The following is a 283,147-nucleotide window of genomic DNA, read 5'->3' as shown; positions in this document are numbered from 1 at the left end:
ATAATGCCGCATATCTACAACTATCTGATCTTTGACAAACCTGACAAAAACAAGAAATGGGGAGATGATTCCCTATTTAATAAATGGTGCTGGGAAAACTGGCTAGCCATATGTAGAGAGCTGAAACTGGATCCCTTCCTTACACCTTATACAAAAATTAATTCAAGATGGATTAAAGACTTACATGTTAGACCTAAAACCATAAAAACCCTAGAAGAAAACCTAGGCAATACCATTCAGGACATAGGCATGGGCAAGGACTTCATGTCTAAAACACCAAAAGCAATGGCAACAAAAGCCAAAATTGACAAATGGGATCTAATTAAACTAAAGAGCTTCTGCACAGCAAAAGAAACTACCATCAGAGTGAACAGGCAACCTACAGAATGGGAGAAAATTTTTGCAATCTACTCATCTGACAAAGGGCTAATATTCAGAAACTACAATGAACTCAAACAAATTTACAAGAAAAAAACAAACAACCCCGTCAAAAACTGGGTGAAGGATACGAACAAACACTTCTCAAAAGATGACATTTATGCAGCCAAAAAACACATGAAAAAATGCTCATCCTCACTGGCCATCAGAGAAATGCAAATCAAAACCACAATGAGATACCATCTCACACCAGTTAGAATGGCGATCATTGAAAAGTCGGGAAACAACAGGTGCTGGAGAGGATGTGGAGAAATAGGAACATTTTCACACTGTTGGTGGGACTGTAAACTAGTTCAACCATTGTGGAAGTCAGTGTGGCGATTCCTCAGGGATCTAGAACTAGAAATACCATTTGACCCAGGCATGCCATTACTGGGCATATACCCAAAGGATTATAAATCATGCTGCTATAAAGACACATGCACACGTATGTATATTGCGGCACTATTCACAATAGAAAAGACTTGGAACCAAGCCAAATGTCCAACAATGATAAACTGGATGAAGAAAATGTGGCACATATACACCATGGAATACTATGCAGCCATAAAAAATGATGAGTTCATGTCCTTTGTAGGGACATGGATGAAACTGGAAACCATCATTCTCAGCAAATTATTGCAAGGACAAAGAACCAAACACCACATGTTCTCACTCATAGGTGGGAATTGAACAATGAGAACACATGAACACAGGAAGGGGAACATCACACACCGGGGACTGTTGTGGGGTGGGGGGAGGGGGGAGGGATAGCAGTAGGAGATATACCTAATGCTAAATGACGAGTTAATGGGTGCAGCACACCAACATGGCACATGTATACATATGTAACAAACCTGCACGTTGTGCACATGTACCCTAAAACTTAAAGTATAACAATAATAAAAGAAAAAAAAAGTCTGGTAGTACGACCCCATGTTAGTGCCTAAAATCAAAATTCTCTTTGAAGAGAGAATGTCTTGCCAATATCAGATGCTCTGTGTTTCTTCATTGAGAAGGGATGTATGCATGTGTGTAATGGTGAAATATTAGGAGGTTCCCTCTGCACCCACATTTGTTTCCATACGAGGAGTGATTTGTTGCTGCTGTTACTTAGCAGAATTGAGGTTCCCTATGGTTTTCTGATTATCTTCTAAGAGTGCAAGCTCAGTGAAGCTTGGACTCCTGAGAATTGATAGCCCCTTAGTGATACTGCAAGGGGTGGGCACCAGAAGAAGGGCAGAAGCCACCACTGCTTTCTCCAATAGGTTGTGGAGTCCTTGGTTAATAGTGAGATATCATCTGTATTCTGCCTTCACAAGCCACAAGCTCATAGAATTGTGTCTTTTGGGCCCAGAAATAACATTGTGGGTCATGCAACCCCTTGTCTTCTACAGATGAGGACATGGAAGTATGAAGGAGCAGAGAGTTTCCCCAGCTAGTCAGTGACAGAAGTGGCTCTGGACCCCTGAGCCTGGACTATCACTCAAGGGCTCTTTGTATTACTCTGCTCTTCTATTTGAAAAATTTCTTGAAACAGTTGCAATATTATGAGTGTATCACAGTGATTATTCCATGTGCTCCTCTAACACTTCCTGGCTTCCTTTGCATTTAAGTTGGAATCATGTGAGTATCCTGCCTTTGCACTATGAGCAGGAGTGGAGTGCATGTGTTCTTCAGGCCAGTGAGTTCAGATTGGTGTTCCTTCTGTACTCTTTATGTGCCCTGAAACAGAGACCTTAGGGACCAGGTGGAACTTATGGTAGAGCTACAAGACAGAGAAAGGCATCCCAACTCATATGAGACTTTAGGTGAACAAAAAATAAACCATTGCTGTTTTAAACCATTGGGACTTCAGGGGTTTGACCTTTATAGCAACTAGGATTCGCTACCCCAGGCCAATGGGCATCTACTTCTGGGCCAACATGCCTGAACAGGACATAACGAACAAAGTTTGGCAATGGCAGCTTGGCATCTGGAAAAAAACAACAGAAATGTGACACTCAGTTCTTGGACACTCCTTTCTCAACTAAAAAGCAGAAGGGCTGAGAGAAGACAAGAGTTTCAAGGTTGAGATGAGAATGGTAGTTGCTGGTTAAGTGTACCTCCCTACTCTTCTTCAGGAAGTCACGTTCCCACGGACACAGAGAAGGCTGGGTCAGGCAGCACTCACGTGTTCTATCTCAGTTCTCTCTCGACTTCCAGGGATGGGTTGTGGCCACATGCCTTTTCAGCCTGAGCCCAGCTGCATGACCCCTCCTTGCAAGAGTGCTAGGAACTGATAAGAGGAACTGACCCAATGCCACTTCTCTATGAAACCTCTGCTCCAGGCCCCACTTCATGTTCCCACCTGCCATAGGCCTGGAGGACCATGGGCCTGGTTCTGAACTGAGAACTTATACCACTTTCCCCTGATGGGTACAGCTGTGGCTCTAGACAGAAGCCTGAAAAAAGACAGAGGAAAGGCAGGGCATCCTCTCTACTGGGCTGTTGATTTTGTGGCTGTCACTGGGTGACTTTTGGCTCTGGGACCTCAAATTAATATGTGGATTGCTCTCCCCAGTGCTGAATTCTAGCCAGCTGGCTTTGTCCTTGCATTTCCTGGCACTGAGCCTGGCATGCCTACAGCAGCATGGCCCACTGATGGAGGGCTGGGTTGTCTGTGCCTTGCCTCTTCCGCTGCTGATGTCCTGTTTCAGAGAGACTCCCTGGTGGACATTCAGTGACACACATCCCGGTGTCAGCAGGTTCAAGGCCCAACTCTCACAGCCACACTTAACATGGCTTGAGATAAGGCTGGCTGTTTACGGTTGTGCTTAGTGGTTTCATTTCATGCAGACGTGGCAGAAGACAGGCTGTGATACAGCTGGAGGGGGCAGTCGGTGGTAGCTGATGATGTAGATAATGGGAGAAATTCTGATAAAGGGGCTGACCTTTTCCATTTTCACTAGTAATGACAGTCTTTGCTGCGTTCTGCAAGTATCAAAATGCAGGATGAGATTAGCAAATACAGTAAAGCCCAGCGATTTATGTGTAAAACCAAGGCAATATTGTGACAAATACTTGGTTTTCTTGACATTTCTCTTTTTAAAAAATCTAATGTATCTTAGTTACAAAATTAAAGCATAGAAAGAATAAGGTATTTTCTAATCCTAAGTCTCTCTAACAGATGAATTAACAGTTTGACATATGTTTTTCTATATCTTAATGCTTACCTATATCCATATATTTTTTAAAATGTGAGTGGGATCATACTATATATATGTGTATATGTGTATATATATGGTGTATATATGTATGTATATATATGGTATATATATGTATATATGGTATATATATATGTATGTATATATGGTATATATGTATGTGTATATATAGGTATATATATGTATGTGTATATATAGTGTATATATGTATATATTGGTCTGTAACTTCCATTTTTATTGTATTTTAATGTATTTGGACATTTTCCATGTCAATAGGATCTGCTTTATCTTTAAAAAAACCTACACAAGGTTTAACTCTGACGATGGCCCATGACTTATTTCTTAGTTCTTCATTGATAGTGTATTTTGTTCATTTTTTATTATGATAAATGCTACAATAAGCATCATTATACAGTATATTTTTTGCTAGGTGTGTTGGTGGTATAGTGGTAAGCATAGCTGCCTTCCAGTATATCTTTGTATATCTGTCTTATAATTTCTTTAGGCTTAATAACTAGAATTAGAAATATTAGCTTGAAGCATATGTAAAGTTACATTTTCAACTTGTGAGCAGATTACCTTCCAGAAATGTTGTAAGAATTTATATTCCTACCAACTAGTAGGAGAGTGTTTGTTTTGCCACACCCTTATTACTGAGTAATACCATTCCTATTACTTTCGTAGGTTAAAATAAATTTTGCTCTTCAAAATTTGTATTTTTTTAAAATTTAGCTTTTTTTTAAAAAAAACTCAGGGGTATATGTGCATGTTTGTTATATAGGTCAATTTGTGTCATAGAGGTTTGTTGTACAGAATAATTTGTCACCCAGGTGTTAAGCCTAGTACCCAATAGTTATAATATTTTTATTGATTCTCTTCCTCCTTCCACGCCTCCACCTTCTGATAGGCCCCAGTGTGTGTTGTTCCCCTCTATGTGTCCATGAGTTCTCATCATTTAGCTTCCACTTATAAGTGAGAACATGCAGTATTTGGTTTTCAATTCCTGCATTAGTTTGCTAAGGATAATAGCCTCCAGCTCCATCCATGTTCCTGCAAAGGACATGATCTCATTATTTTTTATGGCTGCATAGTATTCCATGGTATATATGTATGACATTTTCTTTATCCAGTCTATCGTTAATGGGCATTTAGGTTGATTCCATGTCGTTGCTATTGTGAATAGTGCTGCAATGAACATATGCATGCATGTGACTTTATAACAGAATGATTTATATTTTTGGGGGTAAAAACCCAGTAATGGGATTGCTGGGTCAAATGGTATTTCTGTTTATAGGTCTTTGGAGGAATCGCCATACTGTCTTCCACAGTCATTGAACTAATTTACACTTCCACCAGCAGTGTATAAGCATTCCTTTTTCTCCACAACCTCATCAGCATCTGTTAGTTTTTGACTTTTTTAAACTTAATTATTATTATTTAAAAAATTTTTATTTAGGTTTAGGGGTATATGTGAAGGTTTGTTACAAACACATGTCATGGGAGTTTGTTGTACATATTGTTACGTCACCCACATATAAGCTCGGTACCCAATAGTTACCTTTTCTGCTCCTTTCCCTCCTCCCACTCTCCCCCCTCAAGTAGAACCCAGTGTTTGTTTTTTCCCTCTTTGCATTCACAAGTTCTTATCATTTAGTTCCCACTTGTAAGTGAATACATGTGGTATTTGGTTTTCTGTTCCTGCATTAGTTTGCTGCATTGATAGCCTCCAGCTACATCCATGTCCCTGCAAAAGACATGACTTCATTCTTTTTTATGGCTACATAATATTTCATAGTGTATATGCACCACATTTCCTTTATCCAGTCTGTCATTGATGGGCATTTAGATTGATTCCATGTCTTTACTAGTGTGAACAGTGCTGCAGTGAGCATTTTTGTGCATGTGTCTTTATGGTAGAATGCTTTATATTCCTGTGGGTATATACCCAGTAATGGGATTGCTGGGTTGAATGGTAGTTCTGCTTTTAGCTCTTTGAGGAAATGCCATACTGCTTTCCACAATGGTTGAACTAATTTACATTCCCACCAATAGTGTAAAAGTATTCTCTTTTCTCCACAACCTTGCCAGCATCTGTTATTTTTTTACTTTTTAGTAATAGTCATTCTGTTTGGTGCCCCATAGTCATGATGGTACCTCATCATGGTTTTGATTTGCATTTCTTTAATAATCAGTGATATTGAGCTTTTTTTTATATGTTTTTTGGCCACATGTATGTCTTCTTTCGAAAGTGTCTTCTTTTGAAAAGTGTCTGTTCATGCCCTTTGCCCACTTTTTAATGAGGTTGTTGGTTTTTCTTTTGTAAATTTGTTTAAGTTTCTTATGGGTGCTGGGTATTAGACCTCTGTCAGATGCATAGTTTGCAAACATTTCCCTCCCATTCTCTAGGTTGTCTGTTTACTCCATTGATAATTTCTTTTGCTGTGCCGAAGCTCTTTAATTAGATCCCATTTGTCAATTTTTACTTTTGTTGTGATTGCTTTTGGTGTCTCCATCATAAAATCTTTGCCTGTTCCTATGTCCAGAATGGTATTGCCTAGGTTGTCTTCCAGGTTTTTTATAGTTTTGGGTTTTACATTCATGTTGGTAATCCATCTTGAGTTGATTTTTGTATACGGTATAAGGAAGGGGTCGAGCTTCAATCTTCTGCATATGGTTCACCAGTTATCCTAGCACCATTTATTGAATAAGAAGTCTTTTTCCCATTGCTTGTTTTTGTCAGCTTTGATTTTTGACTTTTTAGTAATAGCCATTCTGACTGGTGTGAGATGGCATCTCATTGTGGTTTTGATTTGTATTTCTCTAACGATCAGTGATATTGAGCTTTTTTGATATGCTTGTTGCTCACATGTCTGTCTTCTTTTGAAAAGTGTCTGTTCTTGTCCTTTGCCCACTTTTTAATGAGGTTATTTGTTTTTCTCTTGTAAATTTGTTTAAGTTCCTTATAGATGCTGGATATTAGACTTCTGTCAGATGCATAGTTTGCAAAAGTTTTCTCCCATTCTGTGGGTTTTCCATTTTCTCTGATGATAGTTTCTTTTGCTGTGCAGAAACTCTTTAATTAGATCCCTTTTGTCATTTTTTGCTTTTGTTGCAATTACTTTTGGTGTCTTTGTCGTGAAATCTTTGCCCATTCCTATGTCCAGAATGGTATTGCCTAGATAGTCTTCCAGAATTTTTATAGTTTTGGGTTTCACATTTAAGTTTTTAATCCATCTTGAGTTAATTTTTGTATATTGTGTAAGGAAGGAGTCCAGTGCCAATCTTCTGCATGTGGCTAGTCAGTTATCTCATTTATTAAATAGGGAATCCTTTCCCCATTGCTTGCTTTTGTCAGGATTGTTGAAGATCAGATAGCTGTAGGTGTGCAGCCTTATTTCTGGGTTTTCTATTCTATTGCATTGGTCTATGTGTCTGTTTTTGTACCAGTACCATGCTGTTTTGGTTACTGTAGCCCTGTAGTATAGTTAGAAGTTGGGTAGCATGATGCCTCCAGCTTTGTTCTTTTTGCTTAGGATTGCCTTAGTTATTTGGGCTCTTTTTTGGTTCCATATGAATTTTAAAATAGTGTTTTTCTAGTTCTGTGAAGAATGTCAGTGGTAGTTTAATAGGAATAGAATTGAATCTATAAATTACTCTGGGCAGTATGGTCATTTTAATATTGGTCCTTCTTATCCCTGAGCATGGAATGTTTTTCTGTTTGTTTGGGTCATCTCTGATTTCTTTAAAATTTGTATTTCTTTGACTGAAATTGAATTCAAGCAACAACTTTTCAGATAGTAATGCTCATTTGTATGTAATTTGCCAATTGCTTAATTTTTCTCAAATTTTCTTTTATGTTTTCTGATACATTAAAAACTCTTTATACATCACTCTTTATATAGCACATTTATAATATATGCTGAAACTATTTACAACACTTTTTTATTAGTCACTCATACTGAAAGATTTGATTTAAAGTACCATATGCTTCTGTAAAAACGAAAGTCATAAAGTTAGTGTTTTCCTTTACTGCTTCAGTTTTGTGGCTGGCTTAGAAAAGCCTTCTCCACCTTAGGCATAAAAAACTAGTCTACATTTTATCCTAATATTTGTAAATGTAAAAAGAAAAATAACCTATGAATATTATATCTTTCATCCTACACAAAAATAAATTCCACCCAAATGAATTTAACTTATTCTTAACAATTTGACAGCCAATTGTTGCTATGCTACATACTGAACTATGAAACATTTCATATTGCTATATATTGAAATATTCCGGTTATTTTAAAATTCCATCTTTATGTTTTATATTTAAAATGAATTACACATATTGAAAATGAATTACACATATGTGTATTTTAATCTAGATCCTATATTATGTTTCACTGACTTTTTTTCTATACTTATGTCAAATTAAAATGTTTCAATTATCTACAGTAGCTTTAAAGTACGTTTGGATATCCAGTAGGGCAAGTCTCCACTCTCATTAATCTTTTCATGCATTTATCTTTCCAAAGAAAAGTTAGAATCAATGTAGGTTCCCTCCCACCAAAAAAAAAAAAAAAAAAAGAAAAGAAAAGAAAAGAAAGAAAGAATAGTAAAAAAAGAATAAAAGCAATTAGGGTTTGTATAAATCAGGGTTCTCCAGAGAAACTTAACCAATAGGATACTGGAGAGAAAGAGACAGAGAGAATGAGAGAGAGAGAGAGAAGGGAAAATTTACTATGGGAATTGACTCACTTGATTATAGAGGCTAAGAAGTCCCATGATTTGCCATCTGCTAGCTAGATAACCAAGAAAGCCAGTAATGTAATTCAGTCAGAGTTCAAAGGCCTGAGAACCAGGAGCACCAATGTCCAAGGACAGAAGAAAATGGATGCCCTGGTTCAAACAGAGAGAGCAAATGTGCCCTTTCTCTGCCTTTTTGTTCTATTGAGGTCTGCAAAGGATTGGATGATGCCTGCCCACATCGGTGAGGGTCATCTTCTTTACTCAGTCCACTGATTGAAATGCTTATCTCTTCCCAAGACACCCTCACAGACACACCCAGAAATAATGTTTTACTAGCTATCTGGGCATCTCTTAGCCCAATCAAGTTGACATATAACATTGACCATCACAGGACTTTTAGTAGGATTGTGTTAAGTTTATAAATTAATTTGGGAGAAAGTAGAATTTATATAAGATTGAATCTAAATTGAAATGTAATGTGTAAATCCATTTATTTAAGTTCTTTATGTTTTTTAATAAAGTGTTTTTTCATGAAAGTCTTAGAAAAATATAATTTTAAAAAGACCCCATTTATAATAGCATAGAAACTATTGCTGGAACTTTATAAAGTATCTAGCTATCTCTAAACTATTGCCGGGTATGCTGGTATATAAACAAATGTTTAATAATCATTTTTCTTTTATATGAACGTCTTCCTAAACTCCCTGTTGTTAGTCCTAGTTGTTTTTGAGATATGATCATATTGCAAATAACAGTCATCTGTCTCTTCCTTTAACAGTATTTACACCTGTCTTATTGAATTTGTTAGGACCTTCAGGAAAATGTTAGGTAGTGTATATATCATGATGTATATAATATAAACATAACAGTATAGAATTTATTATATTTGTCTTTTTTTAGTATAATGTAAAAACACTAGCGCTATCCCCATTTAAGTATGTGTGTTATTCATTTGACAATTTTTTTCTCAAAATAAGTAAATTTCCTTCTTGATTTGTTTTTAAATTTTAATACGTATTTATAGGGTGTATGCGTTTTATTAGAATGGATGTTGGATATTCATTGACTACTTTTTGACATCTATCCAGACAATCATATAGCTTTTTTTTAGTAATAATGATGTAATACATTCTATTAATCAATTTTTCAAAAAATATGCTGGATGAATAAATGACCACATTAAAATATCTTTGTATTCCTAAAGCAAACCCCAATTGATTATAAGTTTTCATATATTACTGCATTTTCTTATATATTTATGATATTTGCCTGTATATTCTTAAAGTTACATTTGTCTGTACTTGTCTGTGTGCTATTTTTGTCAGATTTTAGAATAAGCGTTATGTTGGCTTATAGATAACTTTTCAAATCATTTTTCTTTTTAAAAGATATTTTAGTATTACCCCTGATCACATCCCTAACACAGAATGAGACGTCTCCCTGCCTGGCCAGGAAGCCCCTCTGTATTAGTTCATTTTCTGTATAACAAATCACACTAAATCTTAGTGACTTAAAACAACCAACATTTATTATCCCAGTTTGGGAGAGTCAAGAATTGAGGAGCATCTTAGCTAGATGTTCAGGCTCACAGTCCTTGATGAGATTACAATCAAGATGTTGTCCAGGATTGTAGTCATCTAAAGACTTGACTGCGATTGGAGGAATCTTCTTCTAAGCTCATCCATGTGGCTTTTAGCTGGAGGCTTCAGTTTCTCACCACGTAAATCTCTCCAGAGTGCTGCTTGTGTATCCTCATGACATGGCAGTTGCCTTCTCCCAGGGTCAGTGATCTTAAAGAGAGTGAAACCACATTGTCTATTGTGGCCTTGTCTCAGAAGTCACAAGCTATCACTTCTGACCTATTCTATTAGTCACAAAGACAAATCCTAATTCAGTGTAGAAGGTGCCTACACAAGGATGTGAATACCAGTAGGGACAAATCATTGAGGGACTCTCTGGGAGGCTGGCTACCTCACCTCCATCTCTGTTCTCTATATTTTGGGCTCCCTTCTCTGAAAAACTGCTCTTGGTACTCAGAAAAATATTTGTGAGGCCATTATAGGTAAAGCTTTATCACTAAGAAGGCTTTCAGCCTTTCAGCCTTAAGTGTTGCCTTGGGGTGATTATATATATGCACAAGTATGCAAAGCTGGTGACTAGAGGCAACTTTCTACTTGAGTATGGATTGCCGTTTGTGAAGATTTCAACTCAAATACTTTGCAGTGACCCCTCCTTCTGTTCAGGAGTTATCTGGAAATACTCTTTGGAAAGGGTAGGGCCTCTGGTGAGTGAGGATTTTTCCCTAGATTGTTTTGTACTACCACATTCCCTCTTTAAGAGGAACCTAGGGTTAAACATCAAACAGAACTCCTACAGGGATGCTATTAATTCAGGTCAGGTATGCATAATGCTGACCCATTTTAGAAAAATTGCCCTGTGGACACCCTCATTTGGAACACGATGGCAAGAAGAGAAGCATTTACTCCCTGGAGGATGGGGGGTGGGAGAAGAAGTGTCATGTTATTTTACTTGAACTCTTTTCCTCTCTCCACTGGGAATATCACAGTATAAAAATAATTTTTAATGTGATGATAAAAATTGAGTTAGTCCCTTCTTTTTCCCATTCCCTGTTTTCCTTATATCTATTTTACTTGAAAACAACCTCGCTAAGATAGTGCCTATAAACATTCTTGTATTAGCTTATTTGCCTGAATTGACTTAAAATATTTTTTAAAAACTAAGTCAACCAATTTTTATTTTTATTTTTTTAATGGTGCAGAGGAACTTTACTTTCTTCGAATTGTTTGATCAGATACAGTTTTTATTCCTTCATCCTATCCTGAATTCCAATAATACCTTCTGGAATTTCTTCCCCTTTGTCTATATTCTGAAAACCTTTTCTGAATTATTCTTCCTACTATGAAAAGAGCCCTATTTTATCTTTGTTATCTTGTCTGGAAGTTTCTTTGTCTTTCTTGGTGTCTCACTTTTTAATCTCATAACTTTGTTTCCACACCTACATTTTCAACCTTTTTAACACTATATCTGAGCATTAATCAGAAATAAAAGAGAAAATTTATGAAAGAGGAGCGTCAAAGAAGAGCTACTGGGCAAGGAGAATTGAGATGCAGGTGAAATTTTCCAATTTCACTAAAATGTCTCCAGTCATTTTCAAAGGCCACTCCCAGTTTAGATATTTGTTTTCTTATAACCTTTGTTTGCTTGTTTGTCTTCAGCTCAAAACCACTTCTTCGGGTAAAATCTTATAAGTAAAGCAGATTAAAAAAAATTTTATTGATAACAAATACAGAATCCAGATTCTCATGGACTGGGAATTTCCTTTTCCTCAACTCTCCATTCCTCTTCCCTGGTTGGGAGGGGGGCTCCCTAGCAATGTTTAGAAGATCATTTAAAAATCCCGGGACTTGATAATCTCTGACCTCTCTCCCTCTTCTAAAATTCTGTGTGACTGTGCAACTATAATTGCCCTGATCTTTCCTCTCGGCCAATCAAAAGCTTACCCATCTGTTACAGACTGAATGTTTCTGTCTCCCCTCCCCAAATTCATATATTGAATTCCTACCCTCAAAGTGTTGGTATTTGAAGACGGGGCCTTTGGAAGATAATTAGGGTTAGATGAGGTCATAAGGATGGGCCCTCAGGATGGGATTAGTGTCCTTAGAAGACATCCTCTTCCTTCTCTCTCTCTCTCTCTCTGTCTCCGGTATATAAGGACACAGCAAGAAGGCAACTATCTGCAAGCCAAGAAGAGGGCTTCACCAGAACCCGACTGATATGGTTTGGCTGTATCCCCACCCAAATCTCACCCTGAGTTGTAAAAATCCCCATGTGTCAAGGGCAGGGCCAGGTGGAGATAATTGAATCACGGGGGCAGTTTCTCCCATACTATTCTTGTGATAGGGAATAAATCTCACAAGATCTGATGGTTTTATATAGGGGAGTTCCCCTGCACAAGTGCTCTTGCCTGCCACCATGTAAGATGCCCCTTTGCTCTTCCTTCATCCCTTGCCATGACTGTGAGGCTTCCCCAGCCATGTGGAGCTGTGAGTCAATTAAACCTCTTTCCTTCATAATTTACCCAGTCTCGGGTATGTCTTTCTTAGCAGAATGAGAATGGACTAATACACCGACCATGCTGGTATCCTGATCTCAGACTTCCAGCCTCCAGAACTGTGAGAAAATAAATTTCTGTTGTTTAAGCCACCTTCTGTTGTTTGAGTCTGTGGTATTCTGCTATGGCAGTGAAATGGACTAAGACAGCATCTTTCAGTGCTCAGCTCCTCCGGTCCACATCCCTGACCTCACTTGAATATATTTATATCATCCTCTTCTGTGCTCTTAACCATGCTCTTCCCTTTACTTAAGTTGCCCCTCCCATCTTTCTTGGTCCTGAAAAAGCATACAATTTCCAAGTAACAGGCTATATTCCAGTTTGACTGGAGCATGGGAGTGGTAAAAGGAAATGGGATAAAATTACGTATGGATCATAGAGGGTAATAATTATCTGGGGTGGTCACTGATGTCTGGAGTGAGAGAGCTGGCAACACACACAAATCAACCAGCTTATCTATAAAATGATTTCACAGTTCCCCGCCAGTTCTAGCATTCTTGATTTCTATGGTCAGAGTTGTTTCTGGTCTAACAGCAGGGAATAGAGTGAATTGAAGTTGGGGAGAACCAGAGGCAGGGACAGAGGGTTATAGTCCTTGGTCTGTGAGCACCATTAAATAAAAGTCATAAAAAAGCACTGTCCACCCAAACATCTTTCCATTGCTGCTCTGTGACATGTCTAATTGGATCTTCCATTTCTCTGCAGGGCTGGGGAGTCTGAAATTCCCTGTAGTGAGCATGTAGCTGGCAGATGGTGCTTTTGAATTCATTGCTTCCCTTGGAATTTTTCTCATAATCTCCATTCCTCTATCCCTGAACATTTTAAAGTTCATGTCTAGCATTTCTTTTTCAAAGCACCTCCACATTCACAATATTATATTTATAACAACTTGATGATGGAATAGAAATGATCACCTTCCTCTTACAAATGAAAAAATTGAGTGCCTAACAGGTTGAATGACTTGCCAAGATTAGATACCAGCAACTCATATTAGCAGCAGAACCATAACAGAAAAGTGATGAACTGGAAGCTCAAGGTATGCTCACAGTGCTAACACGATTCTGTGGGAATGGTCTCCTTGTCACGGTGCCCATGGCCAAATTAGAATTACATTATCCTGGCAGACTCACAATCTACTCGCTGTGAAAATCTCCACCTGAAAGAAAATGTTTCTGGCCTAATAATCTTTGCTTCTCAAGACATGGATTTTTCGAAAACTGGACTAGAAATGGGCACAATTCGAACAAAATAGGTTTTCAAAATTGGTTGGGAGCAACTAGGAAAAGAGAATATGGTAAGCAGATTTTACACATCTAAAATACATTCCTATTTAAGAAAGAGAAACTTTCTAAATCAGCTCAGAGCAAAGATGGAAACAAAGGTTTTATGCCAAAGTTACAGCCACCACAAAGTCTGTTCCATCTCCTCCAAGTCCGCCCTGCAACATGATGGCCTGTGTCTGTCATCCCGGCCCACATGCTGCACTCCACCCTTCCTTTGCACAGCTTTCTCTTTCACAGGCAGAACACTGGCACCTCCCCAAAGGGGCCATGTTGGGAAGAAGCAGCCAGGGTGGGGTGGCAGGGCGGCTCTGTGAGTGCTGGGAGAGGGTGTGGGACCTGATCTTTATGCTCTGAGCCACCGCTGACGTCAAGCCCTCACCCGCATTGGAAGAAAGCACACAGAAAACTCCCTTTTGCCGCTGTGCAAACTGTTCTTGCAGAACTGAAGACACGCCCACTGCCCCTTACAATTATTCTAAATCCATGCTTTCATTGGCTATACTCAGAGGGAAATAAAAAACTATTTCCCAGTTGGCCCTTTTTCAGCCAGACAAAATTAAAATGAAGCATGACGTTTAAGTGAAATACTCTTCCAATTTATGTTCTGGAGTTTCCAAGCTCCTTCCATCCCAGCCTGGTCAGAGCAGAGCTGGCCAGCTGAAGGCTTTTCTTCCAGTTTCCTAAGAAATATCCTTGGAAAGTTGGCTATAAGGCTGTTTCTAATACACATCTGTTTCAGGCTTCAGACGTGCCTTCTCACCCTCCTTGGTGGAATGTGGTACATTAGGAATCTAATCTAATGGCTCCTCCTGTAGAGGGAACAGGAAAGGTGAAAGTTCATCAGATTCACCCCAGGTCTCATTGTCCCCACTGATTAGGCAATACACAGACTTCCTAGGGCACCATCTCTTAAGGACCCCAGCTCAGACCTGGGGGAGAGAAGGAGGCCATTTTTCCTTGGTGAGCATGTATGGTGGAATCTGCACCTTTCCTTGAAAGCTAAGTTTGGGAAGGGATAAGAGAACTCTTCTACATCCTTGTAAACTGCGCTCCTAAGGGTTTGACATCAAGAACGGTGTTAGAGGTTTGAGGGCCAGGAGAACGTGAGCCTACCTGGTTACTTCTAATCCCAAATACTCTGTAAATCCCAGTGGCTCTTAGGTGTGTGTTGACATCATCTGTGGAGCTTTCTAGAAATACAAATTCCATGCTTCAAACCCAAGTATTCTAATCCTGTGGGAAGGGGCTACAGGGCATTAGCTTTGTGTAGTTTCAAAAGTTCTGCAGTGATTCTCATGTAGGTAGTTCATGTATTTGCCAGTTTTCGCAGCTAGGGTATGTACACGAACCACTTCTAAGAGTAAAACTCTAAAATCACTGAAAAAAAAATTTTTTAAGTGTAAATATGAGGCACAAAGGTAAGACGAGAGCCAATTTAAACAGCCTGGGGGATATAAAACAAGGAAGAGTTGCAGTATCTATGAATAAATACCTCATTCATAGAAAAATGGAGTAAGGCAGTTATTTCTAGGAAAATGACCTTGGCCTGTAACAATAATAAATAAAATTAACTGTGCTCTAGCTACAGGAATAATACCCAACTGGGTAGGAGAGAACAAGGAGTCATCCCTAGAAATCAGGTAGATGGGGCTGGACATGGTAGCTCACATCTGTAATCCCAGCACTTTGGGATGCCGAGACAGGTGGATCACTTGAGGTCAGGAGTTCGAGACCAGCCTGGCCAAGAGGGTGAAAACCCATCTCTACTAAAAATACAAAAATTAGTACGCCTACAATACCAACTACTTGGGACGCTGAGGCAGGAGAATTGCTTGAACCTGGGAGGCACAGTCTGCAGTGAGCCGAGATCGTGCCACTGCACTACAGCCTGGGCGAGAGAGCAAGACTCCATCTCAAAAAAAAAAAAAAAAAACCCAAAAAAAAAAAACAAAACCGGAAAAAAAGAAAGAATCAGGTAGATGGGTAACATTAGACCCGAGGAGCACAGATACATGTAGACAAACACAGCGTGCACAACGTAAGGAACACAGGTTAATAAGGACCATCGCTATTTCGAGTTCTTATTCTAAATAGTATTATCCACATTTGATTGTGTTCCAGTTGTTAGGACTTTGTTCTACTCATTCAGTAGCTATTATTGACAACTTACTGCATGCCAATCACTGTGCTGGATGCGGGAGGGACAGCAGCAATACCAGCAGAACTCTTTCTCTATTTCTTTTCACATCTTATTTTTACTCGGTCTCAGTTCTGCATTTAGACTCTTTCCATATGTAGAGAAGTTGCTTTCTGCCACCCCCATTTACACCCTTCACCTTGAAACTCTAAGAAAATAGAGAACTTCTTTCTCTCAGGGTCTATTGACCATTCTAAGGGAAATATTCAGATCAGTTTTGCTTGGGTCACACACCCAACTTTGGCAGATGGTGTTTTCCAAAGATGGCCACACCAACATATTTACTCCATTGCATAGGTTCTTCCTGCTGTGTGACTGACACATCTCCCACTAAGAGCGGAAGTGACCTCTGTTCCTTCCCCTTGAATCTGGGTGGGGGCTGTGATGGCCCCATCCAGCCATACTAGGGAAATGGTATGTAGTTCTTGAAGCTCTTGAAGGGCACAAAAAGGAGACAGTTTATGTCTGGCACACACACTCTTTCTCTTGAGATAGTCATCTTAGATCCCAGCCTCCATGTTCTGAGGAAGCCCAGGCCACCTGGAGAGGCAACGTGTGGGTGCCCCAGTCAACAGCCAGCAGGTGGGTGGGTTGAATGGGCTTTCACATGATTTCAGCCCCCATCCCTCTACCTTCAAAGTCTTCCAGCTGTGGCACCAGGTATTGTGTAATCGAGACAAGCCACCCTGCTCTGCCCTGTTTGAATTCCTGACTCACAGTACCCAGGAGCAATAATAAATCATTTATGTTTTAGTTTACAAAATTTTTAGTAACTTCTTATGCAGCAGTAGACAAATAATATCCCCATGGAGCAAGGGAACAAGTGTGTTACTGAAGAAGAGAGATGTGAAACGTTGCTAGGTAGACAACATGGACAGACACCACAATCTACTACAAGTCGTCCCAGGATATGTTAATTTCCCATGAGTGTTGCTAAGAGAAAATCTTAGATTTTATAAAAATTGGAGCCAGAGTCATTATTATCAACAGTAAATGAAAAAGGATGCTGATTTTACTATCTAATTCCATTTGCTACATCCACCGTTTATTATTGTTCTGGAAATATAAGTGCATTTTCTCAGATTCATTGTTTAGGCATGATTTTCAATTTAGCAAGAATTAAAAAATGAAATTCAGAAGTATTACCAAAAAAAAGTTTTAGGCATAGATTGAATTTCAGATACTAAGCTTAGGAGGCTCTGAACTCTAAAGCTGCTTTCAGAAAGAGGTTTTATGGTGGTCTTTAAGAAAAGACCATCCATGGAGGTGGTGTGGCAGGTCATTTTCAAGACTTGTTTCCTAGCTAGGTTTTCCTCTACCTGCTGCCATTCTGAGCAATCCAGTAAGCATCTTCATTTGTCTGCTGAACATCATGATGAATTTGCATAACACCAGACTGAACCTGAATTCCTCACTAGCAAAAGGAAGTTTCCAGAGGATAATGTTTAATTTGTTTATTTTTAGAAGATGGTCAACCAAAGTATATTCTCAAAGTTTATTCTATTTAATGATTTGCATAGACATCTGATAAAAATTCCTTTATATAGACCCATATTTGAAAGTTCAAAACACAGAAGGGGAAGCTGTAAATTAAGCAGGATTTAAAATATGCTCTTTCTCACAGGAAAAAAGTTTACTTTGCAGTCAATTTAAATGACAGCTACCAGAGAAACCAGAGACCGAGCTTCAGGATTGGGAGCTGAGATATGAAATAATAACACTGCCTGCATAGGGACTCATCTACAGAGAAGAAATTAAAAAGTAGACATTGGAATGTGGTGTCTCTGAGAAAGGCAAGCTTTGGGGAAGAAAAAAAAGGTTAAGCTTGCTGGCCCTCAGCTTTATGGTTGCATGGCGGCCAAAGAATTGAATGCATTTTCTGCCTCCATTTCCGTTCAAACACAGAGGTTACCAATGAAGGAGAATGCATTTTACTCTGTGCCTCTCTTAAGTTAAATTCCTCATCTAAATCCACATGAAAAGCTAATAGACACAGCCCATTTCATAAGTTAGCAGGATTGAATTCTGCTTTCTGAACTTGTAGTGAGAGTGTTCAATTAAGTGAATCTTGGCAAGTTTTTAAAAACGTTTTTAAAGACGATATTTTTTATTGTGGTAACATTTACATTAAGTAAAATTGACCATTTTAACCAACTTTATATATATATTTCATTGGCAGTAAATACATTCACATTGTTGTATAACCATCACTACCATCCACCTCCAGAACTCTTTCATCTTCTAAAACTGAAGCTCCTTACCCATTAGGTGATAACTGCTCATTCCCCCTCCCATCCCCCAGCTCCTTTCTACTTTCTGTTTCTATGAATTTGATTCCTCTAGGCACCTCATATAAGTGGAATTGTACAGTATTTGTCTTTTTGTGACCAGCTTATTTCACTTAGCATAGTGTCTTCAACGTTCGTTCTTCTTGTAGCATCTTTCAGAATTTCCTTTTTAAGGCTAAATAATATTTTATTGTACATGTATTCCATATTGGTGAATTCTTTTAAATGGGCTAAACTGTACTCTCCAACAATAGTTATCAGGACAGTCTTTCTCTACTGTCTTTTCAACGTTAAACATTTGTTTAAAAATGACATTTTTCTTCTTTATCATTTTTATCATTGTATCATTATATCTGGCTTATCTTTCCTCTCTACCTCCCTTCTTTCCTTTCTCCTTTTCTGTCTTCCTTCCTCTTATCTCAATCTCTCCTTTGTGATAGCAGGTGCTACATACTGCGGTTGTCCTTACTATATACCCAACTCTTCTGCTAAGTTGTCAGTTTCTCCAGGGCAGGAACCAAATCTTACCTTATGAGAGGCCCTGAATAAAGCCAAGTAAGTGCTCAGTAGAGGAGAGTTGAGTTTAACTGAGTGGACTATTATGTGAGGTAGAGGCAAAAGAATGATCCCATTCACAAATTTCTCAAAATCAGCTAAGGCAAACACAGACCCATGTCTATTTGTGTATTTATTTTTATTGCTGCCATCACAAATTTTCACAAATGTATGGCTTAGAACACCACAAATATATCATGTTATAGTTCTATGGATAGAAGTTCAGTTCAGGTCTCACTGGACTAAAATCAGTGTCACCAGGCTGCATTCCATTCTGGAGGCTCTAGGGGAGAATCCCTTTCCCTGCTCATCTATGCGTCAGCAGAATTCAGTTCCATGTTGTCATAGGACTGATGTCTCCAAGTCCTTGCTAATTTGTCACCTGGGGCAGACCTTAAGTCCAAGAGGCTTCTCTTGGTTCTTGCACATAGCTCCCCACACCTTAGAACTAGCAACAGGCACCAAATCCTTCTCCTGCTGCCATCTCCCTGACCCTCCTTGTATTGTTGCATCTCTATCACTGAAGCCTGGAAAGGTTCTGCACTTTTAAGGACAGATGTGATTAGACTGGGCTCACTTAAGAAACCCAACTGAAGGTCCATAACCTTAATCATATCAGCAAAGTCTCTTTTGACATATGCACATGTTCCAGGGATAGGGGATAGGCATTTAAGGGGGTCATCATCCTGCCTACCACAATCTGCTGGCAACTGCTTCAGATCTCCTAGTTCCTGTCTTCCAATGATTTTCTTCCTAGGGCCCTGCCCGCTGGCCAACTCATTCACCATTCTTTAGGGATCCATGCATAATCTAACCTCAAGCTATTTCTCCTTCTACATAAAATGGACGACAAGTTGTATTGCTCATTGGGATGATTTCCTTTCACCAATTTCTTTCAAGGCCACCCCTGCGTGAACTAAGCCCAGTGTTTTTTCTTCCTCCATTATCCGGTCATAAAGAATCCCACATACGGCCACAGGTGGGAGCTGAGGTACAGGTCCTGGTGCAAGAGTAATGGGTGAAATAGGAGTCTGGACTACCTACCGAGACAGCTTGCTACCTGTGCTCAATCTTTGTTGTATAATAACACTTCCATTTTATGATGGATTACTGCTGGACTTCCGCAATTGCATGACTTGGTGGGCTGGATATATGGTTCAAACACTTCATTCTGGAACTTCTACAGAGCGCTCTCCTACTCTGAGCTTATTTTTACCTTGAAGTCTTTGTTTGTCACCCACTGTATAGGTTCAAGCAGTATTCCCAGGTGGGGAATATTCTGCCTCCAGAATCTGAAGTGGCCTATTAGGTGCTGTACTTCCTTCTTCATGGTTGGAGGTGCAGGAAGCAATAATTTTTCATTTACTTGGGAGGGGATGTCCCAGCTTGCCTCAGACTAATGGGCACCTAAAATTTTTACTGGTGATGTGACACTTCTTGAGTCTTCGAAGTGTTTAGCTCACATTTTCTGTGGTGCATGTGTCTTAAAGGCCTCCAATCAACTAGCAACTTTGTGTTCATCTGATCTGATTAACATGATGTCATCAAAAGAGTAGAACAATGTGAGCTTCTGTGGGATGTCCAGGTCTCTTCAGACTATATTTTAACAGAGAATAGAAGAGTTCATATAGACCTTGGGCAAAACAATGAACAGATACCATTGCACATTTCAAATGAATGTAAAACATCTAATCTTCTTTCCTGGTAGAAATAGAAAAGAATGCATCTGCCAGCTTCATGGCCCCACAACATGAGACTGAGGCCATGTTAATCTGCTCTCACTGTCACAGCAGCTGCAAGTGGGGCTACCCCTTGGCTGAGTTTACAACAATCCACTATCGATATTCTCCTGTGTCTGTCTGGTTTCTGCAAGGTGCAGATCAGTGTATTAAATGGAGATATGATGACCACCACCTCTTCCAGGATGAATATAAAGGTGACTGGGGGAGACTGTACTGATTTGGGAAGTCTCTTCGATAATACAGGACTAAGTAGCCTGGAGAGGGCCCCAGGAGATCGTGTAAGCTAGGATGGTAGAGGAAATAGTCTAGCCAAATGAGGTGCAAAGACCAGAAATTGTCATAGCACACAGTGGAAGGGAAATTAAAACATCTAGAGAAAGCAGCATGGTAGAGTAGCTATGCTATGTAAAGCTGGAAAGCCCAATTATATTATAACTTAACCCTATTTATTGGTGTAGTAGCAAGGAGGAGAGTAGCACAGATTCTGAGGCAAGGAGGGTGTATGTTGTCTTATGGGAGAAGGACCTCTGCATCTTCTTCAAGTAAGGTTGGCATGTTATCCCTTAGTAGGGAGGGATGGGCCACTTTTGCAGGCTCAGAAGGTTAAGAGAAATCTGGGAAGTAAATATTTTGGGGGGAATCAATCTAGGTTTCCCTGTCTCATGTGTCCAAGTCCCATTCTTTCCCAACCAGGGCCAGAACCTTGGAATAGTCCACTGCCATAGTTGGGAGTTTAACCTTCCCTTGAACTCAAATACTATGTCAAATAATTCTTGGGTCTACTTCTCAGCTTCCTCAGCCCTCCCGTTGTAGGAGATGATACCTCTGTGTATGCTACCAAGAAAAGTCTCTCTGGCCTTCACTCCTAGCTTATAATTGCCAGTTAATCACTCTGAGCTTCTTATCTTTTTCCAGATCATCAGTTGAACTTACTGAGAGTCAGCTCCATTGTCCTTATAGTTTCCCTCATACTTCTCAAACACCTGATATGTTGCACCACCTAATGAATTCCCTTCCACCACTGTATCAATCATTGGTTGAAAATTTGAACAATTGCATTGCTACCTAGTGCCAGGGCTTTCTGTTGCTGACCTACCGCTAGCAATGAGGTCCTCTTTGCCAGGTGTGTTTGTTAGATGATTTGGTTCCAAAATCCCATCTCAGTGTTTGCTTTCTCAAACCACTCCTGGTACCAACTGTCACAATTTGGGCTCCCTAGGAAGCATACTCTGGAATGGAAATTGCTGTGCAGAAAATGTCTTAGGGAATGCACCTTGAGATCAACATTTGTGAAAAGAATGGAAATAAGATTGGGTAGAGGAAGAAGTTAGCTGTGATATACTCTGAATGGAGGACTTAGCTAATTCTAAAACTGGAATGACTTTTCAGAGTTGTTCTGAATTGAGGGAAAGGGGCTGGCCTTTATAACTTTAAGCTGATCAGTCACTGATTATGGACTATCTGATGAAGGAGGTGTAACCTTGGACAAGGCTGCTGTAATCAGTTACAGCAGTGTAACTTATTGCAGGAGGCTGACCCTGGGGCATTGCCTGCAGCGCTCCCAGTGGCTGGGAGAGTAAGTCCTGTATTCCTGAAGACTAAGTGATACATGACAATGTCTATCATGCAATCTTAAAACCTTATTACAAATCAGAGCACTTTAACCCACCTTGAGAAAACAGCCTATTTCAAGCTAAAAATGATTATGCAAGTCATCAACAAAAGTATTGAATAAGACAAAGATCTCTCTGTTCCTACTCCCACCTATCCCTTGTCTAGTACTATTACTCAGTGCATTTTTGTTGACTAGCAAATAAAGTACTTTAAGGAAATGCCCAAATTCTAGCCCTAACGTTACAGATGGAGGAGCTTTCAATGAAGAAAAAAATGCCTCCTTCTGCTCTTTGATTAATTGGAATAGCCTTTGAATGCCTACTCTATGTTAGAAATTGTTTTATTTATTATTACTTTATGTATTGAAACTATGGCAAATGGAATTTATTATTTCTATCTTAAATATACTAAAATATATTGAAATGTACCAAGTAATGGGTTGTGTTTATGTTTCAGTTAATTATAACATGTGATTTTATTTATGTAGATGCTAACTTAATATTTCAGGTTGTTGCTACCTGAATAGAATGACACTAAATTATGTAATTTTTAAAAGTCTAGAAAAATGATGATGATACACATTTACCTAGAAAGTGTGTGAATGCCTAGCCACAATGTCCATCCCTTGGAGTTTTCCAATTCTGTAAAAGGAATGCATTACTTCTTGTCCCAGGGATATGTGGGGCTGGAAGCTAACATCCTTTTCCCAGAGGCTTAACTTATGTGCAAAAGTGACTTTCGTCAGACCTGCTATACAGAAGGGTCCAAAAGTGGACCAAAAATCTGTATGGAGCCATCTGAGCTCTACCATGTATTTGCTGTGGGATCATGGCCATATTACTTGAACTCGGGGCCTTTGTTTATTCATCTATGAAATGGAGACAGAAATACTACCTCTTAGGGGTTTTTATGGGGACTGAATGGGAAAACTGTATGCAAAGCATGCAATAATTGGCAGATATTTTTATTGCTCTTTCTATTATTAGCTGGCATTACTAGAAGTGTCTACAGAAATGAATTCTCTTCTAGTAAACCAGCCCCTCCCTGTGTCTTCATTTCCTCTTCCATAAAATGTGGATAATAATGGTATCAATTCTGTTGGCTCTTATGAGGATTAAATTGATTAACATATGTAAACCCCGTAGAAAAGTGGTTAGCACACAAGTAAGCCCACTAAAAAAGTTCTTGTGCTTTCAATTTAAACTAAATTTCTTTGACCAAATTATAAAGATATAACTACTTTTTCTCCAAAGGGAGATATGATGTAGTCAAAGTATTATATCATCTTTCCTCACTCCTTGGTCACAGATTCCACTCTTTATAAGGCCTTTCCTGACTAACCGGAAGAGACCAGGTAAGCTGGTTCTGCAGAAAAATCGCAATGCTTGGCTAATGAGTAGTGAAGGCTGGAGCCCATGTGGCCTTGGGCAAATCATGCTCTGAGCCTTGGTTTTCCCAGCTTTCTGATGGGAATAGCATCTCTACCCTGGGCACCTCCCTGGATGGTTTACAGATCACATGGGAGACTCTGTCTTCTTGCATATGGCATAATTAGTGTGCATGAAGAAGGCTTCGCTCCGCTCAGTCTGCATCAATGACCCTCAGGCTTCTCCTCCTTGACTGTTGCATTGGATGTGCATGAAGTAGCTATTTGGGGTGCTCTTGGGGTCCACTAAAGGTGATAACTTCTGGAGGATAGTGTTCAAGCCACCTAATCTAACACACAAATACTTAAGAATATACAATTGAAGGATGATTAAGCTCTTAATATAAAACCATTGGACACTAAAGCTTAATGAGGCAAAGGATGTTTGAAACTGTGTCTGTAATGGGCTAAATTGTGTCTCCTCCCCAGATTCATATGTTGAAGTCCTGATCCCCAATACCTCAGAATGTTACTGTATTTGGAAATAGGGCTTTTAAAGAGGTAATTGGGTCAAAATGAGGTCATCAGAGTGGGCCCTGATCCAGTATGACTGGAGTCCTTATAAGAAAAGGAAATGTGGGCACAGATGCACAGAGGGAAGACAATGTGAGCACACAGGGAGCAGATGGCCATGAACAAGCCAAGAAATGCCAAGAATTCCCAGCAACACCAGAAGCTGGAAGAGACAGGGAAGAATCTTCCCCTTAAGTCTTCAAAGAGACAGCATGGCCCTGTTGATTTTAGACTTCTAGCCTCCAGAACTGTGAACGAATAAATTTCTGTTGTGAAAGTCACCTAGGTTGTGGTACTTGGTATGGCAGCCCCAGTAGGCTAATGCGGTGGCCCAATACGTGTCTTCCAAGAAGCTCTAAGTCTGTGGAGGAGAGTCTCTTAAGTCAAGGGAGGAGGAACTGGGGAAGAGGAACTTAGGAGAAGGAGACAGGCTTCACTCTCCTCTTCTTTAACCAGCATGTCTTTTTAGCAGTGCTGTATATTGAACTTCCAGGAAAAGCATTCTATCTACTAAAGATGTGCAGTGAAAAAGCAGCAGTGGAAAACTACTGCTCCTGTGTAGCTGAGCCTGTCAATGCTCTGCCTTAGGTTAGGAATCTCCCTTACAGGCCCCCTGTGTTCTTTTACTCACAATAGCCTGTACCTGGGGCTTTGACTGGGGTGGTCCCCAAAAAGGCTCCAGAGCCTGCTTTGCCTGCACTTAGAGAACTGAAACAGGGAGCAGTCCTCAATCAGTGACTGACCTACACAAGGGTATAAATACCCCCAGCTCTGTTGCCGCTCATCAGGACAACTTCAGTGAGAACTGCACTGTTTCCAGAGACTCCCTATGGGACTTAGCGTGACACCTCACCCTTGATTGGCCTCCTATCCTTCCTTTTCCTTCTCCCTTGTGGATTCTACCTGGGAACACTTCCTAACAAATCACTTCTATGTGGTGTTTCTCAGCCTCTGCACTGTTGACATGTTGGTTGGGATAATCCTTTGTTGTGGGGAGCTGCCCTGTGCATGGTAGGATGTTTAGCAGCATTCCTGGGCTTTACCCATTAGATGCCAGTATCACCTCCCTTCCTCGCCCATGGTCATGACAATCAAAAACGTCTTCTGACAAGGCCCAATTTTGGCCCTGGGAGCCAAAATCTCCCCATTCAAGAATGACTGCTTGAATATTACAAATGTAGATCCTTAAGTTCTGAGAGGTGATAAAGTAGAAGACCTGGGATTAGAAGCTAAACTTCTTGATTCCCTGGCCACTGGCTATTTATTTATTTTTTGGTTTTTACTACACTTGTGTTTCCCAAACTTGTCAGATCGTAAGACTTATGTAAATGCCTTTAAATACAGAGTCCCAGATGCCCCTCCTAAATAATCTAATTCAGTAGGCCTGGTAGAGGGCACCTGGTCTGCAAGCCTCAGTGGTTCTCTTGATTAGGCAAGCTTGGGAAACTACACTAAAATCCTGATTCTCAGACTGTACTGTGGAAAGGACTCATTGCGCGAATGGTGTGGGGAGGGGAAGAGGGAGGGCAGTGAGGTAGTAGATGTATCAAATATAAATGTGTTTCCATAAAATGTAAATTTCTGGGCTTCATATTCTGAAATCTTGATAGTCTTAATAAAATTCCCAAGTTTTTCTGATATAAGTGGTCTGAAACAATTGTTATAATACTTTTCATTAAATTATGTTATTTTGTTAATGTACATGCAGAGTAGTGCCCTGTATCTATAGATATTTATTAAACACTTTCCCCCTCAGCTGACATCAAGATTTCTAATGAATGCATTTATAATACTCTATACTTCTCCTTTTTAGTACTTAATAATTTGTGTAATGTTGGTCTTCTTCAGTAACATATTCTGTAACTCAGGGCCTATCTCAGCCTTTATCCGGTTATATTCCTTAAGCCTAGAACTCTATCTGTGTGGAGTGAGTGTTCAATAAATGTGGCTGAGTAAATGACATCAGATATGAGGTAAATAGAATAATGACCCCCTCCCTGAAGATGTTTACATCTGAATCCCCGTGAATTTGAATATGCTCAATAGGAATATGTTATATTACACAGCAAGGGAGAATTAATGTTGCAGATTAAGGTCGCTAATCTGCTGACCTTAATATAAGGGAATTCTCCTAGATTATATACTGGTGGACTTTATAACAACAAAGGTCCATTGAAGTGGAAGAGGGAAGAAGAGGAGGTGAGAGCCAAAGAGAGATTTGAAGATGCTATGCCACCAACTTTGGAGATGGAGGAAGGAGCTACAAGCCAAGGAATGAGGGTAGTTTCTAAAAGGTGGAAAAAACAAGGAAATGGATTCTCCACTAGTGCCTCCAGGAAGAACACAGCCTTAGAGACACCTTGATTTTAGCTGAGGGAAACCAATTTAAGACTTCTGACATCTAGAACTATAAGAGAATACATTTGTGTTAAGCCTTTAAATTTGTAGTAATTCGTTTCAGCAGCAATAGGAAACTAATATAGATGGTAATGGAAATAATAGCTGACCTTTACCGCTATTCTTCCATCAGAGGCTTAGAAAGGCTTATGTGGCCAATGGCACACCATTAGCAAGTGTGGAGTTGGGCTGAAAACCTCTCAGATCCACACTCTGCCACACCAGTGCTATTGAATGTGGGCTGCGCAGACTGTTCCTGATCCATGTTGAAATAAATGCAGATATTGAGACTACATGTTGAGAAATGTCTCATGGTAATTCTTTCCTTTTTTACCATGTTCATTCTGATTTTGAAAGATAATTTTATATCTGTTAATCTATTAATTTTAAAATGGGGCTTCTTTTATATGTCATTTTTATTTCTTTTTTTAAAGTAATTCATTCTTATTATATTTTATAAAAATCTTGGTCCACATGAATTGGAAGAAAAAAACAAACAAACTGGTTCCTAATCACAGACTCTTGGAGAAGCTCTGCACAGACCATGATGCCAAGATTTGGGGTTGCGATGGGTCCTTGCCACTGGCTTTACTAATTCCCCCAAGTGGGCAGAAGTGAAGTCCCAATCCACAGTTGCTCAGGGCCTTCCTGTGGATGGGATGGGGGCAGAAGGCAGCCTGGTCCTAGCAGCCTTCTTCCCCCTGAAGACACAGCTTTCCTAGTTCCGCTTCCCAGTCACACTCCAAAGCCTCATCATTTCCACCTTCTCCCCTTTCTTTCAATAAAGGATACTTAAGGTTTATATTAACTTTTTCTTCTCTTTGGTCAATTTTTTTTCTATGAGAGTGCATGCCCCCCACATATTTCACATGGCCTGCATTTTTATGAATCCAAGAATAAATGCATTTTTGGCTAACAGCTAAGATGTATTTTTAGACTCATGGAGCTGTATTTTTGTCTTCTGGAGAACATAATTTGAAGCAGATGCAGTGGCATGTGGCACTCTTTAACTCTGCACCCAGTTTCAGATGTCCACCGGCAAACTGCATCCCTTCAAAAATATGTTAACACTTTAATGAAAACTGATGATCTCTCAATCTAGAGGGCTGAGCCATCCCTAGAACAATGACTGAGATCTTGCCTATTTATTCAAACTGCTTCAGGTCAGCTGTGTTGACCTTTGCTCTGCCTGGGACAGGGGCTTTTGCAATAGAGATGGTTGTTTAGCATGCACGTATGAATCACTGCCATTTCCTACCATTCCCAGTTCCAGGATGGAGCAAGACCACATCCCAGGGGAGCTTGTATGATAGACAGAGAAAGAACCCTACTAACCTATTCCACATATGGAATCTTCTACTTGTCAACAGTTAGATTTGGAAGCAACTTCTGTCATCATCTATTTCAACATCCTTATTCTAGAGCTATGCTCAATGATGCCATTTGAGTCTAATTCTACTTTGGACTTTTATTGCCTGAGTAGGTGTCGAAGAAGTTTTCTTGAACAAGTGAGTGAGTGAATGATGAATGAAATTGAGACCCAGAGAAGATAAATCTCTTGTCCAAGATAACAGAATTCAGAACATAACAGATTCATTTCCAAGCAGTCCAGCAAGATTGCTTCAGTACCAGTATAGAACTCCTAAAATTGTTCTGGTATGAGTCCAGACTCACCATTAGTTTTCTTCCAGATAGCTGAGGCTTAAATCTTAAAATGTCTAGGCTGGGTTTAACCTGCTCTGCCAGCAGGGATTCTATGCATTTTAAATCAAGAGGTTCCAGATCACAGCAGAAGAAAAAAGTTTCACAGGGGCAGAATGGCACAGCCTGTGTGAGCATTGTGAATCATCTCATTTCACCACAGGAAATAAAAGCTAGGTGGTGGAGGGCTGGTCATGGAAAACGCTCCAAGGCGAGGGTTATTTCAACTCTGCTGTGATTGGAGCTAGGCTAGCGTACTTACTCTTTCACAATAAAATAAAGAATAAAGTTAAGACAAATTTTAAAAAAATCTTGCAAGTGTTGCAGATTTGAGTACCTATTAGGATCAAAATTAAAGAGATGCCAACGGTGGCTAAACCCAAGCTTTCCTTTCTCTGACAATCATTTAGAGCTTAGGAAAAACTCCAGGCAGACTAAATGCAATGTAATTGAGATGTTGGCCTGTCAATATCTAACTGGGAAAATGACAGGCCTGGAAAGGTGATCATCAGTTTCACCAGGTAGATGGTAGATATGATGTTCACATCACATTCATGCTAAACAGAATGTGATATGAACAGAATGTGAATGAACAGAAGCTGTGATGTGGCACCAAGAGGCCCGCCACTGTCCAAGGAACTGCGCTGGCCAGCAGGTGACCTGCCTTCTCAGAGCATTGTTTTCTTCATATGCAAAGTGATGATGACAATATTTCCCTCAAAGAATTGTTATGACTAGGATTAGTAACTGTGTAGATATACATTAATAATCATGGCTAAAATTGTTCTAGCACTTACTACCTGCTAAGATGCTGTCCTGATTTTTTTTTTTAAATATAACTTATCTCAGAAGCAACTGTGGACAAATTATTTATCCTTCTGGCCTCTCCTTATTCTTACTTTATTAAAAACAAGCCCTTGGAAATTAATACTTTATCTGCATCACAGAGTTGTTATGAAGATTAAATAAGTTAATCTGTGAACGTGTTTTCTCAAGTGCATGGCCCATGTTAAATATTCAATGAATGTTAGCTATTATGATCCATTATATTATACTGCCCAGAGATAATTAAAAGGATACAATTAGACTTCCAATGAATATTATGTGCATGAGGAGGGGGAAGAAGAGGCTGTGTTGTCTGTGAGACATTTCACAGAAACAGATGTGTTGGTGACCTCTTAGTGTGTCCCATCATGTACACTTCCCCTGCTTCTCCCTTTTCCCTGCTCTGTGTCCAGGAAGGTCACCTGCATGGGCTATATCAAGAGGCTCCCTTTCTGTCTGTCTTCCTCTGTGCTCAGCAGATGCAGAGCCTGAGAAAAGAGGAAAGGAGGAAGGAGGGTGGAGTCAAGGCACTTATTCCCCTGCTTCTCCACTATAGGGCTCCTGCACGGTGGTTGATGCAGTTAATTTGGCGAGTGGTTATTACCATTTGGTGATTGAAGGTGGCTTCAAGTTTGGGCATCTGGAAAATAGTGGCAAATCCAGGGTGTGTTCCTTTGGGAAAAAAGATAGTAAATGACAAAATATTTCAGGACAATGGGAGCCTGGAGCTAGATATGAAGGACTACCACTTGGGACTGAAAGGGATCGTGGCAAACAAATGTTTATTTAAAAGTTTACCCAAATATCTAAAAATCTTCAAATTCCCCACACACACAAATTTTTTTTTTTTTTTTTTTTTGTTGTTGTTGTTGTTGAGACAGAGTCACACTTTGTCACCCAGGCTGGAGTGCAGTGGCATGATCTTGGCTCACTGGGCTCACTGCAACCTCTGCCTCCCAGATTCAAGCAATTCTTGTGCCTCAGCCTCGCGAGTAGCTGAGACTATAGGCGCACACCACCATGCTCTGCCAATTTCCCTCTCACAATTTTACCTTCCCGATAGAAATATTTCTATAACCATTTTTCGAGCATTTGTGTACACGTGCCCTCACCTTCCTTTACCTGTAGTTTTGCAAGAATTTCTTAGTTTAGCAATTATGATTCAGTTCTTTAACAAATAAGTTCTGCAAAATCACACAACCCATTTCTCAGTTTCTTAGAAAAAATAAAAAGATATAAAACAAAATAAGATAAAGTATATGATATTAGCTTTTATTTAATTTACTGTAAAATGTAGACTGTCATTTCATTTTGTGTAGTTCTAAAATCAATTTTAAACTTTTTTCAAAGGAAGGATTGAAAATAAAAGAAATAAGCAATACAAGTAAATTCCTTGAGGCCAACATAAGGTCTTCTTGGTTACCCTTTCAGGACCCATTCATTTGTTGGTCTCCAGCTCCTGAGCTTTTGCATCTGACAAAGTATCCCAAAGTCACTTTCTTAGAGCTGACCCCAGGACAGACAGTCATGAGCCTGGAACTTAGGGAGGGGAAAATCCCGGTTAGGTTGTATGGCAGGATGGCTACTTTTCTAATTATTCATTTATATTCTTTTCTATTGCTCCTGGATTTTTAGCTGGACTCCTGGTCACCTAAAATAAAGATTACATTTCACAGCCTTACTTGAAGCTAGATTGGATGTGTAACTAAATTCCAGTCCATACGATGTAAGCAGAAGTGCTGTGTGCAACTTCTGAGAAGCGTCATCACAAGAGGGAGCATGCTATTCTCTTTTCTTTGTCATCTTCTTGCTGGCTGGAATGTTGACGTACAGTGGAGGCTTAAGTATCCATCTTGTGCCAGGCACAGAAGCTATGCCAAGGATGATGGAGCAACAAGGTAGAAGAAGCTTGGGTCTCTGAGGTTCAGGACTCTGCCCTATCGATTTTGGAACACTTACCTGGACTTGTTTAAGCCACTGCTATTTTGGAGTTTTTTTGTACTCTCAGCTCAATCTTATCATAATTAATGTATGATGCTCAAGTTCCACTGGTTTCCTCTCTAACCAGTTCTGGAAGACCCCAAGGAGAACCTGAGCACCTTTCACCTACCTTATGCCATCTTTGCTCTGCTTCTGCTCTAGGCATTGATGCCTCTGATTAGAAAACTTCTACCTCTACCAAATGAGTTCCTCATGATAATATCACCAGCAATTGATGCTGCTGATGAACAAAGTTCATTGTTCAGGCTGCTCTCAGTTCCATGGAACACTGCGTGGTGGATGAGAGCGCAGGGATCAGCATCCAGCTCTGTCACACGCCAGCTGGTATCTCTGTGGGAGGGTGGGTGGCCTAACCCCTCTCTGCCATCTGTGAAATGAGAATAATAACAGTGCCCAACTATTGGGAAAGAAGCAATGATAATAAAAGAAAATATTTAAATGGATACTTTCCTTGTACCAGGATCTGTGCAAGCCTATTCCATATTGAACATTTAATAAATGCCAGAATTTGTGCTACCTGGGGCATGACTGCAGTGTTACCCAGGACTGCTCAATGCTGCCACAATCCACAGGCATCTTAGCCCCAGGGCTGTCTTCCGTGGGACACAGTTTTGATTCACAGGACATTAGTCTTGTTGGGATGACTTCTTACAGCAACTCTCCTGTGCTCAAAATATTCTTTCCCTACACTGGCCCCAACATATTTACCTTAAATCAAATAACATGAATCATACCCAAGTGTCCTTGTCCTCATGCAAAGGAAGAGAGAAGAAAGTATGCCAGATAGTCTCTGCAAGCCTGAGTCTTCTGAATATGCTGAGGCATGTCTGATTCCCAGGATGAAAACAGCTCAGAGTTTCCATTTGAAATCAACCTCCTACTCACTACTCCACCTCACCCATCCCATACCCACCAGCAACAATTGCACACATCATTACTGAGGAGATGAGGGATTGGGATCCTAAGAGAACCTGACATTTTTCCATGGGATGATGGCAAGATGGTCTCTAAACTCCAGGAGCTTCTCTCTCCCCAGGTGTGCACAGGTATGTTTCTCTGTGTACTGCCTGAATACTGCCATGGGCCCTGCCTCCCCTCTGCCTAGGCTCTGAGTGCATTCCCTGACCTGTTTTTCTTACCCAGTGTAACTCTGGGGTTTCTGAACCTTGCACACTTGTCAGCTGTGCTTCTAATTCAATACTGTGACCAGAGACATGGGGAGCACGGGCAGGAGAGAGGAGGGTCTGGGAGGCTGAGCTAGACAGGAGCATCCTTCTTGTCAAGGAGTCCCTTCTTCTAGCTTTTAATATAGACTCTTTTCTTCTCATAACCATTAATGTGGAAACGTTCTCTAATACATCCAGAATTAAACTCATTATCTTTTTCTGTTTCTCTTAATAAGTGCTTCTGCCCACATGTACTTCCTCCAGGGTTTATTCCTCTTCCTGTCTGCTCTGATCTCCATTTCTGGTGCTGCCTTCCTCGCAGTCAGCCAGGTTCACAAACTCTGGCTGCCCGATGGCTGGGGGTGGGTGCCATTTGTACTGTAGCTGTGTGCATGATATCCCCAGAGCTGGGAAGTGCACAACCTGGTTGATGGTGCAGGACCAGCCCTGCCCAGGCTTGCCACCTTGCAGTCAGTGTTTACTCCCTGCGCCTATTCACATACCCCCATCCAACCAGTCCCCAGGTTCCATCTACCTAGTCCATCCTTTACCTCCTGTCCATTCCCAATGTCATCTTCTCAACTCCAGCCCCCATCATGCCCCACTTAGCTTTCTAACTGATGTTTCTTCCCTCAGTTCCCACCAAGTCCATTCTACAAAACAGTGCCAAATGAGTCCTCCCAAGGCCAGATGGGTAATGTCACTGCAGTGGAGACCCATGACATCAAATGTCCTAGTTTGGCACCCAGACCTTCTGGCCACCATATACTTCCCCATCTTTATATCCTTCACATACATACACTCCAGCTTGAGTGAACTATGCGCCATTCCCTAGGCAGCCCCTGATTTTCTGGCGACTGGCTTTACTTGGGCCTTTCTTCTAGGAATGCCAGATGACTTCCTGTGCACGTAAGGCCCCATTCATCAGTTTTCAGTCTTCTCGGATTCTCTCTAATCTGAATTATCTCCAACTAGCTGTTATCACTCCTTTTTCTGAAATCTCATTAACAACTCTCTTAGGCTGTTTAGATTGGAAACATTTGTATTTGTGTCTTAACTGTGCCTTCAAGTAGTTTACAATCCAGTAAAGGAAATGTGTCTTGGGTGTCTCATAAGGCCTAGTACTCATCTTTGTCCTGTGGTAGATGTGTGTGGAGTGAGGGAGGGAGAGAGAAGAGGAAAAAAAGGAAGGGAAGGAGGGAGGAAGGACTAGCTTTCTAAATACAAACAAACTCTAAAACAGGTTTCTTTGATTTAGAAGTGGGTGTTTCAGAATCCAAGATGGATATTTTCCCTCACTGATGCCACAGGAAAATTATTAAGGTTATACCAAATCAAAAACCTGAAGAGAAAATCAGAAACTGGGAGGAGAACCATCCTCTTTTCCTTAGGAGAATTAAAGACAATCATTAAAGAAGCACATCCAAAGACTAGGGGCTGCTGCCCCTGCACCATGGGCCCAGGGTCATTTAACCTTGTCAGTTAGGCCCATTTTTATTATTGAGCAGGTGACAAAACTCGGAGGATCTGTTTGTACTCTCGACATGAGGTTTCCTACTGGGAAGAGCAGAAGAGTGGGTGACTGACACTGCTATCTGTCCTGGCACTGAACAGAGGCTGCTCTAATTGGGGGTTGGGAGTACCCCTGGCCCAGGAGCCCTAAGAGCAAGCCTGGCTCAATGTCCCACTGAAACCTTTGGAGAAAGGAAGGTGGAGCCCCACTGCTTGCCTTTTCATGATGCTCTAGTTTGAGGGGAAGCTGCCAGGCTTCTGTGTGGGCTTCTGTGCACTGGAGCCTGACCCAGGTTCAGGACTCTAAGTCTGTTGGGGAACAGCAACCAAAGTGAGGCCTATCACAGCACACGGGGTCTCTTGGGGTGGGCAGGAGAGGAGGTAACTAACAGAGTCTTAACAAGTTTGTGCGGAAGGAAGTGAGGCTTCTATTAAAAGACATTCCTTGGTTATTTTGTTTTTAGTTCCTTGCCAATTAAAAAAGAGAATGTGTGTGTGTATGTGTGTGTGTAGCATATGGTGTATGTGTGTATAATACATATGTACATGTGTGAGTATACGTGTATGTGTGCATGTATGCAGTCTATGTATTTCCCCCACACCCCTGCTGGGAAGAAGAGTGACAATTGCTATAAAATCAACATCGCAGAGACCTTTCGCTATGGATTTTCTGAGACAATCGCTATTTCAAATGTTTCGTCTCAAAACATATTTTCTGAACTGGTCAACAGGATATGTGGTCTCAGTGTTTAATGCTCACGTTTCATTAAGATATTTCACCATCTACTCAGTTTTCTCTAAAATGTTCATCAGTCCCCGTGCCCACCCTCCACAATCACCCATTTAAAGTTTATCAAAAGATATATTTTTATCCTCCCCTAAGCATATTTCTGAAGGTTCTCTCAAGCATTCAGCTTTGGTTCTGGTGGCACTGTCTTTTGTTTTTTTCTCTTTGCTGCAGATATCGTGAAATGAATAAAAGAAAAAAAAAGGATGGCATTGCGGTTAGAGAGGATAGGAGGCAACTGGAGAGGGGAGAGAAGGGCCATTCTTTTTCAAAAATAGAGAACCATTGCAGCTTTATGGCTCTTAGACATAGAGCTCATCTAAAAAGTGATTTCTAGCTTTGTAGGTCAGGTCCTCAGCATAAGACAATTAGGTGTTTATTCACAACAGATAATTTGTAAACATAGTGTGGCAGATCTTAGAATTGTCTCCACTTATTAAGTGTGGTCCAGGGGGTTGAAATAATTGAGAGTTTGCTGGAAATACAGAATCCCAGACATTCATTGCATTATCCCCACTGAAGAGAAGCTGCATTTTAACAAGATTCCTAGCTGATTTCTATGCATAATAACATTTGAGAAGCATTGGTCTAGAGAACATCCCATTTCACAGATGTGGAAACTGAGATCCAGACAGGCTAAGGACTGTGATCTATATGCAAGATGTACTTTATAGAAAACCTTGCTTTTGAGCCCCGATTTGTGCTCTCTAGAGAATCTTATTCTTGTCCAATCAGAGTAGTTTGGCAGTTCTGAATTTTCTCAGTCTCTTTTGAGTAAACAGTTAATTCAGGATTGTCCCTCTCTCTTTTCTCCTTCCCTTCTATGCAGGGGTTGCTGAGAGACTGGGGGTCTTATCCTCAGTTCTGGAATCAAAGAGGTAGGGCAGAGCTGCCATGGGCAGTTGTGCTGTTTGCCTCTCAAAAGGTGCCTGGAGGCCAGGCACAATGGCTCACCCCTGTAATCTCAATTCTTTGGGAAACTGAAGTGGGAGGATTTCTTGAGTCCAGGAGTTCAAGACCAGCCTGGGCAACAGAGCCAGAGCCCATCTCTTAAAAAAAAGTGCCTGGATCTGGAAGCAAACAAAAGCTGCAGTTCTTCCCTTCTGCTCACCTCTCCAAGTTGGAGCCCTGTGTGGGGTGGTTTCAACTTGGAGGAAGAGGCATCTCTTAGTGATTCCACAAAGGCTCCTGGACAGTATAGCAGGGTCCTGGGCAGAGCTGTTTGGTCCATGGTGGTCGTCAGTAGAGGCCAGCATACATGGAGGTAAAATTCATCTCAGTGTGTGTCAGCTGAATGACTCACTGATTGGAGAAGCCATGAGGGCTGTGCACAGTTCCACCACAGAGCGTGTTACTATTCTTAGGGCCAAAGGACTGACAGATCTGAAAGAATGCAAGTTTCTCTTTCGATTTTGCATTTCTTTACTTCTTAAAATACATCAATATCTTTTTCAAGAGACTTTAATCAACACTAATCCCGATACAAGTCTCAATCTCTTTGAGCAGACAATAGAATTAGGACATTTATAACTTGAACTTAGAGGGCAGAGGTCATCTCCTTAAAGCTCTGTTGTCCACTGCATACAACCACCACGGTCTTCTGGTCCTTGCCAAGCCTCCCAGACCCTTGTTTGATCTAATGCAAGAAGAAGAAAGCTGAAAAGGTTAGCTGTAAATATTGTGTGGGGTTATAGAGTGGTTTCCTTGGTGGAACTGGAAAGATTTGGAATTACATATAAAAATATTTGAGGACTTCAAGCAACAATATTAACATTTTATATGAATTTTATATTAGGGTATATAAAATATTTTATATTTCATGTGTTTATAATGTTTAAGAGAACTGGACTTAGAATAAATGGCCACTCAGGGCTGGGAGCGGTGGCTCACGCCTGTAATTCCAGCATTTTGGGAGGCCGAGGCAGGCAGATCACGAGGTCAAGAGATCGAGACCAACATGGTGAAACCCCGTCTCTACTAAATTTACAAAAATTAGCTGGGTGTGGTGGTGCATGCCTGTAGTCCCAGCTACTCGGGAGGCTGAGGCAGGAGAATTGCTTGAACCCAGGAGGCGGAGGTTGCAGTGAGCCGAGATCACCCCACTGCACTCCAGCCTGGGTGACAGAGTGAGACTCCATCTCAAAAAAAAAAAGAAAAAAGAAAAAAGAAAAAAAAGACTAAATGGCCACTCGTATAAGTCCAATTTTTAAAAATTGAGTAATTGATTTTACCTTGTTATTTTTAAGTAAAAATCTTACTGTTTTATATAGCACTGGAACAATTAAGATAACTTAGGTTCACCATATTTAAGTTTAAGTAGTCCTTCTAAATCTAATAAATTTCTAACTCTGGAAGTTAGAAATTTGAAGTGGACATGAAGCGGAAAGCCTTTAAGTGGAAATAAATATATTAAAAGTATAAATGTCATTTGCAATATTTAAATGTATTTAACTTTGTAAATGGATCACATATTAAGCAAAAATCCCCTAAAAAGTAATTGTTCAAATATAAATGTTTGCAAGACTAGCAAACTTTATTCACAAGCTTCACTTAAAAGCAAAAGGTAGAAGTAGGTTTTAAAATTTGTAATTTTAATCAATCAAATGTTAATTTAAAAATAACAAAGCAAACCTCAGAATAGTGTCACTGAAAAACCACAGTTAAAGGCACTAAAAATGCAGAATTATCAAGGAGCTGGCCCCCATTGCCAATGTCCTTGGTTCTCTCAGGGCTACATCCACACACCCTGTCCCCAGGGGACACTTCCCAGGAGAACTCTTGTGTGCTGTCTCCAACCAGTGCTAGAGTGGTAGGGGTTTTCTGTGGCTGCCCTCAGGCATGTCTTCCTAGATATCTCGTTCAGCCTTTCTCATTCTACCACACTGGCACTGTGGTGGTAAGGAGCTTCTCTGTGGGACTAGCATCTCCTGAACTGTATCTGGGCAGCAAGTCTCAGGTCCCCATCCCTGGCATCCTCCTAGATATGTCCTGGGTCTCGTTCCTTCACTGTCACTGCCAGGGCTTTAACTCAGCAGTGAGTAGAGTTCTCGCACCTTTCTCAGGATGTGAGAACTCAACTCTCTATCTGTCTCCACCCAAGAAAGGCATAGGTCTAGCTCTTCATCTAGTCTCTTTCTATCTATTGTTGAATGCTTTATGCTCTCTTCTTCAAGTTCTGGGTAGTGACAGATTGCATTTTCCAAAGTGGCCACAACAATATCTCTCATCTCACATGGTCGTCTACAATGGGATCTTCCCACTCCCTCGTGAAGAGATGGAGACTAACCCTCCTCCCTTCGAATCTGGATGAATTAGTGAGGTGCTTTGATAATAAAGTATGGTAGAAGTGACAGTGAATAAATTCCAAAACTGAGTCATAAATTGTGATGCAAATTCTGCCTTGTTCACTGGAACACACACGTGGTTGGAATCCTGAGCTGTCATGGAAGTCCGACTGCCCTGAAGCCAGAAATGTCCATGGGAAGATACGCAGAAAGTCCATGGATAGGTGTGCTGGTCCGAAGTCTTCCTGATTGTGTTCTCTCTCCAGGGCTGCTGTAACGAAGTACTGCAAACTGAGTGGCTTGTACAACACTGAGACAAACAGAAATGTGTTGTCTCACAGTTCTGGAGGCTGGAAGTCTCAGATCAAGATGTTGGCAGAGTTGGTTTTTTCTAAAGACTGCAAGGAAAAATCTATTTCATGCCTCTCTCAGCTCTTGGTGGTTTGCTGGCAATCTTTGGTGTTCATTGGCTTCTACTGCATCACCCAGTCTCTGTTTTTTTTTTTTTTTTTTTTTTTTTTTGAGACATAGTCTCACTCTTTCACCAAGGCTGGAGTGCAGTGGCATGATCTCAGCTCACTGCAACCTCCGCCTTCCAGATTCAAATGATTCTCCTGCCTCAGCCTTCCGAGTAGCTGGGACTACAGGCGCTTATCACCAAGTCCTGCTAATTTTGTATTTTTAGTGGAGACAGGGTTTCACCATGTTGGACCAGGCTGGTCTCGAACTCCTGACCTCAGGTGATGTGCCCGCCTTGGCCTCCGATAGTGTTGGGATTACAGGCGTGAGCCACTGCACCTGGTCTCTGCTTTCATCTTTACGTGAAGTTCTCCCTGTGTGTGTGGGCCTGTGTCCAACTTTCCCCTTTTCATAAGGAGAGCGGTCATGGTGTATTAGAGGCCATCCTACTTTAGTGTGACCTTAATCCTAACTTAACTAATTAAATCTGCAACAATCCTATTTACATTAACGTCATATTCTGGGATAATGGGATCTTGGACTTCAACATATGAATAAGGGTGAGTTGGGGGACACAAATTCAACACATACCACCAAGTCAGGTGCCACAAATGTGAATAAACAAGCTTGCCTGTGACTGCAGCCCTCCAGTCATAGGGTCACCCCCTTCCTATGAGTTTTCCCAGTTGGGGCTCCAGGTATCACAGAGCAGAGATCAACTGTCACCGTGGAGTCCTTTCCTAATTTCTGACTGATGAGATCTGCATCAGTATGCTAGAGCTTCCATAACAAAATACCACAAACTGGGTGGCTTAAGCAACAGAAATTTATTTTCTCACAGTTCTGGAGGCTAGAAATCCAATATCAAGGTGCTGTCAGGTTTAGTTTCTTCAGATCCCTCTCTCCTTGGCTTGTAGAGGGCTGTCTTTCCCCTGAGCCTTCCCTCTGTATGTCTATGTCCAAAAAAAAAGAAGAGCAGTCTTATTGGATTAAGGCCCACCCTGGTGACCTCATTTTAACATAATTACCACTGTAAAGACTTTACCTCTAATTATGGGCACATTCTAAGGTACCCCGAGTGTTAGGACTTTAGCATATGAATTTTGATGGAGAGGTCACAATTTCACCTATAACAGGATCTGTGAGCATGATAAAAATAGCCATGGCTTTATGTCATTAGGTTTGCGGATGATTTATCACATGGCTACAATAACCAGAACATAGACTTCGCTAATTCAAAGCTGAGATTTAAAAAATGTTTGTTTTCTCAAGCATCCTTTTAACACGTGTTTGCTATGGGTTTAAAACATTCATTGAGGTAGCTAATTGACTCTTTTTTTTTTTTTTTTTTTTTTGAGACAGCGTCTGCCTCTGTCACCTAGGCTGGAGTGCAGTGGCATGATCTCGGCTCACTGCAACCACCGCCTCCTGGGTTCAAGAGCTTCTCATGCCTCAGCCTTCCAAGTAGCTGGAATTACAGGTGTGTGCCATCGTGCCCTGCTAATTTTTATATTTTTAGTAGAGATGGGGTTTTGCCATGTTTCCCAAGCCGGTCTCCCCAGTTGACTCTTTTGTTCTAAGCTGTATCCACTATCATTGACTCAATCGGGCAACAGGAAAAAAGAAAGAAAGAAAAACATAGTTATTATCTCAAAAGACTATCTGGCTATACATTTACTCAACAATATTCATGGAGCTTCTACTATTAGACAGATATTGCTAAGTGGCCACGAAAACACATAAGGTTCCTGCTCCAGGAAGCTTACCGTCCAGTAGGAAAGGAAAACGTTAGTTAATTGCTACATAACTATACAAGTGCCAAGGACAGGTATGTGGTGTGAAAACATGTAATAGGGATGTGACCTTGCCTGTGATCAGAGGAGACTAACACTGTGGTGGGAGGGAGCATGACCCAAATGCGGGACTGAAACAACGCCTCTGTGGCTGGAGCCCAGAGAGAGTGGCAGAGAGCCTGCAGTGAAGATGAGCAGGACTCAGCCCCCTGCAGGAACATGCAGGCCATCCAAAGAAGCCATCCACTGAAGGATATTCGATTGCATGAATGGGTGATGCAAGGTCAGGGTGCACCCCATGCATTGTGGCTCCCTTTGGAGGAATATGGAGACTGAATCGGAGAAAGGGAAAGTGGAGTAAACAATTCAGTTAAGAGGCTTTAATCAAGATGAGAGATGATGTATTTTCCTCTGGGGTGGTGTCAGCAGTGGAATTAATGGAAATATATATATATGGCAAAATCAATAGGACTTGGTGATGGATTGACTCACAGGAAAGGCAGCTGGTCGAGAATGACTCCTCACTGTCGGCTTTCTCATCTGGGTGGATAGTGGTGCCATTTGTTAAGGTCGAGACCACCGGACCAGGTGTGGGCAGAGGATCATCAGTTCGGATAAGAACTACACAGCCCCACATGGCAGCCCCTGGCTACATATGGCTTTTTACATTTTAGGTTTAATTAAAAATAAATGGAATTCAAAATTCAGCTCATCAGTCACACTTGACACATCTCAAGTGCTCCAGTCACATGTGACTAGTGGCTACCCCATTGGATAGTGCAGATATAGGCTATTTCCATTGTCATAGAAAGTTCTGTTGGTCTAGAGAGACTTAGTTTGAGATACTGCTGAGACATCCAGGAGAAGCTGTCAAGTCAGTGATTGACTCTATTGCTCTGGAGCTTGGAGGAATGCTGTAGCTAAAATTTCATTTCATTCACACACTTTTTCAAGTATTCATTAAGACCTTAACATTTTTGTTTGCTGCTATGTCTCTGGCACCTAGACTAGTATCTGCTGCAAATTCTCCCAGAGCTTACCCTCTAGTAGGGATGAACAGATAATAAACAAATATAGAGTATTTCAGGCAGTAACAGGGAAGAAAGAAAACTAAACCAGGGTTAATGGGATAGATGGTGAGAAGGAGTAAGGGGCTATTCTAGTTCTGGTGGCCAGGGATGTTCTCTCTGACAAGGTGACGTTTGAACAGAGACCTAGAAGTAGGATACATTCCAGGTAAAAGGAAGAGCAGGTATAAGGAAGGAGGTTGCTCATGATCTGTTTGCCTGTACCTGGTATTTGGAGCCACATGCCAGATGTCCTGGCAGAGGGCAGGAAGAGAGAGGAGGAAGAGTCTGTGAACTTACTGGCCGAGTAAGGAAGGGCAGACCTGCAAAGGAGACAGAGAACCGGTGGGAGGAAAACCAGGAGAACGCTGGGCCCTGGAATCCAAGGAGGGAGAGTGTCCTGACAGGGAAGGGGACCCAGCAACTCTGATGCTGCTGGGAGGGGTTGGGGAACTGCAGACTGAAAATGTCCTGGGCCTCCATGGCACAGAGGCCACTGGTGATCTTAGCTCCTGTTGTTTTGTGGATGACAGTGTGAGAGTGTGTGTAAGTGTGGGCGTAAGTGTGCATGAGTGTGCATATGAGAGTGAGTGCATCAGAAAGTGTGTGTGTGTGTACATGGGAGAGACAAATAGAAAGCATAAGGCAGTGTATGAACATGTGTGAGTGTGCATATGACGGTGTGTGTGCATGAGAAAGTGTGTGTGTGTATGCTTGTAAGAATATATGAGTTAGAGTGTGAATGTTCATGTGGGAGTGTGAGTGCATCAGAAAGTGTGTGTGTGTACATGGGAGAGACAAGGAGAAAGTTGAGAGTATGAATGTGTGTATATGTGAGTGTGCATGAGAAAGTGTGTGCGTGTGTGGGTGTAAGAGTATATGGGAGCGTAAATGTGCACGTGAGAGTGTGTGAGTGTTTGTGACTGTGTACGTGTGAATGATGAAGACAGTGTGAGACAGTGTGAGAATGAGTGTGTGTGTGAGTGTGCATGAGTGTGTATGAGAATGTGTGTGAGTGTAAGAATATACACGTGAAAGTGTGCATGTGAGAGTGTGAGTGTGCCTGCAAGGATGTGCGTGCGAGGGTGTAAGTGATAGAGAGACAGAGAGAGAGTGTGAGAGAGTTTGTGGGGAGGGTCCAGGTTGGAACGGGCAGGGGAGGAAAGCTGCACCTGAGCGCAGGCAATTCTGGGGGAAACAGAGATGGGAGAGTAGAGAGGGAAGCTGCTGAGGCGGAGGCAGTGTCCTGGCCAGGTACAGCTCTGCCCTTCAGCTTCCATGGCTCCACGTGGCACCTGCCCCACATCAGAACACCAGCCAGCCAGGCTTCGGTGGGGAGTAAGGTATTGAGTTTCTCAAAGTCATTCTTCTCGGTTAGAAAACAGAAGCAGTAAAGGCCAATGCCCTGTTGGGCGTTTATTCACTCAATGAATCATTGGCAGAGTAGCCGATGGCCTCCTTGGAACACACAATGGTAATAATACTGAAGATTCCTTGTGCCTGGCTCTCTTCCAAGCAGGTACACATACAACACCTTTAACCCTCACAGCCGGTGAGATGGAGATCATCATCTACCCTCCTGACAGTCGAGATGACTTAGGCAAAGAGGGGTGAAGCACCTTGCTCAAGGTCACACAGCGAGTAATTGGAAAAGCTGGGATTCAAACCCAGAGCCTGTGTTCCCAATCATTAAGAACAGGGTCCTGAGAGGAGGCATCAAAGGACAGGTACCACCCATCCACTCCTCAGCAAGCACTTAGTAAGCACCTGCTGATTGAATTGCACCTAGTCCCTGCTCTCCTATGGCTTACAGTTTAGTGGGGGAAACCAGTGCTTAACTATTCTCTGAAATACAGTGCAATAAATGCTCCAGGAGAGAAGAGCTTGGTGTTGTGGGAATGCCAAACCCAGGTACTGGAGCTCAGGGGAGGCTTTCACACGAAGAGATGAAGGAAAAACCGAATTCCAAAGGCGATGTGGAGCTGGCTTACAAGAGGGTGTGGAAGGAGGGGCAGATGGAGCAGTGTGTGCTGGGGCCAAGGGAGGGGAGGCAGGAAAGTCCAGAACTCCCAGGCTCTTCAAGGACATCAGTCGTTTGAAGTTCCAGCCCACCTGGCAGCTGGAGGCCACTGCAGCTGACAACGGGACTGGTAGGCGAGGTCAGGAAGCAGTAGCACCAAAGCAAGTGAGTGAAGTGCCAAAGACAGACCCTGGGCTGCCTCACAGTGACAAAGACTCTGACCTTGAGCAAACTCTAGTCAGGCTCTTCTGAGCCCTCTTCTCAGCCAGGCCTCAGCCTTGCTCTAAAACACTTGCACAATCGCTAATAAGGTTTCCAATACCTCAAGGCCACATCCCCAGGATGCTCCTACCCCCTTAAGGATGCCTGCCTGAGAAAACTCAAGGCTGCCCAGGGGGATTTACTGCTTGCTCTAGCCCACACCTGGAACTAGCCTGACCACTCTTTCGTAGAGCACTTACTAAGAAGGGCAATTTTGAGTTCTCTGTAACCTTTGAGATGTATATGTATCTCCTACAACCCAGGAGTGTGTTTCTCAAGGCCCTGAAAGCTATTCCTTTGAATGTAATCATCAGGAAGGGTAAGGACCTCTGTCTCCCAGTCTCAGAGAGGATAGAATCCTAACTTTCCTAACTGCCAGCTAGCAGGCACAGCTGGTCTGATTGCATTTATACTGAACAGCCCTTCGTAATTTTTCACTTCCCTGACCCTACTGGTTCTGTTTGCCCTCCTTCCTATTCCCTCATTCTTCCCTAAAAATGCCTAGTCTGGCCAGGCATGGTGGCTCACACCTGTAATCTCAGCACTTTGGGAGGCCCAGGCGGATGGATCACCTGAAGTCAGGAGTTCGAGACCAGCCTGGCCAACATGGCAAAACCCATCTCTACTAAAAATACAAAAAATTAGCCGGGTGTGATGGCAGGTACCTGTAATCCCAGCTACTCAGGAGGCTGAGGCAGGAGAATCACTTGAGCCTGGGAGGTGGAGGTTGCAGTTAGCCGAGATTGTGCCATTGCACTCCAGCCTGGGTGACAAGAGCAAAACTCCGTCTCCAAAAAAAAAAAAAAAAAAAAAGTCCAGTCACCTCTGCACAAATTGAAGCTGAGTTCAGTTTACATTGGACTCTTCCCTATTGCAATAGTTATTACTGGTTAATGTCTGTCCTTACCACTTTAGTGTCTGGCTTTGTTTCGCTTGGACAGAATCAGATGAGAAACCACCAAACTCACTGGGCTGAATTATTTCAGCTTATGGACAGCCACAGACAGTGTGAGTACCTGTTCACACAAATCCTGAGGCCCAGCACACACTGGGCCATTCACAAAGCTCATTCAACCCCCCACGGCCCTGACACCACCAGTTTTACCTCTCTGTAGAACAAGAAACTGCTGACTCACTGAAAACAGAGCGCATTTATAAACAGGAAGCTGAGTATGTGACCACAGACATTCAGCATCTGATAGCAATTGCTGAATGTGGCAAAAAAAGAAAAAAGTTTGAACAAAAAAAAAATCTGTGTCACTAAATAAGAACTCTCTAGCTCATGGAAATACAATCCTGCTATTTGATCATTTCATAAATACTTAAATAAGGGGAGTTCTCATTTGGCCAAACCTAGGCACGCTTCAAATATTTACTGAGGCCTTCGAAGGGTGTGGTTTTCCCTTTTTTTCTTTCCATTCCCTCCCAAGCAGAGCAAAAAGGCTCCTTGGTGAGGCCTTCCTGGCCTATACAGAAGAGATTTGTTTTCTCTTTGAGCTCTGATAGCCTGACCGTCCCACATCAGACCTCTGTGCTGGTGCAGAGGAGGGCTCTGCCAGGAGGGCTCCCAGAGAGATGCACAAACACTGGCGGGTTAACACTCCGACATGCAGCTCTTCCTACAAAGCATTGACTGGATGGTACTGAAGCTAAAAAATGGAGACTCACTTGTATCAACCATAGTAAAGAGCCTGTAAGAGGACGCAGTTCCCCCTGCTTTCAGCAGCAATGAAGAGGCTCATTTTCCTTGGAGTTTCTTTGTTGTTGGGGGGTTGGTTTCTAGCAAACTGACCCAAGAAGGCTAATGGCCGAGGAAAAAACCAGGTGATTATTTTCTAAAAGATTATCTTCTGGGAGTCGGTGCCATTGCTGCCTTTGTCATCAGGGTAAAGGTATCCCAGTGATGTATGGAATCTTTCCACTTCTCTTCCGGGGAATTGGGCATGGATAACAATAGCACAGTGCCGGGAACATAGTAAATTCCTAATAAAGAGTAGCTAAGTGTTTTTTATGCAGAGTTTTGTCTAATCTTCACAATAACCTTAGGAGGTAAGTATTGGCAATCTGATTGGGTAAATCAATACTGAAGTCTCTACAGGAGCAGCATATTTGGGAGTATGGTCCAGGTATGCCTGGTTTCAGAATGCAGCCATTTGCCTAACTTATTGCTGACATTTTCAAGCAGGATGTGTCCTTTATATTTATACTGAATTAATTGGACATACTGATATTCAAATATACCTACAAAGTAGAAAATCTTATTTGGTAATTCATCATCAGCTTCTCACAGAGCAGCAGATAGCACTTGTTTTTCTATTATGTACCAAGAAAATTCTGTGTTGGAATTTACAAGTAGCAGTGGTTGTGTCAAAATGCCTCAGACAACATATTAATGATGCTCATAGTAACTAACTTTTATGGAGTGTTTCTTGTGTGCTGGATGGGATGTGTAAGTGCCATGATATTCAACATAGCCTCAACACAACCCCTGTGCTGTCATTGTCATTAGCTCCAATTTACAGATGAGGAATCTTGAGGCTCCAAAAGACTGTTTATAAGCAGGCTGACTCTGGAGCCCCTGCTCTTACCCATTATGCTGCTCTGTAAAAAGGGCTTTAGCTAGAACACTCCTTTTTATTTCTGTAAAGAGGAGACTGCTGTTTCTTCTGTTTTATTGGAGTCTGGAGAAAAATCTCCTTGAGCAAGGATGATTACTATGGCTTAGATTGAAGCTTCCAGAAGTAGACCTTGACAAGGGCTATGTGCACGTGAATTGTGAAGGAAGTGCTCCCATAGGAAGTCCAGGAAAGAGCAGGAAAAACAGGACAGGAGCCGGGAGCAAACCAAACAAAGGTGTGATGTCAGGCAAAGTCCTGAGGAGGGAGGCCTGTGCCTGATTCTACAGGGGAACTCCAGGGTAAAAATTCTGTCTGAGTTCGTCCAGATGCAAAAGTCAGCGAGGCTTTGAAGTTCTCTAGGGAAGGGCTGCCCAGAGGGCATGTAAATTCTCAGGCACTTCCAACTTTCCAGCCACAGGTGCCAGTGGACCTAAGGTTATCTTAAAAGAGAGTTGCAAGTTTGAGCCTTGGAAGCAAGCCACAGAAACCCGGAAGGGTGCACGGAGCTGGAAAAGAATTGATATGGGTTGCGTGTGGGTGGAGCACCCCCAGGGGCTGCTGCATCTAGTAATCATAAGTCAGGAATTCGTTTTGCTGAATCAGAGCAAACTCCATCTAGCAGAAGCAACACCAAAGTGTCTCTTTCCTGTAGGTAAAGCCTAAAGATCAACAATTTGGGGCTGTATGGTGATTTATTTCAGGGGTGGACAAAACATGCCCCATGCCAAATCTGGCCCCAGGGTCTTTGTATAGCTTTGGAGCTAGGAATTATTATTCCTTTTTTAAATGGCTGAAAATGATGAGAGATTCTACTGTTTCCTTGCATAGAATTTTAAAAAAAGAAAATTATAAGGGATTCAAATTTCAATGTCCATAAATAAAGTTTTATCGAAAAACAAATTGGAACATTAGAAACTCATTTATTCTATATTTTCCATGGATATTTTCACTCTCAAATGGCAGAATTGACTAGTGGTGACAGAGACCTGTAGGGTCTACGAAACTGAAGATTCGGCCCTTTAGAGAAAAAGTTTGCTGGCCCTTGTTCTGCAGGATCAGGAAGCGGGGCTTCTTTATTTTGCGGTGCCACATCCTCAACACGTGCTTTCAGCTCATGGCCCAATATAGTTACTGAAGCGCCAGCCACCATGTCTGCCTTCAAGCCAGTGCAAAACAGAACAAAGAATTCACTTCCTCCCTTTAGGAAAACTTCTAAGAATCACATTCCTCACTTCTGCTATATCAGGCCAGAACTTAGTCTCCTTATCATACCTGTAAAACCTTACTCCAAAAGCTATGAGGCCAGCAAAAATTTGGAATTCCTTTGTTCAGGAAAAGTATATAAGGAGACAATTTCTAGCTCTGCCTCACCTAGTTAAGAGTTTCAAAACAAGGAAGAATGGTATGTAATAATATAGGCAGGAATAAAAACTAAATTGTTCTAATGTCTCACATTTAAATTACAATGTAATTTATGACAAACAAATTACAATGTTTCTTTTCTCCATCAAATTTTCCATTTCTCTTAGTTTTTAAGGTAGCCTAGGAAATTAGTTAAGTACCCTATTTTCCTTGCTTGTATCCAGGTCTTTGTTCCTACCAAGAAGAAACAAATTACCAAATAAAAAGGTTAAAAAGTGTACTTCTCCGAGCATTACCACAAATACTAAGAGGGAGAAGGTGGCATAACTGCTGCCTCAGTTGAAGCTCTCACATTTTTCATTCACACCATTGTGACAGCCTATCTTGCAGCCCTCTAATGGAGAGTCCAGACTTCTTGTCTTAAACCTCCACCCTTTGCACATCTGCTCACATTGCTGCCTCCATCTGTCTACATTGCAAATATCACCATGTTGCTTCCTGTCTGCATCCAACATGTGAGGAGGAGAAAGCCCAACTCTCCTGCGTGGCCTCCACGACCTGCCTGATGCGTGGGCATCAGCTCCTGCTGGTTGCACCTTGCTCTTCATAGTCCACAGACCACACTCCAGGCAGACACCATTTGCAGAGCTGTTTCAGCCCCTAAGTCAAGATTCTGGGGAACACAGGAAGTCCACTTGCTGGAATCCCTAACGACATCAGCCCCTTGTTCTCACCAGTATCCCTGTGACAAACACCCCTGTTAGCCTAAACCAGTGGTTCTCAACCAAGAGCAATTTTGGCAACACTTTGGCAACACTTGGCAACATCTGGAGACTTTTTTTTGTCTTGACTGAGGGAGGGGAGAGTGTAACTGGCATCTGGTGGGTAGAGGCCAACAGTGCTGTGTGGCATCCTGTGCTGCACACGAGACAGCTCTCCCCCAAAAGAACGATTCCGCCCAAAATGTCAGTAGTACTGAGGTTGACACTGGCCTGTGCTAGCTCAAAGGTTCCTGTGATTTTTAACAAACACACCTTACCAAGCTCAGCTGTGTCCCACAGATGCTTCCAGCTTTTCAGCTCAGTGGGGGGCGTGGAAGAATAGATGGAAATGCCACACAGTGTGGGTGCATGATGTGGGAAACATTGGGTGCTGGGAGCCCCAAATCCAGAATAATAAACTCAGAATTGTGGTGGCGGCGGAGTATAGGTGAGCAGGAACACTTTCAAAAGGAAGTGGATGTACGCTATGATGTACTGGAGGAGTTGGAGTTAGCCAAGTGGAAAGGGAGGTGGCTTGTTCTAGGAAGATGAAAGGAGTCATACCCAGGGCCTGGAGGCCAGCACGCTGGAGGCCCCCAGGGATTTGAAGAAAGCTGGTGTGGTTGGCACCTAGAAAGTGACTGAGTGAGCAGAGAGATGAGGGTTGGGAGGAAAGCAGAGACCAGACTACAGACAGGTAACTGAGCTTGTACTTCCTTCGAGGGCAAGCTTAGGGAACCCAGGGGAAGTCCCTGGGTGTTTCTCCCCTGGAATCTGCTGAAAGATGGGGAGTAGGTGGCACGGGGGAGGGATGTGGAGAAAGTTGGGCTTTGTTCTCCAGTCTTCTGTCCCTCCTTTGTGAGGTGTGTAATTCTCGCTATTTACAGCAGTCAAGTAACCCTGATTCCACCCAAGAAACCCCCTTTCACGCATACTAGTTTGAGTGGGTTTCTTTTTCCATCAAACAAATGAGCTCTGATCACGAAGGAGCCTGAAATCCGGGAGAAAAATCTAAATGAGAGATTCTGATGACAGATGATGCTTAAAGCCAACAGGAATGGATAAGAATCCTCAAGAATAGGCTAACCTGTCAAGATAAGAGGACTTGAGCTAGAACCCCGAGGAACGTTTCCACTTAAGGAAGTGGCAATTGGAGGGAAATCCAAAGGGCACTAAGGCAAACCAAAGAAGCAGGAGAAAGATTCGGCAGTGCAGTGCCATGGAAGACAAGAGAAAGAAGGGACAGAGAAACAAGGTAAAATGTTGCAGAGGGGTTGGGAAAGAGCTGAAGAATGTTCCATCAGTATTAGCAACAAGGTCATTGGTGGCTTAGATGAGAAAATGACAGCAGAATGATGACCACAGAGGTCTGGTATCGATGAGTGGATGCATGCATGGGAGATGAGGCAGTGGAGAGAGATGGGTGGAGGACACCACTGAAATTTGGGAATGGAGATTCAGAGACAATATCAGTGTCCTGGGCTGCCAAAATGAAGTACCAAATACTGAATGGCTTATATAACAGAAACTTGCTGTCTCACAGTTTTGAGGCTAGAAGTGTGAGGTCAAGTCAGACTTGATCTCAGATTTTTGAGAGAGAAATTTGTTCTAAGCTTCCCCCCTCACTTCTAGTGGTTTGCTGATGATTTGGGGTGTAGCTTGGCTTATGGAAGCATCATCCCAATCTCTGCCTTCATCTTCACACGGTGTTCTCCCTGTGCGTACGTCTGTGTCCACATTTCCCCTTTTTATAAAGACAACAGTCCTATTGGATTAGAGCCCATCACGATGACCTCTTTTTAATCTGATTATCCTATCTCCAGATGGGATCACACTGTGCAGTCCTGGGGGTTAGGACCTGAACTTTTCTTTTTTGAGAGACATAATTCAACCCATCATGGAGTCTATGATTTTTTTTTAGTTATAAATAGAATATATGTTCACTGTAAACATTAAATAATACTGATGTGTCTACAGTTAACATCAGTAAAATTTTCAAATTAGGTTAAAAGAAAAATATATGTCCTTGAAGAATGAAAGAGAGTTGGGGAAGTAGAGAGGAGGCAGGTCTATGGAAGGTCTAAGTTGTTTGTTTAGTTCAGGATGAAAGAGACTTGAACACGTGGAAACACAGGAAGGAGCCGTGGGAAGGAGCCAGGAGAGAGAGAGCTGTTGAAGACTGAAGATACTGATAGTATGTTTGGTGTGGTGTGGGGTAAGTCGACTGTGTGTGTGTTGTGTGTTGTATCTGTGGGCAGGGATCTTGGCTGTACCCAAAGAGAAATCTAGAACTGACCTATCAGGTTATGTGGGGCTGGCTCTCGGAAGTGTATTTGCATGAGTATTTGTGTAGAGAATGGGGCTGCCAGGAGGGAGTTGTATGCAGGGATGCCTGTGGAGTAGATTGGTAGAGAAAGGACAGTGAAGAGAATAAGGACAATGGTCACCACTGGCTGCTCCCCAACCTAGCCCCATGGAGAGAGGGGCTAGACCCGTAAGCCCAGCAGCCTGGTTTTAAGAGGCTTTGTTATATTTCATGGGGTTTAGGCATAACTAGTGCCACATTCAGGCCCAAGTGACACTGAATTGGGAAGAGAAATGTTTCCTCCACTTCTTCCTGGAACTCAGCACAGCTTAGTCACAGTGAGGGCTCAGGGGCTGGCTCCTGTCCAGCGTCAGTTGAGAGGACAGTAGATCCAGGAAGCAGGACTCTAGACCAGGGCATCTACAGCTGCAGAGGCCAGGGTGCTCTGAGACAAGGATGAGATGAATCCTCACAGGCTTAGGGAAAGCAGACACTGAGGAGGAGGCCAGACACAGACATCATGAGAGGACTGTGCAGCAGCTCACTGGAGCATCTCAGGCACCCAAGGAACTCGTGGAAACAACTGTGCAAGGCCCAGGTGGAGGAATAGAGAACCTGCAGTTATTCTGGAAGTAAGCTAGCCATCAGCAATCATTGGGTATATTAATGTTTTAATTTAATTTAATCTTAAGTTCTGGGATACAAGTGCAGGACGTACAGGTTTGTTACACAGGTAAATGTGTGAAGTATATTAATGTTAAATGCCCTGTATCTACCCACATTTTATTTTAAATGTCAGTGGTGTAAATATTTATATATTAAAACATATGACACAAATTCGTTTGAAGAATTTTGGGTAATAGTGTTTATCAGGGAACTTATATTTCATGCTTCCATAAGAAAGAAAAATTAACTTTTTAATGTTATTAGAAGAATCATGAAAAGAAGATTTGTTAAAACAACAACAACAACAACGGTGAATATATCATATTTATCTAAGCTGAGCCATCAAAAATAAATGTTTTTCCATCTATCAAATATAGGGCTAATGCCTACAGTGGCTATTACATATGTGCCCATGGAGACTTGGACAAAATCTTCCTTGCAGTATAGATTGTTTCTATTATATTTCTTGTTGCTTCAAAAACAAAGAAAAAACAAACACCACTGTTCTCGGTAAGCAAATGAGTAAATAAACTCATTTATTCATGTAATAAAATACTACAGAAAGTTAAAATGAACAAACTTGATCTAAATATATTAACACAGATAAATGTCAAAACATGTTGGCAAGAAAAGCAAGTTACAAAAGGAAATGTACCATATGGTTTCTAGTATTTGTATAAATATTTAAAGCACACAAAATAACAGTATATATAATTTATGGACATGTCTATATAATATTAACATAAGTTTAAATGTACATACATGAAAAGAAGCATACTAACTTCAGGGTGATGGTTACCTCTGGAGAGAAAGGTAGAGGATGAGATGGGGGTGCTTTATCTGTGCTTAATGCTTTCTGCTTTTTAAAACAGAGAAAATTGATTCTAAGGCAAGTAAAGCAAAATGTTAATGTCTGTTAATATGGTAGGTTGGTACATGAGTGTCTATTAATAATTTTGGTACTTGGCTGTGTATTTGAAATGTCATCATTTAACATTTAAAACTTTAATAAAAAAACCAGACAGTATCACTGAACAGAAAAGCACAACAAAAATGTTTTCACTTAATTTTATTGTTTTAAATGTATTCAGTATGTAAATATAGTAAATATTATAATGTCAATTTTATTATAATATAGCATATAGCATATCTGTTTTTGTGTGTATCTCTAATTATAACTGTTCTTAATACATTTTCCCCAAATTCTTGTCCATAAACAGCTGCAGATGACTTTCTTGTCACCTTGTATTTTCATTAAGTGTGATCAGTGGGCTTCTATTCTTCTAAGTTATAGTCACAGTGACTGACAAGGCTAATTGACTCTGTTATCTTGTCTTGGTAAACGTAAGTGGGTCTGCTCGTGGGGAGTCACAGTTGTGTGCCTGAACAGTCAGAAAAACCTTTGCTGGAGACAGGGCAGCCACCAGCTGCAGGCTGCCAAGGAGGGCCCCTTGACTTTCGATCTGTAGTTTCTGAACAAGAAGGAAGGCTAGGAATGGCCTCAACAATGCTCTTAGCACTCCTAATTCTGTCTAAGACTTTGAGAGGACTTTCCTTTATTGTTTGACTTACGAGCAGGGGTAAAAAGTGATGGACGATAGAAGTTATGGGAGCTGTGCCTCCTGGTCCAAATTGGTAAGTGTCTTTATATGATGTCTGTTGTAGTGTAAGGCTTAAAATAACAATGATGTGCTACTTTGACATCTAAACTGGGAGGGCCTCTGATGTCCTAACTGCATCATCCTACACACTTCGCTCCTACTGATAAGGTGTCCTAGCCAAACAACCCTCCTTATTACAAGGACAAGGCACAGTGCCTGCTTATCCCTGAGTAGTAGACTTCAGTTCCCTGCCAGCCCACTGAATTATTCAAACAAGCCGATCACATCCATCTGAGAAACAAGGAGTCACTCCATGCTCTTGCTACTATAAAGCCTGCTTTCCACAGGGTCTGCTTATTCACTCTGTTCCTGAGCACATCCCCATTCAGCCCTGCATGGTGCAGTATCTTCCTCTCCTCCCCTGGACTGTACACTACTGTCAATCTCATCTGTCCAGTATTAGATGTCATATCTTGGGCCATCCCCATAACCGTAGTGTGGAATCCCTCCCTAGTCAATGGGATGAAGAGGAGACAATCAAGGTATCTACATATTTTACATTTTTCCTCTCAGATCAATTAGTACAACTGCATGAGATTTTTTACATGTCTTTTATTTCCAGCCAATTTACTTTGGTCAGGAGAATGGGAATCCAAAAATGTACATGCAAAATGTGTTTCATTATCTGTTGCTAGTTGAAAATTAATCAATAGGTTTTTGCTTTGAACTTTCTATTAGTCATAGGTAAAGTGATTGAAAAGTGAGGGAATAGGGTGGCTTGACAAAGGATAGAAACCCTCGGTCAGAAGCCAGGGCTCCCTGAAGATCATTCACCAAGAATATTCAGAAACTGAATAATGGTGACAAGAATGTCTCATCACATGATATAAATGTGAACAATACCAATTAAATACTTTATAACCAGCCCAACATATAAATGATAAAGAATCGTCACATCACGAGCATTGTCAGTGATCCTGCCATGATGTCACTGTGATCGCCTGCTCTTTGGTGCCTCGTTGGCCACAATGATATCACTGAACAATACATCACAGGCTGCAAGATGTGGCAGATCATTCCTCAATCATTACCCTTATGTGACTTTTAAAAAAGATCAATCTTTAAGAAAATCAGTTAGAATGTTATATTTTAGGGATGTTTCTTGTGTTTTGAATCCTTGATATATAACACTTCCTTTGAGTTATTTTAGTAATTTCTTTTGTGGCCTTGGACAGTTGCAATCGCAATTTATGTTTCAAAAGTGCTTCCATATCTGCTTAATTCATTCTGACATCATAGGTGAGTCTAGACTTATAATTTATTCACACCCCAAAATAGTGATAGTAATAGAACCTAGAGAGGTTAAAATGATTTATGCCCCAAGTTTACAAAGTCAGATGTACACATTCTTGACTGAAAGAGATTTTCTGATTCTTAAATTCAGTGTTCTTTCTACTACTCAGATTATTTTACATTTTACCTCTTTATATTTCAGTTCTTAATAAATTGACTAGACTAGCAAACGTCTGGGAAAAAATGGAATGTTGAAGCTTGAAAGGGGCTTTAGTGATGATCCCAAGTGTCAAAGCATATAAAAGAAGGAAGAAATGAGGTTTATTGGATAATGACTGGGATTGAGGAATATTAATAAAAGCACATTGTTGATTTCACAGTGTTCTGTCTGATCCATTCCTATATGATGGATAACATTCTCAAACTATACTTTGTTCCATCCAATATGCTTAAAATACTTTTCACACTGAAGTTTTAATTTGCAAAGTGCTAATTAAACAAAAGTTAGCGCTTGGAATGGCTTTATGGTTAAGAAAGCTGATATGGATTAACTCTGCATTAAAAATAGAAAAATTAAAATAGGATGGAGTTTTAGAATATACTTGTTCCAGTTCAGCTGGCTGATGAGGCTTCATCCTTGTCCCATGCAGTGCTGGAGACAGCATCTTTGGTATGTATTCTCAGCTGGTACTCTTCCCCTTATGTCTTTCTTGGGCACTGTCGTAGTCCATTTGGGCTCCTGTAACAAAATACCACAGACTGGGTAGCTTATAAACAATGTAAGTTTATTAATTACAGTTCTAGAGGATGGGAAGTCTATAATCAAGGCACTAGCAGATTCAATGTTTGGTAAGGGCTCACTCTCTGGCTCATAGATGGTCCCTTCTTGTTGTGTCCTCACATGGTAGAAGAGGCAAACAGGCTCTCTCAGGCCTCTTTTATAGAGGGCACTAATCCCATGTATGAAGGCTCCAACCTTATTACCTAATTATCTCCAAAAGATCCCACCTCTTAATATTATCACACTGGAAATTAGATTTCAACATATGAATTTTGAGGGAACACAAATATTCAGACCATAGCAGGCACGAAGGGGCATCAGATGCCCATGGGTATCCTTCTAGGACTACAATGAAACTCCTCAACAACACTACACACAAATCTAATTCAGAGCTCTTAGGATATTATAATTCCAGCTGTTCATTTAAGCTGGCTGATGGCACTCAACTGCTCAGTTAAGACAAGCTTAGAGGAGGAGAAGAGTTAGCTTCCTTTGCCTTGGGTAGTCTGTATTCTTTGCTTAGTATAATGAAGTCAAGTTTTCTGTCTTCTAATTCCATGACAAGGCTTGCCATCATGATTGCTTCTATTGAAGTAATTATAATGTGTCCTAAAAAGACTTATGTTTCTGAGCAAACCAGAATAAAAGGAGCTAGATTTACTGTCCTACTCAAGACAGCTTAAACTCTGAACAAAAATATAGAAAACAATGGCACTCAAGATATTAGACATCAAGCAATGAAGGACAATGATCACTGAAAGATGGGAAACAAATCAGATGAACCAGATAATTGCCCAAGAAACTTTCTCTATTGCATGTGAGAAGTTTCCAGGTTGCAGCGCAGGGAGAGAGAACCCAGGAAGAGCCCAGTTGTCTCACTGAGTTTAGGAGACATAGCTCAGAATCCAGGAAGCCAAAGTGGCTAGAATTTACAAGGCAGAATACTGGAAAGAAGAGAGCTCCCCAGAGACCCAACTCCAGCGATGTGAAAAGAGTCCTCCTAGAGTATTCAATTGAATGCATGTGTGTGAGGAAACTACCCAAGGCCAGGGAAAGACCCATCTGAAAGGACTAAAGACAGCAGTCCTTAGACTTCACAAAGCCTGAGAAAAGTGCCAATTCCCAACAGCCTGAGTGGGAAAGATCTAACAATTTGGACAGAATTAGAGTATTATAAAGGATGTTGCATCAGTAATGGGGAAAAATTGACCCTAAGTTAGATGCAGCTCTGGTTGAGCCTAATGATAGTCAAAAGCAAGGCCTGAAACATAAAATAACTTAACTGCATCCAAAAGAAAACTCAAGAATAATTACACAAATTAAAAATATCCAGCACCCAACATAGCCAAATTCACAATGTCTGTCACTCTATCAAAAATTACTGGGAAAAAAAACTAGGAAAATAAGACCCATAATGTGGAGAAAAGGAAGTAATCAAAACACACCCAGAAATGCCACAACTGGTAGAATCAGTAGACAAAAACATTAAAACAGTTATTATTAATATATTCCATATTTTCCAGAAGCTAGAAGACAGATTTAACATGTTAAATGGAGACATGGAAGATATACAATAGACCCAAATTAAAAATTCAGAGATGAAAACTATAATGTCTGAAATTAAAAATAACCTGAATAGGATTACTAGCAGATTTGACATTGTAGAAGACATCAGAGGGGATTAATAGACTTCAAGACAAAACGAACTATCCAAAATGAAAGATGGGGAACAAATAACTTAAAAAAAACCCCAAAACAATAATTGAACTCTGGCGCAAATTTAAGCAACCAAATACATGTGTAATTCAAGTCCCTAAAGAAGTGGTGGCAGGGAGGCTAAATAACCATTTAAAGAAATAATGGTCAATATTTTTCCAAATTTGATGAAAGCTAAACCCACATATTCAGAAATCTCAACAAACCTCATACACGTGAAATATGTGATGAAAACTAAACTTAGTTAGGCACAGTATAATTAAATTGCTTAAATCCACTGATAGAGATAAAATCATAAAAGCAACCAGAGAAAAAGACATGTTACATACAGCACAAAGATAAAGGTGACCTCAGATTTATCTTTGGAAACAATGCAAGCTAGAAGACAGAGGAACAACATGTTTAAAGTGCTGAAAGAAAAACAAATACTATCAACCTATAATATTTTTATTCAGTGAAAATAACTTTCAAAAATGAAGGCAAAATAAAGGCTTTTCCAGACATACAAAGCTGAAAGAATACATACTGGCAGACCTACACTATAAGAAATTTGAAAGAAAGTTTTTATGATACCATATGGAAACCTAGATTTACATAAAGGAAGGAAGATCACCAGAAATGATCACTACATGAGTAAATATAAAAACTTTTTCTTATTATTTAAATGTCTTTAAGAGGTAATCCACTTTTTAAAGCAAAAAAAAATGTATTGTGAAGTTTCATTTTTGCTTTAAATAATGACAACACATTTTGAAGTTTATAACATACATATAAGAAAAATGTATGACTGCCCTGGCACAAAGCTTGGAGGGGAAAAATGGAAGTATAATTTTGTTAGGCTCTTATATATGTGAATGAGTATAATATTACACAAAGTTAAAATACATAATAAAAATGTATAATAAAAGCTGTAAAGGAACACAGCAAAGAATTTCATTTGATAAACCAACAAATAAGAAAAAATAAAATTATTAAAAATATTCAGTTGAAGAGAAGGTAGAAAAGAAGGAAAAGAGACAAAAAAAATCAATGGGTCTAAAAGAAAACAAATAGCAAGATGGTAGACTTCAATTCAATTGTATTAGTAATCACATTAATTATAAATGGTCTAAACATTCCAATTAAAAGGTAGATTGCTAAATTGGATTAAAAAGCAAGCTCCAGCTGCTGGTGATCTCCTTGTAGGCAAGGATTCATGTCTTCTTTAACTTGGTATTTCTTGAATATAGAAGAGTGCTAGACACATAAAGCTCAATAAATGTTTGTAATATTAGTACTGTGATAACATTTACTTATTCAGGCAAGGCTTTGCAAATATAATACGCCATTCAAGGCTTACATCAATCCTATAAGATAAATAAGGTATGTATTTTCCCCATATTACAGATGAGGAAGTGAGATAGAATAAATAATTGCCTACATATTAGGCTGCTGAGTTATTAATTCTATTTCTGCACTAAATTCTGATCATAATTTAGGGATGATTCAGTTTCCAATCATTAAGGTACTCCATGAGGCAGATGGTGCTTCTTATCTATAACTTCCATTTTTAGGTATATGAGATCTGAATAAGCTTCTAGATGAATTTCTGGAAGTGTCAATTTAAGAGTTACAAAAAAAGGAGACATATATTGATATAAATTCTTGGTTCCAAAGATGATAAGTATTTTTAAATTTTTCTCCCTATTTCATATGACCAAGCTTTTGAGTCTCATGTTGCTCCAAATAATAGATTTTCAAAATCCCTGAGATATTAATTCTTCTACCATCAAATATAATGGTGAGAAAACTACAATAGCATCTATAAAAATGTAATCCACCATATTAGGCCTAAGCACTGTAAACAACATATAATTTCTTTCCTCTCACATGTATATTTTTCTTCTGAAAGTTTCATTCTGAAAGATAAGATTTCCACTTCTCTACACCTGCATTCTTTTTTTTTTTTTTTTTTTTTTTTGTTTAGTAGAGGTGGGGTTTCACTGTGTCAGCCAGGATGGTCTCGATCTCCTGACCTCGTGATCCGCCCGCCTTGGCCTCTCAAAATGCTGGGATTACAGGCATCAGCCACCGCGCCTGGCCATCTCAGGGTAATCTTTTTTTAAAAAGAATTTTTTTTTAATTATACTTTAAGTTCCAGGGTACATGTGCACAACATGCAGGTTTTATATACGTATAAACATGCCATGTTGGTGTGCTGCACCCATTAACTCGTCATTTACATTAGGTATTTCTTTTAGGGCTATTCCCTCCCTCCCCCCACCCTACGACAGGCCCCAGTGCATGATGTTCCCCGCCCTGTGTCCAGGTGTTCTCATCGTTCAGTTCCCACCTATGAGTGAGAACATGTGGTCTACACCTGATTCTTCATATGGAGTTTAATTTTTGAGGTTCTCTTATGGCCAGAAGTTAGAAAAACTATTTTCTTAATCTTTGATTCTATAATCTGCTTTGAAAGCAAGAATAATACCAATGTGCTTCACAAATTCCAAATTGTGACTGAGTGTTCTTTAGATTTATTTAGGTCCTCAAATAGCCATTGCCTGCCGGCTCCCGTTGAAATCTGTGATGCTGATGAAAGCCATGAGCCCAGGAAGTGCTGGTCTGGCCAAAAGATGCTGCTGTCAGCAGCAGTGGGGGATATCTGTTGTGCTCATCTGAGTTTTAAATCCTGAAGCTTCTTTAAGTGAAAAGGTGCCAAGGTGCTGGAAAGATTCTTCATTTTCACTCAGTAAGAGGTAGGTTCTATAACTATTTTTTTAAAAACACTTTCCAGCCTGGCTGTGGTGGCTCACGCCTGTAATCCCAACACTTTGGGAGGCCAAGGCGGGTGGATCACCTGAGGTCAAGAGTTCAAGACCAGCCTGGCCAACACGGAAAACCCTATCTCTACTAAAAATACAAAAAAAAAATAGCTAGGTTTTGTGGGGGTGGGGTGGGGGGGGGGACCTGTAATCCCAGCTACTTGGGAGGCTGAGGCAGTAGAGTTACTTGAGCCTGGGAGGCGGAGGTTACAGTGAGCCAAGATTGCACCATCTCACCATTGCACTTCAGTCTGGGTGACAGAGCGATACTCTGTCTCAAAAAAAGAAAACAAAAAGAACAAAACAAACAAACACAAACAAAAAAAAACACTTTCCAGAAGAAAAGTAGAGTTTCTTCATCATGATGGTAATGTTCTCATTAGTCATATAGATGTGACTGAAGTACGGGAGTTGCAGACATTTTGCCTTTTGGTTACAGAGAAAACTAATAATGAGACCAAAGACTGGAGACAGAAAATAGGGCTAAGTTTAGAAAGAATGGAACCAGATCTTCTACTCTTGGCAGTGCCCTTGCCAGTTCCCCAAGCAACCTTCTTGCTCTCTCCTCAGAACCCCTAGAACCATATGGGGAATGTACACTAAGGATCCATGGTCCTGACCACCTTCCCTCTTCAAAGTCAATGAGTTCAGGGGTCTTATCTCTTTAGAAAGTTGATTTCTATCATGAAAACGACCCAGTTGTCCTTATAGTGAACACATAAACCAGTGATTAACAAATGGAAGTTGGAGATACGTTTGAGACCAACTCACATGCTGGCTTGAAAATTGTATTCTGACTAAACTGATTTACATCTTCTTTTCAAATACCTTTTTATTCATTATCGTATACTCAGCTTGGCTCGGGAATTTAGTGCCAGGCTTCTATAGCAAATGGGAATAGGGATTGCTGAAGTTAATCTCTGCTAATGTGTAAATTAATAAATAAGCTTTTCTGAAATGCTTAAATCTTTTGCTAAAGGCTCCTAAGAAGTGATACTAATAGGAAAGTGCCTATGGAGCAATGCTAAGAAATTTCAGCAAGAAGGAGAAGCTCAGACCTAATGCAAGAGCATGGCAGACATGATTCTGGTCAGTTAAATGCTCAAATTTACTAATGCACTTTCACATGTAGCCAGTTACATTTAAGTGGCTTTTAAAAAAAAATCAATTCTATAATTAAGTTTCACAGCATGAAGACATAAGCTAGTAGTTATGTTTTAAATTAATAAAGTGATGAATTATTGCTTAGAGTGAGCACACCAGGAGAGACTAATGAATGTTTTGTTGAGGTAAACTAGTGTAAAAGGAAAAAGACACAGGACATGGCTTGCCTTGGCTCAGCAAAAAAGGGATCAGGGGAGGCCAGGCTCAGTGTTTGAAGAGTCTTTCATTTCATAAAGGGTTTTAGAGTGCTTAAAGAGAGAAATGCATCTCTTCCTCTTCCTTCTTCCTCCTTCCCTCCTTATCCTTCTTAAAAAAATTGGTCTGTGGTTTTGGACAATTTAAATTTGTAATAACTGTTACAAACTGTAATGTAGAAAAAGAAACAGAACCCAGACAAATTGGTTAATGTATAAATGCATTTTTTGCAATATTGGCTTGCTCCAGTATTGTTTCTGGTGTGGCAAGCCTATGGAGCTCAGTGGGAAGACAAGCTCTTCCTGCTGCCCACACCCTGTTCTCTCACAGACAAAGATCTTGGAAAGGCAGACCTTGGCAGGTGTCTGCTCTGCACACAACGAAGGCAGATGACCTAGTTGAAGTCTGTGGCAAATGCCTTCCAGCAATGCTACCAAATTAGCATTAAAACAAACAAACAAACAAACAAAAACTCTAATTCAATTTTTTTTCCCATTAGGCTGAAACTCTGATCATTGCAAAGCAGATGGCGTAAAGCAATAGAGTAGGAGTGGGATTATTTTCTAGCATGAATTAAATTGCTTATAAGCCAATTCCTAGGTAATGGAAGTCTGTAGAGCATCATCATCTGTTTGTTTGGGATCTGGTCAAGTAACATGCCAACAATGGTATTAAAAAGAAAAAAAAAGAAGCAGTTGATAGAAATCAGGAGGAATAAGATTTCGACACAAAGACTGATGGTCTGTTTAGTGAAATGAAAAGAGACCTGAGAGTTAGAAGACTTGGGCTCAAGTCCTGACTCTATTTACTACTTGCTTCCTAACTGTGCCTTATTAAGCCACTTAATCTCTCCAATCCTCAGTTTCTTCATCTATAAAAATAATAATAATAATGGTGAGTATTTCCTTGGGTTACTGTGAAGATTTCACAACAATTTCTTTAAAAAAAAGCTATTTTGTTGTAATATCGGAATGATTAATAGACACTAATATCTTTGTAAGGCTTTAGTCTTCCTATCTTTCTATAAGATGCCTACTTTAGATTATCTGACCTGAATGTTTGACTTAACCTTTTTGAAAGAAGAGATAAACAAGTCTTGTGATTATTCAGGCATCTTTAGTTTAATGAACTCCTAGATAATTTGGGAAATCACTGCAACTAACTAGCTACTTCTTGTTTGTCTTGTTCTACATTCATTTCCAAGATATCCTCTGTCCAAACTTGGGAAGAAGTCAGAGCTGATAGGGTTTCTTTGTAAACGGAATTGTATTCTGTATAGTTTAAGAGAAAGAGTGAGCAATTAAGCAACAGTAACTTACTCCAATATCTGAGCTGATAAAAACCTCAATAGTAGATGAGATTATGGTCCTCTCATACGCTATTCATTCTGTTTTTACAAGCCAGTGGTTTAGGATGTTCTAAGTCCCAAATGGAGTTGGAATATTATTTTCTAGTGTGTGACTTTCTAGTCAACTGAAGGTATATCTGTATCCCGGAGACTTATTTGATTATTTGGGAGGGCTTATTATAAAAGGATTGCAGAAAGCATTTACACGACTTGCAATTATATCTTTTTTTGAAACGGAGTTTCACTCTTTCACCCAGGCTGGAATGCAGTGGCATGATCTCACCTCACTGCAGCCTCCGCCTCCCAGGCTCAAAGGATCCTCCCACCTCAGCCTCCCGAGTAGCTGGGACCACAGATGTGCACCATCATGCCCAGCTACTTTTTTTGTATTTTTGGTAGAGACGGGGTTTCACCATGTTGCCTAGGCTGGTCTCAAACTCTTGAGCTCAAGCAGTCTGCCTGCCTTGGTCTCTCAAAGTGCTGGATTACAGGTGTGAGCCACCATGCCCAGCAGCAACCATAGCTCTTACGAGATTTGTTCCCTTGAGTTTCATCAACATTTTCAGATTTGTTAGCATCTGACATTGAAAACAAGAGTTTTCTAAAAATATTTGAAAGAGATTCATGACAAAGAAAGGATTTCCGAAATTCTTTATCTCTCATTTAACATACCAAGAATCACACCTGGACCACATTTCTCTATAACAAGGAATAAGCTTTTGGATCAGGTAAATGTTCTGCCATGATGGCCAGGCCATGAGGTGTGTTCCCTGAATAGAAGGAGGATTTCATGTGCAGGAAGCAGGAAAAGTCTATCCCTTTTATCTCCAGGAGACAATGAAAAGAAGGGAGACAGAGGTAGGTAAAGAAGGCTGTCAGACATGTGAGTCCTGAATTCCCTTTGATGAGCTTTAATTTTACTTCCTGCTAGAAATCTGCAAGAGGCATCTGTGCAATGGACATCATGCCAACAAGGCACAGCTCAGCTAAGAGAGCAGCAGGCTAGACAGAGGATCTGGATTACACTCCTGAGTCTCTCCTGATTTCTGTATGGCATAAACACCAAGAGAGAGCCAGGGGGTCATCCTTAGGGCCATCATGGTTGGAGTGAGATAATCACATAATAAAGGCTGGGGAAGAACAATTTGGTCTGGGGCTCTGGAAGGACATAACAAAGACTCAGAGAAGTCTGCCCTGCAAAGTTAACAGAAAGTAGCCACAGGATCCTGACTCAACTGAGAAAGAATTCAGCAGCTGCCCACTGCAAAGCAGACTCCCTACAGGCAAGGCCACCTAGGATTGGGAGGACATCAGGTGGGCTTGAGACTCTTTTACTCCAGTGTTTTTCCTTTCATATCCTAGACACTACGTAGGAGAAAGAAAAGTTAATATTAATAACAGCAATTATTCCAACAGTACAGGTATTACTCAGAGGTTATTTACATTGTAGCAGTAGAGAAAGGTTTACCTGGATTCGGCATTGAGTCATCCTCTTTGGTATATCCCAACAAACAAGCAAGGGAAGCATCATGAGAAAGATTAGGCCCAGAGGTATATCTTCTCTGCACATCTGAATTGTTATGTGAGTAAATTTTGCAAGCCCATCACACAATATTTCCTAAGCAATATGAGATAATAAAAATTTATCTGTTGAAAGCTTCATGTATGCCAAGCACTAGGCTAGGAACTGTAGACTGAATGAAGGATGAGGCGTAGTGTAGTCTTTGCCTTCAAGAAGCTCATGGTTTAATAGGAGAGCCATCTCAGGTCATTAAAATGATCCGTTTACTTGTCTAAGTATTATAGTTAAAGCAAGCACAAGAGGATGATAGGAGAGCCATCTACCAAATCTATCAAGATTATGGTCTAGAAATGTCCAATGAGCATCATACATGACTAAAAAGGTGCTGCTAGTAGCTATCAGACTTCAGAAGTTTAGTGGCTTAAAGAAAAGAGCTATTCTTTCTCATGAAAGAGTCATGGAGGGTCTTCTGGTAGGAGGAGCAGCTATCCTCTCCTTCATTCAGGGACCCAGGCTGAGGGTTGCTCTGTCATATTCAACATGTGGATCTCAAAGTCACCTTGAGCATCCACCTTACAGTCAGCCAACAGTGAGAGGGTTTTATGGACACACATAACTACAAGGGAAGTTGGGGGAGTTAAGCTGGTCAAGGGGGAGACAGGATTTTGTAGGACATCTGTAATGTTCCACAAATGTAAGCTTCACTGACTGTAGTGGAATGGCTTGTTGAAGATTAAAAACTGATGGCTTTTGTTTCGAACTGTGGAAGTGAGGCATGGAAGATCTTTCAGTAGCATTTAGACAGTGACTCGAGACATTCTTCTTCCATCTCTTGCCACAAAGGTGGGGTTATAAACAGATCTATTGTTTTTGTAGGTGAGAGCTCTCTTGAAGGAAATCATATTTTATTGTCCAAAAAGAAGGTAGGGGTTAACATTTTAGAGTTTAGAAGGCCAGAAAGAAAAGAAGCTTCCAGGTTTGTACTCAGATCCATTGCACCCACAGCAACAACCTGTAAACAGGCCATTTTGTGTTTTCTTCAGCAGAAAGGCAATCCAGGTCTCTTGTCCTGGAAAGCATTTAGAATGAGGCATTTGTGCTTTAGGGCATAGCGAAAGAGGTATCAGCATTCTGAGGAATGAGAAGGGGCAGGAAGTTTGTTGGGTGCTCAGCGTGAGAGCCGGTCTTGGGATCCTTCTGTGGCTCTAGTGGGTCCAGGGCTGGTGGACTGAGGAAAGGACTGTAGTGAGTGGACACTGCATGGTGCCTGTGGAGTGACTGGACCAGACCATCAGTCACAACCTTGTGTTTCAGGAGGGCTCTTGAATGACAGGCTGCTGATCTGTAGTTGAATGGAGCCTTCCTCTTCTCTGAAGTTCAGGGACCCTATCCAGTAGTGTCTTTTGGAGATACCATCCATGAATGTCTCAGCCCCTGTGATATGGCATTGCTCAGCAACACCCCTGTGCTGGAGGGACACTCTTTCAGAATGGCTGCACTTGCTACTCCACGGGCAAAGAGCCAAGTGAATGCCTCCATGTACATCTAATCTCTCAAGTGGAAAAGCCAGTAGCAATTTTCTGCGGAGCTTTCTTCCTCATCTTCTACTTCTATTCTGTTACCAAATTATGAGAATTTTACCTCTTAAGTATTGCTTGACACTCTTAACTTTTTCCAACTTTGGTGTCACCACATAAGCTTAAATCATGATCATCCTTCTCACCTATACTTCTCCCATGGACTCTTTAGGTCGACTATTCCTTGCTCTTCCCTCCAACACAATCTGTTGCCACTGTATTCAAAGTTGCTGTCTTCCCATAGTTACCTGAATTATAGCTAAAACCCCTTAGTATTCCCCATGAAATTTGACTTTGTCTAGAAAGCCCAACTATCTTTTCTCCAGCCCATCATGGACCACATCCCTCACTCATATTGGCTTCATCCTATCACATTGGCCTTCTTCCAGGTCCTGGAGAAACTAGCCCTGCTCCTTCCCACCTTTGGACCTTTGCAAAGGCCATGCACTGGGCCTGGGGTGCTTTTTCACAGTCTGCCTGGGCAGAATTTGCTCCCAATCATCCTCCAGTTCTCAGATACATCAGGGTGACCCCTGACTCCTCCTAAGACTGGATCAAGTGCCTACTCCTTACTACATGGTATGATAAAACTTTTCTTCATAGCACTAGGTATAAAATGAGCCCAGTGGTCATTTTATACCTAATCATATAACATTTGATTAACACCCATGTTCTGCTGTAGACTGTAAGAATTATGAAGCCAGGAACTGTGCAATTTTTTTTCCCTCCCTTCCTTCCTTCCTTCCTTCCTTCCTTCCTTCCTTTCCTTTTGCATCTTAGACCACACTATCTTGTTCACATTTTACCTCTAATGCCTGACACACAGACGTTTCTCAATAAATTCTTGTTTAATGTGCAAGAAAACAAACTGTAATAACAGCAGGGACATGCTTTAAAATTTTCAAAACTGCGCTGGGCACAGTGACTCATGCCTGTAATTTAAGCACTTTGGGAGGCTGAAGCAAGGGGATCGCCTGAGCCCAGGGGTTCTAGACCAGCCTGGGAGACACGGCGAAACCCCGTCTCTACAAAAACAAAAACAAACACAAACAAAAGACAAAAAAAATAGCTGAGCATGGTGGAATGTGCCTGTAATCCCAGCTGCTTGAGTGGCTGAGGCAGGAGAATTGCTTGAGCCTGGGAGCTTGAGGCTGCACTGGGCCATGATCATGCCACTGTGCTCCTGGGCAACAGAGTGAGACCCTGTCTCAAAATAAATATAATATAATATAATATAAAATGAATTTCAAAGCCTTTTCATATACATGATCTCACTTGACAAATGAGAGGGAAAGGGGGAGTTAGAGTCCCTTCTCAGCATGCTGCTCTGCCTGCCTTACATAGAATCTGCTATCAGAGGAAGAGCTTTAAACAAGCTTTTGGGGCCAGGGTATAGTGTGGGATGTGATGAATGGTGCCTTGTAAGATGCTTCCTGTGAAGCTTGCCCATGGGAATGAGTTATATGTATAATATATATACATTTGTATGAACTCTGCACAAAATACGAGGTAAGATGGAAAATGGCTGGAAAAGTGCCAAAGAGACGTGGGAAGTTTGTAGAAAGGTGATAGTCAGGAAAGAATAAGTAGTTAAAATAAGCTAATGTGTGGCTAGAGAGGAAATAATATTTAGAGGTAGGCTAGATAAAACATCATGGCTAGAAAGAAAACAGGAAGAATATTACTGAAGAAAATTGGCCAAGAAAAAAATGCAAACTCTAAAAGGTCAGAGAGCCATTTGAAAGAAGGGGGTTGAGAGATCAAGGCCTACGCCAGTGCCTTCCAGGCAGCCGCCCTTTTGAGTAGAATTGATTTGTGGATATATTTAGGTGCCTGGTTGAAAGACAAAACACAGCACTCAGATACTTTCTCTCATCTTATTTCATCTTGACGTTGGTCATTATTGCTAAGGAGACAGGGACATGGAAAACCACTTAGGGAAAGTAAAGACAGAGATTTTAAGGTGAAAAATAATTTGGTCATAGGACCCTTTAACCTTCCTTTCTCAGGTCTCTGAGAATAAAAAAATGGTCTTTGGCATGCTAACCTTTAGCTTTGTACATTTGATTCTGCAACCTAGAGGGAGAAAGAGAGAGAGAGAGCACATGATTGGATGGTAGAAATGGGTTCCATACTTCCCCTTTGGAGAGAATTTTTTCTTTGGCCCTGCCATTCACTTCAATATTGTCCTCACCTTCTTAACTCTAAATTCCTGTACTTATGTCTCCTCAGTCTCACCTCTCATTCACCCTTTAATCCCTTCATTCTCCTAAAATTGCTCTTTGTCATTCCAGAATATGTTATTTGGAGTCTTTTACTGCATCTAGCACTTTCTGCATGCATTTTCTATCATTTGTGTATACACTTCATTTGTTGTGTATATAGTAGATTATAGGTACCCAGAGGCACAAATCCTTATCTACGGGGATGTATCATGTTCATTTCTGACTCTGTAAGGCACTTGCTCAATGTCTTATATATAGTAGGATGTCAATAAATATTTATTGCTCTGAATGGCTAAAACCACATTACCTTAAACTATTCAGGGGCATATGCCTCCTGTTTTTCCTTCTATTTCAAATATGTCACAGGAAGAAAAAAACTGCCTTATCCGGTATAATCTTCCAAGGATTTTATAAAAATTCAAAACACATACTGTATCCAACTCATGAACTCATCAACTTAGCCTGCATCCAAGGATTTTCAGGAGACTGGAAAAAAGGAAACACACTAAAATAGAATATACTTTTTTATGTTTGATGTTTTTCTTCCTTGATTTTTCTGGGAATATTTCTAGATAAAAGAGTATACTTTTCATACATAAGTGTTATATATATATGTTTTGTGTGTGTGTGTGTGTCTGTGTGTTATGAGGTATACTTCATTGAAAAACTGAAGGCCAGGGACTGCTTTTGAAAGCCACAATGTGGCCATGTGGCTCCTTAAGACTTACGACCAGTAATGGAGATGGTGAAGATAAACTCCTTCAGCTTTGGGATCATGATGCCACGGCTTTGTTCTGGCTGGCTGTCCTCTATAGATGTCTACCAGTTCCTATTAGCTGATTACAGAGGTACACATTGGCAAGGCATGTATATGCACACATGTGCAATACAGAGGTCTACCTGGATTCTGCCACCCTGGGCTTCTCATATCCTCATTACTAGAGCCTGGAAGGGCACATTGGAGATCTGGCTCTGGCTTGGATCCCTTAGGACTTCACGTCTTGGTGGCCTATCTCATCTGCAGGGAGAAGACATGGGAGGCTGTGGTGACCACCATTAGGGTCAGCTCGCAGGGTGCTTTCACTACTCTGTCAGTCAATCAGCAGTCAACTAATCTTTATTGAGCACCTACTATATGTAATGCATGAATGGCGCTGCTCTAGGCAGGGGAGATACAAATTCTTCAGATACCTGTGACTCAGCTCTGGCCTCAGAGGAGGTGGGGGGTCCCTCCTTCATCCTTCCCGTCTCATCATGGGTCACAGAGAGTCCCCAGCACTATCTTTCCTGTCTTGTTATAATAGTCTTAGAGTACCTCTTCATTTTACAGCTAAACTAGTAATGATCCTAGGATTACCAAATTTACAACAAAATTCACTCTTGTAATCTAACAGCTTGCCAAAATATGGGTGATTTTTTAGATTTTGAAGTGGAAAAAGGAGGAAGTAGAGATGGGGAGACAACTTACCATTCGTTTTGACAAAGAGGAAAATTAAAATGAAGAGATTCACCCAGGCCCACTGTTTTTTCCATGTCCTTGTGTGAAAGTGTAGAAAGGTTTGATGGGACAGAAAGAACACTCAGATTGGGTGTGCTTACTCATGCCTTCAACAACATTCTATGTGCTGGGCCCTCTGCCAGGGCTTAGAAATATAACAGTCAATAAGACAGGCACAGTGTGTCAGGACACCAGGGTTTTGATTTGACTCTTGCCAAATGAATTTTGTGACCCTGAGAAGACACTTCACTTTTCTTGCTCTCAGTGTCCACATCTGTAAGCTGAGACTGACACTGGAGGTGGCCAACATTCTCTAACTTTTTCCTAGCTCCGCCTGGAACCTCTAGGACCAGGGACACAAACTCTTATCTTGGAAATGGAGGTACTGGTGCCGGTCACTTTTCCATGAAGGGCTGGGGAGATGCCTCTGGGGTCCAGTCCCCTCTAGACAGTGAGCATCCAGATTCCTGAGGATCAAGGGGAGGTGTGATGATCTCCATTGTCCTGGGCCAGGAAATGCCAAACAGGAGTTTCACATTCAGCTCCTTCTCTGGACTACCCTGGGAAGGAGCCCACCTCCTGCTGCTCAGCCCAGCGGGTGCTCTGTGCTGACTCTCACACGGGCTGTCAGCACATTGACTGCATTCCTCTGCATTCTCCCGGCTTCAGGGTTGTCAGCCAATTAAAAGAGCAATTCTGACACTGGATGAAAAGGGAAGGGAGAGCTATGTTTGGTGCAAAGTGTGGGCAGGAGGCACTGCTGGTGCTGGAGGAGTCCAGGCTGGATGCAGAAGCTGCTCCTCCCTCCTGTGGAGGAGGACAGCCCTGCCCAGCCCACCAAGCTCATCCCTGTCCCCACAGCGGACAGCTGGCCCCAACCCCTGGAAGATCCTGCCGCTGTGGTCTGTGCAGAATTTAATTACACCTTTGGGAGGTGTTTTTTGTCCCCCTGCACATCACCAGGAAGAAACTATGACTTGCAAATTCAGGGTTCTTAACCTTTTTTTGTGCCCTTTGGCTGTCTGGTAAAGCCTATGGATCCCCTCTCAGAAGAATGTTTTTAAATGCAAAAATTTAAATACATACATAGAATTATAAAGGACATAAAGGACACCAGTCATATTAAAATCAATAAACAAAATATTTTAGTGATAAAGTGATAGAATCACAGGTACTGCTAATACTACAGTGTTTGCTGCCTATGGTGTTATTTATTGCTGCATAACACAACTTAGCAACTCAAAAATAACAAATATCACACTCAGTTTCTAAGGGTTGGGAATCTAGGAGGGGCTTAGCTGGGCGTTTTTCCTCTGAGTCTCCCATGAGGTTGAAGTCAAGTTGTTGGCCAGGACTCCAGCCATCTGAAGGCGGGAAGATTGACTTCCAACTTCCAAGCTCACTCATGTGGCTGTTGGCTGGTCTCACATTCTCACTGGCTCTTGGCTGGATGCCTTAGTTCCTTGTCACATGTCAAGACATGGCAGCTGGCTTCCCTTAGAGTGAGTGATGGAGAAAAAGAACAAGAGTCCCAGTCAGAAGCTGCACCCTTTCATAACCTAATCTCGGAAGTAACAGCCATCACTCCTCCTGTGCCGTATGTCACAGGACCAATGTGGGGCTCCAAGGGAGGGACTGCACGGGTGTGTGAACATCAGGAGGGGGGTCCCTGGAGCCACATGGGAAGCCAACTATCACACCTACATTCATGACAGAGGGACAGGCTAAATTTTCATTATAGCTTAGTAAAAATAGAGACATAAATTTTTTTCTCATCCAGTTTCCTGGAACCTGAGATCTAGCCACAGACCCCAAGTTAAGAATCCCTGATAGATTGAAAGCATTTTTGTTTCCAGGCAATTTCTAGTCTTTTTATTCATGACTTTTTTTAGCTTTTTTGAGGTACAATAAAAAAATTGAACACATTTAAGGTGTACAATTTGGTGTTTTGATATATGTATGTATTGTGGAATGATAGCCAGAATTTATTGAGGTATAATTAAAACTTGTACACATTTAAGGTATACAACTTGGTGTTTTGATTTACACATGTATTGTAAAATGACAGCCACAGTCAAGCTAACTAACGTATCTTCACCTCACACAATTTACCCATAGTCACATTGACGTATGTTAGATGTCCAGAACTTACTCATCTTGCAAAACTGAAACTTTATACCCTTTGATCAATGTCTCCACATTTCTTCCTCCCCGCCAGCCCCTGGTAACCGTCATTCTACTCTCCACTTCTATGAGTTTGACTATTTTAGATTCTACATATAAGTGAGATCCTGAAATATTTGTCCTTCTGTGTTTGGCTTATTTTACTTAGTATCATATCCTTCAGATTCATCCATGTTGTTGCAAACGGCAGGATCTCCTTCTTTTTTTAGGCTGAATGATATTCTGTTTTGTATATGTATACATATATACCACATTTTTAAAAATCACTTATCTATTGTAGACATTTAGGTTGTTTCTATATCTTGGGTATTGTGAATAATGCTTCATTGCACATTGGAGTATTCATATCTCTTCAGGGTACTGATTTCATTTCCTTTGCATATATACCCAGAAATGAGACTGCTAAGTCATATGGTAGTTTTATTTTTAACTTTTTGGGGAACCTCCATACTGTTTTCCGTAATAGCTATACCAATTTACATTTCCACCAAGAGTGTACAAGGGTTTCCTTTTCACCACATCCTCACCAACACATGCTATCTTTTGTCTTTTTGATAATAGCCGTTCTAACAGGTGAGAGGTAATATTATATTGTGATTTTAATTTGCATTTTCCTGATTATTAGTGATGTTGAGCACCTTTTTATACACCTATCAGCCGTTTGTATATCTTCTCTGATAAATGTCTATGTCCTTTGCCCATTTTTTATTGGGTTGTTTGATTTTGCCATTAAGTTGTTATGAATTCCTTATATATTTTGGATGTTAAACCCTCATCTGATACGTGGTTTGCAAATATTTTCTCCCACTTCGTAGGTTACCTTTCACTTTGTTGATTGTTTCCTTTGCTGTACAGAGGCTTTTTAGTTTGATAGAATCCCATTTTTCTATTTTTGCTTTTGTTGCCTGTGCTTTTTGGGGTTATATCCAAGAAAAATCATTGCCCAAACAAAGATCAAAAAGCTTTTTCCCTATGTTTTATTCTAGTAGTCTTTCTGATTTTAGATCTTACTTTTAAGTCTTTATTTTGAGTTGATTTTTGTATATAGTGTGAGATAAGGGTCCAATTTCATTCTTCTGCATGTGGATATCCAGTTTTCCCAATACCATTTGTTGAAGAGACAATCTTTTCCCCGTTGTGTTTTCTTGGCACCTTTGTGAAAGATCAGTTAATGAGTGTATTTATTTCTGGGCTCTCTATTCTGTTCTATTGGCTTATATGTCTGTTTTATGCCAGTGTCATGCTGTTTTGATTGTTATAGCTTTGTAATATATTTTGAAATCTAGACAGCTGTTGCTTCCAACTTGGCTCTTCTTACTCAACATTGCTTGGACTATTCAGAGGTTTTTGTGATTTCATATAAATTTTAGAATATTTTTTCTATTTCTATAAAGAATGCCTTTGGAATTTTAATAGAAATGTCATTGAATCTGTAGATCACTTTGGGTAGTATGGATATTTTAACAATATTCTTTTGATCCATGAAAACAAGATTTCTTTCTATTTATCTGTGTCTTCTTTAATTTCTTCATCAATGTATTATAATTTTCAGTGTATAAGCTGGCCCTAGGGGAGCGGAGTTACTCAGGTAAAATGCTTTCTATACTTTTCTATATGGCTGTCCTCAGTTTTTGTGCTCCACTGGGTGGCTGTAGCTTCTTAACCTCACTCCGGAGCTCTCCCAGTGCTCTTTCAGTCCCTGGATAATTGCCAAATTGTTGTTTATTTGGTGGGGGAGGAGGGTCAGAGCCTCCTAGTCCACCATCTTGCTGATGTCACTCCTTAGACAATTTCTGTGTCTAAAGAGAAATGCTGTAGGATAATAAATATTACAGACCATCCTCTACTCATCAAAGCTGCAGGGCCAGTGCACAGGCCTGAAAAGCTTCCCTTTGATTAGTTGAGCTCAGGGTTGCTGACACTCTTAGCCTTGCACAGAGCCTAATGTATGGAAGATGGTGTATATTTATGGGATGAAGAGATCTTATTGATTAGTGCATATCAGATCAAAATATGTTAAAGTCAGGCAAATTGCTGGAGACCATCAGTAGATTACTTTTTACAGAGAGACTATACATGCCTTGCTCCTGCCTGGAAAACTCTGCCTGTTCTGTTCCCTGAGCTTGGAATGCTCTTCTTCCAGATATTGCTCTTTTCCTGCCTTCCTACATTTCTTTACTCAACTACCACTTTCTTGGCAAGGTCTCCAATCTGCTTCTTCTATAATAGGAGTTTCTCAGATAGCCCTGAAAGATCCTCATCCCCTGGTCTTTGTGTCCTTCTATAGTCTTGTCCTTGAGTGTGGGAGGGACCTAGTGACCAACTCCTAAGGAAAAGAAAATAGCAAGAGGGATGGCATGTCACTTCCAAGATTAGGTAACAAAGAGTCTGGCTTATTTCCAGCTTGCCTTCCCTTCCTCTCTCACTTGCTCTCTTTGGTGAAGCCAGCTGCCATGTTGTGAACTGCCCTAGAGAAGCTGATGTGGCCAGGATAGGAGGGAGGGCTCTGCCAACCAGCTGATAAAGAGCTGAGAACCTCGGTCCAACAAACTTCCAGAAATTGATTCCTTGCCAACAACCATGTGAGTGATCTTGGAGGTGGATCCTCCCCTGTTCAAACCCTGAGATGACTGCAAGCCTGGCCAGCACCTTGATTACAACCTTGTGAGACCTGAGACCCTGGCCCAGCCTGTGACTTCCTGAGCCAGAGGACCCTGGGCACACCTAAACTGTGCCTGGATTTCTGAGTCATGGAAACTGTGATCATAAATGTTTCTTGTTTTAAGCCGCTCATATTTGGGGTAGTTTGTTATTCAGCAAGAGGTAACTAACACATTATCAACAATTATAACATCTCACTTTCACCTGGTATTTCCTATCCTTCACTTCCACTACACGCCATTGTTCCTCCTTACCACTTTTCACTATATAACACATATTTTTTACTTACATATGTTGTTGTCTGTTTCCCCCAATAGAATGTGAGTTCTATGAGGGCAGGCATTTTTGGCTAGAAGTATACCTAGAACAGTGGTTGGTGCACATTCAGTGCTCAATAAATACTTGCTGAATAAATGAAGGATGTGAAAATGGGAATGGGAGGAGCATGCCTAGAGTTCCGGTGGCATTTGAGAGAGCAGCCCCTTAGATGTGCTATCTAGACACATTCGACTCACCCTTCCCACCACTGTGAGATTATTCTCCATATCCCTGCCCTACCTCCTATACTTCCCTTGACCTGGGCAAGCAGGGCCCCTGTCCCAGACCCCGTACCTCATCAGGGATCTCATCTTGGAGTGTCTTCCTCATATTTGTCTAAATCCTCTTCCAGCATCTGAGAACAGCCTAGATTGGTAGTGCCTCTGTTGGGGTGCCCCAAGTCCAGACTGCCTCCCATGTAGACCCAGTCGTCATTGCTCTTGTTCAAGTGCTCTCCTGCCACCACCCCCTCAGAACCCTGACTACCCCCAGTGAGAATCATTACAGCAAGGCACTGTTAGTGACAAGAATGTGCTGGCCAGGAGAGTAACAACAACAATAATAATAATGAAGGTTATAGATTGAAGGAGAACTAATAAAATAAATTTTAGTTGAATCCTGGTTTGAAAAAAATCACATCCACAATGCTCTTCCTTATATTTTTCCCAGCTGTAAAACAAAGGCCTCATCAAATTGATGAGTCAGGAAAGATATAAAGGACATAGCCCTCTGTCCCCAGTTTGCTGGGGGCAGGAATTTTTGTCAATTTCAAACAAATCCACAGTTGATCGGTTTTCCTAGAGCCTATATACTTGTCAACATGAATGGGCTTCTACATGATTTAAGCCACTTCACAACAACAAAAGAAGGATGTTTCTTCCTTTTTCATTATCTAAGCCTTTAAAAATAGTCGAGATAAGCCTTCAGCAGGAATGCAGTTTACATACGTGAGGCCTCTGCCAAGGGGTGACTTTTGCCTTATTTTGTTCTTGGCTCTTAGTCATCCCAGCCCTAATGTAGCACAGGATCTGGTTCTAAACAGCCTGGGTTGAAAATGCAACTCTAACCCTTAGGTGTATGACCTTGAACATGGCACTTCTCAGTTTTATCATTTGTAAAATGGTGTATCAGTTCATTTTCATGCTGCCGATAAAGACATACCTGAGACTGGGCAATTTAGAAAAGAAAGAGGTTTAATTGGACTCACAGTTCCACATAGCTAGGGAGGCCTCACAATCATAGCAGAAGGCAAGAAGGAGCAAACCACATCTTATATGAATGGCAGAAGGCAAAGGAAGAGCTTGTGCAAACCATCAGATCTCGTAACATTCACTCACTAGCATGAGAACAGTGCAGGAAAGATCTGCCCCCATAATTCAATCACCTCCCACTGGGTTCCTCCCATGGCATGTGGGAACTGTGGGAGTTACAATTCAAGATGAGATTTGGGTGGGGACACAGGCAAACCATATCATTCTGCCCTTTGACCCTCCCAAATCTCATGTCCTCACATTTCAAAACCAATCATGCCTTCCTAACTGTGCCCCAAAGTCTTAACTCATTTCAGCATTAACTCAATAGTCCACAGTTCAATGTCTCATCTGAGACAGGCAAGTCCTTTCCACATAGGAGCCAGTAAAATCAAAAGCAACGTAGTTACTTCCTAGGTACAATGGGGATGCAGGCATTGGGCAAATACAGCCATTCCAAATGGGATAAATTGGCCAAAACAAAGGGGCTTCAGGCCCCATTCAAGTCCAAAATCCAACAGGGCAGTCAAATCTTAAAGCTCCAAAATGATCTCCTTTGACTCCATGACTCACATCCAGGTCATGCTCATGCAAGTGGTGGGTTCCCATGGTCTTGGGCAGCTCTGCCCCTGTGGCTTTGTAGGATGCAACCTCCCTCCAGGCTGCTTTCATGGGCTGGTGTTGAGTGTCTATGGCTTTTCCTGGTGCACGGTGCAAGCTGTCAGTGGATCTACCATTCTGGGGTCTGAAGGAAAATGGCCCTCTTCTCACAGCTTCACTAGGCAGTGCCCCAGTAGGGACTCTGTGTGGGGGCTCTGACCCCACATTTCCCTTCCATACTATGCTAGCAGAGGTTCTCCATGAGAGCCCTACCCCTGTAGCAAACTTCTGCCTGGACATCCAGGCATTTCCATATATCCTCTGAAATCTAGGCAGAGGTTCCCAAACCCCAATTCTTAACTTCTGTGCACTGGCAGGCTCAACACCACATGGAAGCTGCCAAACCTTGAGGTTTGCACCCTCTGAAGCCACAGTCTGAGTTCTATGTTGGCCCCTTTCAGCCACAGCTGGAGCAGCTGGGATGCAGAGCACCAAGTCCCTAGGCTGCACACAGCACGGGGACCCTGGGCCCATTCCCTGAAACCACCTTTTCCTCGTAGGCCTCTGGGTCTGTGATGGAATGGGCTGCTATGAAGACCTCTGACATGCCCTGGATACATTTTCCCCATTGTCTTGCAACTTAACATTCGACTCCTTGTTACTTATGAAAACTTTTGCAGCCAGCTTGAATTTCTCCTCAGAAAATGGGATTTCTTTTCTATCATATTGTCAGCCTGCATATTTTCCAAACTTTTATGCTCTGCTTCCCTTATAAAACTGAATGCCTTTAATAGCACTCAAGTCACCTCTTGAATTGCTTTGCTGCTTAGAAATTTCTTCTGCCAGATACTCTAAATCATCTTTCTCTAGTTCAAAGTTCCACAAATCTCTAGGGCAGGGGCAAAATGCTGCCAGTCTCTTTGCTAAAACATTGCTCTAGTTCCCAACAAGTGCCTCATTTCCATCAGAGATCACCTCAGCCTGGACCCTGTGGCCACATCGCTATCAGCATTTTGGTCAAAGCCAATCAACAAGTCTCTAGGAAGTTCCAAACTTTCCCACATTTTCCTGTCTTCTTTTGAGCCCTCCAAACTGTTCCAACCTCTGCCTGTTACCCAGTTCCAAAGTTGCTTCCACATTTTGGGGTATCTTTTCAGCAGTGCCCCACTCTACTGGTACCAATTTACTGTATTAGTCTGTTCTCATGCTGCTGACAAAGACATACCCAAGACTAGGCAATGTACAAAAGAAAGAGGTTTATTGGCCTTATAGTTCTATGTGGCTGGGGAGAGCTCACAATCATGGTGGAAGGTAAGGAAGAGCAAGTCTTGTCTTTCATGGATGGCAGCAGGCAAAGAGAGACATCTTGTGTAGGAAAGCTCCCATTTTTAAAACCATCAGATCTCATGAGACTCATTCACTATCATGAGAACAGCACGGGAAAGACCTGCCTCCATAATTCAATCACCTCCTACTGGGTTCCTCCCACAACATGTGGGAACTGCGGGAGTTACAATTCAAGATGAGATTTGGGTGGGAACACAGCCAAATCATATCAAATGGACACAATAATAGTGTGATAGGAAGAATAATGGCCCTTAAAGCTGCCCATGTCCTCATCTTCAGAGCTATGACTATGTCACCTTACCTGGAAAAAGAACTTTGTGTGTTTAAGGTTACATGCAGACTTTGTGTGTTTAAGGTTACATGCAGAGGTGAGAGATTAACTTAGATTATGTAGGTGAGCTAAATACATTCGCATGAGTTCTTAAAAGCAAAAAACATTTCCTAGGGGTGATCAAAGAGAAAGATGCTATGATAGCCAAAGGATTTTCTGGGTAATTGTGGAAAAGGACATAAATATCTCTGAAAACTTACTTCATTTGATTAAAAAATTATGTGAATTTTCTGGTGAAAAGACATCACCAGAAAGTACTGAAGAAGCCCTTCACAAACCTCAGAATTTTATATTAGCCACATTTTAAAAAAGTATTAAACATACTTTAATAATATATTTTATTTAATCCTATGTGTCTAAAAATAATCCCAGCTCTTTGGGAGGCTGAGGCGGGCATATCACGAGGTCAGGAGATCAAGACCATCCTGCCTGACACGGTGAAAACCCGTCTCTACTAAAAATACAAAAAATTAGCTGGGCATGGTGGCATGCACCTGTAGTCCCAGCTACTCAGGAGGCTGAGAGGCAGGAGAATCACTTGAACCCGGGAGGTGGAGGTTGCAGTGAGCCGAGGTTGTGCCACTGCACTCCAGCCTGGGTGACAGAGTGAGACTCCATCTCAAAAATAATTGAATAAATAAATAATAAATAAATAAATAAATAAATAATTCTAATGCATGATATATATATGAATTATTAGAGATATTTTATATTGTTTCATACTAAGTATTTGAAAGTATTGAGTGCTTTACACTGGCAGCTCATCTCAATTTGAACTAGTCACATTTCAAGTGCTCAATAGCCACAAGCGGCTGATGGCTACTGTGTTAAACAGTGCAGCTTACAGAGCATAAGTGGCCAAGTTTGTAGCTTTAAGACAGTTTTTTTTTTTTTTTTTTGAGAAGGAGTCTTGCTCTGTAGCCCAGGCTGGAGTGCAGTGGCGCGATCTCGGCTCACTGCAAGCTCCACCTCCCAGGTTCACGCCATTCTCCTGCCTCAGCCTCCCAAGTAGCTGGGACTACAGGCGCCCGCCACCATGCCCGGCTAATTTTTTTGTATTTTTAGTAGAGACGGGGTTTCACCGTGTTAGCCAGGATGGTTGCAATCTCCTGACCTCGTGATCCGCCCGCCTCGGCCTCCCAAAGTGCTGGGATTACAGGCGTGAGCCACCGTGCCCGGCCAAGACAGTTCTTAAGTGTAAGTAGATAACCAAGGATTACCAAACATTCGAGGAAAGTGTTTAATTTGAAATATAAAAACAAACAAATGTTGCGAGATAATTCCCTTTAGTCTTTCATATTTCTGCAAATCTTTCAAGCAGAGGCACAGAATGCTTTTCTAGGCTATCTTTTCAAGGGTCTTTGTACAGCAAACAGCCTTGAAAGAGACAGTATGACCTATCACAGCAAAGGGCAAATTCATTTCCTGCTCAGTATACTGTCTCACTCTGGAGCAAAAGTCAGATAAGCTCACTGTCCATTATAAAAGACTGGGGTCCCCTAAGCTTGGGGTTCCTCTCCTATAATCACCTACTGTGCATGAAGGCATTACCCAGGCTTCTTTGTGTTGCCCTGTGGGAACCGATGCTCGGGAAACTGATACAAATGCTGAAACTCTGGCTGTGGCTATTGCTGTGAATAACATAGTGTCTCTGACCCAGAAGTCTCATGCCTTCTTAAAGCATCCAAGCAACTGTAGTAGGCTAACTTGTTAGACTGCAAGTGGGCTAAAAGTCTTACACTCGTCATAATTCTTGACCAAAAAAAACAAAAAAACAAAAAAACATACAGGAAAAGACAAAAGCAGCTTAGAGAAAACGGAAACTGTAAAGGGATATAAAATTTTTTAAAAAATTAACTTGATCCTTAGAGAGATTTTGTAAAATTATTATATCCATGAAAGGAGAATGGGATGCCACAGAAATAGAATAATCATGGACTAAGAAAGAAATTTGAGGAGTTAAAATTGCGATGGCAGGAATGTAAAATGCATTAGAAAAGTTGGAAAATAAAATTGAGGAAAACAGGAAAGAAAGAAAAGAAAATTAGAAGATCCATCCAGGAGATCTAATATCTAAATAATAGGAGTTCCAGAATGAGTACAAAATTGAGGGAAAGAAATTAACAAAGAGAATAACTTAAGTAAATTTGAAACATGAGTTTTGAAGTTGAGTCCCAGTAATGCAAAGCCCATTGGATAAAAGTAGACCCACACCAAGGCATGTCATCATTAAATTTCAGAGCACTGGGAAAAAACAACATCTTGTCAGTTTCCAGAGAGACGTAAGACTTCCTGTATAAGGCCCAACAATTAGAATTGCTTTGGATCTCTAAACATCCTCAGTGGAAGTTAAAGGACAATAGAGAATCTGCCTTTAAAATTGTGAGAGCTCTCTTACCCAGCCAAACTGTCAATTTAATATGAGAGCAGCATACGAATACTTTCAAATATGCAAAGTCTTAAAAAGAGAGAAGTAAAAGGGACACATGGAATTATGATGAAGAGAGAGTCTCAAGATAACAATTGTGTACTAGGGTAGAAAGCAATCAGTCTGGAATAGAAAAATCAGAACAATTCCATCTGGAAAAGATGGTTTCGAGAAATTGAAATTGATAGAATATTTGATATATTTGAAAATATAAAGAGAACATTTAAACATTATGAGAGTATTTAGAGCTGAGGTTTGTGAAGAGCTCCAGAAGCACTTTTTGATGATATCTATTTACATATCTGTTCTAATTAATGATAACTGCATTGAAAACTAAGCAAATTATAAAATAAGACAACTAATCACTAACTTCTAGGAAAACAAAAAATGTACAAGACAGAAAAAGCAAGAGTATATATATATATAAAAACATGGTTCCATGGTGAGCAGTGTTTACATAGTCCTAATTATGTAAACACTGATTATTGATACATTCTACATTATCATATAAATATACTGTATCGAGACAATAAGGGGATGAGAAGTGGGCTTGTAGGAGGGGGTTGATGCCATAAAAAAAGTTAAATCTTGATTATTTAGTTTTAGCCATTATGGAGAATGAACTAGCAATATAAGCATGTTACTCAGAAATATGAAGGTAAGTATCAAAAATAAGAGTTAAAATTGCTGCGTGTGGTTGCCTCTGGGAGCTGTAATGGTCTGGGCATAGAGGATTGCTCTTGGTTTTGGTAATTAGTCTGTGGACTATATAACTAATACTATGTGCAGCTACAACTTTCATAAAATAAATACTAACTTTAGTAACACAAAAATAAAAAGAAGACACTGTGTGATTTTACGTTGTGTTTTGTCCCCTTTCTGCCACGATGACAGGAGGGCAGGTGGCTTAAAATGAATTGTCAGCTGCTGGGAGCCATGTGGGTCCTATGGAAGCTTCTCCAACAGCCTCAGGGCAGCAGCAGCAGCACCCAGAGTAGCTCTTGTTCCTCTACGAAACCTCCTCAAAAAGGTACCATGGCCATGAATAAAGCATTCAAGACAGTCACCTTCCAGGAGGGTCCCACGAGGAGAAATGAGGGGAAGAACACAAGAAAGGCTTTGTCTGACTACAGGGAACAATTCATTGGCAGAAATTGCCCTGAGATTGACTCCCCATTGCCTTGGGTCCCAAGGTCCTGGGAGAGAAAAGGTCAGTTCATTTTTTATTAACTCTTAAATGTCAGTGTCTTTATAATTAGTAATGTAACAAAATTACATGGGTGTAATACTTGGTGCCATGGGATCTTGGTTTTTCCCCCAGCTTGTGAGCTGGTTATCACAGTTCCATCAACCCGTGGGCTGTGGGAAGTTCTACCAGACTCTCAGCAAACAAAATGCTGTGTCCTAGACCCAGATGCGGCTCCTGTTCCCTGTCAATTTTACAATTAGCAGGGGAGGGAAGATGGAGACAAACCATTATAAAGCAGATTAGCTTTTGATCAGCGCTATGAAAATGCTCCTAATAACCAATACTATAAGAGTTGAGGAACAAAAGATCTCACTCCTTGCTGCATTAATTACAGAAGACATCATGGCTGAGGCAGACTCTTAGAGGCAAATGCAAATTTCCCATAGGCAAAAATGGTGGGAGATTTCAGCCAATAAGAATAGCTTGAGTCAAGACACAGATATTTGGAAAGACAAAATTCAGTTGGAATGCCAACTATGTGTCATTATCAATATCAGCCTCATACGGTGCTAAAGACCAAGCTTCCCCTTCTGTAAATCTACCCAGAATCACATATTAGTCTGTGGCAGGACCAAGATTCAAACCCTGGTCTACCTATGCAAAATCTGTGTGTTCCTACCATCCTGTGCTGCCTCTTATGTAAACATAACACAGTGTAAAGCTATCGGAAAAATAATTTTGGGCTCCCCCCAAGCCAGACCAGATAAAACTCAAGTGCAAGTAATTTATTTTGCAGTTGATTCCAGGAAACTTTAGTAAAGGAATGGGGAAAAGAGACAGAGAAGGAAAGAGAACTGATAAAGGGTTCTTTATTAAGAGAGTTGCCACTATAGCTAGAGCTCAGTCCAGCTGCGGAATTCAGGGATTCAGTGCACACAACCTGCTCCTCCTGGCTATACCTCCCCAAGTGGGTGAGGGGCCTGGGGTAATTATGTATTCCAGCTACTGACTGAAGGATGCTGAGGGGGGTGTTAATTCTCTAACACTTTAAGCAGCCTGCCATATGTGTGACAAAGTAAGCTCTGTGGCCCAGAGAAAAACCCCAGGCAAAAAAAAATGCAAGCACTGTAAGTTGGACAGACATATTGAAGTGGTGAGAGGAGATGGGTAGGGGATCAACGAAAGCTCCATGAAAGCAGGGACTGTATCTGTTCTATTTACCACTGTACATCCACTGCCTGACACATACAAGATGCTTACTAAATAGCTGTGGAAGAAAGGAAACGAGGGAAAGAGGGAAGAAAGGACAGAGGATTAGCAGAGTCAGGGCAACCACATTGCACATCTCCAGGACACTAGAGAAGAGGCCAGAAGGAAGAGCATAAAGGTCCTGAAAGATTTTGTTCAGTGTGCATGGAGGGCTTGTGAAAGTTTTGCAAGTTTGAAAGTCTGCAAGAACTTTGGAAAGTAGAGCAGAAATATGACATGACCACAGCAGAGTTTTAGGGAAATGAATCTACTACTCTTCTGTTCAGCAAATACTTACCAATCTTTTGGAGTCAAGAAGTGTTTCATTTTTAGTAAGGATGGGGCAAAAAGTAGAAGATCTACATTGCTGCAGAACATTTTTAAGTTATCTCAATTGTTCATGGAGGAGAACAGCTGCCGAATATTGTCAGCTTTCTATCTATTTCTTAGAGCTGGTGTGAAGGTGTGAAGAGTAGCACTTACCAAGAGACTGGGTACTGTGAGGACAGAGACTGGCAGGGCCCTCTGATGCAAAGATCAAAGAGGAGGCAACAAGGAGCAAGTCCCAGGTGATCTGAGGGTTGTCTCTGGCCTAACAGCTGGTACATCTCAGAGTCACACTTTTTTCCCTCAAGTTGTAAAACTGGAAGAGGAGAAAACAGGAGGTGACACTTTAGGAAATATTGGGAATAGAATGAGTGTGAACTCCACAAGGGGATGGAGTCTACATGGGGATATTTAATTTTGTTATATCACCTCCCTAATAGGCAATTCACTTAGAGCCCCCGGTGAACTGCAAGTCCCAAATCCCTTCTCCACACTTCAAAAATCCCAAAACTCTAAGCACTGATTTACTTTTATAAATTTGCACAAATTCATTTGACATCAAAACTTGACCTTGCTGTGAATTCATTCATAGTCTTCCTTTTCTTCTCCCACTTTGGGTGAGTACTCATTTTCCTCTAGAAAATTTTGCGGCTCTGAATTCCAAAACACATGTGGCCCCCAAGGGTATCAAACAAGGGATTGTGAACCTGTAATTAAACATGAAGTATTTGGCTTTTTTGCCTGTAAATAGGCAAAAAAGTTTTTTTGATGTTGAAAGGCAAGTCATGGAGCATCTGTTTTACTGATGTTGATTATACCAAATGTGGCATACTCCTGGCACTTGGCAGCAGTAGGGACATCTCCTGACCAGGGAGGCTCCTCAATGGCTGCAGTGATGACAATGATGATATGGTTTGGGAGCCAGCATTTTCCCGATCTTAAGAAAGGTAGACAACTTCTTGGAGGCCTAGTCTTGGGGTAGAGTTTTGGGAGTCACTATTGGAAGTACAACCTGAAATTTATTCTCAAGCCTCCATTTTACACCCTGTAATAAATAATTTCTTGCTCGAACTAGCTAGAATAGAGTCTGACTTGTGCAACTGAGCCTGAAATGGTATCCCAGCCACACAGCAACACCGATCCAACCGTGCTATCATTCCAATTTTTTTTTTAACTCAAACTATTGTCAGTTGCATAACTGCCAGACTTGGTAGCCATAAAGTAAAATAACAAAATAAATGTAAAAATAAGCCGGGTGGCATGCGCCTGTAGTCTCAAGTGCCTGTAGTCAGGAGCTGAGTTGGGAGGATTGCTCAAGCCCAGGAGTTTGAGGCTGCAGTGTGCTGTGATAGTGCCTATGAATAGCCACTGTACTCCAGCCTGCAGAACATAGAGAGACCCTGTCTCAAAAAAAAAAAAAAAAAAAGTCTGCTCACAAAACAAATATTTCCTACTACCAAGGCTGAGACTGCCCAGTAGAAGTTGATGCAGACAAAGATCTTCCAGCAATTGTTGAAACCATTACATTGCCTCCAAAAGTGATCCTGTTAAAACAGAACTATTCATTTGGATGTAGGCTTTCTGTCACTGTGTTAGTTAGTCAATATAAATCTATTTGGTAATCATTGGAGAGAATGGAAGTAATACAGAGAAAGATAATACAGAGTATTTATTTCCAAGGAGTTTCTTCTCTCCTGGGCTTCTGGTCAGACACCCAACCAAGCATTATGCCCACTCTAAGTGCTGTAATGGGTATGCACAAAGTGCAATTACTTAGCCATTTCCTCCACTCACATCCAGGCATTTCACAGCTTGCACAGCCTGAATCCACAGCCTCACTCCTACAGACAGATGCTTAATGTAAACACTTAATATCCATGTGTCTGTAACAGTAATAACGTCATCAGAACCCTAAAGGCAAAAAGGCTTTAAGAAGTAGCTAGGTAGAGAGTAATAGATTTATACCATGAAAATGTGTTTAATCAGGAGTCTGAGTACATGAAAATAACATCAAATCAACCCTATCTCTAAAAATGAGAGAAAAATTAAATAAGTAAGATGGATACTTGAAATATTAGTGTTTATTAGCAGAGTTTTTAGTGTGTAAACATACCCACCCTAATTTTGTCTTGAGAATTGGATTCTGAAAAAACTGTGATCAGCACAAAGGCATGTTGATACCCTGGCACCATGAAAGCATTGAAAGGGAGAAAAATGACTGGATTGGCAAAAGTCTTGACAAGAGAGGCCAACAGAAACCAAAAGCCTTCACGACTGTAACTCAATTTGTTTTCTGAGCTCAGAAGAGAATGACACTGTGCTAGATGGATTTCAGTTGTCCTTCCAGATCTGCTCTCCACTTCTCCACACTGGCCAGCACCCTTCATGTGCTGCTCACAAAGCCGAGAGCCACAGAGGAGCACACGGGGTGAGCTGTGATGAATGATTTTCATTTACCTTTCCAGATCCTCTGTCCACCCTGCTGTGCCGATAGGCATTTACGGACCATAGCGACAAGCTCCTTTGTCCCCTGGCTTCTGGTTAGAGAGCCAATGAGATGCACGGGCAAAGACTGCATGGAGAGGGAAAAGTGAGGTTGGGGCATTGCCTGCCCTCCCTGCAGGGCTGTGAGTCTCAGAGTCCATGTTCCACGATCTAAGGCCAAGCGCCCGTCAAGCAGGCAGCTCTCTTTCATAGCTTCCAGGTCCAATGACCTTCCCTCTAAGGGTGGTAATAGCACTCCATGCTTAACAATCACTATTCCTTTTAACCCAGTACATCTTTGCAAATTAGCCCTTTTTGAAACTCTTCAGTTTCCCTCATTTGACTGCATCACTTTTTTCTCATGGAAACCCTCACTTGGGGATTATTGTTTAGGGAGAGTTTCCCCAGTATTTTTACAGAGCTAACAGGAAGTTAATTTGCCTGCCCTTTGTACAGCTCAGTTAGATCAGCTTTTGTCTGGAAAGGAGCCTTGCAGGGCTTGGCTTTGTATCCTGTTGGGATGATCATCTCTCCAGTGTGATGACTAAGGGTTGTGTCCAGTTAGTGCACTAGCAACTGAAGTTAGGAAGGCTCGGGTGGACGCTGCCAACCAGCAATCCAATCTGCCTGATGGCCAACCCTTTGACTGCTGGGAGCCTGGAGCTTTCTGAATCAGACAACTTCCAGACTTCACATGTGCTGCCAAGCACAAGGTATGAAAAAGGTTTCTTTTCTTTAGATTCTGCTTTTTCACTAAAGCTGCATCTTTATCCAATTAATTAGAGAAATGTTACTCAAAGCATAGTCTGGGGACCACTGCTGGTATGCACACTGGTGGAGCTTGCACCAGAATAAGTTCACTACGTTCCACTGACAGGCTTTTTTTCTTTTTTTTTTTTCTCGGTAGCAAGACTTTTTGATGACTTGTTGATTTACAATTTCATAAGCTTTTTTTCTCATCACAGATGAGGAACAAATATTTACCAACCTGGTATTTGGGTACTTGCAGTAGCACTGAATTAGAGGACTGTGAAATCAGACCTAGGCAATAAACTAGGTCAGCATTTCCCATGTTGTGCTCCATGGAATCCTAATCTTGTGACAGCTTGTCTATTAAGAGGAGGAAATGCTTAGAGAGTCACAAAGGACATGACCATGTTAATGGCTCTGATAAGTCCTGCAGTTAACGAATGTGCTTATTTTTGTTCAGCACAGAATTTCCCATACTTGTTTAAAATGATTATGTTATGTCATGGCTATTGCCACTTGTGAAATGAGTGTTCTGTGGAACTAACACTGTTGGCAAGGAAATGCTTCAGGAAGTGCTCAGCCAGAGGATCTCTAGAGTCTCTTGGGAAGATATTTATCTTCTCAGGGCCCCTGTTTCCTTAACTATCAATTAATGTCTAACATCTGACTAGTGGTTGGCATTTTCATATGCATGTCCTCAATGAGACTCGGGTTATCCTGTGAGAAATCGTGCAGGAATGGTACATCCCAGTCCACACAGGAGTAATTGAAGGGTCAGACAGATTATGTGACTTACTCAAAGTCACACAACTTGTAAAAGGTGAAACTAGAATTTGACACTCAGGTCTTCAAATTTTAAAATCTATTATTTCCTACTATACTGCATTGAATCTTTGAGCTGGAAGGACTCTTAGTGGATAATATGTCTAATCAGGTAAGTAATACTTTAGCAAAGGAGGGATTCAATGTGAATTCAGTGCTGGTCATTTAACTTTTAGCTGAAGTTCAAACCTGTTTCTTTACATCATTTTGACATCTTCCTCTTGTTATGGTCAAAGACAGCTTTCCAATGTCCTATGCACTCACCATCTCAGGGAATGGGTCACATTGTCATATTCGTCTTCTGAAGTGAGTAGAAGACGGCCTTCCACAAACGTTGGACCTCTGGGTTTGTTCACAGAGCAAGGCAATGACACTGGGGAGATAGGAGGGCACTCTATATTTATATTCTGTATTCCTGAGTCAAGAAAAAGGAGCGTGAGATTTAACAGCACTTGGCTAAAACAATTAAGTCACAGCCTATCTTCTTGTGGTCAACTAAAAGAAAAGAAAAGAAAGTGAGATTATTTTTGTATTTTTAAAAACAAAGGCTAAGAAATAATCTGCTCACAATGTTCTCCATTCTGTATGTGTGTGTTTCTAACTAGTTTTTAAAATTCGAATGATTCATTAATTCATTTGTTCATTCATTCAGTAGGCTTTTCTTGAGTACTTACTCTGGGCCAGGCAATGTGCTAGGGGTTGAGGAAACAGAATGAATAAAATTAATTTGTCACCCAAGTCAAACATGAATCATCATTACCATCACAAACAAATACTGAGCATCTTCTATAAAAGGGGCCAGTACTGGGCACTTCCGGGATCTATAATAAGACATACCAAGGCAGGGTCCTTGTCCTCCAAGAGTTCAGTCTCCTTGAGGAAATAGCTATGCCCATAAAAGGCTAAGCATCATTGTGCAATGCTGAGTGCCAGCCCAGTAGCATGAAGAACAAGAGTAACCAGCATTCCAGGGATAAGAAGTCACTCTTGGTCCAGGCAGGTGGGAGCTGTCAGAGTGGCATAATTGTGGTCAAAGCTAATAATAACTCTATTATAAACCACAGCATTGCAAGGAAGCAGGAATAATTTTTCTGAGAGAATGAAATCTTTTTGGTTTAAATTGATCTCACGGAAATAAATCTGGCACTTAAAAGAGTTTTGGGTTTCATTTATGTCATGAGGGTCCATTTGCGGGTGACTAGTTCCCGAAATAAAGAACTCGTCTCTCTAGGCTGGAGTAATTTTGAATCTGAGAGATGAAAGTTCATTATTCTTTTGGAAGTTAGTCAACATTAATTGTGTTTGGCACTTTTTAGGTAAGGAAAATTATCCTACACTGGATGGTTACAATTACATTGTTATGTCTGAGAGGATTTTCTCATGTAATTACTATGTGCCGGCTCTCTAATTACAAGGAGGGCCTGAATTTTCTTCCTGTCACTGCAAATGATGTCTCTACTATATTGAAAAAATAGCGGACTTTCTTTTCCTCAAATAAGGTATCAAAACTGGTAAGCCATGAAGAACTTAAAAATACCGTTGACGATATAGATATTTCTACAGCTTTATTTTAAAAGTTTAGGTATCATATCCTATTGGATTTAGAGAAATTTTGATAATTTGATTAAAATCTTATGTTTATGTTGTTACATTCTAAGTAGAAAATCAGATCCATGCTTAGTGTGGGTTTTAAATTTTATTTATTCTAAATTCTTAGAAAAATGCACAGCTAATATATGACTTACTTGACCTCAACTTCAATGAGCAAAAGAAGCTTGCAAATTTAAGGTATTTAATAAAATGCCTCCCCCACCCACCTTGAATTCTCATAGAAAATACCACAGGGTTTGACTACAAGCAAGAAACACTAGAGGTTTCTTCCTTCCCAATAAGGACAGTTATTAAAAAGCTGGGTGAAATAATTTTCTTACATTATTTCTCTTAAAAAATCCAAGAGTTAATAAGATAGTGAAGATTTAATCTACAACAGTACAGAAGACAAAATCCCGGGAAAGTAAGTTGAGCACACAAAGCTGCTTTGACCTCAATAGCATTTTCCAAACCTGAAGAAACATGCAAAACTGAGGTGCTGTCTCGGTGGCCTCACAAAGCAAGTAGGAAAAAAGTGAAAACCTAGGCCCACCCATAGTGGGGAGCCCATTCTCTCCATAGATATTAAACTGAGATCCAAGGTTTATGCCCTCAGGGAAATAGAAAGCCTAAAGGAAAACAACTTTTGCTTGGATTTGCAGCCCAGGTTTGCATCAACTGGATGGTCCAAGGAGCCTCAAGCCTTGAACTTAGACTAAGCAGATCCCTTACTGGTAAAGCTCCGGGAGCAAATAAGAATGGTCTCCAGAGAAAAATTCTGTCATCTCAGAGTTTAATCACTCTCAAATTATTTTTCAAATACAACAACCAGTCTACAGTCAAATATGACTTGTTGCATAAACATGACAACATAAATGAGAACTAGCAGAAAAAAATAGACAATAGAACCAGACCATAAAGACCTAAAATGTTAAAATTATAAGATACAGACTACAAAATGTTTATTATGTTTAAAGAAATAAACATGTTTCCAAGGAATAAGAAACTACAAAAAGTCCAACAGCACCACCCAACTTTTGTAAAAACAAACAAACAAAATGCCTTTAAACACTTCCAAATACATTTCAACAGAAAAAGTGAGGCCAGTGATTGCCATGGAGAGCTCCATGGCCAAAGTCACATACATTTCCTGGGGTGACCAGTATCCAACAACTGATCAATACTGGTTATGAAGTCCTGGCCAATTCCTGGTCACCACAGCTGCATAAGTTATCCCATCCTCAAACTCCCTGTGAGTCGCCCGACACTTCTGTTGAGTCTTATTGGATGATAAGCTGTGGTTGTTGCTTGGGCACTTTAGCTCCTCATGGCAAGGGACAGGTAGGTATGGAGAAGAATCACCATCTTGGCAGAAGTAATTGACTCCTGATGTTAGGCAATAAGGGCACAGAGGAATATAGTTAGCAACCAGTTGATTCCCCTGGGTGCCTCCTGGTATTCCTTTCCTTAATTGTGACAGTGAATGGTCAAATGCAGCAACCTGGCCTGTGAAAGGCATGGTGATCAGGGGCTCAGACCCTTCCAAGTCTGACTCACAGGACCACATAAGCCAGTGAGTCCACAGAAATGTTAGAGAAATCCAGAATGGAGAGAAAAGGAGGGACCTGATGAGTGTTTGTTTTGGCCTTGAGATCATCGGCAGCTGTAGTTCATCCCACTAACCTTATTCTCCTAAATTTCCCTCTGGAAGAGAGGCCCACTAAAATCCTGGAGGCATTGCTCCCAGAACCTGTTTGAAGCACTGGGTCCAAGTAGTGCAATGTGTGGATTATGATGGATGTGGTTATGGTCAGCCTAGATCACCCTTTAGGATTTGAGGCACTTCCAAACTGATGAGATGACCCTGAGCCACCTAGCTTAAGGACTCACTTCCTTCCTGGGTGGCTCATATCCAGGGACTAATCAACATGGGGACATAATATCCCCTTTCTCTCCTCTTCTCCATGGGGGGCACCACTGAAGGTGATTTCACCTTCAGAACTCCCTGCAGGGTTGACTGTGTCTTCCATTGAGATATCCATCATCACAGTTCAACTGTGCCCAGTCCTACTTTCTTCTCTTCTCTTACACATGTTCAATCTGCAAAGCACTCCTGCGTAAACCTCCTGTGTTCAAGTCTGTTATTCAGGAGACCCAGCCTGTGACACTCGGATCTTCACTGAGTTGAGCTTCTGTACCTTACTGGGGTCCAGATATTTCTTCTTCAGACATTCTCTAATTTTAAGAACCTCATCTAAGGGACAGGAAGTCTTTGTTCTTTCTGACAATCTGGACAAGCTTTCAGGACATTTCCTAGAAATCACGCTGCAAGGAGTGGCAGGACTCCTGATATTTGATATATGCCCTACCAAACTCATCCCAGCTCTTCCCATATTTGACAATGACTTCAGAGAAACCAACAAAGTCTAGATTCTTAGGAGGGGGAAGCTAGTGCCCATCCCTCTTCACAGCTGAAAACACTCAATTGATTCAAAGTATTTGCATTTTAACTTTAAGAGCCCAGGCCATTTATCTTAATGATAGTGGGCCACTGTAGTGCCAGCAGTATCTACAACAAGGTGGAAATTGTAGGAATAGCACTAAAATAGGGACGTGGGGGACAAGCTGCTGGCTATCCCATGGAGAGTTTCAGATGCGGTGCCCCTAGAGAAGGCCACTGTATGACCAAGTTGCTTTAGTTAAAATCACTAAGTGACTAAGGGTCACTTACTATGAGTGTCGGTAGAGACAAAGTTTTATTCCTTCACCACAGCAATGCCCCATTCCCCAAACCACTGAAAATAGACTCTGATTAAATTAGCCTATATTTGAGGACACTCACATTGGTATCATTTTGAGTTTAACGTAATCAAGCAGAAACCTCAGCTGTGGGAACCATTTTAATGCAGAGCCCATTTGTATTTGTCCCCTCCAGATCAATCTAAATGCAATTTCTTCGCATTAGGTTCTTTGCTGGTTTGCAAGTAAGCTTTTTGATTTTTTTATTTTAACAAATACTAAATGTAGAAACATCTATTTTTAACAAGAAAAATAGACACTCTTAAAAACAGAGCATGCTATTTTTTGGTTTTGGGAGTGGAGGTAGAAGAGCAGTTGGGGAAGTTTAACCGAACATGGCCTATTTTACTGGTTCCAGTATAACATAAGTGTTTTCAGTTATGAGCTACCTTGATGGATTTATTTACCTTTAGATGTTTTTATTGGCTTGGGGAGCCACGGGGTTAAAGGAAAAGAGGGAACAAGGAAGTTAAAGCCTTTGAAAGAAGACAACCAGTGGTGTCATCCAAGCATCCCAGCATTAAAACTAAATAGGATTCTGTAAAGTTTCCCTATAAATTGGTTACTTGGAACCCAGAGCCCTGGAGAAAGAGACTTGCCCAGGCTGCCAGTCAAAGAAAGACATATGCATATGGATTCCCTGAAATTAATGCGAGGGGGAAAGTCTACTAGGATTGTAAATGATCTAAGTGCTTAATGCACTTTCTTGGCAGATCCGAAGCAAAATTGTTTCCTCAAATTCAGGCCTCAGAGGCTGTGAGCCAAGCAGTTGTCAGTGGGTCTTGTAGTTAGTAGATACTTCTTCCTCTCCCCACACCAACGCTTATTGGGCCGTCCTTTCCCAGCTCTAAAGCTGAGAACCCTGCCCTTTTGTGCTCCTCTGGCCTAGGCCTGCTGGCAGCAGCAGCTCCACACTTCTGCCTGGAGGGCAAGAAAAGGAGGGGCTTGAGGGTGAGGGGACTCACAGAGTTGGAGGGGCATGCCACTTTGCCCATTTGCTTATTTCATCAGTGATTGATTTTTCTTTCATGAGAGAAGGAAAAACGAGAGGAGAGAGTGAAGGTAAAAAGGAAGTTCTGCAGCCCTGGAAGAATGTCTGAGGGACATTCTGATTCAGGAGTTTATAGCTTGGGCAGGGTTGGCACTGATACTCACATGATGCATAAGAACCAGGCTGATGAGTTGAAAATTAGCTTCTGTTTTGATTTTGTCCCAGAATACAAAAACATTCACTTTCCTTGATAGAAAGCAGAGTTGAGAAGACTTTCTATCTGGCAATATTTATAAACTTTATGGGATCCTTACATAATGAGATGAAACGAAGTTTTATTATCTTAATGGCTGTTGCTTAGAAATGTTTTGGGACCCCGAGGGCTTGAGTGTTTCTTGGCCACAAAACTTCAAAGTATAATGTGAAACTGGCTTGCACTGGATATGAGAGAAATTCACATTTTGCTCTGAGGATAAAGGGAGAAGATAGACAAGAAGAGAAGAAATGCAAGGAGGAGGAAGACAGAGCATGGAGCCAAGTGGACAGAGGAGAGGACCAGGTGCGGGTACTGGCAGGTGAAGCATGCAGTCATGGGGGCGGCTGAGGCTGTGCGAGAGGCATGGTAAGGCTGCTCTTCCACATGAAGTTCCTGGCCTTGCTGTGTCATGAGACTCCATTTCTGCTCCAGAATCACCCATAAAGACTCCTCTGTTCATATTTTCTTTTCCGTGGAACTCAGAAAGGGGGCAGGTGTTCTGTGGTATGGTCCTCATGGTATAGCACATAGTTGAGACAAGCTTAGGAGGAGGACCTCATGAGAAAGTGAGGACTCGTGGGACTCATGGGCTCCTGCCAGTGGTGGATTTGGGAGAGCAGGATTGAGTTAATTTGATCCAGATCTCCAAGGGCCAGGGACTCAGTACACAACTTTTGAGTAATAAAGATGATGGAAAGTAAGATATTATTTGGTAAAATCTGCATGACGTCCCAAACAGTAGGATCCAGAATACATGGGAACACTCTTTCTCTTCCAATGCATTTAGATTTGCAGTCTCATCAGTGCTGGGCCCTGCCTGGCACAGAGTAGAAGGTCATTGACCCTGCTCTCAAGTGAGGGTGGGTATGTAAATAAATGAATACAGGAAAATGAGTACGCTGATACAGCAATGAGGAAAAATGCAGCATTCGTTGAAGGCAAGTCATGCCTTATCAGGTATAAAAACACTACAGTGGTCCTCAGCCTTGATGGGTCAACCCTTCTTAGTGTGAATTTTGTTAACGGCCTGTGTCTGAAGTACCTTTCTAGGCACTGCAACTTTCTGAGTGTTTCCCTTCAGGACTCTATGTTAAAACAAACAAACCCAAACAAAAAAACACTTCTGTATTTCCATGGAAGTGATTTTTAAGAAAAACAAATAATAAAAATGCATGACTTTTGGGTTGCCATATCAGGGCAAAAATAAAGGAAATAGTGCCTAGAAAGGGATTGTGAAGGCAGTGGCACCCTCTGCAAATGGCACCTGTTGCTACAGGTGCAGGATTTCTGGGAGAAGAAGAGGATTTCTTCCTGACAGGCAGGTCCACAGTGCAGCGCAGGCCATGCTGATACAACCTGGAGCATCTCACCATTAAGGGAAATTCCACATTAGGGAACATGGACATTTAGAGATTTTTTTTTCTATTCTTCTGACATTTATACCTTGCATACTTTTGCTTTAGAAGATATAATTGACATAATTTTTAAAATGGCTTGCTGTGTGCTATGATGACAAGACAGGATTTAGAGTCAAAATTCCTGGATTTTTATCCCGACCTCTTAACAAACCAGTTGCCAGAACTCATACAAGCCACTGCTTTGTGAGGCCTCAATTTCCTCATTTATAAAACAGGCTGCTAATAACATCTGACATTTTCACAAAAGCCTTTCTCTGGCTTAATGCTAAGTGTCATGCAATTGACAGTCTTTAAATCACACCTCCTAGACCTTGGGAAAGCAGTTTGTTAGTTTATTATTTATGTAATCCTCTCTGTCTTTCTGAACACTTTCTATGCTTCAGGCACCATACCCAGTGTTTGAATTGATTGTCTTCTTTCTTTTCACCACCACTCTACGAATTTGGCACTATCACGACCCCATTTTTACAACCAGGGACACGGGCTGAGAGGTCAAACAGTTGGCCGTGATCACCCAGCTGAGATCCTGGCCTGACCCAGAGCCCACACCTCAGAGCCCCCTCCAGGAAGCAGCCAGCTAGTTCTGTATCTGTCTTGAGTTTCTGTCTAAAGCTCTCCTTACCCCTCCTCCTTCTGCCTGGAATGAAGACAGAAGTTGCCCAGCGCCATTCAACCACCTGCATTTACTGTAACTATGTCACCAGCATCTCTACTTTCTGAAACCTCTGAGTGGTATCATCTTGGGCCCTCAGTGCATAGATTTGCTAGAGAACCCCCAGCATCCTTCAGTGTTTGGAGAGTTCCGTGTGATGAATGGTACCATTGGTCTTTGTGTGCTTGGCGCTGGAGCCCCTGATGTTGATTAGACCAGGACTGATGAGCTGCTTGGCTCCTGCCCAGCTGGCAGGCCCCAGCCCCCACTTCTCACACCTAATTGAAGCAACACAGCCCAGGCTCTCCAAGACCACTCGCTGCCAAATGATGAAAAATCCTCTGACCTCCCTCCTGATTGTTTTCAAATTAAAAGGTACTTTGGGGACAACTGAAATTCCCCCAAGTGCTTGTCTGAGCAATTTTGGCAGCTTCTCCCAAAGTGCTCTGGCTCCCAGCACAACCACCCAGCCTCAGACTCTCCACCTAGCGCAGGGCCCAGGTCCTGTCTGTTTTCTGAGCTCAGACCTTGAGCACAGTGCCAGCTCCTTGCCTGCTGGGGGCTTCTTCCTGCCCCAGGGGAACTGATACCTTTGCCTCACATTGATACGTGGAAAGAAGAGCAAGGGGAAGGGCCCTGGAATCTGCTCTGGGCTTCCGGGGGAGCAGCTTCTAGTACCGCAGCTGAGGAGCACAACCATCAGCACTGGGCATGGGATGCTTGGGGGCCTTTGCTTAGTTCTATCTGTCAGGGAGGACCCTCACTGATTGAGGGATGCACAGAATCATTAGTTTTCCTCCCCACCTACAAGGATAAGATCCACAGAGAGTTAGAGCTGAAAGGGGCACAGAGGAGCTTGCTTTTCTCATTCAACCTTATGTTTTGAGATTTATATCTGTAGACACATGCATCTCTTTATCAATTGTAACTACTGTAGATGTGTCCATTGTGACTATGCTGCCATTTATTTATTTATTTTTCTGTTGATGTACATTTATTTTCAATTTTTTACAATTAAGAATATACCACAAATGAACTTTCTCATAAATGTGTCTTTATATGTGTATGGGAGTCTTTGAGGGGTAGATAAATAGAATGAAATTTCTGGGTCTAAGAGTAGGCACATCTTTATCTTTCTGTGTTGTCAAATTCTTCTCCAAATTGATTGCACCAATTTGGATCACCTCCCACATTGTGTAAGAGTTATCATTTCACACTCATTAGATTGACAAAAGTGAAAAAGTCTAACATCCCCTAGTATTGGAAATATCGTGGGGAAATGGGAGCTCATGGCTGTTTTAATTTGCATTTTCCAACTCTTAGTTGATTTCACATTCTGGTTTCTGTGTGCACGTGTGTGTGTGTGTGTGTGTGTGTTGCTGGTTTATATCCATTGCCCATTTTTCTATTGAATATTTTGACTTTTTATCCTACTGATTTGTAGAAATTGTTTTTATGTGTTGGATACTTTTCCTTTGATGATTACATGAAGATCAGTTATCTTCCCCCAGTCAGTGGCTGGTTTTTCACTCAGATTACATTAAATTTTAAAACTTACAACAACAAAAACACTATAAGTAATCTTTTGCTTTGCAGGTGCTGCTTTTGTGACTTATGGAAAAAATCCCTCTCTACTTTGAGATCATATTCTTCTTTTTTTATATACAATTGTAATCTGATCCGGGCTGAAAAACGAAGTATAGCAGTTTAAATAGCAGGAAGTAGTCAACAACTCATTATAAAAGCAACAGAAAACACGGAAATGTGCATCAGAAAGTCCCACCGGTTTCTCCCAAGTGTTTGACCTTGAGAAGATCACTGAACTTCTCTGTAAAGCAGGCAATATGTGTCCCTGTGTTTCTCACCAGTTGGTTGGGAAGCCCTGAACACATATCAAGTAGGGTTGCTATTCATGTAGCCTGCCCTCAGCTGCTATTGTAGTCTTGTCCTCTGGGATTTTCTGGACTTGTAAAACCTCAAGCTGCAGTTAAAACACCATCCTCCACATCCTAGGCCAGAATGCCTGGGCTCACCTGGGTGACTCAGCTGAGACATGGCAAAAAAACACTCAAAACTTTGAATCTGAGCCGGCTTCTTTCATTCAAGTAAGGGCCAGTTTACAGAGCCCCTCCAAGGGAGATGGTGCTTGGAGTAGGGAGGTAGGAAAAGGTTGATATAGTTTGGTTCTGTGCCTCCACCCAAATCTCATCTCCTGTTAGGGAGGGGCCTGGTGGGAGGTGATTGGATCATGCGGGCAGTTTCCCCCATGCTGTTCTCATGATAGTGAGTGAGTTCTCACAAGATCTGATGGTTTTAAAGTGTGGCACTTCCCACCTTGCTCTTTCTCTCTATGGCCACCATGTAAGACGTGCCTTGCTTCCCGTCACCATTTTAAGTTTCCTGAGGCCTCCCCAGCCATGCAGAACTATGAATCAATTAAACCTCTTTCATTTGTAACTTACCCAGTCTCAGGTAGCTCTCTGTAGCAGTGTGAAAATGGACTAATACAGGGGTCCACAATGAAGTCCTGGATTCCTCAGAGGGAGGAGTGGGGAGAAATGAAATATTAGTCCGCACTGTCTCCCTCAGCCAGATTCCTGTAGGTTTTCTGGAGTAACTGATCAGGACTAAGTCTAGGAAAACTGGAAAAAGAAGAGATGAAATTTGTTTTGAACTGAACTTCAGTTTTGCTATTCTGCAACTCTTAGTTCCTTTTTTGATGCTCTTTCTCTTTCTCCCACGTCACGCTCATAGTACTCCCACCCCCACCACCAATCTCCTATTCTGCCTACCAAAACTTGCACTTGGAACAGCATCTGGCCTAGAAGGCCTCAATAAATGTGGCTATTATTAGCAAAGAATAAAGGAGTGGCATCCTTTTGTAATGTACTTTACATGTAGGTACAATGATCATCACCCCCATTTTACAGATGAAGAAACTGAAGAAAAAGAGGATACATTAGCAGCCAAGTTCATGGAAATATTAATTAAAGAGGCAGATTCACATTAAGGTGGAGCCCACACTCTGAAGAACTCTGGCTTCTCAGGCCTTGTTGACCTGCAGGTGCCTAGTTCCCTCCTAGGGAAATGGGTGAGTTATTTTTAGTGGAGTCCCCTCTTGGGATGTGTGTGTGTGTGTTGTGTGTATTCAAACAGAGGAACAGGGATGAAGGGAAATGAGAGAGCAGTGAAGACAGAATTTGAGAATGTGGGCTCTCTAAGGGTCAGCTTTGAAAAAGAATTTTTAAAAATAATGGGAAAAGAAAGGCTTTATCTTATTTAAAAGGCATTCTTTAAAAATCACCATCACCCACAATAACAACAGATAAGGAGAAGGCAGTAACTACTGATGGATTTCAGAAAAACTTGGGAAAATATTTAGGAACAGGGAGTCCATCCTCATGCCCCTACTGAATCTACCCACATTCATATCACCAGCCAGTTGTGAGCAATTGCCCCAGAGCCTCTCTGCAGGGAGCCCTAAAGGACCAGAAGACAGATGGAAGAGCAAGCTCCTCCTGCCCTGGGTTCAGTGGTTCAGATGGTAGTCACTGGTTCTAGAAGCCTCATCAGGAACTCCTAAAGGAGAAGGAGCCAAAGTCCATTCCCAGCTGAGTGATTCCAGGCTGTGGAAGGTGGGAAGTTTGAGGGGAAGAAGGAGCCTCACCAACTCTTAAATCTATCCCAAGACTCTAACTCTTGCCTTTCCCATGTAAAGACCCATAACAGAGAGCATCACAACATGGAAGAGAGAAAACATCCACCTCAGCCTAGAGAAAGCTTGATTTAGAGATCACAAAACAATTGTGTGTGTGTGTGTGTGTGTGTGTGTGTGTGTGTGTTTCTTTTTAACACCACTATAGTTGAATTCTGACTCATTTTATAATGTGGGATGTTCATTCAATATTTTAAAGTTTAAAAACCAGTGAGTGGGGCTTCAGGTTTTCAGTCCAGCACATAAGGAACTTAGAATTCATCACTCCATCCTAACAATAAGCAAAAAGCTGAACTAGCTGAAAAATTAGCAGCCAAAGAGGTGAGGTCACAAGGAAAACCACTGTCCCCAAAATTAAAGAGACAGACAAACATCTACAGAGAATCACAACTTATTGTGGCAGAAATCCAGAAGTAGAAACCTCCATAGGAATCAGTTCTGGGTAGAGAAACCTGAACTGTAATTGATAAATTGCTGTAGACTAGATGTGAACAAGTCTGAAGATTAAAACTCCAGGAGGACCCAGTCGTGAGGGAGGTGGCACACTTTCATGAGTTTTACCTCCAGGAACTCTACCAAGTTATCACTGTAAATATTAGAGAAAAATCCTCTTGGGCTTCTGGTCAGGGAAGGGGAAAGGGAACCATTTTAACATATACCAGAGCATTTTGTTCTTCTTAACAAGGCCTGTGCCCGGGAGAAGCTATTGTACTAGAGCCTCACTTGCTGTGGTTTTGTGAGAGCCTAAACCTACTGGAAGAAGGAAAATAAGTCAACTCTAGCCAGCTCTAGCCTTCCACCTGGGGAAAGGGAAACATACAACTACAGTTCTTTCTAGCCTTTCACATGTGGTGAGGTAATTACCCAACTCCAGCTCACTCTAGCCTTCCGTGTGGAAGAAAAATACCCAACTTCAGTTCTTTCTAGCCTTTCATATGGGGGAAAATAATCACTCAACTCTAACCCACTCTTCCCCACTAGAAGAGTGGAAAAAAAAAAGAGAGAAAAACTAAGAAGCACTGGCGAAGTTCACAGTCCAGGGTCACAGACTCACCAAAAGACTGAGACCTAATCATAGCACTGTAAAATACTTCCCCTCCCCTCACACCTTACCACTACATTACTAAAGACCTACCTACCATAGTTTCCTTTACCCAGCACATTGTGTCCCTTTTTCAAGAAAAAATTACAAGGCATTCTAAAAGCCAAAATACACAGCTTGAAAAGACTAAATAAGCAATGGAATGAGAGTCAGATATGGCAAGAATGTTGAAATTATCAGATTCAAAATGTTTTAAACCTATGATTAATATGCTAAGAGCTTTCATGGAAAAACTAGACAACATGCAAGGACAAGTGGATGATGTATGCAAAGGGATGGAAATTCTAAGAAAAAACAAAAAGAAGTTCTAGAGAAAAAACATTGTACAAGGAATGAAGAATGCCTTTGATGGACTCATTAGTGGACTGAACACAGCTAAGGAAAAAAATCTCTGAGCTTGAGGATATGACAATAGAAATTTCTAAAACTGAAAAGCAGAGATTAAAAGAAAGGTGGGGGGGACCTAACAAAATATCCAAGAACTGTGGGGACAACTACAAAAGGAGTTATTTATGTGTATATAAATAACTAAAACAAATTAAAGAAATACCAGATGGAGAAGAATGAGAAAGGGGAACAGAAAAAATATTTGAAGCAATGGTGACTGAGAGATTCACCCAAATTAGTCAAACACCAAACCACAGATCCAGAAAGCTCAGAAAACATGAGGCATGAAAAATAAAACATACAAACAAACAAACAAACAACCCAACTACATCTAGGCATATCATATTCAACTTCAGAAAATCAAAGATAAAGAAAAAAGTCTTGAAAGAAGCCAGCGGGAAAATACATCTTACCTATGGAGTAGCAAAGATAAGAATTACATATGACTTCTCCTCAGAAACCATGCAAGCAAGAGGAGAGTAGAATAAAATATTTAAAGTGCTGGGAAAAATGACCAGCTTAGATTTCTGTATCCTGTAAAATTATCCTTCAAAAGTAAGGGAGAAATAAAACCTCTCTCAGAAAAAAAAAAAAAAAAAAACACCAGAGGGAATTTGTTGCTAGCAGATATGTTTTGCAAGAAAAGTTAAGAGAAGCTCTTGAGAAAAAATGAAAATAATAAATGTCAGAAACTCAGGTTTCCAAAGAAAGAAAGAGCATCAAAAAATGAATAAGTAAAGGCAAAATGAAAACTTTTGTTTTTCTTATTCTTAATTGATCTAACAGATAACAATTTGCTCAAAATAATAGCAATAATGTATTCAATAGGTATGCATATATCCACAAGTGAAATGAATTACAGCAATGATACAAGGGATGGGAGCAATGAATTAGGAGTATTTTCTTATAAGATATTAGTACTACCTGTGAATTGGTATAGTGTTATTTAAAAGTGGACTTAAATTAGTTGTAAACTTCAAACTCTAGAGCAACCACTAAAAAATGTTAAATATAATTGATATACTAAGAAAGGAGAGAAAATGGAATAATATAAAATGCTCAGTTAAGGCCACAAAAGGCAGAAAAAGAGTGGAAGACAAGAATATGAACAAAGAACAAGGGCAACAAATAGAAAATAGTAACAAATATGGTAGATATTAATCTAACTATATCAATAATCATTTTAAATGTCAATGGTCTAAATACACCAATTAAAAGACAGAGGCTGTCAGAGTGGGTGAAAACACAAGAATAAAAAAATTAAGATTCAACTATATGTTGTCTATAAGAAATCCACTTTAACTATAAAAACCATGACAGGTATAGATTAAAAGTGAAAGGATGGAAAAAGATATACCATGCTAACACCGATCATAAAAAAATGAGAGCGGCTATGTTAGTATCATATAGAACAGACTCCAATGGAAGGAGAGTTATTAGGGTTTAAGAGGCACATTATACAATAGTAAAGGATCAGTACTCCAAGAAAACATAACAATCTGTACTGTGTAAGCTTCTAACAACAGAGCATCAAAATATGAGACAAAAACTGATAGAACTGCAGGGAGAAATAGATTATCCACTACCATAATTGGAGATTTTAACACTCTTTTATTAGAAATGGACAGATCCAGCAGGCAAAAAATCAGCAAGGACATAGTTGAACTCAACAGCACTGCCAATCAACTGGATATTACTGACATCTATAAACTCCTTCATCCAATAACAGCAGATTACATATTCTTCTCAAGCTCACATGAAACATTCACCAAAACAGACTCTACATTCTGGGCCACAAAACACATCTTAACAAATTTAAAATAATAGAAATCACACAGTGGCTACTCTAAGACCACATTGAAATTAAACTAGAAATTAATAACAGAAAGATAGCTGGAAAACTTGTGACCTCAAGTGATCTACCCACATCAGCCTCCCAAAGTGCTGGGATTATAGGCATGAGCCACTGTGCCTGACCAACGACACATTTCTAAATAACATGTGGGTCAAAGTAGAAACGAGAAAGTTAAAAATAATTTGAACCAAATGAAAATAAAAATACAACTTTTCAAAATTAGTAAGATGCAGCAAAAGCAATACTTAAGAGGGAAATTTACAAGGTTGAATGAATATATTAGAAAAAAAGATTTAAAATCAGTAATCTAAGCTTCCGTTTTAGGAAACTAGAAAAAGAAGAGTAAATTAAATATAAACTCAGCAGAAGGAAAGAAATAATAAAAATTAGAGCAGAAATCAATGAAATTGAAAATAGGCAGTCAATGGAGAAAATTAACAAAACTAAAATGTGGTTCTTTGAAAAGATCGATAAAAATCAATAAGCCTCTATCCAGGCTAGGAAAAAAAGAGAGAAGACACAAATTACTAATATCATAATTGACAGAGAGAGCATTACTGCAGATCCTACGGATATTAAGTGGATAATAAATGAATATTATGAACAACGTTATGTCCACAAATTTGATAACCTAGATAAGATGGATCAATTTCTTGAGAGATACAATCTGCCAAAACTCATACAAGAAGAAATAGAAATCTAAATAGGCCTACGTCCATTAAAAAAAAGGAACCAACAATTAATAAGCTTTTGAAAGAGAAAGCACTAGGCCAAGATGGGTTCACTGGTGAATTCTACCAAATATTTAAGGAAACAATTATACCAATTTTCTACAATTTCTTTCAGAAGATAAAAATATAGGGAACACTTGGCATGCTATGAGGCCAGCATTACCCTAATTACCCATTACCCTAAAACCAAACAAAGACATTACAAGAAAAGAAAACTACAGGCAAATAACTCTCATAAATACAGATGCAAACTTCTCAACAAAATATTATCATATCAGTTCCCACAATGTTTAAAAAGAATTATACACCATAACCAAGTGGGATTTATTCAAGGTATGAAAGACTGGCTCAACATTAGAAAATCAATATAATCCATCATAGCAACAAGATAAAGCATAAAAATTACTTTATGATATCAATAAATTCAGCAAAAGCATTTGTAACAACGCAACACCCATTCATAACAAAAACCTTCAGCCACTGCTCAATGAAATAAAAGAGGATACAAAGAAATGGAAGAACATTCCATGCTCGTGGGTAGGAAGAATCAATATCATGAAAATGGCCATACTGCCCAAGGTAATTTATAGATTCAATGCCATCCCCATCAAGCTACCAATGACTTTCTTCACAGAATTGGAAAAAACTACTTTAAAGTTCATATGGAACCAAAAAACAGCCCGCATTGCCAAATCAATCCTAAGCCAAAAGAACAAAGCTGGAGACATCACGCTACCTGACTTCAAACTATACTACAAGGCCACAGTAACCAAAACAGCACAGTACTGGTACCAAAACAGAGATATAGACCAATGGAACAGAACAGAGCCCTCAGAAATAATGCCGCATATGTACAACTATCTGATCTTTGACAAACCTGAGAAAAACAAGCAACGGGGAAAGGATTCCCTATTTAATAAATGGTGCTGGGAAAACTGGCTAGCCATATGTAGAAAGCTGAAACTGGATCCCTTCCTTACACCTTATACAAAAATTAATTCAAGATGGATTAAAGACTTACATGTTAGACCTAAAACCATAAAAACCCTAGAAGAAAACCTAGGCAATACCATTCAGGACATAGGCATGGGCAAGGACTTCATGTCTAAAACACCAAAAGCAATGGCAACAAAAGCCAAAATTGACAAATGGGATCTAATTAAACTAAAGAGCTTCTGCACAGCAAAAGAAACCACCATCAGAGTGAAAAGGCAACCTACAGAATGGGAGAAAATTTTTGCAATCTACTCATCTGACAAAGGGCTAATATCCAGAATCTACAATGAACTCAAACAAATTTACAAGAAGAAAACAAACAACCCCATCAAAAAGTGGGTGAAGGATATGAACACACACTTCTCAAAAGGAGACATTTGTGCAGCCAGAAAACTCATGAAAAAATGCTCATCATCACTGGCTATCAGAGAAATGCAAATCAAAACCACAATGAGATACCATCTCACACCAGTTAGAATGGTGATCATTAAAACGTCAGGAAACAACAGGTGCTGGAGAGGATGTGGAGAAATAGGAACACTTTTACACTGTTGGTGAGACTGTAAACTAGTTCAACCATTGTGGAAGTTGGTGTGGCAATTCCTCAGGGATCTAGAACTAGAAATACCATTTGACCCAGCCATCCCATTACTGGGTATATACCCAAAGGATTGTAAATCATGCTGCTATAAAGACACATGCACCCGTATGTTTATTGCGGTATTATTCACAATAGCAAGGACTTGGAACCAACCCAAATGTCTAACAATGATAGACTGGATGAAGAAAATGTGGCACATATACACCATGGAATACTATGCAGCCATAAAAAATGATGAGTTCATGTCCTTTGTAGGGACATGGATGAAGCTGGAAACCATCATTCTCAGCAAACTATTGCAAGGACCAAAAAACCAAACACCGCGTGTTCTCACTCATAGGTGGGAATTGAACAATGAGAACACATGGATACAGGAAGGGGAACATCACACACTGGGGACTGTTGTTGGGTGGGGGGAGAGGGGAGGGATAGCATTAGGAGATATACCTAATGCTAAATGACGAGTTAATGGGTGCAGCACACCAACATGGCACATGTATACATATGTAACAAACCTGCACGTTGTGCACATGTATCCTACAACTTGAAGTATAATAATAATAATAATAATAATAATAAACCTTCAGCAAACTAGGTAGAGGAAAGCTTTCTCCATTGATTAATAATATTTACAGGAAGCCTACAGTGGCCAGGCATGGTAGCTCAGTCCTGTAATCTCAAAACTTTGGGAGGCCAAGGCAAGAGGGTTGGTTGAGCTTAGGAGTTCAAGACCACCTGAGCAACATAGTGAACCCTGTCTCTACAAAAAAATAAAAAAATTAGCTGAGCATGGTAGTGTGCACCTGTAGTCCCAGCTACTCAGGAGGCTGAGAGGGGAGGATTTATTGAGCCCAGGAGGTTGAGGCTGCAGCGAGCTGTGATCATGCCACTGCATTCCAACCTGGGTGACAGAGTGAGACCCTGTTTTATTTTTATTTTTATTTATTTATTTTTTTAAAGCCTACAGGTAACATCATACTTAGTGGAGAAAGTAGAAGCATTCTCACTAAATCAGGAGCAAGATCAGAATGTCTCCTTTTGCCGCCACTTTTCAACATTTGTACTGAAAGTCTTAACTAATATAGTACAACAAGAAATGGACATAAAAGGTATGCAGATTAGGATAGAAGAAATAAAACTCTTTTTTCACAGATGACATGATCATCTATTTAGAAAATCCAAAAGAGTTGACAAAAAAAATCCTGAAACAACTAAGTGATTATCACAAGTGATTATCACGCTAGATGAAAGAGGAATATACAAGGCCCATTGTTTTTCTATATACCAGCAATGAGCAAATGGAATTTGAAATTTAAAACACATTACTTTTTATATGAACACCTCCCAAAATTAAATACTTAGGTAGAAATCTAACAAAATATGTATAAGACCTATATGTGGAAAACTACAAAACTGTGGTGAAAGAAATTTTAAAAGAACTGATAGAGAGAGGTTCCATATTCATGGATAGAAAGATTCAATATTGCCAAGATGTCATTTCTTCCTTACTTGATCTGTAGATTCAAAGCAAATTCAATCAAAATCCCACCAAGTTATTCTGTGGATACTAAAAAATTGATTCTAAAGTTTATATAGAGAGGCAAAATACTCAAATAGCCAACTCAGAACTGAAAGAGAAGAACAAAGTTGGAGGGCTGACCCTGCATGACTTCAAGGCTTACAATAAAGCTACAGTAATTAAAACAGTGTGGTATTGGCAAAAGAACAGACAAATAGTCAATGGAACAGAATAGAGAGCTCAGTAATATAAATACAAATATAGCCAACTGATCTGTGACAAAAGAACAAAGACAAAGCAATGAAGAAAAGATGGTCTTTTCAAGAACGGTGGCAAAACAACTGAACATTCACGTGCAGAAAAACAAAAATAAAAAAGAATTTAGGCATAACCTTACACCCTTTACAAAAAAGTAACTCAAAATTAATCATAAACCTAAACATAAAACACAAAATTATATATAAAACTCCTAAAAGATAAAAAGTAGGGAATAAACTAGATGACCTTGGTATGGCAATACCTTTTTAGATATAACAGGCATGATTCCATGAAATAAATAATTGATAAGCTGGACTTTATTAAAGTTAAAAATTTTTGCACTGTGAAAGACAATGTCAAGAGAATGAGAAGTCAAGCCACAAACTGGGATAAAATATTTTCAAAAGACACATCTGATAAAGGATTATGATTCCAAATATACAAGGAACACTTAAAACTCAAGCATAAGAAAACAGCCAACCCAATTAAAAAATGGACTAAAGAGCTGAATGGACACCTCTCCAAAGAAGATATACAGATGGCAAGTTAGCACATGAAAAGATGTTCAACATCATATGTCATTAGGGAATTGCAAATTACAACAACAGTGAGATATTACTACATACCTATTAGATTGACCCGAATCTAAAACACTGACAATACCAAATGCTGAAAAGAATGAGGAGCAACAGGAACTCTCCTTCACGTGGGTGGGAATGCAAAATAGAATAGCCAATTTGGAAGACAGCTTGGCAGTTTCTTATAAAATTAAACATATTCTTACATTTGATTGATAAATTGTGCTCCTTGATATTTACCCAAAGGAGTTGAAAATTTATGTCCACTCAAAAATCTACCATGGATATCTATTGTAACTTTTTATAATTGCCAAAACTTGGAAACAACCAAGATGCCCTTCAGTAGATGAATGGATAAATAAACTAACATACATCCAGATAACATAATATAATTTAACACTAAGAAGAAATGAGCTATCAAGCCATAAAAACACAGAGGAAATTTAAATGCATATTTCTAAATGAAAGAAATCAATTTAAAAATGCTCATGCTGCATGATTCCTACTATGGAGATGATGAAAGATCAGAGGTTGCAAGGTGTTTTAGGTGGAAGGAAGGATGAATAGGCAGAGTACAGAGGTTTTTTTGGGCAGTGAAATTATTCTATAGGATACTACAATGGTGGATACATATCATTTTATACCTGTCCAAACCCATAGAATGCAAAAACATCAAGAGTGAACCCTGATGTAAACTACGGACTTTGGGTGGTAATGATGTATTAATGTAGGTTCTTCAGTGTAAAAAATGTACCACTGTGGTGAGTGATGTTGACATTGGGAGAGGTTGTGCATGTGTGGGGACAGGGATGTACAAACTCTCTGCACTTTACACTCAATTTTACTGTGAACCTAACGCTGCTCCAAAAATAGTTTATTAATTTTTTAAAAAATGAGCCTTTAATTTGCTTTACAAAACTCAAGCTATGGGTAGTTTGCCTATGGGCCTTTATTTGTACTCATGCTGACTGGGTAAAAGGTATGCTAACTTTTGAAATAATTTTTCTTTAGGAATGGAGAATGAGGAGCTCTGTGAGTAGGACTTAGCTAGTTCCTTCTTTTCTCACTTCTGTCCTCCGGAAAATCTCTACACATCCAGCAATCACAGCAATTCCAGAGCCCATTGATGGATGGAGCCACTCCATAAAGATTTGGGGCCAACTTTTTCTCTAAAGCCAGCTTTTTCTCTTTGTCAATTTGAGTTTTCATCTTGTCTGTCCTCAATGAAAACTTCAGTTTAAATTCATTCCAACCTCTGATGCTTTCTAATTATAGGATGGCTTAAAGAAATTTCTTGATTGTTCAATATTCAGAAGAAGCTACTCCATACTGGAGATTGCCTTTTTAAAATAAACATCCCACCTAGCTTCAGAAAACACTTAACAAATAAAAAATAAGAGTGACAGGGAAATCAGTGTGTGGTTGGATCCAATGTGGGACACTGTGTTTAATGCCAAATTATTACATTCTTCAAAAATCCAAAGAATCAACATTGTGAGACACTTAAGGGAAAAAAATGCGAAAATGGAAGGGTAAAAGTCAGTTGATCCAAAATAAAAAGTAATGAGTTGGAAAATAAGAAAATTAGAATGGTTTAGATTAATGTTCTCCCAAACTATTCCTCTCAACTGAATACAGATGATACCAAGAAAGGAGGATTTTTTTTTCTTTTTAATTAAAGGCATTTGGCAGGAAGTATTTCCCTAAGCTACAAATATATGAGGCGTTCCCAAAGCAAAAATGCTGGATCTGTTCAAGAATGAGCAGCCTTTTTGGTGAGGAGAGATCAGAAGGCAGATCACCCTTCCGAAGAGAAATGTTCCCTCATTCTGACTTGTCTGATATTCACGCACTCATCGTCCATCAGGATTATATTCCTGAAAATTTTCTTGTCAGGCAAATTTTAGGACAGCTCAATCTGTGTCAAGAAGAGCGAATGTACTTTGATTCTAGCACTGTCTTTGTCTTCGAAATACAGGACCAACATGGTCAGACCCTTCTCTACTAAAAATACACAAAATTAGCAGGGCGTGGTGGTGGGCACCTGTAATCCCCGTTACCCAGGAGGCTAAGGCAGGAGAATTGCTTGAGCCCGGAAGGTAGAGGTTGCAGTGAGCCGAGATCGCTCCACTGCACTCCAGCCTGGCAACAGAGCAAGACTCCATCTCAAAAAAAAAAAAAAAAAAAAGAATTAGAAATACAGTCACGTGCTGAATAACAACAACTGTACTGGTGAAAAGTACCAGTGCCTGCCACACCAACCTTTGTTGAAAGTTTGTTTGGGGGTTCAAAAGTGAGTTGCCAGATCAAGCAATTAGAGGGAACTGAACTTGGCATTTGGGAGTTCCTGGATTTAGAAGACGAAAACAGTGCTAGAATCAATGTACTTTTGGTCATGTTGACACAGATTGAGCGGTCCAAAAATTTGCCTGACGAGAAAATTTTCAGGAATATAACCTTCTAGGCATTAGTAGGATTATTCTTCCCAGCCTTCCTGATGTTAGACACATAGCCATATGATTTACTTTAACCAATGACATTTAAATGGAAGTCATATGTATCTCTTCCAGGTGGAAGCCTTTAAGGGTTTGCCAGTGATAGTTTGCCATGGTCCTTTCCCCTTGTCGTTGTGATCAGCAATGTTTCATTTGGTGGAGGCCCATCAGCCTACCTCCCTGAGTGCCTACGTGGAACAGAGGCTCCTGCTGAAGCGCGGTGGGTATGTGGCCTGAGTGAGAAATGAACTTTGCTGTTTTAAGCTACCGAGAATTTAGTTTGTTACTGCAGGATAATCCATCCTATTTTATTTAGAGTAACTGATCATCAAGGCAGCAATAACTAAAGCCAAAAACTATTTCATAGTTTATTTTCAGAGAAAATTCTTTTTAGAAGAATCGGACACTTTCCTATTTATAGGGGACCCTGAAAAGTCAATCATTTAAAAAATGTGACTCACCTACTGCAAATGTTATCAAAGTAAATGTTTATGACACCAGCTAGGCTTGTGAGACATCATATGCATGGTTAACTATTTCTGCCTGTCTATCCTAAATCTTGTCTGCAAAACCTTGCCTTGTTTTCGAAGTGCTTTCCTGATCTTTATTCATTGATACTATACTGTCTATTAATGCAAGAGTAACTATTTGTACCTCAATGTGTAAATATGGAAATATTTTAAAGCCGCCATAATTTTATTTAAACTGTTTTAGCCTGAAATTAACCAAATCCCCTTAGAAAGGTAATTAGATAATTAGATGGTTATCTTTATTACAGTAATAAAGATAATTATTATAGATAGTTGAGCACAAAGATATTTTCTAAATGAATGGAAATGTGGGGCTACACATGGATTACTGCCACCCATAGTAAATTTCAGGCTTGTTTACTTGTATTCAATTTAGAATTATATTTTCAATATTCAGTCAAGAATCAGTTTGATTATTTAGTTTGTTATACCAAAGTAGTCTTAATTTTGACAAATATTTGACAAGAAAGAAACTGAGCTTCATGAACTGTTTTATTGACTTTAATGTTTTTAAACAAGGAATTAAAGAGAGATGATTTGAGATTTAAAATATGCATTTGAGACAAGGGCTAAAGTTTACATACAAACTCTAATTTAGTTTCTTTCCTTTGGGAGATAATCCAACATGCACTTTTACGTTCAATTTAAATTTCAGGTATCCCATGTTACCCTATACTCATCCATAACATGCATCTTCTGTAAACAAATGCAATATAGCATCAAATAAAAAAATTTTAAAGATATAGAATTCATATAAAATGCTTTTTATCCCCAGATTTTTTTAAGAGAAAGATGATTAAGATAGGCATCTAAGATTTTGCTTTGAACCAGGTCTAACTATCCATGTATTTTTGAGAGCTTTCCAGAAAGGAGCAGAGCCAGATGACAAAATCAGTTCCCCCGGGGCTGAGTTGACTCAGAATATCTCCATATGGATGTCCCAAAACAAATTATACTCAACATGTCCCCAGATGAACTTGTCATTTGCCTTTCAAAACCATGATCTGAGAGTCCCCTTCAACTCTCCTCATGCGTCTCATATCTAACCGTTCACTGATTCCAGTTTTCAACTCTTTCCTCTAGTCCTATGATTACCCCTCTGTCCCGGCCCTCCCTCCCTGAAGGTCTTCCTGCCTCCAATATCTGCCCCCTCCCATCCTCATTCCCACTGCTACCATATTAGTCTCTGTAAAGCACAGGTCAGAGTGTACTGTTTTCACCTCTAAAATGCTGCTATCTTTTGTTTGCCTTTCAGACCCATTATGTACCCTTCTCCCCATTTTCTGTCCCGACAGCTAATCTGTATCGCATCAGCAAACTCCCTTCCCTCTGGCTACTAGTTCAGTTTTGACAATATGGAGCCCTGGAAAGGGAGAGTGAGTTCAGGGTATATATTCCTCAGCTACCTCCTTGCCTTACACACAAATCATCTGCATCTCTCACTTGAAGGCACAGATCCTATCTAGAAGCCTTCCCTACACACCTGGTTTAAATGCCATGTACTCTATACTTCTTTGCATCCCTGCCTTTGTCTTTCCTTTATTTCTCTGTCAGTCTGAAATTCTCTTCCTTCTCTTTACTGAAATATTTTCCATTTAATCCTGCATTATCCTTTGTATTGGGTTTATTAGGAAGATTCCAGAACTGCAAAATGGAAGGAGCCTTGAATTTACTGCTTGGGGAGAAGATGGCCCGCAGATCAGGAACAGCCCTTACAGACTTGACATGAATGAGAAACAAACAACTTCTATTGGGTTAAGACACAAAAACGTGGGGATATATCTGCTTCAACTGCTAGCATTACCTTAATTCATGAGTAAAATTATTTTAGGAAATAGAAAAGTTTCTCACTGAGGTTCCCAAGTGTGGCATTAAGGTAAGTTATAAACATCCAGGCAGGAAAACTGTGATCATGAGAAAGCTATAGGAGTTCACAAAGAATGTGTTTCCTACTGTGATAGTTTACTAGATTGGTAGAGAAAGAAAACCCAGCAGTTCTGGTCTTTCTGGACTTGCCCAAATCATTTGACAAAGCTATGATATTCTTTTATTTTAGAGGAAAAATTATTCACAAGATAAAAATGAAATTAAGTGAATTATTTACAGGTTGAATTAATTTATTCAAAGATAGTGGCTAATAGATAGGGATCAACCTGAAGAAAGTTTTCTAGTGGTAACAAGGCTTGGTTCTGTACCATGAACTTGGGGGCATTTTTGTTAGTTTTAGACTTAGATAAAAAGATAGAGTCTTGTTCATTAAATTTGCTCACATTAAACAATGACCTGAATTGAACAAATACAATTTTATAAGATAAATGGAAATTTTGATGCTTAGGCACACACACACACACACACACACACACACACACACACAATGTGAGTAAAGGATGGGGGAGCCATGGATTAAAACCACTTAATACTCTGAATTTACTTGTGGGTAAAACCTAGGAGTCAATAGTGTGATGTTATCACCTTAAGGTCTAGTGCCACCTGAAACTGCATTGACAGAAGAATAATAGCAATTGATAGGTAGATATCAGGTATTGACACCCCTTTATGCCAGGCACTGTAGTAGGCACTTTACTTGAGGCTACATATTAAACCATGTTTCCTAGAAAGGGAAGTAACTTGCCAAAGCCACGCTGCTAGTGAGTGGCAGTCTCTGAAATCAGATTTAGCAGAGTCTGTTCCTTTCTGCGCTAGTTAAGTCACATGGAATTATTTCTATTCTAGGCAGCCTATTTTAAGAGTAGAAAAGTAAAGCTTCTTAATGGGAAAAGGACCAAGATAATTTGAAAATCTTATCCCATGGAAATGTTTGAAAGATTAGGAGACAGAGGCCTTGGAGAAAAGAAGACTCAGAGAACTTGGCCCCTGTCTTCCAATATTCAACAGATTGCCAAGAAGGAGGATTTGAATGATTCTGTTCTGCCTCCTGGTCTCTCATACAGGATTTATTGGAGGAATAAAGAAAAGCTATGAAGTGATAGATTTCAATTCAATATCAGGAAGAGCCTTCTAACAGAGTTGTCCAAAGACAGACTTGGCTGCATCAGAGAGACTGGACACTTCCAACCTCAACTTGCAGCACTTGGCAGGGATTTTCCTGGGCAATTGACCTCGGGTCATTTTTAAAGGTTCCTTCCAGGTTTGAGAGCCTTTGATTTTCATGCTCACTGTGCTGTACTTGGGCAACTCAGGAAATTTGCAAACCAGCTGGCAGTTGCCTGCATCATTTGTGTGGTGACTTGGCTTTGTCAAGAGATAGTTCAAGAGGCAAATAAAATCCTCCTCCTAGAGATCAGAGTTTATGTTTATAGAATGAATGAAAGAAACTATGAACCAAACATTTATGAACAATGTCTGTGAGCCAGGCACAGTGCCTGGACATCCTCCACATCTTGTGCCTTTCCTCCCACAAAGTACGGGACTGAAGTTATTTCCTTTGAGAAATAATCATTCTAGTCAAAGATAAAATGCTGTTTTTGTTTTCTGTTTCTCTTCAAGAGGTTTGACTGAAAAAAAGATCTCATCACTTCATTTTCATGCCTTATTATGATTGTGTTGACAACAATAATGGATTAATTCTTTCCAACCTCCAGAGAAGAGCTGCCAGATAATGAACATGGGGAGGAATGCTGAGAAACCATTTTCCTTTTTGAGTAGGGTCTGGATTTAGGTAGGGAGGGCAGGGGCAGAACAACCAGAAATAGAGAGATTCCTGTCTTCAAGAGGGGCTTGAAGGGGGGCACAGAGTGAACTTCTGAGAGTGCGTGGCAGTCTTGATACACACACACAAATCCACTTTTAATAACCACCAAGAGCACTGGACCTCGGACAGAGCATGTACACTGTGAAAAGGTATGCTGGTGATTTTCAAGCCTTTGTTTGTCCAAAATAGGCCAACATGGTTGAATTGGGTCTCTAAAGCACCTCTGGAAAACCCCAGGGAGTTTTGAACACAGTTTGAAAAAGCACTATGATAAATAAGTCCAAGTGAATACAGGGCAAATAGATGGCAATCCCTGGGCTTGTTTATTTCTAAACAGAGTTCTCTCCCAGGCTCTCCTAGTACAGCATAGGCTAAGCTGAAAGACAGCCTATTGGTTGTCTGTTCTTTTTTGTTTAATTAATTTTTATTTTTATTTTAAGTTCTGGGGTACATGTGCAGGATGTGCAGGTTTGTCACATAGGTAAACGTGTGCCATGGTGGTTTGCTGCACGATCAACCCATCACCTAGGTATTAAGTCCCGTGTGCATTAACTATTTATCTTGATGCTCTCCCCCTACCCCACCCTCCAACAGGCCCCAGTGTGTGTTGTTCCCCTCCCTGTGTCCAGGTGTTCTCATTGTTCAGCTCCCACTTACGAGTGAGAACATACGGTGTTTGATTTTCTGTTCCTGTGTTAGTTTGCTGAGGATAATGGCTTGCAGCTCCATCCATGTCCCTGCAATGGATGTGATCTCATTCCTTTTTGTGGCTGCATAGTATTCCATGGTGAATATGTCCCACATTTTCTTTATCCAGTCTGTCATTGATGGGCATTTGGGTTGATTCCATGTCTTTGCTCTACCTGTTCTTTATTCTCTGTTTTCAGGGATAGCACTCTGGTCCTTGTCCTCATTACTACTAAAATCCCCTTGCCCTTCTCCCTACCTCTGGTCTCTGTCACTTCCAATGCATGCTGAATATAGAAAACAGACTGTTTTTTTTTTCCTAAAGTATATTTGTAAGGTCATGCTCTTGCCCAAGAATCTACCGAAGTACACTATTACCACCACTTTATTCAGGCTTCCCCGCTTCCACACACTTGTCCTCAAACAATCTCTGTTGCAACCCACCTGTCCTCTCTCACTCTCACCTTCAGGCCTCACCCGGCTGTTCCTTGCCTGGAACACTCTCTGTAGACCCAACCCCACCTCTTCTTTCCCTGATCACTTCTGCTGCTCACCCTTCCACCTTCCTTTGGACAGACTAGGAGCAACCCACTGCCCCCACCATGATGTGCACTATAATAGTACTTTATAACTTTCTATCCAAGGCAATCTAATTATAGTGCTTTTAAAGTTGCTTTATTACTTGTATCTCCTACTAAACTAAACAGCAAAAAAGGAATTTCTATACTTTATTTACTCTTGTACCTCCAGATCCTGGCAGTATAATTATTTGTTGAGTAAGTGATTAACTTCGACATAAATATTTGTTGAACAAGTAAATGAGTGAATGAGTGTGCGGCTGTTGATAGGATGATAGCTGGTTAGTAGCCTTTTACAGGTGTATTTTTCTTTGTGACACTCTTTCAGGTGGTCTTTGCGTTGTGATCCCCACAGTTTTGGAGTACCAAGTAAATGTTCCTTTTCTCTATTCATAGATGGGACAGCATGGCAGGAGTCATGAGTCTTCTGGAAATGAGACACTCTGAGTGTGGAGGAGGCTGTTGAACATCTATGGGAAAAAAAGAAGGAATTCAGGGCACAGTCTCCCTGGTAGCTGGTGGTGGTGGTGGGACAAACCCTGGAGGAGCTGGAAAAATGGCTTTTGTGCTCCTTCTTATTTCCATGTGGTAGCAGACATCATGCCTTATCTTGTTACCCAGAATCTCCCCAGTTTGCCATTGAAGAAATCAAGGTGTAGAGAAGCATAAGGACTTGCTCAGATATGGTGGCAGTGCCAGGCCTAGAGCTTAGTTCTTGCAGCAATACTTTCTGCCACCCTTCCTCTTCTCCCCACTACTCTCTGAAAGCCCTCTTTCCTATTTGCTAACTCAGTTATGCATGCAATGCTTCCTCCACGGCACTCACCACCACTGATGTGTGATGCTGTGAAAGCAGGAGGTCAAGGCCAGGGCACTTCCTCCTGTCTAGCATTTCTTGCAGAGAAGAGCTGTTCCTGTGTGTGTAGTAGGTGGGTGGGGCAAGGACTGGGACAAGCAGCACCAGGGGAGATTGCAAGAAATCCATCCCCATTTATGCAAATCTTTTCTTCTGGGGCTTCAGTAACAGCTTCACTTTTTTCTTTTGAAACTCCCAACAGAAAATGTTGTTTTAGATGGGTGCATGTGTGCAAGTACACATAAGTGCACATAACAACATCAGATACTCACGATAGGCATACTGTAGAGGATGAAAGGCCCACACCTACTTCAACCACCTTCATTCCCTCCTTCTCATGATTCATTTGTGGAGCGGGAGGCTGCTGACATCTTCAAATACAAGCCTCTCTGAGCTTGGAGTCAAGGGGCAACATTTCTGCAGAGGGCTCCTATAGACATCCATTTCCCCATGCTTTATTTCCAAGACCCTGATTTACGATGGATAAATTAAAGTTTCTTTGTTTATCACATGATAAGAAATGCAAGTTCATCTGCAAGATTCTCTGAGTTATTCCTTGCTCTGCAGATTTCATAAGTTCTGGTGGAGTTGACCTCCTTTCTGCTAAATGAGCACTGTTCCTGACCATGGATATTGGTATTGAAGATTTCTCAAAGGATCCAGCTCTTTAATTGGAATGTCCATGAATCAGGAAGAGCAGTGAATAGCTAGTTAAATGGTAATGGCCTTAAACAAGTCCTCAACACACATGAGCAACTGATTTCTTTTTCCTTTTATCTTTTTGTCCTTTCATTCCTTCAACCAATTTTCTCTTAGGGATCAAGGAGCTCACAATCTAGGGAGAGAGACAACAAAAAATTTGACCATTATTGCAAAATGTAGATGTAAGATGCTTGTATTGCAAGCAACAGAAAATCTGGCTCAATCAGGCTCAAACCAGGAAGGAAATTGATTGGCTCACATGACTGAAAACTCTCAAGGAAGGTTTGCCTAAGACAAGCTCACTCCCAGCAGCTCAGCCATTGGGTTTCTTTTCCATTTCTCTACCTGCCTTCTGGGATACTGGCTGCATTCTAAGGCTGACCCTGCTCAGAGTCCCAAAATGGCCATAAGCAACTCTCAGAGAAACATGCTTCCTTTTTCAGATCCCATGAGAAAGAATGTGTCTTTGCCCCAGCACTCCTGGAAAATGTCCTGAGACTCAGTGTGGTTCAGGGTGGGGCTGGTGGCTAAGCTGAGCTAATCAATTACATGACCAAAAGATGGTCACAGGCTCCACCCTGGAGGTAGATGTGAGAGTCAGCTGCACAGGAATCCCTAAATGGAAACAGAGCTGTGGGACAGGAAAAAGCAAGATAGCAAGAAATGTTGATTTCAGGGAAAGGGCTTTCACAGGGGTATTAATGTGATTGCCTGATGGGTTCTTCTTGCTGGCTGCACAGATAAACCCAATTTACTGAGACAGCAGTCTTGCAGTAAAGAAAGAATTTAGTTAATGCAAGACTGACCAAGCAGAAGGACAGGAGTTTATTATTACTCAAATTGCCTCTCCGAGAACTCAGAGGCTAGAGTTTTTATGAATAATTTGGTGGACAGGTGGGTAGGGAATGGGTGCTGCTGATTGGTTGGGGATGAAATCATAAGGGTGTGAAAAATGGTCCTCGTGTGCTGAATCTGCCTCTGGGTTGTGACCACAGGTGTGATTAAGACATGAGTTACGTGTCCAGGTGGGGTCAGTCAGTTGCCAGAATGCAAAAGTCTGAAAAACGTCTCAAAAGACCAATATTAGGTTATACAATAGTGATGTTATCTGTAGCAATAATTGTGAAAGTCACAAATATTATGGCCTCTGGCCACATGCTCTCCAGCATAGGGATTATAAAAACTATGCCTACATTTTAGCAGAATTCAGGCCCCTTCCATAATCCTAATCTCATGGCCTTTCATTAGTTTTACAAAGGCAGCTTCTGTCCCTCAGCAAGAAGGAGGTTAGTTTTAGGGAGGGACTATTATCATCCTTGTTCTAAAGTTAAACTGTAAACTAAATTCCTTCCATAGTTAGCTTGGCGTATGCCCAGGAATGAGCAAGGACAGTCAGCCTGTGAGACTAGAAGCAAGATGGAGTCAGCCATGCTAGACCTCTCTTGCTGTCATAATCTTTGCAAAAGTGGTTTCAATCATGTGACACCTGGAAGCACAAGAGGGGGGTCCCCCTCAGCCTGAGTAGGCTCAGGGTTTTCTGAGCCAAGAATGAGCCGTGGAAATGCAGGAAATTTGAACTGATCAACTACTAGAATATATTCCTATTGTACTTGAGGTGGAAGCTACCCTAGGTTAGAAAATGATGACAGTGTGAAATCTATCTAAAGAAGTCTGAGAACAGACTTTATGCCAGGACTCAAGAGGCTGTGTGTGTTTGGGAGTCCACATTCATCTCTTAAATTCTCAGCAAAGAGGATGAAAATATTTGAATATGTCCTAAGAGAGCTGTTCATACGCAGATTTCGGTTCCAGGGCCTGGGTAATACTGAACTGTATTACACAAGACAAGCCTAGGCTTGATTCCAACCAATCTGGGTTTGAGTCTTAGCTTTACCACTCATTGTGGCCTTGGGGAAATCACTTAACCTCTCTACTTGACCTCTTTGTATTTAAAATTTGAATAGCAGCACTTTCCTTGCAGTGATTGTGAAAAGCAGAAATAATGCCTCACAGTATACGGTGTGAAACAGGCATTAAGCAACTATGACTATTGCTATTTAAACAGAGCTGCCTCTCTGGCACGATGCAAGATCAGAAGAGGAATGTGCACTTTCTGGAAAAGCCTGGCTTTGGACAAGATCTAGGCAGTAAATACAAACATTGGGGAGCTATTAAGGACATGCTAATATGGGTGGAGTCTCTGCTGAGGTTCACGCCATGTTCCTCCTGGATTCACACATGCCTGGACATTCCTGGAAGATGGTCCTCCTTTTGGGAAAGGCGTATTTTAGGGATATAAAGCCTGGCATACTGGCTTGGTTCAAGGTAATAGACCCATATCAGAAAGTAAAACTCATAAACTTCACGCTTTTCTCAAAATCAGAACATTTCTGGTCTAGCCCCCCACAGTTGGCTCCTAAAGAAGAGACGCTGTAGGAACATGTAAGACTAAGAATATGACTGTCAGGCAGCCCAGAAGGCAGCTTTTGGATGGTCCAGAGGAGAGCACAAGAAAGTGTTATGGTGCCTTCTGGTTGGGGTTGAGATTGGAGTTGTATGGAGTCCAGAAAAAACAGAATTTGCACTGTGGCCACCTCGCCCCAATCCGGGCAGAAGAAGGAGAGGGAGGCATCACATTTGGTGGGTGTGAGAGAGACAGAGAAGGGTCAGTGCCAACAGCTCCAGCAGCAGGGGATACATTTTGTGGCTTTGAAGCATAGCCATAGCAGGTTGGAGGTGTCAGTGTCCTCATTGGGGGTGGGTCCATCATGCCCCAACACAAACATCACTGCAGGGAGCTGTAGCAGGGGGAAGCTGAGTGCAGGGTCATATGGTAGCTGAAAGGGCCATATGGTGAGCACACATGTGCCATCCCCTGGGGGTTCCCAGGAGCAGCTAGAGGGATTCTGCAGTGTTGATGAGGGGCAGGGCCAGACAGACCCTGCTGGTTACTCTAACTTTGCCCAGAGTAGTGTGACCAAGGAAACTCAGGCTACACAAATTCTTCACATCCTCCAGGACACTACACAACTGCTTCAAAGCCAGGAGTTCATTGATTACATTGTACCTTTAAGAAACCACGACTTAATGTTGTTATGCCTTTGCCTTTTGCCAGGGATAATTGAGAATGTTTCATATATACTATAAAACTTCCTATAATGACAAATTCTATTATGATGTTTAAAACCATATGTAAAACAAACCCTCCTGATTACTTTCTCTTACTATTCTAGGAATGTTTGTCTCTCATGTTGCACTAGCACACTTCCTTCCTTCCTTTTTCTTTCTTTTTTTTTTTTCTTTTTAATGAGCTAAACAATTTATGAGGTTTCTTTTTGCCTTGGCCACCAGGAGGGTAATAGTTAAGTGTGGTGCTCAGTTAGTTTAACTTTCTTTAGCATAGACAGATTTTATATTAAAACTACCTCTAACCCCTCTTGTCATCAACATGGCTCTTGTTTGGGGTGTTGTGGTTATCATTGTTGTTTTTGTCATTATTTTGATATGTCTTTTCAGTAAAGCCACTTACAATACTTGTTGGAATTAGCTTGTGGATGGCCCAGAATTTATTTCATAAATGCACTAATTGCTGAGAGAATCTGTAAAAATTGAACCTTTCTCAGGGCAGAAAACTCTTTTAAACCTCATATCATTTTTCTCCTAGGCATTAGGAGTTGAGAATAATGCTGCCTTTTTCTCAGTGTATTTTCATATGAGGCAATTCTTTGCTCTGTCAAATAGATTTATTTTCTTTATCAGGCAGAAATGTGGGCAAAAGAAAATGATCTCATTGCATATGATTCCTGACACAATACCCGGGACTCCAGACTGCAGGAAAATTTGGTTTCACAAATGACTTGGGAAACCTTTTTGGTTTTGAACATCTGTTCAAAGAAATCTTCTTTGGAAGTGTTCACTGTTGTTACTTCCTCAATGGCAACACAGACATGCTCTTGTCCTGATCCTTATATTACTATTGAATATGGAAGGACTAGTGTTCAGGTTCTTGCTCCAGCTTTTATAAAAAAAAAATGTATTCAATGATAACGTTTACTTACTGAAGTCGATAAATTTCTAAGTCTCTATTTATAAGAATAAGCACAAGCCAGCTGGGCACAGTGGCTCATGCCTGTAATCCCAGCAGTTTGGGAGGCTGAGGTGGGAGGATCACCTGAGGTCAGGAGTTCAAGACCAGCCTGACCGACATGGTGAAACCCTATCTCTATTAAAAATACAAAAATTAGCTGGGCATGGTGCCCGTGCCTGTGATCCCAGCTACTCAGGAGGCTGAAGCCGGAGAATTGCTTGAACCTGGGAGGCAGAGGTTGCAGTGAGCCAAGATCACACCATTGCACTCCAGCCTGAGTGACAAGTATAAAACTCCACCTCAAAAAAAAAAAAAAAGGCAGAAATCACTGTATAGCTCAAAGAGCTTTTGCTGTAAACGCACTCATAGAACCATGACCATGATCAAACAAACAAAAAGTTACCAGCACCCCAGTAGCTGTCCTCTTGCCCCGACCCCAATCCCTATATCCTCCCAAAAGGTAAACATAACCCTGCTTTCTGACACCATTATTGCTTGCCTGTTTTTAATCTAGGTAAAAGTAATCATTCAGTATTTGCTTTTCTATGTACTTTTCATGAGTTTCAGCCTCATGGTTGCATGTAGCAATTATTCATTCATTTTTATTGCTCTATATTAGCATTTAATTATGTAAACACACCTCAAGTCTTCTATCCACTGTACTCTTGGTTTCCACTTTCATTTTTCCAGTTTTTCTCCCTTACATATAATGCTGTAATGAATATTCTTGTATTTGTTTTTCAGTGAATATACACATGCATATCTTTTGTGGATAGACCTATTTGTTCTGGGCCATAGGTTTTACATATGTTCAACTTTAGTAGATACTAGAAAACAGTTTTCCAAAGTGGCTATACCAATTTTCATACTCGCTGGCAGAGTATGAGAGTTCCAGTTGCTCCACATCTTCATCAACATGTGTTACTGTCAATCTTTGTAATGTTAGTCATCTTGGTGATAACCAGTGAAGTTAGATGCCTTATCTTATGTTTATTGGCCATTTGGATATGCTTCTTTTATGAAATGCTCTTTCAAGTCTTTTGTTCATTCTTTTACCTTATAGCAATGTCACGAAGATACTTTCTTATGTTTTCTTTAGGAGCTTTGTTTATTTTACATTTAGGTTCATAGTCCAAATATAATTATGTATGAGGTACAGGTTAATATTTATTTTTTTCTGTGTAAGAATACAATTGACCTAGCATGATTTATTACAAAGATAATCCTTTTGCCACTACTCTACAGTGCTATTTTTATCATAAAATCAATTGTTCATATATGTGTGGGTCTGTTTATGGGCTCTTTAATATGACCCATTGTTCTAGTTGTCTTCCTTTCATCAATTAATATAATTTTGAGTTGGGAACATTGGTCTATAAGACCTGATGCTCAGGAATGCCTGACTGTAGGTAACAGGAAGGCTTGTAAAATGCTTGAATGGAGAAAATCCACTGAAATATTACAACCAGAAAGAATAGTAGAGATCATTTAATCTAATTCCCTTATCTTAAAAATGAGAAAGCAGGTCTACCCAGGTGTGCTAGATATCTCTACTCCACCTGTTATTCCCTTGGAGATGGGCCTCCAAGCTTCACATCAATGGGCTCCCTTATTTTCTGATTTCTGGTTGGTTCAGCTTATAGGGAGCATTGATTTGAGGATGCAGAAGGGTGAGGGGTCAGATATTTATTTTCTTAGCTACGTCCCTGCAGGCTGCTAGTTCTTTCCATAGAAAGTTATGGCTCCTGATGGGAGGCCCTCAAAGAACACTCTTCTTCCAGATACCAATTAACGTCTCCTTTCTTTTGCCCCAGGCCTGGAGTGGTAACACTTTCTCACTGTTACTAGTCCCAGGGTACTGCACTGGGATTCTGATGACACACGACTAAAGGCATTTATATTCCAAACTGGAAGATAGGAGACAGAATCCAAAGAAAGGGCACATTGCATCCATCTCTTAACAAAGGTTTCTAGAATCTACCACATGACACTTCCACTCAAATTTCATTGACTGTAACATGATCACTTGGCCATAGCTGGCTATAAAGCTGAGAAATGTTCCAGTTAGCTAAGTGTCAAGGTAAAAATCTTATAAGTTAAAAATATCACTAGGGAATAGCAAGCAGTCTCTGTCACCCGTGCCATTTAAGTCTAGCCATTAAACACATATTCAGTGCCACTCCAGGCCATCATGATTCTGAGATTCAGAAATGAATAGTGCATGATCTTGGTCCAGTCTAATGCAGGATGGAGATTCCTACCTCCAGAAGATGACTGTGCCATACCTATGCTTTGCATTTGGGATTCAAGAGGGCACGAGACAGTGTCCCTGTCTTCAGACAGATGACCATGAAGAAGTATCTGTTAGAACTCTTAGTAAATACAAGTTACCCAGGGAGACACAGACAGGAGTAGAAGAAGAAAACTGTTCTCTCAAGGAAGACCAGGAGTTTACCACAGAGACAAAGAGAAGACAGACCTTTCAGGCTCAGAAGCAGCAGGAGAAAGATACAAGGAATGAAAGCATAGTGTTTCAAGGGATCAGCAAGAATTCCAGGGATCTTGGAACATAACCTGCATAAAGGGGAGAGAGTAAGGATGAGGCTGGACAAGTCCACAGTGGCCAAGGAAGGTAGACTCTTGTGTGCCAAGCACAGGCATTTCACAAATGCCTCCACCCACCCATCCTCCAATCTCTTCTGTAGTACTTGCCTGCGGAAGATTTCCACTAAACCACCAATGAACAGTAACGTCACATCTAGAAATACGTCAAGCTCAGGCCCAATTTTCATCCCTCAATGAATTATCAGAGATACAAATCTTGAAATTTCAGCCCCTTTCTTGGCTTGAACTATCTGATGGAATTCTGGAATAACTTACTTGGCCAGACTCACTCTCAACCTTGGGAAAAAAAGCAAGCAGGTGAGGGGAGAGGTGCAAGAGGACTCTTACACCCATCCATTTAAAAATTGCTCCAAATGGCTTATTTTCCAAAAAAAACAAATATTTTAAATGAAATTTTTTTTTCTTCCCACAGATATATTCTGGAAAAGAAGAGGAGGAGGAAGAAGAATGACTGTAAAGGAAGGAGCAGTACTGTTTTCATGAGGACCTACTATGTGCCAGACATTATTCTAGGTGCTGGGGCTACCATGGTGAGCAAGACAGTCCCTGCTGCTTCTAGGAGTTCATATTCGAATGGAAGAAAACTATTTAAAATTGTACTTATTATCTCAAATTTTTTCAGGTATTGATAAATACTATGAAGAGTATAAAATGACACAGTAAAGAGTGATTGAAGACTCTTTAGTTGGGGTTTGAAGAAGTTCTAAGAGGTGACAATTGAGTTATGACCTTGTATTAGTTTCCTATTGCTGCCATGGTAAATTACCAAAATTTAATGACTTAATCCTACAAATTTATGAACTCATAATTCTGAAAGTCAGATGTCCAACAGAGGTCTCATTAAGCTAAAAGCAGGTTGTCAGCAGGGCTGCATTCTCTCTGAGGGTCTAGGAAGAACCCATTTCCCTACCTTTTCCTGCATTGAGAGGATGTCAGCAGTCCTTCCTGTGGTCCTCTTCCTCCAACTGCAAAACCAGCAGATTAGCATCCTCAGACCCTTTTGTGCTTCTGATACTCACTTTCCTGTCTTCTTACACCTAAAAGGACCCTTGTGAATACATTGGACCTACCTAGATAATCCTCCCATCTCTACATCCTTAACTTAATCACGTCAGTAAAGTTCCAAGGATTAGGACATCATCAGGGTTCGGGGGTAGGAGGGCATGGGGGCAGAAGAGGGTTGTTATTCTACCTATCATAGATCTAAATGATGGAACAAAGGCAGCTATGTGAAGATCTTAGGAAAAACCATTCCAAGCAGAAGGAAAAGTAATGTGAAGAACCCGCAGTGAGAATGAACATAGCACTTTTAAGGGACAGAAATATGAAAACGAGGCCACATCTCTGGAATCTAGTTTTCTCTGTTATATCCTAGAAAGGAGTTTTGTTCTGTGGGCATGTCACATCTCAGAAATCAGAGAGAAGCACAGCAAAGCCCCCCAGCTCAGATAACAAGGCTGGCAGGTATTTGCTTATACACAGACTTGCTTGTAGCCTATCTCTGACACTTTGCCAAATTCTTCAAAATCTTACATTCTATTAAAAAATAACAAACCGAGTGCTATTTTTAATACATTTGAAAGTTTTCACTGGAAATACCCACCTTTTGATTTGATGTTGGAACCCATTAGCATTGATTTTTCAAATATACCACCATTGATTCTCTACCAGCACATCAGATCTCCAGCTGAAGGAAGGTAGACTCTGAAGAATAAAATGACAGCTCAGAGAAGGTTTAAAATGTCTAGAAAATAGATGTTTCTCTTTCCACATGGATATGTGGTCCTTTTAAAAAGTGAAAGCATACAGTTTGAATCGTAAAGTAAAATAAATCAAACTGTATTCTACAAATCTCACAGAATAGATGTTTTCAATATTCCGCATTAGCAGGACAATGGAGCAAGAAGGTCAAAACTGAACTTCTCCAGGGTTTATTTTTTGCTGTTGGTTCTCTCACACCAACTGAGCTAATCAAGCTTGTCCAACCTGTGTATGAGTTGCTGCCCTGCATGAAATCAATTGGACACCCTGTCAGGGTGTATGGTATCAAAGGAGATGAGACAGTACATCAGGATGTTCACATACAAAGGAGTCAACTAATCGCTGATGAATGACCAAGTGAGGGATGCTGGGGTCCATTCCCGCTGGACAAACCGAGCCTCCTTACCTGCTATTCTTTACGATGTGGCAACTCTCTTTTCTTTTCTATTTTCTTTACTCGTTCATTTTAATATTTTTAATATTGCTAACATAAAACCTTTTGAAATATAATATGCAAAAGACACCATCATCCCCAATTTATTCTTCCCAAAAGCAACAATTATTAACTGTTTCCTTTGGGTCTTTTCAGAATTGTCCTTCTACATAACATAATATAGTATAGTATTGTATCAGGTCATAATACATCTTATCATATCTGTTTTCCCCTGTGAATGGTGTCACACTGCACGCATTGTTGTGCAACTTGCATTTTTTTCACTTTGCTCAGTACGCTGGGCGACCTTCCATGGCAGCAAGTCAGCATTTTGAAAATGCCCCATGCAGAAATGCAGACTTCATGCTTTCTCTGTGGTTCACTGTTTGTGGCTAAAGAAGAAAGTTACTGAAATGTGTCCAGACCATCGCTTTCAAGAGAAAGGAATCTATTGTGTATGTAACTGACTTCATCCCAACGTATGATTTTGATTTGTCAGTTAGGATATTATTTTCCTTATCACATCATCTGACATAATTAAAGGACTCTGAAATGTCGCCTTCATTCCTCTGATAACTTGTGAACAGAGCTCTTGAAAGGCTTTCAAACTTGTCATCTCAGTACATATCCATTTTAACACCCCAGGTCAAGTAATTTTTCTAAGAGAATGTATTACAAAATGAGCTACAACGTGAATTCATTACCATAAATTATGAAACAAGAGGTCATCGTGCTTGTGAACTTAGAAGAAACTTTAAAAAACAGAATGAATATTTCTTCATAAATCTTATAATGTTATGATCCACTTTGCATTTAGAAGGACATAAAAACGGTATGAATTCCTCCTAGTGTATTTGGCAATTCCCTCTTCAAAGTGGTACCAGTGCCTTAAATAAGGGATTAAATTAAGATTTTTATTAATAGCACACGAAACATAGTTTTGAAAAGTGATGAATCTGGCCAGGCGCGGTGGTTCACGCCTGTAATCCCAGCACTTTGGGAGGCCGAGACAGGCAGATCGCTTGAGGTCAGGAGCTTGAGACCAGCCTGGCCAACATAATGAAACCCAGTCTCTACTAAAAATACAAAAAATTAGCCGGGCATGGTGGCGCGTGCCTGTAATCCCAGCTACTCGGGAGGCTGAAGCAGGAGAATCGCTTGAACCCGGGAGGCAGAGGTTGCAGTGAGCCAAGATTGTGCCATTGCACTCCAGCCCGGGCAACAGTGTGAGACTCCATCTCAAAAAAAAAAAAAAAAAAAAAAAAAGGGAAAGAAAAGTGATGAATCTAAGTTAATGTCCAAAGCACTAAAGCCACATTGAATGAATCTAAGTGAATTTTCCCCTTTCTTAAGCAAAGCCAACTTCAGTGTGGCCTTAGTGTTTTGAGGAGACAATGTAACTCTTTATGGAACTCTCATCCCCATGAACACAAAAATGCAAAACTTTTTTTTTTGTTGTTGTTGTTTTTTCCAAACGCAGAACTTTTATCAGTTTGTTTTGTCAGGCCCTTAGAACTGTTTTTAAAAGAAAATTAATAAATCTCTGCTTTGGGATATATCACACTCTCTTAAAAAGGAAGAATATGACCTGAACTAACCTATTCTTCCTGCCAGCAATAGCCCAACCTAAACCAGATATATTCTGTGGTGTATGGTATATGGGCTTTATGACCAAGCAGACCTGTTTCATTTTGTTTTGTTTTGTAGCCACTTTTTTGAGATAAAATTCACATGCCGTACAATTCACTCAAACTTGGTTTTGAGTCCAAGTTTTTCAACTTCCCTAGGCTTCAGTCTTCTTATCTGTAAAATGGTAATAATAGCACAACCCTCTGATTTGCTGTGCAAATGAGATGCTTGTGTTCAGTCTATCCCATGGCTAAATAAATGAAAGCATAACAGACAGAATAGTTTTTCATTTTTTACACACTCAACTTGGTCATTGAACTTTATAAGCAATCAGATCTCCGATTCTGATTTTCCACTTTGACAGTGAAAACCTTAATTCTGTTAATTTATGTTAATTTCAGGTACCAAATCTAGCTTAATTGAGTACTTTATCAGTCTCTGCTGATTAAACACTCGATCAGTGAAAGATTCTGCCCCTCCCCTGCCTTTGGATGGACCTGGGTTCACAGGCAGCCACTATGGCAGTGTGGCTGGTTTGCATCTGTCCACTGGTGCTGCTGCAGTGGAGACTTCCATCTGGCCTCGTGGGATGGGCAGTGCAAGGAGATGGAGGTTCCAGGGATCTTGCTGGTTTCCTCTGTCATCTTGGGCCCCAGGAGCCACTTGTTGCTGTCTCGATGCCCTCCAAATATTCCGGGCAACAGGGGGCATCTGTAGGGCTTTGTCTCTCAAGGGGCCCTGGCAGAAAATGAGGTAGAGGTCCACTTCACTCTTTTTTTTTTTTTTTTTTTTTTTTTTTTTTTTTTTTTTTGAGACGGAGTCTCTCTCTGTTGCCCAGGCTGGAGTGCAGTGGTGCAATCTCGGCTCACTGCAACCTCTGCCTCCCGGGTTCAAGCTATTCTCCTGCCTCAGCCTCCCGAGTAGCTGGGACTACAGGTACGTGCCACCACGCCTGGCTAATTTTTTGCATTTTTAGTAAAGACGGGGTTTCACCGTGGTAGCCAGGATGGTCTCAATCTCCTGACCTCGTGATCTGCCCACCTCGGCCTCCCAAAGTGCTGGGACTCTTGAACGCCAAACTGTAAGCTCCCTTCAGCACTCGTATGGAGGTAGGAGTGGAAGCAGGGCATTTCACCATTGCACCTGACTTCCTTCTCTCTCCAAATTCTCTCTGCTCCCCTCTCTTGTTCAGGTTTGCTGGGGAGCACAAGAAGCTGCGATTTTTGTTCTGCTGATTTCCATTAACACCCCCTACCCACCCCACCTTCACCCCTGGCAAATAGACGCCGCTAAATGGAGGTGAGCATGAGGAAGAAAAATGGAGCAGGCCCAGCAGGTTGACGTGTCTGATTTGCCACTACAGTCACAGTGGTATTTCACATTATATTCTACATATTTGATGGTTATCTTACCTCTACCATCACAAAAAAATTCCGCATTTCTTTCTCTGGATGCAGATTTTGTTACTTATTTTTCTCTCTTGCAAGATGAAATCTGAAGGAATTCATGATTCTAGTTTATGACTCTTTGCCCTCGCCTCTTGCCTCCATTCTTTGATCTCTGATACCCTGTGTATGAGGCACTGCCCTGTATGAAATCCTATGGGTTGAATAGACCCTTCCAGGGGTGTCCAATCTTTTGGGTTCCCCGGGCCACATTGGAAGAAGAAGAATTGTCATGGGCCATACATAAAATACACTAACACTAGCCGGGTGCAGTGGCTGCTGCCTGTAATCCCAGCACTTTGGGAGGCTGAGGCAGGCAGACCACAAGGTCAGGAGATCAAGAGCATCCTGGCCAACATGGTGAAACCCCACTAAAAATACAAAAATTAGCTGGGTGTGGTGGTGCGCACCTGTAGTCCCAGCTACTCGGGAGGCTGAGGCAGGAGAATTGCTTGAACCCAGGAGGCGGAGGTTGCAGTGAGCCAAGATCACGCCACTGCACTCCAGCCTGGTGACAGAGCGAGACTCCATCTCAAAAAAAAAAAAAAAAATACACTAAGACTAACGATAGCTAATGAGTTAAAAAATAAATCACACAAAAAAATCTCATAATGTTTTAAGAAAGTTTACTAATTTGTGTTGGGCTGCATTCAAAGCTGTCCTGGGCCACATGCTGCTTGCAGCAGGCCTCAGGTTGGATAAGCTTGATTATATGTTGAAATCCTAGCCCCCAGCACCTCAGAATGAGACCTTACTTGGGAACAGTGTCATTGAAGATATAATTAGCTCAGTTAAGATGAGGACATACTAATATGTGGTGGGCCCTAATCTAATATGACTGATGCTTTATATAAAACAGGGAAACTTGCAGCTACTTGGGAGGCTAAGGTGGGAAGATCGCTTGAGCCCAGGAGGTCGAGGCTGCGGTGAACCAAGATTGTGACACTGCACTCCAGCCTGGGCAACAGATGCTGTGTGAAGATGAAGGCAGAGATCAGGCTGATGCTTATGGAAAGCCAGAGATTGCCAACAAACCACCAAAAGCTAGGAGAGAGGCCTGGAACAGATTCTCTCTGAGTCCTCAGAAGGAACCAACCCTGCCAACACTGTGATCTTGGACTTCTAAACCCCAGAACTGTGAAATAATAAATGTCTGATGTCTAAGCCAGCCAGTTTGTGGTAGTTTGTTACAGCAGCCCTAGAAACCTAACATATGGTACGTATGGTTTTGTCTTCCCAACCCACTTATTTTTCTGGGAAATCTCTCTCCCTCCCCAACTACTGCAGGAGCAGCCATGTTGATCAACATGGCCACCTGCCACTGGTAGAGTTCATTGAAAGTTGGCATTTGAAACCAGAGAACAAGTCTTCAGTGACTAAAGCTGAAAAGTATGAAACTCAGGAACTGCCAACAACCATGTTTTCTACAGCAAAAAGAAAGCCAGTCTTCGGAAGACAAAGCTGGCATCCAGAGCGGCAGAGGTGAGGCGAGGGGAGAGAGCTGAGAGTTTCCTGCTTCAGCTCCATTGGTGCCCGAGGCCTCAGCTCTATCCAAACTTGGCTGTGACTTGAATTCCAGGACACTAAAGTGGCTGTCCAGTAAATTCTTTTTTTTTTTTCTCAAGCCAATTCATAAACAGTCTGTGGTACTTACAACTCAGACTTCTATTTAACATCTTCTCCATAACTCACTCAGTCTCGTTTTTCATAAGTGGAAGTTTGCTGCTCTAAGTAACTATGTCCTTACCAGACATGGGTGCAGGATCGAGAAAAGAGCATTAATAAAAATTAATGTTAGTCAAGAAATATGGCGGGACGCAGTAGCTCACGCCTGTAATCCAGTACTTTGGGAGGCCAAGGTGGGCAGATTACTTGAGGTCAGGAGTTCGAGACCAGTCTGGCCAACATGGTAAAACCCTGTCTCTACTAAAAATACAAAAAAATTAGCCAGGGGTGGTGGCAGGTGCCTGTAATCCCAGCTACACCAGGAGGCTGAGGCACAAGAATAGCTTGAACCCAGGAAGCAGAGGCTGCAGTAAACTGAGATTGCACCACAGCACTCCAGCCTGGGTGGCAGAGAGAGACTCCATCTCAATTTAAAAAATAAATAAATAAAAAGTTAGTCAAGAAATATATAACAAGTTTTGTTAAGCTTTCTTTCTTAGATGAAACTTTAAACCATCATAAACTACAAGAAATTAGACTGATTTCTTTGCCTTTTAGATTAAAATCCAAAATAATTCATTAGCAAGCAACTTTTATCTTTCCTTAACAGATGGGTATGTTTTTTAACCTCTGAACACACCATAGTTCCTTCATTAAGATAAAGAGTCATTTTGCAGAGTTGATTGGGATATCTATGAAGGAATCATTTCAACGATTATGCTTTCGTTAGCTTTATTTTTATTATTTATTTATTTTATTATTAATTATTATGAGAAATGCAGTCATACTATCGTTAACCAGAGTGGTCTCAAAGTCCTGGCCTTAAACAATCCTCCTGCCTCGGCCTACCAAAGTGCTGGGATTACAGGTGTGATCCACCATGCCCAGCTAGCTTTATTATTAAAGGTTATATTAGTCCTATGATAAGTTTCAAATGCCTGGCATTTTTCCTGAGAAAATAGTTACTATTTAGAATGTTAACAATAAGGAATTTTTCTGTCTGCCCATTACCACATTTTTTTTAAATCTCAGAAAATAAGTACTTAATCTTAATTCAGATTTACACACTTCTTAATGACTTCTGATGTCTAGAGATACAGTCTCAAAGGCTACCAGCTTCATGTCAGAAAAGAACAAGCAAATAAAAGTTGATCCTGGAGACTAGGAAATAAAATTCAGCAATTCTCATGCTATTTTGTATACTAATCAGGGAATGCATTAATTTTCTGTTGCTGCATAATTACAATTTACCCCAGAACTTAATGGCTTAAAGCAGCATTCAGTATTTATGATCTCATATGGTTTCTGTGAGACAGGAATTCGAGAGTGATTCAGATGGGTAGTTCTGGCTCAAAGCTTCACGTGAGGCTGCAGTCAAGATATCAGCCAGGGGTGGAGTCTCCAGAAGGATTGACATGCACTGAGGCCTTCACTTCCAAGGCAGCTTGCTTACTCATTCATATAGCTGGCAAGTTGATGCTGACTGTTGGCAAGAGGCCTCAGTCCCCACCACGTGGACCTTTTCATTGTGCTGCTTGAGTGTCCTCATGACATGACAGCTGGATTCACCCAGAGTAAGTGATCCAAGAGAGAGCAAAGATAGAAGCTGCAATTTTTTAATTACCTAGCCTTGTAATTAGGTGCCACATACTGTCATTTGCACAATATCCTATTGGTTATACAGGTCAGCCATATTCAACATGAGAGGGTGACAATACTGGGAGGTAAAACTCATTAGGGGGTATCTTGGAGGTTTCCTAGTCTTACTCTGGGTATTCATGAGAAAAACATTATTATGTTAAAAAGTATGGAAAATGCTTTTCAAAATTAATACACCTAAGAAAACTTCAACAAAATTCATAATAGAGCCATAAAATTCTAGAATCAGAAAGAAACTTGGTTATCAACCAGTGTAACTTGGTCATGGAGACTGAGTCTCTGAAAGGTGAGAATTTTTTTAACTTTATATAGCAAATTAGTGACTGGATGAGGCTTAGATCCAGGCCTCTTTACTTCTGGTTAGGGCCGGTGGTGAACAGGCTGGCTTGGAAATTAACATCCGTTCCAATCTCCTTATAGTATGGCTTCCTACTGCAGCGGCTGGAGAACCTAAACCATATGATTCGCAAACTCCCTTGCAGCTAGGGTTTTGGATATGATTTGGGTTAAGGCAATCAGACTGCAGAAGTGAGATCTGGAAACTGGAAGTGATATAGCAAATAGGCTACTGGAACTTGTGCCGCTGCTGTTGGCAAAGGTGGTCATTGCAATGTTGGGTTATACTGTGGCAGAGGTAGCAGAGGTTGTGCTGCTTTGGTTACTACTGGCGACAGCCAAGAGGCAGGACTCAGAGGAGTTACTATGGACCTAGCAGGTGTTGTACGGCTTTAAAGGTAATAGTTAAAATTAGCCTGCAGTCCTAGTTAGCTACTTGGGAGACTGAGGTGGGAGAATCTCTTGAGCCCAAGAGTTTGAGGCTGCAGTGAGCTGTGATTTCACCACTGCACACCAGCCTGGGTGACACAGAAAGATGCCATCTCTAAATAAAATAACACATACAAATATAATAAATAAAACATTTTTTAAAAAGTAGGCTGGGTGCAGTGGCTCATGCCTGTAATCCCAGAACTTTGGGAGGCTGAGGTGGGCAAAGAACGAGGTCAGGAGTTCAAGATCAGCCTGGCCAAAATGGTGAAACCCCGTCTCTACTAAAAATACAAAAATTAGCCAGGTGTGGTGATGCATGCCTGTAATCCCAGCTACTCAGGAGGCTGAGGCAGGAGAATCGCTTGAACCCGGGAGGCAGAGGTTGCAGTGAGCTGAGATCGTGCCATTGCACTCCACCCTGGGCAACAGAGCAAGACTCCATCTAAAAATAATAAATAAATAAATAAAAGTAATAGTTGCAGCAACAGTTTCCTGATCTCTGAAGAGCAAATTAGCTAATGTGTTCCTGGAGCCAAGAATTTCAGCAGCGGTCACCACAATCACAAAGGTGGAGAAGGAATAGCTGGCAGCTCCCATGGAGGACTAGCTCTATGCAGCAGTTCTTGGAGTTGTTCCTGGATTCCAAGCCCAGAGCTGTTATTCCAGTCCTTCCAACAATTTTGTAAGCACCTAATTCCCTATATTAAGTCATGTTCTCATGAGACAGCTAGAGTGGTGTCTGTTGTCTGCACCTAAATTCTATTACAGAGCATGCTAATACATAAGAATGAGAAAAGCAGCCTGACCTCTGGAAACTGGCCTGACACTTACAGCTAGGTCTTGTTGTTGTTAGGAACTAGCCTGGCACTTAGAGATGGGTCATAGTGTTCTTCTGTTGAATGTAAACAATTTCTCAGAACATCAGGATCTTCAAGGTCACTCTGTTGACCGTGATAGATCAAGATATAAACAAGACCACTGTGTATCATGTGTGAACACAGACAAAAATATGAACATTGCCCAAACCACAACAAGGACCAAACATCCCCCTGTTCTTACTAATCTGAGTGACTGCTGTTTCTTTACCAATTACAATCTTAGCCTCCCCTCTTTTTACAGAAGATTTATTAAGATACCCAATCATAGAATTACCCCTTCTTCCTGAGATCATCCAACCCATACAAAAGCCCTATTTCTTTTACTGCTCCCTAAATCACCTAATGCAAGCCTAAATCCGGTAAGTCCTCTCTAACTCCTTCTTACTAAGAGGGTTCCCCATGGTGTGTGGTTTCCTTCCCTGCAATAGTAATAAACCCAACAGATGTGTTCCTGCTGATCTTTGGCTGAAAGGCATGCTAAAGTTAAAAAAAAAAATGTCTGGGTAGCGGTCTTGTGTCACCCAAAGCACAATCATATGTATCAAATGATAAAAAGAAAATTATAAAAGAAAGGATAGACAGTAACATATAAGGCAATTGAAAATTACAGGCAAGCAATTATACAGTGAATTGGACAATAATACAATTTCTTGAATGTCCATTATAGTAGCAGTCTCCAGAGAGACAGAACCAATAAAATATAGACAGATAGATAGATAGATAGATAGATAGATAGGTAGACATGAGAGGGGATTTATTAGAATTGGCTTATATGATTATAGAGGCTGAGAAGTCTCATGACATGCTGTCTGTAAGCTGGAAACCCTGGGATGCTGGTAGCATGGCTCAGCCAAAGTCTGAAAGCTTTTACAGAATTAAGAAAGCTGATGGTATAATTATCAGTCCAAGATTGAGGGCCTGAGGGCCTGAGACCCGGAGGTGGGGGCCTCTGGTGTAAGCTCTGGAGTTTAAAAGCAAGAAAGGCTGGAGTTTTTGATGTCCAAGGTCAGGAGAATAAGAGTGGCCCAGTTACAGGAAAGAGAGAGAAAACAATCACCTTTTCCCTGCCTTTTTTGTTCTATCAAGTCCCCAGCCAATAGGATGGTGCTCACCCACATTGAGGGCAGATATCCCCGACTCAGTCCACAAACACACAAACCAGTCTCCTCTGAAAGCATTCTCATGAACCTTCCCAGAAGTAATCCTTCACTGGCTCTCTAGGTATTCCTTAATTCTGTCAAGTTGACACCTAAAACTAACTGAAACACTCACACTATGGCAGGCACTCATGACAGTCATTTACCTACATCATTTGACTTAATCATCTAACTACTCTGCAAAATAGGTATTTTAATTCCCATTTTATAGGTGAGAAAAACTGAGGCTCTGCAGTCCAGTGACCTACTTGGCAGAGGCCTACCACCTACTAAATAGCGGTTCTGGTATGCAAACTCAAGTTGCTAACAACTCTGTGTTTCCACCCAGTAGTAGAAATAATACAGACATTTCTGAATAAAAACAGTACTAGGTCTTCCACTCAGTGTTATTTATCAGAATAAGAACACATCTATTCAACAATATGTAATGGGTACCTACTATGAAGAAATGTTTCAAAAAAAAATCTTTGATTGGGTGCCCATTTCCTAGTTAAGGCTGAAAGTCAGTTAATAGTTTTTTGATCTCTGTTCTGGGAAAAATATAAAATCCACAAAATGAGAATACAAGTAAGCTACACAAAAATCTCTGTGCCTCTTTCTTAAAAGATAAATTTCATATGAAGTGGACAAATAATGTACCAGCTTGATACTTAACAGTAAAATTAAAGAAATGAGAGGAGTTTACTACATGGAAGAAATGTCATTAATACATACAATGTGAGTTCATGATTGAATTTCATCACCACCAGTCATTTCTGCACTAGGAGAGGTTATAAAAGTGGTTAGCTACTTCCTACATTTTGAAATAATCACATAGTTGTAAGAAAAAGCCTCTGTGACCATCCCCTCAAGTGTAGGAGAGTGAGGAGTGTCTGGATCAGCTCAGGTATCTGGGGGTAAAAGATGAGCTTTTACAAGCAGAACAAAGAAACCAGCATAATTAATATTTGAACATTGTTTATTTTTATATGGAGAAGACTGAAAAAAGGAAGCATAGTTACCCCTTGACCTGACTCTTGTTACCCTGTGACAACAGAAATTGTTCAAGAAGCTGCCAGCAATCCAGAGTAACTAGAGGGGAAAGGAGGATGTAGGGGATTGTGGTGTATACTTTGGTTATAAGCAACAGAAATCCAACCCCATTTGACTTAGGCAAAAAGCGGGCTTTATTGGTGGTGGAATCAATGAAAGGGTAGGAACAACTATGTTGCAAGGAAAGCAGGGATGCAACGGACTTCAGGAGTGACTGAACCAGTACCTGGAACATACTAAGCCTTCAATAAATAATGTTAAATTAAAGAATGAACTAGAGATTGGAATGAAGCTAAGACTGTCTTTGTCTGGCTTCATCCTTCTCACAGATTCATCTTCCCTGCTTGGGATAATATATGGCCACTGACTGCTTATGAGGCTTACATCCTATGACTTCTGCTGCCAGAGAGGACTAATGTCAAGCACTCTCGGTTCCAGGTGGAAAAATCCCAGGAAAAGACTGATTGGGCCAGCTGGGGTCAGGTTCTTTGCCTCCAGGCCAATTAGCTGTGGCCAGCATGGCAAGGTCACATAGTTCCTACAATGGTCATGTGAATTTCAGTGGGATGTGGGGGCAGGCTTGGGAAGTAGGGAAGGAGGAATCTGGGTAAATTAGGGTGCTGTCTTCAGCCTGAAAAGAGGGATGGTACTAGAGATAGCCCTTAGGAAACATATTACTGTATCTCTGTATTAGTTTGCTAGGGCTACCATCACAAAGTACCACAAAGTAGGTGGCTTACACAACAGAATTTATTTCCTCACAGTTCTGGAGGTGAGAAGTCCAAAAAGAAGGTATCAGCAGAGGTGATTTCTTCTGAGTCTTCTCTCCTTGGTGTCTTCTTGTCTTCACATGGTTTTGTCTCTGTGCCTGTCTATATCCTACGGACACCAGTCATGTTGAATTAGGTTCTACCCTAATGATCTCACCTTAACTTAGTTGCCTCTTTAAAGACCTTATCTTTAAATATAATTACATTTTGAGACACTGGGGGTTGAGACTTTAACATATAAATTTAGGACAAGGGGTGGGATGGGGGGAACACAAGTTAGCCCATAACAGTCTCCAATAAGAATATTGTTAAAGATGTTTATTACATAGTGTCTTCTTTAAGTTCTTCTTGATGTGAGTATCAGAAAGAGTTGTGTGGCTTCTTTTTAGATGATTGGAACTATAGTTTGCCCAAATGATCGTGTTTTTCCTTTATTACTGGCTTTTCTGAGCCCCATTTGCTGATGTGCAACCCATTTGGAGCAAGTATATAGGACTTCATGGTATGAATTTCTGTGAAGTCCTATTTTACAGCTATATTTTATGTTACTAACTTGGGTTTCCTTTTTCCTTTCTCACACATTTGTAATTTGTCTTACCTTGTTGTATGGCATAAGTATCTGTATATTTTGTGCATACCATTTATGGCAGCAGTCCGCAACCTTTTTGGCACCAGGGACTGGTTTTGTGGAAGACAATTTTGCTACAAATGTGGGGGGAGGTTTTGGATGATTCAAGCATGTTACACTTACTGTACACTTTATTTCTATCATTATTACTTATTCACCATAATGTAGAATCAGTGGGAGCCCTGAGCTTATTTTCCTATAACTAGATGGTCCCATCTGGGGGTGATAAGAGATAGTAACAGATCATCAGGCATTAGATTCTTATAAGGAGCATGCAACCCGGATCCCTCACATGTGCAGTTCACAATAGGGTTCACGGTCCCATGAGAATCTAATGCCACTGACCAGACAGGAGGCAGAGCTCAGCCAGTAATGCTCACTCACCCACCACTCACCTCCTGCTGTGCAGCCGGGTTCCTAGCAGGCCATGGATCCTCAATGGTCCATGGCCTGGGGGTTGGGGACCCCTCCTTTATGGAATAAAGTGAAATATTAATACCTAGATAAATAAGCTCTAATTCATCAACTGTAGTTACATAAGCAGAACATTATCAAGAAAAAGCAGAGAAAACTTCCATGCTAATAATAAATGTCCTTTGTAATAAGTCACCTCAGATCTTTTTTTGGAAGGAAACAGAACCTATAAAAGACTATATAAATCAGGAAAAAACAAGATGTGTCACAAAACATTTTTTAAAAATCTAACAGTAACTAGGCAAATTGGTGCTTAAATTAACACAAACTGGTAAAAATAAGCATCCCTAAATTGATTTTTCCATATATTTTCCTCAAGGTAGACAAAGTGTAGAAGGAGTCGGATCGTTGCCAGACTGAAAGCATTTTTCTGAGCTCCATCAACTTCTATTAATGGGCAGTGACGCCACTCTGGCCCCAAGCCAGCCACCCATCACACTTCGATTTGTTCGACAGGCTGGCTGGAGGCAGGCATTGCATCAGAAACCTGGCACCATAAACAGCACTGGTTTAAGTAAAGCACCTCCAGAGAGAACTGACTTCTTGTGCCATCAGCAGAGAGCACAGGGCTTCCTCCCAGGGGGCTGCTTGGTGTTGAAGGGCAAACTGACTGGACCCCAAGAAGCAGCACCTCCTAGGGTCTCCGTGGAGCCTCTAAATCACTGCCCCCCAATCCCCACACTGTGAACAGCTAAAGTAGAAATTAACCCAAACAGCCTGGGAACTGTTGGTTCTATTTCATTTGGTTAATGTGGTGGTCCTCCCAAATGTATTTTCAAAGGTACATGGGCTTTTTCTGAATTCTCTGCTTCATAGGCTGTCCCAAATTACATTCAGTGGTGTCTTGGCATGAATTCCAAAATGGCAGTTTAAAGGGAATCCAGCAAGTGACCACAGTGCTCCAAAGGGTGATAGAGGTATCAGTGCTCCTAATGGGGACATGTGTGCTGTGGTATCCTTTCCCAACTAAGTTGGAGCATGGGAGATAAAGATAGGAAGGCGAGGGGAGGAAAGGGTTTGAAATATCATACAGGCTTCCTAGACCTGAAAAACTCACAAATAGATGAAGTGGAGCATGTAACCCAAGACCACAAGGACTTGTAAAGGCAGAATAAAATATCCCTCCAACAGGCTCATGCAACGCAAACAAGACATTAGGGAAAAACTGAGGACATCTGAAGAAAGCATAGACTTTTGTTAACAATAATGTGTCAATATTGGTTCACTAATTATTACAAATGTACCATCCTATTGTAAAATGTTATTAATAGGGGAAATAGAGTGCAGTAGAGAGAAATTTTATGTACTATTTTTAAAATAATTCTTTAAATCTAAAACTGTTCCCAATTAAAAAGTATTTCTAATATACAGGTACACATACATACACTTCCAATATATTTGCTTTAAAATAATCCAGGAGGCAAGAGGAGATATTGGTGGGGGCATTGTCAGAGGAAACAAGATTAACTATGACTTACTAATGATTAGAACTGGGTGACGGATACATTACATTATCCCTTCTACTTTCATACATATTTGAAATTCTCCATAATAAAAATTTCAAAAATATATGCTCCCATTAAGTTGTGAACTGAAAAGATAAGTATATAGCATACATTTACGATATATATATACACATCTCTTACAAAAACCACTTTATGTATACATACACTTAGATATATACATATACTTAGACATATACAGCCAGCTCTTTCATATCTGCAAGTTTCACATCTGTGGATTCAACCAACTATGGATCAAAAATATTCAGAAAAATATACAAAACAATTAAAAATACAATACAAATAATGCAAATAAAAACAATACAGTATAACAACTAGCTACAAATCATTTATATTTTATTAGGTATTATAAGTAATCTAGAGACGATAAAAGTATATAGGAGAATGTGTGTAAATTATATGCAAATACTACACCATTTTATACCAGAGAGACTTGAGCATCCTCAGATTTTGGTATCCATAGGAGTCCTGAAATCAATCCCCCAAGGATATTGGGATGACTGTATGATATTCTGTATATTCATATATGTATATACCAATTTATATATCATATAAACCATTTATATATACATATATGTGTGTGTGTGTATATATATACACACACACACACACACACACACACACCCCTATAAAATAGCAAACAGTAAGAAGAGCTTTAGTCCAGGCTACTTTTTTGCTATGTGAGTGTATGCATACTTTGCAGCCAAAGAGTAGTGTCTTTATCGGTGCTACAGACTGTGGACTTTTCGTTTTGCATGACACACCAATCGTATTAGCCTGTGTCAAAGAATATGCTTCAGTGGCTTTCTTTTGATTGGGATGTTAGGCCAAGTCCCAGCACCATCTTCCCCCTAGAATCAATGGCACACACTGGGTTCTTCAGTGTGATGAAGTGTGACCCCGATGGGGTCAGAGCCAGTGGAGCCATAGCTTTGGAAGGACATTTTTCTCTGTGGTGTTAAAGCAGGCTGCTCCAGTTCTGGGTTTGATCTGAGTGAAAACTCTTTAGCCACCTACGATGTGAAGCTGGGACTGATAAGCTCCCCTGCACTTTGCCTGCCACACTCCTCACAGCTGATAGAGCAGTGCCATCAACAGATGGAAGCCATTAATAAGAGAGAACCCGGCATTCTTTTTCTGAGAGTACCCCATTAAGCTCTTCTTCCTACATCCCTTTCAAATGAGAGGCACCAGTGAGAGGTGACAGCGTGCTGGCAGCCCTCGCTTGCTCTCGATGCCTCCTCGGCCTGGGCGCCCATTCTGGCCATGCTTGAGGAGCCCTTCAGCCCCCCGCTGCACCGTGGGAAACCTTCCCTGGGACTGCTGAGGCCGGAGCCGGCTCCCTCAGCCTGCAGGGAGGTGTGGAGGAAGAGGCACGGGCGGGAACCGGGGTTGCGCGCAGCCTTGCGGGCCAGAGTTCCGGGTGGGCGTGGGCTTGGCGGGCCCCCCACACTCTGAGCGGGCGGCCGGCCTGCTGGTCCCGGGCACTGAGGGGCTTAGCACCCGGCGAGCAGCTGCGGAAGGTGCGCCGGGTCCCCCAGCAGTGCTGGCCCACGGGTGCTGCGCTCGATTTCTCGCGGGGCCTTAGCTGCCTCCCAGCAGGGCAGGGCTCAGGACCTGCAGCCTGCCATGCCTGAGCCTCCCCCACCCCCCGCTGTGGGCTCCTGCATGGCCCAAGCCTCCCCGAGGAGCACCGCCCCCTGCTCCACAGCGGCCGGTCCCATCCGCCGCCCAAGGGCTGAGAAATGCGGGCCCACGGCACTGGACTGGCAGGCAGCTCCATCTGCTGCCTGGTGCATGACCCGCTGGGTGAAGCCAGCTGGGCTCCCGAGTCTAGCGGGAACTTGGAGAATCTTTATGTCTAGCTAAGGGATTGTGAATACACCAATCAGCACTCTATCTAGCTCAAGGTTTGTAAATGCACCAATCAGCACTCACTTTTGTGTCTGGCTCAGGGATTGTAAATGAACCAATCAGCACCCTGTCAAAACGGACCAATCGGCTCTCTGTAAAACAGACCAATCAGCTCTCTGTAAAGTGGACCAATCAGCAGGATGTGGGTGGGGCCAGATAAGAGACCAAACGCAGGCTGCCCGAGCCAGCAGTGACAACCCGTCACCTTCCATACTGTGGAAGCTTTGTTCTTTCGCTCTGCAATAAATTTTGCTGGTGCTCACTCTTTGGGTCCACATTCCCCTTATGAGCTGTAACACTCACAGGGAAGGTCTGCAGCTTCACTCCTGAAGCCAGCGAGACCATGAACCCACCCGGAGGAATGAACAACTCCAGACTCTCCGACTTAAGAGCTGTAACACTCACCGGGAAGGTCTGCAGCTTCACTCCTGAGCTTGCGAGACCAGGAATCCACCAGAAGGAAGAAACTCTGAACACATCCGAATATCAGAAGGAACAAACTCTGGACACGACGCCTTTAAGAACTGTAACATGTAATCCCAGCACTTTGGGAGGCCAAGGCGGGTGGATCACGAGGTCAGGATATCGAGACCATCCTGGCTAACACGGTAAAACCCTGTCTCTACTAAAAATACAAAAAATTAGCTGGGCACGGTGGCGGGGGCCTGTAATCTCAGCTACTTGGGAGGCTGAGGCAGGAGAATGGCATGAACCCAGGAGGCGGAGCTTGCAGTGAGCCGAGATAGGGCCACTGCAGTCCGGCCTGGTCTAAAGAGCGAGACTCCGTCTTTTTTTTTTTTTTTTTAAAAAAACTGTAATACTCTTCGCGAGGGTCCGTGGTTTCATTTTTGAAGTCAGTGAGACCAAGAACCCACCAATTCCGCACACACCAGCATTCCTTCGGGTTCCTAAATAATAAACTGGGAACCATTCACCCTTGACATCTCCATCTCCTTAATCTTCCAGAATCCGGTCAGTCTCCAAGTTCTGCAGATCCTACTCCTTTCACTTCTCTCAAATCTGTTCTCAACTCTTCATCCCTGTTGCCCGTTGAAGTTTCAAGCCTTCATTTTTCTGGTCTATTGCAATGATCTGCTACTTAGCCTTCCCCTGTTTTCAACCCCTGCTGTTCAATTTGCTGTCATGAAGACAAGTAAATATCACTCATTTTCTGGGAATCTCCTCAATATTGCCCCCACAGCCTTCAGGATGATGACTTTGATTCTTGGATTGGAATACAGGGTTCTCTACGATCATGCCTCTGCCTACCTCCCCTTCCTCTCATGCCCCATTCACTACCAACTTCAACTGCTTATAGTTCCCAAACCATGCCAGGCTATGTAATATCTCTTTGCCTTTGCTCCACAGTCCTCTTTCCAGAATGCTCTGTTCTTTCCTCTCCTCTAGGTGAACACCTCTATACTTTTCAAAACTGAGATCAAGCATCACTCGTTAAAGAAAACTCTCCTGGGTCAGGTGTGGTGGTTCATGCCTATAATTCCAGCACTTTGGGAGGCCAAGGCGGAAAGATTGCTTGATGAGATGAGACAGAGATTTGAATTTATAGCCCAGTAAGGGCAATACGATCTTTTTCCTGCGTTTTAACTGTTGCACTCGGCATAGTACTCGGCATGTATTTGGCACTTAGTAAATGATTATTGAATAAATACAGATGTAAATGATGGTCTAATTCAGAACACTATATTGTTAAATATCCTGAATATATTTATTTAAGGCGTAGTTTGCAAACAAGCCATGTATTAGAACATCAGAATTTCACATGTGACAAAGCACGATCTGGTTCAGTGAGCCAAGTTGGTAATCTCCAGCCGATGACGAATTGCTCTTGAGACACTTGTTACAGGCAGCCTCAGGAAGAGGCACAGGCCATTTATACCGCTTCGAGCCGCCAGTCCCAGCTCTCTTGGAGAAAGGCAGCACAGCTGGGAGGGCTCACAACAGGAGGCCTGTTGAAAACAAGTCGTGGTTTCACCCTGTGTTTTGATTTCTGTTCAGGGAAGGGCACTTCCTCTTGCATTTGTAGGAGCCAAGTAACACATTCTGGGTGGAGGGAACTATGGTAGAAAGCCTAGTGTTGGACACATGAAAAGGTGGCAGCATCTTAGAACTGGCTAAACACATATCTTGGCATAAGAACTTGGGTGGCAGGCAACCAAGATTTGGGGAGTGCTTTTCCTGCATCATTTTCTGCTGGGATTGCAATATGAGGGAGGCCTTGTTGATGGGTGTAGTTTGTTATGGTTGGCAATACCTTCTGGTTAGTAGTGGTTGAGTGCTTGCTAACTTGTGAATTCTTCAGAAGAGAGTAGAATATAAAAAGCCTTCAAGCCTCTCCTGTCTCCCCCGCAATGCGGCTAACGCAGGGCAACCGGCAGCAGTGAGCTGTGGATCCAGGCACTGGCTAGAGAAGTTGACAGACCACGAACACGGGGCAAGCTGAGTCTTTCTGTTTCACTTCCGGCATGTTTTTCACCCACAGGGATATTTTGGTCTGTTTCAAAGAAGAGGAAATCAGCCCCTAGCAGAGTGTTTCAGAAAAGCAGCAGAAGAAAAGAAAAAAGATTAAAGCCATATCTCTTGGGGAGAGAGATAAAAATCTGGATTTTGTTTGAAACAATGTTTCCATTTCCAACACCTCAGGTCCATAAAAAGTAGGAGAAAAAAAGTCTTCTTGGGGTTTCAGCATGCACAGTGCATTTATTCTCTCTCTCATTTCTTAATTTGTCAGTTTCTTTCGCCAAGTACCAAATCCAGTAAATGTTCTTTAAATGGAAAGAAAAAAGCAATAATGAATGCCAGAAAAGTTTCCCAACCAGCCGGCCAAACCACAAGTATCCAAAAATGTGATTTCATTTTTAATAATACAGAAAACTGAGGAATATCAAGTAGAAATATAAAGAGAGGAAAAACATTGACTTATTCTAAACACCAATAAAAAGGATTTCCAACTTCAGAATGTTTGTAGAAGACATGAAGAGAAATAGCTAGTCAATGAAGGAATTCAGAACCCGGTGTTCACAAAATTAAGAAGATACTAGTGATCAATGAACTCTAAACACTCATATGGGTTTGCCTTCTCTGAATCCTTTGAAATTCACTCTCTATTCGGTGTCCAAATTTCCTGTATATGTAAAATGGAGCCAAGGAGCCCACATTGTGAACAGAGAAAGTAAAGATCGTGTAGGATGAAGACATTCGTGTTGTAACCTGTGTCTTTTATGCCAACTCTTAGAATTTAAGGAGCAGCTGGGGAGGCCAGCAGGCTGACTTAAGCCCACAAAGGATGGCCTCTGATCCCTGAAACTGGGGGAAGAAGCAAGATAATTCTTAACTACTCAGGTGACATCTCTTCCAAGAAGTTTTCTCTAACTTACTCCCTAGCCCAGGAGGGAAGGCTTAGACCCCTCATCTGTTTTCCCGGAACACCTGGGCATAGCTCTTATTGCATCCAAACGGTTCTTATAATGCAATGCAACACAATACACAGTATCTATATGTCTCCCTTGTTAGACCATGGAGTCTAGAGCAGGGATATCTTTACTTCTCTGGTGCCAGGTATAGTGGCTGGAACATCAATTACCTAATTGACATGAATGCTTTCTTTCTTTGTATCCAAATAACTCAGGGCATTTTAGTTGTTTTATCCTATGGTTATATCATTCTTACCATGTTTTAGTACCGGCAAATAGAATTCATTATTTCCCAGGATATATCAGTTAATAATTTCATAAACAGAGAAACTAACTACATCTGGAGCAGTGCTTCCCAAACTTTACTGTGCATGCAAATCACCTGTGGATCTTGCTACAAAGCCGATCGTCACTCATTTGGCCTGGGAAGGGGCCTGAGAAGCTGCCTTTCTAACAAGCTCCCAAGTGCTGCCAATGCTCTTGGTCCATAAAGTAAGAGTGGCTTGAGCCAGATAGAGTTTAATTTTGTTTCCTGAAAGTTAAGTCCAGAGATTAGCAGTCCAGAGCTTGTTTGGCAGTTCTGCCACATCATCATCAGCCCAGGCTCTTCTATCTTTCTGCTTTACTATCCTAGGTTCTGTTTACCCCAAGGTCTCCCCTTGTCCCAAGATAGCAGCTGCTACTCTAGCCATCACACCTATATTGTAGTCAGTAGAGAGGAGGACACACCAGGGCAAATGGCTGACAGCTGGGTCAGCCCCTTCTAAAGGAGTTGTCAGGAGGAGCCCATCTGACAACTTTCACTCCTATCTCACTGGCCAAAATGTAGTCACCTATCTAAAGGAAGGCTTGAAATGTGATTTTCCTGTTGGGAATATGTTGCTGATTACAACGAATTGAGTTTCTCTTAGGAAGAGGGGGAATGAATGCTGGGTAGATGCCAGCAATCTCTACTATGAGTCAGATGAGATTGTTGTGGATCACCTGTTACTCACCCGTGGTTAGTAACCTCTGGATTGTGCCCCATTCCTGAAGAGACACCAGTTACTCTGTTAAGGTCCATGCGAAACATCAGCTGTCTTTGTGACAAGTTCTGTCTCATAGGCTCCTTGACTGTACTTACTGACTAAAGCTATCATCACTCTTGGCTGTGAAACTTGAAGTAAGATGAGGGGACCAGAACTTCCTACCCTCGCTGCTGCCTCTTTGGAATAACATTAATTGTCAGAGCTTAGTTTGGCCCAGGCCTTATTTGCATCCTTGGGCTCTCGGATGCCAGGGAAACATGGCTACTGTGACAACAGATGAGATCCTGGCTCAAGGATGCTGGCAGGGTCTCTAGCTTATTGTCCCTAAGGTTATGGCTTATAAATAAGGGAATGAGTCCAAAGAGATGTGCTGTTCTTCTTGCTTGGTGCCAATCAGTTCATTCCTTGAGTAACAGTGGAGTCACCCAAAGTGAAGAAACAATTCCAGCCCACTGATTTCGGCCTGAGCACTCACGTTTTTTCCCTGGCTCTTTGCCCAGGATTTCCAGGGAGAAGGCAGGGGCCAAGAAGCAATATACATTCCTGAAAGGAAGGCTTCTTGAGTGATTAAAATGATGGTATCAGTCGGTGGCTCACAGGCAATGACAGAGAACACAGGCAGGGTGCCCTCTGAGATGCACCCCCTCATTTCCTGAGTCATGACGTGGAAGACAGGGAAAGTGCACATCAGCAACAACAGGAAAGGAAAAGGTAGTTGTTTGTTTTCCTTCCGTTCTCCTCCCATCTCAAGGAATTGATACCTCCAAAATTTCAATCTGAGATAACAAAAACAATTTGCAAATAGTCAATAAACAGTGCATTCATTCATTATTACTAGAACTACATTCATGGAAAATAATTTATATAAACTAACCAAAAGTCGTTTTTTAAAAAAGGTAATATGATTTATTTAGATGGGTTCAACCATCAGATTTTTGGGGGGAGGAGGGTAATCCATGAATCTATTTGTGTGCTAAGTATTGCTATAAATTGAATGTGTTTTTCACATCTATTTATTACTATTTTTCAAGTCCTATAGATGCAGTTTTGATTAGTAAAATGCAAGTTTATTTTAAGATGTGACTAAATTTTTATCTGAGAAAATACATTATGGCAAAAAGCAATAACTGGATACTAAAAATATAATGACCATTATGTGAGAGTATGTAGAATTCAAGTATTAAAAAAAGAAGTCCTCCTACCTGAACATGTTGGTGTAACTGAGCCCATATTCAGCTGCCCACTGCTTGAAAGTGAGCCACGAGAAACGAGGTTGGGAATGCCTTGTTATCCCCCCTCCCTTTATAGTTTAGACACAACAACAGCATTAATGTTAAAATAGAGATCATGAGACTGGCAGCACAGCCTGTGGCTATAAGATACCAAATCATAAACAGGACCTAAGGCCATGCCCGGCAAAGGTTAAGTCTCCACCCCAAGATAAACGTGTGTTACATGCATGTTTGTTCAGTACACATGTGTCAAGACCACCTTCATAAATATTTATAGCTACTTCTGTAACCCATTAAATATGTATGTTGAGCTGATCTATCATATACCCACAGGAGCCCTGGATACAATTGACAGTAGGGAGCAAATGTATTGATTTTCTTGCTGATATGGTAGGCCATTCCAGGTTTCTGCCCTGGTGTGAGAACCAACCGATGCTCTAAGAGATTTAACAATTGCCAAATATGTTAAGACGCTAGATATTATACTAACTTTTGTTTATAAGTTTGCTTCCAGCAGAATCATTTTTCCCATGGATATGGACCTGCATCCTTTTCAACTAAGAAATAGGTCCTCCTAAAGACCTGGAAGGAACAAGGGCCTGAACATCAGCTCACTGCCAGGTCAAAAAGTTTCATTCCACAGTTGCCCCACGTTGACCCTGTTTGGCAAGAAGTAGCCAGCTGAGAGATGACATCCCATTGTCCCTAATCCCACAAAATTGTGGAATGAGCCTTTGACAGTGGGGAATTGTAGCAGTGAAACAGCAAAAAAAAAAAACCCAACATAACTAATTCCATTTTTATTTAAGGGGCCTACACCCATTCCTGCACGTTTGCTAGGGTAATTTTAGAGCACTGAGATAATATACAAAAACAGCAATCAAATATTTTGTAAATCGAACTCTGGGATTAAAGAGGAAGTATATAAACAACTAATTATGTTTTGTTAAAGATTTACAGGAGCATTGTGACCCGACCAAGGACAAAAAAGTTCCCAGCCTCCTTCTCTCAGACCTTTCATGGTTCCTGATAGTTGGGGAATGATCCGCTGTGCTGCTGCTGTAGCATCAACGAATACATATACTTCATCAGCCTCCTCCATTTCTAATCTTAGTACTCAGGTCCGTCTCTCAGTCCCAGAGACACTGTCAGCCTTTTATTATAAAATCACTGTCTGATTTTTCAAGAAGTCCTTGAATAGCTCTTTAGTTAAGTAGATCTAAGGCAAGTAGCCACCAATCGTTTTGAAAGAAGTATGGAAGAGAATATTTTTGACTCAGCAAGGAACTGGGGCATGGCTGCTCTTGGTGGGAGGTGATAGGCAATGCTGCCGCGTTGCACCTCCCACCCGCACACGCATACATACACACATTCAGCACCCATGATTTTACAAGGGGCTAAGGAGCCTGCAGGAAAATGAGGTATAGCAAAGCGTCCTCCTCAATGTGACTCTATAGTTTCCCTGTCACTTACAGAATAATTCTTCTCAAGGGATAAAAATTTTTGTTGTGCTGTGAGAAATAGTAGATACTCAAAGCTCTTTGAAAACCTTTGTGGTGCACTCTCTGTAGTGCACGCTCAAAACCCTGAGTGCAGTGCCCTAAAGGTGTTCTTCTCTGTGGGTGGCTAGGTTTGTAGGAAGATCCCCAGCCTTCCCTCCACCACTCCTGGCAGAATGGCTCCAGCCCCATCCCACGCCAACTTCAACCAGAGAGCTCCTGTTTATTTTATGTGCTGAGATTCCAGACATAATTCTGTCAGTTTAAAAAAAAGACCTCTTTTAAATGCATTTTTGAAAGCTGCTGGTCTCTTGTATCCACTGAATTTGGGGAATATCACACACATACACATATAATATGTAATAATACAACATCTATGTAAAAATTTATCAGGATATGACAACAATACTGAAGCAGCAGTGGGTGGTGCACAGGTCACACCTGTGAAAGGATTGTCTTGCATTGTTCTGGCCTGACTCTGGTGAAGAACAAGGTGGTATCGAACCCCTGGGTGAGTCTCAAGAAAAGAAACAGAGTTACGGGACCATGTCAAGCTCTCAGAACTTCTGTATACTCCTTCCTGATTTTTTTTTTCTTTTTATGAGACAGATTCTTGCTTTGTCGTGCAGGCTGGAGTACAGTGGCACAATCTCGGCTCACTTCAATCTCCACCTCCCACATTCAAGCAGTTCTCCTATGTTAGCTTCCTGAGTATCTGGGACTACAGGCATGTGCCACCACACTCAGCTAATTTTTGTATTTTTAGTAGAGATGGGGTTTAACCATGTTGACCAGGCCGGTCTTGAGCTCCTGATCTCAAGTGATTCTCCCACCTCGGCCTCCCAAAGTGCTGGGATTACAGGTGTGAGCCACCACACCCAGCCTCCTGATTTTTTTTTTATCAACCTGATATGGATAGATTCCCAAGTCTTGATTACCCCATCCCCTTCTATTGAAGAGCCCTAGGAGAACCCTCTTTTGAGTTGCCCCCACAAGCTCTTTTACTCATTATGATGGTCAAAGAGAGGTTGTAAAGGGTGCACGATTTTATGAATCCCTTTTTAATCTATCCAGATGATCTCTTGCTGGGAATTACTATTTCGTCTTGTAGGCCAGAGCGTAAGATGAGACCCTACTCTGGCGGGCACAGTGGCTGATGCCTTGTAATCCCAGCAATTTAGGAGGCAGAGGTGGGTGGATTGCTTGAGTCTGGAGTTTAAGGCTAGCCTGGGCAACATGGCAAAACCCCATCTTTTTTTTAAAAAAAAGAAAGTACAAAAATTAGCCAGGTGTGGTGGCACATACCTGTAGTCCCAGCTACTTGGGAGGATAAAGCAGGAAAGTCGCTTGAGCCTGGGAGATGGAGGTTGCAGTGAGCCGAGATAGAGCTACCGCACTCCAGTCTGGGTGATGAGAGTGAAACCTTGTCTTACAAAAGAAAAAAAAAAAAAGAATCTATTTCTAGACAGTGATGAACTTTATTCCCCCATGTCATGGTCCTTGTAGCTTAAGGAGGTATTTGAGGTTAGGCTTCTCTGACCCTTTGCCCATTCTGCCAGGGGATAAGATATTGGACACCACACTGAAGTTAGATGTTGAAAATTGAGGTCCATAATCCCCGTATGTTCAGTCTCATTCACTTATCAAAGAATATTTCTAACTGGATCCCCAACAGAATCCTTACAATGGAGTGCCATCTCCATTGGCCTCAGGAACTGATGATTCTTTTAGTCCTTTCCTTATAGTGCGTGGGCCCACAGCTTACTTTCACTCATTGCCCACCTGGCTTTTGCTGATACATAATGCCCTTGCATAACCTCCTTGGTCAGCCTAATCACTTAACCCCAGGAGGCCCCTTCAGAAAATCTGCAAATCGCTTCTCTGAGTACGCTTGAGCGTAGCTTATTCAGGCCTAGATAAGCTTTGTTTCTTCAAGACAAAGCTTGTCCCTTTTGCTTCCAGCATAGACTCAGGCCATAGGACCCAAGTCTGAATTTTGGGTGCGTAACTTACTTTGAGCAAGTTACTATTTCTGGTCCTCAAGATTCTCGTGAAAAATAAAGATTAAAAATAGTCCTTACCTCCTAGCATTGTTTGAGAGTTAAATGAGTGAGGGCATTTTATACATTTAGACTATACTTGGCATATAATCAGCTATCAATAAATATTAGATAATATTATTTTGGCAAGAACTGGAAGTGACATTGGCTTTACCAAGTTCATTTGTCCATCTGTTCATTTGAAATGTATTTACTGATCCCCTATGATATGCCAGCTATTGTGATCAGCCACAATTAAGAATAGCCACTCCATACATTCTACAAATACATGTATGGATTCTAATGCATTGCTTTTTCTGAAAAATTTTTTTTTAAAACATGATACACCTTCAAAAAAACTGGAATTTTAAAATGCTCATGTCCCTAGATTGCTGGTTATAAACTATAAGTTCTCTGATTGGGAGAGCATTCGGTGGCCTACCCACTGTTACCTCTGAAGGCAAATTTTTACTGTCAGCCTCAAAAGGACTAAGTTAGGAAACTCATGGCAGAACATTAAAATGTTTATTTCTAATGAAGTTTTCAATATGTAGACATGATTTTTATCCACATTTGTATTCCTCTCTATTGAGATAAATCCAATCTAAAGTGAGGCCTATAGAATGAATAAAAAGTAAATAATATTTTAAAAGAGACCTTATGTCTGAGCAGAATTACTGCTCTAGTAGCTGGCCCATGGAGTGGAGGTGGGAAGGGTCCCACCTCAGGCCTTCAAAGGATGATGTTATGAGGTCTTGAGGTCGGGCCCTGGAGGGGTGTGGCCAGGGCTCAGATCCAGCTTCTACCATTTCTCCTGGCTGACCTTAGGCAAGCGGGTGGCTCAACTCTCTCTATGCTTGTTTTCTTTATCTATACAGGTAGATAATAAAAATACATATCTTGTAAGATTGTTATGAGGCTAAAATGAAGTGATACATGTAAAATATTTGTACATATGCAATAAATATTAGCAGTCAGTGCCAGTCATTGGTCTATATTTTTTCCTCATGAGCCATCCTTTTAGATACCAATACCCTATGTCAGGAAATGACAAATAAAAAACAAACAACAAAGAAGATACCAAGCCCTCTTAAAATAAAAATTCTTCACCAAAAAATTTTTTTAAATGTAATCTGCTATTATTCAGCTGTCTCAAGTTTCATTTAAAGATGAGGCATAGTGTGACATCCATTTTATAGATACAAAAACTAAGGATCCAAGAATGGTTCTCTAAGTTTATAAAACTCAGAGGTGTCAGAAAAACATAGCATACGCTCAGGATATCTGTCTCCAAGTCCCTCCCCCTTTTTATTTTTTAGCTTCACATATCTGTGGACTGGGGTTGGGGGGAAGATCACTATCTTTCAAAAACCACAGATTCTCAGAAAGTACCATTAACTATATCTAAAAATGCACCGTGGCAGCTATTTTTAAGTTATTAAAGTCAACATACTATCTATGCAGCAGCCATTGTTAAAGAAAGCTTCATGTAGAGTTAGAATATAAATGGGGAATGAATTCCAAAAGGAATGATGGGAGCCCGCACCTTGGTGACTACTGAACAATTACATGAGTTTTGTACAGAGATTTTGAAATTGGAGAAAATGTTCTCTCTCTCTCTCTCTCTCTCTCTCTCCAGTCCAGCAGTTTGAGTTTGAAAGCTGGGTGAAGTCTTGGAGAAGCTGGAGAGCAGCCCGGGTTTCCTGCTGCGTGAAGGCGAAAGCCTAGAGCTGGTTGGAACAAGCCTCTCTACTCTGACTTAGGTTTGCTCTTCTGGAAAGCTGTGAAAGAGAAGCCGTTTGCAAGGTCATGTAGAGTATGGCCCCTCCAGAGGGCCCGGCACCATCCCAGGCATTTCACACATCTCACCCCACGGAGTTGTTATGCAGGGGATTACCAAGAGGCCATTTTGACACAACTGTTTTAACACAGAGCTTAAAAAATAAATTATCAGGTAATGTCAACTGCCCTGTTTTGACCCTCACACCACTCTGGCGTGTCTCCTCAATTATCATTTTTGTTGAAACCTGTTACCTAGTATGTACTATTTTTATTATCTTTTCTAGCGCCCCTCTTTCCACTCCCTGTCCCTGAACCTAGCCTACCCCACCCCACCACCACTTCATTCCTCCTTGTTGGTACCAGCTGGCAAAATCTATATTATTAGAAAATTTCTTTGATAAAATTGACACTAATAAAATATCTGAAAATCCACTTTTCTCACGCCAAAGGATATTTGATGAAAATGAATTATGGTAACAGTTATTCAAAATGTACAAAAGGTTGAAAGATAATATTTTATTTATGATTAATTCATAAGAAAATTATAGGAGATTTATTTCAGATATTTGGAAGTAGTTCTGTGTTTGTATTCCTTTTTCAGGTGCAAAGTCGCAAAATTCTTCTCTCCATTCTGATACATTTAAGCACTTTTATGATGGCTCTCCCCTTTACATGTTCTGCTTGTATTCTTGGTCTTTTCAAGACTGAACAAATAAAATTCATTTACCAATTGTCACACATCCACTGTTCCACACTGAACTAGAATTTGCATTTGTCAATGTGCAAACTTTGACCAAGTTGTCTATTTGGCTATTGCCTCATTAGTCTCTTAAACTTTATATTTAAGGTAAAAAAATAACATATTTGATGAAGTCCTCACCATTTGACTTGAGGACACATGTGGAGATGGCATAGTGGTTAAGAAAGAATACAGGCAAACTGGTTTTGAATCCTGGCCCCATCCACTTTCACTGTAAAGTAATATTAGGAAATTCATTTAACTTCTTTGTGCTGCAACACACTGTGAGGAGTAAGTGAGTTCTAAAGTGCTTAATATCTGTGCCAGGTATTCTTTCAAGTGTTATATGCATGTTAGCAATTATTTTTACTAATTTAAAATTGGGTGCATTTTCTGTTTAGATGAACATTCCACTTAGCAGTAATAAGCAGTTTTCTTTTTTCCTTACTCATTTTTGATGCAACTCTAGGAATAGAAATTGTAGTTGTGGAAAGAGGCAGGTTTGGGGCAAAAAGCAGAGTAGGGGCTGGGGAAAGGTATAGAGGTTGAGCATGGCTCAGGCATGAACAACGTACAGGTTTACTGGGTAGTTTTGCAAAAGTGCTATTAAAAGAGAACAGAAGAGATGAGGTGATGTTTCCGTTATGCATACAACTCAATTTTTTTTTTCACTGAAGATTTTATTGCTTGATTTTTCTCCCCATAGCAAAATGCTCCAGAGATAAAAAAAAAAGTTGCACCAGGAAGACTTCATCAAAATGTCATGTGCTTCATTGTTTAAGCAGGTAAAGTATTGTTGGGTTGTGAAAATGAAAAAGTGATATCAGTAGACTTAGAGGGCCTCATCCCCGTTCAGGCCCACTTCTGAATGGGCCTGATGGGGAAAGGGAAGGAGAAGAGTGGATGCCCCTGACTGAGCATCATGGAAAGCTTCAGAAGCTTAGGAAGGCTAGAGTCTAGCATCTCTTAGACCAGAACAAAGACGTGAGTGGGCCCAGAGGATTGGAGCACCCAGCTAAGCCTTTCTCCTAAGCTGGTGTTTGCCCCAGTCAGCCAGTGATGGGAAGCATTTAGCATCCCCATTGCCCCTCACCTCTTCCCACATCCATGGTAGGCAGAGCCAACACATCAAAACAGTCACTCCTGATGAGCTCAGGGAACATCTCAGGTTTCCACTGCACATGATGCTCTAGGTAGGTTTCCCCGTGAGTGTGGTCATCAGGACTGAATACATAATTTGTAGGGCCCAGTGCAAAAAGAAAATGTTGAAGCCAATGTTCAAAAAGTATTACAAATTTCAAGATGGCAGCAGCAGAGCATTAAATCAAGTGCGAGGCCCTCTGAGCATGGGGCCCTGTACACAGGTTGTACCTGAAGTCAGCCAACTCTCCCCATAGTTGGTATATGAGTACCTCGTCCTGAAAGATCTCTGCTGAGACCACAGCATCCACTACATATGCTACCTCCAGCCCATAGACGGCCATTATTTTCCATTCCTGAAATCAATGGGGCAATTGATTGACCTGCTGGGACCAACATGATGAGGTCACTTTAATAAAATAAAACAAGGCAAACAGCAAGAAGAAAAAAATGCCAGGAAATGCACCAGGGAAAATGGTGCCACTCCTTAAAGCCTGGAGCAGAAGAAGATCAGAGGCACTGATTTTACAGGGAAACATGGAAGCCCAGCAAGTATTTTAGAAACTTGGTGGCTTTTCTATGGTTTTTATTGTCTGTAAGAATTTTCTTATATTTTCCCTTTTCACAGCAAAGGGAAGCTGGCGTTTTCAAAGTGAACTCTGCTAAAGACTAAGAAAGGAAAACGATATATAGTATTATAATATTAATAATAATAATTAAGGCTTATGATTATAATAAGCACTACTTTGGGAATATTCTCCCCCAAATGGCCCAGAGCAACACAAATATATTTTGAGACTCTAGAAAACACAAAAAACACAAAATGTGTTTATGTCTACCAATAAGGAGACATAAACACATTTTGAAATATGTATTCTTAGACACAAATTTCAAAATATATTTTTCTAGAAAAATATATTCTGGAGACAAAGTTCAAAAATGAATCACTATAAAATTATTTTCCGGCTGCTTTAAAATTGCAAAATTGTAAGTTCAATAGCTTGTAGTTCTATTTGTAACAAAAATTTAGTTTTTAAAGGAAATTCAGTTAGTTAATTTCCAGTGCACTGAAACAAGTATGCTGACAAACATTAATTATCCTAAAGATGCTTATTTTATGAATAAGACGCTCAATTTTTAAAAACATTCCAAAATGGTGTATATTTATAAATGTATTATATGTCTTTCAGCCTTGTCATGAATTTTTTTTTAATTTGGGATGTTATTCCCCTATTTCAACATCATATTTGCAGGGTTTTTGTGTGTAACTGTAAGTGAAGGTGTGCTCAGAAATGATTTTAGTGGGGTCTAAATTGTTGCAGGCGTGTCCAATCTTTTGAGTTTTCTGAGCCACATTGGGAGAAGAATTGTCCTGGGCCACACATAAAATACATTAACACTAAGGATCGCTGATGAGCTGAAAAAAAAAATCGCAAAAAAATTTCGTAATGTTTTAGAAAAGTTTATGAAATTGTGTTGGGCCACATTCAAAGCTATCCTGGGCTGCATGCAGCAGCCCGTGGGCCACAGGTTGGACAAGTTTGGTTTACTGGCTCCTATCCACTGAGAATAACCCAAAGGGAAGCAAACACTAAACTCTGCCCCTCTTTCCTGAATGTATCAGTTCTGTGTCATGGTCCCTCAGAAGTCCTAACTTGCCCAGGACAAAGCCACACCTTGGAATTCTTCTTCCACCCCACTCTCTACACCCAGCAGGACCCTGATTCAACCATAGCCTTATAAGGAAATCCAATAAGCATGTTAGAAGAGAGGAATTCTGGCTGGAAAAAGTGTGTATATGGGGGAGGAGGGAGACCCTTAAATCAATTTCATCTGCCACCCTTGTTAGTTCCCAAGGACCAACAAACTCCTTAAGATATTAAGTATTGAAAACCACTCTTCAGAGTACTGCACATTTTGCTCAGGGCTGTTGTTTGGGGTCAAAATGAAATTATAGCCATGAAAGCAAAGCAGAAAGGATTCCAAGTACTGGCAGATGCTTCTCTTGTTCATAATACTTCGTGTGTTTCTGGACAAGTAAGCCAACAATAAAATAAGTGTCTCCCAACAAGATGAATAGCTCCATGAAGGCAAAGCACCTTTGCACAAGGTAGGGCCTCAGTAAAAATGTGTTGACTCTAAAAGAACATGGCTTACTATCCCAGCACACAAAGTGAAATTTATGTTCAAGCTCCATTAAGCTCTCACTAAGCTGGAAGATCTTCCAAAAGTTCATTAGTGCAATGCAAAATGCATAGTAACAGGTAACATTTGTTGAGTATTTCTACCACACACTGTTACAGCACTTGTAAATGCATTATACACCTATAGTACCTATGAGGTATATAATATTATAACCATTTTTAGATGGAGAAACTGAGACACAGGGGTGTTAAGTAACTTGCCCAATGTCCTACAGCTACTAATATCAGCTTGTTACTGATACAATATGAACCTGGTTCCTGGAGTCCATTCCCTTGTGGGGTCCTATGTTTAACCCAGACAGAACCAGGCACACTTTTAGTTCCAGCTTCATTCAGTCACCCAACTCTATCCTTTTAAAATGCGGAAACCAAGACTCAGGATCTAAGTATGTTTGGGGAAGTGAGTGAATGTCTTATATTCCATTTATATCTTCTATGATGCCATCACCACCTGCTTGGGATACAAAACTCAAACTTCTCAGTCCTTTGCTCTTTCTATTTGCAGCTTGAGATACGATTTCACTGATCTAGGACAAAGGACTCACTTGAGGCATTTCTTAAACCATGCAAATTCTCAGTTTCTATCCTCCGATTCACGTTCACCAGGCAGGTCGAAAGAGGAGACCAGAAATCTGCCTTTTTAATGAGCAAACCAAATGATTCTGATATCAGAGAGATACTACCCTGGGCCGGGCGCAGTGGCTCACCTGTAATCCCAGCACTTTGGGAGGCCAAGGCGGGCAGATCACGAGGTCAAGAGATCGAGACCATCCTGGCCAACTTGGAGAAACCCCATCTCTACTAAAAATACAAAAATTAGCTGGGCATGGTGGCGGTTGCCTGTAATCCCAGCTACTCAGGAGGCCGAGGCAGGAGAATCACTTGAACCCCGGGAGGCAGAGGTTGCAGTAAGGCAAGGTTTCGCCACTGTACTCCAGCCTGGCGACAGAGCAAGACTCCATCTCAAAAAAAAATAAAAAAAATAAAAATTACTGCCCTGGGTTTAGAAGGATTGTTTCTTATCTGTGGCTTGGATAAATATAAAGAGTGTGTGTGTGAAGAAATCACAACAAATCCCCTCATCCCTCCCTGGCCTGGAGCAGACCTCGCTGGTAGTTGGAGCCCACAGCTCCCGGTGTGTGTCTAAGCCCCCTTCTCAGTGGTTTGGCTGGGCTTCTGGTAAAGACCACACCACAAAAAAGGAGCCGTGCAATGTCCTGCATGCAGCCTTCACTCAGCCTGCGTGTGTGCTGGGCTGGGGGTGTGGGAGACTGTGATTTGACTGTGTCCAGGCCACCATGGTGCACAGACAAGCTGGGACTCTGTTTGCAAGGCCCAGTTTCCATTCCTGCTGGTGCCAACAGCTCAATGTGGGCAGTCAAAACTCCAGATTCCTTCAGAAAGAGCCAGTTATCTGCTAGACTTCCTTTGTTTTTCAGGGCTCTGTCTTGGCATCTCTGCCAAGAACATGTTTTGGCTGGATCCACTCCCCTGGCGTCTGCACATCTCTGGGAAGCTATGCTAAGAAAGAAACATGGCCCAAGAGGTAGCAGGGGAGCCAGAGTTCTTGTCTGGTGAAACGCAGGACCCCACATGGGAAATGGGCTTCAGAGATCAGCTGCTTATGGGACCAGGAACCAGCATCTTCCCAAGACTGCTATGCACCCCTCAACCTTTTCGGAGATCAGACTGCTGGTGGGGGCAAGGACATGCCAGGCTTCTTGAAATCTCTGATGAACTCCTCTCTGTTCCCCAGTAGAAGAGGTGCAGGGGGTGGGAGTACAGTTCTCCTTGTCCCTGTTAAAGAAAGTCAATGTTTAGTGTAATCTGCTCTGGCCCAATTTGAGGTTTTGCAGTGGGGCTGAAACAGACTTCAGCATTCATTGACAAGGAATGGTTAAAGTGAATGTGGCCATTCTCCAATCACTTGTACGACATAATCATGTATGACTCTTCTGATCTCACATCTACTCAGAAAAGCCTTGCAAATAAGTGTAGGTACCATTTGAATTCCCATCCTTTAAGGTTCCTCCTCTTGACTTCTAGGGGATCCTTCAGCTAGTACTGATTGTCACCTGGTTTATTGAGATGTTTCATATATGATGATATCTTCCCAGTCTCCTCTTGAGAGGCAAAGAATATCTTTTTCAACTTTACATTTGCCATGGCACCCAGAATAGAGGCCTACATACAGTAGATGCTCAATAAAAGTCACGTGAATAACAGCTTGGTATAGAGGAGAATAAACTCGTCATGTGGACTATGATATCCAGCATTTATTTATTGACAGAAAGAGAGGTTAAAAGAAAAAGCATTACCAAATTGTTTTATTTGAAGCCTTTATAATGATATAAGCTAAACATCTGCTGAAACAATAGCCTTGTTTAAAAGTATGCATTTTTACTCTATGATAATTGATTATCCTTGCAACCATCCTGGATTTATTTTCCTACAAAAGAGCAGGATGTTGAGCATAGTTCTATGAAACATTCCTTTAGAGAGGATTTCTCAGCACTAAATAAAAGAGTGCCTTCTAAACATTGCAAAAGAAGTCCGGCTGTTAGTTTTGGCTGGGGACAAGCACTGAGCTGTCTCCAAATGGAGATGGCAGGATGATATAAATGTGGCTGTATTATGTCATTGAAATGGCCTTATTTTCATCAGAAGCTAAATTCAAATACCTTCAGGGACATGGGTTGTTATGGTTGGCTTTGAATTTCTACAGCTTTCTAAAATTCATTTTTGCCTCTGTAGGTGACGCAAGTTCAGTGAAGAGAGGCTTGAAAACCTGGGCTCCTCTGGGTGCCTGGAAATAGAGATCAACAGTGACTATGCAGTGGCAGATTTGCAGCCTGAGCTCTGCATCCTGCACCAGATGTTGGCTGGCATGTCTTTCCATGAGGTCTCTTTTTTTTTTTTTTTTTTTTTGACTGAGTCTTGCTCTGTCGCCCAGGCTGCAGTGCAGTGGCGATCTTGGCTCACTGCAACCTCTGCCTCCTGGATTCAAGCGGTTCTCCTGCCTCAGCCTCCAGAGTAACTGGGATTACAGGCACATGCCACCATGCCCGGCTAATTTTTGTAGTTTTACTAGAGACAGGGTTTCACCATGTTGGCCAGGCTGGTCTTGAACTCCTGACCTCAAGTGATCCACCCACCTTGGCTTCCCAAAGTGCTGGGATTACAAGCATGAGCCATGACACCTGGCTTCCATGAGGTCTTTAGTTCAAGGGCAAAAGAGTCAGAGGTTGTACTTCACTCTCAGTAGAATCAAGGGATCCAGACCAGAAGCAGCACTTTCGCCAAGATGGTGGGTCAGCTTTCAAAATGAGAAGATGCTCCAAGAGCAGTGAGGGTGCAGATACTCCAAGGGGTCTCCCTGCCTGTTTGCCTCCCCTGCCTGCATCTCTGCACATGCACACGCACACACACACACAGGTACACAAGTCTACTCCATTTCTCTCCCAAACCCAAAGCCATCCTGTGTAAGTAGTCCAAGACTTCCAACTTTGGAGAGAGAGCTGATCCAGACTCTTCCATCAATTTTCCCTACCATGTTCACAGAACAGGGACTAGGGGCACTGAGTACAACAGAGCTGGGGCACATTTGTCAATTGTTCACTGCAGAGGTGGGACCTGATGCAGTTATCAGAAGCTGGCAGGTGTTGTATAGACAATGGGTAAGTCGAGAGGAACCTGACACCAAACTCTCGGTTCAAATCCCATCACCGCCACTCATCTGACTCTGCAATCCTTTAAAGTGTTTAATATGATAAGAGCTCAATAAATATCAGCTAATTATTATTTCCTACTTGTTCTTAAGGGAAAATCTAATTTTCCTCCTATAATGCAAGGGTGGATTGATCTCTTAGCTGGGCATGATCTTGCCTGTTTATGCTCCCAGTTTCTAATCCTCTCTTTCAGTAATGGTCACATTTAAGCTACTCTTTTAGTTCTAATCTATAAGAAAGACGAGATATCCACAAACTCTTCCAGAGAAAGCCAAGCCTTCTGTAACTCAGATAACAACTTTGTACAAAGCACTGTGAAAGTTGCTGTGGAAAATACACAGTAAGTACTTAATCAATGTTTTAATTGAATTATTCGTTGGCTTCAGTAGGAAGGAGACTCACCAAGGTAAATGCAGCACCCTAGGCACAATGGTTATAATATTCACGCCATAGTAGACTTGACCTGCCTTAAAGCTTCAAACAGGGGTCAGAAATCCAACTATCCATCTGAGGTATTAAGTTATATGCTTGTTATCTATTCAGATTCATTTTAAACGCTTCTACAGTGAGGCATACTCTGCACAAACAATACCAGAATCTGAGTGCACAGAAAAGTGGAAACTGAAATGTGTATTTGCCTTTCAAAGTTGGGGCTAATGATGATGAAAAGTTTTGCATTTTGCCTGACAGCACTTGAACTCACTAACATATGTAAATGGTGGCTCCTCTCCACATTCAAGAAGCAGCTGCAGGACTGTGAGAACATGGACCTCAGTCCACTAATAGCTGTGATCATACCCTGATTGACTGGGACACTGAGGTGCAAGATATCAGGAGACTTTCCCGAGAGCCAGGATGCAAGTCTCAAGGAAAGACCTTTCAAGTGAGACAGTGTTTTCAATAATGCTTTGTGAGCAATAAAGAATGAAACAGCATTCTGGCAAATCACAGGCATTTAATAAGCAGCCACTCAGCCCCAGGGGCCATGTTGGACATTGTGGGTTGAAGATCTCCCGACCTTGAAGGACTTTCCGGTGTAGGGGACACAGGTGTGCTGAAGAAGTCTGTTCAAGTTCCAGCAGGGAGCCACCAATTCTGGAAAGGTGAAAACAAAGGGTTTTCTCGAGGGGGAGACACAGGAGTAGACTTGCATGGTTGAGAAGCTAGATGCTCATCAGAAGGACAGGCAGAAAGGAGGCTAAGGCCAAAGCTGCAGCACGGGTTAAAGTGCAGAGCCATGAGGCGGCCTGGTTAATCCAGAACATTGCAAGGTGTTTCCCAGGCCAGACTCCAGGAGCTAGGGGCTCAAGAGAGATGAGATAGGAAGATTGGGTGGAGGCCAAGTCATAGGCACTGTCCCTGCCAGGAAATGGATGATCAGATTTGTGTTTTCACCTTCCTGGGGGCAGCTGCCTGGAGAGGGGACTAGAGGTGGGGACACACCCCATTGTAATAGGTCAGATGACAGATGGTGACCAATGGACTGAGGTGGTGAGGTTCTGAGGGTGAAGAGGTGGGGGTGATGAAGGAGGCACTAAAGAGGCATAGACAGAATCCAGTCACTCTTCCAGCTGGGAGTGAAAGACGGAGGCCAGAGTGACAGCCAGGTCTCCAACTTGAATACTGGGGAGAATGGTGGTGCTACTCACTGAGAAGGGAAACCCAGGAGGGAGAAGAATAGTGCAGTGGGCTTGGAACAGCCTCTCTGCTTCATTTCTTGGATCTGGGTCACTGCAGATGACCTCTCAGACCTCACCTTTTGATTCAAAGTGGTTCCCTTTCACTGACCTTCCTGGTTAAGTGGCTTAGCTAATCATTAACTGCAGGAGGTGAAGCATAACATCCCAGTTCTACTTCCAAATGATTATCCTGCAGTAAAACCTAAAGACATCCTGGGCCTCAAGTGGAAGACACAGGTGCCTGCTCTCAGCACAGTGCCCAACTAATTTGTCTCTGGGTGTGTGTCAGGTCCTATTAAGTACCTGCCATCTTTTCCTGGTTGGGAAGTAGGACTTAATAGGGTCTCGCTGCAATGATAATTATACTGCCTATGAACCCAGATGTAGGCGTGGGTAATGGAAATCTGCAATAAGGCTCCAGGAGCTCAAGAACACCTGCACACATGTTGAAAAGTCTTTGCCAAATAGCCAATGGGTGTTTAGTTATGGGTTCTCATCCTTACAGGGCCTCCACTAGCCTCCACTGAAGGCAGGGCACCCTTATAGAGGGATGTAGTCCCCTAGGGAGCATGGCTTGGCCAGTGGTCAGGATCTTTGGTGAACTCAGCCCCAGGTCAAGCACACAGCTTGGAAATGGGAGCATGGGCTGGAATCTGCACCCCTGCCACTGGTCCCCCCACGTGCTCCCTCCTGCTTGACACAGCTTTAGCCACCATGTGAGGCAGCCCTGGGATCTTCAATAACAAACCTTAACCCTCCCAAGCCCTCAGACCCCAGGAGGGCCCCAACTTATGAACCTGTTTTTGAAGATTGGAGAATCTTTTATAACAAAGAACAGTGTAAAGAGTATTGAATACTCACTATGAGCTAGGCATTCCAGGGGAATATGCAAATGTGTATTAAATACGTGAATAAACAAATGAAATAACATGTTTCCATTAACAGCAATACTGGATGGGCCTCAAAACATATCCCCAGGAAAGGGTAAGAGGAAGCATTAGAGAAGCTAAACACCATCAGATCATGCAAAAATTAAATTTCCTGCTAATAGGAAGAGTACGATTATATTTTTCATTCCCAGTTTTTCCATTCAGATCTTAATGTCAGATTAAAATATTAATTGCTCTGCTTTTCAGCTACAACAAAAGTCCCTCATTGTTAAAATCAGGATGTAGATGTTAATTTTTATTTGTGAGCATGGTATAGAACTAGATCCCATCAAGGGGATCCTAAATCTTTTATTTTTCTTAGCACACCAGATCATCCTGAAATGGACATTGCTCTATGAGAACACAACAGACAGCATGAATGAATATATGTCAGAGGAATCCATCAGTGAACAGCTATTGAAAAACGTTAAGAACCCATTCTCTGTTGTGCCATCTTCCAAGCCTTAGGGCCCACCATATGAAGCAGAATGACAACAGATTCTCCTCCAAGCAACATGTTCTACATGCATGTTCAAGCTTGGACCTCTTTATATTACTAGTTAACCATAAACAAGTGAACACAACCTCCCACTGTAGTTTGCTATCTTACCCACAGATAATTTAGAGCTGCAGTTGTGAACCTTAGCACTACTGACATTTTGGACTGGAGAATTATTTGTTGTCAGGGCTGTTCTGCACATTTTAGGATGTGTAGAGGGTTACCTGGCCTCTACCTATTAGATGACGGTAGCACACTTCCTGCTCTGATGTGACAACCAAATATGTCTCTAGACATTGCAAAATTATCCCTGGTTGAGAAACACTAATTTCTGGTAAAATTACCTTCCAAACCAAAGTTCATCCAGACACAAACAGCCAGCTAAGCATCAGAAGCAAAGCAGAGAGCTGCTCTACCTGGTGTTACAATGAGACAAGGACTTAGGACAAGCGAACTGAAATTCTCTTTGCTGTGTGCAGTGGCTCATGCCTGTAATCCTAGCACTCTGGGAGCCAAGGTGGGAGGACCACTTGAGCCCAGGAGTTTGAGACCGGCCTAGGCAACATAACAAAACCCTGTCTTTCAAAAAAAAAGAAGAAGAAAAGAAATTATCTCATATTTAGGGTACAGAGTGAATAAATAGTTTACTACAATCCTAAGAAGTCATTTTTCTATCATCACTCCAATCACACCAAAGTTCTTGCTGATTCTTTTTTACTAGACAGAAATTTTTAAAAGGTAATGACATATCTTTATTATACTGTATCTGTATATCAGATGTCTTTCAGAAGTAAGTGAAATAAGCCCAGCTTAAGGTAGCTTAAGTTAGCTTAAGCCAAAAAGAGAAGTCTTTTTTATTGGATCATGCAACAGAAAAATCTAGGGATAGGCCTGGCTCTAGATATATCTGGATCAAGTTGTTCAAACAACGGCACTAGCAATATTTCATTTTCATCTTTTGGTCATATTTTCCTCTATGTTGCTCTTATTTTCAAGGTGCTTTTTCCAGATGGTGACAGAGTTGGCCACTGAGGCTCCATGCTTATATCATACAAACTGTAGTAAAAAGAGATTTCTTTCCCAAGAGTTTCAGCCAAAGTTCCAGGGTGAAGTCTCGTTGGCCAGGTTTGGATCATGTGCCTATCCATGAGCCAATGACTGCAGTCAGAGAAATGGAATATTCCAGATGATTTCCCCTAGACAGCCTCCAAGATGGCCTCCGTTGGTTCCTGTCTCCTAGTCTCCATGCCCTTGTGTACTCTTCTCTTCTGAGTATGGGCTGGACTCATTTCTAATAAATAGAATACAGCAAAAGCAATGGGATGCCACCCTCTGAGATTAGGTTACAAAAAGAGTGTGACTTCTGCCTTGCCCACCCTGTCTCTCTTTCCCTCAGAGCCTTCACTCTGAGGGAAGCCAGTTGCCATGTTGTGAACTACCCTTTGGAAAAATCCAAGTGGCACAAAACTGATAGCTGTGTCCAAGATCCAACAAGGACATAAGGGCTGCCAACAGCCATACGAGCGAGCTTAGAAGCAGATCTGCCTGCCTCTAGTTGAGTCTGGAGATGATTACAGCCCTGGCTGACAACTTGATTGCAGTCTTGTGACACATCTTGAAGCAAAGGTGTACAGCAAGGCCGGACCCGCAGAATTCTGACCCACAGAAGTTGTGAGATAGTGTTTGTTGTTTAATCCACTATGTTTTGGAGGTGATTTGTTATACACAATAGAAAATGAATACTACTGTCTCTTTCCCCCTTCCCCTCATACACACTATGGCCTGAGAATGGGGAAATCATAGCCCCAAGGGAATTCTGGTACTCGAAAACACATATTCATTATAACATCCCACTTAAGCTCTTTTAACTGAATATATAAGTTTCAAAATATAAAAGGAAATTGCTCACTCTTCTGACATCCTAGCCATGGAGGGAAAAAAATGTAAACTTTCATATGATTGCAACAGGAATAGATTTGTACCGACCTGGCTTCCAAGAAACTTTGCAAAACCACATTTTACGGGGTTTGGGGGACGCTGGCACAGCGCTGACAGCTGTTTACCCTCCATTCACTCCCTGAGACAGAAACTGCTGGAGACTGAGTTTGAGTGGAACTTTTCTATTGCTTTAGACCTGTCTGCTCTGGATGCCTAGCTTCCATCATTATATTAGCTTTGACATACTCTATTAAAAGGGATACTTTATTTCCCTTCCCGATTGAACAGGAAATTGAACAACCTAAGAAGCAGCTGAAATATCCATGAACCTTTTGCCACGGTATCATGAATGTGCAGTTCAATTTTGAAACGTTGGCTTTGCAGTCTTGATTAAAATCTGTCTTCCAAAATATCCCTGAAGTACTAAAATACGATACTTGTAAGTTCTGAATTGCTTCAGGTGCTCCAAGATATGTTACATGGAGGACTGCATTGTCCTGCTTTTGCTCACTTCTGTATCTTCATTTACTATACCTGGCTCATGGTAAATACATCAGGAAAAGTAAAATCCCTGTAAAATATCTGATCACTAGAAAGAGTGAAAGCCAAGTACTAAGGAGACTGTGGCTTGCTAATGAAAACCCCTGGAGCCCAAACCCCTGCTAACTGCCCATGATGAAAAGTCATAAAGTGGTGAGAACTTGAATACCAGGAGAATTCAACATCATGATACTATTACTAAGCACCATTGAGAATACATTATTTTGTGCAGTTACTGCATAGTGTGGTATATGATTGATACTATATAGTATGCAATTGATTGATTAAGTTATTTTTCCAGGCAGTTTGATCTCTTAAGATGCTGAATGGGACGTTGATGGATTCAGTCAGTATGTGCTTTCAGATAAATAGCTGCTCAATGCGCTACTGGATAGCTGTAATCCTTCCATAAACCTTGAGATTGTTAATAACTACATTTATTTATAATGAACTGAGCACACTTTAAAAGATATGCTTACTCGTAACTGAGGTTAAGTGAATTCTATTCTGTTTCTATACCTCAAAGTTGGAGAAAGTTCTACATGCTGAAGCCATAGGGAAGAGTGATGCATCTAATGAGCCTGCTGAAGAGTGAAGGCAATGAGAGTCCACCTGTTCAGTAAGAGGCTTGTCTTTCTTTACATATTTCTCCCTTCAAAAATGCCTAGACCATCACAATCTCACTAATGGCAATAGGACAGTATTTATCTAGCTCCAACCCATGCACCCCATGCATTTTGGGGAAGTCTAGCTCCCTCAAAATTATCCCAAGTAGTTACATAAGCTCCTGGGTAGATTAACCGAGTGTGGGAATGGAGAAGACTTGGCTGTGAATAGAGAACATCACTCCTCTGGTAAGTTCTTGTAGCTGTAATGTGGTACCTGTTAGTTCCCTCCCTTCTGCTTGGAGACTGCTACCTCTCTATGCTGGATCTAGGCTGGTCTGATCCATCCACCTTGCCCTGTTTCAGAGCCATGCAGCCCTCTGTGGCCTGTGCTCAGGCAGTCCCCACACTGAAGTGCTGCAATGCTGGGCTACACTGCCTCCTGCCATTGAGCTCTTGAAGACACTCGTGAAAAGGCTCCTGGCTCTTTGAGTTTTACTAGTTCATCTCCCTGGTGCTCTGGCACATGTTCTGGAGGATTCAGAAAAAGAGCAAAGCCTGAAAGCTCTAATTGAACTCTCTTCTCATGCTGCCTCCTATTCTCAAACCAAGTTTGTGCTAATGACTCTCTCTGCCCTCAGGGTGAGTCTTGCCACCCCTCTGGCCATCTGTCTTGGCCCTCAAACTTAGACACCCTCCAGTTCTCACGTAAGCAGATTATCACTACAGAGACTGAGCCCACAATCTAAAACATAATGTCATGTGTTTGAAAGGGGATCCAAAATGATTTTTATTGTATTTATAAGCACTATTGATATGAATGAAAGAACACTCAAGAAATGATTTGCATTAACTATGGAGTGTAAGAAAACTAATTAAAGAATTTGATATTTATTCTTTTCTGCTTCAAACATTTCTAACTTTGAAGTATTTTAGCTTGCAATGACAAACCAGAGTCTGAAATCAAACCACCACTTAGAGATTGTGTTAAATTCACCATGTCACTTAATCTTAGAGTCTCAGCTTCCTTGTTTGCAAAATGGGGATAACACCATCATTACGAATTGGCTTCTTGTTAACATTAGATAAATTAATAGATGTAAATAGACCACAGTACCTGGCACAGAATAAGCACCTGGCCAAGCTTTTAGCTAACAGGTGTGTGAATGTGTCAAGATTTCTTTATATTATATTTATATATTTATTTAATATATATACTTATATATATTTATATTTATTATATATTATGTTTATATTCTAATACAGATGTTTAAAAGCATTTGCAGAGCCCTACAGTGGTCAAAGCATTTATGAAAGGGCTAGTTGCTTTTTTTTTTTGAGACAGTGGCTTGCTCTGTAGCCCAGGCTGGAGTGCAGTGGAGTAATAATCATGGCTCACTGCAGCCTCAACCTCCTGGGCTCAAACGATCTTCCCACCTCAATCTCCCAAGTAGCTGGGACTACAGGTGCATGCCACCACACTCAGATAATTTTTGTATTTTTTGTAGAGATGGGATTTCACCTTGTTGCCCAGGTTGGTCTCGAACTCCTGGGCTCAAGTGATCCTCCGACCTTGGCCACCCAAAGTGCTGGGATTATTGGCGTGAGCCACCATGTCTGGCCCTGTTGCTGTTTTTCAAAACTGGCATCAAATCTTGGTTAAGGGTGGCATTTCTAACATTTTCCTCCTACTATGTAAATAGCAAAATATTCTCACAAATAAATAGCATCATTTTGTATAAACAGATTCCTAGTTTTCTTTGCAGCCAAAGGCAGCTCTCCTCGAATTCTTTTGAGAATGCTCTGGTTCGTCCCAGAATCAGCCCATGCTGAGTTTACTATTCAGACCGGATTATTACCAGGCAGTTGGAGCGGTCAAATTCCCACAGCCAATTTTCTATAAAAATCTCAAGTAATTGAAATGGGAGGAAGGTATCCAGTAAAAGTCAGGGTGAATAATTTAGCACAGTGGCTGTCTACAGCCTCTGAGACAACATATTCAGGGCGTTTTATTGGAGGGTTGACTAGGCTGCTTTTGTCTCCAGGGCATCCTGGCTTCAACCCACCCATCTCATCAAGAACAAGGAGTGTGGCTAAATGAGCAGCCAGAGGGGTCTATCTTTAACCCTTCTCTGATACCTGAGTGATCTGTGAATGCCCTTTCATTGCACTTTCTCGTTTTTCTGAATGTGAACAGTAACGTTGTTGTGCTTGATATCTTTCTAAAGGTCCCTGTTGAGAAACATCACCACTGGCTGCAGTGGTCACTAAACAGGGATGTTGTGTCTCCTCCCTGGCTCTGTAGATTCCTTGAAGGGGTAGACCTATCTGCTAGGGGAAGGGATAAGCTGTTGCTATTTTAGAAAACTAGCCTCAAATCTTAAGAATGACATTTCTAATTTTTCCTGCTACTAGAACAAAATTCTCACAAATAAGTGCCCTTTATCCCTGGTCAGGACTAGTCAGGACTTGGGGACACAAGTTGGCAAGAACCCAACTCAAATTTTACTAAATAGACTTAGTAAAAAGGGAGATTGTTGATTCACAATGCTGGCAAGAACGCAAAGTTACTCATAGGACTGAATGAAATGCTAGACTAGAATGAAGTTCTCTGAGTTAGCACCTGGAAATCAATAACCCAGGTCAGAGTGCCTGTGGCCAGAGGGTTAGAAGTGGACATCCAATACCAGAAAAAGGAGGTTAGTGTGATGAACAGTCACACCAGAATGAGAGACTTTGGGAGTTCCATGGGCTACTCTAATTCATACTCATAGCAACCATAAAGGATTTACTGGGGGTGTAAACCTTATCGCCAACTGTTATGGACTGAACTGTGTTCCCCTTCCTAACCCCTAATGTGAATGGATTTGGAGAAAGGACCTTTAAAGAGGTAATTAAGGTTAAATGAGGTAAAAGAGGAGTGGGGCCCTAATCCAATATGACTGCTGTTAAAAGAAGAGACACCAGCAATGCATGTGCACAGAGAAGAAAAACATGTGAGGACACAGTGAGGTGGCCACCTGCCAGCCAAGAGGGAAGACTCCCAAGAAACCAAGTTGGCCAACTCCTTGATCTTGGACTTCCAGCTTCCAGAGCTGTGAGAAATACATTTCTGTTAAGCCACCCAGTCTATGGTATTTTGTTATGGCTACTCTGCCCAACCAATGTACCAGCCAAATTCTAGTTCTTTTCCTGTCTGGCTCCTCCTCCACGGCAACGCCTCTGTTCTTGTGTCACCTCTCATTCTTATGTCAGATATTTTCTGTGGTCCCCTACAGATCTGCTGTCTGCCTGAAGGCAGGATGGGCTACATCAATGGGCTCCAATACTCTCTGCCTTCTGGCTGGGTTTGGCAAGTGGGAGGCCGTGCAGAGAAACAGAAGGAAGTTGACAGTGACCTCAGCATATTCACTCAACTGACACCTCTCTAACAGATTACCTCAGGCTGACTGCATCCCCCAGTTGAAGATGACATCTTCTCTCAAGGCAGCCTCCTCTATGTGACTCTCCTTCCAGGTTCTGGTAGCTGCTTCCTTCCCCAAAGCTCCAGACCCAGGGATGACAGCAGCTCTGCTGATATTTGCCCTGGGATAATGCACCATCTCTTATGCCTCCTGTATGTCCACAGCTCCACAAGGAGTCACTCTGTAAATAAACCCTTGCAAAATCATGCCAGTTTGCCTGTGACATCTGCTTCCTTAACTGACAGAGCTCTTTATAAAACAGAGGTGAAAAACTGAAGGACAAAACCATTGTTAAAGGAAAGTAGAATCCCAGGACCCCAAACTCACTATGCCAGAGAAAGTTAAGCTTGGCAAATGAGTCACATAAAAACCGCCTTCCGTTTGTTCCCAAACAAATAGCTGTAATTTCACATGCTTACTTTAGCTGATGTAAAATGTAGATTTACTGGGCCCCAGATGAATGCATAATTGACTTTTCTCTACTCATGTGTAAAATGTAGATTTACCAAGCACTAACCAGAACCTCACAAGAATGTAACCACTTGCCTTGTTGCTTACTTTTTTCTCTTCCCTCCTGCTTGCTCTTTCCCTTTTAAATACCAAAGTTCCCAAAACTCTCTTTGGAAAAAGCACAGGTCACAAATTCTACTATGAGCTGTGTTTGTTTTTCCTGGGTGCTTTCTCAGCCTTGGCAAAATAAACTTCTAATTCATTGAGATCTGCCTCAGTCACTTTTTGGTTTGCACTTTCTTCTCCTCTCCACCTAGAAAAAGAATCATAGATAGTGTATTCAAAGTGTATTGTGCCCTAACGCATAAAGTACACGTCAAATGAGAGGTTTTTACGTTTGTACGACTGATTTTTGAGACAGGGTCTTGCTCTGTCACCCAGGCTGGAGTGCAGTGATGTGATCAAAATTCAAGGCAGCCTCGACCTCCCCTGGCTCAGGCAATTCTCCCACCTCAGCCTCCCGAGTAGTTGGGACTACAGGCATGCATCATCATGCTCGGCTAATTTTTGTATTTTTTGTAGAGATGGGGTTTTGCTATGTTGCCCAGGCAGGTCTCAAACTCCTGAGCTCAAGCAATCCACCTACCTCAGCTTCCCAAAGTGCTGGGATTATAGGCGTGAGCCACTGTGCCTGGCCTTTGTTGTTTTTTTAATGCACCATCTGTCATCTGAAATTGCTAACTTAAACAATAACTTTTATTTTCTTTGGAGCGGGGGCCTTCCTTTCACCTCTGCTTTCTGATTATACTTATATCTTAGAATCTTTGACACCACAGTGTCAGTGTCAGCTTATTAATGGAAACCTGTCTATGCCTAATTATTTTTACTGCTCAATATTACTACCTACACCATGGTCAGCAATTTCATATGGTTTGTTTTGTTTTGCTTTTTTAGAGTTAAAAAGGTTTCCTTTTTTTTTCTACTTTTCAGATATTAAACTCGAATTTATTATGCTTATGCTTTGCTTATAGAACAGGGGGTATAAAACTTGTCTCCTTTATTAACTACGGAGATGTATATCTTTTTACTTATTGATTTTTTTTAGCACACACTTTAAATTATAACTGAGTTGTCCTGTCTGGTGTATTTTAATCCTAAAAGCTTCCATATGGAGATGTTAATTTAGTCTTCCAGGAAGCAATACAAAGTTTAAACATTTGGGGTTCCCTTTCCTTTTGCCAGTAACCTCAACCCCTTCTCTCACCAGTTTCATTTAGTAACTTTCTACTCCAAAGGAAAACTGCACATTTATTTAACATCTACTCTAACATCGCATGTTATTTTATTTCATTCTCACAGGAATGCTATGAGGCAGATCTAATGATCCCATTTTTGTAGCCAAGGAGACAGGCTAGAAGTGGTCTAGCATGACACAACTGGAAAGTGGTGAAGGATGGCAAGGTCTAAGTGAACCCAAAGACCATGACCTGGGACTCTGCTGGGATTTGATCTGCTTATTTCTACCTTTGTGAAACTTCACCTTACTCTGGAATACTAACTCTGTATATTGGTCCATTCTCACACTGCTATAAAGGACTGCCCAAGCCTGGGTCATTTGTAAAAGACAGAGGTTTAATTGACTCACAGTTTCGCATGGCCTGGGAGGCCTCAAGAAACTTACAATCATAGCAGAAGGGGAAGCAAACACATCCTTCTTCACATGGCGGCAGGCGAGAGAAGTGCCAAGCAAAGGGGGAAAAGCCTTGCAAAACCATCAGATCTCATGAGAACTCACTATCATGAGAACAGCAGCATGTGGGTAATGGCCCCTGTGATTCAATTACCTCCTACTGGGTCCCTCCCATGACATGTGGGGATTATGGAAACTACAATTCAAGATGAGATTTGGATGGGGACACAACCAAACTATGTCACCCTGGAATGCTGTTCCCCTTCCTCCATCATAATCCTCGCATCCCCCAATTTAGACCTTACCTCTTCCAGCATTTTCTCCATGGTTGACCTTACCCAAAGATAGGACTATTAACAGATTAGTCAATGGAGAATGAGCATGGTGGCTAATTCCTGTAATCCCAGCACTTGGAGAGGCCGAGGCAGGAGGAATTGCTTGAAGCCAGGAGTTGGAGACCAGGCTGGGCAACATAGCGAGACATCTGTCTCTATTTTAAAAAAAAGAAAAAGAGAGAGGGGAAAAAAGAGAGATTCATCAACAGAGACATGAACAAATCCTTTCCAGAACTTCACTCAGTGCTATAATTATCTTCTTTGTGGTGTATCTCCTAATCTACAACTTGTGTTTCTTGAGGGTCAAAACCATATTTTCTGTCTCTTTAGCACGCCTCTCTCCATCCCTCCCACAGTCTATTTCAATTCTCTGTTGAACACAGGACATCTTTAGTAATGCCACTGACAGACAAGGAGAATCTGAAAACTGAAAATTTTGAGAAGTTTTACTTGGGAGGGGGAAGTACACCATTTCTACCTTGCTTTCTAAGGAAATATTTTCTATAGAGTAGTAAAAAGCATGTTTTCACTTGTTGTTTTCCTGTGGAACCAAACAGGAGCTATAAGAACTACTAGTGGACAGGTTTATTTGCACTCAATATTCTGTTCTGTTCTGTTCTGCTATGCTTTTATGAATTTTAAAGGCAAGGAATTGTTCAGGTCAGGAATTCATCTGTCAAAATGCTTTATGCTGGAGCCCATGGAAAGGAGAGGCCTTGCGGCTTCACTGGTGAATTAACTGAGAGTTGGAACACTGCTGGTGTGTTTTGCTTTACCACTGACTTTCTTTGAAGGGGCCTTTGACGAAGTTGTTTACTCTCATTCATTGCCTCAGTGTTTATATCTCAAAATCAAGAGACCTCCTTCATGTCGAAGGAACTAGGGGAAGAAAGTTAAGTCTGTGACTCAGAGATAAAAACCAGCTTGATGTGATTGCAGGGGCCCTGGAGAGACTTCCCTGTCCCCAAATATCTCCCATTGGCTTGTCCCAGCACAGGAAAAGAAACCCCACAGTTACCTTGCATCTGAGTTTAGGCAGTGAGCACCTGGTTAAAACACAGGCAAGTTATGAAGGGAGATCTGACATTGTGTTTGCTTTTATTCTAAGATGCACATTTTTTTTTTCTTTTTTGAGATGGAGTCTTGCTCTGTCATCCAGGCTGGAGTGCAGTGGCATGATCTTGGCTTACTGCCATATCGGCCTCCTGGATTCAAGAGATTCTCGTGCCTCAGCCTCCCTAGTAGCTGAGATTACAGGCGCCTGCCACTTCGCCTGGCTAATTTTTTGTATTTTTAGTAGACACAGGGTTTCACCATATTGGCCAGTCTCGAACTCCTGACCTCAGGTGATCCACCTGCCTCAGCCACCCAAAGTGATGGGATTACAGGTGTGAGCCACCGTGCCTGGCCAAGATGCACATTTCTTTAATCTTTTAATACTTTTGAAATTGGGATGTGGTTTTACAATCAGAGTGAATAGTTAATGTAATAATGCATAGTCTATTTCTCCTGAAGAAGTAAGTTGTTATTAAATAGATAAGAACCACCTGGAAAATAGGGAAGCAGTATGGACACACTCCAGTGAGTGGGTGTTGAAAACTGACCCGAGCCAGATAGGTCATGTGCGGATGATTGCAACCTAGGAGTTGTTAAGTCAGAACTGCTAGCTATTCTTCTCCACAAATGTTACACAATCATGAACAAAGCAAGCCACTGGCCAAATTCTGCTGCATACACAGACGCTTGTTAACTAAATATTTGTTAGTGAGCAAGCAAAAAAGTGGTTCATATAATCTTCCTTGCAAAGTTCTCTAAGACAATTTCTGGGATTCCAGAGGCAGAATAATGCTGCCAGTTTAGCCAGCATTGAGCAACCAGAATCTCCCACAGTTTATGGCTAGGCCCAAGACCAGGTAAAGGCATCATTCTAAGAGTGCTGGATATTTTATTCATGCAAGAGTGGAGAGTCTCTAAGCTCTTTTAACTAGTCTACTTATCTTTATATTCACCAAACAGATCCCATTTCTAACTTTCATCATGTTAATCAACATGCCACTAATTTCACCTGTAAGAAACAATTCTGACATGAACTGTGCTAATTGGCAAAGCACCTGTTATTGAAGATACAAATAACATGTGCTTTGTCTGAGGATCATGCACATTTTTTTCCTCCAGAGCTACCCTATTAACTGAAGGATTGTGCACTCTTGTAGAGTCTAGAAACATTTGGTTAAAGCCCAAACTAGGTGGCATACCCAAGATAGGCACTGTATTTTCAGAAGCATTTAAAAATCTTAAGATGCATCAGACTGAAACACACATTGTGATACAATGCAAAGATATCGCTAAGAGAAATAGGCAGTGGGGTTTGAGAGCATGAAAGCAGTGACTAAGTCTGTCTATCAGACTGGGAAGTGAGGGGGCAAGGGTAGAACATCCTTACAGAGGAGATGACCCAAGCTGGATTTTTAAAAGAGAGTAGGAATGCATGAGGCAGACTTGGGGTACACCCAGCAAAGGGAAGCAGTAGGGGCACAAGCCCAGAGGATGAGAAGCTAGTCTAGGGTGGGTAGACTACAGGCATGTGAGAGAGGAGACAGGCTAGAATTGTAGCTGGGAACTAGACAGAACCTTCTAGATCATGCTCAAGAATTTTCTCTTTACCTGGTAGACATCTGGAAGTCGAGAGACAAAAATATTTTACCTACTACAATTTTGGCTTGGAACATGAATGATCGTATTGTTAGACCAAAATGGATCCCACAAGGGTCAGGCTTCCTCCCAGACCTCTCTAACTGAAGCTCCAGAGCCCTGAACATCCCCTCCATCTATAATGTTTTTTCCATAAAAACCAAAGCAGAAGGAGTATGTTTCCTAGAGTCATGTACTGGTTGGGTGAGTTGGACAAGTTTCTTAATCTCTCTGATCCTCAATGTCCTCATCTGTAAAATGTGAATAATTATACCTTTTTCTTAGGGTGTTGTTAAGAAGTTTAAGTTAGTGTGTACGACAGTTTAAGTTAGTGCTTAAGACAGTACCTGGAATAGAATACTCAACTAATTTTATTTTTAGTGTCTATGTCTTTTAAATATTTTTAAAAGATTTAATCACCCAGGCTTGACTGATGTGATCTTGGCTCACTGCAACTTCCACCTCCTGAGCTCAAGTGATCCTCCCACCTCAGCCTCCAGAGTGAGTATCTGGGACTATAGGCACACACCACCACGACTGGCTAATTTTTATTTCTTTATTTTTTTGTAGAGATGGGGTTTTGCCATGTTGCCCAGGCTGATCTTGAACTCTTGAGCTCAAGCAATTTACCTGTCTCAGCCTCCCAAAGTGGTGGGATTACAGTCATGAGCCACTGCACCTGGCCCTTAAATCTTTCTCATTATTTTTCCTTGCTTATGAATTCTTAGAAAGAACATGTATATTATACAAGTAGTACTTTATCTCACTATAATTACAGATTACTAATCACTGATCTTGTTCCATAAATCTTACTCTAAACTGTTTTAAAATCTAGAAGTTTAGCTCTGAGGCTTCTGAGCCTAATAAAACCCCACAAACCCCTCTTATCTGCCTGCTGGTCTTATCAGGGAGATGCTCTTTTTGTTTCCAGCAGGGCCTAGTTTTCCATTTCTAGACCCAGAACCAACAACAGAATTGCAGATTCCAGCTCCAAAGTTTTTTCTCCTCCCTAAGTCTTTGAGAACCATGATGGCCAATGGGCTGGCAGGACTGCTTTCCGTTATCTTTATCAAAACATTTTAACTTCAATGCCCTTGGCAACTTTTGTTCAGGAGAAACATTTCTTTTGCTAATGAAGAACATGCTCAAAATTATCCCAACCATATTCTTATCTCATGCAGCCCTTCACCTCAGAACACCAAACTTGGGTTCTTAAAAGAGTGCAGTGGCTCACGCCTATAATCCCAGCACTTTTGAGAGGCCGAGGCAGGCAGATCACCTGAGGTCGGGAGTTCGAGACCAACCTGACCAACATGGAGAAACCCCATCTCTACTGAAAATACAAAATTAGGGCATGGTGGCACATGCCTATAATCCCAGCTACTCGGGAGGCTGAGGCAGGAGAATCACTTGAACCCAGGAGGCGGAGGTTGCAGTGAGCCGAGATCGCACCATTGTACTCCAGCCTGGGCAACAAGAGCAAAACTCCGTCTCAAAAAAACAAACAACAAAAAAAGAGGGCCTTAGCCTTTTACTGATTGATTAAAACAAGAAGTTCACACTTTCATCTGGGACAACAAACTATAGCCACCAGCATTTTGAATCAAATTTAAATTCCTGCTTGGGTTTGAATGTGTCCTCCAAAGTTCTTGTGTTGGAAACATCCCCAATGCAACAGCACTGAGAGGTGAGACCTTTAAGAGATGAGTAGGTCATGAGGGTGAAGAGGCAGAGCCCTCCTGGATGGATTAAGGCCTGTATTGCAGGAGTGGCTTCCGGATAAAAGCATGAGTTCAGCCCCTTCCCTCTTTCTCTCATGTGCGTGATCTCTTGACCTTCTGCCTTCCTTCATGGGATGATGCACCGAGAAGCCCTTGCCAGATGCCAGCCCTTCAACCTTGAACGTCCCAATCTTTAGAACTGTAAGAAATAAATCTCTGTTCTTATAAATTACGTAGTTTCAGGAATTCTGTTATAGAAGCATAAAACGAACTAAGATAATCCCTATAGGCAGAGTTTTTGCTGCTACCCAAGTTGCCGTCAGCCCAGTATTTCCCAATTATGGCATACCCAACATCTCACATTGGTACCCACCTGCCCTTGAAGGCATGAGCACCGCTCCCATCCTAGGCTCTGGCTGTTACAACCCATTGTCACAATACAAGCAGCTTATCCCATTATTCAGTTACTTGGCAAGGCCAGGAATGTTTAACACACAAGATGACAGCTTTGCTGTGGGGGATGGAATGAAAAGGAGGAAGGGAAAAGGTCTCCGATTAGATGCCTTACGTCTGGATTAGCTGCCCTAGGGTGGGAATCTAGTGTCTGGGGTGAGGGTGGGTTGAGTGATGCTGGTTGGGAGAGTGTCACTGACTGAGAAACATGACAGATTGCCTCCTGTCACTGTCTCCTGAGTCAGAGTTTGTCCTTGGCGAAGACTGTAATAGAGACCAGCTAGGAACATGGCTCGGGTGACAGTGGAGAAGGAAAAGGGACCTATGGCTGCAGCTTTGGAAAACAGATCAGCTGCACCATGCCTTGTTGCCTTCAAATTAAGTGGACAGTGTTTTGTTTTTTCTAGTGTTTATGACAAACGTAAGCCCCAGTGCGTATGCCGATAAAATCCAAGTTTAAAAATCCCACCCTCAGCCAGGCACGGTGGCTCACGCCTGTAATCCCAGCACTTTGGGAGGCCGAGACCGGCAGATCATGAAGTCAGGAGTTCGAGACCAGCCTGGCCAACATGGTGAAACACTCTCTCCACTAAAAATACACACAAAAAAAGTAGCCGGGTGTGGTGGCACGCACCTGTAGTCCCAGCTACTCTGGAGGCTGAGGCAAGAGAACCGCTTGAACCCGGGAGGCAGAGGTTGCAGTGAGCCAAGACCACGACATTGTACTCCCACCTGGGTGACAAAGTGAGACTCCATCTCAAAAAAAAAAAATAAAAAAAAATTCCCACCCTCTAAGAGGAAAATTGGAAAGAATCTACTCTTTAATTGCTCCTCTGCCAAAGCAATAACTTGAATGGTCCTTATTAGGAATAGCTCATTACTAACAATAATATTAACTATTATAACAACAAGTTATCGCTTGATCCCAGGAGTTCAAGATCAGTCTGGGCAATATAGTGAGACATCATCTCTACATTAAAGAATTTAAAAATTAGCCAGGCATGGTGAAGCACACTTGTAGTCCTAGCTACTTGGGAATCTGAGGCGGGAGGATCGCTTGAGTCCAGGAGTTTGAGGTTACAGTGAGTTATGATTGTGCTACTGCACTCCAGCCTGGAGTACAGAACAAGACCCTGTCTCTAATTAAAAAAAAAGAAGAAGAAGAAGAAGAAGAAAATTCCAGAATTCACAATGTGTTGCTCCAGGCACCCTGCCTCACCCCAACACTGTAAACATCCCCCCTCAAACCAGTCAAGTTGCTTCCCCATCATTTCCAGCCCCCACCCCCACTTCTCCTTTCTTTTACCAGATAAAGGCTTATGTGAGTGGCGTTTATGCTTTCAGGAATAAGCTAAAGTAGGTATAGACTGAAACCTCTTGGAAATATCTGGGGTTACCATTCCAGGCAAGTGAAAGACAAACTAGGAATCAGTAGACACGATTTCCTAGCTGGCATCCTCTTCTTCCTCCCCTTAAGTTGTTCCTGGAGAGGAAAATAATTTCTAGAACGTCATTCCAGACACCATTAGTCAGCAGGAGAATGGAATCTAGAAGGGGACCTGGAGGACAACAGAGAGCAGACTACCCTGGGACCCGCAGGGTGAAGTAGGAAACAAAGGCCCAAGGGATTTTTTTTTGACTGTAGAGTCAAAGTCATGTTCAGGAGACAGGGCATGGTGATTCTCTCTCTGGGTGGGGAAAGGACCATCTTGGGCATGCTTCCTACTGGGGCGGGTGAGGCCAGCAGGCTTAGGGCTACCTTGAAGATGTTCAAGAGACAGCAGAATGATCTTAAAAACCAGAAGGAAGTGATATGTTTAAAATATATCTCTCAGGGAAATGCGTCTATCTTATCAAGGGACTAGCAGCAGCCTGAGACTGACAGACTCCTCAGCAGGTCAAGCTCAGCACCTGGAAAGTAAGCAAAGATTATGGGGCAAACACCCATAAGGAGGAGATTTTTAAAAAGCAGAGGTTGAATGAACTGAATTTACATAGGATGATCCTTAAATATTCAGTCTGTTCTGTTCTGGATTAGGGTAGAGGGTGACCATAGAAATCAACCAAAACATTTGTAAACGTAGCCAATAGATGATTCTGTATTTTCCTAAAGAATCAGACAATGTTAGGGAAATTTGGATGTCTGATTAAGGGTAACTTCTCAAGGACTAATGTCAGGCTACTAACTGACTGTGCTCTTAACGAGCTTGTATCTATATGTTCCCCTCAGCCAGGGCTGCAACAAGGGTTAACCCCCTCCCTGTTACACCCTCCTAATTACTTCAACACCACAACAGGATGTGAAAGTATCTCAGGGACCACATTCTTCTGCTGGCAGAGGAAGAGCTGACTAATAAACATTCGTGGTTATTTAACACACTCCAACAAATAACACACCAAAGCAATAACATTATGCAAATAATCTCTTTGGTTATTTGCCTGATCAGGTTATTTGCCTGATTATTTGCAAAAGAAAATATGGCCAAGAGGGGAAGCATCTGAATCTCCAATCTTGGCTGAGCGGAAAACTCTGCTTGTAAATCACTCTCCATCTGCCCTGCAGAGTGGCCAGCCCAGGATGCTGTGTAGGGGTGGATTCAAGTCTCACCATAGTTACAGAAATCACTTGCTTAAGCTTCTGCTAACTGCTCCCAACCTCCATTCCTTTGTGTGTAAAGTCGGAGCAATGTAGCGACATGTTCAGTGGTGTGAGGTTTGGTAAACCACGGAGTGCTATACACACATTAGACTGAAGCTCTTGACAGATGTGACACAAGGGTGGTGTCACATCATTCAGATACCTACCTAAGTCATACTGTATTACTGTGTGTGTTAGTCTGTTCTTGCATTGCTATAAGGAAATACCTGAGACTGGGTAATTTATAAAGAAAAGAGGTTTCATTTGCTCACGGTTCTGCAGGTTATACAGGAAGCATGGTGCTGGCATCTGCTCAGCTTCTGGGAAGCCTCATGAAGCTTACAGTCATGGAGGAAGGCGAAGGGAAAGCAGGCATGTCACATGGTGAAAGTAGGAGTAAGGAAGACAGAGAGAGAGAGGAGGGGAGGTGCCACACACTTTTAAATGACCAGATCTCACGAGAATTCACTCACTATTCCAAGGACAGTACCAAGCAGATGATGCTAAACCATTCATGTGAAATCTACTCCCATGATCCAATCACCTCCCACCACGCTCCACCTCCCACCACGCTCCACCTCCAATGTGGGGGATTACATTTCAATATGAGATTTGGGCAGGGACAAACATCCAAACTATATCACCACGGCATGGCAATTTATTGACATATTGGCTCACGTTTGTCTTCCCTATACTTCTTTCTTTTCAATTTCAAGGAGGTAGCCAAATCCTTGGCATTTTTTTTATCTCAGCCCTTTTGCAGGGTGGGACAAATAGAAGGATTTGAGGCTTTTTCAGTTTTTTATGAAAATTAAGCTTTAGGGGGCTGAGGTGGGAGATCACTTGAGGCCAGAAGTTGGAGGCCAGCCTGAGCAACATAGCAAGACTCTGACTCTAAAAATAAGATATTATAAATAAATAAGTAAATAAATAGAAAATGAATACCATCATAGAGATTGCGGATGACGTCCCCAAGGAGAGATAAGATGTGTTTTGGGGACAACAAGAAAGGAAGAGAGATTTTCTTCAGGTGTTAGAAAGCCAAAAGAGAAGGATAAATCATAACCAAGAATGTGGCAGTACCCCCTAGGCTGTACTGCCCACCTCAATAGTTAATATCCATGTGTGGTTTTAAAGTTCTAAATTAATTAAAATTAAATATAATTAAAAATTCAGCTCCTCGGTGGCACTAGCTGCATTTTAAGTGCTCTATAGCCTCATATGTCTAGTGGCTACCATACTGGACAGAGTAGTTATGGAACATTTCCATCATTGCAGAAATTTCTACTGGACTGTGAGAAGGTGTCAAGACCTCAGAGGCTGTGAGGAAACATGGGAGATTAGATGCTCCCAACCTCATCACAGAGTCCTATGCACTAAGAACGGGGAATTAGCAGCTGAGCTGCCCAGCATGAGATATACAGGTTGGGACAATGGACTGGTGCTTTAGTGGAAAACAGTGTGGACCCACAGCTGTAAACTAGAGTGACAGTCTTCCCTGTGCCAGAGTGTTTAATAAGACCTAATGACCTTTACACACTTTGGAGGGCAGGGAGAGACACCAAGGGCTGAGTGTGAATTTCCCACCAGCCTAGGAGGATGGGTACTCAGATGATTTAAAGAAAATAAAGTGATGCACACTTGAATATAGGGAACTAAGATTAATACCTGCTACAGTCGTACACAACTATGCATACACATATACACCCCCACACAGACACACCAGTCATCCTTCCTTCTTCAACTGTTTATTTCAACACTGATTTCATAACACTATTTAAACAGCTCAGGCTATCTCCATATCCCAGTAAGTACTTGTCAGTACACAAACAGGTCACAATCCATTATTTAAAAAGCATGGCGGCTGGGTGTGGTGCCTTATGCCTGTAATTCCAGCACTTTGGGAGGCCAAGGTGGGAGGATTACTTGAGCCCAGGAGTTCAAGACCAGCTTGGGCAACATAGTGAGATCCCATTTCTATTTTTAAATAAGAAAACTTTAAAAATAATACAATAAAATAAAAAATAAAAAGCACAGTTCATATTAGAAAATGGGCAAAAGACATGAAGAGACATTTCACCAAAGAGGCTATACGGATGGCAAATAAGCACATGAAAAGATGTTCAGTACCATTAGCCGTTAGGGAAAGCCAAATTAAAGCCATAATATGACCACACACCTATCAGAAAGGCTAAAGAAAAAGATAGTGACCATATAAAATGCTGATGAGGATGCAGAGAAACTGGATCCCTCAAACATTGCTGATAGGAACACAAAATGGTACAACTACTCTGGAAAATAGTTTGGCAGTCTCTTTAAAAAGCAATTATGTAAGTACCATATGACCTAGCAATTGAACTCCTGGGCATTTAATCACAGGGAAAGGAAAACTTATGTTCACATAAAACCCTGCACATGAAGTTTACAGCAGCTTTATTTTTGTTTGTTTGTTTGTTTGTTTGTTTTGAGACAGTCTTGCTCGGTCACCCAGGCTGGAGTGCAGTGGCATGATCTTGGCTCACTGCAAACTCTGCCTCCCAGGTTCAAGCAATTCTCCTGCCTCAGCCTCCTGAGTAACTGGACCTACAGGCATCCACCACCACGCCCGGTTAATTTTTGTATTTTTTTGTGGAGATGGGGCTTTGCTATGTTGTCCAGGCTGGTCGCGAACTCCCGACATCAAGTGATCCGCCTGCCTCGGCCTCCCAGAGTGCTGAGACTACAGGCATGAGCCACAGTGCCTGGCCCATAGCAGCTTTATTTGTAATAGCTAAAAAGTGGAAAGGCCAGAAATGTCCTTCAACAGGTGAATGGTTAAACAAATTGTGATGCATACCTACCATGGAATACTATACAGGCAACAAATTGGATAAATATCCAAGAATTATGTTATTGTAGCCATTCTGTAGAAATAGGATAAATTCCCACCTAAACTATGGTTCAAATGATGACACCAGATAGACATCGAAAGAGTGTGAAAAGGTTTATTACGCACATAATGAGGTTTTCTGGAGACAGCTGGGAAAGCTTCCCAAACAGGTCCAAAAACAGCGTAAGAGAGCAGGGAAAGAAAACTGACTTGAAGTTTTCTTAGGCGTTGGGGAGTGGGGCTGGGGTGAGGGTTCCTGCACACAGGCGGGGGCCCACATGGTTGGAATCTCAGTGCCAACAGAAGAACCCAGGCTTTCTTATCAGCTTGCCCAGATGTGGGGCAAAATGGGAAATGAGAAGAGTGGGGTATAAAAGCTACTAGCAAACATCAGAAAATGGAGTCAGACTCATTATTATTACCCAGGAACCACACAAAGGCCTTTCTCAAAAGAATGCATACTGTATGCATCCATTTATATAACATTTTTGAAATGACATTTCAAAACTGGAGGACATATTTGTTAATGGTTGCCAGGGTATAGGGATGGGGTGGGTGAGGAAGGTAGGAGTGGTTGTAAATGGGCAAAATAAGGGATCCTTGTGATGTTGGAACTGTCAGTATCTTGACTGTGGTGGTGGATACACAAACCTATACAGGTGATAACATTTTATGGAACTGTGCAATTTTCACACATACACACACGTGAGTACAAATAAAGCTGGGAAAATCTGAAAAAGATGGATGGATTGTAGTAATGTCAATCTCCTGGTTGTGATATTATACTAATGTTTTGTAAAATGTTACATTGGGAGAAACTGGGTGAAGAATACACGAGATCTAGCCGTCTGATTTCTTAAAATTGCATATAAACCTAGAATTATCTCCATGAAAATTGCAAATCGAAAAATGCTTAGATCAGAGAGGGAGAGTTCATTCAGATTACAGGACACTCTGGGGTGGGACGAAGAGCAAGAATGAGTGAATGCCTCTGAATTGAGCCAACTGACCCAGTGAACCACCTGGTCTCCCGAAGTCCTCTTCAACAATCCAATGGCCAACCAGAGGTCAGATGTCTTCATTATCATAAAGACCAAAAGTTGGGTAAATGTTTAGAGGGACTAACCTGGAAATACAAAGAAAGGCAAGATAAAATTCAGAGGCAGCCTAATAACTTGAAAACTGATTATTTTTATGATAGATGAATCAATAGCAAAAGAAGATTCATATAAGAATTATCTGATAACCATTTATACAGGGATGTCATTTACAATTCAGTCATTCACAAACTTTTTTAATGAAATGTTCCTTAACAATAGATGAGAGTAGATGTATGAATGGATGGATGTCTGGTGTGTAGCCACAGGCAGCCATCCAAAACCTGAAACGCCTGGAAAATCTATACAAATAGTACATTACACTGCATAATACATCTTTATTTATTGCAATATAAAAGTATGATTTTCAATATTGAATTTTATACTGTGTGTATTTTACCACAATTCAAAGGAAAGGAAGAAATGACTGTTAAAAAGTGGTGACATTTTTTTAAAGTGTCAAAATTAGGATGGGCGTGGTAGCTCACACCCATAATCCAAACGCTTTGGGAGGCAGAGGCAGGAGAATTGCTGGAGCCCAGAAGTTCAAGATTAGCCTGGTCAACAAAGTGATACCCTGTCTCTACAAAAAAAAGTTTTTAGATTTAGCTGGGTGTGTTGGCACATGCCTGTAGTCCTAGCTACTTGAGAGGCTGAGGCAGGAGGATCCCTTGAGCCCAGGAGTTCGAGGCTTCAGTGAGCTGCGATAGTGCCACTGCACTCCAGCCTGGGTGACGGTGCAAGACCCTGCCTCAAAAATAAATAAATAAGTTTCAAAATTGATCATAAAAAATCTCAATAATTTTTATGTTGATTATGTTAAAATAATACTATTCTGGATATCTTGGGTTAAATAAAACATATAATTAAACTTTTTAAAAAACATTGTTTTCAACTAAAAAATTAGTTAAAATTATGTAAAAAAGTTCAGTAATCTGAGCAAAATTTACTCCAAGAAGATGATTACTCTATGGCCCACGTGGTTCCTGGTACGTAACACACTACTGTGATAAGCGTGGCTTTACATTTTCTAAGATCTTCAAATTAAATATTGCTTTTTTTAAAAAAAAGTCTAAACCCCTAACTCTGAGTCTCTGCTGGTACTACTCTGGAACAATTTTGCTAGCTTTCCTCCCCATGAATGTCTATGACTTAAGTCCCAGGTAAAATGTTACCACTATGAATCCATCTAAAATTGCCCAAAACAGGATATATTTCCTCCTTCTCATGTTACTCAACTGCTTAAAATCCCCCAGAGAGTTCCTATTAAGGTAGAATAAAGTCCAGTAGAAGTCAGCCCTCATGCTGACTGGAAAAAGTCTCCTGCTTACATCTTAGATCTTACATTTTGATCACTCACCACCCCTCACACTTCCTCCACCAGAGGAAGACCAGAGGGTCTCCTTTCTGTTCCTCCAATATCCAGCCTGTGTCTACCTTCAGGTATTTGATCTTACAGTTTCATATTCGGGGACTGCTTTTCCTTCTGATTGTGCCTTACCTCTTTCTTATTCTTGACATTCAGATCTCAGCGTGGATGACACTCCTCAGAAAGGCCATCCCTAGACATCCAATCTAAAATCAATATCCAGTCATCCTCTTACCTTACCAGCATGTCATTTTTGGTTTGTCTGTTTATTGTGGCAAAATATACATCACAAATTTTGCCATTTTAACCATTTTTTAAAGTATACAATTCGGTGACATTAAGCATATTTACAATGTTGCACAACCATCACTACTATCCATTTCCAGGACTTTTTCATCTTGCCAAACTAAAATTCTGTACCATTTAATAGTGACACCCTATTACCTGCTTCTCCCAGCCCCTGGTAACCTCTATGATACCTTCTGTCTCTATGAATTTGCCTATTCAAATTACCTCATATCAGTGGAATGACACAATATCTGTCCTTTTGTTTCTGGCTTATTTCACTTAGCATAATGTTGTCACGGTTTATTTATGTTGTAACATGTACCAAAATGTCATTCTTTCTTAAGACAATAGTATTTCATTGTATGTACTTATCACATTTCATTTATCCATTCGTGTGCCAGTAGACCTTTGGGTTGTTCCCACCTTTTGGCTATAGTGAATAATGTTCATATGAACGCCAGTGCCCAAAATATCTGTTTAAATCCCTGTTTTCAATTCTTTAGGTGTTATACCTAGTGGTAGATCATATGGTAATTCTATGTTTAACTTTTTGAGAAGACACCACACTGTCAGCTGGATCATAAGGTAATTCTATGTTTAACTTTTTGAAAAGCCATCATACTGTCAGCATGGCATTTTTATAATGTGTTTGTCTGCTCTACTAGGATGAAACCTTCACGAGAGCAGGGACCACATCTGTCTTCTCCATTCCTGAATCTCCAGTACCTTGAACAATATTTGGCACATAATGGACACTCAAAAAGTTTTCGTTAGATGAAAGAATGAGGTAGATCTTCAGTAATTGTTAGTGTTCTTTCTCCTTTCCACTTTGTTCTTCTTAAATAGATTGCAAAACCCCCCACTTGAGGGCAAGGATAGCTGTCATTCACCTGTGTAACCATAGCATTTAGCACATAGAAGGTACTCAATACATCCTTGTCCAGTTGAAGAAAATATCCATTCTTTGTTGTAGTTTGGTGTTCTTGGCTGAACTCAGTAGGATTGACCTGATAATTATGTGTTAGTAAGAATGGAGGACGTTTTTCAGTAAGAATGGAGTTAGCAAAGAAAAATGCCCAGTGTAGCCCCAGGACAGTTGCCTTCCAGGAAACTCTGACTTTCTTTTTTTCTTATTCTTTTTTCTTTGGCTTCTGGACTCTAGCATTTTCCAGAACCAAGACTGAAAGAAGCAAAAACAGCTGAAAAATCTCTTAAATTACATCATCTTCCTCTGGGAATTCAGGCATGTTGGCTGGGTTTGACTAAAACATAACCAGGATTTGAGTCTTGGGTTCAGATAAAATATAAGTTCAAATCTCTCAAGCCTTCTTAAAAGATCAGATAACAGTCCTTAGGTTAAAAATTCTTTAGGCCAGGCATTGTGGCTCATGCCTGTGTCCCAATACTTTGGGAAGCCAAGGTGGGAGAATTTCTTGAGCCCAGGCATTTGAGCCTCCAGTGTACTATGGTTGTGCCACTGCACTCCAGCCTGGGTGACAGAGTGATAGCCTATCTCTAAAAAAATATATATATATATATATATTTTTAAATAATTTCCAAACAACTTTGATCCTGATAATTCTGATTATTCATGCCATATAATAATAATATATTTACAACCCTACATTATATGAAATAAATTATACGCAGATACCATATGATACATTTTATGTGTAATAATTGGTTGATGAATGCAGTTGGAAAATCCAAGTTAAAGAATGCCCAAATAATACTTGGAAACATTGCCATGAGGTTTCTCCCCCAATTCGGTTACAGCAGGTAGCTTGTCAGGTATGAGCAGGGCAGGAGAGGGCTCGATACACACCAGGAGTGTTGGGTGACCATCAGGTGATGGTCAGGCAGTTGTTAACTGCTTCTCTAAAGTAATAATTGCTCACAGCCAGTGCCAGGGAAAGGCAGTCTCCTAATGGACAGAAAACACCTGAAACTGATCAGCAGCTTCCCAGTAAGACCTCAGGAGTGGGGAGAAGTAAGGCAAGATCCCGGAAGGAGGCCAATGTATAAAACCCCAAGCCAAGAGATCAAGCTGTGTACTTGGTTTCTCAAGTCACCCACTTGGCCCTCTTCCAAGTTGTATATTCCTTCCTTTCTTTCCTCTCCTTCCTGTTCTAAAGTTTTCAATAGACTTTCACTCCCGCTCTGACACTTGCCTCAGTCTCTCCTTCTGCCTTATGCCCCTCAGTCTAATTCTTTTAGGGAAGTCCACCCTGAAGTTGCTGCACACTCCTATGGATTCGCCTCAGGTAACTCGGATCTCTGCCACCGCTAACGTCCCGTCAGTTCCTGCTACTTAGAAACACTCTTTATTTCAGCCAGCAGTGTTTGAGGCAAAGGTCAGTGAGAAGACCCTCCTAGAATCTCAACATTTGCAGGCTCCAAAAGCCTGCTAGACTATGGCCATTTTCCCAGTGACACCTACCTATCCTCCTGGCCATTGCCTGCCCTCTCTATTGGGGCCAGCTGCCTCTACCCAGCTGCTGTCTCCATATTATGCGGCCTGTGTGATTCCCAGATAGGCAGCCTCAGGTCTTCAGCCTTTGCTTACAGAGCTTCAATCACCCCTCCAATTCCACATCTCTCTGTACTTAAAAATCTCCTAACACTTTATCACTGCCAGGGCTCTGCCTTGAGGGATGGCCATTCCAGTAGGGCCATATTCTTGGAGGAGCTTTGCTTACTTAGCGAGTACTGTCTGACTATTGGGTGTAAGGAGGGTGTGTAAGATAACTGTCAAAGGAAACACTAGTTTCAGGAAGTTGGCAAGCAGTGCAACAGAGAATAGGGAATTATGAAAAACTCCAGACGTGTCTTAAAACCACACCAAAGTCTGCTCCAAATTCCTGGTTTCTAATGTGCCCTTTTTTTTCTTTAAAAAATTGTTTGCAATTTTTTTCCCGATCATGTGTTGTTACCTCATGGACTGAAGCAGACAGGTGAGAAATGAGGAAGAAGGAGCGTAAACCCCAGTTCACGTGATGCAACAGTGAGGAGAAACTGAGTAGAGTAAGAGAGAAGGGTCAAGAGGAGCAGAAGGCAGAACTGGAAACCAGTGGGGACTATGGGGACGATAACCTCGGGTGGAACTTCATCTGCCATCCCTCCTCCCCCCACTTTCCTGTGCTGCTGCTGGTCACTGTCCTGGGGCAAAGGCTGTCTAATATGAACAGGAGGGAAGATGCAGTTGGCTCATCCACACATGCTAGGCTGCTTCCTGCCTCAGGCCTCACGTAGTTTCTGGTCTAATCATGGGACAGAAATTCTTCCCAGGATGTACCAAAGCAAGCAGTAAAACAAAGACTCTCCTCATGCTCTCTCACTGTTAGAGTCTAGCAAACATTCAGGCTCAGAGTAGAGATACAAAGGGCCTCAGAGTGCCTGGTACATCCTGGGTAGCCAATTCATATGAGTCCCATGAATGCATAGATAAATGGTTAGATGGTTACATAAAAGAGAGGACTAGATAGAATCAGTGGCATGCTAGTGAATGTTTAACAACTGGATCTACAAAAATCCATGATTTGTAATGGCTGCCAACTTGATTTTCAGGATATTTATACTACCACATGGCCAACTTCAAGCCATTATTGGATACAGAGTTGGGAAGAGGTGTTCCAGCACATCACTACATGGATGGATGGATGGATGGATGGACAGATGGACAGACAGAGGGAGGACGGGAGGGATGGAGGGAGGAATAGATGAATGGATAGATGATTGATGGACAACAAAGTTTCCATAGTTCATCTTTTTAAATCATTTTTAGTTCTGGTACATGTTCTAGTACATGTGCAGGATGTGCAGGTTTGTTACATAGATAAAAGTGTGCCATAGTGGTTTACTGCACCTATCAACTCATCACCTAGGTATTAAGCCCAACATCCATTAGCCATCCTTCCTAATACTCTCTCTCCCTCCACCCCACCCCGCCAACAGGTCCCAGTGTGTGTTGCTCCATTCTCTGTGTCCATGCGATCCCATTGTTCAGCTCCCAGTTATAAGTGAGAACATGTGGCCTTTGGTTTTCTGTTCCTGTGTTAGTTTGCTGAGGATAATGGCTTCTGGCTTCATCCACATCCCTGCAAAGAACATTATCTCATTCATTATATGGCTGCATAGTATTCCATGGTATATTTATACCACATTTTCTTTATCCAGTTTATCACTGATGGGCATTTGGGTTGATTCCATGTCCTTGCTATTCTGAATAGTGCTGCAATGAACATATGTGTGCATGTATCTTTGTAACAGAAAGATTTATATTCCCTTTGGTATATACCCAGTAATGGGATTGCTGGGTCAAATGGTATTTCTGGTTCTAGCTCTTTGAGGAATTGCCATACCATCTTCCATAATGGTTGAACTAATTTACATTCCCACCAACAGTGTAAAAGTGTCCCTATTTCTCTGCAACCTTGCCAGCATCTGTTGTTTCTTGACTTTTTAATAATGGCTATTCTGACTGGCATGAGACGGTATCTCATTGTGGTTTTTTGATTTGCATTTCTCTAATGATTGGTGATGTTGAGCTTTTTTTCATATGTTTGTTGGCTGCATGAATTCTTCTTTTGAGAGGGGTCTGTTCATGTCCTTTGCCCACCTTTTAATGAGGTTGTTTGTTTTTTCTTGTAAATTTGAATTCCTTGTGGACACTGGATATTAGACCTTTGTTGGATGGATAGACTGTGAAGATTTTCTCCCACTCTGTTTGTTGCCTGTTCACTCTGAGTTTCTTTTACTGTGCAGAAATTCTTTAGTTTAATTAGACCCCATTTGTCAATTTTTGCTTTTGTTGCAATTGCTTTTGGTGATTTTATCATGAAATCTTTGCCCATGCCTCTGTCCTGTATGGTATTGTCTAGACTTTCTTCCAGAGTTTTTATAGTTTTGCGTTTGACATTTAAGTCTTTAATCCATCTTGAGTTAATTTTTGTATAAGGTGTGAGGAAGTGGTCCAGTTTCAATTTTCTGCAAATGGATAGCCAGTTTTCCTAGCACCATTTTTTGAATAGGAAGTCCTTTCCCCATTGCTTGTTTTTGTCAAGTTTGTTGAAGATCAGATGGTTGCAGATGTGTGATCTTATTTCTGAGTTCTCTATTCTGTTTCATTGGTCTATGTGTCTGTTTTTGTACCAGTACCATGCTGTTTTGGCTATTGTAGCCTTTTAGTATAGTTTGAATGAAGTCTGGTAGGGTGATGCCTCCAGCTTTGTTCTTTTTCTTTAGAATTGACTTGGCTATATGGGCTCTTTTTTGGTTCCATATAAATTTTAAAATAGTTTTTTCTAATTTTGTGAAGAATGTCAATGGTAGTTTAATGGGAATAGCATTGAATCTATAAATTATTTTGGGTAGTATGGCCGTTTTCATGATATGGATTCTTTCTATCCATGAGCACGGAATATTTTTTCATTAGTTTGTGTCCTCTCTGGCTTCCTTGAGCAGAAGTTTATAGTTCTCCTTGAAGAGGTCCTTCATTTCCCTTGTTAACTGTATTCTTAGGTATTTTACTCTCTTTGTAGCAATTGTGAATTGAAAAGGATGGATTCCTTTCTAACACATTCTATGAGGCCAGCATTGTCATGATACCAAAACCTGACAGAGATACAATTCTCTTTGTAGCAACTGTGAATGGGAGTTCACTCACAATTTGGCTCTCTGCTTGCCTGTTGTTGGTGTATAAGAATACTTATGACTTCTGCACATTGATTTTTTATTCTGAGACTTTGCTGAAGTTGCTTATCAGCTTAAGAAGTTTTGGGCTGAGACAATGGGGTTTTCCAAATATAGGATCATGTCATCTGCAGACAAAGACATTTTGACTTCCTCCCTTCATATTTGAATACCTTTATTTCTTTCTTTTGCCTGATTGCCCTGGCCAGAACTTCCAATACTAAGTTGAATAGGAGTGGTGAGAGAGGGCATCCATATCTTGTGCCAGTTTTCAAGGGGAGTGTTTCCAGCTTTTGTCCATTCAGTATGCTATTGGCTGTGGGTTTGTCATAAATGGCTCCTATTCGTTTGAGGTATGTTCCTTCAATACCTAGTTTATTGAGAGTTTTTTAACAAAAAGGGATGCTGAATTTTATCAAAGTCCTTTATGTGTCTATTGAGATAATCATGTGGTTTTTGTCTTTAGATCCGTTTATGTGATGGATTACATTTATTGATTTGCGTATGTTGAACCAGCCTTGCATCCCAGGAATAAAGCTAACTTGATCATGGTGGATAAGCTCCTTGATGTGCTGCTGGATTCGGTTTGCCAGTATTTTATTGAGAATTTTTACATTGATGTTCATCAGGGATATTGGCCTGAAGTTTTCTTTTTTTGTTTTATCTCTGTCGGTTTTTGGTATCAGGCCTGGCCTCATAGAATGAGTTAGGGAGGAGTCCCTCCTTTTCAATTGTTTGGAATAATTGCAGAAGAAATGGTATCAGCTCCTCTTTGTAGGAGCTGAGTTCTGGTAGAATTCAGCTGTAAATCCATCTGGCCCTGGGCTTTTTTTGGTTGGTGGGCTATTTATTACTGCCTCGATTTTGGAACTTGCTATTGGTCTATTCAGGGATTCAACTTCTTCCCAGTTCAGTCTTGGGAGGGTGTATGTGTCTAGGAATTTATCCATTTCTTCTAGATTTCCTAGTTTATTTGCATAAAACTGTTTATTCTCGGATAGTTGTATTTCTGTGGGATCCGTGCTGATACCTCTATCATTTTTTATTGTGTCTATTTGATTCTTCTCTTTTTTCTTCTTTATTAGTCTAGCTAGTAGTCTATGTATCTTATTAATTTTTTCAAAAAACCAGCTCCTGAATCCATTGATTTTTTTGAAGGGTTTTTTTGTGTCTCTATATCCTTCAGTTCTGCTCTGATCTTGGTTATTTCTTGTCTTCTGCTAGCTTTGGGGTTTGTCTGCTTTTTGTTCTCTAGTTATTTTTGTTGTGGTGCTAGGGTGTAGATTTGAGATCTTTCTAGTTTTTTGATGTGAGCATTTAGTGCTATAAATCTCCCTCTTAACACTGCTTTAGCTGCATCCCAGAGATTCTGGTACGTTTTCTTTGTTTTCATTGGTTTCAAAGAACTTCTTAATTTCCACCTTAATTTCATGTTTTACTAAGGAGTCATTCAGGAGCAGGCTGTTAAAGTTCCATGTGGTTGTGTGATTTTGAATAAGTTTCTTACTTTTGAGTTCTAATTTGATTGTGCTGTGGTCTGAGAGACTGTTATGGTTTCAGTCTTTTGCATTTGCTGAGGAGTGATTTACTTCTAATTATGGGATCAGTTTTGGAGTAAGTGTCATGTGGTACCAAGAAGAATGTATATTCTGTCCTTCTGGGGTGGAAAGATCTGTAGGTGTAGATATCTATCAGGTCAACTTGGCCCAGGGCTGAGTTCAAGTCCTGAATATCTTTGTTAATTTTCTGTCTCGATGTTCTATCTAATATTGACAGTGGAGTGTTAAAGTCTCCCACTATTATTGTGTGGGAGTCTGAGTTTCTTTGTAGGTCTCTAAGAACTTGTTTTATGAATCTGGGTGCTCCTGTATTGGGTGCATATATATTTAGGATAGTTAGCTCCGCTTTACCAATATGTAATGCCCTTCTTTGTCTCTTTTGATCTTTGTTGATTTAAAGTCTATTTTGTCAGAAACTAGGATTGCAACCCCTGCTTTTTGCTGTTTCCCATTTGCTTGGTAAATTTTCTTCCATCCTTTTATTTTGAGTCAATGTGTGCCCTTGCATGTGAGATGGGTCTCTTGAATATAACACACCGCTGGATTTTGACTCTTTATCCAGCTTGCCACTTCGTGTCAGTACATCCTTTTTTGATCCACTCATCTGCATCTGGTCGAGAGACCTCTCTGGTCACCAGTCCCAGATACTAACCAATACCCAAGTACACACTGCCCAGGGAACCAATGTAAGAAAGGGAGGGGAAAGGGGCACATCCATTCCTACTGCAGGTTCCCTCATTCTGATGGCTGCAATGCTGTAAAAATCTATAGAGAGGATAGAGTAGGTGCTATCTGTCTCATGGACAGATAAGAAAATTGAGATCTAAGCAGAATGTGACTTGCTAAGGGTACAGAACAGCCAGTTGGTGGCTGTGGAAGGTCATAGAATCTAGGTCATCTAACCCCTAAAGTGGAACATGCTGCTACAGATGGCCTCTGCTGCTATGGTACCAGAGCTAGCAATGAGTATGAACTTCACTTCTTCATTTATTAATCATCTAGTTGATGTATTGGAGAAGAGTGCTTTCCTTCTTGTCCCAAAGTGGGCATGCAGCAACCAAATTAGCAAAGCAGGCGAATGCTGAACAAATGCCCAATGTAGATGAAGGCCTTTTTAAAAGCCTCAGCCTCTCCTAGGCCCCTTTTCCTCCATCAGGATGCTCTCATTATTCCCAAAGAGTCTGTTTTGGTAGAGATGGTGGGGAGAGCTATAGTGCTGGCCCTCAGACGGGAGGACACCACCATAAGCTCATTTGTGTTATATTATACAATTCCTTTTTCAAATAACATCATAAGAAAAGCGTTATACTCTACACATAATTTTATCCGCTTTGTCACAGATATTTGCATTTTAAAAGGGGAAGACCAAGACTCTGGAATGGTTCTCTCCAGTAGCAATGCTGTTGGCATTATCTGGAAATGACAAGGGACTCTGGAGATCAGAGGTCTTTCCAGCTGGTGGTTGACACCCACTCTGACCACAAGGCCAGCCTAGTAGCCAAGAAGAGATTTGGGAGGGAGGAAAGGGCCAGAGGGATCCCAAGGCTTTCCTTATAAATGAAACACAGGGGAGAGACAGGCACAGAGAAAAGGAGGAGGAAATGTGACTATGGAGACAGAGATAGGAATGATGCAGTCACATGCCTGGGAAACCACCAGAAGTTGGAAGAGGCAAGGAATGGAATCTCTCCTAAAGCCTCTGAAGGGAGTTCAGCCCTACCAATATCTTTATTTCAGACTTTTGGCCTCCAAAATTGTGAGAGAATAAATCTGTTTTAAGCCACCTAGTTTGTGACAATTTGTTACAGCAGCCCTAAGACACCAATACAACGTGTGTCCCATTGGAATGGTTATTATTAAAAAGTCAAAAAAACAACAGGTGCTGGTGAGGCTGCAGAGAGAAGGGAATGTTATACACTGTCAGTGGGAATGTAAATTAGTTTAGCCACTGTGGAAAGTAGTTTGGAGATTTCTGAAAGAACTTAAAGCAGGCTAGGCGCGGTGGCTCACACCTATAATCCCAGCACTTTGGGAGGCTGAGGCGGGTGGATCATGAGGTCAGGAGTTGGAGACCAGCCTGGCCAATATGGTGAAACCCTGTCTCTACTAAAAATACAAAAAATTAGCTGGGCATGGTGGCGCGTGCCTGTAGTCCCAGCTGCTCAGGAGGCTGAGGCAGGAGAATCTCTTGAACCTGAGAGGCAGAGGTTACAGTGAGCTGAGATTGTGCCACTGCACTCTAGCCTGAGTGACAGAGCGAGACTCCATCTCAAAAAATAAAAATAAATTAATTAAATTAAAGCAGAGCTATCATTCAGCCTAGCAATCCCATTACTGGGTATATACCCAAAAGAAAACAAATTGTTTAATCAAAAAAGACACATATATTTGTATGTTTATTGTAGCACTATTCATAATAGCAAAGACATGGAATCAACCTAGGTGCCCATCAACAGTGGATTAAATGAAGAAAATGTAGTATATATACACCACAGAATACTACACAAACATAAAGAATGAAATAATGTCCTTTGCAGCAACATAGATGCATCTGGAGGCCATTATCCTAAGTGAATTAATGCAGGAAAAGAAAACCAAATACTGCATGTGCTCATTTATAAGACGGAGCTAAACATTGGGTATTCATGGACATAAAGATGGCAACAATAGACACTAGGGATTACTAGAAGGAGAGGGAGGGAGAAGGGTGAGAGTTAAAAACTATTGAGTATTATGCTCACTACCTGGGTGATAGGATCAATCGTACCCCAAAACTTAGCATCACGTAATACCCCTGAATCTAAAATAGAAGTTGAAATTGTATTTTTAAAATACAATTTGGGTGAATTTTCTCCCCAGAGAGCCCATTAAAGACTCAGTCTCAAGGTTTTAACTGGGGGCTATTTACATAGGCACCTTTGCCTAACGTGTACCAAAATTCCAGAACTTCCAGAAGGAAAGCAGATGTTTAGCATAAAGCACATTATTTGCATAAACAGTCTAGACACAGCAAACCACCCTCATAAGTTAGAGAACAGTGAGAAGACTCCAAAAATCCAAGTTCCCAGACACCATCCAAGAGCCAACCTTCCAAGCAGGCCTTTCTAAGAATAGCAACCTCAGATTGGCTGTGTTAACTCTTTTCTGCACATAAGGGTACAGTCTCATGAGTTTTGACAAATGCATATGGTCACACAATCAGCACCACAAGGCATATTTTCCAAAAGTTTCCTTATGTCCCTTTGCAGTTAGACACTTGCCCTGGCTCCATGCAAAGACTGATCTGCTTTCTAACACTAAAGTTTTGCTTTTTCTAAAATTTCATACAAATGAAATAATATAGCCTGTAATCTTTTGCATTTGGCATCTTTCACTTAGTATTGTGCTTTTGAGATTACCATATTGTTGCATGTATCAGCAGTTTATTCCTTGGTAATGCTGAGTAGGGTTGCTTTGTATGAACATGAAACAATTTACTTATCATTTATTTTTATGGCTCTTTTATGGCAATTATCTGTTTTATAGCTCATGCCTCTGTTGCCTCTCTAGGAAATGTTTGTCTACCCAAGATCACAAGGATTTCTTATCTTTTCTTTAAGTTTTATAGTTTTAACTCTTATCATTAGGTCTATGATCCATTTCAAGTTGAGTTTTCCATAATAGATGAAGACTGAAATTCATTTTTTTCCTATGTAGATATCCAATTGTTTCTACACCATTTGTTGAGAGGACTATACCTTCCCCATGGAATTACCTTAGCACCTCTGTCAAAATCAGTTAGCAATATATGAATGGGCCCAGGTTAAGAATAGTTTTTTCAGTAGTCTATATGTCTATCCTTTCACCAACACCACACTCTGTGGATTACTGTAGCTTTAAGTCTAGAAATCGGGTCATATAAGTGTTCCAAGTTCGTTCATCTTTCTCAAATTTGTTTTGGCTCTTCCAGGTTCTTTGTATTTTCATATACACTTTAGAACATGATCATCAATTTCTACAAAAAATACTGCTGAGATTTTGACAGGTAATGAGTTGGATCTATAGATCATTTTGTGGATAATTAATGTCTTAACAATATTCAATCTTCAATCTTCCAATCTATGAACATGGTATATCTGTCAATTTATTAAGGCCCAGACTCTATTCTTAACTTGCTGTAGTTTCTCCCCACTCCAATCTCCAGGATCAGTCAAGAAAGACTTTTTACTTTTATTTTTACTTTTGAGCCCCATTAGGTTCTGAAGGAAAGATTTCTTATACAGTGAGTTACAGGAAAATATATTAATGATTTAATGTAAATTAAAATGTCTACAATTAAAATTCCTTCCAGAGAAAATTGCAACTTTCACTTACCTATATTCCTGAAGGTAGATCCCTTAGAATTTTTTTCATAGAGCAGCCGACTATCAATAATATATTTGTGGGGCCAGGCATAGTGGCTCATGCCTGTAATCCCAGTACTTTGGGAGGCTGAGGCGTGTGGATCACATGAGGTCAGGGGTTTGAGACCAGCCTGGCCAACATGATGAAACCCGGTCTCTACTAAAAATACAAAAATTAGCAAGGTGTGGTGGCACACGCCTATAATCCCAGCTACTTGGGAGGCTGAGGCATGAGAATCGCTTGAACCTGGGAGGTGGAGGTTGCAGTGAGCTGAGATTGCTCCACTGCACTCCAGCCTAGATGACAGAGTGAGACTCCATCTCAAAAACAAAAACAGAATTGTGATTTTTCTAGGGTAAGGACTCAGCAAGAGGCAGAAATGAGAACAAACCCACGTCATTATCATCTTACATTGAAAATCCACTGCTCTCCTATGTTGGCAAGTGTAGAACATTTATCCAAAGGCAAAGCTCAGTCTCCCTATGTTATTCATGCATTGCCCTGTTACAGTCAAGCCAATTGTGGGAGACAGTGTCAGTGTCCTCGGATTGAATTGTTGACTGACCACAAGTTAATTTAGTCATGTTTTGTTCATTAAGCTTCACGATCATCATCTCAGTAATTTTACCAGTGAAAGTGTCCGTGGGTCCAGAGCTAACCAGTGCCAGGCAACCATTGAGAATTAGATCTGTCTTGCACATTCAGGGAAGCCATGTGTCCACAAATGGAGAGCAATTTGTTGTCCATGGGCTTTGATTTCACAAGTGCTAGGAGTTAGTTACTTCTAGAAGAATTCCTGGCACCTCTGTAACACCCATCTGAGAAGAGTGTCGTGAGGTGGAGGCAGCTCAGGTGAGATGAAGAAAAGAAGGGAAGGTTGATTCTGGAGTTGTGGAGGCCAAATTCGGCAGATCTCACATGAAGTGTCCCAGGTCACCATGTGTGGGAAGGAAGTGGGAGGCGAGGGTATAGTAAAGGGGCAGATGAAGAAAAGCAATAGCTCCCCTCTGGCACATTTCCCAAGTGAAGCCTTTTGAACAATTTTGAAAGTGATATGTTGCCATCACATTTGTTAAAGACCATAAGAGCCACTAGCCTGACTTTTGCTTTCACAGGGCACCTTATGATTAATAAACAATTGAAATATGGACAGAGTAAGCAAAGTACAGAAGGTAGTTATATCAGCCAGGATAGGCCAAGATATTTGTTAGCAACAAACAATCTCCAAAACTCGTAGTGGCTTAAAACAACAAATATTTATTTCTTGCACATGCAAAGCTCATTGGGGGTCAGGGTGACTCTCCTCAGGTGACAGCTCAATGATCCAGGATTCTTTGCTCTTGTGGCACCTCTGTCTAAAAACACATTTGTATGCACTGCTCTGACAACTGTGACTGGGGCAAAGTGTGGAAGCTCTTAATTCTTATGCCAATGCAAGTCACATGGTTACACCTAACTTCGAAAGGGCAGAAAAGATATTTCTCTTTCTACTAGGAGGTAAAGGAGAACATTAGTGACATCTACCACAGTAGTCAAAGGGGGACATCATTTTGAGTGCTCACAGTGCCACCAACAAATGGTGCAAGCTTTCCTGCCCACCTTCCCTTGCATGGCTCTGTGCTCAGCACTTTGCAGCCAAAGGTCCAAGACAGGCTGAGCATGGTGGCTCACACCTGTAATCCCAGCACTTTGGGAGGCCAAGGCAGGAGGATTGTTTGGGCCAAGGAGTTCGAGACCAGCCTGGGCAATATAGCAAGACCCCATTGCTACAAAAAGTAATAATACAATTTAAAAATTAGCCAGGAGATGTACAGCAGGCCTGTAGTCCCAGCTACTCTGGGGGCTGAGGTGGGAAGATTGCTTGAACCCAGGAGGTTGAGGCTGTAATGAACTATGATCACACCACTGCACTCTAGCCTGGCTGACAGAACAAAAGCGTGTCTCAAAAAAACAAAACAAAACAAAAAAAAAACCCAAAAAACAAAAAAGCAAGGTCTGGGTCAAATCTCAGAATGTGGTCAAGAGTGGTACCTTTAGGTGTTTATTCCTGTAATTTATGGAAGCTGACAGTGCTTCTGAGACAGGGAGAGAGATGAGGACATCAGGGGAAGGAAGAAAAAAGGAGAAGTGAGGGGGGATGGGGAGGATGAGCTGAACTTCACTTACTTTACTCTGTTTCTTTAGCTTTCACTAAGCCATGCCAGTGAGGGGAGAATTCATATCAAATGAACATTTACTCATCATGCACCAAGTGGCGAGCGTCAGGCAGGAGATAACCATGCCATGCTTCCTGCCCTCATGGAGCTCAGGATCTAGGGAGGAAGGGAGACCAGTAAGCAAGCAACGGATTACACACTAGCCGTGTGGACAGGATGCCGAAGCAGGGGACTGTCTGAGAAAAAAGGGCTTGGGTTTGAAACATGTCATCATACTTTTTTTCAAAAATGTATTTTCCTTCCCATTTAATGTCTGCTTAGTTGGATATCTAAATAGGTTTGCATTTTTGGAATAAAGACCAAAGATTGGGGTTGGGGTTGGGGAGAGCTAGTCAGGTATAAGTAGGGGGTCACTGACCAGGGCGAAATCCACATCACCTGCACTAGCTACACTCCTGCCAGTAGCTGTCAGATCAAAAGCAATGATCACATGGATCTGGCTTAGGGAGACAGGCCTTATCTGTTGCAGTTTCTGCTCAAAAGAAACCAATAATCTGACTTAGGCTTTAACAAAGAATGGCACTAAAACAAAAGGGGCTTAGGGAAGTGATTCAGAGTAGGATTCTCAACTATTTCAGTTACTAGAAATGCCCCCCGTCTAGAACTACATAAATCAAACACCCTCTGCTGGACTCAACTCCTCACAGAAGCTGACACATCTGACAGCATTGGAAATACTCCTTTTGGCCTTACTAGCCAGCATCAGAGGGAATGGATTGCTATCTCATTTGAATTTCTAACTACTGAAACATATTGGAAGAAGTCAACTGGAAGAGGCCATGTCTACTTTACCTCAAGAGGAAAGTGGCTACAGTTTGCCTTAAGACTTGGAGAGGGCTGGGTGCAGTGGCTCACGCCTATAATACCAGCACTGTGGGAGGTCCAGACAGGAGGATGGCTTGAGGCTAGGAGTTTGAGACCAGCCTGAGCAACATAGTAAATGCACATCTCCACAAAGAATTTTAAAAATTAGCTGGTCATGGTTGTGTGTGCCTGTAGTCCCAGCTACTCGGGAGGCTGAGGTGGGAGAATGATCTCGCCACTGCATTCCAGCTTAGTTGAGAGAGCAAGACTCTGTCTCAAACAAAGACGTGGAGAGAAAACTTCTCTGTAGGAGTTAGAAGAGAATCAATATCACAGGGCCCTGGTTTCCTCTAGTTTTGCAGAATCCATTGACTGGGCATTTCCCCCTCTGGCCAGTAGAAGTAATATTAGAGCAGCATCTTCACTTTCAAAGGTCAGCTTTGGGAAGGAAACGACTTCTCTTCCAAGCTCACGGCCTGTTGGGCACCCCCATAGAGTTTGGCTTTAGGTGCTTGCCGAAGGTTAAATGATTTTCATACCTGACTAATTCTTTGTACTTCAAATTCTTTCTTCATTTTGAAATATACCTCTTAAGTGGTTTAGAGGACTCAACCTATCGTGCAACCAAAACTTTGCTTTTTACCCCACTTCTTTAATGTTCCCTGAAGGGGAATGGAATTTTTTCCCTTAAGTTAAGAAGGCATATGTGTGGTGAGGGGAGAAAAGCTGGCCCTCGTGCCTCAGGGTTTGCCACACAAGCAAATATAGCTCCTTCAACAAGGCACAGCTTGGGCAGAGACACAGGGGTCTCTGGAAGGGAAAGGCCACAGGGATCATGGAGGGCAGCTGCCCTGAGAGCCGGCAGCTAGTGAAATGGAACAAATTACTAGGCAGAAGGAAAGAAATGAGAGGAAAAGGGATGCAACTTAGAGGACTGGCCTGGGGGAACAGAAGGTGACCGCAGGGCAGGGGGTTGGGGGTGTCAATGTATATGTGCAACTTTCAGGTTAAACTGCCTAGTCATATTTTCACTTTTGTCTTAATAGTTTCAACCTTCTATAAGATAAGATTAGTGTGCTCTTAAAGCTCTGAAATCATAGTGGTTTAAAGACAATAGAAGTTTATTTTTCTCTTATATAAACAGTCCAGAGCTAGTATAGTTGCTCCACAGACATGGTTCCCAAACTATGCACCCAGGCACCACAGGATACCATGGTAAATTTTTCTTATTCAAAGAAAATTCAGTGATACCTTGACATTTGTCATATTACTAGCTTGAGGTAGTTCAGAGTTCAAACCTCAGATCTTGTTACATTCTCTTTGATGATATCATACCTTTGCAAAGCTGGGTTTTCAGTGGCTGGTCTGATAAAATGCAAGTAAATGACAGTACTGTTACCCAATGTGATCCCAAGGTTTGAGAAGGTGTACAGTGCTCAACAGGTGCACGCATCCCACTAGTAAGTGATTGTGGTTATTTAAGAACAGAAATAAGAGCTGGGTGCGGTGGCTCACGCCTGTAATCCCAGCACTTTGGGAGGCTGAGGTGGGTGGATCATGAGGTCAGGAGATCGAGACCATCCTGGCTAACATGGTGAAACCCCATCTCTACTAAAAATACAAAAAATTAGTTAGGCGTGGTGGTGGGTGCCTGTGGTCCCAGCTGCTCGGGAGGCTGAGGCAGGAGAATGGTGTGAACCTGGGAGGCAGAGCTTGCAGTGAGCTGAGATCACGCCACTGCACTCCAGCCTGGGTGAAAGTGAGAGACTCCGTCTCAAAAAAAAAAAAAAAAAAAAAAAAAAAAAAAAAAAAAAAGAATAGAAATAACAGTATTTTTTCTTTCAATGTATTTGAATTATTTTTTTTTCAAATGACTTCTAAGTTGTTAGGACATAGCAAATTGCTTAGATACAACTGCCTAGAAACAGAATTTTTAGGCATTCTTTTGGCCTAGAGTCAATATGAAAAAATTATGGCGACACTATACTATGAAACGAGAGTGTTTGGGAACTTCTGCCACTGAGTACTGGTGTCAGAAATCCAGATTTCCTTGATTGGGTTGCTTGGATTCCCTAGAAGATTGGCTTCTTCCGCAACTTGTCCTCCTTCTATGAAAGGAGAAAGGGCAAAAGGGGTGTACACCTTCCTCTCATGGACACAACCTGGCAGATGGCCTCATCACATTCGTTCACAATCCATTGTCCAGGATGTCATCTTATGCCCACATCTAACTGCAAGGGAAGCACAGACAGTCACACTGTATCCTTGATGGCCACGTGCCTTAAAAAATATTGGGGATTTTGGTGCTGTGCACAAAAGTGAAAGAATGGAAATAGGTGACCACTTGTAGTCTCTACCACAGACCATCTGAATTGAAAGCAATGGTGCTGTACCCCTCCACTCTTAATGAATGGTGGTGTTTTCAACATCATATTAACTGCCAAGTGAACTAAAGAAGAGCAGCAGGCTCTGAGAGCATTGCAGGGTTCAGTAGAAGGGATTGGAACACTGGCAGCACCAACAATGAGTGCATGCCGTGTGCAGGTGCAAGTAATTGGGCACCACGGAGAGAAAGGACATTAAGGAGTTTTTTGCTTTTGGAAGTTATTGACAAGTTTTTAGTCTATAGAGATGAAAACATTAATTCACCTTTGGAGCACAGTCCTTTATTCTGGTAAGAGCAATTCTCTTTTCCAGCAGAAGACGCAATAGATTATGTCTTTGCCTTGGCCAGGGACTATTATTTATATACTGTTGATGTATATAGTACTTAATAGGATATAAATAACCACTTGTTTACAGAAAACCACTTGTTTACATACCAACCTGTTTATAACCTTTTGTTTACATACCAACTTTTACGTAAGGACAATTCCCTTCTTTTTTTGAGATACAAAATTATTAAAAGATATTGGATGGACTAGGGTACTCAAAATAAGACTTGAATGGATTCTCAGATTTAAATAATTTGCCATGAGATTAGAGGTTCACTGTTGAGCTGGCTGTTCCCCAAAAGCTGAATATCCCAGGGGAATATCTGTTCAGACCTGTGAGGCTTTAACTCTGCCATCAGGAGTTTGGAGTAATAGACTTCCTCCCTAAAAGAGGGGCTGCTCAGGAAAAAAAAAAAAAAAGGAAATAAATTCCCATTAACCTTACAGAGTGCTCACCTCTTTCTCCAGCAAGGGTTCCTTCCTCTGCTGTATTTGTGAGACATATCTATATTTATATACAAATGCCTGTTCATGAGTCAGGCCACTCTCCTCTGTATCATGGGCTCCTTCCATCCTTGGCTTGCCCTGACTTTGCTGCTGGCTTCATAGCAGGGTGACATGGAGCAAGCTATGATCCTACTATGTATGGTCTGAATGTCTCCTCTAAAACTCATGTTGAAATTCAATTGCCATTGTGATAGTATTAAGAGGTAGGACCTTTAAGAAGTGATTAGGCCATAAGGGCTCCGCGCTCATGAATGGATTAATGCTGTTATTAATGGGTTAGTTATCACAGAAGTGGGGTTTTCATTAAACAATGAGTTCAGCTTGATTTAATCCGTGTCTTGCACGCTCATATTCCTTCTGCCCCTCTGTCATGGGGTGACCCTTGCCAGATGCCAGTGCCATGTTCTTGGACTTTCCAGCCTCTAGAACCATGAGTCAAATCAACATTTTTTTTTCTTTTTAAATTACCTACTCTGCAGTATTCTCTTATAGCAGCAGAAAATGGACTAATATAGCCCCCATGGCCAGCTCTGCTCTGTCCCTCATTTCCCCACGGCATCATCACGCCAGGCTGCAGATGTAAATAGTTGCTAGTGAAGGACTTGGTGGCTAGAGGATATAATACACAGGAGAAAAACTTAAAACCTGGCACTAAATTGGGCCATTTCCAGAGTCCAAGGTAAAGGAAAACAAAATTTACATAATTCACACCCAATCCCTAATTCTGCTTCCTGTCTTGAGGGCCATTCTTCTCCATTTTTCCCTTAGGAAGGTTTACCTTTAGGAAAAACCCACCTTCTTTCCACAGGGGTTAGACTTCCCTTGGCCTGTGGAAATATACAGCTGTGTGTTACTGACAGTGTTGCTGGGGAAGGAGTATTTTTTTTTTTTTTTTTGAGACGGAGTCTCGCTCCGTCGCCCAGGCTGGAGTGCAGTGGCACGATCTCAGCTCACTGCAAGCTCCGCCTCCCAGGTTCATGCCATTCTCCTGCCTCAGCCTTCCTAGTAGCTGGGACTACAGGCACCCGCCACCATGTACAGCTATTTTTTTTTGTATTTTTAGTAGAGACGGGGTTTCACCATGTTAGCCAGGATGGTCTCGATCTCCTGACCTCGTGATCCGCCCGCCTCGGCCTCCCAAAGTGCTGGGATTACAGGCGTGAGCCACCGCGCCCGGCCGGGGAAGGAGTATTTAAGCCACCTCTGTTGGAAGGCGCTTCATCAGCCAGGGCTCTTTTTTTATCCTCCTGCTACAGTCACCACCTTACTGTACAATTTGCTCTCACTCTGACTCCATCCTACCAATCCACACAAGCTGGGCCCAGCAAATCAGTCACACTGGTCATCTAACTCAGGGGAAGTCCCATGTCCCTTCATTCAAGATCGCAGAAGTCAGTGTGACAGAAGACCAGCAGGCTGGAACCAGGCCTCTGTGACTCTCAACCCACCCCACCCACCCAATTCAAAAGGCTGCTTTATAAGTATAACCATGGATTCTTCCTGCTGCATGATTCTGTGTTGCCAATTCCTCCTCGTAAGCAGAAAGCAGGGAGTTTGTCGGGATATGTACATTGTGATATTACTCTGTTTTTTTTTTTTTTTTCTTTTTGGGACAGAGTCTCACTCTGTCACCCAGGCTGGAGTGCAGGAGCATGGTAACAACTCACTGCAGCCTTGAACTCCCAAGCTCAAGCAATCTTCCCACCTCAGCCTCCTGAGTAGTGGGGACTACAGGTGCATGCCACTAGGCCTGGCTGACTTAAAAATTTATTGTAGAGATGGGATCTTGCTATGTTGCCCTGGCTGGTCTCAAACTCCTGGACTCAAATGATCCTCCTGCCTCAGCCTCCCAAAGTGCTGGGATTACAGGCGTGAGCCATCATGCCTGGCCTGTGATCCTACCTTTTGACCTTCTGTTTACATTTTAACCACAGAGTGAGTGGCAAACACGTCGGCCACATAGTTAAAATACGTGTGTTGGCCAACCAGCATGGCCTGTCTGTCCAGGAGATTCAGTCTAGGATAACACTGAGGCATTTCCACAGGACAGCTCGGAAGAGGTCTTGGTACTCCAGGTTTGGTCTTCTTCCAAGACCAGCCATCTGTGTGAGGCAAAGCTATGCCTCCTCATTCTTCTGGTGGTCAAGGATTGCAATACACACACAAACCCCAATCTTAAGGAAAATAAACATTGTGCCTAAATGCCATGTAATCTATAATTATTCCCCTACCTGCATTTAAGCAAGATAGAGACAAATGGTTGTTGTTGTTGTTCATATTTTTTTGTATTCAGAACCATCTCCCATAGGCCTTCAGTGCATAGACACCTGGCTTGTCATTATTAATCTTTTCGAACAACAAGGCCACACTCCACCTATGCAAATACCTGATTGAAACGTTTTTACCTTAGGCCAGATCACACTTTTAGCTGAAGTGTCCTCCCCATTAGTCTCCATAAGCACATTGGGGGTAATATATGAATTTATTATTGCTTTTAACCCAAAGTAAACCCAAGCAGCCATGGGAAGTTCTATTAAAAAGCTACACACTGGTGCCTGGACGCAGTGGCTCACACCTGTAACCCTAGCACTTTTGGAGGCTGAGGCACGCGGACTGCCTGAGCTCAGGAGTTTGAGACCAGCCTGCAACATGGTGAAACCCATCTCTACTAAAATATAAAAAATTAACCAGATGTGCTGGCACATGCCTGTAGTCCCAGCTACTTGAGAGGCTGAGGCAGAATAATTGCTTGAACCCAGGAAGCGGAGGTTACAATGAGCTGAGATTGTGCCACTGCACTCCAGCCTGGGCAACACAGCAAGACTCCGTCTCAAAAAAAAAAAAAAAAAAAAAAGAGCTACACACTGGCAACCCAGAAACAGCCTCCCTCCTGGCCTGAGGAGCCACTGCAAGGCAGTCAGTGTCAAGGGCTCTGCTGTGGCTCGCCAAGCTGCAGCAGGTGTAGCAGCACCATCAGGCTCTGGCAGCAATGTCATTACAGCAGAGGGCATCTGGGGAGCCTGGAACACCCGGCAGGGTGAGAAGATCTAGGACTGACCCTTGAGACCAAATAAGCACTTCTGGGTATCCAGGCTGGACCCTGGAAGGGGGTCCACAAAGAAGGGACAGGATTATGAATTTCCTAATCTGGGAAAATTACATTACTTACATACCCAGCTGGGGAAGTGGGGCATATGGTTCTACATATCTTATTTTATTTCTCCAAAACATGCTAAGTGGTAGGTACTATTTTGATCTTCATTTTATACATAAGGAAGCTAAGCATTGGTAAAATAACTTGTCCAATGCCACACGACTAATAGGTGGGAAAAGTAAAATCTGGGCCCAGGTTTGCTGACCCCAAGGCCTTTGTTCTTAACCAGAATGTCCACTGCCACTCGTGGCTGTCAATAACAAGTGACTGACTTTATCATGACACAGCTTCTCCAGATAGCAAGGCCTGGGTCACACTGAGCCTGAGCTCTTCTTGTAGTGAAGGGAAGACCCAGAGCCAGATCTGAAATGAGCCCAACTTCCATGCTCAATGTTTTCATTCAGTAGGTGTTTGTCAAATACTATGTTCTCAGAAGGAAGCTTGCTTTTAGGAAATAAGAAGTCTAGCAAGGCCAGGCACAGTGGCTCACACCTGTAATCCCAGCACTTTAGGAGGCTGAGGTGGGAGGGTTGCTTGATCCAAGGAGTTCAAGACCAGCCTGAGAAACATAGCTTAAGACCCAATCTTAAACAAACAAACATACAGAGTCTAGTAGGATCCTTGCTTTCTAACATATCTTACCATCTGGTTGGGGAAACAGGAACAGCACATACAATGGTGAATAATACAAGGACATTTCCAATGAAGGACTAAATTGTATAGTACTGTCACTTTTACAGTAGCCCAGAGAAGAGGTGACTATGGGCTATACTGACTCAGGGAAGGTTTTATAAAGAATAAGCAACCTAAACCAAACACCCAAGAATGGGTGGGATTTGATTTAACACACTTACTAACCTTCTCCCCAGAACCAGCTATCATGGTTGGTTTGCTTCTTTTAAAGTCAATGATGGTAAGTTATGTGTTTAACTTTTCTTTTTTTTTCAATTCCGAACAGATTCTAATTTATTTTTCTCTTTGAGACAGGGTCTTACTCTGTTGCCGTAGCTCACTGCAGCCTTGAATTCTTGAGCTCAAGTGATCCTTCAGTCTCAGCCTCCCAAGTAGCTGAGATTACAAGTGCACACCAGCATGCCTGGTTAATGTTTTTTTTGTTGTTGTTTTTTTGTTTTTTGGTTTTTTTTAGTAGAACGGAGGTCTTGGTGCACTATGTTGCCCAGGCTGGTCTTGAACTCCTAGGCTCAAGCTATCCTCATACCTCAGCCTCCCAAAGTGCTGGGGTTACAGGCATGAGCCACCACACCCAGCCCAAACAGATTCTACATTTAGGAAAGAAAAAGATATAAACACAACATTAAAAAACATGTTACAACTGAAAGTATCTAACATTGCATCATGAGCTTTTCTAGTCAATGCTCATGGGATGTCTTATGATTTCCTAAGAGTATTCTGGCCCAGAGACAAATAATTTCAGTTTAGGATACAGGCATCTGCTACCATCTGAGATATTTCAAGAAATATAATAGAGGAAAAAGGAACAAGATGCCTGGTGCCAGGGGCCTATACTAGCCAACCGTAATCTGTTTTTCTCTCTTAATTTCTAACAAAATGACCAGAATCCTTCAAAGGAAAACAGAGTTTTACCCATGAAGTTAGTTTTTCTCCAAAGTTCTCCACTTCTCGTTTCTAGGGAGGATCTGTTCTGTTCCCAGGCCTTGCCAGGGTATAGAGGCGAATTCTCATGGACAACTTGAACACAGTGGCTTTCTTGGCACTCATATTCCAGATGAAACTCTGCAAAGGGCTGAAGTGAATCCCCCAAGCTCAGTCTGGTGAGCAAATCTCAGCTGGGGAGGGGTGCAGGTGTCTCTGATTCTGGGTTTGTCCCCTAACACAGAGGGCTTAGCAACTTCAGATCTAAACTGGCATTGACAATCAGATGTTTTGCTTGCTACATTGCAACAATTCACTGAACAGAGATTAGGTTCAATAAAACCAGCACCACCCACGTGGAGGACTTTGATAAAGAGGATGATTTGAGGGAGGCTCTATCTGGACAAGAAACCCCAGAACTAATCAGTTTCCAGCAAGCCTTGTTAGTCTTTGCTACATTCGCTAAAGGGAAGTATTTCTTTGCTGACTGTTGAATGATGGTAAACACAAAGCTGCAGTGCCCAGAACAAGGGAAGAAGGGAGGGGAAACGTGGGAGCAGGCAGGGGTAGACCCACAGAGAGAGCTGAGCCCAGGGAGAAGTCTGGTGGGAACGCCAGACGTCTATCCTCATTCCCTCCCAAGTGAAACCTAGATGTGGTCATTTTCCTTTTTGCCGGGGGAGTCATATTTTAAAAACCCTCATTTCTGCTTGTGTAGTTCTGGAATCTAAAACCCCAGAGCAATAGCAATCCCATCTAAATTCCTAAAATTCCATTGTTTTCCTAGACAATTGCTTCCTAACTTGTTGCCTCTAGTTTCTTGCTCTCTCTCATCTTTCCCACACAGTGGAACCACATGAATCTTCCCAAATATAACTTGGCATGCAACTATATTTATTCAGGATCTGTTCATGTTACCCCTTGACACAGAGAGGACATGGAAGAGGATCAAAGTAGACTGCAGTCACAGAATTCAAAGGTGCAGCACAACCTGGCCAAGTGGACCTCTCCAATCTCATCTCCTACAGGGAGGGCTCTTTAACTGGCCCTCTGCTTCCTTGCGACCAGGGGTCAGCCTTTGCCCTTTCTCTCTGCTCTTCTAATGCCAATGCTTCCTCAGCATCCTTTTTGAGTCCTACCTCCTCCATGAAGCCCACCGTATTGCCCTTCTCTGAAGAACCCCTGACCCCAGCTTCACGCCACTTCTGACACTCAGTATTCATGAGCAAAGTTTCCCCGAAGCAAAGGTCAAAATTTCTAAGCTGTCTACTACTATGACATGTAACATTAATTTTTTAATTTACCCAAGAAACATACTGTTTTCATCCTGGCAGGAATGCCTCTGTTTATGAGTTCCTTGCCTTCAGAGATTGTGTTTTATTCTTCTCAGAGATTGTCTTGGACAGATGGGTACTTACTATATAGGTTTGATGAATATTTTCAGGAGAAAATGAAAAGGAGGATCCATTTTTCTTTTTCTGCACTAGTCATTTGCAGACAAATCTAGTTTTACACACTTGCAAGGAGTCCTGGAGATGATACAAAACTTGGCTTGAAATCTTAGCACACTCCAGAAAATATATTCCCAGTCTTTAGCTAAATAGAAGATACATGTCTCACCTAGCTACTGAATGAATAAAGTAACTTAGGGCTAGAACTTCTTGGCTGTTAGGAACCTTAAAATAATAAAAGTGAACCATAAAATTTTAAAAGAAAGCACAAAAAAATGAGAGAGCAAGAGAAAGAAAACCTCATTCTTAGTTAATAAATTTCATGCTTTTTAAAAAGTACCCTAAGAACATACTTTTCAAGGCATTCTGCTAACTGTGGCAATCATACAAAAGCATAAATAAAACACCATTGTAAACCTAAACTTAGTGAGAGGAAATGACAGAGACTAGTATTTGTTAAGGCCAGCTGTAGTAAATGCTTTTTATTTTATTGACGAATTTGAAAGTCCATATCAGGAAGTGCTTAACTAGGAGCTCTCTCTCTTGCTCTTTCTCTCTCTCTGTCTCTCTCTCTCTCTTTCTGACACACACACACATGCACACACACACCCTCTAATGCACTTCAGCCAGTGTAACCTAAGCCAGACTGTATGGACATATTAAATGTGTCAGTACTTAAAAAAAAAATTACAGATAGGCAACTATTGGGTACAACAGACAAATGCAAAAACATACATTGCATATATTGTACCCAAGAAAAATATATATTTTTGGTTCAACTCCTATATTTAGAAACTATTGTTTATTTTTCAAGAGAAAAAGTTTCTTGAGAACTTGAGAAGGAGGAAAATGCACTTTGCAATATTCCTAAGGCCAGCCCCACCCTCCTGTGGACCTTGCTATGCCTAACCTCTTGGGAACCTTCTAAAATTTGTTCCCATCCTTGATGAGCTTCTCTTTCCAATCTATGATAATTCTAGTCACTGAATGCTGTTGACTTTACTCCTAAAAGCCTCACATGTGTACTTCTCTCTGTATTCCTGTTTACTAGACTCTCACATCCCCTTACATTTGGGTGAGTACAAAAAGCTCGAACTGTTCTAGCTTCTCTCCAACTGCAAGTGAACCAGTGACTCTGTAAATAGATGGATGAAGGAGGTCATAAATGAAATTTGCATTTATTAAATCAACTTGTTGGCTCATGATTCTATATTTACATCCTTTTCCATTTAACCAAAAAAGTTAATATAATTATTGGCTAAAATATATCTGGCACTGTTAGGGGTTACAGAAAATATATATGATGTGGTTCTCATTATTACTTTTTTTTCTTTTTTTTTTAACAGGGTCTGGCTCTCTCACCCAGGCTAGAGGGCAGTGGTGCAATCTTGGCTCACTGCAGCCTTGACCTCCTAGGCTCAAGCAATCCTCCTGCCTCAGCCTCCTTAGTAGCTATAACTATAGGTGTGTGCTACTATGTCCAGCTAACTTTTTGTATTTTTTTGTAGAGACTGGGTTTCGCCATGTTGCCCAGGCTGGTCTAGAAACTCCTGGGCTCAAGTGATCCTGCCACCTCAGCCTCCCAAAGTGTTGGGATTGCAGGCATACGCTACCACACCCAGCCTATGGGATGGTTCTTGACATCAGGGTGTTTTCAGCCTAGTTAGGAAAGATGAACAAACTTTGACTAATTAGCCAATACTTCAGTGCTTAAACTATCCAATAAGTGTAGGTGTAAGTATGAGGGAACAAAATACATGGGAGGTTATTTCAAAAGGATGAAGCAGCTCCTTGTTGTTCTACATTCCTGCATCTCCCCACCACCTAGGATTGAGTCCAGTGTGTATCTTAATCAAGAAAAGTGGTTGTAAGAGATAGAAATCCCTTAGGCTCACAGAAGTGAAGGGAAATTTATCCTAAGGATCCGGGGTCATCTCGCAAGACCAGAGCAGGAGGTACAGCTGGCCTCATGCAGACAACAAGAAAGCATGTGAAACCAGCTCACCTATTGTCTCTCTGTCACCATCTCTCCCTGGGGCAGGGGGACCTCTCACTGCTGCTGTACAACTAATTGATTCTGGGCTGTCAGGAGAGAAGTTCAGCTCCCCACAAAGGCAGCTTCTGCTCCTCTGTCTTCATGACCTTTAATTAACTGATGGTGCCTGCCTATTCCCAAGTACGTAGCTGGACTCGTCATGGGCTGACCCCAGGCTTCCTTGGAGGCAGAGCCACTAAGGCCGCAGGGCCTCTGCTGAAGGGCTGTGAGGGGCAGGTGTGTTGGGGACGGGGGAAAACAGTTGGCATCTCCAGCACAGAAGATGGTAAAAGCACATTCAGATTCTATCTCCTGTCTCTGGTCACACAAAGGGAGAATGCCTTTGTTTAGCAAAAGGTTTAATTCTTCTCTGTTCGCCAGAGGTAATTCCCCTGGGATTTGGGAAGTAGAAATGTTTGTGATGGATCACGTTGTAAGTGGCACGTTCATTTTCAAAGTAAATTAAGTCATCAGATCTGATTAATGGGCCAAGGCTGAAGAGTTGTGTTCATGGAGCTCACCTGACATCCAGAGATAGTGCATTGATTTGCCTGGAATCTTCCACAGCTATAGGACAAGCCCCCCACCTTGAAGAGCTATAATTGCAGATGAGAAGGAGGTGGGGCCTGGCCAGTCTGGGAGCAAACTGGGCATTTTTGTGTAATAATGAGCAACCTAACTTGCAGATCTGCAGAATTCTTCTTGCTTTGAGTCAGGCTTGGATCTGACTTAGTTTACTTCTTCACACTGTGGACCCTCCCGATTCTTGGGCATTCCCACCACCACCATGTGGTGTTATAGCCACTTCCTCCATTTCTGCACACACAACCCAGAACTGGGTGGAAGGAAACAACTGTGAGGAACTCTGGTGGCTTTCCTGGTGTCCTTTCCAGAGCTTCAGCCACTCTCTGTTTGCACATGCCTGGGGAAGGCCAAACCTCAGCGTATGCTGGACCCCACCCCTTCCCTACATCTGCTTTAGCCTCTAGCGTCCCTCTTCCTGAGTTACATTGTTCATCTTCATGTGGCTGGAAGAGCACAGAGACTGACAAACTAATCCTCGCTCTGCCATAAACCAGCTATGTGACTGTGGGCAAGTTGCGTAAACTCTCTCTGGGCTTCAATTTTCTCCTCAATTAAAGTAAGCCCTTACCAAAAGCAAAAGCCGTAGACCTAGGATTCTGCTCAGTCTCCCCTGACCTGGCTTTAATTTGTACTTTCCAGAATTCATCCCTTCTGATATTTTCTCCTAATAGCTGCTGGAGCAGTTGAGGTGGGAGGAGGGGAGGGGGGCGGGGAGTGGGCCAGAGGTGATATTTTGATATGTATTTATGAAACATCTATGTTCCTCATCCTCCATACTCCTATGACATATTCCTGTGACATGGGTTTTCTCATCTCCCATTTCATTGATAGTAAATGCTTTGAGAGAGGATAAATGACTTGCCAAGGTGTCATGGCTAAAAACTGATGGAATTAGAGTTTTGAAAGTTTGAACTTCAGCTCAAAATCCAGTCCTCACTTAGAACAACCCACAGCTACTTATGGCCGGGCACGGTGGCTCACGCCTGTAATCCCAGCACTTTGGGATGCCAAGGTGGGTGGATCACCTGAGGTCAGGAGTTGGAGACCAGCCTGGCCAACATGGTGAAACCCATCTCTACTAAAAATACAAAAATTAGCTGGGCGTGGTGGTGGGCGCCCGTAATCCCAGCTACTCGGGAGGCTGAGGCAGGAGAATGACTGGAACCTGGGAGGCAGAGGCTGCAGTGAGCTGAGATGGTGCCACTGCACTCCAGGCTGGGCGACAGAGTGAGACTCTGTTCCAAAAGACAAACAAGCAAGCAAACAAACAAACAAACAAACAAACAAACACAGCTACTTGCTTTATGCCAAATAAACGCCAGGCCTTCAAGGTTTCTGTGTCCTCTTCAGGAGGCTGGGAATGATCCTTGTAACATTCAGCCATGCCTTGAAGTTCACACTGCTACTGTAATAAAGTGGGTGAGGACAGGAGAATGAGGAAGGGAGGGGTGCACATAAGAAACGTTGACACCATGAAGATTCAGAGTAAGACATTCTGTCCTTAGTCCCCACCAGTGCCGTTAGGGCAAAGGCTGTGGGTCACAGTGGGTGGAGATGCCCTGCGATCAACCCAACTATGTACTTCAGATTGGGATTAAGATGCATAAAACTCCCCAGGTGCTTCATTCCCATTGGTTGCTCTGCTGAAAAGGATCCAAACCACTGCATCCATAGGTCTCTAAGCCTTGGGGAGACCTGCCACGTACCATAGCCTTGGGTTCCTTGCTACTCTCATTACTGTGGTTGTATAACTTGTCACCCAAAACTTAGTGGCATAAAAGAACCATTTATTATGCTCATGGATTCCGTGGGTCAGGAATTACACATACGGCTCCAGGGATGGCTTGTCTGGGGCCTCAGCTGGAAGACTCAAAAGCTGAGGGCTGGAATCACACATGAAGGCTCACTCACTCAGATGTCTGGCACCGTGGCTATGGCTGGGGAGAGAATAAGCTCTCCTCTACCCCTGTGGGATCCTTGGGTCGATCTAATAAACTGACATAAGATAGATTAATAGGAGCAAAGCATATATGTTTTGATAATTTTTGCATGTGTATACTTACTGTCTTCAAAAGAGTGTAGAGACTCAGAGAAATGGCCAAAGTAGAATGCTTGTATGCCTTTTAGACAAAGAAATGATAAGTTTATGAAGAAATAAGAAGACAAAGGGTCTGGACTAGTGGCAGGAAACTGAGGGGAAGCCACTAGGGGTTACATGGGGGTGAAGGATGTAAAACTAATGGCAGACAAGGGTTTCTTTAGTAAGCTTATCTGTACAGATTTGTTGATTTCCAGGCTTTGGTGAGAAGGGTGTTCTCTCCTGGTATGGTGGGGTGGGGCTAGTATCTTTCTCATGGAAAATTGTATGTCCTGCTTTAGGTTTAAAAAAAGGGGGGTCTGCAGGATGTGGTTGCTCATGCCTGTAATCCCAACACTTTGGGAGGCCGAGGCGGGCAGATCACGAGGTCAGGAGTTTGAGACCAGCCTGACCAAGAGTAGTCGTCTCTACTAAAAATACAAAAGTTAGCCAGGCGTGGTGGTGAGCACCTGTAATCTCAGCTACTCGGGAGGCTGAGGCAGGAGAATCGCTTGAACCAGGAGGCAGAGGTTGCAGTGAGCTGAGATCATGCCACTGCACTTTAGCCTGGGTGACAGAGCAAGACTGTGTCTCAAAAAAAAAAAAAAAAAAAAAAGCAGTGGGGAGGCACATCTGTTGTTTCTCAACTGCCTTCAGCTCAAAATAATTCTTATTCTGAACTGGCATATTTTGGGGTGGCATGTTCTTAACTCCTTCACTAGGAAGACTCAAACGCTGGGGCTCCTTGGGCATCTCTTTCTCTCCGGCGTGGTGGCTTTGGGGTAGCTGGACTCCTCCCAAGATACGTCAGGACTCCCAAGGCACATGTCCCTGTACAACCAGAGCCAAGTGGAAGCCAGAACACCTTTCTGACCCAGTCTCAGAAGTCATGTAGCATCTGTTCCTCCATATTCTATTCCTCACACAGTCAGAAGGTTGACAGGAAGTGGCAAGGTGCAACAAGAGTAGATTGGACCAAAAACACTGCTGTGGCAGGTTTTGAAAACTAGGATCTGCTGTACTTAAGATCAAGATGCTTTGGAATCTGGCCTAGAGCTCTGGAAGGGTAATTCTTGGTCATCTTAGTCTTGATGAATGTCTAAAAATTTCATCTGGTATCAGACTAACCTTGGAAATGCAAGTTGTTGGCTCTGCATCTCGCTGGTAGTCTCTAGACAGCCCTGGTGGTTCCAGCCCTTCATACATGTACACCCTTACCCGCCCCTACACACATCCCCAAACATGGCAGCCCAAGTCATCTCAGAGCCTGCTGGTTCTCGTTCCTTAGCATCTCTCACACCCCCTTCCTTTCCATTACCATACGTGCCACCTGAGTTCCTGTGTTCAAGTCACTTGTGGTTTGCTGTCAGCAGCAAAGACTGCTAACTGTCCCTAATAACCATTTTCTCCTTTTTTCCATAGTAATAAATGTCTCATTTTTAACTGGGCATAGAATCCCCCTCCAGAGTAAAGGTTACATTTTCTAGCCTCCCTTGCCAATAATAGTGATTCTGACACTGGTTCTGACTAATGACATGCATGTTCAGTGGTCCTACCTTTGGGAGCTGGGGTCTTTGCCAACCCCTGAATATAGGCACTGTGATTACTTGGCCAAATGTGATGCTTTGCCCACTCCGGGATCTAAGTGTTAAGAAATGGGCAGCTTCTGCTTCCTACTTCTTGAGATTCTCCTCTTAGCGCCCAGCCACTATGCTGTGAGGAAGTAGGGCAGCCTCATGGAGCAGCTGCCCAGACATATTTCCAATCACAGCCTTGTGAGGTCCCAGGTGACAGCCAGCATTCACCATCAGGTGTGCAAGTAGTCAAGCCTGTAGGTAATTCCACACACCAGTTGTCTGGTCGAGTTCTCAGCAGCCTTTGGGCCACTTAAGCTGATGCCATAGGGAGCAGAGATGAGTTGCTCCCACTGTGCCCTGCCTACATTGTAGATTCATGGGAAAATGATTGCAATTGCTTTCAGCTTCTGAATGTGGGTGGTCTGCTGTGTAGCCATTGGTAACAGGATAATGCTAAGTGGATATGGGCCACCTTTCCTGCACTGGACTGCTGACTTCCGAGCTACTCCTTAACTCTTAAGTAAATAATAAAAATCTATTTTGTTTAAGCTGCTATTTTGCCTGTCACTTACAGCTGCACTGAGTCTACCAGATGCACTACAATATCTCTTACCTGCTTTTCCTGTGTCTAGTCTTGCTCAGTCCCAGGCCTACTGCCACAATACTCTTCCTGAAGTGTGGCTTTTCAGAATCTTCCTGATGTGTCTTCTGTGGGGTGTCCCATTTCTAAAGGAATTTAATCCAAATCCCTTAGCCTGACACCCGACAGCCCTCATGATCCCAGCTCTACCTACCTCTTTATCTTCATCTCTGCTACTTCTTGTATTCTGATTTCTCAAATCATGGTATTTGTACCCCTGAGAGGATGGGCAATGCATCAGGGGATACTCAAAGCCCCAGGAAAAAGCAAACTGCCTCTTCCCAGAACATGCAATTTGAGGCCGGGTGCAGTGGCTCACGACTGTAATCCCAGCTACTCCAGAGGCTTGTTACAGGAAAGGGGTCCCAATCCAGATCTCAAGGGAGAGTTCTTGGATCTCGCGCAAGAAAGAATTCAGGGTGAGTCTGAAGTGCAAAGTAAAAGCAAGTTTTATTAAGAGAGAAAAGTAGTGAAAGGACAGCTACTCCATAGACCGAGTAGGATGTTCCTGAAAGTAAGGAGGAACGCGTCTGCCCTAGTTACAATGCTTGTATATATGGGAAGATGTGCTCTGCTACAAGGGTTTGTGATAAAGGATTAATTTTCTTAATTACTATATTTTGCAAGAATCGATATTATTATCTTTAAAGTGAAATTTGGAATGCCTTTGCTCTCAAGATATCAGGATATTAGGACTCTCCCAAGTCTGGGTGTGTTTAGCAAACATTATTAATCTATTCCCTTAACCATAAACATCGGGAGGCTATTTCTGGGAATCAGCCCAGCAAGTCCCAGCCACATTTTCCTAGCCCTTACTCAAAATGGAGTCGCTGTTGTTCAAACGCCACTGACAGGCTGAGGCAGAAGAATTGCTTGAACCCGGGAGGCGGAGGTTGCAGTGAGCCGAGATCATACCACTGCACTCCAGCTTGGGTGACGAAGTGATACTCTGTCTCAGAAAAAAAAAAAAAAAAAAAAAAAAAAAAAAAAAAATATATATATATATATATATACACACACACACACACACACACACACACAATTTGGAGGAGAAAGTGTTTTAAATATTTTTATGGCAATTTAAATATTTTAATAAATTAACATAAGCATCAACATATTATGAAATAGAACGCAACATTTATATATGTGTCTCAGATAAAATATGAGGCCATTTCTTGCTGGTAGAATATCAATTTGAGCTATGCCCGAGGCTGCAGGTCACTACACCTCTAGTATTTGGCATACTTTGGTATAAAATTTGGTATAAAATTTGAGAAGTGTGCATTTGACTGTGTGGTGATTATGAGTCAAGAGTAACTTAAACAGCAAGAAGTAAGGAGTTAGGCAGTTAATTGCCATTGATTCGGGTGCCCCATGACCTCAGAGCCAGTGATGGTGGGACTCTCTCAGCTCTTTATTCATGCTTGTTTACAGACCATTCCCTTGGCCATTTTATCCCTGCTGTCACAAAATGGCTGCTTATAGCTCCAGACGTCAAGTCTATGTTCCAAGCAGTTAAAAGACAGAAAAGGATAGAGCTTTGCTAGCCTCATATTCCATTTATATTAGACAAAGTACAAGCCTTTTCCCAGACCCCAGGAAAACTCCACTTAGTTCTCAATGGCCAGAACAGTCATGTGGTCACCTCTAGGTGAAAAGGAGGCTGGCACCATGAGTAAATCAATCATCTAGGGCTGAGCAGGTGGCCCCACCAATTTAAAAAATAAAAAAATCAGAGTTCTAATAACAAGATCTTGGGGAAGCACTAACAGTGATTGCAACAGTATCCTTCCCTCCAGCCAGGTTTGTTTTCTGGTTGATCATAGAACTGATACATGGTAGGGGGTGCCACAAAAAATTCACTATCATTTACAGGGGAACAGAAATGGCCATTGTGCAGCACACACAGTCTCCCCCGAAACCCCTGCACCTTCAGACACCCTAACACACATGCAGTCTTCATGGAGTACCTCCAGCCTGCTGAGACCATACATAATCATGAGTCCAGGGAAAAGCCCTGCCCTTCCAGGCACAGAACCCAGCTCAGGGAGTGGCAGAAAGAATTCTCCATCCAGGTAGGAAATACCTTTCCATTCACACCAAGAGAAAAGGGGAAATTCTTGCAAGGGCGTTTCCCAAGGACACCACCTCCCAAGTATTTGGAAAATGTGAAGATCTCAAGTCATTCCAATCCGTCAGTCCTCAATGAGCCCCTATTCGTGGAGCACAGTTTTCTTGGGATCTCTGTAATGAAATTGGAACGAAGACTTCAGAGAACAATTCTTACCACAATCCAAATAGTCTCTAGACAGTTGTGTCCAGAGCAGGTAAAGATCCCTTGAAAATGGCAAAAGCACTGCCAAGCGTCTTAGAATTAGAACAGGCTTTATTCTTCCTACGGGGACTTTTTTAGAAGATTCATGGACTATAGAAGAAAAAAACCCAACAAGCCTGGAAGGCTTGCAGCCTCGTAATTTACAGAGTGGACAGCCTCGCCTGCTGCTCCTTTCCCCTCCCGAGAGACTGGGAGGGGTGCCCTGGCTCCTTTCCCCATGTGCCCATGTCTGCCCTTCTGCGTAGAGGAAGTCACAAATGGGGCCAAGGAAAGAAAACAGAAAACTGAACTTGAGAAAAAAAAAACACAGGAGGCCTCCTCCAATCCAGAAATCATAAAGGGACAGCAGAAAGGGACCAAGGGGTGCAAGGCCTATAAGGCATAGAGTATGTTTCCATGGTCGTCTGCCAGCATTACATTTCTGACTCATTTCTTAACACTTGGCAAGAGGCTTGAGTGTTCAATACTTCTTTTGTGGCTGGAGAACTGGAAGCATTACATCTGTAAAGAACAATGGATTTTAACCTTTTTGTACTATAATCACTTTCATTTAAAAATACTTAAAGCCTTACTGAATCGCTCTTTCAGACTGAAGTTTTTAACTGTTCTTTGTTACCTAACCAACCAGGTTTCCAGAAGAGCCAAGACTCTCTTAAAATCCTTAATATCCTTAATATTTGGAATCCTTTAATTTAATGCTTAGGAGCTATAGGGGATCAGTCTTTGTATGTTCTGATACTCTGGCTGGTGGTGACAAGTTACTTGATCTTTGCTGAAGCTAACTCCATAACTGTGCTAGGCTCTGTGGAGGAAACAAAGGAAGTCTATGAGAGAGATTATGAGCCATGTACTTAATTGCATAGAATATAAGCTCATGCTAATTATTGGGTTACGTGTCTTAGGCCTATTTAAGATTGATTAAATACATGATGTTAAGCATTCAATGGATACTGTGCACTTATGAAATGATGGTGCAGACCTAGGCAAATATGGAAAACCGTGTTTGCCTCCTGGGGCTGCCTTAACAAAGTACTTGCCACAAACTTAAGGCAGCTGAAAACAACAGATATACATACTGTTATAGTTTTGGAGGCTAAAAGTCTAAAATTAAGCAGTCAGCAGGGGCACGCTTCCTCTGAAGGCTCTAAGGGAGGGTCCTCCTTGGCTCTGCCTACCTTCTGGTGTTGCCAGCAATCCTTAGTGTCTCTTGCCTTGTAGATGTGTGACTCTAATGTTCACCTTCCTCATCACTTGGTGCTCTCCCAGTGCATCTGTGTCCAAATTTCCCTCTTCTTATAAGGACACCAGTCATTAGATTAGGGCCCACCCTATTCCAGTATACCCTCATCTTAAGTTGTTTTCATTGGCAAAGGCCCTGTTTTTAAGTAAAGTCACGTTTACACGTACTGAGTGTTAGGACTTGGACACATTTCTGCAGGGGACACAACTCAACCCAGTACACTGTCCATGTTATATATATAAAAAAATAAAAGGTTGTCAGAGTTTTAAAACACAGTTGAAAGTCCTTTGGTACTCCTCTCTTAGAGAGTGGGATCTTGCCCCCTCCCCATGAATCTGGGTGGGCTTCCTACTGCTTGGACCAATGTAGTAAGAGAAGTGACACTATATGTCTTCCAAGCCTAAGGCTACCCAACTTCTACCTTATTCACTAGGTAGAACACTCACTCTTAGAGCCTTGAGCCACCATATAAGAAGTCCAACTGTCCTGAGGCCACCATGTTGTAAGTCCAAGCCACATGGAGATATTACATGCAGGTACTCCAGTCAACAAACCCAGTGAGCTCAGAATTCCAATTTACTCAACCCAGGTGCCAGCCATGAAAGTGAAGAAATAAGTCTTCAGAAATTTCCAGATCCTAGATGCTCCAGTCATCCCTGGCCATTTGAGTTTTCCCAGATGAGGTCACAGACTTCGTGGGGCAAAGGAAAGCCACTGTGCCCTGTCGAACTTCTCAACCACAAAATTCATGTGATATAATAAAATGGTTGCTATCTGATAGCTCTACATTTTAGGTTGGTTTTGTGTGGCAATAGATAATGGATCAAAGGCTTACAAAACATCATGAATAGTGCACTCAACTTTTTGCAAAAAGTATAAATGTATTTGCATGCACAGGGAAAGCATAGAAGGTTTGACCTGAAACTGTGAATGGTGATTAACGCTCTTCTTTATACCTTCCTCTAGTTTCTGAATTCTTTACAATAAGCTCATATTACTTAAATAATCAGGAAAAAACTAAAGCAATTTTTATTTGGAAAAAAAAAATGTGGTTGGGCGCGGTGGCTCATGCCTGTAATCCCAGCACTTTGGGAGGCTAAGGTGGGTAGATCACCTGAGGTCAGGAGTTTGAGACCAGCCTGGCAAACATGGCAAAACCATGTCTCTACTAAAAATGCAAAAATTAGCTGGGTGTAGTGATGTGCACCTGTAATCTCAGCTACTCAGGAAGCTGAGGTAGGAGAATGGCTTGAACCCAGGAGGTGGACCTTGCAGTGAGCCAAGATCGTGCCACTGCACTCCAGCCTGGGAGACAGAGCAAGACCCTGTCTCAAAAAAAAAAAAAAAAAAAAAAAAAAAGTACCACTGAAATATAGTGGTTGTGCTTCCAGTTGCAAGAACTAAAGCACTCCTAAAAGCAAAAGTAGTTGAGGCCTCTCTGTCCTGCAACCATAATCAACACACAAATGATTCTTCAATTAAAGCTCATTTTAGCTAAATAAGCCCACTAGGGCTCAGAGGGCTGAGTCTAGTCTCTTTAGAGTTGAGTCACATGGAAGCAGCGTGACTGAAAAGGAGGTTCGGGCACTTTCTTTGGCACTGTCTTTGGGTGGCCAGGCCAGAGCTCGAACAACCACCCCTTCCTTTGGAAATGGGGGAAGGCAGTGGTTTTGCAGCAGTCTGGGGAAGGGAGATGGTGGAAAGAGCAATGAGTCAAGTAGGGGTTCCCATTGAGGGCCTGGAATGTGGGGACCAGGGTGCCGTTGCATCCTTGCCTGGCAGGGAGCAGAACATCTATGCATCCCTATAGCTTGGCAAAGGAGTGTGTGTCCAAACCATAGATTTGGGCAGGTGGACTGCCAATGTTGTTTCTACCACTGCTAGCGAAGTTCCTACCATAAAGTGTGTCACTAAAGCACATCCTTTTCCTTCAGAGACATAGTATTCAAAGGTTAGCAACACATTCTGCCAAGAGCACAAACACAAATCTTGGCATGACAAATGAGGTCTTTGCCCTCTTGAATGGTCAGACTTTAGAAACCAAGGGAAAGTGGGGAGAAGCGAGGCCATAACTGAAAAGAACAGACCTTGTGACTTGCACACACACACACAAAAGTGTTTGAATAGAGCCAAGGGTGAGTTAAGCATGATATGCATGGTTTATAAGGAAATTTTAGAAGCAAGTAGTGCATCAGTGAAGAAGACACTCATTAAACTGGATAGAAGTTCCCAAACCCAGAAACCAATGCTTTCCCTTTCAGCAGCAACTTCTCAGTCCTACAGAACATTCCAAATCAGGAACCCCAGGCACGATCAGCACCAGTGGGCTCTGAAGGTGGAGGGAGTCCCCAGAGACTAAGCAAGCAGCAGGTGACAGGGTGCTCTGGGCAATGCTGGGTCGAGGTGAGGTGCCTTCCGAGTATCCTCCAGGGCACCATCACTGTACTTACATCCCATGGCCACTTCTGTTAAACTTGTCATCTTGCCTTGTAACCAAACTGCTCATCAGCAGACACTTGGGTGCTTCAAGTTAATGACTTAGGTGGTTCTGGATTGTATAAGGGGAGTAAGGCATGCAGTGAAAATCATGCATTTCCTTCCAGCTCCCTCCTCTTGTTCTTCCTGCCACATCGCCCTGATGTTTTTGTAAGGACAAAATGAAACATCTTCGATTCCCAGGCCCCAAACTTCCAACTTTAGAATTTCTACAATACCCACAGCCTGTTTCAGGTCTCCTTCTTCCTTTTGTCCCCCACAATCCCCATCTTGGGTGCAGCAGGTCCTCTTCTGATTGGCCTTTCCTGTGGATACAGCTTGCATAGGATCCTTCACGCTCCACCTCTCACCAACCTTTCCTGGGCCAGAAAAAGCTCACTGTCACTCATTTACCTTTGTCCTCACACACAATTCCTGAGGACCATGACATACTGGGGACATCATCCTCCCATCTCCACACACACACGCACACACACACACACATACACACACACATACACACATCCATGTCTCTGCTCTAAATGGCTATATTTAACCTTAATGACAAAGTCACCTTTGCTCCCAAGCTAGCAAAATTTGATTGTAATAACACAAATTTGATGAGCCCAAGGAGAGTGGGGGTGGGGAAGGGTACATTCTCAAATCCTAGAAAAGAAGAGTACTAGAGAAGCAAAATTTGGCCAAATCCACTTAAGGGCTGACAGGAAAGGTGAGGCCCAGCCAATGAACTTCAGTGATTTCTGGCCATAAGGCCCAATGGTGAGACTTTCTCTGAAGTCGGGATGGGGAGTCGTAATGAACGTAGACTATTTCCAGTCCTGTTGGTGAGACCAATTGTGCTGGAGAAGCATAGCTGTCCACCAACACCAGTTCTTTCCTTCCTCCACAGTAATGAGTCCCTAGCTGGGGGACCTGGGGTAATGCCTCTGTTTTCAGGCATCCCTACAGTTAGGTGTGGCCATATGCCTAGGTTGCCAATGGAAGGTGAGAGGCAATTTCCCACTTCTGGCCTAACCCTTAAAACAATGCACATATACATGAACATGGGACAGGTGGAAGGAACCTTGGATTCCCAAGTGACTGTGTGGAGCAGAGGAGTCCCTGAAGCTACATGAAGAAGAAATAAACTTCCATAAGTCACTATATCATGAGGTCTCTTTGTTAGGGGAAAAATCTAAGCTTCTGTGACAAGGGCTCCAATGTCTATTGCATCCAGCCAGCTGCATATACTTTGTCCACACAGGCTGAAGTAGAAGCAGTGGCGAGATGCCCTGTACTGGCTGGCATTTAATCATTAAATGCTTTAAGTTCATCATCTCATTTACTCCACACAACATCTTAGGAGATATTTTAATAACCTACCTTTCTTGTTGAGAAAACTGAGATTCAGAGAGGTTCAACAACTTGTCCATTCTATACCATAGTAACTGACGGTCAGGATTTGAACTCAGGCTGTTTATATTGGACATCAAAGTCTGTGCTCTTAACCTCATCTTTCTGAAGATTAGCCTGGTGAAAGAGAATTCTAGGGCAGAGCAAACCATTTCAGTCTCTGTGGCTATTATTTATTTGTTCTGATTGTAGCCATTGGACCACCTGAGTTTGGTTAATAAGACCATATCCAGGTTTCTGACTCACAAGGCTGAAGGACGTGGACACAGCTGATTGATGCGGGTTGAGAAGGACTATGATGAGCACCCTCAAAAGACAGTCTGCCAGGCTTTTCTCAGGCAACAGGCACCCTTCTGCATCTCCACATATGGCCCAGAAAAAGTCAGTGGGTTCTTTTCTCTAAATGGGAACATGTTCATTGGTTAATTTTTGTAATAAACACGCAGCTCATTTGATGAGCAAAATGTCAAACAAAGTTGAATTGTATAAAGTTGAAAGTACAAATTTACCCCTCGCCCTATCCATCCCCAGCTTTCCAACCTTCTCATTCCACTGCTGACAAATTCAAGTCCCTACTGATAACAGTTAGAAATATGACCTTCTAGGCCCCTTTTAAACAGGTACATAAAGTTTTATTTACACAAAATGATATTCTTTTTAAAAAGTAGATTGCAGAACAATATCATGAATACCTGTATTTATAAAGAAAATATTTACTGTACTTTTTTTTTTAAGACAAGGTCTCACTCTGTCACCCAGGCTGGAGTGCAGTGGTACAATCATGGCTCACGGCAGCCTCAATGACCTGGGTTTAAGTGGTCCTCCCACCTCAACCTCCCCAGTAACTGGGACTATAGGTGCATGCCACTGCACCCAGTATTTTTTTTTTCTTTCGTAGAGACAGGATCTCACTATGTTGACCAGGCTGGTCTCAAACTCCTGGCCTCAAGCAATTCTCCTGCCTTGGCCTCCCAAAGTGCTGGGATTATAGGCTTGATTCTTTCTACGGGATGGACTCCTAGAAGCAGAATTACTGTGAGTGGGAGGCAGAATAATGGTCCCCCAAATGGGCTCCCACGTCCTAATTCCAGGAACCTGTGAACATTTTATGTTATATGGCTAGGGGAAATTATGTTGCATGAAATAGAAGTTGCTGATCTGGTGCCTTTGAAATGAGATTATCCTGGATTATCCAGGTAGACCCAAATTGGGTCCTTACAGGTGAAAAAATGGCATAGGAATCAGTGTCAGAGTAATGCCATGTGAGAAGGACTCAGCCATCACTGGCTGTGAAGATGGAAGGCAGCCATGAGCCAAGGGACATGAGCAGCCTCAAGAAGATGGAAAAGGGAAGAAAACGAATTTTACCCTAGACCCTCCCACATGAATTCGGACCAACAACATCTTTTTTTGTTTGTTTGTTTGTTTGTTTTTGTTTGTTTGTTTTTTGAGACGGAGTCTCTCTGTTGCCTAGGCTGGAGAGCAGTGGCGCAAACTTGGCTCACTGCAACCTCTGCCTCCCAGGTTCAAGCAATTCTCCTGCCTCAGCCTCCCAAGTAGCTGGGACTACAGGCACGTACCACCGCACCCAGCTAACTTTTTGTATTTTTAGTAGAGATGGGGTTTCAGCATGTTGGCCAGGGTGGCCTTGAACTCCTGACCTCAGGTGATCCACCCATCTCAGCCTCCCAAAGTGCTGGGATTACAGGCGTGAGCCACTGCGCCCAGCCTAACAACATCTTGATTTTAGCCCAGTGAGACCTATTTTGGACCTCTGGACTCCAAAACTACAAAATAATACATTTATGCTGTTTTAAGCCACCAAGTGTATACTAATCTGTTACAGCAGTAATTGAAAACTGATAAACTTAGTCAAAGAAGTAGTCATTTATGCAAGTAAAAATATGGAAAGAATCTAAGTGTTCAATTATAAGGAAATAGAAAATAAATTAGGCTGTATTTATTTGGAGAAATATTATGGAATCAATAAACCCTTTATTATTTTATTTTGTTATTTATTTATTTATTTATTTATTTTGAGATGGAGTTTCATTCTTTTTGCCCAGGCTGGAGTGCAACGGTGCGGTCTCGGCTCACTGCAACCTCCGCCTCACAGGTTCAAGCTATTCTCCTGCCTCAGTCTCCCAAGTAGCTGGGACTACAGGCGCCCGCCATCACGCCTGGCTAATTTTTTTGAATTTTTAGTAGAGATGGCCACGCTGTCTTGAACTCCTGACGTCAGGTGATCCTCCTGCCTCAGCTTCCCAGAGTGCTGGGATTACAGGCATGAGCCACCGTGCTCAGCCTTGATTTTAAAATTTGCAAAATGTTTACAAGGAAATGTTAAGTTGAAAAAGAAATGTATAAACCTTTATCTGACTTCAATTATAAAAATTATATACATATATTACATAATTATACACAACATATTCCTATATATAAATAATATATATGTTATATTAGGGTTCAGCTGCAGAAAAGAGCTCCACTCAAGCTATTTCAAATAGAAGGGGAAATGTAAAGAATCAGATCCATACAAAATCATGGAGAAAACTGTAGAAGTGGGTTCTCCAGGGGCCTCTTTAGAGGTCAGATCAGACTGCCAGAGTCACAACTACCTGTACCTGGATCAGAAAGGTGGAGCATCAGGTGGGGCCACTAGACTGAAAACATACAGTCATGTGTCATTTCACAACAGGAACACATTCTGAGAAATGCATCATTATGTGATTTCATCATTGTGTGACCATCACAGCGTGCACTTACACAAACTATGACAGAATAGTCTACTGCACACCTAGGCTATATGGTGCAGCCTATTGCTCCTAGGCTACAAACCTGTGCAGCATGTTACTGTACTGAATACTGTAGGCAACTGTAACACAATGGTATTTGTATATCTAAACATAGAAAAGGTAGTGTAAAAAGACAGTATAAAAGATAAAAAATGGTACACCCATATAGGGCACTTACCATGAACAGAGCTTGTAGGACTGGAAGCTGGTCTGGGTGAGTCAGTGAGTGAATAGTGAGTGAATGTAAAGACCTAGGACATTACTGTACACCATGGTAGACTTTATAAACACTGGACTCTTAGACTACACTAAACTTATTTTAACATTTTTTTCTTTCCTCAGTAATAAACTAACCTTAGCTTACTGTAACTTTTTTACTTTATTTAAACTTTTTTTAGCTTTTTGAATCTTGTAATAAGACTAAGCTTAAAACACAGATTGTGTAACTGTCCAAAATTATTTTCTTTTTTAATATTCTTATTCTATATGCTTTTTTCTATGTTTAAAATTTTTATGTATTTACTTTTTAAACTGTTTTATTAAAAACTAAGACACAAACACACATTAGCCTGGCCTACACAGGGTCAGGATCATCAATATCCCTGTCTTCCACCTCCACATCTTGCCCCACTGGAAGGTCCTCAGGGACAACGACACGCATGGAGCTGTCATCTCCTGTGATAACAATGCCTTCTTCTGGATACCTCCTGAAGGACCTGCATGAAGCTGTTTTACAGTTAACTTTCTTTTCATAAGTAGAAGGCGTATACTCTAAAATAACCATAAAACGTATAGTACAGTAAATACATAAACCGGTAAACATAGTCATTTATTAAGATGATCAAGTACTAGGTACTGTACGTAGTTGTGTTATCCCTTCACACGACAGGCAGTGCAGGAGGTTTGTTTACACCAGCATCACCGTAAACACAGGAGAAACGCGTTGTGCTGCATTACCATGGCTATGATGTCACTAAGCTATAGGAATTTGTGGGCTCCATTACAGTCTTATGGACCACCAACCTACATGGGGCCTGCTGTTGGCCAAAACATTGTTATTTGGTGCATAACTGTGCATTAAAAAGGTGACGGAGATGAGATGGTCCCTTTTCTTACCATTCCTTTCTCATACTTATATGGTATAAGGAATATTTAAATCTAACCACCACATTTTTCTGCCTTCATATTTTTAACATTTTTAGAAGAAACCCAGAATCCATCGTCATTAAGAAAAGGTTCTGAAGACTTAAATCCAGCACAACCTCCCCCTACCATGGCCCTCTGGCAAGTCACCTCCTCTTGGTGTCCAAACACCTTCATCAGTAACAGGGAGTGATTTTGTGCCCGCCCGCAAAGAGCTGTCTGAGGTTTGAAAGAGCTAACGAAGGCTGTGCACTTAGCAGGGAATCCCATTAAGTAAAATGTCTCAATAAGTGGTAGTGAATGTTATTAGAATACTTCACTACACATATCAAGTATTACTTATCATATATTAATTTTATCATCAGAAAAAAACCTCATTATAGAAAAATCCAAGCTGGATGTTAATCTTCCTCAGAAAGTAAAATAATCATAGTCTGATGAAAAAATATCAAACTTTAATACTGTTGCCTTGCATCAGGTTCTGCCATTGTATATCTGCTTCCTGTTGATAAGAGGAATAATAAAGACATACAAGCTCTATTTAAAAGTAGAGTCAAAAGGCCCTGCATATGTTCATTCTCAAGGCCATTATTTCTACATAACAAACATCACTGTTAGTCTGTTGTACACATAATGTATATGTCAGCATCTAGAAATGAATGAATAAAATGGCACCCCAAATGTTTTGGGAGATGAAGAGGAGCATTTATGATAATAAAAGGGGGCAAGCCAGGTGTGGTTGTTCATGCCTGTAATCCCAGCACTTTGGGAGGCCAAGGAGAGAGGATCACTTGAGGCCAGGAGTTTTAGACCAGCCTGGCTAACATGGAGAAACCCTGTCTCTACAAAAAAAAAAAAAAAATTAGCTGGGCGTGCCGGTGTGTGCCTCTAATCCCAGTTACTTGGGAGGCTGAGGTGAAAGGACCTCTTGAGCTCAGGAGGTTGAGGCTGCAGTAAGCCACTGCACCCCAGACTAGGTGACAGTGTGAGACCCTGTCGAAATAAAAATTTAAAAAAATAAAAGGAGGCCGGGTGCAGTGCCTCATGCCTGTAATCCCAGCACTTTGGGAGGCTGAGGCGGGTGGATCACCTGAGGTCAGGAGTTCGAGACCAGCCTGACCAACATGGAGAAACCCCGTCTTACTAAAAATACAAAATTAGCCAGGCGTGGTGGTGCAGGCCTGTAATCCCAGCTACTTGGGAGGCTGAGGCAGGAGAATCGCTTAAACCCAGGAGGCAGAGGTGGCGGTGAGCCGAGATCATGACATTGCCCTCCAGCCTGGGCAATCAGAACAAAACTCCATCTCAAACAAATAAACAAATGGACACAGAATAGACGTTTGACTATTGATTTGACCATAGAGCTATGTAAATATAGACATTTATAACTGATCAAATGTAACATCTTAGATGTCACCCCTTTGGTGGTGGCTACTCAATTACCAGCCTGGTTCCCTCAAGAGGAACATGGATTTGGGTGCCACTCTCTCTCCTTGTAGGGCTGGAAGCCTGAAGGATCTGCTTGATGGTTCCAAGCACTTTCGCAGACATGATTGTCACCTGGTGCCATGGCCTCCCCTTGGCCGTGCTGGATTCTGCTGCCAAAATAGGAATATAAGTCCAGTGCTCTTTTCAGGGTCCCACACTGCATGGGACATCTTTCAAAGTGCCACACAAAGTGATTTAGTTTATAATGATAGCCACTCTTTTCTTTTATTTTTATCTTTAATTTAGCTTTCATTTTAAGTTCAGGGGTACATGTGCAGGTATTTACATATAGGTAAACTTGTGTCATGGGGGTTTGTTGTACAGACTATTTCATCACTCAGGTATTAAGCCTAGTACCCATTAGTTATTTTTCCTGATCCTCTCCCTCCTCCCACCCTCCACCCTTCAATAGGCCCCAGTGTGTGTTGTTCTCCTCTATGTGTCTGTATGTTCTCATCATTTAGCTCCCACTTACAAGTGAGAACATGTGGTCTTTGGTTTTCTGTTCCTATATTCGTTTGCTAAGGATAATGGCCTCCAGCTCCATCCATGTTCCTGCAAAGGACATGATGTCATTTTTTATGGCTGCATAGTATTCTACGGTGTGTATGTACAACATTTTCTTTATCCAGTCCACCACTGATGGGCATTGAAGTTGATTCCATGTCTTTGTTATTGTGAATAGTGCTGCAGTGAACATATGCGTGCATGTATCTTTATGATAGAATGACTTACATTCCTTTGGGTATGTACCCCATAATGGGATTGCTGGGTCAAATGGTATTTCTGTTTTTAGGTCTTTGAGGAATCGCCACACTGTCTTTCACAATGGCTGAACTAATTTACATTCCCACTGAGAGTGTAAATTAGTTCTCATTGTGGTTTTGATTTGCATTTCTCTAGTGATCAGTGATGATGAGCTTTTTTTCATATGCTTGTTGGCTGCATGTATGTCTTCTTTTGAAGTGTCTTGTTCATGTCCTTTGCCCACTTTTTCATGGGGTTATTTTTTTTCTTGTAAATTTGTTTAAGTTCCTTATAGATGCTGGATATTAGACCTTTGTCAGTTATATAGTTTGCAAATATTTTCTCCCTTTCTGTAGGCTGTCTGTTCACTCTGTTGATTCTTTTGCTGTACAGAAGCTCTTTAGTTTAATTAGACCCCATTTGTCAATTTTTGCTTCTCTTGCAATTGCTTTTGGTGTCTGTCATGAAATCTTTCCTCATTCCTGTGTCCAGAATGGTATTGCCTAGGTTGTCTTCCAGGGTTTTTAGAGTTTTGGGTTTTACATTTAAGTCTTTAGTCCATCTTGAGTTGATTATATGATGTAAGGAAGGCGTCCAGTTTCAATCTGCATGTGGCTAGCCAGTTATCCCAGCACCATTTATTGAATAGGGAGTCTTTTCCCCATTGCTTGTTTTTGTCAGCTTTGTTGCTAATCAGATGGTTGTAGGTGTACAGCCTTATGTCTGGGTTCTCTATTCTATTCCATTGGTCTATATATTTGTTTTTGTAGCAGTACTATGCTGTTTTCCTTACTGTAGCCCTGTAGTGTAATTTGAAGTTGGGTAGCATGATGCCTCCAGCTTTCTTCTTTTTGGTTAGAATTGCCTTGGCTCTTTGGGCTTGTTTTTGGTTCCATATGAATTTTAAAATAGTTTTATCTAGTTCTGTGAAGAATGTCATTGATAGTTTAATAGGAATAGCATTGAATCTACAAATTGCTTTGGGCACTATGGCCATTTTAATGATGTTGATTCCTCCTATCCATGAGCATGGAATGTTTTTCCATTTGTTTGCATCATCTCTGATTTCTTTTCAGTGTTTAACAGTTCTCCTTGTAGAGCTCTTTCACCTCCCTAGTTAGCTGTATTCCTAGGTATTTTTTTTTTTGGTAGCAATTGTGAATATACAGTCACTCTTTTAAGTTAGTTTTAAAACCTCCATACTAGTATGATTTTGGTTTTACTTATTCCAAATCTTCAGCAAGTTTACAGGTTGGAAATACATTCATTAGAACATGGGTACCAGGTAAACCATGACTCTCACTGAATTTCGGCATGGCATGTGTTATAATTTGTTCCTTTTTTACATCGAACAACCTGTAGTCCCCAAATAAGGAAAAATTGCCCAAGTACATGAAATTTAAGGAGCCTAAGTATAAAACCCAGTAGGAAGTGATTTTACTTTTATTCCCAAATTCCATACACACAAGTAAAGGAAGTAAGACTATTAATTTAGTCAGCATTAGAGATAAGGACCAAGCAGGAAATGACTTTTTATATGATATCATCAAGGGCCCAAGTCAGAGGAGGAACAGGTGGAGCATTTCCTTTGTCCAATCCCTTACAGATCTTTCCCAGCCCTCTGAATAGTAATGTATGGTCAGGGGCTAATTTAATAAGTTACCTCAACATGGGTTGTACTGCTCTACGTGACTGTGATTTAGATATTACTCTAATCTTGAAAGAAAGAATGAGAAAAGAATGATGGAATGGAGAGAGGGAGGGAAGGAGGAAAAAATAAAAGTCCTAATTATTTAGTAAGATAAACTTTATCTGGAGAAGCCAGTAAATGTTTCCAGGAATTTTATATTCTAGCTAAGTAATTGTGCCCTTGAGTCATTTCTAATATGGGTATTTCTACTTTAAAAAATATTTAGGGTGATGTTTACAGTGAAAATCCCATGGATCTTACTTATGTACCAGGACACAGGAGAAAGACAAGTTGGGCTCAAATCCCAGTTTGTGTGACTCTGGGCAAGTTACAGAGTCTTTTTTACCTGCAAAATAGGTCAATTATATCTGCCTCATAGAGTTGTTGGGAGGACTAAACAATACCCAGGGCACAGCACTGTGGCTCACACCTATAATCCCAGCACTTTGGGAGGCCAAGGCAGGAGGATTGCCTGAGCCCAGGGAGTTTGAGACCAGCCCGGGCAACATGGTGAGGTTCTGTCTCTATTTTAAAAAACAAATAAAAATACATTTAAAAAAAAGACAATACATGGGAGCGTCCAACACAGTTGGCACTCAATAAATGTTTGCAGTAACTTTCTCCCATGACTGCTTAGAAGATAACTATTTTTTCAAATTTTTTATAAATTATACACAACATAAAATTTATCATCTCAATCATTTCTAAGTGCACAAGTCAGCAATATTAAGTACATTCATGTTGTACAATTGAATTTTTGTCATCTTACAAAACTGAAACTCTGAAAATCTGTAACATTTTAACAACTCCCATTCTCCCTTCCCTCCAGCCTGGGGCAACCACCATTATATTTTCTGTCTCTATGAATTTGACTACTGTAGGCACCTCATATAAGTGGAATCAAACAACATTTGTCTTTTTGTGGTTGGCTTATTTCAGATCATCGATCTTTTAGATTCCTCTTTCAGGCTTGAGAAATTGTTGCACCCAAACAAAAGTTTTGGCAACCGCATGCTATGTTGCCATATTGTATGATTATCCAACTATTTAGCTAAAAACATGAAGTTTTCCAAAATAAAGGTGATTCATTGTAACAAGTTACAATCACATAAGTTGCAATGGATGGATTTTATGCAAATACAGTCAACTCTCAAATCCCCTGCCATGCATTCTGCACTTGTGTCTTATTCCTTTTACTGCTTTGTAAATTTCTGGAGGTCAGGTGGTGCCTGACATGCATTGGGTGTATGATAAATACTAATGAACTAATTATTAAGTTAATCGGTGTATTAGAATACTCTTTTATGAATTGCTAGCAAGAAAATGTTCATCATAAGGCATTTTCCTTGCCATTGATTCTGTGCTGTATCTTTGCTGATCAACTGATGGTCCTCAAAGAAACGCCAAATTATTTAAATATTAACCTAAGCAAAACACAGTTTGAAAGATAAAGCAGATGAAAAATGCTGCTTGTGTCCTTTGAAAGGCAAACACAATTGGCTTTTGGATCATGGACAATTCAGTGTCCTATCAGCTTCTTAATGTAAATGGACATGCCAGATTTAAAACATTAAAATATTCAAGATGGGTCACAGTGATGAAAATAAGGCCTGCCACACTGTGCTGGTGGAAATCTAGACTTTACAAGGGCAGTTGAAGTTTTTTGTGCATACCCCCCAATCCTGCAAGTTCATTTCTAGTCATCCTACACAGATAAGCATGCAAGTGTTCAAAGATGGGACTGCAGTAAGCTGCATACCAACCCCCTCCCCAGCCCCACCCAAAGATGTCCATATTCTAATGCCCAGAACCCAAGAATCTGTGAATAGGCTATGTTCATGGCAAGAGAAAATTAATGTTGCCATATGGAATTAAGATTGCTAATCAGCTGACCTTAATATAAGAGTCTCCTACATTATACCAGGTGGACCCAATGTAATCCCAAGAGTGCTTTAAATGTGGACAAGAATGTTTTGTGTCAGAGTGATTCAATGTGGGAAAGATTCCATGAGACTTTGCTGACTTTAAAGATGGAGGGGAGCCATGAGCCAAGGAATGAAGGTGGCTAGAAAGGGCAGGGAAATGGATTCTCCCGCAGAGTCTCCACAGAGGAATGCAGCCCGGCCGATGCCTTGATTTTTAGCTCAGAAGTCTCTTTTGGATTTCTGACCTCCAGAACTGCAAGGTAATAAATCTGTGTTGTTTTAAGCCACTGAGTTTGTGGTGAATTGTTATAAAAACAATAGGGAACTAACATAATGACTAAGGATGTTCATTGCAGCATCATTCATAATAAAAAATTAGAAGCAACCTAAACACCCACTAATAAGAGGCTGATAAAATATTGTGTTAGTACTATGGATGTTGAAGATTTTAGGCTTTCACCAAAGAGCTGCTGGTGGTACCCTCTCTTTCTGCTTTTGGTGAGGGCTGACCAAGCAGTTTAGACTAGAAAGGAGGGAAATTATAGCAAGGAAACCTCAGTTAATAAATCACCCTGCTTATAAATGTATAGCAAATGTAACACAACACTGAGGCTTTAATACTTTTAAAATACTTTTTAATACTTTTACCCAATCTTTTTTTCTTTATTCTTTTTTCTTTTTTTTTTTTTTGAGACAAGGTCTCACTCTGTCGCCCAGGTTGGAGTGCAGTGGTACACTCTTGGCTCACTGCAACCTCCGCCTTCTGGGTTCAACTGATTCTCCTGCCTCAGCCTCCTCAGTAGCTGGGACTACGGGCATGTGCCACAATGCCCGGCTAATTTTTGTATTGTTTGGTAGAAACAGGGTTTCACTGTGTTGGCCTTGAATTCCTGGCCTCAAGTGATATGCCCACCTTGGCTTCCCAAAGCGCTGGGATTACAGGCATGAACCACCACACCTGGCCTCAATTTCATTCTTACAGTAAATCTATAGATATGCCAGGCATTAGCCAGGTGCCATGATGTGCATCTATAATCCCAGCAATTTGGAAGGCTGAGGGTTGAGGATCACCTGAGGACAGGAGTTTGAGACCAGCCTGGGCAACATAATGAGATCCCCATCTCAAAAAAAAAAAAAAGAAAGGTATGCCGGGTACTATGCTGAACACTGGAAAATGGAGAGAAAAGAAGCCAACTGACTAGAGAAGGAGGAATAAGGAAGGCAGGAGAATTATACCAAGTGCAACAAATGTCAAGGTAGCAGAAAGCATCGGGTACCCCGGGTACAACAGAGGACACCTAACCAAGACAGGGTGGGAAGATGGGACAGGGACAGCTGCCAGTAGCAGGTAATGCCTGAACCCCGTCCCAAAGGAGGAGTAGGATTCAGCCAGACAAAGAAGACTTGGAAGGCTGAACCAGCGGAGGAAACAGTTTACAAAGGGCTGGCTGGCGTGATTTCCAGTGTGGGTGTATGGCTGTATGGCTGGGGTGGCATGAGAAAGCCAGCAAACTGTGCAAAGGACTTTGACACAATTATCTTTCTGAAGTTCTCTGAACCTCAGTTTTCCTACCTTGACGATAAATGAATCATAAAATCTTCCTTTTGGAGGAGGGCTTAAGGAATCTGCCCAGAGTCTCAGGACTAGAAAAAGGAAGACCCCGATATAATCTGGAAATCCCTGCTCGATATTATTTTCCCCAGGCCATGGCTGCTCCTCAGAAAGTCTTGCCCTTCCCATGCAGCCTGGGATGACTTCTGGTTTTTTAAAGGCATGATGCATTAAAGAATGGAAAACATTTTATTATAATCACTTAAAATTAACACATCATTGCTTTTAACACATACACACAAAATACAATGAAATATTGTGCTATTCAAAATGGATTATGGACTAAAACTACATTAATTCATAGTTCATTACAGGCCATGTGTTCTGGTAACCGAACAGAGAATTTAATTCATATAATGAACGTTTTCATGTTTCAGCCCCTTCACTGACTCTCTGTGACTCTCTAAGGCCTCATTTAGAGATGAACCTTTGAGTTGGTGAACGAGAAGCCTGAACAGCCTGCGGAGCTAGGCCCTGTTTATGTCTACTTGTAGCAAGAAAGTGAAATTGTACATCAGAATCATCTGGGGAGCTTTTAAAACATAGTGAAGCCAAAGCCCCCCTTCACGTTCTGATTCAATGGGTCTAAAGTGGGGTCCAGGCACTGTAATATTTTTAAAGCTCCCCAGGTGATGCTAAGGTAAAGCCAGGGTCCAAAAATACCATTACCAAAAGTAGGAGAGATGGAGGAAAGAATTCTTTAAAGTTTTATCAGCTCATTTGCAGATATTTGTTTAGAAGACAAACAATGGTAGCAATAGATGAACAAATGGAAGCAGAAGAAAGGTTCAATACAAGCCTTGCCAAGGGCAATCTGGTGGTAAAAGAGCAGCAGAGCCCTGGTGAGCAGGCAGAGCATGGGAGCTCCACGGAGGCCCAGCCATGCAGAACAGCGAATCCAGTGTTTGCACATTAGGGCATGGGAAGGAATCCAAAAGAATTGTGAACAGTGTGCTAAAGTTTGCTGATTCAGTTTGCAAATGTCATGTAGCAGCACCCTGACTGGGCAGTTATAAGGTCCCCAGAGTGCATGGAGAGGCAACCACTGGGCCTCAACCCCCACGTTGGAGATGCTAGAGCTAATCAGAGGCAGCCCCTATGGGAACCAGGCAGATGTAATTGCACTGAGAGAGACAAGGTTCTCAGGCCATAACCAGGATGGCTGCTAATCTACTGCTGACATACAGATGTGTGCACCCAGAAACTTAGAAGGCAGTTTTCTGCGTCTGACCTCAGTCAATCTGTTACATCTCGGGACAGCAGTGAGGTGGCCCCAAGAATCTATAAATAAAATTATTATCTGAGAGCTAACTCATAAAATAGTACTTAATAGATAATAAGAGTCACTCTAAGGAGAATGTCCCTTGCATCACACCAAGATGATTGTTAATTAAACTGGAAATTATTGATCAAAAGCAGGTGGCTGTCTGCTGTGGACGCACAGAATACAGAGGAGGGACCTGTTGCTGTGCTTGCCAAGACTGGGGACATGGTGGCCATCAGCTCCCCGACCTGTTGCTGTGCTTGCCAAGCTCTATACTGGGGACATGGTGGCCACCAGGTCCCCAGCCTCCACTGCCAGTGTCTTGGTGTGGGCCACCATGTCTCGTTTATCACGAAGCCTCCAATGTGGTCTCTGCTTCTGCCTTTGCCCAAAGTGCCCTTGTCACACGAGGCAGATCATGTTCTTTCCTGCTCAACGCCCCTGGGAGCCCCACATCTCATTCAGAGAAAAAGCCAAAGTCCTCAGAGCAGCCCGTAGGACCCTCTAAGATCTGGACCTTCCCCACTCACCTCTGGGTGCATCTCCTCCTCACCAGTCTGCACCCCCATCCCCTCCCACCCTTCTCCCACTCCAGCCATACTGTCCCCGGCTGTGCTCCTGCCTCGGGGCCTTTGCACCAACTGTGGAAGCTCTGGAATGTTCCTCCCAAGGTCTTCCACATACTTCACTCTCAGTCCTTCAAGTCTTCAGGTTCGGAGGCCTTTTCTGACCACCTCAATTAAAATAACAAATTCTCCTCACTCCTCATACTCCCTCCCTCCTCCCCGCTTAGTTTTTTCCCCATAGCACTTACCACCTTCTACATATCATCTAGTTCACTAATCTATTTCATTATTATTGCCTCACCTACTAGCTAGAAAGTAAATTTTTGTTGGCTTTGTTCACTGCTATATTCCTAGTGCCTACAACAGTGCCCGAAGCACAACAAGCATTCAATAAATATCTGCAGAATGAAGGACTCTATCGGTCCCAGCGTCCAGGATGTCTCCACCGTGCCGATGGCATCATCAAGCTTTTCAAGCAAAATGACTCCAATGTGTGCTGGCACTGGGGTGACTACCTTTCTCACAGCAACCTTTAGATGACGATGATTTGGTTTCCCACAGGGTCTGTCCACAGGACAGAATATGCTGGTCCGAAGTCTGGTCTCATTGAAAGTTTTTGTATTGAAAGAGTAAAAGAGCCAGCAAGATGATTTATTACTTTTTCATCTTATTAAGGGCTTCAGAATCCAAAGGCTCTGATGGTGGTGAATTCCTTGGTCTTAGCCTCTTTAGACCCCTTGGGCCACCCCCTCTGAGGCCAGCTTTCTTCATGAGGAATCAGCCTGAGCCTCTTTTGAACTCTGCTAGATGTGTTTAAGGAGAACAAATGGCAGCAACTTGGCAGACGCAGATGTGACAGTCAAAACACCAGCCAGCCGCTCACGAATGTCTCAGAAGGGTGTGATGCGTGGTAATGGGTCACGTCGCGGAGGCACAGATTTGAATTCCGCAGGCTGGTGGACAGACGCGGCACCCACAGCGGAACAAAGCCAGCACTGTGGCTGCTCTCTCCTCCTGGAGCCAACTCCTCCATTCTCCTGAAACTAGCACAGAGGTCTTTGTGAAAAGCTGCCTTCCTAAGAAGGCTGACTGCTGGTGCTGGTGATGCCAACACTGAGGGCTAGCATATCACTATTTTCTTTCTTTCATAGAGGGCAATTTAGGATTGTGCACACACAGAGGATCACAAAGGTCTCTGTTTCTAAAACCACAGTTCTGCTGTATTTACTGCTCTGGGCCCGGTGTGCTCCAGGGACCCCAGAGAAAGTGTAGGATAGGATAGGCCTTGTCCTCCAGGAGACCACCACATCACCACTTAATCAGGGCTTGTATGTTTGCCTGGTAGTCTCAAGTAAATTGGAAAAGAATTAAGATCGCAAGCTGTGGAGTCAGGTGACTGCATTCAATTCCCAGCTCTGCCGCTTTATGTGACCATTATGGAATATCTATAAGCCTGTTTCCTTCTTTGTAAAATGGTTTTGTAGGAGAGTTCCGTAGATCAAAGAATGAACGTAACGGCAGTATCATTCCTAGAGCAAAATAAACACTCGATGTGGTAAGAAAAAGAAATGATGTTAGCCCAGGATCTTACGTAATTAGTTGCAAAATGCCATCACAAAAGTGATCGGAGTGCAGAGAAGGGACAAGACACTGGGATTAGAGTTTCATGGAAGGCTTCACAGGGAAGGGAGGAGGAGAAGGATTTTTGGTTCAGAAGACAAAAGAATACCCGGTACCATATAAAACAACAGACTATGGTCCAGTGACATTTGTCTTTACTGCCTACATTACACATTCTCTTAGCAGTCCGCTTCCCAATGCTGTTGAATTTTTGCAAAGTAACACAATGAACATTGACTTGATCATTGAGTCCACTGTCCAAACAAGATAGTTCTTCCTGTGCCTTGTACAATTCACTTCCAGGTCTCGAAGGGGTTGGCACAGAGCTGCAGCTCCACCCACCTTTTGACATCTTTTTTTTTCTTTTTTTTTTTTGCTAGTCCCCTTGTCAAATTTAACATTCATTTCGTTATTTTTAAAATAGGAAATACATTCAATCGTTTATATTCAAAAGAGATAATAGGGAATACAGTAAGTTTCTCTCCTGCCCCCCATTCCCATTCCTGAAAGCAAACAATGTTGCCTTGCTACCAAGTTGCTGCATTTACTTTCATAAATAATCTACACATAGGCCAGGCGCAGTGACTCACACCTGTAATCCCAGCACTTTGGGAGGCCGACGCAGGTGGATCACCTGAGGTCAGGAGTTCGAGACCAGCCTGGCCAACATGGTGAAACCCCGTCTCTACTAAAAATACAAAAATTAGCCAGGCATGGTGGCGGGCACCCGTAATCCCAGGTACTCGGGAGGCTGAAGGCATGAGAATCACTTGAACCCGGGAGGCGGAGATTGCAGTAAGCTAAGATCGCACCACTGCACTCCAGCCTGGGCGACAGACCAAGACTCCATCTAAAAATAATAATAATCATCTACCGCATATATAAGCAAACACATTCGCTTTGTTTTGCTCAAAGGGTAGCGTACAAATATTTCTCTGCCTCTTTTTTTCATTTAATTTTCTTAGGAAAATTCTGTATTGGTATATGAAGAGCTTCCTCATCTTGTTTTTTTTAAAAATGATAGATACCTACAGTTTTTCATCCTTTGGATAGCTGAGAAATTTGTTATGAGACCACCTGTCAGCATGAATACCTAAAAGGTCCAATTTTCTTTCCATTGATTCTGGGATAGGAGCCACTAAAAAGCAACATTTGTGAAGAAAGCTCCTTTTCTCTGGAATTACAGGTTCCACTTTCCCCATAGGTCCTTTGTTTCATACAGAGAACACAGACTTATGGACCTGACACTCTCAGGAGGTTATAGCCATATGTGAATATGTAGTTAGCATCTGGGTAACTCAGTTGGCTTACAAGGGTCCACAAACAGGAGCCAAGTAATTTTTTAAAAAGTGACTAAAAATACAGATTCTGAACAAACACCAACAGAAGCACCATCAGCTTTAAGCTGAACCTTAATTTGGTAAATCCTGAACTGCACTCCAATGTTTTTAAGATTTTTCAAGCAAAGGGAACCATTTTGAACTAAGACTCTGCATTCTTTTAAAACTGCTGGGTTGAACAAAAGTGGAACAAACAAGTTGCCTAATCAAACTTGGTCTACACTAATATTTTGATTCAGGGCATGGCTGCCCCAAAAGCCACTCAGAGGCACTAAATTCAACTTCCCAGAGTGACACATTGACCATCATCTTACAATGTCTGTATGTAACACGAGGCCAGGGTTGGGACGTGAACACAGAGTAGGCTGCCTCTCTCTGTCCTAGGTCCCAAGTACATATTTTCAGGATGTGAAAAGAATTCAATAAAACCACTATTAATTTGGTGAATAAAGACAAGTTCTGAGCTGTCTTTTTCAGATCTTCCTAGTTAGAGCTACGGGACAAATTCTTAAACATATTAGCACTTAGCTTTTGGAGACCAAGGGCTCCTTTGCCTTGCTGCAAAGGGCCATCTCTGGAGAGCTGAACCTCTCCCCACCCTAACAGGAGGTGCTGGTGGGTCTGAGAAGCAGTGGAGAAGTAGGTTTCCAGGCAGAGTAAGAAGGATGCTGTGCCAGGGCTCTGCAAGACAAGAAGCTGGAATGGGGTTTGGTCCTGTGACCCAGGTGGGCAAAGTGGGCAGAAGGTGAAGTTACCAGGGCTAAAGCAGGAACCTCTGCCTACCTGGGACCCAAGGGTGAACTCCTTAATTTTCCATAGTACAGGTGACACAATGTTCTTATTATTTAAATACTGCAGCTCTTCCTTTCTCACATAACCACAGAGGGTCTTTACTCTATCCCTCCTGTCAATGCCTTGGGCTCAGGGCTTTCCACCTGCCATTCATTTCTCACAATATGTCCACAAAGGGGATTCTATAGTTGGCCCTCAGTATCTGTGGGTTCCACATCTGTGGATCCAACCAATGGACGATTGAAAATATTCCACCTCAAACAATAAGAAATAACAATACAAAAAAATACAAATAAAAATATAACAGTGTAACAACTATTGACATAGCCCTGACATTGTATTAGGCATGGCAAGGAATAAAGAGATGATCTGAAGTATACAGGAGAACGTGCATAGGTTATATGAAAATATTATGCCATTCTATGACTTGAGCATCTACAGATTTTGTTATCTGCAGGGAGTGGGGTGGGATTGAGGGTGTCCTGGAACCAATGCCCTGCAGATACTGAGGGATGACTGCATACCCCATTATAGATAAGAAAACTGACTCACGTTAAGTGACTAGCCCATGGTCACATGATGTTCAGGAATAGAACATTTATTAAGTATCTACTTCTAAAATTGTTATCATCTCCCATGTCTGTCATGGAGGGAGTATTGCAAAATGGTTAAGGCTTCACATGGTGGTTTATCTAATACTCTCAATAATTCAATACAATCTAAGTCAGTCAATCATACAATTGAGGAAACTGAGGGTCAGAGCTGGGTTAGTGAGTTGCCTGAGGTCAGAGAGTGGAGCAACTAGGATCTGACCCAGGTCTCTGGCTCCAAATTGCTGCCTTTCTCACTGATATGCTGGGTCAGCTTGCAGAGAAGCTCAACAACTCAGCAATTCCATCCTGAGAGCCATTTCCTGGAGTGAGAGAAAATTTAAACCACTGCAAAAATAAGGTCTGATGCATCTGGCCACTTCAGACTTAGAGATCAATTCCAGGGTAGGCTGATGGGACACACAGCAACAAAATACCACACACCTTGTTTTTAAGCTCCCTTGGCAGGTGGCTTCACATGGACAATTGGTCTTGCCTTTGGCATGCTTCTGGTACAAGTCACTCAATGAAGCTGAAATGGCCTTTAAGACAGGCAGGCAGTTTGAGAAGCTCTGACACAGGGATGTTAGGATTGAGACATCCTGGGATCAGGGCCAAGTAGGGAGGACTTGTGATCCCTGGAAAGGCTATAGCCATGAGCCAATCCCAGATTAACTTCCCCCACCTCAGAGGCCTGGCTTCCACTGCTGGGTTTTTCTGGTTTCCTGCCCATGGAGCCCTAGCACAGCAGCATCCCTCTATACGCTGCCTAGAAGTCTACCCCACCACTCTTCAAACTCTCCAGAGCTTATTACTCAGCAAATTCTGTTGCTCTCACCTGAGTCCCACCTGTGGCCAAGTGGTACTCATGAGTAACCCTGACTCTGACCAACTGGAGTTCAAATTTTTGACTTGTGGTTCTGCCAAGGCCATTGTTATGGCAACTGGAATGTGCTTCTATTGGCACTGCATGGAGGTGAAAGTTGGAGAGAAGGGGAAACAGTCAGTTTTGGACCCTTTCTCTCACTCTTCATAACAATACTGGAAGGTAACATCTGGCATGCTTCCCAGTCTACGTAAGACTGCAGTCAGACCTTCTGTTGAGAGACCAGACATAGCAGCACAGACTCTCACCTTTCCCAGCAGAAATGGGTGCAAACAGCAGATTCTGGGAAGTTCCCTTTGTACTTTTGTGCCCAGTGCCCAAAGAATGATGGAATCTCTATCATTCCAGGAGTGGAGACTTGGGAAGATGTTAGGGATTTCTGAAAAGCAGAGAAATCACATTCAGTGTAATCTAGTTTAAAAATAATAGGCTTGAGCCAGATCCCAATTTGAATCTCAGCTCCATCATTTAGTTTGTGTGATCTTGGTCAAAAGAAATTAGACTTCACTGATCTCTTTAACTCATCTATAAACTAGAGATATTATCTTCCTCATAGGTTCATTGTGAGGATAACCAGATAAAGGTCCTTTCTTCTCTTGCATACTTTTAAGTGTAGCTCTCCTTCTCACAGCCTCCCCAAACCGTAGGTGATTTGTCCAGATGTCCATCACTGGTCCAAGTATATTTGTGAAGTAAAAGATGGCTAGGCCATTCTAGACATTACAAGATGCTAAGAAAGGCAGGCCAGGAGAAAAAACATATATGTAAAACAAATCTGTAAAGATAAGCAGATACAAGACTACAAAGCCCCACAAAGAGGGCAAGCTTTGCCAAATGGGACTTTGGCCCCTTGCAAGATATGCCAGGTCCCGTAGCTATTATATTTTGGCTTATGTGTGTTGGAGTTCGCCTATTTATGGCAACCAACAGACAGTATGTCAAGTACTTTACTTAAGCACCTGCTTCTGTCTCAGGTATTGGACTCATGGGAGCTATTATTTCAAAACCTCTCACTCACAACTTACTGCTATGTGCTTAATTCCTGATGTCACTAATGGAAGCAGATACTCCATGGGACTATCTGAATGATGATGGTTTTAAATTAATCAAATTAGCTACAGTGTTTGATGAATAATTTCTATGGTAACTGCAGATGAAGCTCAAGACAGAACATGCTCTTCTATTTTTCTGTGTAATTCTTCACATTAAATAAATGCCTCCTTGATGAGTGGAGAAAAAATAATTATATTCCATTGAAGCTAAGAAATAAAGCAACCTGTTTATTTTTTAAAAAGATAAACATGGCTGATCTGCACTAATCATAACATTTTGAAGGAAATAAAACAATATTCAACATTTCTAGACTACAAATAAATAATACCCTGTTTTACTTATTCTGTTAACCAAAGATGAAGGTGGAAATGAGAAAATTGAATGCTTATGGACTTAAAGGTATCAGACATGGCATTTGATTTTTGGAAAATGAAGACATAAATGGAAAATGGCTATGGCAATGAACTTAAGAATGACATTTAAAAGTTTTTACACAAACTTTACATACTTGACAGACTAAAACATTTTTCAAGTCCTTAATTATGAGAACAGCAGCAAAATTTAAGACAATTAAAAATCGGCATTTAAGAATCTGCTGTATTATTGTGAATAAATGCAAAACAACTGTATCAGTGAAGCCTGGGAAAATCTCAATTACTATAATATTCGTGCACTGGCTTTACATTTCACTTTTGAATGCGTTCCCTCATCCTGGGTGCAAACTGGGTACCTTCAGATACAACAGCTTGGACGGGGAACAAGATTACGACACATGGCTGTAGAACCAGTCTCGCTGCGTTACAGTTACAGCATATAAACAACTCTGTCTAATAAAAACAGTAAAACCAGGCTCAAGTGCACACCCTGTGTTACAAACACATCACATATCAGGATTATAAATCATAGAAATAAAGACAAATAATGGCATGAAGGGCATGATAGTTTATTTTTAAAAATTGTACCACACTGATCATGATGACCAGCATACACATGATAATGGCTTTTCTCTTGGGTTTAACATTGCAGTAGTTTTGCATACTGCAATGTTTCAATAGGACCAAGAACGTTAGAGAATAAAGATCTTAGATGAAAATGAACACTAATAATTCTAGTGTCCTCCCCCATAGAATTAATGTAAATCCCGTATGAATCAGTGGCATTATAATGTTATGTGGTTATGAAGAATGAAATTTCTCTTAGAAGTAGGCAGCATGAATTTATACTTACATAAGTATAACTTATACTTCCTTGTACTTTCATCTTTAGTTTTTATAATTTAAGCTATGTCCACCCTGGCTAAAGTACAATCATACAATATACCTCAGATAATTTCCATGCTACCATTGCACAAGTTTAGTGATTTTACTATTAAAAAAAAAAAAATCCAACCACCATCAAAATAAAGAGGCAAATAAAAGTAATTTTTAAATCATTTGAAAAGCATGGTGCTTATTTGTCCAATACAGACTCAAACTTAAATGCTATAGTTATAATTTCCAGACTTCCGCAAAATTAACATTTATATATACATATGGGTTTTGTTTATAGAACTGTATTTTGCAATCAACAAGTTTTAGAGACAACATATTTGGTTACAGTTCCACATATCTGTAGTAAAGACAAAGCCACATAATGTTCATGATGTTAAATCTGGCTCTAAGTAACCTAAGGTACAAAATTTTGACCAAATATCAAAATGATAATCTGATCTTAAAAATACAACCCATATGAAACTACTTTTTAGAGAGAAAATGTGCTGTTCAGTAATTATTTCAATAACCTTTTCTGAGTATCTGCAAACTGATCCTTTTCTTTAATCTTTGTGACTCACCAATATTTCAAAGTGACCTCTTCACTTCCATGTTACCATTTCAGTACCCAGGGATTTCTGAGGCAGCATAAGTTTGACTTCATAAAAACAGTAGATACTCTAACAGTGACAATTTTTAAATCTGTAAACTCAATAATCACATTAGTTAGCTCAGCAACTATAAAAACATTGAGATTGGGGCACTGTAAGCCAGAATCTCTTTGTGCTTTTTAAATTAAGCTGCTTTTGAATCTTTTTGGTATTTATCAGCCATCTGTATTTCCCTTATAATAATAAAAGAATACATTTAAAATAAATTTTAAGGTTAAATGTCCTGGGGGGGGGGGGCTCATCAATACCTTTTTTTTTTTTAAAACATAGTATAAATCAATTATCTTTTTCCTTCAGTATTTGGAATAGCAAAAATTATTTCTGGTCCCTCCTTAGATCAATCCACACCACTTTTCATGACATATTAACACTGAAATTTACAGACATCCCTGAAAAGTTTTTAAGTAAACAAGTGAATCACAGTGGAGTCTCAATCAGTTAACAGTGTAGATCCATTTTTTTTCAAAAAACTGAATATTAAAAGAAAATCTTCAACCTAAAAACAAAAACAAAAACAAAACCCTCCTAAGAACTAAAGCCAAGTGTGTGTTGTCAATGATTCGATACTTTTATCCCCTGACTGATTTAGACTCCTCCTCCTCATGTTGTAAGACATGTTTGCTGAAATCTTCACGCCAAGCTTTTGGGACGCCTGGGTGAAGAGGCTATGCTACTGTTGCATCTAAGGGAATAGTGGCACTGTTTCTTCCCTAACAGACTTCATATCCAAAGATGAGCAATGAATCTCACTCCCCTGCATTCACCAGCATCTTATCAGGAGATAATACTTGCTGTGCAAATTGATGACAGCTGATCGTCCCACCCCACCGCCCCCCCCACCCCCTACTGCCAATATAAGGTTATCATCAGTTTGTCATTATATGCACTGGCCTTTCACTCTTTCAATCAGAAAAGCTGTGGCTTACTTTAAAAAGGTGGGGAAGGGACGGGGAGAAATGAAAAACCAAGAGTCTAAAGGCACAAGGTCGCATAGCTGCTCTAGTTGGAGTTTGTAAACAGAGAATAGGTTGAATTTAGGTAATCCCAATCTATGAGAGTAAAAAGGCATCCACAGCAGGCTTGTATCCAGCCAGCTTCTTTGAGACCCTTCATGGGTTTTGAGGTCTACAAAGTATGCACTAAAATACCCATACTTCAAAAAGCAATAAGGCAAATAGTATAATCATTATTCCAAAAGTTACAATGGTAGTGTAGGCATACATAGTATAATTTAGTTACAATGTGTGGTACTGTTTCTATTATATAACCATATTAACTGTTTATTTCCTACATAATTATAAATTCAGCTGGGTTTCAGATGAACACAAAACCGTCCTTGTACCACCACTGATAGCTGGCAATAGCTCTTTGACAGCAGTTTTTATTCTGCTGTAGAAATTATCCTTGAACTGAAAAAGTCCATAATCCAACGTCCAGTCATTAAACACTATCATATTTGTGAAGAGCTTCTTCCAACTTCTGGGTAACTTTTTGGAAAAATATTATTTGTTGTTGTAAGAAATGCTGCATCTGTGATTTAAAGTCTCTCACTCGAATTTGATGGAAGTGGTGAATTTCAGCCAAAGTGGCAAAAGAAATAGTGTTACAGCGATCCTGAATGCCGTCAGCCTTCTGCACCTCCATCTTCCCTTCCTCCACGTGTCGCCTACTCTCCTTGACTTTGGTAAGAGCTCCTGTAGTTAAAAATAACAATTAATTAAAAACCTATATATCCACATATCCCAAGAACATAACTACATATTAAACAGAATCTTGGGCATTATAAATAGTTGCCCAAACTATTTTCAATACCTTTGAAATTTAAAGTGAGGACCATAATTACTCATTTTAAAAAAAGAAGGAATCTGGTAAAGTTTCTGAAAACACTCCCTTTGTTAAAATTTCTCTTCAAAAACTAGTGTTTGTTACATTGACCAAGAATCTGTAGTATCCCATCTCTTCCAAGTAGAGATGCTATACATAACTGATAATAAACTGCAAGGAAATGTCCTTAAAAAGACACAACAAGAAACTGCAGTTTTCACAGGCTCAAAAGGTGTGACATCATTATTTCCACATATATTAAGAGAATTATACTGTTTATAAAAACATCCCATAAAGGATCCAAACCCACTTCCTCAGAAAGTCTCACTAAATAATTCAGACTCTAGAACCAGTCTCTGAAACAAGTTAGTACCAACACAGGTTGTGTTTTGGAATCATGTCACAGTCATGGAGGGTGCTTGGCAATGTTGCCAGTCTACAATTGGAGGTCACCCTCATGAGGGCTGGCCTAGCCCATTATCTTGTCATCCAGAGTAAACACCTAGCTGAAGTGCTCAGCACACAGAAAGTGCCTGGTGAAGGGGTGAATTGCGAACACATGTCTGATTCTGACTTCACGTTGCATCGGGAGACCCACACCTGGAGTACAAGGGCTTTAATAAGAATTTGCCCCTTTTTTGGGACTATAAGGATCGGTGAGTGTTAACTCTGCCCTAATGATGACTTAGGAATGATGCCAGCGGTTCCATAATCTCATGCCTAGAAGTATCAACAGAGGGTGTTGCAGGGGTGGGGGTGAAGGATTGACCACTCCGGCAGGTGCCATACGAACGCAGGCCCTCCCCCGAAAGCACAGTCATACAAAGACACAAAAGTTTGAGGATGTTTAGGGGTAGGAAATAGGCTATTCCTGAGTTCTTAGGAATGAGTAGTAATAAAGCTCAAATCACTTGAACAAAGCCAGCTTAAGAATTCAGATTTCCCGACTGTGCCTAGCACTCATTCCACTAAACCATACTGAAAGGCAAGACAGAACACAGAGACAAACAGCTAGAGTGCCTGGCTTGGCAGTCTGAGAACACAGTACTACTGAGGAGGGAACCAGGAACCTTGAGTAGGAGGAGGTACAGAAACTGAGAGACTTTGTTTCGGAAATGTTGTTTTGCCCAATAGTGAAATATACAAGGGAAGATGCCCTATTTCTAAATTTCTTCAAATCTCCTAAAGAATAATATAATATTAAACAAAACCCTTAAACGTAAAGCAGTATGCTTTTTTGGCATAGTTCAAAGACCTGAGAAATGAAAAAGCACCAACAGCAAATTTCATCCATATATATGTACGTGTAGGTGTGCACATATGTACACATTTATTTTCATTGATTTATTCTAAATGAGACCTTTAAGTGAAAAGCAGCAAAGTCCTGAAACAAGAACACATGTACTGCAGGTGCACAGAGCACACATGCCCCACCCACACCACTTCCACCTAACCCATGGCAGAGAAATGCACTCTGCTAGACAGAGGAAGACCCCTGTCCCAGTTCTACTAAGAAGCCATCACTCTGAAAATAGGGCCCTTTAAACATTTCTACTGTGGCTGACAGTATCAGCAAAGCACTAACATTTGCCTGCTTGAAGAGAAAGACATCTCCCCAACATAAAAAATTAATAATAATTTATTGCAAAACATTTATCTTTGTTATATTTGTACAGGTTTCACATTTCATATACAGAAATTGAAGTTGAAAAGACCAGGAGGGCCGGGCGCGGTGGCTCACGCCTGTAATCCTAAGACTTTGGGAAGCTGAGGTGGGTGGATCACCTGAGGTCAGGAGATCGAGACCAGCCTGGCCAATATGGTGAAACCCTGTCTCTACTAAAAATACAAAAATTAGCCGGGCGTGGTGGCGGGCACCTGTAATCCCAGCTACTCGGGAGGTTGGGGCAGGAGAATCGCTTGAAGCCGGAAGGCAGAGGTTGCATTGCGCCGAGATTGCGCCACCGTACTCCAGCCTGGGCAACAAGAGCAAAACTCTGTCTCAAAAAAAGAGAGAGAGAAAAAAAAGAAAAGACCAGGAAAGTGTAACAGGTAAAACTAAAGGAAAAAAAAATTCAGAAAGACTGAGAATGTGTAGCGATAAAATACATGTTTTATAATGATAAAGAGAATAGGAAATTAAAAGAGAAAAATCTCAAGTGATTTGACTATATTTTCATCTGATTTCAATCCAAGGTACTGGAGGAAGCCAGTCCCATGTTCAAATGCTAAGGACCAGTACGCAGGATCCTTCCCTGCTCAGATCCTGACCTGTCTTAACAGTTGTTGCCTGCACTGGTAATATTCTGCAAGTATTACTTGCTCTAATTACTAGAGCCCAGCTTTTCATCATAGAGAACAGAGTCCAGTATAGAGAAGCTCTGAAACCTGGCCTTGAATTGGGTGATTGTCAACTAAGTTGCAGCTTGTCAAACTCCAAATTAGTTCACCATATTTTGACAAACTGCACTGTGTTATATAGAATTACAGATGTCCATCCGTAACAACCAATTTAAAAATCAACAAGTCCAGGGCTTGCCACGGTGGCTTATGCCTAAAATCCCGGCAATTTGGGAGGCTGAGGCAGGGGGATGGGTTGAGGTCAGGAGTTTGAGACCAGCCTGGGCAACATGGTGAAACCCCATCCCTATGAAAAATACAAAAAATTAGCCAGTCATGGCAGTGCATTTCTATAGTCTCAGCTACTCAGGAGGCTGAGGAGGGAGGATCATCTGAGTCCAGGAGGTTGAGGCTGCAATGAGCCGTGATCACAGCACTGCACCTCCAGCCTGCTAGGTGACAGAGTAAAACCCTATCTCAAAGAAGAAAAAAAAAAAGAACAAGTCTAAAGTTTTTACAACTTATTAAATCAGCATACATTTTCCAAAGTCTCAGATACAGCAATAAGTATTAACATCTCTTTGAGGCCCCAGGATCTGCCAGCATGTAATATCTTCAAGCTTCCTAAGCATACATACTAGAGGAGCCAAGAAGAATTTGGGACTCATTTTTAGCCAGGTGTGGTGGTGGGCGCCTGTAATCCCAAGTACCCGGGAGGCTGAGGCAGGAGAATCACTTCAACCCGGGAGGCGGAGGTTGCAGTGAGCCGAAATCGCACCATTGCACTCCAGCCCGGGCAACAAGAGCGAAACTCCATCTCAAGAAAACAAAACAAAACAAAACAAACAAAAAACAAGAAAACAACAAAACAAAACAAAACAAAAAAACCCAAAGACTCATTTTTTCCCAAGTATGAATTTATTAAGTGAATAACACAAAATGTTGCTATTTTTAAAAGTCCCCAAAAGGTTGGGCTCCAGGGTGAGAATTTTAACGTGAACATTTATGGAAAGGCTGGCATGTATAGAGCACACTGATAGAACAGGGAGATTCAAACAGGAGACACACCACAAAGCACCGTCAGGGCAGGCACACTACCCTGACGCAAAGTGAAATAGGTCCATGAAGCACAATTCTGCATGGGAGTTGAATATGGCTTTCTCCAAGATAACGTGACCAATGTGACAACGGAAAATGCTCAGAGGGCCTGCTACATGCCCAGCACTGCACTATGGATGGTGGCAGGGTGGAGGGCAGGGAATAGAATATCTGAACAGTAAATGGTAGCTGCTAGAAATAGTAATAACATATGCTAGGCACTTTCCATCTACTGTTTCTAATCTTCACTACAACTTTACAACAGACATTACTCCTAGTTTTACTACAAGGAAATTGAGGAAGTTACTCAACATCTTTGAGCCTGACAGTCATCCAGGTAACCCAGCAGGAGGCTGAGATGGGATCTGAATGCATAACTGACTTCAAAGCAAGCACTACAACTATTTAGAAGAGAAACTGTTAGCCAGGTGTGGTGACGCACACCTGTACTCCCAGCTACTCAGGAGGCTGAGGCGGGAGAGTCCAGGAATTCCAGGCTGCAATGAGCTATGATCGCACCACTGCACTCCAGCCTGCGTAATAAAGTGAGACCCTGTCTAAAAAATTAAAAAATAAAAACTATATAAAATGGTCAATGAAGGTATTAAATAGCATACTTTAAATGTACAAATTTAAAGAGTAAGGAGAGCTACGTGTAATCAAGGAAGATTATGTCTCCATAAAATTGTACCCACAAATGTAGAACAAGTTTAAAAAACAAAAATAACTTCCTTTAACTGAAATGTAACTAAATTGATTTTTTCCCAGATCCACCTTCAAAAGAAAGTTAAAAGATGATTAGCAATAAAACAAGTTGATAGTAATATACTTAAAACAAATTAAAAATCGAGAGTTCCTGATTATATCCTGAATTGAAGCGAATGGCTGTTAATGTTCAGAATGACAATGCCAAGGGTCTTCCAACATCTGAAGCCAAATAAAAAAAGTTGACTCTTATAAAATACTTTGCAAAGTTTTAAAATATATACATCTTTTCCCAAGAAAGTAATTTGTTTTTTAAAAAATTCATCTCACAACTTTCCAATTAGTTTTTTCTGTACACCTTTTAACAAACAGTAAAGGTATCAGTGCTTTCCTCCCTATGAAAACGGTAAGCTAATTATGGAAGTCAATTGACTAGTTCTGACTAGAAGTAAACAGAAAAAAAAATATGACATCTTTTAAACAGCTCAAGTGATCCACAGACAGAGAGCATGAGTGTTTAACACTTGGGGACTAACACGCAGAACCACTTTCTGGGGTTCCCAGGAAGCTTCCCTCTACCCGCCTCTGCCCACTGAGCTCCTAAGCTCTGAGTTCACTAGAAAAGAAAGTGGAAACATATTTTTCCAATAGAAACAATATTACAAGTGTTGGCTAGATGTGAGTGAAATAGTATTATTATTAGAAGTAGAATCTGGGTTTTGTTACAAATGATTGGGTTCTTACAGTTGATCTGACACTGCTCAAACTGGGAATTATGTGTACATATTTTCAGGCTTCACAATTATCTTCATATTCAAAATTTTAAATATCACAAGAAAGGCAGAGAGCAAAATTTTCAGCTCTAGCATGTTGGAAGCGGAAACTACTGGAGCAGAGTTAGATCATCATAGACTTGCTACTTCTAGGATAGCTTTAGAAATTAAGTAATTTGTAGCTGCCTAAGAAACAACTGCAGAGGTACAATACAACCAGCTGCAGAGCTGTAACAAAGTATGACAGCATTTTTAAAGCATTCTCATGGCTGTACTGCATTGTTTTTTAACCAAACCCGAGGAGTGTAAATGAAAACTAAAAATGTTGCCCAGAATCTAAATAACACAAGGACTACACATTTTTCATGATGGAATCAATATGAAAACAGGCAATAGCATTGAAAGCTCTGCTTTTTAAGTGGCTAATTTAGGAGGAACATGCCCCCTTGCCAGCCCCCTCCCCTCATAAACATCATATTGCCACCACTCTGCTTTCAAAACAGAAGACGGAAATGAAAGAATGGGGGAGCAATTATATAATGAAGTTTAAGGTCAAAAACATCACTGTTAGAACAAACAAAAGATCCCACAGTACTCATAGTTAGGGGAACAGCTTTAAGATGAAAGAAAATAATAAACAGGTATAATCAGAGGGAAAAACATTTTCCAACGACAATGTCACTGTAAACTGAAACTGCTTCATTAGTTAGCTGCATCTGGAATAGCATGAGCATATTACGATTTTATTATGAAAAGAAAGTGCAGGTGCACATTAAATAGAGATTTAAAAAGCGGCTGACAATACAGACCAGTGTGAATATACTCTTTAAAAAACCTAACAATTAAGTAGTACCGTTTCCAATTCAGAAGAAAACACTATTCATACATGAAGTAGTGCAGCCTCTCCAAGTTACACAACTGAAAAGAAATTTTCTTCTCTCTCTCTCTCTTTATTTAATTTAAACTGTAGAGACAAGGTTTCACCATGTTGTCCAGGCCGGTCTCCAACTCCTGAGCTCAAGTGATCCGCCCGCCTCAGCCTCCCAAACTGCTGGGATTATAAGCATAAGCTGCAGCGCCCAGCCTGAAAAATACATCTCAAAAGAAGACATTTATGCAGCTGACAGACACATGAAGAAATGTTCATCATCACTGGCCATCAGAGAAATGCAAATCAAAACCACAATGAGATATCATCTCACACCAGTTACAATGGCAATCATTAGAAAATCAGGAAACAACAGGTGCTGGAGAGGATGTGGAGAAATAGGAACACTTTTACACTGTTGGTAGGACTGTAAACTAGTTCAACTATTGTGGAAGACAGTGTGGCAATTCCTCAAGGATCTAGAACTAGAAATACCATTTGACCCAGCCATCCCATTACTGGGTATATATCCAAAGGATTATAAATCATGCTACTATGAAGACACATACACACGTATGTTTATTGCGGCACTGTTCACAACAGCAAAGACTTGGAACCAACCCAAATGACCATCAATGATAGACTGGATTAAGAAAATGTGGCACACATACACCATGGAATACTATGCAGCCATAAAAAATGATGAGTTCACGTCCTTTGTAGGGACATGGATGAAGCTGGAAACCATCATTCTGAGCAAACTACTGCAAGGACAGAAAACCAAACACTGCGTGTTCTCACTCATAGGTGGAATTGAACAATGAGAACACTTGGACACAGGAAGGGGAACATCACACACCGGGGCCTGTCGTGGGGTTGGGGGAGGGGGGAGGGATAGCATTAGGAGATATACGTAATGTAAATGACTAGTTAATGGGTGCAGCACACCAACATGGCGCATGTATACATATGTAACAAACCTGCACGCTGTGCACATGTACCCTAGAACTTAAAGTATAATAAAAAAAAAATGAATTTGAAGTACAGGAAAAATAATTATTTAAAGTGAGGCAATCGATTTCAACCACATCCCAATACAGTGATACCGAACAGGCAAAAGGAGCCCAGAGTGCCGCCTAGGCTGAGCCTCCAACACACTGCAGCTATTTCTTCTTCAGGGGATCTCTGTGAAGGAGGCAGGAAGGATCCTAGAGTAAGCTCTAGGTTTACCTGTTGAGAGTGAAGTTTTGGTTGAGAGTTCAACTTAATTACTGAATTAGTTTGGTGGATTACTCGAATTCTTCCACAGGACAGAAAGTGCACTCAGGAACTAATAACCCTGAGGTCTAATTCCTAAATGAGAGGCAGGAGCCCAAGGGCACCTTCCCACACTCCAGTCCTGGAGATGCCCTCTGGGGAAGGCAAGGCAGAGCTACCTCCCAGGTAAGAAGGGCAGAGCTGGCTCTCAAATTTTTGTTTTTAATAAAGCTAAAAAGGTCTTAGAAGAGTTTTTATACAAGTCTCTCCATTCTACAAACAAGAGGGTGAGCTACTTGTTCAAAGTCCCACAGCTAATTCATGGCAAAGACCCCACCTCCACATGCCTGCCAGCCCTGGCACGTCCCATTCTCCCTTCCAAGCAGGGCATCCTCATTCAGGAGACCTATTACCCTCTTTGTGGGCACAGATTGAGTGGATTAGTGTATTGAGGCCTGAGATGGAGACTTGACCCTACTACATTGTTGAAAAGGGTCCTTTCCTTTCTATGTTTTGAGAGTTAAAAGGAAAATTAAACCAATATTTTTACTTTGCTTTAGGATTTGTTATTAACAAAACCTCCTAGATTCCCACGCTGATTCTGTACCTGGAAAATTCCCAACAGGGCTCATTTTCATATCAGTGCAATTTCCCAAGCTCAGAGAAAGGTACTTTGCCCCACTTCTCCATCACCAGTCCTAGCTCCAGAGAAATCGAATGTCCTAAATTCACTTCTATCCCCTCCTACCTTTTTTCTTTGTATCTAACCAATGTAAGCCATCTCGCAGTTCTAAAGGATGCTCAGGCTGAAAAGACCAAAGCAAGAAATAACTATGTCTTTGTTTATAATACATATATTCTCAATTTTAGAGGAATTATGTTACTCATGTTTGCAATGAATATAAAACAATGAAAACAAAAGAATTTAATCATGTGACAAGGTTCATTAATATTACCTTAAAAGGCTCAAATTTTTAAAAATCATTTATAAATTATGAATTAGAAATCAGCACCATGTTCAAAAGCATCACAGTATTTACACAGCATATCATTAAACTATTTCCATCAGTAAACGCTAACACTTAGGATTTCAATGCCAATTTTTTTCTAGAATGACAGTATGAGAGTAGTGAATCTCTCGAGTCATGTAGCCCATGAGCACATATTAAGAACACACTGCAAGCTGAAACTCAACCAGCACACTAGCAGATGTACTTGCACTGCACTAAACTTCTCTGTTCCATGTTCCTCTGCTTCTCATTTGCAGGGAGAACAACTTTCCTGGAAATTTCTGACCCATCAAAGTGAGACAGAGGGAAAAAAAAAACAAAACAAAAAAGCAAATCCTCATACGCTGTACTGCCTCAGGCATTTTAACCAGAACTTTCCTGGAAACTTCTGACCCATCAAAGTGAGACAGGGGGAAAAAAAAAGAAAGAAAGAAAAAAAAGCCCTCATACACTGTACTGCCTCAGCCATTTTAACCAGGCAAGGCCCTGCCCTCCCTTTAAAGAAGCTGTCTGGCCTCCTTACCGTTTTCCCTCTTTCTGCCTGCCCCCAAACTCAGGTCCCCACAGGGCTTGCCATGGCTCCAAGAGCTCCCAGTCCAACCCCATCCAGTCCTTGTACCTGAACTTTGCCTTCCTTTCCTCAATCCAATCTCTTATTCTCAGTATGTTTTGTCTCTTCTAAGACTAATTATACAAAAGGCCCAGTCACTAAGCAACAGGAATCCAAAGGCTACATTTTCTCCCTTAAAAAAAAAAAAAAGAAAAAAGAAAGCACCTTATTTAATTTTGAAATCATGAATGTGCCAAAAACATTAACTCGATTTCTGTCTTCCAGGGGCCCTTCCCCAGGAAACAGAAGCCATGGTGTACGGGAAAGAACAGGAGACAGGCTGAAGGGCAGCAGGGACAGCTGCTTAGAAGTCGCTCAAGACTGGACTCGGCCTGTTTTTCTTCATTCCCTGGCACACGTAACATGCTGAAAGAAAATGCTAATTTGGTCAGCGTGGCCTGTTGGGTTCTTATCCTCTCATTGCTGGGATCCACACCCTGGCCTTCCCTACTAACTCCCCATTAACTTCTTCCCCTCCCCTTTCCTTCCTCCCTGTTGGTCTCCACCTACTTGTTGATTACCCTTCCCCCTCTCTGCTCTAATATTTACTTTTTCATATTGTTTTGAGCAAAATGTCTCAAAAAGCAAAGGCCAGCATCCACTTAAAATAGAGAACTAGGGCAGCCGTCCAGCCACTTGATCATCACAGAGAAGCGCCTGCACTGTGCACACCTGTGCTCTGCACTTCGCATGTCTCATTTTCTTCTCTTTAACCGTGAAATAAAAGTAATCATTGCCACCATTTTCAGAGGCAGAAAGTGAAACTCAGAGAAACTAAATAATTTTACTCAGTGTCCAGCTGCATGTGAACCTGGGTCTGCCCAACTCAGGCAATTCCCTTGTATGTGGCCCAAGGGGGGATACCCTACCCATGGCGATCGCAAAGCCCCATAGATCGGCCTCAAAGCACAGCACACTACACCAGTACCCAACGCCTCCTAGGAGCCTATGCCACCAACATAGGGATGAGCAACCCACAAACCACCTCCAGACCCTAAATACTATTCCTGCATGGATTCATACTAAGTGGGTTCCAGGTTTAGACCACATTAATAAACCCTGGAGGGTACAAAATTAATACTGAACTCAAGTCAGGGAAAGCAATTTTCTGAATGGACTAATGAAGGTCCCTAAAGCTAATAACTATCAAAATTCAAAGGTAATTTAAAATTCACTTTTTAATTCATAAATATAATAAATGACAAAGAGAACTTTTGAACCATTTTGAAAAGGAGGGAAGAGGATCAAGACAAGCATAGTCAACTGCAAAAAGAAAAAAACCTGGTCACTTGATGGAAAAAAAATCACTTAAAGAATTCAGGCCTCTAAGCTTGATTTCATCCTGAAAATATCATTAGTCTGTTTCAGGTAAAAGCATTGTTATAATATTCTAATTAAGTAGTTCTTATAGCTTCATTCAGCAATCACCTAATGTCTAAAGGCAGAATGACATTCAGTTTGAATACAAATATTCACTTGCGTATAAATACCTTAAAAGATGATTATTTTAGTTACTATGCATATATAGTCATACAGTTTACCTCATTCCAAAAATGAAGAGAGAAATCACATGATTGTACCTCTTGTGGTTTATTTGGTAAAACTGTTTCTTGCTGGTAATTTTATATACATAAAGGTTCTTGTGTTCCAGCCCATAATGAATATTAAACGTGATAAAATTACTAGGGTGATAGTTTCAGGAGAATTCTGAAAACACAGTGTCTTTATTTGAGAAGTGTTTTTGGGTATGGTGGCAATGTTGATTTGCCTGTAGCCAAGCAAATATAGATGAAGACTTTAAAATTTGAGAGTAAGAAAGAAAACCATGTATTGTTTCTTTTCTTAAAGATCTGATACCCACAGAATCTTAATAAAATAAGGTAGACATACTATCCTTGATAATGCTGACCATACAATGAAACTTTTAAAAAACTAACTTTGTAAAAGTAAAACCCATATAATGGTTCAAATTCAGAGAACACAAATAGGGGCCTCAGGTCTGCAGTGCCCAGTTCTTTAATTACCTGAGGCATGTGCACGCATACTGGTCTCTACAAAAAAAAAAAAAGAAAAAAAAAAAGCAACAATAGATATGTTTGCAAGCTGCCAACACTTTCGACACGTGACATACAACAAGCATATCTGTACCAAAGAGTGAACTTGGGAAAGTACCTTTAATGAAAGGTAAAACCTTATTTTCTTTTTTTCTAGAAAGATAAAGGGAGACCCAAGCCAAAATAAATCTAAATAGAAGCTGCTAAAATAAATCTAAACAGAAGTCCCTCTAGATGGGGCCAGGAAGAGAGTAAAGTGGCCCCTGCTCTTTACGAGAGAAGCCAAGGCAAGGCAAGATAGAGCACACACGCAGAGCCAGGGCACTTATGGGACCCTATCTGAGTGCACTGTGGTTCATGCTGGAGTTAGCAGAATATCTGCAAATAATGCATTTCTCGTTTTCAAGTAATTTTCCAGTTTTTGTCTGAAATTGTAAACTCCATTGTCCCAATTGCCATGTATGCCACGGTGGTACCGACTGGTGAGCAGCACAAGCACTCTTCGTTATCCTGAGTGCTGCTTCACATCCCTTCACGATCACGAGGCTGTGGAGATAATTCCTAACTCAGCTGTTTTAAATGTAAGGACACGCCTCACTCCTGTGGTTTTCCCGCTGCCTCGCACTGGCAGGGCCCAGGTGTCCGGTGGCTGTGAGTCTTTACTCTGACCACATCCGGACATCCTTGTATGAAATCATAAATAACCAACTAAAGACAGAACAAAGCATCTAAAATTGTATCAAGTTTTAAAATATATGTGAAATACAAATCATAAAACGTGAAAATTTACAGATTATCCACACTAACATCTATCAGCATTTAGTTAAAAATGTCTTGCTGTAGACAACACGTGGCTTTGGTGAAAATCGCAAATGTCAACATAACTAAACACAATAAAAACACAATAAAAGAAAAAGGATTTTCTAAGACTCCCTTCAGCCCCATTCCTTGTCTTTCCTTTTAGTCCTGCTCCTCTTCTCAGTCTGCCTACCTCTTCTATCACTGGCTTCACTACTTTCTACCACCCAAACTTAAAACCTCTAAGGTAACACTAGATTCCTCAGGAGAGCCAGCGCCTCACCAGGTCCTGCCATGATACCTGGCAGGTGTCTCGAGTTCACCTGTTCCTTTCCAAAGCCAACTCTTCCCCTGGAGTACTCTAAGAGCCTCCTCATCTCTGCCCAACCAACAGGAGTAACTTCCAAAAGCCCTGCCTCAGGGAGCCAGGGTGCACCAGTGAAGGATGCTTCCAGGAACTCGCAGTTTAAATTTCTGTGGTTTGGATGGGCAGGGTGACTCACACCTGTAATTCCAGCACTTTGGGAGGCCGAGACGGGTAGATCACCTGAGGTCAGGAGTTTGAGACAAGCCTGGCCAACATGATGAAACCTCGTCTCTACTAAAAATACAAAAAATTAGCTGGGTGTGGTGGCGGGCACCTATAATCCCAGCTACTCAGGAGGCCGAGGCAGGAGAATCGCTTGAACCCAGGAGGTGGAGGTTATGGTGAGCCGAGATCACGCCACTGCACTCCAGCCTGGGCAACAAGGGCGAAACTGTCTCAAAAAAAAAAAAAAAAAAAAAAAAAATTTCTGTGGTTCAGCTCCTGTCTGCAAAATGGGTATAAGAAGAGTATTTACCTCAGCTTTTTTGAGGTAAATACTTTTTTAAGCTCCTCTGAAGCTTAAATAGATATAATGAATATAAAACACAAAGCACCATGCCTGGCACTCAGGAAGTCTTCAAAACATGATAGCTATTTTGATTATGATTAAACGTCACTCTTTGGTTTGAAACCTTTAGTGGCTGCTGACTGCCTGTAGAATAAGTCAATTTTCTAACAAGCATGTTATATATTGTAGCGTAAGAAATACCAGTCTCAACTTAAGGCAAATAATGCACTCGAATCCTAGCTCTCCTCATTAGCTCTGTGAGCCTGGAAATCACTTAACTTCCCTGAGCCTCAGTTTTCACAGCCACCAAATGAGATGACACCACTTTGGGGGAGTTAAAAACTGCGCTGTGTTCAATAGTGTCCCCCTAAAATCTACATGGAACCTTTGACTGTGACCTTTTTTGGAAACAGGGTCTCTGAATATGTAATTAGTTAAGGTAAGGTCATTCTAGGTTAGGGTGTGCCCTAAATCTAGGACAACGGGTGTCCTTAAGAGAAGGCACAGAGACAGACACACAGGGACAATGCCACGTGAGGAGGGAGGCACAGACTGAGGTGATACAGCTGCAGAGCAAAGAAAACCAAGGGCTGCTGGCAACCACCAGAAGCTGGAGAGGCAAGGGAGGGGTCTCTCCTAGAGCCTCTGAAGGGAGCATGGCACTGCCACACTGTCCTTCCAGACTTCTCGTCTCTAGAACTCTAAGAGAACCCATTTCTGTTGTTGTAAGTCACCCAGTTTGTAGGAATTTGTTACAGCAGCCACAGGAAACTAATACAATAGCTGATAATTAATGCTGAAAAATATTTTTCAGCATTATCAGCTATTGTATTAATAACATAGTTACTCCATGTTACACATGAGGAAACAGAGGTTAAGAAGTGTGTGGCCCAAGGTTACACAGTGAAGCTGGCAGGAACTCAAACCCATCTGGTTTTAGCCCATGCCAACAACCACACTGCTGTCATACCCACTCCTGCATAGAATTAAGACAATGTATCGCTTCTGAATTTTCTAGTGGAAAAAAAAAAAGGACATATATAAAATGCTTGGAATACTGCCTATCACGTAGTAAGTACTCAATAAAGAGTAGCCACACCCACTCCCCTAACCTGCTTGTCATCCAAGTCAAGGGTCAGCAAACATTTTCTTTAAGGGCCAGACAGTAAGCATTTTAGGCTTTGCAGGTCAAGAGGGAAAATTGAGGTTATTATGTAGGGACTTATACAACCATTAAACACAGAATCATTTAAAAATACAAAAACCATTCTTAGCTCAAGCACTGTAACAAACAGGCGCCTGGGTGAATCTGGCCCGTGGGCTGTAGTCTGCAGACCCCGCTCCAGGCCATCTCCAGGCATCTCTATTGGTGACCCAGAGACTCTAATCTGCAGGCCATTTTGTACTTCTCCCTATCCCTTACCCTACTCTGCAGGCAAGCAGCCCCTTCTGTGTTCTCCTCCCACCGCCACGGACACTGCCCCCAATAAGATGTTATCACGTCTTGTCTGAATTACTGAATTACTCTCCATTTCACTTAACCCCCAACCACGTTCTACACCTGCCACCAGGACCTGTCCATCTTAAGTGCAGGCCTGGCCATGTCGGCACCCCATTTGATCTTCCGTGTTTCCGCTATCACCTCCAACAGCAGCTGTAAACCCAGCAGCACATCAAAAGCATGTGAGGAGCTTTTCAAAGAACACCAATGTCTAGGCAGCACAGACATTCCGATTCACATCCAGGGTGGGGCCCCATTTTCTGCTGTATCCCCTCAGCGGCTGGTTCTGAGAGGCAGCCAAGACGGATCCCATATGGTTCGGCCCAGACTGCCCTTCCCCGACTCTGCCGGCTTGGCAAACTTCCACTTGTTTTCAAAACTCTTCTTAGACTGAGACTGGCAGAAGCCACCTCTGAACCTTCCTATCCACTGCCCATAATTACTCCTCCTTCTGTCCTACTTCACATCATGGTGCATGTCCACGACTGTGTGTCATACGGTACAGTGACAGCTCCTCACTTCAGTTCCCTTCACTGACCTGAGCACCGGGTACCTTGCTTATCAATTACTGTATGCTTATCAAACCTATCCTAAAGCATTTCAAGATCAGGAGTGCGCTTTCCACCTACACTCCTCCAAAAGTCACACTGTGACCATGTTTCAAAGGGGGAATTCAAATGCTGCCCACTCAAGCCTCTAACACAAACTGACAATTCCTCTCTATCACCTGGACTCCCATGCACTGTCTTATTCGCAGTACTAAGTTAAATCTACCTTTTATTTCAGTCCTCTGTGCACACATTCTACCTCTCTCAAGGAACTGAGTGGGCCTTCCATGAGGGCAAGTACCTACTGCTCTACACATGAGCTCAGTGCTCCGTGTGTATCCAAGTCAAGCAACAAGGTGAATGTATTCTCTGGATCTTGTGCTCTGAATTAAGCAAACGAGACCCCAGTAAACATGTTATAACTAAAACTTACTAATGAGGAAAATGTGTGTGTGTGTGTGTGTGTGTGTGTATGTGCGTGTATGCATGCGTAAGTTTAAACACCAAGAATCAATATAAAGTGAAATCATGAGGTATACAATATTAATTCTCTGGCACTTTAAGCATTTTCAAACTTCCCCTCCCCTCCCCAATGAATTATGTAAAGTCATTTCATAAACACAAAACTCTAAGACTTTTAAATCACTCACATGTTAATGACTTCATCCATAAAATACATCTAGATTCTATCTTTATTTCCTGTACACTTTAGACTGTTATCCATCATCATATAAATGGAAAAACAAAAACATCTTATAAATCTATTTCAAGATCAACCAAGTAGCTACTGAGTGCCTACTTCATTAATTCAGCAAGCATTCATTAAGTACTTGCTATGCATGTATAAAACAGTAGTTAACAGCTATACAACACAGGAACATAAAAACATAACCCACACACTAATAACTGAGCACCGCACAGACAATTATTCACAAAAGGACTACAATCCAAGGGGGATACTCCAAGGAAGGGGACTAGACCTGAAGCTAGAAAGTGCTTGTGTTGGGGTGGGGAGACATGGAGCAGAATGCATGAGCCTGATCTACCTAAAAGGAGAAAACTCAATTCCTGATTGCTGCTCCCCACCCCTGTTCTGACAATTCTTATTGTAGGCCAGGCCAAACAGGCCAAAATTACAGTCACCCTTGATGACTCCCCTTTCTCTTGCATGTCACATCCTTCACAATCCCATCTCTCAGGAAAACCTGTTGATTCTACCTCCAAAATATAGCTGGAGGGGGACCCCCCCCCCCGGCTCCCCGACCACCACCTCTGTTGTCTCCACTCTGGTCCAGGCCACCAGCATCTCTCACCTGGATTACTGGAGTATTTCCTACTAGCTCCCTGCTTCCATCCACCTTTGACTGCCACACGCCATTCTATTCTCATTGCTCTGGACTAAGTCTGTTAATATGTCCAGTTGGATGTCATACCTTGGCTCAAAATCCTGTAATTGCTTCCATCTGACTCGGGCTTTCATTCCAAGTCCTAACAGTGACCTGCAAAGCCTTGCAAATCTGACTTTCCATGACCTCATCTCCTAGGATCCTCTTAACTTCAACCACCTGGCCTTGCTGTTCCTCAACCTGCCTGGCACATGTCCACCCCAGGGCCTTACTTTAGCTAAACCCTCTGCCTGAAAAGCTCTCCCCCGAGATACCTGCTTGGACGACTCTCCTGACTCCAGAGTGATTCAGGTCTCTGCTTAAATCTCACTTTCTCAATGAGACCTACTTTGAGCACTCTTACTAGTACTTCATCCTGCCTCCCATGCCCTCTTTCCCTGCTCTACTGTTTTCTCCTAGCACATACCAAACTCCAACATACATCAAAACTTACCTCCTGTGTTTGTTTTTCATTGAGTGTCTCCACCCTGCTAGACTGCAAGCTCCACAAGGGTGGGGATCTTTGTTTTGGCCACTGATGCAACACTAGCATCTTGAATAGTGCCTGGACGATGATGGGTACATACGTATTTGTTGAATAAAATCTAGTTTATCTTTTAGAGGGTCCTATGAATAAATCTAATGATTTTATCTCCCCTTCCTTCACTGTCCCCTTACCTGCTAAATAACAATTTATTTAGCAGAAGAGGAAAGTCAAATCACAGTGACAGATAAGTCATAAGAAAAGGTACAGAAATGACAAGTGAACTAAAACTCATTCAAATTAAAGTTTAATCAAGCTATAAGATCAATATCAGAGGCTGGGCACGGTGGCTCACACCTGTAATCCCAGCACTTTGGAAGGCCAAGGTGGGTAGATTGCTTGAGGTCAGGAGTTCAAGACCAGCCTGGCCAATATAGTGAAACCCCGTCTCTACTAAAAAAAATAAAAAAGTTAGCCAAGCATGGTGGCACATGCCTGTAATCCCAGTTACTCGGGCGGCTGAGGCAGGAGAATCATTTGAACTCGCGAGGCAGAGGTTGCAGTGAGCCGAGATCGCATCACTGCACTGCAGCCTAGGTGACAGAGCAAGACTCCATCTTTAAAAAACTGTCATAATTTATCTCTTTGGTAGTCCTATTAATTTGGGTCAGAGAGAAGTCGCTCCAGCTGTCTACCATACCACAGCTTCAGAACACCCGGGAACCCTCACCAGGCAGCAGCAGGCCAGGTATTAATCACTTTTACATTCGAAGTTCCTAGTGAGGTAAGCCTGCAATGCGTGATTGCTGATCTGAACTAAACGTGCATAAATGTTCTTTCACATCAACTGATAAGGGCTTTTCATGCTCCCGTAAAACAGTCACATAAGTAGACAGAGAACACTATTAAAATCAGCCTGAAACAATGTCTAAAAGTTTCCTGGATACTTAAGACTACTCTTATTTTTTTAAAAAAGTCAACTAACAAAATAGTACCTAGGAAATAATGAACCTCACTTTTACAGATGAGGAAACTGAAGCTCAGAAACATTAAGTGATCTGCACCAGAACACGTGATTTGGGTTAGAGGGGAGCCAGGAGGAGACAGTTTACATACACTCTTCAATGTGAACAACAACAAACGATTGACTCCAAACAACATCTACATTTATCCCAGTTGCCATTACTTCCGGTGTGCAATACAGGGCGAACTGATTAAAGCAGATATTTAATTGCTAGACTGAAGACTCCTTGAGCTTTTGTACTTTTGCCTACAATTCTGGTGGCAATAGGTTGCCAGGAGGGATGATAAGATTACTGGAATTGTCCTTCAAAGGAGAGCGCCCTTAATTTTTTTTTTTTTTTTAAAGAGACAAGGTCTCACTGTGTTGCTCTGGCTGGATTTGAACTCTTGGGCTCAAGTGATTCTCCTCCCTCAGCCTCTCAAGTAGCTGGTATTAAAGCCATGTGCCACCATGCCTGGTTGTCATCTCCTTTTAAATTCACCCATCTATTTTTCAAAAATAAACATTTAGTGACTAGCTACTATGAACTATAACATTTAATTCTCATGCTGACCTCGTGAGGAAGTGCCCCCACTTGGCCAAAGATAAGTGAGCGTTACGCAGGTTAAAATAGCTTGTCCAAAACTCCTCCATGCCCACACACTGGCCCTCCAGAGCCCATGCTGGTCCCGACAGGCCAGCTCCCACTGCGATGAGGCTCTGCACCCACGGCTTCTTGGCTTGGCATGCTGCCCCTTCACTGGCACAGCTTCCTCAGCAGACCCAGCTCAGTCCCACCCCTTGGTGCAACTCCTGGGGCAGACTGGCCCATCCACCAGGCTCTCAGAATCCTGGCACAAGGAACTGCCGAGGCTGGCTGACCTGTCTCTGTAGCTAGTCAAATAACTCACTTAAGACCAGAGGCCTACCCAGCCCTCCTGCAGACACCGGCAGAGCGGCCAGATTCTAGTCTGTGTTGTATAAATATGAGACATGATACACGTCTGCCTTCCGGATATAATCTTGTCAAACAGAGCTCAGCATTACTCTGCCACTTTATAATCCTTTAGTTAATGATACAGAGCTTCAAAAATATATGGCAAATTAAATCTAACTTGATATTTAAACTTTGATTTAAAAATACATGGGGTAATACAATAATAGTTTTTTATTCAGCCCAAAGAGAAGGAACATATTAAATAGTTCAAGGGAAGTGTTTGTAAGTGAATCACAGAACTTCTCACTTGTTTGGGTTCTGGCATTATGCTTAGAAGTCCTAAGATGGCCAGACAGGACAACATTGCTGAACAAGGAAACCTCATAGGCTCCCTGAGTTACTGGGAGGAGGGTGGGAGTGCAGGTCCTCTGCCTCCCTTCGGTCCCACTGTGGTCGGCATGACTCTGAAGGCTATGTGGCTCAAAAAAGAAGTCTGAGAAACCCCTGACGGTGTGGTATGAGCGGTGCCCACACCCAGTTTCGTGCCCAAGACTGTCCTTGGGCAGTCACATTTATATTTTAACCAAGGAACTGAGTCGTGTATTTCGAAAGCACCAACGGTCACCTTATTTTCACTAAGAAAACACAAACTGGGGCAAAGGGTAAGCCCCAGACCTGTTCTCTTTTTAGAGACATGAGGTCTTTTTAGAGAACAGCTGGGGGTAAATGCAGGGGAGAGGAGAAATGGGTTCAACTAAAGATGGAGTGAAAACAAAAAGAATGAACAGCCTCAATTTCTAGCCCAGAGGTTTCAAAAATAAGGATGAATTTGCAAACAGCCCCAACTTCTTAGAGCTTTTCTCTGTATTCCTGGCACCACCCTTTCAGGGCTATTTTTAGCTACAGGAGAATGGGGAGCAGACAGGGAAGGGTCTCCGTGTGGCCCAGCCTTACCTTGTGTGCCCTGCTGGGACTCCAGCTATCTTTAATTAATGTCTGAAGGACATCAGGCCAACTCTACTAGTGGTAAAAGGAAGCACAATGGTGAAATTCTACCCAGCAAGACTGACAGGCCCACTACTGGTATACCATTCCTGAGGTCCTGGGGCTTTTATTGAAAAAAGGCTCCATCTGGAACATTTAGAGAGCGATGAAGTAGAGTCTGTATATTTAAGAGTACAGAAAACAGGACTGCCTATTTACTTATCTAGTCCTGCCTCCCTGCTTCACACAGCCCAAATCGACAAATCAATTTAACACTATTTTACACCTTTTCTCTAGAAGAAAGACATTTCACTTAAAGGAACTCCCTCTAGCCATTTTTATTTAGTCCAAATTCCTAAACAAGGATGAAACCAGTATTTCTCATAATCTTTTACAGTCTTCCTTTTAGCAATAGTCGCAAGAGGTAAACCTAAATCTTTTAAACCTCAACTTGCTGCCACCTAGATTTAGCTTTATTAAATATTAGAGATTGATCATATCTTTGGAAACAAAACTGAATATGCCAAGAAACTAATAATAAAATATATTCCTCAGTACTACCCAAACTCCTCAACATCAACACTATAAAGGTATACTGCAGACAGGCATGATAAGGAGGGAGAAGATAAAATGCTATCACTTAAGAAAAAAAAAATCAAGACCACAGGGGTTACATGTCAGTGACAAACATCTGCACACTGCCTAGTCAGGGATTGATGAGCTACCTATGAACAAAGAACTTAAAGGACTCCTATTAGGTCAAAGCAAAACACAAATAAAATTCCAATAGATTCTGAATTCCCATCTAATGTACCGCAGACTACAGCAAACTACCGTCTTTCTTCGCTCAACTCCATTAACCTAAATAGTTAGACTCCATCCGTTGATGAAAAAAAATCAAAATTCCAGAATTCTCTTTTGGCTGAAGGAAGTATATCGCTTTCTTCACTTCTGCAGAAAGTATGTACACTAAAACCATTATTAGTTTAAAGAATGGGTTCAGTATTTAGTATAGTCAGGAAAATTTCAGCCCACCAACATTTAAGAGTATTTGAGTTTTCCACCCTCATTTTGCAGCTGGGTTCTCACCAGGATGGCCTCAGACATCCATCCCGTAACCAATGTGTTTTCTGAATGGGACATAAAGGCACACTGCAAGAGATGCTCACGCTACTGAAATGTCACTCAGGTTGAGTGCTTGGGAAATTCAGCAAAGAAGAATCTAGCAGGACTTGCTTCCCCCTTCCCAGTTTTTATTAATTAAGCCTATATGGGAAGGAGGAGGTGCAATGAGATGACCAAGTAAAAATAAAGCTATCAGGAAACTATATTAAAATATAATAATTTGCTGGAGAAACTTACGATGGGGTTGATAGTTAAACTGCAGCCAGCAGTTTAACACAGCACTGTCCAATAGAACTTTCAGCACTGATGGAAAAGTTCTATCATTTCTGTTGACCAATATTCAGTTCCTTAGTCACATTAGCCATATTTCAAGTGTGTAACAGTTGGGGTTGGGGAGGTGACGGAATTGAGATGCTCTTTACAACCACAAGTCCTGAATACGCTCAGAAAGCTTTTATCCTGGCTTATGATGTTTGTCTCATCTATACTCCTAAAAATGGCCTACACTAGCATCCTTGATAAACACTGGTTATAGGCAAATGCTTTTAGCCTTATGTATCGCACACTGTCACTTTAAATGGTAGTATTTTCTAAAGATGTGTCATCCAGGGACACAGGTTCACTGTACATTACACACCAAGGTTACAGCAGAAACAAACTATACTGAATATCAACTGCTGTTCTTTCCAAAGTTCCTAGAGATTATGTTTAGTGCTCTTGAATCTGTTAAGCCACATAAAATGATACTGGTTTTAATGAAGGAAGTTTTTCAAATCCCAAGTGACTAGAGACAAATCCAGTTCTATAATTTAAAAAAGATAAACTAGGCCGGGCATGGTGGTTCACGCTTGTAATCCCAGCACTTCGGGAGGCTGAGCTGGAAGGATTGCTTGAGCCCAAGAGTTAGAGACAAGCCTGGGCAACATAGCAAGACACCTGTCTCTACAAAATAAATAAAGAAGTAAATAAGCTATATATTTTTTGTTTTGGACACAGGGTCTTGCTCTGTCACCCAAGCTGGAGGGCAATGGTTCAATTATGCCTCACTGCAACCTCAAATTAACTCCTAGCCTCAAGCAATCCTCCAGCCTCAGCCTCCCTAGTAGCTAGGACTATAGGTATGAGCCACCATGCCACGCTAACTTCTTTATTTTTTGTAGACAAGGGAGTCTCCCTATGTTGCCCAGGCTGGTCTCGAACTCCTGGCCTTAAGGCAATCCTCCTGCCTCGACCTCCCAAAATGCTGGGATTACAGGCGTGACCCTGGCCATAACCAGATGGTTTAATAGACTAAGTAGACCATTGCTGTAAACTCAAAATAGATATTAGAACACACACCATACCTTTTCTAATATATAATTTCAAAAGCAGGCCATTTGACAAAGCCTGAGTGCATGGTGTGATTGACAGTGAATGAACTGATGCCAACCTAAAGTAGACAGACACCAGCGGCCCAGCACACATGTCCAAGTGTCTGTACTTGGTTCCATCCTTTCAACTGTTCACCAGTAATTTGCACAAACTCACAGAAATGTGTAAAAGGGCAGCCAGCATAGGTCCAGAATGATGTAACACAATGGAATTTAAATGCTAAATCCCTCCATTAAAGGCTCACAAAGGCAGTTCCACCAACACCAGTCAAAAAAGTCAAAGATTCATAACAATTTATGTTTTAAAAAAAGGCATAGGTAATGTAAATACAGGTTTAATACAGGCCAACAGCAATATGATTGCACAAAAAACGAATTCAATATTAGACTGCATTTACAAATCGCAAATTGCCAAGAAAGTTACTACTGTCTACTAAAATTAGTACTGATGTCCAGGGTACTCCCTTTCAGCGGCAGCAACAAGACTGAAAACGTTTGATCATTCTCCCAGCAAGCCCCTTCCCCCATAGGAGTCAGAAGACCAGTCACGCATTTGGAAGGGGAAGGAGAGAAGCAGAGAGGAAGGAAGCGAGACTGCTGTCTCCAAATGTCTGAAGGCGGTCCCAGGGAACAGAAAGACAATCAAGGGAGGCAAACTTCAGTTCAATACAAGAAAAGACATGCCAGAGATCAGGGTTGCTCATAAACGGACTGGCCCACCAGAAAGGCAGTGAGCACTTCACCAGTAAAGGCCAGACCCGCTGAGGAAACAGGGACAGTAGGTTTCCCTGCTCAGGAGTAGGTTTCCCTGCCCAGCCGCCCCTACACTGGACTTTCACAGGCAAGACTGCCTCCCTAACTCCCACACCTCCCCATTCTCTCAATCAAGGCATTATATGAGAATGCACATTAGTAAGAAATGTTAAGACAAGCACTACTGCTATATATTTTTTTAATTTGCAAATTCTGGTGCTTTAGCAAAGGTCAGAGACACTAACAACTATTAATAACTCATGAACTCTGATAGTTGGACAGCTAACTCACTGGGATACCAGCAACGCTGCTCTCAGATCCAATACTCAGATTATATTCATTCTATGTAGTTTCCCTAAACAATTTTCCTAAACAACGTTCTCAATTTCAGTACATTAATAGATTTCAAACTCAAAATGAGTACGCTTTTCCTGAAATTACTTCACTTCGTAAAGGTTGCAGGCAAGAATTCTTTGCAGGAATTTCTTAAACTCAGAGAATTGATCTTAATTCCTCTACCAAAGCAGAGATTGAGAGGTGTGGAAGGGTGAAAGCAGATTTCTATTTACAGACATCCGTTCTTCTCCATTATTTCCTCACTTTTTGAAACTCACCACTAAGTGACAGTGCAGTGTTCAAACAGATACCTAACATGGTTTAGGTCCCCTTCTAATTCTACCCTCGTCTCAAGATTACAGATTTGAGCAGCTCATTACTCAACTATTCAAACTCTAAAATGATAGCACTGTCATCAAAGGTACTCTTTGAACCTTCGAGAAAGAGTACTCATTCCCTAATGCAAGATACTCGAGGAGGAAGCTGCCTGTCGAGCAATCCAACTTACACTCTAGGGAAAAGACCCAGGCGTCCACGTCTCTGCTCGCTTCCTCACCTGTAGAATATGATTCTGAAACCCACAGTGGTACTGCTGTCAAAGTCGCCCCTTTCAGCCTGCACAATACACTCCATATCACCTGCTCTAAGGGCCAGGCTTTACCTTTCTGAACGTGGATGATGTCCGGGAAGTTAGCCAGATGCCCCTGATACAGCGCTAATAGGTCCATGACGGGATCCAGGTCCTGCCTGGGCTGCTCCGCGAAGAGCTCGCCAATGGCGTCATAGGCATCTCCGGTGAAGGCGATAGCCTGGTTCAGGCCCACCGAGAAGGCCTGCTGGTCCAGCTCAAAGGCCTGGCTGAGGCCGCGGAAGGACTGGCCCACCTTCTGATACTCCTTTTTGAAGCCGGTCACCTGCTTGCGCGCGAACTCGTTGGCCGTGTGGTTGAGCTGCAGCGCGCTGTCGTCCATCTTCTTGGTGAAGCACTTGAAGCCGTCGATCTTGCTCTCCACCTCCTGCAGGTCAAGGGCAGCGGCGGGGGGCGTGCTAAGGGTCAGGAAGAAGTTGGCGCCCACCATCTCGTCCTTCTCGGCCTTCCTCTTGCCCTGCTTCCAGGCTTTCTCGTCGGTGCTGCTGGGGCACGTCAGGAAGTGCTGGAAGACGTCGCACTGCGCCAGCACTGGGTGGCTGGCCATGTGGTTCATCCACCAGATCAGGCCCTTCCTGCGCTTAGAGATGAAGTCCTCCTCGAAGCGGCCGGTGGCCTGCTTCTCGGGCAGGTGGGGCACGGAGATGACCGGGAACTTCTCCGCCAGGCGCGCGTACAGCCAGTCGAAGTGCTTGTAGCGCCGATGCACCGGCACCTGCGTGTGCGTGGGCACCAGCTTGTAGGAGATGTAGCTCTTCATGCCCTTGAACTTGGTCTGCTTGGTGGGGTCGTCGATGGTGCACTGGAACGGGTAGGGGTTCTCCTGCCACTCGGGGCCATAGGGCCCCAGCACCACGCACAGCTTGTCCCCGTCCTTCACGAAGCCTGACGCCTCCCCCAGCACGAAGGCCTCCCCGCCGGACTTGACGAAGGTGGAGAAGCGATTGAGGTTGCGGCTCACGGTGGCCGAGCTCTTGGGCCCCGACGGGTGGTGCTGCGGGGGGACCGAGCCGCCGCGGGAACCCAGGGACAGGTCGGAGCGCGTGGACAGGCGGTAGCGGCCGGCTGCGCCCACACCCGCCGAAGACGAGCCGTCGAGGTCCGGGTATGCTCCGCTGCCCAGAGCGCCCGGCTCGTCCGCCACCGTGGAGCTGTCGTCCCACTCGTCGTCCCAGTCATCATCGCTGCCTTGGCTGGCCTGGTAGCCGCCGTAGAGCTGCTGAGGCGACGGCTGCAGGGCGCCCCCGCCGTACGGGAAGCCCGCGCCGGGCGGCTGGAAGGTGCTCGGAGGCGGCGCCTGCTGTGGCTGCAGCAGCGCCTGGAAGGCGTCAGGCGGCGGCTTGAAGGAGGCGGGGGGCGCGACAGGCAGGGGCTCGAAGCCCCCGGGGGGCACATTGGCGTAGCGGGCCGGGGCGCCCGGGCCGCCGTCTCCCGCCGGGCCAGGCTCGGGGGCGCGGATCACCTGCACATAGGAGGCCGGGAAGAGGCCGCGGTCGCCGCGGCTGTTGACCCCCTCGAGCCAGCCCTCGATGTCCTGCTCGCTGCACAGGCTCAGCACCTCGTGCTCTCGCAGCGAGATCTCTCCTGGGTTCTCCGACCTGAAGTCGTACAGCGCCCGGGCGCGCAGCGCCATGGTCCCGGCGCCCCGACTGGCGGTCCCGACTCCCGGCGTCCCGAGCCGAGGCCCACCTGAGGGGCCCGCGGTACTGCTCGAGCCCTGGCGCGCGGACTGGAGCCCCGAAGGCGGCAAACCCACGCTGCCCGGACCAGCCGGTCGCGCCCTCCGCGCGGCTCCGCTCGCAGCGCCTCCACTTCGCAGCGCCGACTGCCGCGCTGGGCCGCCGCAGCCGCCGCCGGTCGGGGGCGGGGCCCGCGGCCTCCCACGTCTCCAGCTGCGCTAATCCACGGCCGAGAGCCCCTTGCCAGGCGAGAGCAAGCGATGGCCGAGCCGCCGAGCCCACCGCCCGCGTCGGCTTTGCGGCGGCCACTGCCCTCTAGTGGCCGGTGCCGCGAAGCCGGGCGCCGTAGTGAGCGCGGCTGAAGGAGGTTTCTACTCCGAAGTGAATTATCTGAGATTTCTTTAGGCTTTTAAGTTAAACATTCTCTAGAAAGTAAGTTAGCATTTGCATGCCTGATAAACGTTCCCACTCTGAGCGCTCAGTGAATGCTCCTAGAATGGCAACCCAGTCATGTAATAAAGCATTTTGCAATGCGAATTAGTGATTGCACTAAGAAAACAGGATGCCTCTGCGGAGGAGCTGTTCACCTACAGAGCAGGCTCCCTTCCCTCTTCTGCTCAAGGAGAGGAGATTGGCAAGAACAAAGTAAGGGCCAGGGAAGGTGCTGTGATTGACAAAATTAGAAGCAAAGGATCATGTAGAGAGGGAGGAGCTGGAGAGTTTCCAGTACAATAAATGCTCACACATTTATTACATGCATGTGTCGCCTATCCTCCCATAGATATATGTAGTGCGGTGAATGAGAGCTCAAACTTCGGAGCCAGGCTTCTGAATTTCAATCTGTGTTCTGACACTACCTAGCTGTATGACCTGGAACAAGGCACTTATATCGTACCTACCTCCGGGGGTTGTTGTGGGGATTCCATCATAAAGTAATCCCTATTTTACAGATGAGGAAAGTGAAACAATATCTGGCAGGGTAAGCAGATTTGAAGGGTTTGTTGCTGCTTTTGCTGCTGTTACTGTTATTTGGGGGAAGCAAAATCCCTGGCCTCTTTCACAAAGGGAATAGGGGTACTAAACTAACAATTGCAGGGTACATGCACCAGGAAGCGTCCCAATGTTCACATTGCCACTCCTAGTAAGAGGTCAGTGACCATCCATCCATCTGTTGTCTCTATGTCTCACTATATTTATATTATTTTTAAGATAAATAGAACAAAAATCACTTCCTGAAATAATCAGCTCCAATCTATCGTTGCCTTGTTTCCTATCTTCCTTTCCTTCAGTGTATAATTTGCCCAAAGCTTTTTCTTCTCTTAATCCCCTCTTATTAAGTCTAGCCTAATTATTCCTTTGAAGACACTTCTAATTGAGGTTCTGCATTCATGTGTCATTAATTTCAGCCTGTCCTCTGACCCTTTTCAAGGAAACCTGGGAAACGGGCCAGAAGAGTGTACAATTATTCTAAGGGCTGTGGTATTGTAAGCATCTTGCACAAAAACACAAACCCACTATACCAGAATCACTCCCACAGTGTTTATCCTAATGCAAAACCTTAATTCAATTCAGTAAGCATATTCTAAATTACATTTTTAGCTGAAAATTCTGGGTTTTGACTATTCTCACAGTAAGCAACAGGGATCATTGAATTTCAATGCCAACATTTCATGTGGTCAGAAACATGAAGTCCACATTAACTAAACCTCTAGAATATGACTCATTTTACTTCTGAAAAGCTAACCTAGAATATGTAAGATAAATAAATTTAGTTTCGCCCCTTCTGTTCGTTTAGTAGTTACTTTTTAGATTAGAGTTAAGTACAGTAACTTTGGGCTTATTTCAGGTGTGAAAATTCCAGGAGTTTAAGGTGATGATTTTTTACAGACTGGTTGAGCTACTCTGTAGAAATGGTGGTTGAGGAATTATTGGGTGTCCAAGGTTGTTTGTAGCACTGGGGCATGGGCGTCTGCAGGTGCTTACTTTGTAGGAGTCCAGTGGGAGGCCTCTGTGCTTGCCGCGCATCAGGCTTCCAGAAGGATGAGGACAGGCTGTCATGATGTTTGGCCCTATGGCCACTAGTGGCAGGAAAACCCCTACCTCTAGAGGGTCTTAGATATGTAGAAAATTGTGCTCCAGTATTAACAACCTATAACTGTTCACTCAGGGAAATAGATACAGTAACACATTTTGTAAAGATTTCTCTAGAAAATGGAGCATATTATTCACAGTTTAGTTTACACAATCATTATAACCACCCATATGCTTCTGTAAAGTTTTTAGGGGACACTAAATGACCCCAAACAATTGCATTTTCTTACTTCCTCCCTTGGCCTGAGAGGCCTTAGATAGCCTGGCCCTTGGCTATCTTTCCAGCCCCCTTTTCCACTGAAAGAAGCCACAGTGGTTGCTTTGCTATTTTTGGGACAAGTCAAGCACGTTTCTTGCTGAAGTTTTTGCCTTCGCTTTTCTCTCTCCCTGGAGCCCTCTTCCCCGGGAGATCCACCATGCCACATCATCGCTTCATTCGGTCAGAACCATGGGGCTTTCCATCCCTCCTTTCTTCTCCTTCCTTGGAGATACCGGAAGACAGAGGGAGCCTGGGTCCCTGAGTCACCGACCCCAATCATACTTTGTGAGAGAAAAATCCTTTGTCCGACTAAGCCACTGAAATTTCAGAGATTGCTGAGGCAGCTGGTACTAATTATGCTAATATAATCTCCCTCCCTCCCTCCCATCCCCTGTCCATCCCACAGTCTCACTTTTCTTTGTAGCAACTATGACCTAAGATAAACACGTCTATACATTAACGGCCTCCCCTATTACAACATAAACCTTTTCAGGGCAATGAGGTTTTCTGAGCACTGAGGATATAGCAATGAACAAAACAGACATGTTAGGCAACCAGTTAGTATTTGTTAGATGAATGAAAGAATGTCCACTTACATCCTCCCTAGATGAAGTCAGCTCTCTCCAGTAGCTCTTATTGTGTCTGGGTCAGCTTGCCTGGTGCCCTCTGCCACCCAGCTGTAACTGTTTCTAAGGCAGCTAAGTAACACTCCTCTTTAAATCAACAACGTTAAAGGTAACACAACCACCCAGAACACCACTGCAAATTTTCAGATTGTTAGAAATTTCACTATTACAGAGTGGGTCATTATTAAAATTAACACTATATTTTACTTGAAAACACTCATGTAATGCATCAAGCATTACACAAATATGTACATATGATTTTAGATGCACTTACACCTTTCCTGTGTTATTTCCTGCCGTATTTTCACACCAACTCATCCATGCATGGAGCAGATATTGCCATCCCCACTATCCCAGATCAGGACAGCCAACTGCAGAGAGGGTCGTCTGCTGAGGTCAGGTGACTGAGGAATGACCCAGCAGCTACTCAGCTGTCCTGAGAACTTCGGTTCACTGTGTCACAGGTCTGCACTCTGCTGGCGCCTCAAAACTACTACTATTATTAAACAGCATCCAGGCCCAGCACAGTGGCTCACACCTACATATATATGTTTTATGTATATAAAAATTTATATATACAATTTTTTATTATTTATATATTATATATTATATATATTTTATATATAATATATAAAAATTTATATATACTATATTAAAATTTCTATATAATATATAAATTTATATATATCATATATATTTATATAATATATAAATTTATACATATGATATATATATTTATATATTATATAAATATATATATCATATATATTTATATATTATATAAATTTATATATATCATATATATTTATATATTATATAAATTTATATATATCATATATATTTATATATTATATAAATTTATATATATCATATATATTTATATATTATATAAATTTATATATATCATATATATTTATATATTATATAAATTTATATATATCATATATATTTATATATTATATAAATTTATATATATCATATATATTTATATATTATATAAATTTATATATATCATATATATTTATATATTATATAAATTTATATATATCATATATATTTATATATTATATAAATTTATATATATCATATATATTTATATATTATATATTTATATATTATATAAATTTATATATATCATATATATTTATATATTATATATTTATATATTATATAAATTTATATAATATAAAAGTTTATATATTATATATAAATATATATTATATATAAATTTATATATTATATAAAAATATATAATATATATAAATTTATATATTATATATAAATATATAATATATAAATTTATATATTATATATAAATATATATTATATATAAATTTATATATAAATAAAAATTATATAGGTATACATTTTATACATATGCGTGTATATATGTGTACACACACATGCGTGTGTATATGTGTGTACACACACATATGCACACACGTATATGTAATATTGTTTTATACTTTATATATTTTATATATTATAAATAAAGTAAAATGAAGAGCAACAGCCATTTACTAGAAGGTTTGTAGCTAGGCTTAATAGAAAGCCTGGCTCAAGCCTGCACTCCCAGCACTTTGGGAGGCCAAGGTGAGTGAATCACTTGAGGTCAAGAGTTCGAGAACAGCCTGGCCAACATGGCAAAACCCTGCCTCTACTAAAAATACAAAAAAATTAGCCATGCATGGTGGCACACACCTGTAGTCCCAGCTACTCAGGAGGCTGAGGCACGAGGATCGCTTGAACCCAGGAGGTGGAGGTTACAGTGAGCCAAGATCATGCCACTGCACTCCAGCCTAGGCAACAGAACAAGACTCTGTCTCAAAAAATAAACAAATAAACAAATAAATAAAAATTAAAAATAAAAAAATTAGCCAGGCATGGTGGTGAACACCTGTAATCCCAGCTACTTGAGAGGTTGAGGCATGAGGATTGCTTGAACCTGGGAGTCAGAGGTTGCAGTGAGCTGAGATGATGCCACTGCACTCCAGCCTCAAAGAAAAAAAGAAGAAAAGAAAAAGAAAGAAAGAAGGAAGGAAGGAAGGAAGGAAGGGAAGGAAGGAAGGAAGGAAGGAAGGAAGGAAGGAAGGAAGGGAAGGAAGGAAGGAAAGAAGGAAGGAAGGCAAGCCTGAATTCAAAAACAGTGCTGCGTCTGAAAGGAAGGCTATTTACTGTGTCTGTTTACTTGGTTTCACCTGGAGTTGAAACTCCATGAAGGCAGGAGGTTTGGTTTGCTTTGTTCACTACTGCATACTAAATTAAATATTTGTCAAATGAATGAATGAAACTTTTCCAAACCTTAATTTCTTAGCAAATGTGGGAATACAAATAATCTACTTCATTGGGTAATATCAGGACTTAATGAAGTAATAAGTTTGTATGGTATTTTACAGTGCTCAAGATGAAAAGTAATTTTAATATAAAAATATAGTCCAATTATTAAAATCAGGTCCCCAACTTGTGCAATTGGTTCTTGTAGTGAATACTTAGCATGGATAAATTTTCATATTTGGATTTAATGATGTTAGCTGCTTCTACAGGGGTATTTATAGCTGAGAATGCATAAGTACCTACAAAATTATTCACCCCTATTGAAGAAATCTCCCATTGTTTTTATTACTGGACCTCCTTCATACATAGCTCATTTCTGCTTCAAAATCAAATCAAGGACCTGATTCAATATTTATTACCTGACACTTCCCTTAATACATTTTCCTCTTTTCTCCAATGTGTATTTAACTAAATTAACTCAGCTTTTGATTGATGAGTGTGTTCTTGTAGATATATTTCGCCATTTGCTCTGCAACTGTCCCATTTTGTTTTGTTTTGTTTTTTGGAGACAGGGTCTCACTTTGTAGCCCAAGCCAGGAACTGGAGTGCAGTGGCATGAACATGGCTCACTGCAGCCTCGACCTCCCAGGCTTAAGCAGTCCTCCCACCTCAGCCTCCCCAGTAGCTGGGACTATAGGCACACGCCACTGTGCCCAGCTAATTTTTGTATTTTTTGTAGAGACAGGGTTTCGACATGTTGCCCAGGCTGGTCTCTAACTCCTGGTCTCAAGCAATCCACCTGCCTTGGCCTCCCAAAGTGTTACGATTACAAGCATGAACCACTGCACTGGCTCACATTTTTATAGTTTTACAAATCAACATTCCTCAATGTCTTGTACCAGAAACCACAAATTGTCAAACCAAGACCAGAATCTAGCCTAATGTTTAATGTGACCAATATTTAAAATGTAGGAGATTTCTCATTCTAAAATATTGATTCTGACTTCTTTGGGGGAAAAAATACAATCAGTATTAACTGATTAAAATAATGATCCAATTTTTTTTAAAAACAGTCAAAAAAGAATCCAGGCCAGGGCTGGGCGTGGTGGCTCACGCCTGGAATCCCTGCACTTTGGGAGGCTGAGGCGGGCGTATCACGAGGTCAGGAGATTGAGACCATCCTGGCTAACACGGTGAAACCCCATCTCTACTAAAAATACAAAAATTAGCGGGGTGTGGGGGTGGGCGCCTGTAGTCCCAGATACTAGGGAGGCTGAGGCAGGAGAATGGCATAAACCCGGGAGGCGGAGCTTGCAGTGAGCTGAGACTGAGCCACTGCACTCCAGCCTGGACGACAGAGCGAGACTCCATCTCAAAGAAAAAAAAAAAAAGAAGAATCCAGGTCAGGCACGATGGCTCATGCCTGTAATCCCAGCACTTTGGGAGGCTGAGGTGCAGATCACTTGAGGTCAGGAGTTCAAGACCAGCCTGGCCAACATAGTGAAACCCAGTCTCCACTAAAAATACAAAAATTAGCCAGGTGTGTGGCACACACCTGTAGTCCCAGTTACTGGGGAGGCTGAGGTAGGAGAATCACTTGAACCCGGGAGACAGAGGCTTCAGTGAGCTGAGATCATGCCACTGCACTCCAGCCTGGGTAACAGAATGAGAGTCCATCTCAAAAAAGAAAAAAAAATCCAATCAGAAGGTCTGGCCACACAGGGCCAGCATTTCTGCATAGCAATTATTAGCTTGTTCCCTTTAGACAGAGCATTTCCTCTCTGTCTGTTCACCACAGTCCCCACTACTTTTTGGTGCCTTATACCTAAGACTACCTTCCTTCACTGTCCCTGTAGGCGTAAGAGTTTGCCCTGTACACATCTTCTGGGCCAAAGAGCCATCACCTTGGGGGCATCACCATGGGTAATTCACATCCCTCTCTGCCACGGCCCTCGGGATATCTAGACACTGCTCTCAGAATGTCTGTCAGCATCCCTCCCTCCCTCCCTCCCTTCCTTCCTTCCCTCTTTCCTTTCATCAAACAAGTAGGCACCAAAATCTAAAGAAGATACCTGCTTTATCCCTTAAGGAGCTGGTGGGTGAAACTGACATGGAAACCATATGCTATGTGGTATGGTTAAGGTGTATGCAGCATTAAAGCTAACTAAATATGGCCTGAGAAGGACTCCGTATTTCTTTTATTTTTTATTTTTTCTTTCTTTTCTTTCTTTCTTTTTCTTTTCTTTTTTTTTTTTTTGAGACGAAATCTCACTCTGTTGCCCAAGCTGGAGTGCAGTGGCATGATCTCAGCTCACTGCAACCTCCACCTCCCAGGTTCAAGCAATTCTACTGCCTCAGCCTCCCGAGTAGCTGGGACTACAGGCACGCACCACCATGCCTGGCTAATTTTTGTATTTTTAGTAGAGACGGAGTTTCACTATGTTGGCCAGGCTGGTCTCAAACTCCAGACCTCATGATCCGCCCGCCTGGGCATCCCAAAGTGCTAGGATTACAGGCATGAGCCACCCGCACCCAGCCAGGACTCTGTACTTCTATATTTGAGTCCTTGTGGATGAACTGTAACCTAGCTTAATAATCAGACAAAATTGAAAACCTAACTTAGTTGTATGCACCTGTAACAACAGCTGAGTTTTGGCCAATCCCAGAAGCCATACTGCAACCACTCAGACTGCTAAGTGTTCAAACTGTGTTCAAATAAGGCAAACACCAAGCAGTAACCAATCTCTGTGGCTATCTTTATGGCAGTGATATTCAGGGTTGTTCCAATGTTTCATGTTGGAAGTGATCAAATGTGTAGTAGCTATAGGAAACATTAAGCATATAAATGTGGACATTAGCCAATCTGGGAGAAGAATGGAAGGAGGTGTTTGGGGATAAATATAGTGAGTTTCAGTTCCTGGATATGGAAGTAGAAAGAATCTTCTGTTCTCATCCTTTACTTTGGAAAAGAAAAAAAAATCACTTGTAAAGTTAGAATATGGAGGTCAGGAAGAGAAGAGGGAAAAAAAAAAAGAAAGAAGCACCCAGTTGTTCTAGCAAAGGAGCCTTGTACTCTTACTTTCCTTATTGCTAATGATGGTGGCTCTCCCTGGAGCAGCTGTGTCTCTTGGATGAATTCTATTGAGCCCTTTATCTCACTAATATATCAGAACTCCATTCATCCACCTTTGCCTGGAGGTCAGAAACTACAGAAGAATCTAAAATTCAGAGAAGTAAATCAGCAATCAAACCTAAAAGAATAAACAATCAAACAAAACCTAAATGAAAATTTACTAAAGATTAATTTTCACAATATATTGATACCCATTGAATAGCAAGTAACTAATGGGTCCCTAAGACAAGGAAATCACTTGGAAGAGAAATGAATATGTATATAATAGAATATTTATCACATTAAGAACTTAATCCGCATAGTATTCTAGGAGAGTATAGCAAGTTACAAAATAGATTTTTAAAGGGTAAAACTATACAAATCCAGTAATCTAAGTTGCATGAGGTGGGTACCAGCAGGACTACTATTTAAATATAGAGAGGGGCACTTAAATAGGAGAGATAAATAGCATTTTAAAGAAGCCATTGCCTGGGCACAGTGGCTCATGCCTGTAATCCCAGCACTTTGGGAGACCAAGGTGAGAGAATCAGAGGCTGAGGAGTTTGAGACCAGCCTGGGTATCATAATGACACCCCATCTCTACAAAAAATTTTTAAAAATCCACCAGGTGTAGTGGCACCCACCTGTAGTCCCAGCTACTTAGTAGGCTGAGGTGGGAGGATCGCCTGAGCCTGGGAGGTCAAGGCTGCAGTGAGCCATGTTTGTGCCACTGCACTTTCCTGGACAACAGAGCAACACCCTGACTCAAAACAAAACAAAGCAAAACAAAACAAAACAAAACAACAAACAGAAGCCATTACATTAGTTCAAATGCCCTCATTGGATATAAGGACTAAACTCTTGATTTTTTATCTTGCCCAAATTCCTACCTAAGGGGTCTGGGGAGTCATAACCTACAAATCATAAATTCACATCAGATGGGTTTTAACTCTATATATCATGACTTACTTTCCAAACTGACTCTGGCATCATAACATTTTGAGACAAGGAAGAAAATCAAAATATTTTACCCCAAAACATGTTTCTTTGCCGTATTTTGAAATTGTCCTGCAAAGCTGTTCTTTGTGGGGGAAAGTTTGGATCTGTAAAGAATCTCTTAACATAGCTAGATCTTTTTATTGCAGATCCTCCCAATCCTGAAGAGACTAAGATCTGAATAGGAAATATTTGTCATCTATCATCTCTTAGGGCAGCCACTATAAGATTTCAAAAGAACTTTGGTCTCCACAGTCTTTATCTTAACCTGAACATTCCCTTTCTATCAATCCCAGGTCTTTAGATAAACTCAACCAATTGTCAATCAGAAAATGTTTAAATTCACCATAGCCTGGAAGCCTCGGCTTTGAGTTGTCCTGCCTTTCTGGAACAAACCAATGTATTTCTTAAATGTGTGTGGTTGATGTCTCATGCCTCTCTAAAATGTGTAAAACCAAGCTGTGCCCCAACCACCTTGGACACATGTTTTCAGGCCCTCCTGAGGGCTGTGTCATGGGCCATGGTCACTCATATTTGGCGCAAAATAAATCTCTTCAAATATGTTACAGAGTTCAACTCTTTTTATTGACAGGTAACTAATGTGTGGGCCTGGTGGAGGGGTAGGGAGTGGTAGGGAGGTGGGGGCCTTTGGTGAACTGAGGAGCACTTGCCCCATTTAAAGGGGACACTTGGACTGAACCCCTGCCCCTATGGTTTTATGCAGGAATATGGACCTTGTGTTGTCATATAGCTTGATATTCCTAAGAAGCCAGAAATTCTGTTTGTGTATAAAAAAGTAGTATTAAAAACATTATGTGCGCCAGCCAACATGTATCTAATGGCAAGATTTGCCCTCCTGGCCTCCAGCATGCCACAGCCGTTTTTGAAAGACCAAGTTATTTCCTACCTGTCTTAATCCTGATTGTAGAAAAAATACCTGAGATCTGGGAGGTGATGCTGTGTAGCATGCACTATAACTCGCTTGGAGATTATGTTTTCTTTGTTCTTGAGACATTCTCACTCTGTCACCCGAGCTGGAGTGCACTGGTGCCATCTCAGCTCACTGCAACCTCTGCCTCCCTGGTTCAAATGATTCTCATGCCTCAGCCTCCCAAGCAGCTGGGACTACAGGTGCATGCCACCATGCCCAGCTAATTTTTGTAATTTTAGTAGAGATGGGGTTTCACCATGTTGGCCAGGCTGGTCTTGAACTCCTAACCTAAAGTGACCTGCCCACCTCAGTCTCCCAAAGTGCTGGGATTATAGGAGTGAGCCACCACGCCCCACCTGTCTTGGATGTTTTGAAAGATGTTTCAGGAGTTCAGGCCATAGGCGTGGCAAACACTTGGACAGATTTTCCCCAGAGCAGTTGTAGACAAACCCCTCCTTTAGAGAAAATCTCTGTTCTCTTTAACATTAATTCAAATGTTCCTTCTCATAACAGGAAAAGATGGGTTCCCTGTGCTTAAACATTTTCCCCATTTCATTATATGTATATTAGCCAAACTAAGAGAACATTTTTATAAACATTAGAGGAGCAGTGGAGAAATGGATCAGATGATCTTTCAATGGCATAGATAGCACTGATGTCAACGAATTTCACATAAAGATCTACATATGCACCAGGCATTATTGTCACAATTTTCCAAACCAACTCAAAAATATACCTAGAGAAGCCCAGGTGCAGTGGCTCAATCCTGTAATCCCAGCACTTTGGGAGGCTGAGGCAGGTGGATCACCTGAGGTTAGGAGTTCAAGACTAGCCCGGGCAACATGGTGAAACCCCGTCTCTACAAAAATACAAAAATTAGCCGGGCATGGTGGTAGATGCCTATAATCCCAGCTACTAGGGAGGCTGAGGCAGGAGAATCACTGGAACCTGGGAGGCAGAAGTTGCAGTGAGCCAAGATTGCACCTGGGCAATAGAGCAAGACTCCATCTCAAAAAAATAAAATAAATAAAATACTCACACACTTATATACACACACACACACATATACCTAGAGAACAATTAACCAGGGTATCACTCCCACCCCCAGAGATTCTGCTTTCATATAAAATAAATCAAAAAGATTAAAATTCAGTACCATCATATAGTATATGAAGGACATTAAAAAGTTTTAATTAAAATTCAGGAAATAAAACATTTTAAGTGAACATGGGGAGTTTCCTTTTTAAAAAATCTTTTTAAAGAAATTTTATCAGCCTGGTACAGTGGCTCATGCCCGTAATCCCAGCACTTTGGGAGGCCGAGGCAGGTGGATCACCTGAGGTCAGGAGTTTGAGACCAGCCTGGCCAACATGGTGAAAACCGATCTCTACTAAAAATACAAAAATTAGCTGGGCATGGTGGTGTGTGCCTGTAGTTTCAGCTACTCAAGAGGCTGAGGCAGGAGAATTGCTTGAACCCAGGAGGCAGAATTTGGAGCTTTTTCCAAAAACAAACTCCCTTCTTGCCTGGGGACCAGACTGCCTTTGTAGGACTAACAAACTAGCCACAAGATTTGCAACTTCCCCAATTACTCCTGCAGATAACATCACTATTGTTGAACTGAAGATTGGCCTTTTGAGATATATTTTCAGGTTTTTAACCTTTCTGATGACTGATGGCTCCATTCAGACCCACCAACCTG

At 41.6% G+C, this 283,147-nt stretch overlaps 1 protein-coding gene and 2 long non-coding RNA genes across 11 annotated transcripts, besides 7 other annotated features; 1 reads left to right on the top strand and 2 right to left on the bottom strand.

Annotated features, from left to right (window-relative positions):
• Window positions 44,439-44,583: an enhancer, noted in NCBI's record as "145 bp enhancer 222 fragment used in the MPRA reporter construct; PK_construct_3556". NCBI's record gives its function as "activates an SV40 promoter by MPRA in HepG2 and K562 cells {active_cell/tissue: HepG2 | K562}" and the evidence as "EXISTENCE:reporter gene assay evidence [ECO:0000049][PMID:23512712]".
• Window positions 44,506-44,516: a transcriptional cis regulatory region, noted in NCBI's record as "NFE2L2 motif; enhancer activity is reduced when this motif is scrambled". NCBI's record gives its function as "necessary for full MPRA enhancer 222 activity {active_cell/tissue: HepG2 | K562}" and the evidence as "EXISTENCE:site-directed mutagenesis evidence [ECO:0005528][PMID:23512712]".
• Window positions 44,805-128,905, top strand: LINC02998 (long intergenic non-protein coding RNA 2998). 2 transcript variants are annotated; one of them, NR_104658.1, is made up of 3 exons: window positions 44,805-45,204; window positions 122,888-123,005; window positions 128,603-128,905. It is a non-coding gene; the product is annotated as a long intergenic non-protein coding RNA 2998 (long non-coding RNA). The 2 variants fall into 2 exon arrangements; NR_104659.1 differs by lacking the exon at window positions 44,805-45,204 and adding an exon at window positions 85,739-85,896.
• On the bottom strand, window positions 51,597-97,106 carry LOC105378969 (uncharacterized). Of its 2 annotated transcripts, none has more exons than XR_948330.3 (3): window positions 96,924-97,106; window positions 82,856-83,015; window positions 51,597-54,725 (listed from the first exon to the last, which is right to left on the bottom strand). It is a non-coding gene; the product is annotated as an uncharacterized LOC105378969 (long non-coding RNA). The 2 variants fall into 2 exon arrangements; XR_007058769.1 differs by lacking the exon at window positions 96,924-97,106 and adding an exon at window positions 87,020-87,238.
• A 12,152-nt stretch (window positions 128,906-141,057) lies between the features above and the next one.
• Window positions 141,058-271,304, bottom strand: SNX18 (sorting nexin 18). Of its 7 annotated transcripts, XR_007058577.1 has the most exons (5): window positions 269,490-271,304; window positions 182,557-182,660; window positions 171,133-171,317; window positions 145,146-145,446; window positions 141,058-142,994 (listed from the first exon to the last, which is right to left on the bottom strand). XR_007058577.1 is itself a non-coding variant. In XM_017008997.2 (2 exons), exons 1-2 carry the CDS (start codon window positions 271,108-271,110, stop codon window positions 182,656-182,658), a joined length of 1,626 nt encoding a protein of 541 aa, XP_016864486.1. In that variant the 5' UTR covers window positions 271,111-271,304; the 3' UTR covers window positions 181,636-182,655. The 7 variants fall into 7 exon arrangements, 5 of the variants coding, with proteins under 5 accessions (XP_016864486.1, NP_001138899.1, XP_047272635.1 ...); XR_001741987.2 differs by lacking the exons at window positions 141,058-142,994; window positions 145,146-145,446 and having other exon boundaries at window positions 170,749-171,317; XM_017008997.2 differs by lacking the exons at window positions 141,058-142,994; window positions 145,146-145,446; window positions 171,133-171,317 and having other exon boundaries at window positions 181,636-182,660.
• Window positions 148,977-149,551: an enhancer, noted in NCBI's record as "OCT4-NANOG hESC enhancer chr5:53935341-53935915 (GRCh37/hg19 assembly coordinates)". NCBI's record gives its function as "activates a minimal SCP1, AML or CMV promoter by ChIP-STARR-seq in primed H9 embryonic stem cells {active_cell/tissue: H9 hESC(primed)}" and the evidence as "EXISTENCE:reporter gene assay evidence [ECO:0000049][PMID:30033119]".
• Window positions 269,452-270,396: an enhancer, noted in NCBI's record as "H3K27ac-H3K4me1 hESC enhancer chr5:53814497-53815441 (GRCh37/hg19 assembly coordinates)". NCBI's record gives its function as "activates a minimal SCP1, AML or CMV promoter by ChIP-STARR-seq in naive H9 embryonic stem cells {active_cell/tissue: H9 hESC(naive)}" and the evidence as "EXISTENCE:reporter gene assay evidence [ECO:0000049][PMID:30033119]".
• Window positions 270,869-271,428: a silencer, noted in NCBI's record as "silent region_16008". NCBI's record gives its function as "represses an Ori minimal core promoter by ATAC-STARR-seq in GM12878 lymphoblastoid cells {active_cell/tissue: GM12878}" and the evidence as "EXISTENCE:reporter gene assay evidence [ECO:0000049][PMID:35858748]".
• Window positions 270,869-271,550: a biological region, named in NCBI's record as "ReSE screen-validated silencer GRCh37_chr5:53813343-53813584".
• Window positions 271,309-271,550: a silencer, noted in NCBI's record as "fragment chr5:53813343-53813584 (GRCh37/hg19 assembly coordinates)". NCBI's record gives its function as "represses an EF-1alpha promoter that drives an FKBP-Casp9 reporter gene in an ReSE screen in HepG2 liver carcinoma cells and K562 erythroleukemia cells {active_cell/tissue: HepG2 | K562}" and the evidence as "EXISTENCE:reporter gene assay evidence [ECO:0000049][PMID:32094911]".

The sequence above is a fragment of the Homo sapiens genome, chromosome 5, assembly GCF_000001405.40.
Source record: "Homo sapiens chromosome 5, GRCh38.p14 Primary Assembly".
NCBI lineage: Eukaryota > Metazoa > Chordata > Mammalia > Primates > Hominidae > Homo > Homo sapiens.
Note: the sequence above shows the minus strand (reverse complement) of the source record. Positions and strands in the feature narration are given on the sequence as shown.

Excerpts from the sequence above, each read along its gene's own strand:
- SNX18 (XM_047416679.1), bottom strand. The coding sequence starts at position 271,110 with ATGGCGCTGCGCGCCCGGGCGCTGTACGACTTCAGGTCGGAGAACCCA. Across the intron at positions 245,885-269,384 it reads TTCAGAATCATATTCTACAG|GAGCTCTTACCAAAGTCAAG; the intron begins GTGAGGAAGCGA and ends TTTTAACTACAG.